Below are 288,358 nucleotides of genomic sequence, written 5' to 3' on the forward strand. Positions count from 1 at the left end.
CTTTGTGTAATGTTGTGAACAAGGGCCTCCACATGTTCACTTTGCATAAAACCTCGAAATTTATGTACCCATTCATGATGAAGATAAATTTTAGGGAAGGGTTGAATTTTTTTCTTTTTCCATTAAGATTTTCTGTACCAATTGGGAAGTCTTTGACAATTCTAGGAGACCTCATAACTGAAAATGTTACCTTTCTCAGCTACGAATAGTGGGCATTGCCTCTGCATTTACATTGGAAAGGGTTGGGAGTGCAAACCTCCTGTCTCGAGGTCCAGGAGAGCTACCAGAATCCAGATGCAGTGGACACCACTCAAAATGAGATGTGAACATGGCAGAGCAATCAGCATGGCAGTTTCTCAGAAAATTGGGAATCAGTCTACCTCAAGACTCAATGATACCACTCTTGGGCATATACCCAAGGGATGATCAATCATACCACAAGGACACTTGCTCAACTATGTTCGTAGCAGCATTATCCGTAATAGCCAGAACCTGGAAACAACCTAGATGCCCCTCAACCAAAGAATGGGTAAAGAAAATGTGATATATATATATATATATATATATATATATATATATATATATATATAAAATGGAGTACTACTCAGCAGTAAAAAACAATGACATCATGAAATTTGCAGGCAAATGGATGGAACTAGAAAATATCATCCTGAGTGAGGTAACCTGGACCCAGAAAGACAAACATGAGCCTTCATCCAGTGACTGATGGAAGCAAATGCAGAGATCCATGACCAAGCACCAGGCTGAGCTCTGGGAGTCCAGTCAAGGAGAAGGAAGATGGATTATATGAGCAAGGGGTGGGGTCGTCAAGATCATGATGGAGAAATCTTCAGAGACAACTGAACCACGCTCAGAGGAACTCACGAACTTTAGACCAACAGCTGTTGAGCCTGCATGGGACCAGACTAGACCCCCTGCGTATGGGAGACAGTTGTGTAGCTGGGTCTCTTTGAGAGGCCCCTGGCAATATGATCAACATCTATCCCTGGTGCATTAGCTGGCTATATGGATCCCTTTGCCTATGGTGGGAGACCTTGCTCACCCTTGATGAAGCGGGGATGTAGTGGGTAGCCATTTCAGCTTTGATCTGGAAGTTCCAGCCCCCATTGAGGCTTCGGTAACTGTCATGCCTTCAAGGTGGGGCCAAGAGAGGACCCTGAAGACCTGAGATCCAGATGTGCTGGCTCTCTTGGTTCCTGGACCCTGGACGCTGGAGGTAGACCGAGCAGAGTTCTCCAGAGAACACCGCCGGACTGTGCTACACCTTTCCCAGACCCTGCAACCTATCCCTTCACTTGTAAGTTACCCCACAAAATAAACCTCCCTTTTAACTACGTGGAGTGGCCTTAATAATTTCACCAATAGAGGGAGAGGCTTGGTCCTGCTTCAGCTGAATGTACCAGGCTTTGCTGTCCCCCCATTGGAGAACTTGCCCTTTTGGAGGAGGGAATGAGGTGTGCATGGTGGGGGTGGATGGGAGAAGTGGGGGGAGGGAGGATCTCTGGTTGGTATGCAAAATGATAATTTTTTTTTTAAATAATCCAAAAAGGGCAAGTGTCAAGGAGATGTACTGCTATAGTAGCACTGAGGAGTGGTAAAGGCTCATCAGCCCCCCACAGGGAAGGCAAGGAGGTGGTTGAGCAGGAGAGAGAACTCTGAGATGTCAGAAATTTCCAGAAGCAGCTCCCAGTTTAGTCACATAGCTTTTGTGTCATCATCAGGCTACAAACCACCAAAATCCACATGGAATGCTCTGCTCTCAGGGCCTGTGAAATTCCAAGGAGATGGCTCCCTTGCGAATTTAGGAGGTCTAGGTAGAGGATGGCGATATTAAAGATAACAATTCTTTTAATTGCTCACACTTGGCTATAAGCAGATAAAAAGCCATAGTCAATCAAAAGATCTGAGTCAGAAATAATAAAACCTGCTTCCCAGGCATGTTGTTCAAGTGATGTTACAAGGTATCGATTACATGAGATGATAATGCAATTCATACACAACAGGCTTCCCTTATATGCAATTTTAATTTATTAAATTGCTACATATGAGGGATACTTATTTTCTACATAAATGCTTCAATTTCAGCTGTACTTTAAAATGCTAAATTCTTTTTTTCCCCCCTTGAGACAGAGTTTCTCTGTGTAGCTCTGGCTGTCCTGGAACTCACTATGCAGGGCAGGCAGGCCTCAAACTCAAAAATCTACCTGCCTCTGCCTCCTGAGTGCTGGGATCAAAGGTGTGCACCGCCAATGCCCTGCAAACTTGCTAATTGTTATCATAAGGAATTTGGATATGACTTTATACTTCAGTTTCAAGATAAAGTTGAGTTTCTCCAAATTTTACTGATAACTCCTTAAAAGTTCTAGAGGGCTAGAACTGTGACTCAGTAGTAGAAAGCTTCTTCCAGGCCCTAGTTTGATCCCTGGCACCACCCACCCAAACAAACAAACAAACAAATGAACAAATAAACACATTCACTGACCATAGTGACACGTGTCTATATGCTTGTAATCTTAGCACTCATGATGTGGAGGCAGGGGGATTAGGAGATCAAGGCCAGCCTGGGCTACATGACCCTATCTCAAATAAACAAACGTTAAAAATGATAGATATGTTGTTAAAAGACAGAAAAAAAATGAGCTAAGAGTTTAGATTTCTGTGTACATGAGGCAGTTGTACATACGAGTGTGCACATGTATGTGCAAGTTTGCTCACACAGGTGCATTTGGAAGCCAGGGGCTGGCGTTCAGAGGTCTTTCCTCTGTCCATTTTGCATCTTTTTTTTTTTTTGGTTTGTTTGTTTATTTATTTATTTATTTATTTATTTATTTATTTATTTATTTATTTATTTATGTATGTATACAGTGTTCTGTCTGCATGTATGCCTGCATGCCAGAAGAGGGTGCCAGATCTCATTACAGATGGTTGTGAGCCACCATGTGGTTGATGGGAATTGAACTCAGGACCTCTGTAAGAACAGCCTGTGCTCTTAACCTCTGAGCCATTTCTCCAGCCCCCTCCATCATATTTTTTTTTTTTTTCGAGACAGGGTTTCTCTGTGTAGTTTTGTGCCTTTCCTGGAACTCACTTGGTAGTCCAGGCTGGCCTCGAACTCACAGAGATCCACTTGGCTCTGCCTCCCGAGTGCTGGGATTAAAGGCGTGCGCCGCCGCCGCCCGGCTTCCATCATATTTTTTTGAGACAGCGGTTCCCACTGAACCTGAAGCTAGCTGTTCTGGCTACGCTGGCTGGCCAGTGAGCACCAGGAATCTTCGGCTTCCTGTCCTTCAGCGCTGAGCTGAGGTACAGTATAACCATTTATAGATCTCACCATTTATGATCTCATCAGTTAATTTTTTTGTGATAGGAGCCATTTAAATATACTTATTTATCCCTAGTACAATGTAATCTAACTCATTTATCCCCAGTATGATGTAATCTAACCACAGCGTTTATGTTGAACACTAGATCTCTAGACTTGTTCTCCTTCATATCTGATTGTTTTTGTGTTTTGATTACGTTTACCTAGTTCTTTTGCCCCTCCAACCCCCAGACAATGGGAACCTGTTTCCCCTCTCTATCTCTTCTGTTTCTTTGACCACTCCCTTCTTTTTAAGGAGCTACATATGGGTGATGTTGTGCAGCAGACTTTCTCAGTAGTTTGGACTTTCTCCTCTGTGAGACTCATTACAGTTAGCGGAAGTCCTCCAGATTCACCTATGCAGTGTTAAGTGGCAGGGTCTCTTTAGAATAATATTGCACTCTAGGTATTATTCTAATTTTACATCTGTTGCTGTGACAAAATATTAAGCATCTTAGAGAACAAAGGGTTCACTTTAGTTCACAATTCTAGGTTACCATCCCATGATAGCAGGGAAGCCAGGGTGGCAAAATTCAAAACAGCTGGTCCCATCTCATCCATATTTGTGAACAGAGAGAAGTGAATGCCTGCATGCTCACTCGCATGCTTGCCTGCATGCTCACTTGCATGCTTGCTTGCTTCTTTGTGTTCAACTTGATTTCTCTTCACGCTTACACAGCTTAGGACCTACTACTACCTAGGGAACGGTGTCATACAAACTGGGCTCGGTCTTTTTACATCAATTAACTTAAGACAGTTCCCCACAGAAATGCCTATAGGCCAAGTCTGTGGGTTCTCCCTTTTCCCCATAGTCTGTTGGCCACCTGGCTACAAGGAAAAGGAGCAGAGGTGGTGGGCAGACCTTGGCTGGCTGTATGACAGAAATAACCTTCCAGGAGTCAGCTTCAGTGAGACAGCTCAACTTTATTCCAGAGTGAGGGGATCTCTAGGAGGGGACAGCATCTAGGACATCACCTAATAGGTGCTCGTAGTATGCTTTATTTGCATGTGGACCCACAGATGGGAGCACAATACCTAATTATCATATGCGCAGCAGAGGGAGAGCATTTGCAGGGAACTGTGGCAAAGGTCACACTTAAGTCGGGCATACGAGCTCAGGAACAGCTTCCAACTAAGATCAGGCAGAGAGGAGAAAGCCCTTGCTAGGGAAGGGAGACTTCCACAGACTTCCACCAAGCTCAGTGTACACAATCCCCCATGAGATCGTCTTCTCAGGTGATTCTAAGTTATTTCAAGTTGATGTATTACAAAGTGAACTGCAACATGTATATATATGTCTTGATAATTTTTTTTTTTTACTGATGAACAACTGTGGCTTCCATATCCTGGCTATTGAGACTAGATGAACATGGAGTGCAGAAATATTTATGAGGTGGTGATGTCATCTCCATGGTTGAATCTGAATCTACTTTTCATTTCTTTAGAAGTCTCTATACTGTTTTCCATGACTATGGCAGCCTACCTTCCCATCAACCACACAGAAGGAGCAATGTTTATTATCTGTTGTCCTTTTGATAATAGTCTTCCTAAGGAGTATGGAGTGGCATTCACAGTGGTTTGATGTATATTTCCCCAATACCAGCAGTATTGAGTACCTTTCATACACCCATGACCACTCGTGTGTCTTCATTTGAGAATCATCTCTCCTAGATCTTTTGCCCATTTTTCACTTTGTTTATTGTTTACATTGCTGAGTTGTAAGGAATTTTTATAATCTTAGATATTAACTATTAGATATTAATAATTATATATTAACTCCATATCAGAAATATGTTTTTAGAATATTTTTTCAGTCCATAGGAAACCCACTTTGAATTCATTTTTGTGTGTAGTAATCTAGTATATTCCTATATTGCTCTAATATAAAAAAAATAGCCAGATATACATTATTATATAAGCATAGGCTAATTGTTGTTCTATAAGCATGGAATAATTTGATAGACTTCTGTAAGGTGCTCTCATTATTTAGCATACTATTATAGTTCTAGGAGCAGGGGTACAACCTCTCAAAATCCTATTAAATAACCACATGATTCCACAGCATGGGAACATTCCAGTTAATTTAACCAGTCTTTTATTGTTGTTTGTTTGGTTTTTGAGACAGGGTCTCTTTACATAGCCCTAGCTGTCTTGGAACTCCTAATGTAGACCAGGCTGGCCTTGAACTCATACAGATCAATCTGCCTCTGCTTCCTGAGCGCTGAGATTAAAGCACACCCTCCATGTCCTTAATCTTTTCTTAATAGATTTTATTTATGTATTCCCATAGACAGACAACACTTTCATGAATACCTGTGATGACCAGTCTTCGTCGTCAACCTGATTGGATTTAGAATTACCTGGGAGACACATCTCCAAGTATTTCCGTGAAGCTGTTTCCAGAGAGGTTTGGCACAGGAGAGAAGGCCCACCCTAAATGTGTGGAGAATCATCTTATGGGCTAGAGGCCGGGAATGAATGAAGGGAAAAAGAGAGAAAGCCAGAGGAGCACTGTCTTTACGTCTCTTCACTTCCTGAGTGGACACAGCATCACCAGTCATCTCATGTCCCCAGCCCCTGTGCCTTCTCTGCCGCGATGAACTTTACTCTTTGAGCTGCAAACCCAGACCTTTCTTCTGGAAGTTGCTTTTTGTCACATACGTGCTCTCCATGATGAGGAAAGTAACCTCATCATGGAGAGTAACCTCATCATGAAAGTTACATCATGAAAGTAACCTCAGGCTTCTCTCTCTGGGTGACTCTTACCCTGTGACTTAGCTTTTATGGGGCTTGTTTCACTGGGGTTCTTTACAGAAGCTACCTGTGTCTGTGGTACGTTTGTGCCTCATGGATTCCCCACAGTCCATTCTTGGTCTTCCGGCTTTGCTTATTGTCTCGTAGGGTGAATTTTAAACGTTTGCTTCACCAAATGTTTCTTTGTTTGCTTTGGCTTTTCGAGTTTCCTGTCTTGCTTGAAAAGCCTCCCCAGCACACACACATCACTGATACAAATGCCAGAGGCATTTTCCAGGAACATAGCATTTTCTCAGGTTTCTTTTTCACCTGCCATCCATTTTCTCTTCCGCCGTCTCCTCCTCTTCTGGTTCTGTGGATCGAATCCAGGGTTTTAGTGCTGTTACTCAGTTATACCCCCATTTCCTATTGCTATACTTTTATCATTGTAAATGTAGTTATCACAATGCTCTTTTTATATCGATGAAAGGAAAGCTGTCTTCTTGTCCCCATCTTTGGTAGTCAGTTGTAGTGGCACATACCTTTATTCCCAGCACTTGGGAGGCAGAAGCAGGTGGATCTCTGTGAGTTCAAGGCCAGCCTGGTTTATATAGTGAGTTTCCGGACAACTAGAGCTACATAGTGAGGCCATATTTGCCCCACCCCTCTAAAATGTTCTAATACAGCATTGACCTACAACCCATTTGCCAACAGCCTCTCTTATACCACCATTTTCTTAGAGATTCCTTGACATTTATTCTTTATAGGAAACATATCTCTCAAGACAGGGCCCACTGCTTATCTGATCTGGCATTTTCTTTAATTACTGCTGTGTCATCTTTAACGTGACTTTCAATTTTTAACAGGGTTGAAAAAGCCACCAAGAGCACTGCTGAAGATGGGTAGGTTGGTCTAGTGGTTGCCACAAGTGTCAGGCCAAGAGAGCTGCTAGGCAGCAGAGAATCCATTTGTCAAGAAAACTACAAGGTGTGACATGCCCAACCCCAATCCTTTCATCTCTCAGCAACCCTGTGCTTAGATGCCAGAGCTGCTTGCAGACTCTCCCTTCTGGGAATAAATCCCACATCCATCCTCAGCAATGTTTGTGGTGCTGCCCTTCATAGACCTCACTTTGGAAACATGTGGCTACTTCTCCTCTCTGCTGCTGAAGCCTAGCCTGAGAAAACATCACCTGTTAGTTTATTCAAGGTGGCCTAAGTGACTTCTTTTCACTGTCATCTGGGAAAAGCTGATGTCTGATTGTGTCTGCATCTCTCCAGGAGTCTCTCACCCTATTCAAATCAAGTTCAGAGTCTTCACAGTGCCTGCCAAATTCCGTGTGATCTGGTTCATGTCACCTCTCTGATCTTTTACTCTCCTACCCACTATTCCATCATTCAATAAACATTTATAGAGAGCCTACTGTGTGCCACGGCCCCATTAAGACACTTGGACTACTTTGGTAGATAAAAAAATCAATCATCATTATCCTCCTCAAACTTGTGTTCTGCACAGGAAAGCCAGGGAATATACAATAGACAAATAGTTAACAGTGTTGGAAGTTGGGGACCACTGCCCCTTGCTGCCTGGAATTCAGAGACTTCTCTTGTACTAGACTTTCAGTGCTGAAACCGGGAACATCTTAGGCAAGCAGGGATAAGTCAGTCATCCTAAAAAAAAGATGTATGTGTCACTGAGAAAGAAAAAGGAGAGAAGAGAAAGGGGCTGTGCAGACTATATGCAAATGTGTGTGTGTGCGCGCGTGCGTGTGCATGTGTGTGTGTGTGAGAGAGAGAGACAGAGAGAGACAGAGAGAGACAGAGAGAGACAGAGAGAGCTAGAGATACAGACAGAGCGTTTTAGACTGTCGAGAGGAGGCTCTTGTCCTGTTCTTTTTTTTTTGTTTGTTTGTTTTTTGTTTTTTGTTTTTTTGAGACAGGGTTTCTCTGTGTAGCTTTGCGCCTTTCCTGGAACTCGCTTTGGAGACCAGGCTGGCCTCGAACTCACAGAAATTCGCCTGCCTCTGCCTCCTGAGTACTGGGATTAAAGGTGTGCACCACCACGCCCGGCTTCTTGTCCTGTTCATTAGGTTGTGTGTAAGCTTGTTTAGTGTGTATCTGCCTTAGGTTATTACAACCTTCACTTTATCTTTTGTCTCTGACCGAACTGCTCTTGCTCTTAGAATCCACATGTCTGATATCTGCTCTATCTTCAGGTCTCTAGAAATGTCCCTGCTGTAGCTGGCTGTGGCTTGAGTATGACTTGCAGTGGCTGTGTGTTGGAATTTAATTGAATACTTGTGAGGTATTAAGTCACTGGACACTTTTGTGTGGTGTTTAACAGTGGCAGTCTGGGAGGTGATTAGAATCAGATGAGGTCATTAGTTAGGGTGTCCTGATGGCTGTTCTTCACTTGTCAACTTGCCAACATCTGGAATTAACTAAAAGCCATGTGGCTGGGTACACCTGTGGGGGAGTTTTTTCCTAAAACAAATCACTTGTGGTGGGAAAAGCCACTTTTAATCTGGATCTTTTGGGGTAGGAAGATCCACCTTTAACCTGGGCCACACCTTCTGCTGCCATCCTTTGTAAAGAACATGGAAGGAGGAAGTTTGTTTTCTTTTCCTGCTTACTCTCACTCTCGCTAGCAAGTCCATTCCTTTACTAGCACTACAGCATACTTTTTCAGGATTCTGGTGTGTACTCAAGACCAGCTGAGATATCCAGCCTGAAACAACTAGGGTTTCTCTTCATAGATAGCCATTGTTGCACTAGCTGGACCACAGCCTATAAGGTAGTCTAATAAATCTCCTTTCTATCTATAGGTAGATTCACTCTATCAGTTCTGGTCCTCTACAGCAGTGGTTTTCAACCTATGTGTTGTGACTGTTTTAGGGTGTCGAATGATCCTTTCACTGGAGTCTCATAGCAGATATCCTGCATATCAGATATGTACACTATGGTTCATAACAGTAGCAAAACTGAAGTTATGGAGGAATAACGAAATAATTTTATGGTTGGGGTCACCACATTATGAGGAACTGTATTAAAGGATTGAAGTATTAGAAAGGTTGAGAACCACCGCTCTAGAGAACCCTAACTAATACAGGTGTGCCACCATGACTGCATCCTGGTGGCTTCATAAGAGGGAAGAAATCAAAAGGTGAGCCCTCTCAAGATGCCTGATTCTGTCACATCACTTGTCATTTACTCTACTTTTCTACTTTGAGTTCAGAGCTCTCCCACTGTCTTTATTTATGTAGCTAAAAATTCATCAATTTGTTAAGAGAAACAACTGTTGGTTTTATTGATTCTTCTGTTGTTTTCCTAGTTTCTATTTCTGATCAAGTCTTCTGTTGTCTTTGGTTTAGTTTGTCCTCTTCCTAGGTCCTTGAGTTGTTTAGTTGTTGATTTTTTTTCTTAATGCTGGTATTTCTCCTTATATATTTCCTTCTTAATAATTACTACTTTTGGCACAGCCTATAATTTGAGTGTGTGAATCTTTGTTCTTATCTGCTTTCAGATTAGTTTTCCAATTCTCTTATGACTCACTTCTTCTTTGACTCATGCCTAAGCCATTAGGCCCACATAGGTGTCTAGTAGAGGAAGGGGTCAGGGAAATATGCTGTATGCACACAGTGAGATTCTTTTCAGTCACAAGGAAAATGAGCTCTTGTCATTTACAGGAAGATGGATGCGACTGGGGACGATCATATTAAGCAAATTAAGCCAGTCTCAGAGAGATAAAAGCCATTAAGTTCCATCTCATTTATGGATCCTAGATCTTAAATGGTAACATAAAATCACGTATTTGTACATTAATGAAAGTGGAAAAGAAAGTGTCTAGGACAAGAGTGCTAACTGGAGGCAGGAGAGTGGGAAAGGGAGGGTGGGGGAACACGGTTGGAGTGGGATGTACTCGTTACACAATACCTTTAAGAAAATACAAATAAATAAATTGAAAATGATGCAAACTTACCTTAAAAAGCAAGTTGCTTAATTGTCACACATCTGTAGATTCCCTTGTTTGTCTTCAGTGTTAATTTCTAGACTTGTTCCATTGCAGTCAGAGAGGAAATTCCATATGATTTTAACCTTAAATTTGTTTGAACTTGTTTTGTGGACTCAGGTGGGACCTAGCCTAGAGGACACTTCACATGTGCTTGGGTTGAGGGCACATGCTTTGCAGCTGTTTGATGGCATGTTCCTATGTGCCTGGTGGAAGTGCTTGGGCTTGGTGTTCAAGGGGGACATGGAGGCAGCTTGTCCTTTGGGGTGAGAGATTATTAAAAGAGTTATTAATTCAGTAGACAGATGGTAGCATACCGGCTCTGAGCAGAGTTCAGGCTCGTGAGGCAGTGGGGGCTTCCTTCTTAGAGGTCTCTGGGGGAAGGTTTTATGCCAGGTGGTTGATGAATAGTTCAGGCTGTCCCTGACTCCTGGAGACAATGGAGATGGCGGGGCTCTGGTTTATTTATTTGTTCATCTAGTTATGATGTCTGTTTTACTATTCTCATAAAAAGAGTGCTGACCTGTTTCCCTTTTCTTTTTGGTATTGTTATTAAAAAAAATTGATAGAGTCTATCTTGGTTCAGACTTACAGCTTTTGTGGACAAAGCTTCTATTTTTTCTTTCCACTTTAAATGTCTACATTTCTTCTTCTATTTGTTCTGTCTATGAAATTACAGTTTTCCACTCCATTAGTTTAACTGTGTTTGGGATACTCCTGTCCTGTGTCATCTGAGTCTATGGAATCGGGTGTGTTGTTTCTTCTTTTGTTCTGTTAGCAGTCTCTGTGTTTGGTTGCTCATTTATTTTGAAAGGATCACCAGCATTTAGGGTAATAAAACTCTATTGGCCTCATTATTTTTAAATTTATTTAATTCTGCTCCTCATGATTTCTTTCCTTTGAGCTTAATTTATGCTTTCTTTATAGCTTGTGGTAGAAAGTGTGATGCTTAATGGTAGGGTGCTCTTTGCTAATGTGAGCAGTTAAAGCTATAAATTTTTTCTTTTCTTTCTTTCTTTTTTTTTAAGTATGGGATGCTTCACAAATTTGCATATCATCCTTGTGTAGGGGATATTCACACTCATTCCACTTCTGGCCTCTGTGCTCCTAAAGTGAACACAGCTACTAATTCTTACATTATATCTTTAAGTAAAAGGTTGTCACATCCCTTAAATTTTGGAGTGTACCATTTGCTGTCACAGCGACATATTTTTAAGATTCTTTTTCTTGTGTGTGTGTGTTTGTTTTCCTTTGCCTATGAGTAATATAGAAATGTATTGCTTTAGTAAGAAACAGTTGAAGAATTTTCTAGATACATTGTTATTGGCTTCTAATTTAAGGTTTTTTGATCCCCTGAGAAAATAATTTGTGCTTTTTGAAGATTTTAAAATGTCCTGAGATTGTTTTAGGTCTCAGGAGATGATCTTTCTTGGAGACTGGTATGTGTGGAAAGGGAAAATATATGTACTCTGTGTCTGTTTCATGAATGAGTTGGTAGATGGTAATTAGACCTCACTGGTTGATCGTGATGGTAACAATTTCTATGTCCTTATTCATTTTCGTTTTCTCACCTTATTATCTTATGTTAAGATTTCCCACGGTCATTATGATCCTGTCTGTCTTTTCCTTTCGATGTTGTCAATTTCTCATTGGAAACGTCTGCTCACTTAAGCAGCATTCCGACTTTCTGTGGAATGTCTTCCCTCTGGGAATATTCAGTTTAGTTTTCTGTGTCTTCCCCACCTTGCATCTATCTCTTATGCTCTCTATTTTTTTTTTTTTTCTGGTTTGCAGTTTTTCTTTCCTAGTGGAAGCTTTCCCCCAAGTGTGTGGCCCTGCACAAAGAAAAGGCACTAGCAATAGTGGAGAGGGTGCCTGAGCTGGCCTACCCTGGTAATCAGATTGGTGACTACCCTAACTGTCATCATAGAGCTTCATCCAGTAACTGATGGAAGCAGATGCAGAAATCCACAACCAAGCACCAGGCTGAGCTCCAGGAGTCCAGTCGAAGAGAGGGAAGAGGGATTCTATGAACAAGGTGCATCAAGATCATGATGGGAAATCTACAGAGACGGCCAAGCCAAACTAGTGGGAACTCATGAACTTCAGACCAACAGCTGTGGAGCCTGCATGGGGGCTGGGCTAGGCCCTCTGTATAAGCGAGATAGTGTGTAGCTTGGTCTGTTTAAGGGACCCCTGGCAGTGGGATCAGGATCTATCCCTGGAGCATGAGCTGGCTTTTTGGAGCCCATTACCTATGGTGGGATACCTTGCACAGCCTTGATGCAGGGGAAGGGGCTTGGTCCCGCCTCAACTGAATGTACCAGGCTTTGTTGACTCCCCATGGGAGCCCTTACCTTTTTGGAGGAGGGGATGGGGGATGGGTTGGGGGGAGGGGAAGGCTGGAGGAAGTGGGAGGAACAATGAGAGGGGGATCTGTGGTTGGTATGTAAAATGCATAAAAAATTTCTTAAGGAAAAAAAATAGAAAAGGCCCGGGAAGGTGGACTGAGGTGTGTGCATGGGTGGGCTTTTCCTCTAGCCCCTGAGAGGCTCCCGCTGAACAGCTGTGTCAGCACTCAGAGCAGAATTCTGTTCTCTTGGTTCATGGTTGAAATTCTTTTCCTCTTCATGAGAACCTGGTGTTTACTAAGGGTTAGGGCCCCTTAAGCAGGGAGAACTTCCCCTAAGCCTCGTTGTCCAGCACTCATAGTTGCCATTGAACCTTAGAGGCCTGATTTCAATCGTTCCCTGCATCTGTTTTCTCTCAATGGCCACCACAGCTAGGCTGGTTTAGTTAACCCCTGTTTCTGTTCAAGGAAGTATTGGTTATAATGGGTTCTTACGATTGTAGATCAAATCTTTATACCCTCACCCTTTTACCTGCATTTAATGCTGAGTCACTATATCAAACTCCCCAGTCCTTCCAGAGTATTTATTATCTTGGAAGTCAGCTTGTATTTTTCTTGCATTAACTGCTTTTAGGCATGTGTTTCTCAACATGCGGATCATGACCCCTTTGGGATCGATGACTCTTTTACAGGGGTTACCTAAGACCATCAAAAAACACAGATATTTACATTCTGATTCATAATGGTAGAAAATTACAGTTATGAAGTAACCACAAAAATAATTTAAATGGTTGGGTATCACTCCAACATGAGGAATTGTATTAAAGGGTCGCAGCATTAAGAAAGTTGAGAACCACTGTTCTAGGCTAACACTGATAACTCCAGCTGCCCAGTTCAGGCAACCCCACACTCAACAAGGCTACATGTCTTACCTTTCAGGCCTGGAGTGTTTTCTCTGAGTTGTTTGTGCCCTTTGTGTGCATGTGTCATGTTGTTTAATTGCCTTTTGGCTTTGCCTGACTTTTGCAAACATTTGCAGTTTGGATATAATGAATCTATCAATCTTTCCCTTTCTGATTTATGTTTTCATCTTGCTTAAGAGCACCTTCTCTATCCCAAAGTCATAAAAATTATTAGATGAGAGTACAGGACTCAATTCTGACTTTGCTTGCAGCTATTTGATTTATACAGAACATATTTTGTTATGACTTGAAGGAGAGAAATAATTACAGGTTTTTTTTTTTCTTTTTCTATCCAGAGAGCCAGTTTTCTTAGAAATATTTAATGAATCACCGGTCCCTTCCCTGAGGATGCTGCCTCTATTGTCTTCATCTAACCCTTCAACATGTGGTCACTCTTTGACTCCCCACAGCCCAGGATAGTGCCTGTAGGACACAAGATCCCCATGTGGACTAGGCAGTTCCCAATGCTGTCTTCTAGGGGCACTCTTCAAGTCTCTAACCATCTCTGCAAAGTCTTCCCTGGCCACACCTCCCCATGAATCCGCTCCCTCCAACCTGTGTAGTGACAGACAAGGAAGGAACTTATAAGTCTATTATTCTGTCTTGCATGAATTTGTTAACTTGTATACTTCTTCATAAAAGATATTGTTGTAGAAATATAGCTGGTATAGGGGGGAGCAAACATGGGAATATTTAATGTGTACATCTGGATATACTTGAAGCTATGCATACATTTCTGAAACCATGACCACAATACAGGTAGTAATCATATCAATACCTCCCAAACTTCCCCACCCCCTCCTTTTGTGGTAAGAATATTTAACATGAGACCCACTCTTAATCTGATTTTAGGTGTGTAATACATTACTGTTGACCAGAGGCATGGTGTTGTAAAGCACATCTTTATAGTTATTCAACTAGTACAACCGAAGCTTGGTGTATATTAACGTGGATACTGCCCATCCATTTCATGCCATGTTTCCACCTTTGGCCACATTTCTTTATCATGGCCATAGAGTACTTTCTTGTGAAGATTGATGACCCTTCCTTGTGACATGTGTTTTTTTATCCAGTGATGAATGTTTAGGCTGATCTTATTTTTGAAATTTTGGCTGTTGTGAAAAATTCTACAGCAAATGTAGACATGCAGACGGCTCTTGAGATTCCTCCGCAGTACTTCCAGATAGGCACACAGGAGTTGGCCTGCTGCCTCTAATGGCATTTCTTCTTTCATTTTTGAAGAGACTCTACTGTCTTCTAAGTGATTGTACCATTCGATGCTCCTCTCAGCAGGCCAAGTTCCAAGCTGACCCACCTCCCTTGCTAATTCTTGTGCTTTTGTTTTTTCCTTTTTGCCTAATTTGACAACAATTGGCCTGCTCTGAGCTGTGAGTCACATGGCTTGTGTCCCCTTCCTCTTTATCCCTAGAATCTAGCATAGTATTCATATGCCAATAATTGTTCTAGAAATGCTTCTTCACTTTGCCCTAAGTGTGATTCCAAAGTGCTTTAGGGGCAATAGCACACGAAACAAAGAAAATTAAATGATGCTTTGAATTCTAATCTTCGCCACTCAGTTACAGAGAATGTCACAACATCGAGTTACACATTTGCTTTCATTTAACAATCTGTAAACTTCAAATATTAAAAGGCAGACGTGCTTAGCTGGAACACATATTACCAAGGCTAAAACAATAGGTGTACGAGCATAATGTGAATAATATGTAGTATTGGCTATCTTTAAAACTTATTTATGTTCACATACATGATAATAACTATATCTGATAATGTGTTAAGTTTGACTTTTTTATATTAATTAGAATGGATTAACCTGCTTACAAATATAATTTAGTTAATCAGTCTCTCCCCTCTCCCCACCCCCAAGCTTTCTCTCTAGGAAGAAAAGTCTTCTCTCAACTAAGTTAGTGAAATATTTTCTGGTTTCAGGAAATCTTTCAAATCGCCTTAAAGAAATTTCTTAAAATATTTAACATTTTACTCACCCCAAAGATCTCAGTGGTATACTAAAATGGAGAAACAAAAGAGTAATGGGAACCTAACCCGGATTACCTGTTTATTTGTACATTTCCGTGTCTGTCTCTCTCACTCACTCCAATGTTTCCAACAACTACAACAGCACCTAGCAACAAGGATATACAGCATGCACAAGGACTCTGACAATGCTGCATGATAACTGGAGGAGACACAGATTCAGACTCTGTGTGGATATATGCTCCAAAAGAAATCTCTGGAATTTACAGATGCTATAATCAGATGAAGTTGAAATTCCATTGTCCTACTGAGGCTATTTATCAAGTGACCTTTTTAAAATGGAAAATGAGATAATAGTTGGAAAGCTCAAAATACTTTAGCATGTTACTCATCACTGAGTTATCAGCTAGGCATCCAATAAAACAAACACACAGAGAACAGAAGAACTGTACTTCCCAGTCCCTGCTTTAGTCACAAATATGCCATCATAAGATCTAGTCAAGGTGTTAGAAGTAAGAATTAAATACATTCATTTTTTCATATGCTATTCCTTAGTCATCGATTGCAAGAAAATACCCTTATTGTAACAGACACTGGAAATAGTAAACATAGGGATGTTGACCAGCAATTCAGTGGATGAGTCCCTGGCAGGTACTTTCTGTATCTGTTACAGAACTCAAAGCTCAAGTCTCCAGCCAATGAGTGGGCATGAAGAGGCATCAGGACCTGGCCCTTTCTGCTCAGCATTACGCTCTAGACTATGGTCAAACTCTGGTCACTGGATCTTACTACAGATAGCACCTTGCCTGCTGTCATTTTACAAAAGAGATAATGCTAGAAATTGCTTGTTCCCTTTTCATTTGATTTTCTTGCCCTTTCACTTTCTTTCTCTCTTTTTGAGGCATGGTCTTATGTAATCCAGGCTGGCCTTGAACTTGCTCTACAGTCAAGGATGACCTTGAGATTCTGATCCTCCTGCATCTACCTCCCATGTGCTGAGATTATAAGTGTGTACCACCACACTTGGTTTTATACAGTGCTGGGGGTTTAACCCAGGGCTAGGTATGCTTTCTGTCAACTACATCTCCTGTCCTCTGGCTGGTTTTATTTCTCCATGAAAACATAAATTGCATAAATGCTTCATGAATTTTACATGTGGTATTTGGTAATAATTGATGTCATGGCATATGTTATACCTATTTATTCAATTGCACTTTATTTTGGTGAAATTACTGTACTACAAGGGTTTAATGTGGATAAATATGTATTTTTAAAGTGTAGCTTTAATTATAAAAGTTCATAGCTCAATTATAAAAGTCCATAGAGTAGAGAGTATATCTGAGTTGATGCAGTGTCATGGAACAGTCAAGTTGGGTTATAGTCCAGGCTCACTTCTTATACTAAATGAGACCTTTGAATGACCCTGCTTCATCTGCGTTATGAAGTAGGAGAACATGCAAATCTTTTTTGCCTGAGAAGAGACAATATCATGATGTGCTATGCTGTTATAAGAATCAGTACTCTTTTGAGGACAGTTATTCTCTTCCTGTGAATGGAAATGCATCATTAAACTATTCAAAACATTTTCACTGTTACTCAAATGAATGCTTGCTTTATGGTTCAGATGAGCTCTGTGTTCCTTGCTATGGATCTGCTAGTTCCATTGAAGTCACTGTTCATAGAGTAGGCTGAAGTCTGGCTCTGTGGCCATTTCACATCACAGTCCACATATTTCTTCTCTATCTCCAAGCTGGTATTCACCAGGACTTTTTTCCTCATGCCACATCTCTTCCCTGTATTTGAACATCTAGGATTACAGATAAATAGAGTGAACTAACATTCACTGTCATCTTTAGCATATAGGACCATCCAGAAATTAGCATCCTAGGGCAAGACGTTTTGAAAGAAGGTCAGCCTGATGACCTGTACCGAGTAGCAGTTTGGAGATCTCACACCTGCTGCAGACACTGAAACTGTCAGATCTTTGTTGTATCAGCTACTCATCGCTAATGTGTGATAGCCATGTCTGTAGTTTTCTGTTCAGAAAATTATTTTCAAAACCTAGGTTTGCTATTTTTCATGTTGCACAGATGTCTTCTATGACTCAAGCTTTCAAGGCATAATTGAGCTCTCAAGTTCCATTACAGAGTATTTTTCTTTTTTACAGAGTCAAAAAAGTCATCCCTTGAAGACACAGACAATATAATTTGAGACAAATGCAGATGGTAGAAGCACTGACTCCACTGGGCCGAGGATGAGATAAGGTCCAGGATGCTGATGTGGAAATAGCTGGCTGGGCTGCTTACTCATGAAGTGCCTGGCTAGAGTACTGAGTCAGGAAGCACCTGCTGAAAGGCAGTGGCTGGGTGAGGTAGCATTGTTCCCTGTGCACACCAGCCTTGTCTTTCCCATCTATTAGTATAATGGGAAAATACTTGTAGTGTTCGATGATGTCTTCCACAGAATCAAACATCTGAAACACAGAAAGCAGAGTGAACACTTTTGAGCACATCTGGTGCCTGTAGTGCAGCTCAGCTATTGTATGTTACTCAGGGAAGGTGAATGATTTCATAATTTTGACATTGTAGAGAGATGTGTTGGAAAGTGATATGGGTGGTGGTGTTTTGGAATAGGGTCTCACCCTCTAGTTCAGCCTGACCTGGAGCTCACTCTGTAGCCCAGATAGGCCTTGAACTTTCAGTGATCATCTTCCCTCTGAGGCTAGCATTACAGATGTCACCCACCTTGTCTGGCTCGCTCGCTCTTTTCTTCCTTCCTTCCTTCCTTCCTTCCTTCCTTCCTTCCTTCCTTCCTTCCTTCCTGTCTTGTTTTTGAGGATGTAGCAAACAAGCAATTGAAGGATGAGTGAGAAGCACAAGGACATGACAATGGGGAATCAAAGAGCTTGTGGACCACAGTGAGCCTAGTGGTAGCTCTTAAGTTTCCTGTCCTCAGCATTTGCCCAGTCAGACCACCCACCTTAAGGTCCTTCCTTCTCCATCACAGCCTTCTCACCCCCATGACTTGGATGGATTATTTCTGAGGTCACCAAAAATGAAGGCCAAGAGTTCAATGCCTGGGTGTCCTGTCAGCAGCTAGCTGTGTGACCTGAGGCCAACTTCTTACACTCAGTTCCTCTGTCTACAAAGAGTGGTGGTGACATTAGGACTTGCTTCCAGAGTTCTTTGTGAGCATTAATGGAGCTTATGCATGGACGACATTTGGAAGAAAGCCTTCCCTTTGTTTCAGCACACAGCGAGGGTCAGTAAATGAGAGACTATGGGATGCATCCTAGACTGTCTTTGTAAACTTTAGGAAGAAAGAGAGTTTTTGAATTTCACTTCTAATTTCAAACCAAGGATGGGATTTTCTTCCTTTTTCTTTACATTCAGCAAAGTAGCCAATGTGGAGAACCTTTTTGTGCAGAGCTTGTCCAGTGAACAGGCTCACAGACAGCTAAGGGCAAATAATCTGATACCAATAGCTTCACTAGTCTACTCCATGGGTAGTTTCTATGAGACTACGCTATTAGGAAGCAAGGCAGGTGCCACAAACCACAATCTTGTCCCTTCTTAGTGCCTCCAGTGCTGTACCCACAGCTGCATGCTGCCTGAAAAGGCTGGGAGAAAAGACTGTAATTAAGCTCCTATTTTTATCTTAGATTCCCCCCACCCAGGACCACAGTGAATGTCAAATGTCCTAATATTAGATACTAAAGTCTGTTTAATTCTTTTGTGTCTGTCCTATATGCAAGCTGTTTCCTTTTTTCCTTATCAAAAAAGGAGAGAGAGAGAGAGAGAGAGAGAGAGAGAGAGAGAGAGAGAGAGAGAAACAGACAGAGAGACACACAGAGAGAAAGAGAAAGGTAAGCAAGGAGCTACAGGGGAGGATAAGGAAGAAGGCAGGGAGGTGAGGGAGAAACATATGGGTTACTGTTAACCTGTCTTTTAGTCTTAAAAGCTTAAATTGTCAGGTAAACATCTACCATCATTTTTAGAAACTCACTGCTGCCCAGGTACCTGCATAGAGAAGCATGGATGAGTCTTGTAACCTGGGTAGCCATGACATGGTTGCTGGTCCAGTCAGTGAATAACCAGGCATCTTGAGCTAAATATCGCACCTTCAGTACAGCCATGTTTGTGACCTGGAATCTATGCTCATTACCCTATATGTTGAAAGTGCTAATAGCATTTTATTTGGTAAAATACACTCTTGAGGGGAAGAACTCACCCCAGGTTATCACGTGTCAGTGAGATTCTATTCAGAGAGAAGTAGGTGTTTCCCATGAGGCAGACACTTGACCAAGGATGCCAAGGGTGACTGAAGTGTCTCCCTTGGGGTGCCTGAATTTCAGACTTTTTTTCTCCAGAATTGAGAGAAGATGAATTTCTCTTGTTCTTAGCCTTTCAGTTTGTGGAAACTTGTGGTAGTACATTTGGAATACTAATGCAGTGAGTACTTGTAGCTAGAGTTTTCCTGCCTGGCCCACAGTCAGGACAAATCTGTCTCACCTGCCAGTCCCACAGCCGCTCAGACCCAATCAAGTAAACACAGAGACTTATATTGCTTACAAACTGTATGGTCGTGGCAGGCTTCTTGCTAACTGTTCTTACATCTTAAATTAATCCATTTCTATTAATCTATACCTTGCCACGTGGCTCGTGGCTTACCAGCATCTTCACATGCTGTTTGTCATCGTGGTGGCTGGCAGTGTCTCTGACTCAGCCTTCCACTTCCCAGCTTTATTCTCCTCCTTGTCCCGCCTATACTTTCTGCCTGGCCACTGGCCAATCAGTGATTTATTTATTGACTAATCAGCAACAAACTTGACATACAGAACATCCCACAGCAAGTACTCCTAAATCTGAAACCAAATAGGGATTTCTGTCTTCCTGACCAATTGAATGACCTCCCAGTTTTTTTGTTTTGGCGATACATGGTTTTGCTTGCTCTTTGTGCTGGTGAGGAGGGCAGACAGGTAGAGCCTTCCCTGGGTCTGGCCCAAGTGCTTCTTGTAGCCCTTGTGATACGGTGTTTGCCTTTGCCTGAGGTACACAGTCTCAAGGAAAGGGCTTTCCGGTGTCAGTTCAGATGAGATTGGATACTTCATAAGCACCTGCCTCTGTGTACCCGCCATGGTATTTATATCATGCCATCTCACACTCAGATAGCTCCCGTGAGTTAGGAGCTACTGTCTTCCTGTGCCATCACAAAGCCCACAAGATAGATAAAAACAAGATGAAGTGAATATTGTCCCCAGAAGCCCTCTTTCTCATCATGTGTTTCCTGCTGAAGTGGCCGACGATGCTCTTTGTCTGAGCACAGATGGAAGAGCAGGGATGTCATGCATTTTAGCAGAGCTTTCTGAATCTGATTCTTCCAATTCTCTTAATGATGAGAAGTTCCTCAGCAAGGCAAAGGGGCCAGGCTGCGGAAGGCACATGGGACCATCTCACTCTGACTGCGGGGCTCAGCACTTTCCAAAAACAGCGGGAAGAATCTCTGTAGGTTGCGGCTTCTCTCAAGATGCTTGGCACACAGTAAGCTCTAAGTAGGTGTTGCCCATTCTCCACCTGCAGTGCTTGGGGGCTGTTGTCAGGCAGCGGAGAGTGAATGAAAAACCAAGATGTTTTCTAAGGAGAGTAAATCCCAGGACTGCCGTTTACTTACTGTCTCTGTGCTTCACTATCACCATCTAGAAATGAGAGCAGCACCTGCCTCACAGGGCTGATCTGGTACTGGGTTAGGATTCAGGACAGTGCATCAAAGTGGGGAAGTCCTGGCAGCAGGAGTCGGAGGCAGCTGGTCATACTATATCCACAGTCAGGAGGCGGAGGACCAGGAATCCCGAGACTCAGCTCCCTCTCCTTTTCATGTGGTACAGGGGATGGTGCTTTTACAGTGGGTCTTCAGACCTCAATGAATGAAATAAAATTCTTGACGGGTGTGTTTCTTAGGAGATTCTAGGTATGTCAAGTTGACAGTATTACCCATCTTACTGCCCGCTCCCAAGTGCTGGCTACCTCTCCCTAGGCCGCGTGTGATTCTCAGAAAAGTACACTGTGTCAGAGACTGGATGTAACCAGGACTCTTCATGCTGCCAGATGACAGGCTTGTCACACATGTGCCCACAGGAAGTACTCTCTAAGCCCTGGTGGCATTATTTCAACATCTACTGATGAACTATTGGCTTTTACAGAAGTTCAGGATTCGCACTGCGTAAGTTTGCAAGGGCTGTCATAACAGTGGAAGAAACACTGTTAGTTATAACAGACTGGAAGAAACAGCAAAAATTTATTTCCTCACAATTCAGCAGACCAGAGGTCCCAGGTGTCTACATGTTGATTCTTCCTGAGCCTCGTTCCTTGGGTGGCAGATGGCTGACTTCTCCCCTTGTCCTTACTCACATGTTCTTCCCTCTGTGTGTTAGCTTTTCTTTTCTGTTTCTTATAATCATACTAGGATTTACTTTGAAATATAGTTCATGACCACATCATTTATAACATATGTACATTGTTATTTTAGCCCAAGGGCAAACTTATAAAACAGAAGATATAAAAGGAGATATAAAATGAGGCTACAGTGTAGAAAAAGGTCCATGTTCTTACATTCAGCAAACTTATACTAAAATAATTTCTTTTATTTTCCAGGGTAAAGTCCATATGCTTCAAGAATTAAATGCATTAATATGGCTCCTTCTTCTGTAGGTACTTACAGCGTTCTCAACACTCAACTGTCTACTCTAAGCAGACTTTGTCACAATGACCTGGAGTCAGATCACTATCAGAATAGATGATGGGTGCTACATCTCAAAAAGCATTTCCTGACATCTATTGAATGATCTTCAAAGCTATTTCAGTTGAAAAAAAAAAGGGGGGAGGGGACAGGGGCTGGAGAGATGATCAGTGGTTAGGAGCACTCACTGATTTTGCAGAGGACCCAAGTTCTGTTCCCAACACTCTCATGGTGGCTCACAAACACCTGTACTCCAGATCCTGGGTATCTGATGCCCCCCTCTGGCCCTCTTGGGCACCTGTACTTATGTGCATATACATACAGATACCCACACATACATATAAGTAAAAATAAAATGAATATTATAAAAGAGTTTAGTTTATCTTTGGCATTTAAGAAATAAGGCCACTGGGACTCCTATTGAACCTCATTCTTATAAGCCCACATGCCCTTCCCATATTCTCCACTGTGTGACTTGGGAAGATGCAGCTATCAATTAAGAACAAGCTGCATAGCTGGGCGGTGGTGGTGCACGCCTTTAATCCCAGCACTCGGGAGGCAGAGCCAGGCGGATCTCTGTGAGTTCGAGGCCAGCCTGGGCTACCAATTGAGTTCCAGGAAAGGCGCAAAGCTACACAGAGAAACCCTGTCTCGAAAAACAAAAAAACAAAAAAACAAAAAAACAAACAAACAAACAAAGAACAAGCTGCATGTCCTTTTGGTATACATTATGGTGCTGGCTTGGATGTTCTTAAACATTTTTAACTTTCAAATGTCCACCTTGTTTTTGGACCTGGCATATTTGAGATGGATGCTTATAACTGATTCCCTCTGGGGAAGTCTATGGAGTCAAAACTCTTATTTTCCTTCAACAGCATTAGAAAAAGTTGATTCCTTTACCATTCCCCAAATCCAACTTAAATGGGATCATTTAAAGATACTAAGGGGCTGGAGAGTTGGCTCAGTGGGTAAATGCAGTTGCTACTCTTGCAGAGGCCCTGGCTTCTGTTCCCAGCACCCACATCTGATAGCTCACAACTCCAGTTCCAAGTGATCCATTGCCCTCTCTATGGGCAGCTGCATACATGTGGTACACATAATGTACTCAGGCACACATAAATACACATAAAATAAATAAAATTTAAAGGATACTTAGTAAAGAATAGTTACACTCAAGTACAATTGTGAAAGCGACCCTACAACTATCATTACAGTGCACATGGCATAGAATAAACCAAGTGGATATAGTTTGATTATATTGCTACAACAGCTCAAAGTTTTCCTGGGCAAAGCCCCTAGTGAATTTGTTTCAGAACAAATGACCACCGTGACTATAGCTCAGTAAATGAGCACCGTGACTATAGCTAAATGCAGATGTTAGTATCTCATGTTAGACCAGACATGAGTATTTCATGTTAGGCCTGTGTTTCAAGCAGCTGAAATGCCCTTGTTTATGTATTTTAAGGATTAAGGAGAGTGGAAACCAGGTGGCTCACAGGCTTTGGGAAGGACATTTGGTGACAGTGGCTTATTATTTTCCTCTAGTGTGGTTCTGATTGAGGTCATGACAGACAGCAATTCCAATCTGGGATCATTTGAAAAATTTGTTTTTCTCTGGTTCAGTATGACTGCCATGTAGTCATTGACAAGTTATGACTCAGCCTTTTTTTTTTTTTTTTTTTGGAGATAGGGTCTCTTGTAGCCCATGTTGGCCTAGAAGTCACTATAAAACTGGGGATGAACTTGATCCTCTTGCCTCTTCTTCCCAAGTGCTGAGATTACAGATGTGTACCCCATACCTGTAGATTGAACTGAGGGCTTCATGCATGCCAGGCAAGTACTCTATCCGTGAGCCAAATCCCAGTCTTTCTTTCTGGAAATAAACCATTTTCATCTTGGTCATACATCCAGATCCTTGGCTTCTGTTAAGCTGCTCTCTATCCTTACTAGCATTTCCAGACAGAGTTGGACTGTTACATTACTTCTGCACAGGGCCTTCAGCTTCTCCATCGATTTTGTGCTTGGTTTCCAAATAGCAAGCTTTCTACTGTGTACCTTTTTCCTTGCTGCTAGGCTTATTGTATAGGAGGTTTTGCTTCCTGGCAGATCCCTTCCCTTGTCTCAATATAGGAGTTTCCATGGGCCATTCTGGTGAATTTGGCCTAAGAGCTGAGGCCAACATCTGAGCCTCAATATGAATGTTTGAGAAAAGTCCTTGCAACCTCAAGCTTGGACTGCAGCAGTACCAGAGTCCCAGGAGACACAGATACCTCTCCCCCTTTCCAGGATAGATGAAGCATGAATGGAACACAGAGCAAGAACACTGATGAAAGATGCTGACCATCACTGTATCTCTGACCCTCTGACTTCCTAGTGCTTCTCACTTGTATGTATGTGCTCAAGTATGCATGTTTGTGTATGCTTAGGGGTCTATACATGTGTGTATATCAGGAGGGCAGAGAACAAGTTTAGGTATCATTTTTCAGGTGCTGGCCACCTTATGTTTTGAGACAAGTTCTCTCACTGGCCTGACATTTGCCAAGCAGGCTAAGTCTGACTGCCATTGAGACTCTGGGATCTTCCTGCTGCCACCTTCCTAGCCCTGTGATTTCTCTTCTTAAAATATTTGTTTATTTATTTTAAAGAAGCCAGTCCTGTTGGATTAGAGCTTACCTCTGTCACTTAACCTTAAGTACCTCTGTAAAGGCTTTATTTCCAACTGTAGTCCTATTGTGAACTCCTTAAACTCCAGACATCATTCTGAAATTTGGGAGAGGGAGACTCCCTCTCCACACCATGACCCCACCAGCGGATGAAGTCAAAGTTTGGAGCCTTGACTTCCAGAACACAAGGAATGGCCATCCCGGAATTACAGGGATACAGATCCTAAGGGTTTGCATTTGGGATTAAAGCCCAGAGTAGTGGGGGATGGGCCCAAGCTCACATCCTTAGTGGAGGGTGCTGTATAACTAACTCCCTTCTTTCCCATTTTCTCTCTTATTTTTCATCAAAGAAAGCCTGGGTGTACAGCCTTTGCTCACCCCCCTGCTTATTGCTCCCATCTTTGACCATTTACTTAATTTTCTAGGACTCAGTTTTTATAACTCTGAGATAGGAATGATCACATCAAAGAGCTGTTGTTGAAATAGGACGATGCCCACAGAACAGACCTGGAATATGTATTCAGTTGAAACATCTCCTTTTGATCAATTTATATAGTTATTTATTGATTTTTGGGTGATTTTTTTTGTAGTATTATAGATTGAACTTAGGGCCTCACATGTGCTAAGCAAGCACTCTACCCCTGAGCTCCATCCTCAACTCTATTTGTACCTTTTATTTGAAGACAGGGTCACACTAAGTTGCCTAGGCTAGTCTTAGCAATCTTCCTGCCTCAGTCTCTTAAGTGGGATGATTGGTCTGTGCTATTAGGCACAGCAACTGACAGATTTGTCAGTAGAGGGCCTCCCATCAGCACACCTCTACTGAGAAGGGGATCTCAGCTTAGCACCAAATGCTACTCTTGAATGCACACTCATTTTGAGGACCCAATCCTGTGGATAAATGAATGACACTGGACTTCAGAAATACCTGGCAGTGAGGGGGAGAATGGAGTATCAGCATGGTCTAAGGGAAGTTCTCCACAAGGCAGAATGCAGTTGCTTCTTTCTGAATGGGTTTCTCTAATAGCTTTAGGAGGATGGAGGACATTCAGTGGCATTGTAGGCTGCTGGCCTGGTATACTGCACACAACACAACACAACACAACGTGTGCCAGGGCTAGACAGGTATCATTGCAGTGTCCTTTCAGTCCTGTCCTGTGTTCGCTGGAGTACATAGACATGCATCTAGCATCTCCCAAACTCTCTTATTTCTTTTTTACTTATAGCCAAGGTAAGGGAAGTGGTTGGATTGCACCTACCTCATTTCCTCTGAGTCCTGTCCCCAGAGCATACTGCTGATTGCTCTCCAGGAAACGAATTTTCACATTGTAGACTTTGTTTCCATGAAACACCATCAAAACATAGGGTTCTGCCTTGGATTTTGTGGAACAATCTCGGACCAAAAAGGTACCATCCTGAAGCAAAAGGAGTTATGGTTATCTTCTCAGGTGTTCTGGAACCCTGGCCTTAAGGCAATGTCAACAATGATGCTTTTGTGAGATTCCTAAATGGATTTAGTTTTTGGTGGTCCAGCTTCACATTTCATTTAACTCAGTGAGCTTTTCCTGAGTTCCTGTTTGTGTTTGGATATGAAGTGTGCCCTCAAGAGGCTCATGTGTTAACTGGTGGTGTTACAGGGAGGCAGTTGGTTTATGAAAGTGCTAACATCATGAGGTTAACCCATTGGTGAGTTCAGAGCTGAATGGGCTATTTGGAGGTGGCGCCTAGTCATAGGAAGTAGGCCATTTTGTGTGTGTGTGTGTGTGGGGGCTGAAAAATATATCTTGATCTTCTTCTCTCTCTGCTTCCTGGCTACTGTGAGGTGGGCAGCCCTTCATCCATAGTGCTTCTGCTTTGCCACAGACCTAAAAGCAATGGGATCAGCCTACCAGGGGTTGAAACCTGGAGCCCAAAGAAACTCTTCCTTCTTAAAGTTTTCTCGGGTCTCTTGGACAGCAATGGCTGACACAGTGTCTGCATGGATAAGATTTTTTTTACTGCCTTCTGAGAGTGTACCAGATGCATGATGGTGCTTCCATCTTTCAAATCTTCCTCTACTCTCTGATACTTCTTACAGTCTTAATGGGACTTTCATAGTAGATTCACCAACCAGTCCTTTGTTTGATTTCCTGTCCCTAGCTCCTGGCTCCAGCCAGACTACCACTTTCTGAATGGACACCTGCTCTGGCTTTCTTATCTGTTGCATACTGGCCCCTTTCTGCACAGGGAGGTCCTCCTTCTCTCTCTCTGGTGTGTTCCTCTGCACCTGTCACTGTTCACATGTTTCCTGTTCATCCTGGAGGTCGAATCTTATTCTAGAGAGAGGAATGGAATCCATCACGGACCATGCAAAGATCTTAGCTCAAGAAATTAGATACCTGTGTAGGAGAGATTTCAATGCAGGATCAGAGTTCCCAAAAGAGGGACGGGGCTTTGCAGAGACTGATGTGAAAATGAGTAGAGAGAGGGAGCAGGAAATAAAGCCTGTAGTGAGGTCAAGGCAAGGGCAGGGCAAGGGAGAGGAGATAGGAAAGGTGCAAGAATCTTCAGTGTCTGAGGCCTCCGGGTGGGCAGCAAAGGTATGCAAAAGATCAACAGGACCAAAGAGACCAAGGGCTGAGAATAGGGCATGGCACAGAAGTAATCAGCCACACTGGAGGGAGTCACTCAAGATGAAGGTGTGAAGTTGCAAGGGGGGCTTCCCATGAATCCACTGAAGGGCTTGGCTTCAGGATTATGCTGTGTTATCCACATGCTGGAGGTTACTGAAAGCTTGCAACTATAAATGTGTGTAGATGATGATAAATGTCATAAAAATAGCATAGGTGTAGACAGTATGTATGATGATTTATAATTCTAATCATTATAGAGTTATCTATACAGATTGCATGTGATACTGATAACTAATCTATAATATAATCTATAATAAGATATCAATATATAAAATACCATGTCATGGTATATGATTCTTTAACAAACAGTAAATTCAAGAATAGCATTATTATTTTGTGCATATATTATAATGATATGGGCATTCGAAGTCTACTTGAGAGCTGCCCTGAGGTGACCAGCATCTTGCATGCTTTATTTCATCTGGTCTTTACATAAATCTTGAGGAAAGACTTTTACCCCCATTTACAGATACAGAGATTTGGCTTCTGAGCCTAACCAAATCTCCCAGGCTTAGGTGTGTCCACCATTGAGACTGGATATGAGGTTGTCATCTACAAAGTTCTTGCTTGAGAAATGAGCAGTCAAAATTTCAAAGGAAAAAAATGGCTGGAAAGATGGCTCAGCCATTAAGAGGTCTTGCTGCTCTATCACAAGAACCTAGTTCATTTCCCAGCACCCATAACAGGCAGCTTACAAAATCATGCCTATCTCTGAGGGATCCAACATGCTCTTCTAGCCTCTGTGAGTACCCACACATACACACACTTGAATAAAAATAATACAAATAAATCCTTTTAAAAAGTTACAAAAAATGTCTCATAACATTTTTAGTAAATTAATAATTGTATGTTGGCCTGCATTCATAGCTGTTCTTGGTCACATGTGGCCAGTGATTAGACAGTTAGCAAATGATAAACCTGAAAGTCCAACTTGAAGTCTAACTCTTTAAGCATGCCTACTCCTGCTTCATCAAGGGTGATGAGGAATCAGCTGCAGCTTTCTCTGCCTAAAGCATTCACTCAGAAGCAAAGCCTTACATCTCCAGCACAGAACACTGCCAGAGAGCAGGAAGGGGGATGGAGGCCAAGAATCGGGGCCAAACTGGGGTTTATCTTCTTAAACTCTGCAATGCACTTGTCAAAATAAATCTGGGAAATCTCTCATTTAGATTACATTATCTCTCATAAATGGGAAATGCATCCTGACAAGGCTGATGCAAACAGAAAAGGAAAACACAGTTGTTCAGCTTTCACAGTGTTATTCTGTGTCTTAAGAGGAGGCAGCATAGGCACACAGGGAGGGAGGGAACATTTGAGGAGCACCAAGCCCTGCCACAGGGATGCCAGGTGGCCTGCGTGTTGCTCGCCCAGCACAGTTCACATGTGGGCTTCTGCATCTGGGTCCTCTAAGATGATTTTCTGGTGAACGCCCAACTATGTGAATGTATAGTGCACTGGGTAATGATTACCCAAAAAGGGAAGCCTTGCCTGAGGTCTACCATCACCGTGCCCCATCCTATGATATCAGAGGCCAGCATGTCTGAGGCCATGACAGAGGAAGGGGATAGAGATCCTAGGGCCAGCCAATCACCCTCAGTCTCCATCCTCCTGCAGAGAACTGCCATGGTAGCTGGAAGCAGCTGAGACATGGTGAAATGGGTACTAATCTCTTTGCTGTAACTAAGACCTTGGCTTCAGCTTCCCCACCTATGGAATGGGACAGTTCCACTTATTACGGGTAGGGTCATGGTGGTTTGCTGGCAGTCTTCTTTGTCTCTACTGCTAGTGTTAACAAACTAACATGAAATTAGTGACTTAAAAGTAAAGTCATTCTTGTATCATTTTGGAGCTCAGAAGTCCAATGTGGTTCTCACAGAGCTAGAGTTAGTGTGGGGGGATGGAGTCTGTGTCTGTGACTCTGATAGTCCCTAGATGTCACCAGAAGTCCTTGCTCATGGTGCCCCCACCATTCTGAGCTCTACTTCCATAATCACATATTTTCCATGACATCCCTGCTTCCTTCTTGTTGGGAATCACAAGGGGCTACCTGACTCAGGATAACCTTCCCATCTTAACCCCAAACTTAATCTGCTAAGTCCCCTTTCTGTATAAAGTGATTCATTCACAGGTTCTAGGATTTAGGCCATGGACATCATTGTGAGTGGGGTGGAGAATGGCCATGTTTCCGTTTATCATAGCAACTGATGAATAATTTAATTTTTTACATCAATTCTGAGTTTTCTTAAATGTGTTGGAGACCTATAATGTATTCACTACTTAACTGACTCATTCATATTGTGTTTTTACATTCAGCAGTGGTCAGGCTGAGGATCTGGTGTCCTTAAGCTACAGAAGCTTTCTGTTATTTCTAAGTACCCCAGCATAGTTCTGTACCTAATAAAGTAGTCTCTCATAGTCACTTGCTTTGTGATGAAGGCTGTGGCAGTCATTCAAGTCCTTCTGTCCTTTTGGTCACATGGTAGGCTGAAATGCCTATTCCCTTTGAAATTTGCTTTGGTCCTGGGGAGATGTATGGGGAGCCAGAGTGGGAAGGTGGAAGCTGGTATACTGTGGGCACAGGGCCTCACACAGACCTAACAAGTCTATCTTGAATTTGATGTGCAGTGAAGAAATAGTATCATGTGATAAATGATGGAGATCTTGGGGGTATCTGTTGCTGCAGCATGACCTGTCATATGCTGGATCAAGGTATTCATGATCCCTATTCATGATCCCTGCTCCTCTCCTGAAGAAGTGAGCTATAAAGACCCAATTGTTCCATGGGTACACATTTAGTAAGGGGATGAACTTGGAAGAGAGCAGAAGGAGGTATTGTTCATTATGACCACTGCACCCCAGATGCCCTACGTGGTTTTCCAGTGGCTCCCTTAGTATTAATATCTTTAAAAGCTGATTTTCATTTTATGAATAAGGAATCAACAGCTAACCTTGTTTAGGAACTTGGGAAAGTCACATCTCTGATAAATGACACAACCAAGTCTTAGGTCTGAGGCCATTTTAAATATCTCTGTATTTTAAGAAAACGACTCCACAGTTTCATCTGTATAATTTAGTGTTCTTCTATCAAAGCTTTCCCTGAAGTAACTAGAAATTATACTCCATTATTCTTTCTCACCCCTTTCCTCTTCCATAGAACCTCTTCATCCCAAGTCCCTTCCCTACTTCATGTAGAAATACACACGACGGCCACAGGAACAATGTAGAGGCATTACCTTGTTCTCTCTCCTCAGCACCTCTTCCACTGCCTGGCGACTGTATTCTCCAATGTACCATTCATTCTGCTGGACATCCTGTGGTACAAGTCCAGTGAGGAATATTTTAGGATCAAAGAGAGGTATTCATTATGGACTAATTAATTCAAATTTTACTTTTGTTCCACCAGTGTCCAATCACAGACTAATTGATAGGTTTTCAGCATAGAGCACTTTGATCTGGAACCTGGAAATGCCTACTGATGCTGGGAGAAGATGGACATGGCACAAGCGAGTGCAGCTGGGGATTCTTGGGTTGATAGGAATCAAAAGAGTGGTCCTTGGGAGTGGCCAGAAACTGCCCATCGGTTAGGCAAAGTCCATCATTTGAGTGTCAGGAAGCATAAGCCCACCCCCCCACCCCCACCCCCCCGGTCAATGTTACTCAGTGAAGTCTGACAAGGCAGAAGGATGCAGGTGTTTTCATTTATGCTCTGGCATTGCATGTGTGCCCGTGTGTCGTTCAGTCTCTTCATTGAGTTCTCGAGGTCACAGTGGTGAGTCATCTTTCTCCAAGACCCTCTCTTATTCAGTATCTCAAACCTCCCCTGCACTGTTTCTCTGGACCATGCATGATGGACAGTGCTCATTCTAGTTGGAGATAGGTAGCAGAGACCGGGGAGTCAAAAATCTGCCACATGGTTGGCAAGAATCAGGGACATGACATCAAGTCTGTGGCCTCCCAGTGCAGTCTCTGGTCTTCCCAGCACCAACATAGCCATCCACGATGGGCACAGGTGAATGCCATCTGGCCAGCATGTGCGGCTCCTACCTGACTGCACCTGCACTTCCTTTCACGCCCTCAGGTTGTGGGCCTGGCCAGTTAGACCTGTTTACTATTCCAACTCACACACACCAGCTACCCTGGGCTTATAGTCTTAAAGTCCTTCTTATAGTCTCTGCCATTCAACTCAGTCACTCTCCTCCATTAAGAATGTAATACAGAATGAAAGGGAAACAGGATACAGGCAACCACAGGGGTGAGTCTCAAAAGCATTGTGCTCAGGGAAACAAAGCCGGGAACCAAAAAGCCACTCTCTGTTTAGAGGATTTCTAGGAAGGACACAGACATTAGAGAGTTGCTGTCTGGAGCCGGAGGAGGACGAGTTTCATAGAAGCAGGAAGGGAATTGGGGTAGAGTGGAAAAGGACAGTGGCCAGCCTGGTATTTTCATTTGTCAAAAGCCACGGGACTGTATATAATATTTGAAATTTCTGATATTTATTGCATGTAAATAATATCTTAAGTAATTCTTTGGTTTTGTACACATAGACAAAAATTGAAACAAAAATTCTGATCTTGTGTGAAGCCCTTTTGTAATAAGTTCCTCAACTTGAGGGGATAATCAGTGCTGGGAGGGTCACGGCTCTGCCCTAGGCAAAGCCCAGGCAGGCTCCCGGTAAGAAAGTGTCTGAGACCTCACCTCCCTGCTAGTGTGGGAGCCTTCCTTTCACTTTGGCCTCTGTAGTGGTGGCTCTGGGACTCCTGGTTAGTCTCCAGGCTTGGGCAGGCTCAGCCGTGGTGAGTTCCATTTACTCTGACTTATTCCTTTAAGCTGGAAGATGCCTTAGAGCAGTGGTTCTCAACCTTCCTAATGTTGCAACCCTTTAATACAGCTCCTTATGCTGGGGTGACTCCCAACCATAAAATTATTTTGTTGCTACTTCATAGCTGTAATTTTGCGGCTGTTATGAATTGTTATGTGATATACAGGATATCTGATATCTGATTCCCCAAAGGGGTCATGACCCACAGCTTGAGGACCACTGCCTTAGATGTGGCAGCTTGGGGCATCTTAGACTATTTCAAGATGTGGTTATGAGGGGTGTAGGATGTAGACTGGTGCTTGAGCAAAGCCCTTGGTGGCTTCTGAGTGACAATGAGGAGGAGCCAAGCTCATCTTAAGTTCTTTCAGGTTCTCTGAGTGACTGCAGAGCACTGTGCTTAGTGTTAGTGTAGGATTAATAGTGCTGACATTTCTAGTCATCCCTCAACAGAAGACATGGGACCCTTGCTCTGGGAACCTTTAGCAGGCTGCAGGATCCTGCTTTGCCTTTTAAAAAGCACAGCACAATATACACAGTGTAACGAGTCACCATTTCAGCTACTTTTGAGTATTCAACTCATCTCGTTAAGTGCATTTATATTGCTTTAAAATCATCACCATTATCCATTTCCAAGAATTTCCCATCTTCTCAAACTGAAACGTTGTGCCCACTAAACAACAGCTCTCCATTACTGCCTTCTCCTTCCCAGTCCTGGGGAGCCATATTGGTACCAGATGTTTCTATAGACCTGGCTGCTCTAGGAACCATGAATAGTAGGAGGTAAATGTTTGTCCTTTATGTCTGTCTTCCTTCACCTAGTGCCATGCTTTTGAAGTTTACCTGTGTAGAACATGCCACATATATTTTTTTTCTATTTGAGATTTTTTTTTTTTTTTTGTGTGTGTGTGTGTGTGTGTGTGGGCACGCATGCCTGTGTTTGTGTGTGAAGTTTATCTCTGTCTGTGAATGGACACCTGTGTTCTTCCTGCCTTTTGACTATCATAAATAATGTTATAAACATGTGTTCAAATCCTGTTGGGCTCTGCTTTCCGTTCTCTTGGGGATATGCCCAGTAGTAGAATGTGGTCACTGACTTCTAGTTTATTCTTTGTCTGTGCTCTGGAATACTGCTTGAAAAAAAAATTATTAACATAGCAATGGAAAGTGAAAGCAGCCAATTTACCAAATATTACACAGACATCAATATTGAGAGGATTGAGATCTGTCACAAGTCATAAGATTTGTTGAACTGTTGAAAATAGGAACATCCTGATCTAGTCCAAGCTTTTCTCATGCCTTTGGAACTCAGGCTCTGGGAAGAGTTTGGTCTTACATGGACATTGACTTAGAGTTCAAGAATCCTAAGGCTTATAAAAGTGGCAGAGTGAAAAACATTCAGGTCCATGTGAAGGGAAAATGAAAGAATATTCCAGAGCCCATTGGAAGATTGGGAAGCCCTTAGAGAATTAGGTAACGATTAATTATAAGGCCAAGCAGAGAAATGTGAGATACTATAGGAATTACAAGGAATTGATCAGAGATCCTACATGCTTCACATACAAACCATGAGCAACTCTGGAGCAGGACACCCATAGGCTGGGGATATGGAATGAGGGCAACACCATCTTCTTTGGTGCTGTCTGTAGTAAGTAATGTCACAGGTGATGGAGGGTGGAACAGATAAGACACAAAGAAAGCTCACTCTCCTTAGAGGAAAACATGAGTGTAAGATTGGCTGAGAAGTGATTGTGTGAAAGGAGCTGATTTTCAGGAGAGACCATGAAGCAAATGAAGACAAAGCCACTTCTTAGCCGTTTCTAGCTCTCTTCTGTGTCAGGGATCTGGACTCCTCACGCTGTCTGACAGATATAATCAACGCTCAGGAAACGGCTGCCCGGGCTCAACTGAAGTTGAAATGTGACCTGGAAATCTTTCAATGGGAGACAAATCCTAGTATCCAAATTCCAGTTAATTATCCATGAGACTTCACAAATGCACGTCTAAATCTCTGTCAGCCCCACCCTCCCACCCTCTGGAGTTAATGAACAGAACATTCTGAGAATCTGCAAAACACAGGAGTTAAAAATCTGGTCAAAGAGTAAGGCCATATGAGACAACAGAGCGTTTTAGAAACATTAAAACCCACTGATTTGTCATTGTATCGGGAACTAATTAATGGCAACCGCAATGATCTGCTCTGAGCTTTCCCAGAAAGCTCTCACTGGATGCCAAGGACAGCGAGAAGGGCTTGCAGAGAAGTTCCCACCTCACCTTTTCATCAGGCTTGGTGGGGACAGGTTTCTCCGTGTTTGTGTTTTCATAGGGCAGCACACGATCATGAGGGCTGTGGCTGGCTGCAGCTTGGCATCTCTGAGGACAGTGTTGCATGATGCCTGTATGGTCTAGGAAGAGATTGCATTGAAATGAAATCACATTGCTGTCTAGGTTTTTCTCCCTCCAACAGGAAGATGGGCCCATGACTTCTGCCAGTCTTTGGCCATCTTTGTGGTCTAGACAACACCCTCTCACCATGGACTGCAATACCCTGTGAATTATTCCCTTGCTTCTACATTCACCCTGCCCACTCTCTCTCCACTGGGAACCTGAAGTAATTTTCCAAAACTGTAATTGTGGGGAGATGCCTCAGTGGGTAAGAAGTGTTTGCCTCACAAGTGTGTTCAAATCCTCAGAACCAATGAAAAAGCCAGATGCTAGTGAGCAGCTGGACTCCAAGCATTCCTACAGGGAAATGGTAGAGATGGGAGAATCTCAAGAAGCTTGCAGGCCAGCTAACCTGTCAGACTACACTAGAAAACAAAACAAAACAAAACAAAAAAATCCTCAAAGACCCTGTCTCAAATAAGGTGAAAGGTGAGGACCAAAACCCAAGGTTCTCCTTTGACCTCTGTGTCGGCCTACACACACACACACACACACACACACACACACACACACACACACACACACACAAATGCAGAGAGAAGCAGAGAGAGAGAGAGAGAGAGAAATGTAACTGTGATGTAGCTACTCATCCTGGCTAAAAATCCTTCCATGATTGCCAATCCACAAATAAAGTCTCTCATCTATTTTTGTTTGTTTGTTTAAATAATTTATTTAGCTGGGTGTGGTGCTGCACGGCTTTAATCCCAGCATTTGGGAAGCAGAGGCAAGAGGATATATGTGAGTTCCAGGACAGCCAAGGCTACAGAGGAACCCTGTCTGGAAAAACTACCATAATAATAATAATTTATCTTTACTTTAGGCGCATTGTCTGTGTGAGGATGTTAGATTCCTTGGAACTCGAGTTACAGACAGTTGTGAGCTGCCTTGTGGGTGCTGGGAATTGAACCTGGGTCCTCTGAAGAGCAGCCAATGCTGTTAACCATTGAGCCACCTCTCCATCCCCCTCTCTTCTGTTTTTAAGGCTCCAAATTCCATATCTTCTTATGTCTTCATCCTTGCCTCATCCTTCCCACATTACCCACTTCATCCAGGCCATAATGAACTCTGCTCAGTTTCTTAAACCTACCATGATCACTGGTAGGTTGGAAAATGCCATTAAGAAACTCCAAGTATAAGCTAAGAAAACTAAAGTATCATTTCTTTTTAACCTGGAAGAGCAGCTGATAGAGAAACCATGGTAATTCAGACTTGGATACTTGGCAGATATTTTATTTAGAATAAAGAAAGCAAGCTTGTCATTTCATGGAACACAAGGGGATAGTATTTGCTGCCAGTCATACATTTAAACCACGAAGGTGAAAGTTGGAATCTGGGAAATTTGTATCTAATACAATAGTATCCTGATAGACTTTTCTCATGAGATTGGTGGTGCTACTTGCAAATATAAATATATTATACAATGACACATTGTTGTGATTGGAATAGTAACTGGATCCCCAAAGCATGTGTGTTGAAGATTTGATCCATAGCAAGGGATGCTCTTGAGAGGTGGTAGGTATTTTAGGAGATGAACCCTAGTTCGAGGAAATTCAATCAGTGGGGATGTGCTCTTGAAGGGGTCCCACACTGGAAAGGAGTAGCCTTGTTCCATTACACACTCCCTACCACGATGCTCTGCTGCATCATAGGGCCAAAGCACAGGGCCAGGCAGCCATAGATAGAGACTGAAAGCATCAACACAAATGTCCTGTCACACCGTGGCAAATCTGACTGACACAAACATGTTGTTATGTTGTCTATGACTAGGGTGTGCATCGCAGGATTGATCCCCACATGGTAGTACTGTCAGGAGGTGATTGGTCCATGAGGGCTCTGACCTCTTCATGGGTTAGTCTACTAATGAGTTCGTAGATCATTAAGAGGTGAGTCCTAGTTGGAGCAATTGGGTCACAGGGAGCATGCCTTTGAGGGATTTATCTTATCCCCGGACTCTGTTTCTCACTCTTTCTGCTTCCTGGTACCCATGAGCAGCTTTGCTCTATCACATACTGTGTGATGTTTGACCTTTGACCTGGCCTCAGCCCCCAAAGTGATGGAGTCCATCAATCATGAACTAGAAGTTTCAAGTCAAAAGAAATCTTAGCTCCTTTAGGTTGTTTTTACCTCAAGAAATTTGTTAGAGAGGGAAAAAAGGTGGCCCATACATATGTTAACACTGGAAGTCTAGATCATGTCTGAGAACCATTATTTCTAACTGACCAATGTGTTGATGCTACAATTTGCCATGCCCGGGTAAGAAGTGAATTGAGAGGCAAAATAAGGCAGTCCATTTTACAGAATATAGAAAGTTATTGTTTCACCTGGCACCTGAGCATTAAGATACCACCATTTGTCAAATTTTGATACAGTGTTTTCTCTACATACTTCAACAAAAATGAAGCATTTCTAACACATGTTATTCTTGTAAACAATAATCAAGGATGGGGTTTTTGACATTTAGGTTGGAAAGATGACGTGTGGTATCAGCAGGTAAGCCAAGCACAGCTAAGGCATTTGTGAATATGTTAGTAATTTAAGCTAGGAATATCTAAAAATAAATCATAAAACTGTAAGAGTATACAAACAAAGTGTAAGTAAAATACTAGGCAAAAATTAACATAAACCAGGTATGATGGCACACACCTTTAATCCCAGCACTCAGGAAGCAGAGCTAGGCAGATTTCTCTTTGAGTTTGAGGCCAGCCTGGTGTACCTAAAAAGCTCCAGGCACCCTGATCTAAATAGTGAGGTTCCATTGAGGGGAGGGGTAGGGGAAGAACACATAAACTGGAAGTGAGGTGATTCTTGTCAGGTCAGCATTGGAAGTATATAGCATCCCTTAGTCTTAGACTTATGACCAAGCTGTCATCCTGGTTAGCAGCTGAGCAAGAACCTCAGGAGTGTGAGCTGCTTTAGACCCAAAACTTTGTTTAGATGAAGTTTCGGCAAATATTTACTGAGAATAAACAGTATTCTGATATTTTGAAAGTTCTATTTTAATTATGCCAGTGATTATGGTTTTTATTGAGCCTAAGGATGTGTATGTGTGTGTGTGTGTGTGTGTGTGTGTGTGTGTGTTTGTTTGTTTTTTTTTTTAAAGGGAATTGGACCCAGGGCCTCGTGCATGCTAAGCAAGTGATTGACCACTGGGTTATGTTCCTAGAACACTTTAGAACACTTTAGTTTTCTTTTCTGTTTTTCTGAAACGGGGCTTATTAAGTTGCATAGGCTGGCTGTGAGCTCACCCTGTATTCCAGGAAAGACTTGCATTTTGCAGTTCTCCTACTGAGAAGCTGGGACTACCAAGGTCTAAGCAGAAGACCAATTACGTAGAATCTAAATGCATTTATCATACTAAGTTAATTTCACCCATCAATTTATGACTTTTTTTAAAAGATTTATTTATTCTTCCTGCATGTATCCTGCAGGCCAGAAGAGGGCACCAGATCTCATTATAGATGGTTGTGAGCTACTATGTGGTTGCTGGGAATTGAACTCAGGACGTTTGGAAGAACAGCCAGTGCTCTTAACCTCTGAGCCATCTCTCCAGCCCCCAATTTATGATCTTAAGAACAAGAAGAAGCTAAAGATTTCCTTCCTAACTAGAAAGAATCATCCTGAGTGAGGTAACACAGATCCAGAAAGACAAACACAGTATGTACTCACTCTTAATGGATATTAGATGCAAAGCAAAGGATAACTAGGCTATAATCCACAACCCCAGAGAGGCTAGGTAACAATGAGGACCCTAAGAGGGATACACATGGAGGGCCTCAGGAAGAGAAAATAGTTAAGATCTCCTGGGTAAACTGAGAGGGGGGTAGAAGGGGAGGAGCGGGGGATGGGAACAGGAGGAACTGAGTGGAGGGAGGGAGGGAGAGTACAGTGAAAGATATCTTGATAGAGGGAACCATGGGGGGGGGGTTAGGGAGAAACCTGGTGCTAGGAAAATCCCCAGGAATCCACAAAGATGACACCAGGTAAGACTCCTAGCAATGGTGGAGAGAATGCCTGAACTTACCTTCCCCTATAATCAGATTAGTGACTACCTTAATTGTCACCATAGAACCTACATCCAGTATCTGATGGAAGCAGATGCATTGATCCACAACCAAGCACTGGGCTGAGCTCCCAGACTTCAGTTGAAGAGAGGGAGGAGGGAATCAGAGGAGCGAATGAGGTCAAGATCATGATGGGGCAAACCACAGAGACAGCTGACCCGAGCTGGTGGGAGCTCATGGACTCTGGCCTGTCAGCTGGGAAACATGCATGGGACCAAACTAGGCCCTCTGAATGTGGATGACAGTTATGTGGCTAGATCTGTTTGGGGAGCCTCTGGCAGTTGGACCAGGACTTACCCCGGGTGCATGAAATGGCTTTTTGGAACACATTCCCTAGGGTGGGACATCTTGCTCAGCCTGGACACAGGGGGGAGGGGCTTGGTCCTCTCTCAACTTAGTATGCCAGACTTCGTTGACTCCCCACGCCTTACCCTCTCTGAGGAGCAGATAGGGGTTGGGATGGGTAGAGGTGGCGGGGGGGGGGGGGGGGGGGGGGAAGAAGGGGAGGGAGGTAGAACTGGGATTGGTATGTAAAATGAAAAAAACTTTTTAAAAAATAAATAAATTAAAAAAGACTTCCCTCCTAAAATTTCAGTTGATAAATAATAAAACTTAACCTTGAAATGGTATAGAATCTATACTACTAAACTATTTTTGAGAACTATACCTCCCAGACACAGAGGAAACATTGGGTGTAAAGGAGAGATGGACCTAACACAAGCAGGAAGGAACCCAAAAAGTTAGTGAAAAGTTGAGCAGCCAAGAGTCCCCAAAATAACACAAAAGTAGATCCAAATTTTGGCAGTCACAGCAAACATCAAACATGGAAATGAGCATGGAACCAGAACACTTAAAAGTCAGACACAAGTTGGCTTAAAAACCTAGTGGTGTGCTGATCACATAACCAGAGTCTGAGGGTGCCAGTAAAAGATGAGGACCATGCGCCTTGCAGTCCTAAGAGCAAACCTACACACCTCTATTTGTGAGAAGAACATTGGCTTAAAAACTTTCTTGTAAGTTATCATGGAGCAGAATGCAGGGGACGTTTGATTTAAATGGCAGTGACTATCTTTCCTTCCTGGCTCGAAGCAGTAAGAACAAACCTGAGAGGGGAAATCAGCATTATCAGCGTTTCTTATTACTCACTTTGTGCCCGATAGAATTCAGAGATTATGAAATTTTTATGATATTATGGCAACTGATTCATTATCGTTCAACCCCATATGCCTTACTTAAATATTTAAAAAGTCCTATTTTTAAAAAGAGCATTTGGAAATAATTATGCATTTGTAGTCTGCTCACAGAACTAGTTAAATGAAACAACAGCAAATTTGCCACATAATTTTCTTCTGAACGCCGCTGGCTTGGATCTGTGTCGGATGATGAATGGATAAACGAACAGTTCTGAGCATCCTGTCTGTATCCCACCACATCATAGGTACTACTCCCTCAGAATGAAAGCAGCTAAGCTTCCGAAACTTCCTACATAAGACATTGCATTTGGGGTTGATCTCTCTTACGTATGGAGCCTGGGAAAGGGAGGGAGATGGCAATGAAGAGATTGGTGAAAGGCCAGTAGAAGAGTTTTGGGGGTGAGTAGTTGACACCCCAAGAGGCAAAACAGCCTGATAAAAATGGCTTGGGGGTGAAACTGCACAGCAGCCAACACTTTCTAATGTTTTTGATTTCTTATGGAGCTACATGTCTCGGCACAAACTCTGACCCTTGCTATCAGCTCATGGATGCTAACTCGTGAACACAATTAATATTACCAGAGAGATAGCCTCACACCCCTCTGTTGTCACCTACAGTCCAACATTTCAAATCAGGCATTATGTCAGTACTTATCAGAAGATTTTAACTTATATTTATACATAATTAAAATTTAACTTTATAGGAAAAAAGGCCATGTGTATGTTTTCCAAAAGAAAACAGAACAAGACTAAATACAGACACACAAAATCATCCACACTTCCAAATCTAAAGAACAATATTTTACTAACTTGACATATAATGTTTCTGAACCCTCTTCTAGTTTATACACACACATTTGCTGTATTTACTGGGATTCTTTTTTTTTTTTTTTTTTTTTAATCCTACCTAGCTACTAGCCATTCAGCTTTTTTTTTTTTTTTTTTTTTTTTTTTTAAGATTTATTTATTATGTATACAGTGTTCTGCCTGCACGTATGTCTGCAGGCCAGAAGAGGGCACCAGATCTCACTACAGATGGTTGTGAGCCACCATGTGGTGGCTGGGAATTGAACTCAATACTTCTGAAAGAGCAGTCAGTGCTCTTAACCTCTGAGCCATCTTACCAGCCCCCTACTGGGATTCTTTATAGTTTAGCTTGAATTAATTTATCGATACATTGGGCCTATTGTGTTATCGGTAAGTGAACTACCCAGAAACAAACCAAACATATCCAAGATTCTTTTTCCATTTGTAAGATAATAATGACATCAGCTTCTATAGAGATGTGGGCCTCACTATCCTCTATGAATGCTCACCCCTAAGGCATCTGTATGAGTTCCAGTGTGGGGCTGAGCTCCACTAAAGTGACAATCTATGAGTGCAGATGACTCATCGTCTTCTGCATATGACACTTCGCTAAATAATTGGTAGTACAGTTGTGCTACACAGCTGGCTTGCGTGGTCAAAGAGAGCAGTGATTAACTCACAGCCTCCTTCCATCCCTAGGACTCAAATGTCAGCAACGGGAGTGCTGGAGGTCAGATTTAGGCAGTAAAGATGAGACAGCTTGGAGTATCCATCTGGAGAGTGCCTGGGATGAACAGGGCAAGAAATGGCTTGACTTGTGGCTTTTGAAAGTGTGCTTCAAGATTAGAGAGAATCATAACTCAGAGCAGATTGGCAAGCCTCTATCTTAAAGATCAAAGCATGTTTGGATACAAAGCAAAGCAAGAGTAGTCTGGAACCACAGTGTTTAGGGAATGGTGTCCTCAACCCATCACAGAAGAAGCTAGACTTCTTAAGAAAGCCCAGAGGGGACAGAGAGATATCTTGCCTCCGTTATTTTCTCTTTCCATCAACAGGCACCCACAAAATGCATGATCAGTACCAAAAATGTGGCCACTATTTAAAGATGCAGAGTAGAGACAGCATCTCTCCACTGACCAATGCTTCCCCATCAGCTTACTAAGCAAATATTCATTCTGCTGAGCAGAAGTTCATTTCTGATTTGTCAGACTTAGCAAAGTGTCATATGCAGAAGACAATGAGTCATCTGCACTCATAGATTGTCACTTTAGTGGAACTCAGCCCCACACTGGAACTCATACAGATGCCTTAAGGCTGAGCATTCATAGAGGATAGTGAGGCCCACATCTCAAAGAAGCTGATGTCATTATTCTTATCTTACAAATGGAAAAAGAATCTTGGATATGTTTGGTTTGTTTCTGGGTAGTTGGGAGGTAGAGACAGGAGGATCAGGAGTTCAAAGTCAGCATAGGCTACAGAGTGAATTCAAGACCACCCTGAGCTATTTGAGACCCTGCTTTGAGAAGGAGGTGGGGGCAGAATCTCTGTTTGGAGAAAGTCCCATTTTCATTGTATGCATTGAAAAAAATAAACTTATCATCTGAGTCTTAGTTGTTTCAGTGTAGGACAAAAATGAAATGAGGCATGATGGGAAGCAGTCAGATATCTTTGAGTCTCACTGATGTCATTTGGGAGAAGAGGAAATGGGGAGACAAAGAAAAGAAGGAAGGATATTAAAATAGGAGAGTGTCGAGTAGAAGGCTGAGTGTGCCTGTGTGTATATTGTACTGATATTAATATATGAGTTTTTATTTACATTCTATCGGTGGAAGAGTGAAGCTCAAAAGGTTAACTGGACTTCAGTGGCCCTGCTGAAGAGAGAAAGGCAGAGCTGGGACCAGGGCAACGGCACTCTCTCCTCTTCCATTGTACCCTACGGAGCCGGCTGTTCTCAGCCCCAGATAATCTTTTCTAGCTAAACCGAGAGACATGAACACAGTACTTCCCCGGCACACAGAGCAATCAAGAGGGAAAATGCACCTGGCAGACGTAGCTGAGACAAGTGGCATGGACAAGGCTGAGCCCCTGGTAGGCACAGGTCTGTTTTTCTATTCTGCTTCATGCAGAGATATGTTAGCTTTCCACGTTTTATGCCACGATCAGTAAGAGGGATCATTTAAGTTATTAGGGTCATTTTTTAATTTTACAGATTTTTATTTCTTAAGATAAATCTACATTACACCCAATGTGTTGGGGGAAATTGTCTACAACTGTTGGAGATGATGGAGAGCACAGTGTACTCATGAACTGCTGGTGACTGATAGATGACTCCACCCCCCTTCTGGCGAAGACCAGGAATAGTATGTTCTTACCAGTTTAATAACTAACTGCTACATCTACTTTGTAAAAATATATCTGAGGCAGCTAAAGAGACACACAGTTGAGACCCAGATAGTTCTGTTTCCAAAAGAGTAGAACTATTGCACTTCTGAAAAATGCCAATATTATGGTTTGTAACACTAATGCTTATAAGGGGATTGTTTCATTAAGGACTCAAATAAAAACTAAGTTGTTATGTAACTTTAACAGAAATGGGACACTATTAATCAGTGAAAATGAGACAATCACAGCTGTACACTTCAGGTCAGTGGCTCCAGTTCACAAACATCGAGTCACTGTGTAGGACTCTCGTAGAGTTCTGGCTTACCTGTTTAGATCCACGAGTCTTATTTACGGCCCCCTTACCTCTGACGTGTACAGTGTGCTTTGCTGGCATGTAGGAAGAGCTGAAGAAAAGGTCAGAATTGGTATGTTAGCATTCCTGTGACAGACAAAATCCCACTTATGGGCAAAGTTAATGGCAACGTCTTCAGGTGACATTTATGAAGTATGAATATTTTACTGAACTTGCTTGAAGAATTATCAGTTTTCTAAAACAGTGGTGGTTGGCTTTTCCTCTCTGCTCTCAAGTCTGGCAAGCATGAGACATGGCACTAAGGGACTGGTGTATATACTATTTCCTCTTGTCATCTGAGGACATGTCAGCACTCTTTGCTTTGTTAAACTGAGTCTGGTCTTGCCTTGTAGCTGCACACATGAACACTAACATCAATGTGTCTGGGGGCTCATATTCTTTTTTTTAATTTATTTTTTATTAATTAATTTTTTTCATTTATTTTACATCCTGACCACAGTTTCACCTCCCTCTTCTCCTCTCATTCCCTCCCCCTGCCTCCCCTTTGTCCCCCCATCCACTTCTCTGTTTCTGTTCAGAAAGGTGCAGGCCTAACATGGGTATCAACAAAGTATGACATGTCAAGTTGAGGTAGGACTAAGTACCTCCGTTTGTGGGGCTCATATGCTATAGAACTTCTACCAGTTGGAGTCAGCTATAGATAGGAAGAGAAGCATAGAAATTCACACCTTTTGAAAATGTGAGCTGGATGATAAATGAATGCAGAGGATCCCCAAGAATGCCACACAAAAGGGAATTGTGAAAACAGAACACAAGGCATCCAAACAGCAATATGCATTTCTAATCACAAAAGTGGTGTGATCAGGCCTGCTCACCCACATCTGCACTTTGCACCTTACTCTAATGTTCTACTTCACTTCGTGGTACAGTCAACGTCAATGTAAGCTCCAGGTGCTAATAGAAGTCTGTCTAATTACACGAGCCATGCTACATCCCAAGGATTGTGCTATTGACAGAAGCCTCTGGTCTAATTAAGAGCAAGTTGACCTTTTCCTAGCACCAGTGAAACCAACTGAAGGCATATCTGCTTTCTGTTGTCCCCACAGAAGCCCAAGGACCTTACAGCTGGCTTTATAATTGAAAATACTTGCAGGTTATCTGAGAACCAACATCTAAGCTCTTGACTGTTAAAACTGACATCCCCTTACAAGGAGCCAATGTATCATTTCTGTTAAATGACTGAGAAAAAAAAAAGAGCCACAAATTTTCTCTGATTTTAAAGAATTTGTAGGGAATGCTAAAAGAGGTGGAGTGCCCTTCTAGAATATTTTAGGTACCAAGAACATAGTTCATAAGGATAGACAAAAATTCTAAAACTGACATAAAAGTGATGACTCACCTAACACATGTGTCGAGCACATTCAAATGAGCCTGTGTATGGGGGAATAGGAAATGAAGAAGAGACATGGTCTCTGCTTTAGTGGGGAGCAGTTTATGCAGAGAAGACATGACGATGGAGAATCCTAATGGACCCAACAGATGTCCCAGGAAAAGTATACCATGTCAACTGCTGTGGTGTGAGAGGTCACACATGTGGAATTGCTCAGATTGTAAAGGATGGGGAAGCATGTTCAAGGAAGATGGGATAGCACTTTTACTAGGCTCTTGCTATGTTCCTGGCTCTGCTTTAAGCTTAGACCCCAACACTGTCCAGTCCAAATCCATTGTTCACCAGTGGTGATGTGTCAGTCTGAGTCCAGTGGGAAGATGGGAAGGCTCAAAGATGAGAAACCATAGGTTATTCTGCAAGGGCCCAGGAAGTAATCCCATAGGGATGGGGTGGGATGGGACGGATGCTCTTGGTGTCAATAGAAGGCTATTGCAGTAGTCCAAGCAAGAGTTGATGGGGGCTGTTCTTTGCAAAGAGCTAGGAGGAGAAATGGGTATATTCAAGACATGTTTTGGAGATAGAATTTTGAGTTAGAAAAGGGTGCTCCTCCGCAGGAGTGGGAAAGTTTGGGAATGGCATTGGAAATAAGAGCAGATTACAACGCAATCATTTTGTGATGCTGAGAACCTCTCTAAGGGAAAGGGCCTACTGAATAATTGAACACAGGTCTGGAGGCAAGCAAGGGGGCATGATCAGGAGAAGGGAACTTGGGAATCATTGACATGGGGAGGGCATTTGACCCTGAGATAAATGAGATTCAGGCCTTCATTGACAGGAAGGGGCCTGTAAGATGAACTCATCATTTAAGGCTGTTCTGGGAGGGAAGTCCAAGAAAGAGACTTAGGAGAGGTAGGTAATTAAGAGAACAATTAAAATTAGACATTGTGTAATAAATCAAGCAAACAAGCTGAAACCACATCAAATAACTACCACAGATAGAGGCTAGATGGAATAGCTTATTATCTTTTTCTCAAATGTGATTTTCCCTCCTACTTGAAAATTGCAATAAGAAAGAATATTGAGTCAGATGGGGACTTAAGCAACAAATAGCCTCTTCAGAGCTACAAAGCAATGGTCCTAATCCCTGAAGGTCAAAGAATGAGAAGTTATTGAAGGTATAAAACAGTACACCTTGAAAAATGAGGCAGGAGAAGGGAAGTAGGGCTTGTGATGATTCGAGGTTCACAGCGTAGCAATCATACAGAGAACTGCCATTTACTAGGCTCTTGCTATGTTCCTGTCTTTGTTTTAAGCTTAGACACCAACACAGTCCAGTCCAAATTCATTGTTCACCAGTGGTAATGTGTCAGTCCGAGTCCAGTCGCTCCCACCTCACGGCCCTTCTCTTCTACCACTGATGTAGACACTCCCAGTAAATATTATAAATCAAGGCACCATCTCAACTATGGGCATGCACGAGGAGAGCCATGACTATTGGGCAGTGTGGCTAGAGTCAAGTTGTTATGGCGGCAGGGGCTTGGGCTTTGGAGTTGCCCTTAGCTTCAGTGGCCAAGGAACTCTCTCTCTCTGGACTTCATTTTTACCATCCGAAGACTGAGTGAAATAATGTTCTGGATTCAGTGTGGCTCTAACCTTGGGTGTGATGTGTGGAAATAAGTTTTCCACATAGGAAGAGAAGTAACGATGGGGAAAGTAGACAGAAGAATAGATGTGCACATGTACTTCTGAGAGGGATAGTGTGGTTGCTGGAGGGCATCTGATGAGGAGGATGTGATGTCTAAGGGAGAAGGCTAGGAACTGAGGTCACAGCCATTAGCCAGGGTTGCATAGCAGCAACTCAGAGTCCTAACTATGCAAGCTCTACATTTTGAGAAAGCCACTACTAATTTTTATCAAGTGACCTTGATCGAGGAATTACCTTCGATTCTTCAACTCCTCAGTGAAGTTGATGTCACAATCAACTGATCATGCGATCACAGTAGCTTTCTCAACATCTGCTCACCTACACTGTGCTGTCCAAGTGTGTCTGTGGGCTTTGATGCAGTGGTGAACTGAGAACAGCTAGAGATGACCCACTTTTCCTGAAAAATTGATCAGTGTCCACCCCATTCAGTTAATATTCAAGTTTTTACACCTCTCAGTTGCCTGTAACATCCAATCATTTATAAATAGCAGAAAGACATTATTAGATTCTGTGGCAGATGGAAATGTCCTTGTTTTCCTTGAGACATATCACTGGGCTTCAGAGTAGATGGTCTAACATTTCCTGTTTCTCGGAAGTCTTGTGAGTAGTCACTAGCTAAGATCTAAGAGGGTACATGTCTGCTAACATGAGTACCAACAAGTGTTTCTCCCTTCTTACCTGGTGATGTCAGGTGGACTCCCCTGAGTGTTTTGGTTTTGTGATGGGCGAGAAGGTCCTGGCTTTGTCTGGTGATAAGATCCTGGAAAGTATGACATACATGGGTCAGATTGCACAGTGCATACACTTGGGGACTTTCCGGAGTACACTGGGATGGCTGTGATTTAAGTACTCTCATTATCATTACAGGGGGCTTTTGAAACTATAAACTCATACAGTCCACAGCTCCCCCCTGTCCCAGGAGTGCCACTTTTTCGAGGCTGTAAAAATTGCATAGATTGTTTACAATCTAGAGCGCACATGACTGGATTTTTCCAGTCAGACAGAATATTTCATCAGAAGGCATTTTAGGGGTAATTATAGATGACTTTGGTTTTATCATGCACTCATACACCCATTCATTTGTTTGTTGGTTTGTTCACACAATTCAATGTGTCTTTGTGTAGTGCTTATAGAATATGTTCTCTGCTAGAACATGGACTTACAGTGAAGTATGTACATACTTCACATACAGAGAGGTAAGTGGTTCTTTTTTTTTTTTTTTTGTTTTTTTCCGAGACAGGGTTTCTCTGTGTAGCTTTGCGCCTTTCCTGGAACTCACTTTGGAGACCAGGCTGGCCTCGAACTCACAGAGATCCACCTGCCTCTGCCTCCCAAGTGCTGGGGTATGTGGTTCTTAAATAAAAGATGGCAAGCAAGCAGAGCAAGAAGGAAGTTTTGGACAGAATGAGTGACATAAAGAAAATAAAGTATGCTTTAGGATACAGGGTTGACCTTGTGTAGCTAATGAGGGCCTTCTGAGAGCTGACTGGTGAATGGCATCCTGATCAGGAGAGTGTTAAACCAAAGGACTGCTGTGGGCCAGCAGGGTTTAGGGATGTCTACTGCCTGCACAAGCCACTTGTGTTCTTATTCCCATCTTGTGATAGAGCAGGTGAGCTTCCAAGGTTCTGGCCAGCAGTTACCAGCTGGGAACAAACAGGGATCCATTTTCTCAATGCTTTCTCCTTGATCATTGTCTTAGATAAACTTAACTGTTAACTTTACACATCCTTCAGTTGCCTAGAACAGATATCCATGTTATTGGGGGATTATCTTGATTATTAATTGATGCAGGTGGGCTCAGCCCACTGTGGGCAGCACTAACACCAGGGAGGTGTGCCTGGGCTACCTAAAAATGTTAGCTAAGCATAAGCTTGGAGGGTGGGGTGGTCAGCAAGCAGCATTCTTCCATGGTTCTTGCCTCTAGGTTCCTACCTTGATTTCCTGCCCTGATTTGCCTCAATGAGTGACCATGACCTTAAAGTGTGAGCTAAATGCCCCCCTGCCAAGTTGGTTTTGGCCAGAATGTTTAAGCACAGCAACAGAAGTCAATAGAAAAAAAGAATCAAGTTCAGTCATACCTCCACACTGGAGTTACTTAGCATGCCATTACTGTTCCTGCTTTTCATCATTGATGGATTTTTAACCAGCCATCGATACTTATGAAGGACATTGAATATACTCTGATGTGAGACTCATAAAGCACTATTCCAGTTGTGATGGTGAACCATAAAGCCATGGAAGCATGCACACATTGGCTGTCTTCTCTTAATTTGGGTTGTTACTCTGTGCTCTGCTCAAGGTTGACCGCAGACTGGACACCTCCGATTGAATGGACTGTGATTACTTGCAATGACATTTGAGTCAGTGATAGGTCCATTAATCACACACCCATAAAAAATCACTTGTTGTAATCAATAGCCACTTGGAGCACCTGCCCCTCGGGAGCATAACAATGCCCCACTGTTACATTACTACATCAAAGCCTGTTGTAAGGTTACCTGGATGTCTTAGTACATTAAGAGTCACTGTAGATTTCATTTGGTTTCACAGTTATTTCAGTTGCTAACAAGTCCCCAGTTCTCTCTCAGGGCCCTTGGAATTCACAGACCTGGGTAGGCCCCTCTTCCAAGTGTTTTAATGTCTTCACTGCATAGGGCAGAGCCAACTTGAGACTCACAGAGGAAATACAACTCAGACGCACATAGTTTTATTTCAGCTTGACACAAGCTAGAGGGAACCTCAGTTGAGAAAGCCCCCCCCCCAACAAGATTGACCTTTGGGGGCATTTTCTTTATTAATGATTGATGTGGGAGGTCCCAGCTCACTGTGGGAAGTGCCATTACCTGGACTGGTGGTCCTGGGTGTTATAAGAAAGCAGGCTGAGCAAGCCATAAGGAGAAAACCAATAAGCAGCACTCCCCCATGGCCTCTGCATCAGCTCCTGCCTCCAGGTTCCTGCCTTGGTTGAGTTCCTGTCCTGACTTCCCTTAGGAATAGAATGTGACCTGAGGGTTTTAAGCTGAAATAAATCCTTTCCTCCCCAAGTTGTTTATGGTCACAGTGTTTTATCACAGCTGTAGAAAACCTAACTAAGACACATGGTAAGTTGGAAACAGGTCTCAAAATTCCAATCCACTGCTTCTTCATTGACCCATGTTGTGTCTTGATAACTCTCTGGGCCATGACACTAGCCTTTTGAATAATAGTTTATCATTTTAAACTAAAGGGGAACAGTATTTTAAAGATAGGCATGAAGATACATTACTGCTCAGTGTCTTGCTGTTTAACAAGACTTGGGTTGCACGTATCTACATCAGTAACACCAACAGTGTGCACGTGTGTGTGTATGAGGGCATGTGTACACACATGGGTGACACTGGTCTCAAAGAGACATCAAGATCTTCTCCTGAACAATGGGACAGCAATGTATATCCCAAGCAGCAGAGGTGTGACTTCTTTTGGTTAATGCATGTAGATAAAGAAAGACACTGTCCTAGTCCTGATTTTAATTATTCTCCTTAGACAGGAGGATGTTGGAATAGCCTATGAAGTCTTACATTCTTCTGATGACTTCATCATGCATGCCCCTATAGATCCCAGGCTTTGAACTCTCACTTTCCACACAGTGGTAACCCTATAGACCTAGACACAAGACCTAGTGTGATAGCACTGGGGTGAGAAAACCAATGTAAGCATTACCTTCTTCTGCTCCAAGGACCTGCATCGAATTAAAAAAGATAATGATGAATAACTTCAGGTAACAGAAAATTTAACCTAAATTTTAACAGAAAATTAACTGTGTGCAGTGGGAATTTTGTTAGTAGAGTTTGGGGGAAATTTTTTGTTAGTACAGACTTTTAAGGCGATCTGCAAATAGTTTTCTAAAAGACAACATAAAAACCATGGTTTTATCTTCTGTATATGATGTAACAAATGTATAGTTGGCTGATGATGTTAAAAGTTGATTTGATTACTGGAGAACTGCACACTCATACATAGTTATCTAAGTCTTTAAAATATTCTTATTCTAACAGCTCTCGTGGTGAGACTCATTTTCTCAGAAACCAAATCTGGCCAAGTTACATATACAAGAACATGCATGACATTGTTCATTACAGTACCAGGGCTTTGGAAACAGTCTACAGGTCCAGGTAAGTAAGAAGGGCTCATTGAAGGGCCAGGGAGGGAGCCACTTGGTGGCTAAGAGTGCTTGCTGTCCAGGTGTGAGGACCTGAGTTCCAATCCCTATCACTCATGTAACAGTGGGGCATGGCCACATGTGCCTGCAACTGCAGCGAGACAGAAGGAGGGCACCAAGACAGGTGATCCTGGCAGCCCCTGGCAAGCCAGTGCAGCCAGACTGCAGCGTTTCTGAGAGATCTTAAGGGACTAAGACAGAGAGCAACAGAGGAAGACACTTGACATCTTTCCCTGGCCTTCACATGCACACACATGGGCTTGCACACCCACATATATACCTGTAGGCACACACACATACACCAGACACACATATGTATACACACACACACACACACACACACACACACACATACACACAGGAATTGTTCATTTTGGTGTTATACTTGGTTACTGAAATATTATGCAGATGTAGCAGATATCTATGTGAAAAATAGAAAAGAATACACTATACACAGGTTGCGTGGGGGCTTGTTTTAAATGTACATATGTGTGCACATGCATGCACACAAAACAGGTTTAAAGAAAGACTATGAAATAAGAAAGGTCATGCTCGAGTATGAGGCTGTAATTACTTTACGTTTTTGAAAGTTTCATTTTAAAAAATGAACAGAGCATACGTTATTGTTCTTAGATGCACCTATTTCTCTTTCCAAACATTTCCTTTCTCTTTCTTTGATTAAAAATGGTAGACTTCCTGAATATGATGAGTCCCAGTATGTATTTCATTTCCCAGCTTAAACAGTCAATCCTCCTGCCTCAGCCTCCTATGTGATGGGATTGCAGGTATGTACCTCCATGCCTGACTCTATCTTCAAACTCTGTAGAAGCAGAGCGCTTTACAGTGAGATTAGCATTTCACTACAAATAATTTTCCCGAGTCCATTCTAGACCTTGCCTCTGCTGGGAAGTCCTGGGGAATCAGTGAGACAAGAAATTTGTTAACTTGGGGGATGGAAATGTCATGATATAGCTTGGGAACCTCATGTAATAAAAATGTTCTGATTATAAATAAAATGGTACTTTCTTTTGTGGGCATAAGGAAAGCTTATTATACCTTTCATCAAAAATCCAAAGGACTGTGAAATCTAGGAATCATTGTTTCAGATAAGTTACAAGGTAGCACCTGTGACCAGGTTCCCAGAGTTACCCTGAGACTAAGTGACCTTGAGCCCAGCTCTCTTGATTCATGTTGGCTTTGGAGACAAGAAACCCTTAGCAGCAGTTTGCTTAGAGAGGCATCCTATGTCTTGTTTGAAGCTAACTGAAGGGCCTTTTTGTTTTAAAGACCTCAGCATCCCCGGGGTTCTGGAATGAGGGTATGTGTATTATGGATAGCAAATCAAAGCGAATCCATAGGCCAGGTATAAAGGGTAATGAATCCATTCTAAACGAGTGGTTTGAAAGTCTCCCCACTGAGCATTCCCCAGCAGTTCAAAGTGCTCAATCTGATGCGGCAGGAGTTCTCAGGCTTGTCAAAGGCAGGGGGAAGGAGGCCTGCACACACCATGAGAAGCCTGCTTCTGGGAGGGCGTTGCTTTATCTTGTTGGAGCCCAGCTGACTGTTTTGCTTGAGGGCTCCAAATCAAATACAATTAGAAAAGCACAGTGAAATCTCTCTAGCTGTTCTACTCAAGTTTATTTTTTTCTGTTAGCAAACACAGTCAAGTGAGCTAGAAATGTTTTCTATCCCTCTCCCCTCCTTTCCTTTTTGACCTTTAAAAACTTATTTTCAGTGTCTGTTTTTTTCAGGCCGAGCCACAGCTGTAAGGAGCAAATCAGAATGGTGGGATCCAAGGGCATGTCCCCATCTTCTGCCAGCTGGGGAAGCTCTACCAGCCAGCTCCTCCCCAGGCGTTCTTATGGCAGTGGTTCTCAACGTGTGAGTCATGATCCCTTAGGGGTCCCATACCAGATATTTACATTACAATTTATAACAGTAGCATAATGAAGTAGCAACAAAATAATTTTTTGGTTGAGGGTCACCAAAACAGTAGGAACTGTATTAAAGGGTCGCAGCATTAGGAAGGTTGAGAACCACTGGCTTAGGGCTTTGTGAAGATTACATGGGACCCAGCCTGGGCCAACTTGGAGAACTAGAAGTTCCACATGAGCTTGAGTCAGGGCAGGTAGCCTGCAATTTCCACCAGAATAGATCCTTCTCTACACCACACAACCAAGCAAGGGCTTAGTGTGCCCACAAGCATGGCCTTTGCCCTTCCTAATGGGCTTTCATACTGGAGAAATGGCCTTCAGTTGCAGCTCAGACAAAAATAGGAAAAGACCATGGCAAATAGTAAGAATGTAAGAAGTGTTTTAACTAAACCTGGCTGTTGAGATGATACCAAGTTCTAGTGGAAGGCAAAAAATAAAAATAAAATAAATAAAATAAAATAAAATTATAAAGAAAGTAGGCAGCCCCCTGTTTTCCCTGCTGCCTAAAGTGATCAGAATCTTGCTTCATACAGAGATAATGCATAAAATTTGTTAGACAAAATAGCTACTTACCTTACCGAAGTCTTTTGAGCTGATCTGCCTGCAAGAAGGAAAAAAAAAAAGAAAGAAAAAAAGAAATAGGGTGTTAAATAAAAGGCAATTTATCATGAGCAAGATAAAATCATTCTGAACCTTATAAACCTTTGATTACATTTTCATGGCGAAATTAACAGCCCATGGTCCAGTGTGAATTCATCACTGTCCTATAAAACTAAACCAAGCTATTTTTCTTGTAATTTTCTAAGGGAAAGGAGAAGAGCTAAGCCTCTGTGCAAGCTGGTGAGTGGAGGCACATGGACGTATTTGTTTCTCATGTTAGGGGTGTTGGTTTTAGCGACACTCGTAAGTCACGGAACACAACGAAACCCACTAACAAGAGTTTTATTAAGACAAGGAGAAAGGGATAGATGTGTTCAGGCCTGCTGAAAGGACACGTGAAAACGAGGAGGGAGGGGACATGGAATCTGCCTTTTAAGGATCATCCCTTGCATGCGCATACAGGCCCACATGGCTACCCCACGCATGCGCATACACATGGTCACACTGTATAGTGATTTACGTGACCGTGCAGTGCATGGGTTATGTAGGACGAATGACCCAGAAATGACTAGGCGGAAATGACTAAGTGTCCCGCTTCGGGGCATGGGTGATCATGGGGGCGTGGCTGGAATTCCTATCAAGGGGGCCTTGAGTCACCCCCTCTTCTTCCTGACACCTGAGCTTCCACACCGGGTTTCATTCGCTCCCTCTGCTTAGCAAGCTCTCAGGTTTTCACTTTGAGAAAGGGGGTTTTAAATGCAAAGCTGTCAGGGGCACCACGATCCGAGGAAGGCCAGAGAGAGAATGCAGGTGATGAAGAGAGACCGTGACAGAAGAGAAGCTGTGAAACTGAGTGGAAAGGAGGGAATTCAATATGGGCGTCTGACTGTGTGGTTATTGGATGAGTTGCAGAGTAGGCATCAAGCGTTTAATATGTGGACAAGCCTGTAGCACTCATTTGTGTATGGGTGTGAGTATGTATGCACGCGCGTGTGTGTGCGCGTGCATGCGTGCGTGCGTGTGTGTGTGTGCGTGCGTGTGTATGTGTGTGCGTGCGCGTGTGTGCGTGCGTGCGTGCGTGTGTGTGTGTGTGTGCACACGTGCACATGTAGAGGCCAGAGCCTGACACTGGAGTCTTCCTCCATTACTCTCTTACCTTAGCTTTTGACACAGGGTCTCGTGGAATATTATTTTAACTGGACAAAGATGTGTCATATTTGTTTATGCTGCAGAATATTACTTCAATTGTCTAAAGGTGCGTTACATTTGCTTATGCTGCATTTGTTTTAGCAATTGTGAGGATGTGTGTTTAATTATGTAAAGATGTGTTGCATTTGTTTTCCCCTGCCTAAGGCACACGATTGATCTAATAAAGAGCTGAATGCCGGGGCTGGGGATTTAGCTCAGTGGTAGGGCGCTTGCCTAGCAAGTGCAAGGCCCTGGGTTCGATCCTCAGCTCCGGGGGGAAGAAAAAAGGGCTGAATGGCCAATAGCTAGGTAGAGAAAGGGTAGGTGGGGCTGGCAAGGAAATAAATAGGAGGAGAACTCTAGGCTCAAGAGAAGGAGAAGAAAAGGAGGAAGAAAGAGAGGGACCTGCCTGGGCAACAAGTTAAGCAGCCACTGCCAGCCAGACATGAGAAGCAGTGGAAGGAAGATATACAGAATGAAAAAAAAAGGGCAAAAAGCCTCGAGGCAAAAGGTAGATGAAGAGAAACAGGTTAATTTAAGTTAAAGAGCTAGCCAGAAATGAGCCCGAGCTAGGCGGAGCATTCATAACTAATAAGTCTCTGTGTCATGATTTGGGAGCTGGTTGGTGCTCCCCCCTCCCAAAAGAATAAACACCTGGTTCAGGGGCTCTCATTGGTTCTGCTAGATGGGTAGGCCTGTGAGCTATAGGGAATCTGCTCGTCTCTGGTCTCTCTCCCCAGTGCTGGGGTTGTAGGCCTATCTGCTGACAGAGCAGGCCTCGTATGCAGGTGCTGGGGATCTGAACTCAGATCCTCATGCTGTGTTTCAAGCACTTTATCTCCTGAGCAGGAGAAAAGTTTAGCTTGCTGGGGTTTGAACCTGCATGGTCAGCATTTTACAAAAGCATTTCAAATATTTAAGTGGATTTAACTGAGTCTGTAAGCAAATCTTGCTCTCTAAGATTCCTTACACTCTCTTGCTTGATTTCATTTATGTTTGTAGAACAATGGTGGTTGTCCTGTTAGATAAAGCCCTCAACATTGTATAAATCACTGATATATCTCACAAATTGAATGGGGCTCCAAACCTCTAACTTTTATTTGTTCTCGCAGAATGACAAAAGCATTCATCCTGGGGGGTTATTCGAAGAACCATCCAGTGGGTAAGAATGGCATATTGTGGGCAGACTGGTGAGCAAGCCAGAGAGGAAGTGGGGGTGAGGGTGTATTGCCCACCTACCTGAGTGTGTGAGTGAAAAGAAGAGAGAGTGCTGGGAGGTTAGGATGGCACTGCCAATCTCAGTGAGAAAGCTGTGAATCTAGACCTTTGGAGGTGGATAGATCAGGCAGCCTGAGTGTCTTAAGTCTATGGCACTCCCTGGCTTTGGAGTATGGTATGCTTAGGTTACATCCAAAAGAATTAAAGCCAAACACTTGCATAACACAGTTCATAGCTACATTACCCATAATAGTCAACAAGGGAAAGCAGGGACCAGTGAGGCCACTTAGTGGGTACGTGGACTGATTGCCTAGAGTGTCTTCTGTTTGCTCCCTAGTACCACATACACCAGGCATGTAGTTCAGGCCTAAAATCCCAATACTGAGGTGGCAAACGCAGGAAACATAGCTGTCAGGGCCAGCCTGGGCTACACAAGACTGAGTCTAAAAGCAGCTTCCTCAGTCTTAATGTCATACCCGGTCCCGGTGGGATGGGCACATGAAAAATAAGAGATATGAGTGGGGATAATGAAGTAGAACTGATACCATACTCTTAATTATTTTGTGGTTAAACTGAGGTTAATCTCAGTGTTTTCAATGCTTGGGATTCTGGCATGTCAAAGATGCGGTCGGGCTGACTTAATTTAAGATGTGATGTGTGCAAAGTACATCATATACTTGCATGCAAATGGATTTATGTGACCCCGTATAATGATTTGTTTTTTAATGCAGAAGCTGAGGCTGGAGAGAATGTACAGTGGTTAAGAGTGTTTGCTGCTCTTCCCGAAGGCTCAAATTTGGTTCCCAGCACCCACAAGCATTGGGTGACTCACAGCTGCCTGTAACTCCAGTTCCAGGAGTTCTCATCTGATGATTCTGCAGGAATCTGAATGCAAGTGATGCACACACACACACACACACACACACACACACACACACACACAATCAATGAGAAAAATGCATCTTAAAATTGTAGAGGTGATTTTTAGAATTGTAGTTTTAAGTTACAGTACTCATGGCATTAGCTCTGTGAAGAGTATGAACGGGGTGGGAGTTGCTGAACTTTTCCATATTTCCATATTGACTTTATTAGATCTACAAAAAGGGTGAAAGGAAGTTTGGTTTGCTCGGATTTGAACCTGCACAGTCAGCATGAACAGTATTCAAAAATCAAATACGTTCAATTTACAAAGGCTTTTCAAATATTTAAGAAGATTTCACTGAGTGTATAAGCAAATCTTGCTCTCTAAGATTCCGTACGCTCTCTGGCTTGACTTCAGTTATATTTGTTGGACAGGTGGAGTGGCTGTCCTGTTAGATAAAGTCCTCAATGTATAAATCACTGATGTACCTCAAAAGGTGAATGGGGCTCCAGGATGGGTCAGCTTTGGGATCTTTAATGTTAATAAATTGAATTTTCAAGCAGAACCCCAGCACTTTCTAAGTCCTTTCTGGATAGAGCAGGTGGGCACTCTGGTATCGGGATACATACTTGCCCATGCTCTAGCTGCCCAAGCTTGTCAATTAAAAGTGGCCACAAACTGCATAGGAAAAGCTCTAACATTTGTCCCCCATATAACAGGTGCATAGTATAATTTTAAAGACACTGCTATTTTCTACAAATGTGGACTTTCTTGAATATTGTTTAGTTTTTGGCTTAATTTTGAATGGACCTATCCATTAGAATCCTTGCTGTGTCATCTATGGACTCTGCCACCCTTGATAAACTAAATTTCCTCCCTAAACCCCAAATTTAGATGGTAAGGAAGAAGGTTGTTGAAAGTTCTACTGAAAAAAAAAAACATACATGAATTTGTTTAGAATAAGACAGTGCTTCACATCTGTGGACACTCTGATGGTCACACTTGATTTCAATCTATCCTGAGATCGATGTAGGGTGCCTAGTGTGGTCTAACATGATTCAGAGAGATGCCGAGTTTTTTCCGCCCAGTTTCTCCTAATGGCAATGTCTTATAAAACTATAATAATAATACATACGATAACAATATTTATTAATAATATGTATATATAATAAAATATATAATAACAACAATTTATACTTTCATATCCTTAGTTTCCATTCATAAATGTGAATTGGTATATCTCTGAAACTCATATTTTCTTTTTTTTTAAAGGTTCATGCTTTTTTTTTTTTGATATTTATAAAGATTTCTTTCACTTCCGAAATTATCACAACATACTTTTTGGTGAACTGGATTCCTTGAACAGATGTGATCCCAGTGTGGTTGGTAGAAAAGAGAAAGCTCCAGCTAGTCACCCAGGTGTTTCATGACCTAAATATGAGCTGCTTCATTTAAATGATGTTTTGGCTCCACCCCAAGCCCCAGCCCATTGAATTCACTTCAGTTTGACTGACACATCACGGTACAACAAGCACTGCATTTCTGTGCTCTCCATATTACGGGGTGCAATAATACTGCTTTCCACATGGTGTGCCTTGCCTGAGTAAATACACATAGAAGCCTCCACAAGGGGCTGGAAACATGCAGTGCTTTCTTGGCACGTTCAAAGGCCTTGGTTCAATCCCCAGAGCACACATAAAAAGACCACACGGGGCCTGGGTGCAGGCAGAACACAGAAAACGTTGATTAATACTCAATATGATGCTGTTTGGTGTGTGGACAGTTGAATGAAAATATCAGTGGATCCACAGCCATAAAGTTATTCCCCTTTGAGTTTTCCTTAAGGTTATGTCAAGGGGGAGGGTCTGCCTATGTGGATTAGAAAGTCCCAAATGCCTATTCAACATGCGCTGTCTTCCTTTGTAACAGAAAGACATTTTTCTGGGTTCAAAGTTTTGGTTGAAACAGCTTGCATTGCAGTTGTTTATGGAAAGGATGTAAGTCTGTCTTTTGAGAAAAATTATTTTAATTGGAAAAAAAATAAGTTGAGCAAAAAAAAAAATGTGCATGGATATTGTCAGTTTCGTAACATTAATTGTTGAAAATATCCAGTCAGTGTTTCTCACAATGCCAAGTTCTCCTCTAGTGTTTGGTTGTTGACAAGATCCTAAATAACATCGTCCTTCACTGAAGGGCTCCCACCCAGCATTGTTTTGTGAAGTCAAGACTTAGCTGTCAAAGAGAGTGTGGTAGAGCTGGGAGAGACAAATGGGGGCCTGACAGACAATAGCTGGAACCACACCTACCGTCCACACTGAGCAAAGGCAGTGGTCGAGGCCACACTACATTGCCTGCAATTGGTACCCTAGGAGCCAGAACTCACAGCCTCCACCTTTGGGCACCTCTTCCCAAGTGCCTTACAGAGAAGCTGCTAGAAAGAGAGGCAGGGCATCTTGTGTAGTCCTTCCTGATGCTCAGAGCTTCAGGACTCAGTTTACACAGCAGTGGCCTCACTGTTTATGTGTGACCTGAATCACCAGTAATGCTGTCTGGCTACTCAAGAGGGCCTGGAAGGAAGTGAATTTGAGAGCGCTGCTCTTTTCCTGTAGTAAAACCCTCTTGTTCATGCCTGTGTCCCCAGTTTCCTCTGGGACTTTGCCTGCGTGCACATCATCAAGGTGCCCACCTGGTTTGCTTTCTGAACTATGGTGATTTATGGATGTAACATTTACTGAGACTATGTGCCATCTGCTGGCCTGGGCACCTGTTCTCAATCTTGGAAAAAAATCATCCTTTTCAGCTCTGCTGGCAGGAGTCAATGACATCACACGTAATTGTTCTTTGGAGCTGTTTGTGATGGAAAGATCTTGCCCAGGTCTTATCACGTCTAAACATAATGAAGTGAATATAAATTATGTTCTCAGGGACCCCAGAAATCCATGGGACCCAAGAAAGTGACAATATCACAACTGGAAACATAAAATTTTCCACTTAGAAAATTCTTTTTAAAAAAGATGACTAATTTTTTTTTATGTATGAGTATTTTGCATGAATTTATGTACATCACATGAATGTAGGAAGCCCCCAGAGGCCAGAAGATGGCATTAGGTTCTCTGGAACTGGAGTTTACAGATGACTGTGAGCCACCATGTAGTGCTGGGAAATGAACTTGGATCCCCTACGAGAACAGTATAAGTTTTTAGGTATGAGCTCTTAACTGCTAATCCATCTCTTTAGCTTCAGGAAACTCTTAATGAAATAATCCAATATGTTAAAAATGTATCAAACCTCCATGACCAAGAGACTTAGTACAGAGACTGATATGACCCACTGCAGAGGGACTCTCCAGAAATCAAGGGCATTATCCCAGACATTGGAAACCAGAGCATGATGGAGGGAGAAAGGAAAAATAACAGTAAAGATATCTAAAAAAATAATAAGGACTAATACTATTAACTAGCTACCTAAAAATATTTATAATGCATGTAAATCAGCATATAAAAATTCACATGTAGTTTAAATAAAATTTTCTCATCTGGGATGACAATGCCCCCTCCAAGAGCCAAAAACCATCTAATAAAACCCCCAACACCAGGCATGAGAAACTGTCTTTTGAGTTGTTGGTCAGGGTTGTTCAAGAGGCTTCTAAAATATTACAGGCTGCTGCTATTGCCCTCTGTTGACCCTCAAAGGTGGAAAGGAAGTTCCTGTTGCTGAAGACACCATGAACTTCAGATACAGAGCCCAGAGGCTCTTGAGCTGGCACTGACCTGAATACTTCCTCCCTGAGGACTAGCTTTCATGGTGTGAGAAGGCACCATGCAAGCTTCCAAAAGAGAGAAGCAACCAACAGTCCTACCCAGCTATAATGCTTATGGACCACATCAATGACCACCATGGCATAATAACCCTAAGGGTGCAGTAATGGCACACATATCTTGGTGGTAACCAACAGTTCTATAGTTGGACTTAAGACCCAGTAAGCAAGAAGGAAACCATATCTACACTAGAAACTCAGCCAACCACCCAAGACTAGTGAGCTAATGGATCTGGGAGGAAAGCCAACTACTGTCATTTTTCTAAATCAGCATAATCCCTAATGCCTTCCAAACATTTGTCCTTCTGCCCATAGATACTTGTAATCCTCATCCTTTACTGAGGAAATGTCTCATTGCAACAGACAGAGACCACTACAGAAAACCACAACCAATGTAGAGTTGAGAAGCCCAGTCCCAGTGACTACATCTACAGAAAAATCCCTCACCTAAGGCTCAGGGAACATTGAGGAAGAGGGGACAGAAAGACTGTGAGAGCCAGAGGATCAGAGAGTTTGTGAGATTGTGTCTCCTAGGAATGTCAGAAGTTACACCCATAAAGTTCCACTGACATGACTTCTTAAACATAATCTGAGTAAGGACAACAACAATAGATAGAACAAAGTGGATGGGGTGGGGGCAGAGGAGGAGAGTACATGGCTTCAACCCTACCCAAAGAGCTGTAGGAAACTAAGAAATTCTGGGAGTGGGAGAAATAGTCTTCCCCAGGGAAGACCACAGCAACTAGTTACCCAAAACCAAATGGTCAGCCCAGAAAAAATGTACATACAAGTAACATTTACAAACTGAGCAGGGTATATTTCATATGCATATGTGAATGTAACAACAGTTAATAAAATAGCCATGCATTTGAAACAGAGGAAGGGTACATGAGAGGGTTTGGAGGGAAAAGAGAAATGATGAGTGATATAATAATATCTTAAAAAAAAAAGTTGAAAAAAGTCTTTTTTGGTCATGATCTTTCATCCCAGCAACAGAAAAGTAACTAATACAATGGGTATCTTTGGAAGCTGCTGCAACTTCTCAACTACTTACTTAGTCAACATCTGCTGCTGTCCATATCAGGCACTGTGCCAAGAAACGTGAACACTGAAACTGGTTAAACTTTCCCTTTTGAGTGGATGTGGCTGGCTAGAGTCTTGGTATACTATAGGAAGAGCGAATGCCAAGGGCAGACAGATTAAAAATAAAATCTATTCCATGTTATGGTTCATTGCCATAATTTTAATCTGTGCTGTTGAGCGCTTCATGGGAATCAGTTCTCACATTAGCCTATGGGGTGTATGGGAGGCAGCACAGTACCCTTCTTTTACCTGTCCTTGGCTTCAGGAAAGGTCTACACAGTATGTTGCTGGACATCCTAGGGCATGATCCATTGCCCTTTGTGATGGGCTCTGCTGCCCACTGTGGAATGCCATGCAGCCTCCCTGCCTCTCCTCCAAGTGGTCCCAACTCCAAGTTTCTCTAGATATCATGGACTGTCCCCATCCAGAGCAAGAATAAACTCACCTACAGTTGAGAACAGCTGCCCTAAACCTGTAACCTCCAGTGCCTGCCTGCCAACACCCCACTTCCTCCAGCCAGACTCTAACTCCCAAGCTTATACAAATAGTGCTGGGTCATAAGAAGCAGAATTTCTACCCAGAATTTTGGAGTTACTGAGGAGATCTGTGTTCTTTTCCAGGTGCTAGGCTAAGGGACATGGGGACAGATGGAGAGGACTGTCCAGATGAGAGAGGGTGCTTTGCTAAGGAGTTTGTGTGGGTCTATAGAGGAAAAAGAGGATGAGTAGACAGTCCAGGTTAAGGGGGAGACTCAGAATTGTAGTCATCTAATATCTCTATCAGAACCAGAAACAAGAAGGTTTTTCACAGATGCTCAAAATGGCTTGAATTTCAGTATTCCCAAGGCACCATTCTACCTAGTCATGCCCCTGTATCAGCAACCTGCTGACTCAAGCCTTCCACGAGAAAGCCTCATTTATCCTGAGCCAGGGGAAGGAGAGGCACACTCCATCTTCCCTTCCAAAATAAGGGACTTTTGGAAATCCTCTATCTTGAAAGAACATTCCCGACACATTTGTGATTAGTGTCAGCATACACTCCCCTTGCTGATGGAGGGCTGGAAAATCCGTTTGTCAGCTAGGCAGTGGTGTTTTGGGCAAAGGGGTGTTTAAGCTTGGGTATGCCCTCCAGGCTAGATGTCTGGAAGCTGGCAAGGGGAATGTCCTGGGTTGCTTCTGGTGTTTTCTAGACCCAAAACTGATTCCCTGATTTTCTCCTGGCATTTCCTATTTTCTGTGATGACTAGTTCAGGTCTTAAGAAAACAGTTCTGTCAATGACTTTTCTTTTTGTACAGAGTTGTGTTTGACATGAAGAGTCATATACAGGTTCCTAAGTCCATTTTCCCTCTAGGCATACTCCCTCCTGTCCCCACCACCCAGTAGTGTGGAAATCATAGAGGGGATCTGTTTGGTTTCTCTCCTCTCCCTCCCACTAGCCGCCCCTTCTACTGGTCATTTCACCATGATAGTGGTAAGTGTCTCACCTGAGCCCCCTCTGGACTTCTGGAATGATATTTCTTGGAGGAAAGTGTGCACTGATCTCTGGTGGTGCCGGAGGTAAGGGTTGATACTTCTTGGGGAGGGTGATGGCAGGCCTGTGGGAAGAGTCACATGTGTAAGGACTGAGGAGGTCTTTAGTCATGCCTTTCTCAGACAGTGAATTCATTCTGGCCCCCTCCCTCCCCTCCTCTGCTGTGGGTTTGAAGCTCAAGTGTGGAGGACGCTGTCTGCAGCCTGGATCATTCTAGGTGTCTTCAAGTCTTAGCATCCTCACTCTTCCAGAGGACTGTGCTCTGATACTCAGCATTCTGTAGCGTGTGCAAAAATTTCCTACAAGTGTCATATGCTTTCCAATATGCCACCCATTTGGACTACAGGAGGCCTGGGAAAAAGAGAATAATGACCTCCTGCTTATTCCACACTGGATGACCTGAGTTTCAAACACTCCCCCGCAAGGATCATGAAAATGTTTGCAAGTCAATAAAAGCCAGTTTCACCCCTTTTCTCACAAAGTGGATCATGTGGTTTGGTGGATGCTGGAGGTACAAAAGGAAATCAAATAGACATAGTCCTGGGCTCAGGAAGCCCCCACTCCATGCAAGGGAGGAGTCAGGAGTGAAGTGATTGACGTGCTTGGCTGAGGGACACATTGGTCTCAGTAGAGCAAAGGCATTCTCCAACCCACTCAGAGCCCCGGTGGCCCAGTCCGCAGCTCTCACCTCTGTGTGTGTATAAATATAGCAATAATCAGCAGTACTATATGTGATATATAAACATATGGACTTACATGAACGTATGTTTATACATTATAAGTCCTTAAATTATAAGTCAATTTATTTATGAAAATTCAAATTTCTGGTTGATTATTGACCTACTGATTTCTATGTTGGGTCTGTCTTGACCTCATGACTCTGGGCAGCTAGATGTACCTACAACACGCTCTGTCTGATTTTGTTTTTTGATTTTTTTTTTTTTTTGTTAAAGAAAGGAACATACCATGTTGATAATTAGGCAGCGAGATTCTGGGAAGAAGGAATAGCAAGTATAGAGATATGTTGCTAGAAATGGATTTGGGGGATGGATAACTTCATGGTAATTAGAAGGTTGTGGGCTATTGTTAGGCTCTATAACATTGCCTGCTACATGCATACTTGACCAGCTTGGTCTTGGGCTGGTAAGATGGCTCAGCAGGTAAAGGTGCTTGATGTCAAGGCTCAAGACCCATGTTTGATCCCCAGGACCCACAGAGTGGAAATAGAGAATCAGCTCCCATACATTGCCCTCTGGCCTCCCCATGTCACACTAGCCACCACAAATAAGTAAATGTAAACAGCAGACGTGACTTGTTTCAAACATCAACACTAAGAAAGATAAGTGCCAGAGAGAGGGGTGCTGACAGCAGCGGGACTGTCTGATGATGCCAGTGAGTGGAGGCTGGGTGGCCAAATGTGTGTGTGTTTCTCTTTTGCAGGAGCTGGCACAAACCCTTCAAGTTTGTGACAAGAAAATACATTTTAAAAATTTATTTTATGCGTCTGAGTGCCTTGACTGTGTGTTGTCTGTGCACCGTGTGCCCGTGCACAGGGCCCGTGGAGGCATCAGATCCCTTGGGATTGAAGTCACAGGTGGTTGTGAGCCACCATGTGGGTGCTGGGAATCGAACCTGGTTCCCCTGCAAGAACAGTCAGTGCTCTTGACCTCTGAACCATCACTCTGGTCTCACAAATAGGATTTTAAATGTCTTACCGTGGAGGTGGCACAGGAATCTGCAAAAGGAAAGAGAACCAGGAGTTAAATTCACTGTTCTTGGGCAGAGCCAGTGGTTAGGAATGTTTTGATTTACAAATGGAAATGGAAAATGATGACTGAAACCCTAGGGCATACTTCAAAGAGTAACAAGTACATTTTAACATTTTTCACTCACCTTGTTCACCTCTGTGTATTTGAATCCTAAAATATAAGATGGAAAAAACAGTGAACCCCGTGGGAAATATCATCAAATACTCTTACATATCCTTCTATGGAAACCACTCCTATATTTAACAAGATTGATGACATTGATCATGATGCTTATTGGGATCTCAACAGTTACCCGGCCTGATGCTGAACAGTTAAGTTTGGGGGATCTTATTGTATTCTCACCCTGGCTAATGGAAATGAAGAGTCTGAGATGTGGGGAAATTTAACACCCCACAAGCAGATGTCACTGTGAGTGGTGTGACTCTCAAGGACCTCTGAACCTCACCCTCTCACCATCCATCTTGTTGCTCCTGGAAACCACCTTGTGCTTCCTGCTACCATGAGTTTTGTTATTTCAAGTTCCTCTCAGTGACAGCATGTAGAGTTTCATCTGGATGTGTCTTGTTTCACCCAGCATGATGTCCTCCAGGCCCATCCACGTGGTCACAGATGGTAGGCTTTCCTTCTTGTGGGGCCGAATAAAACTCCAATTAATCTATGTATACCGCCTCTTTACCCAGGCTGCTCTGTACAGACAGATTTCTCCCATGCTTTGCTTTGTGGATAATGCTTGGGACTCGGAGTGGAGACACCTCTTCAGGATCCTAATTTCAATGGCCTTGATGGATACTACAAGTGGGATTCCTGAGTCGCAGGCTGGTTCTAATTTTAGGTTCTAGAGGAAATACTAAACTGGTTTCCCAGATGGCTGTGCCAACTTGGGTTCTCACCAACGGTGGGCACTGCCCCCACACCTTGTAATGCCACTCTAGATGGGGCGCTCATGCTTGTAGCATCATTCCTCACTCACACCAGGAAGCTGGTGAGGGTCTTTTGTGGTAAACATGGCTAATCTTTCTGACACCCTGTCTGTGTATCCTGAGTTGCTATTAAAATGTTGGTCTTTCTCTAGCATTGCTTAGTACTCTCTCTCCTTTCTTAAAATTTTAGTAGTAATTCTAGCAACAATAGCAACAAACTACAGTTATCCAGTTTGTGGCCTGGGGCTGCCTGTGGCTCGGGATAGCTTGTTGGGTTGCAGTGTTAGGCGATGTAAATGTAAGTAAGCATCCACAAGCCATGAGCTGCAGGTTGAACACGGGTTTCCTATGCAGCTCTAGACAATGAAATTTTCTTTGCCCTATGTGGCATAGAAAAACCAAAGGCCTGGACAGCCCTACACTCTGTCAGCCACAACAGACGTGTATGCTAACAAACCATCCATGCCGAGGGCCTCCCCATGCTACTGGTTTAGACATCAACATTTCACAAGGGAAGTGGTCTGGGTGACCTTCAGGGTAAGCAAACAGGACCACACGGGTGAAGTAACTCATCACATAGCTGTCAGCTTTGGTGGCAATTAGACTAAAATCCAGCAAGGTTCTTTGTCTTCCATTAGGGAGCCTTGTTTAACAAAGCGCTAACAGGTCAGGTATTTGCAATAATGGAAAAAAAAGACTCGGAGAAGATTTGGAGTGGAATCTTTTTTTTTTTTTCAGACTGACTTTTAAAATTTGTTTTTAGCAGTGCACAGACCAAACTCAGGACTTTGAGTCATGCTAAGTCAGCATTCTGCCCACCCAACCACACCCCCAGCCTGACCTTGACTCTTGTTATCCACTATGGGGTCAGTAAGTAGTAATGGAACAAACTCCTGGACTGGGGAATGGGTGATTTCTTTTCTTTTCTTTTTTTTTTTTTTTTTTTTTTTTTTTGGTTTTTCTCTGTGTAGCTTTGCGCCTTTCCTGGGACTCACTTGGTAGCCCAGGCTGGCCTTGAACTCACAGAGATCCGCCTGGCTCTGCCTCCCGAGTGCTGGGATTAAAGGCGTGTGCCACCACCGCCCGGCGGAATGGGTGATTTCTTATACTTACCCAGCATTTATATGTGGGATACATGAATTAGAGCATGTCAAGGCGTGTTTCCTGTTTTTAAAAATTATTATTTGTTAAGTCTTTGAGGCATAGCTTCTAATGAACACTTCGTTTCTACTGTGCAATGGGACATTAGAGAGGGGATGTTTTGTTACTTTCCTGACAAAGCCCAGATGTTCTCCAATGCTGGGAAGAGTTTCCTGTCCGTCAGACCAGAGGACCCACCGGGTCTACCTTGAAGACTTTTGCCCTCCTAGCAAGAGGAGGAGGCTTTTCACTGGGAGGTGACTGGCATGTCTGCCCTCTGGTGGCCAGTACTGTAATCAGCACCATCTGCCGAGAGAGACTGGCCCAGCCCTTTTCAATGTTTAGTGCTCCCATCACTAGCCAGGGGCTTACATCTGGAGAGGCGACACGGGGAGGAAGTGGAGCACAGCTGTGGAAGCTAACGGACCTGGACTTGACTATTTTAGGGCCAAATCCTGAAGAATCTAAGGATACAGTGTTATGTGACGTTGAAGCTGTGCTTCTTGGAGAAGAGGATGTTTCATAGGTCTGTTTGAAATGTGCAGGAGCGGCTTGTACTACACTGTAAGACCTGGTTGTTAAATGGGCAAGGATTTTGTAAGCTGGTTGTTAAATATAGACATCGTTAAAAATACATTATAGAATTGTACAGTTAAGTCATATCAAAACAAAGATGAGGAACACCAACACCTCGCTTCCTGTGAGTGTGCTATTGTAAGTCCCACTGAGGTTATTTCCCATGCTATGAAATGACAGCTCTTCCAATTCTATGCTCATGAGCACTCTTGTACTTGAAGACAGGCATGCTGGGAGTATTTCCTTCCACTAAGTAAAATGTTGCAGAATCAGAGAACTTACTGTGTTGCCATTTGTCCGGACTTAAGAAAGTTTTAGAGAAAGTGTTAACCGAGCATACCCTACTTACAGTTGTATAATGTTCGTAGGCATTACGTTCTGAAGAGTGGGCCTAAGGAAACACGTGTCTAGAAAACTAGTTTTCAGCTTAGCTAAGAAATGTTTCATGTCGTTATACCCTGGAAGATGTGATTTAGCTGTGGATGCAAGAGCTTGGCAAAAGCCAATCAGAGCGGGATGTGGTCGCTCATGCCTGTCATCCCAACACTCAGGAGTGGGAGGCAGGAGGACCTTAAGTTTGAGGCCAGCCTGGGTTGCAGAATGAGCTCAGGGGAAGCTGGGCTACACAGCAAGACCCTTAAAACAATGAAACAAAAACACCTGGCTCTATGAAGTTGGGATAAGGGATATTTTATCTCTCACTGTTACTTTATAAGTGTGTATTATATCTGTCCATCAGTAATACATATAGTGACCTCAGTTGCATATTTTCTCCTCTTGAATTCTCCTCTTCGGATACTTGACTGTTTGACATCTCCCAAGGCTTGTGATTGAGTTTTGCTGTTACTATCAACACAAACTGCTTGGCCTCTCCGGGCTTCTTCTTGCCTTATCTGTGATTTTTTAAAAGACGAGAAAACACGACTCATAGGAGCCAAGACTTTGTTCCTTGATAGAAGACACAAAGCAGAGTGGCCACAAATGGGACCTGTGAAGTCACTCAAGTGTCAGCCTGTCACTTACTGAGCAGCCTCGGTGACTTAAAAGTTAAAATGCAGACTGTGAAATCTAGTTCCTTGGGGTTTGAGGAGTAAATAAAGTAATATTTAGTTTTCACCTAAGCCAGTGGTTCTCAACCTGTGGGTCTCGATCCTTTGGGGGTGGAGCAATCCTTTCACAGGGGCCACATATCATATAGCCTGCATATCAGATATTCATGTTACAATTCATAACAGTAGCATAATTACAGTTATGAAGTAGCAATGAAATAATTTTATGGTTGGGGGGTCACCACAACATGAGGAACTAACTGTGTTAAAGGATTGCAGCATTAGGAAGGTTGAGAACCCCTGACCAAAGCTTCCATCCAATTTGTGCTGAGCCCAAGTGGTACTAGTTACCCCTGGAGTATACAAATGCAAACACTCCCAGAAACAGAGCATCTGTGTCGTGTTCTATAATTACAGAAATGGACTTGGAAAAAAAAAAAAACAAGATAAAACTTGGCCTCAACCACAAAATTTATTGTATCTAAGGCTTTTATGACCATTAGCATTTTGTGTCTTGATGATTAATTACAGAGGAGCCTAGAGAAGCGACTTAAACAATCCCAGTGGCTAGTAATATCCACTTGGCAGGGGCCTGTTGGAGAAGCATCTTCAAGTCCATCATAACCTTCAGAAATTAATTGCAGCAATAAATTACTGAAGCCAGCCTTGGGGAAGCAGTGGGAAAGGATCATGTTAGGCAAAGCCAAGGTTGTTGCAGGAACCTATTGGCTCTCACATCCCCTTGGATAAAATCAGAAGGTACCACATGTAGGAACAAGCATTTCAACAGCTTTCAGGTTGGGACCAGTGGGGAAAGTGAGATGGAACAATTCCTCCAGCCCAAGCCTGGAGGGGGGTGTTTCCTGCTGCCTTGGGTGTGTCTGGATGAAGAAGAATGGGCAGGCAGGGTGAAGTGATGGACAAAGGCTAGGCAGGGGTGGTGTGGAGTCACAAAACGCTAGAGAACACGGATTTCTGTTTCCACAGTTGAGATGTGAGGCTCCAGTGAAGGGACAAGATGCAGCTGAATTTGGAAGCACAGACAGAAATTATCAGAACTTCTTGAGTTGCCCCTTTTCTGGTCCCCACCTAAGGAGACTGTGAGGTACTGGATCATCCCTGGGTGGTCGTGTGACACTAGTCAGTGTGAGGGTGTTTATCTATACAGTGTTAACACAGGTCAAGTCATAGAAGGAATCTCATAAATATTTTCCACATGACCACTATGTGTCCAGCATGGTGCCACATGTTTGCTGTGGGGGAATGATAAGTTGTGAACCGTGTTCTCTGTGACTGAGGCCTCTGGCTCACTTTTTAATCAATTCACCCATAACAGATTTACTTGCATGCTAAAACCCAAACTAGGTAGATAGGTGACGGTTTTAGCCTGCAGAAGGAGTCAGGGGAATGTATAAGGGGCAGGGATCCAGGATGATTAGTGCAGATCAGCACTAATAAGGGGAGGATCCACATCATCACAGTGCTGTGGGTTTACCATTGGTTGTTTCCTCTGAAACCTTCCTCAAATGCCTTGTCACATAGTATTGTTGATGTGAGAAATTCAGCTTAGGTCCCTGAGTTAGTTTTAGGTCTTCTAGCTGAGAGTAGTACAGTTAGGATTTGAATCCAGGACCAACTGTCCCAAAATCCAGTGTATAACCAGCCACACTGTGGCTTCTAAGCATCAAAAATGCTGTTTTCTGTCCCCAAGTTCACTGTCCCACATCTCAGTTTTATGTCCCTTGCTCCTGAGACTCTCCTGGGAGACACATGACTTCTCCCAGTGGGAATTAGTATGATTTTCTTAGTTACCTCAGTTCCTAGTACAGAATTCAACACACTATGGACTCCTGTGGCCTTGTATGGCTCCCTGGCATGGAGAACCTTGGCACACAGTGAGTTTGGAAGTAGAGTCCTCCTGGCACAGCTGGTATCATCAGTGTGGATGTTTCCCCTCATTCAGAAATCAATCCTCTGGCTGGAGAGAGAGCTGTGGGACTTGGGCCTCACTCAGCAGCTTGTGAGCTGAGTACACATCAGGTGCTTAATGCTAGTGGCTAAGAGGTTATGAGATCAGCCTACTTCCAGGTAGCCCTTGTCCAGCTTTGATCCCCCATCACTATTCCCCAGGAATTCTAAGGCAATGGCTTATGGCCAGACCCCCATGGATACTGACTTTTTTTTTTTTTTGATGCTTAAGCTTTTTGTATAAAATAGCATAACATTTTTGTATGCCTATGCCCAGGTTCTGTTATAATTAATTTCTAGATTATTTATAACTCCTAAAGCAAGTGCTCTATCAGTAGTGGCTTACTGTATTGTTGAGTGAACAATAACAATGAAAAGTTTGTACACGTTCGGTACAGACTTAATGGTTCAAACATACTCTCAGTCTATGGTTAAACCCACTTGCTGTGGGATGTTCTGTATGTTAAATGTGTTGCTCTGATTGGTTAATAAATAAAACACTGATTGGCCAGGAGCCAGGCAGGAAGTATAGGCAGGACAAGGAGAGAGGAGAATTCTGGGAAGTGGAAGGCTGAGAGAGAGAGATGCTGCCAGCCACCGCCATGAGACGATGTTAAGATACCGGTAAGCCACAAGCCATGTGGCAACTTATAGACTAATAGAAATGGGTTAATTTAAGATAGAAGAACTAGATAACAAGAAGCCTGCCATGGCCATACAGTTTGTAAGCAATATAAGTCTCTTTGTGTTTACTTGGTTGGGTCTGAATGGCTGCAGGACTGGCGGGTGAGCGAGATTTGTTCTGACCATGGGTCAGGCAGGAAAACTCTAGTTACAAGAAGCCTGCCACAGCCATACAGTTTGTAAATAATATAAGCGTGTGTGTGTGTGTGTGTGTGTGTGTGTGTGTGTGTGTATGTGTGTGTTTATTTTATAAATGGGCTGTTGGACTGCTGGGGCTTGGTGGGACCCAGAGAGAAAACTCCAGCTACAGCTACATCCACTAGCGTGGAACCCACAGAGGACCGATGCACAAGTGAACTTTAGTATACTTGTTGTGTATGCCTTTCCTCCACATTGTGATAAAGGATATGGATTAGAAAAATTAGTGGGAGGAGAGAGTGCATGGCGGCCATTCTCCACCCTCCCCCAACTCCCAAGAGGCTTGAGGGAGAGGAGAGAAGAGAGGAGAGATAGAGATAGATGGGGGAGGGGAGAATGATGGAATGGATTTATGTTCAAAAGGCTTCTTTTATGGGTTGAAGAACTTTTGCCCTAAACAGTGCCTGTGTTCATTGTGGCAGCATCCTCAACAGCCAAATTATGGAATCAGATTAAGTGACATTGTGGTATATATACACATATTGTATATTATTATACAATTTACTCAGCCATAAAGGAAACCAGGATACTGTCACTTGCATAAATGGATAGAAATGGAAGATACCATGTTAAGCAAAGCAAGTCAGTCAGTATCTAGATTTAAATGTGTGTGTGCATGCATGCATGTGAGTGCATGTATGAGTGTTTGTGTATGCATATGTGTGTGCAGATGTGTATGTGAGTGTGCATGTGTGCATGAGCCTGTATGTGTGTGATGGAACTATGAAGGAGACCATGAGGGAGGAAGAAGAGATCTTAAGGGGGAGAAAGAGCAATCACTAGCACGGGATATGAACACAGAAGGGGCCATTACAGGGAGGAAGGGGGCCAGAATTGGGAGGAAAGGGGCTTGGCGGAGAGGGAATAATGAGGAACAACTATAAGACACATGTGCATGAAAGTACCACAATTAAAACCATTTCTTTGTATGCTAGCTTAAGAATTTTTTTTTTTTTTTGGATTTTTTTAAGACAGGGTTTCTCTGTGTAGCTTTGGAGCCTTTCCTGGAACGCACTCTGTAGCCCAGCCTGGCCTCGAACTCACAGAGATCCGACTGCCTTTGCCTCCTGAGTGCTGGGATTAAAGGCATGCACCACCACTGCCCAGCAAAAAATGAATTTTTAAAAGTCTCATTAATGAGTGATGTTCTGTTTACAGCATTAGTTTTTGAATCCAGCATGGTACCGATACCTGTGTTGATTTTGGACTGTGGGTTGTAACTGAAATAAATTTAAATCTAAACAAACACGAGTCAGTCTTCATTTCTCTATTACCTATCTGTGAGCTAAGGTTTATTATTTTTAAGTGTGCAGTTTATGGGATATCCAGTTCCCTTGTGTTGTGCATTACCACCGGCAGCCACGAGGGGGCAGTACCACCCACCTGTTCTCCTCTTGGACTGAACAGTTTGGAGGAGTGGGCTGTCAGAACAGGGGGAGCTGCAGATGACTGAATGCCAACACTGGTCAATGTCCTTAGACCCAAGGAACATCTGCAGCTGGTGAACGCTACTCGGATCTAAGCTCTGATTACTTGCTGGCTGACCCTGAGCTGCACCTCAGCACGGGCCACCAGGGCCTTGAGCCAGATTAACTTCAAGGTGACCTCTGATTGCTTCAGCATCTGAGTCCCTTTAAAAGCAAATTCACATGATCCCTCCGGAGGGCACTGTGTGGAATCTGGTTTGCTACTTTCAACCAGCCATGCTTGAATTTCTGGATTTACCCGTTCAGCTGCCTGAGCATAATTCTTTTTCTTGGGTGGTTTATTGTATTTCTTTATAAAGTGATTCCTGAAGAGAGTATGCATGTCACTTCAAAGAAAATTGGTTTAGAGTTTGAGCTTAGTTTGCATCCCAGGCGAGGAGATGCGCATTTGAGCTGCGTGTGTTCTCGGCTTTGCCTCTCCCAGGAAGCTAAGCCGTGTCTATTGGAAAGTTACAGCTGTCCTTGGAAATGCAGTGTCCTCCGGATCTGTGGTTATTGCTGGGGGTTCATCACACACAGCCTGTACTGTAACAACTTTACCTCCAAATAAAACTTTTGCCCATTTCCAGGAGGAAAAAAAAAAAAAAAAAGAAAAACTTGCACCTTGAGGGAAGATAAGGTCTCGAAATTTGATGCTTTCCAGACAATGATTGGAGGAAAAATGACAGCAGACATACATTAACATAAAAATGTAACTGCTCAACTTGATGAAAAATATCTGCATAAAATCCCTCTGTTCCTGAATCAATGGGTGTGGTTTCTTTTTCCTGTGACATTTTGTGAGAATAAATAAATTATCTGAGAATATGTGTTTGCATCAAAAAATACAGAATTTTGTAATGCACACAAATCACCCTAGCATTTTCCCTCTGGGTGCTTGATCCTAAAAACAGGGGTGTCTGTATTCACTTCCTCCCCTCTGTCTGTAGTACCTGAGTGTCCAGGGTGATGCTGGAGGTCCATCAGTGCTAGAAGTGTGGGGAAGGATTATGGTCAGGCAGTAACTGCCATGGAAAAAGCTTCCCATAATCCTCCCCTGCCCTCAGTGAGCCTTGCTGTCCTTGAGTTACTGTCTCCAGTGATGGCCTGAGATGATGCTGGGGGCTCATTTTACAAAGCAGTTAGATCTTTATAGCCATGTATCTTAGTCGCTTTTCTATTGCTGTGATAAAACACCATGACCAAGGCAACTCATTGAAGGAAGGGCTTATTTGGGCTTTTGTTCCAGAGGGATGAGTTCCTCGTGGTGAAAGGCATATTGTGGCTGGAGCAGCTAGTTGAGAGCTGACATCTTGAATCACAAGCACAAAGCAGAGAGAGAGAGAGAGAGAGAGAGAGAGAGAGAGAGAGAGAGAGAGAGAGAGAGAGAGAAACTAGAAATGCTCTGAGTCTTTAAACTGTCAAAGCTTGCCTTTCTCCAGCAAGGCCACATCTCCTAAACCTACTCACAGAACAGTGCCACCAACTGGGGACCTAGTACTCAAATGTCCAAGACATCTCATTCAAACCACCAGACCATGACATCAGCCAGTATCCTCTATAAAACAGACAGTACCAGCACATCCCTGAGAAGTACACCCATGCTCTTTCCCTGAGGAATTGGTCTGCTATTTTGTTATGGGAAATTAATATTCCATAAGAGAACTAACAAGAAGCTCAGAGGCAAACTTAGATTATGTCTATTTTCCCTAGGGTTTTTGTCTTCCTTTCTCTATTCTACTGTTCAAGGTTTTCTTTTCTCTTCCAGATCTTATGAATTGATGAAATGTTGGAGAAGTGACGTGTTCAGAGAGATGGACAGCAGCCACCGAGGCTGCTCTGCTGTTTCTTGTCCCAGGTCTCATGTCTCATTACAGGAGGAGAGTGTGCCATTGTCACCGAAGATTGGTGCGCATTGAATGATCAGTCCCTGACCTGTGAGCCCTTGGGCTTCTGTTCCCTGTCTCTGTCAGGAAAAGGGAAAAGGCTTTTGCACAATACACCTTAGTGTTTTTAAGAACGGAAGCAAATCACTTGATAGAATGGAGCTGTCATTGAGTGGGCAGAGAAGCTGTTCTTAAAGGACCTAAGAAGCATTGAGGAGATGGCTTCTCCATATCACATTGGGTTCAGGAGATTGATGGAGTCAGGCAGGAACCTGTGAGGCTAAGCTGGCTGCAGAGGAACTTTGGGGATTATAACACCTTCTGAGGTATTAGAACCCTTCCTGCCCATGTGAGCTTGCTTGGGCCTCCCAAGCTGCCACAGCTGAAGTGAGTGGGCATGAGGCCTGTTTGCTGCAGCTCTTGAAGAGGTATACTCTCCTCAGGAAGGTTAGACATCTTGCTGAAGGCCTCATGGCAGGCAGAGGCTGAGCCCAGGCTGTTGCCCTTCCTCTGGCCACCCTGTTTCCTGCTGTGAGCATCCTTCTCTTCCTTCACTCTGCCCTCAGCATTGTGGTCCCAAGTAGGCTGTGCTGAAAAGCCAGACAGGGGTTCAGAGGGGGAGCTGAGCATTTACCTCCCAGGTTCCCAGCATGGTTTATATCCTTTCTATATTAAATGTCCACCAAAGACTGATGGGTAGAGTCTTTGGTCAGTCTGTGATACTACTGGGGCGTTCTGGGGACCCTAGGAAGGAGAAAGGAGTTGGGGGAGGAAGTTAGGTCATTGGGGGCCTGCCTTTGTAGCAGGTATTGGTACTCAGCCCCTCCTTTTCTCCTTGCTTCCCAGCCACCCTCAGATCATGAGATTTTTCTCTAACATACACATGATGCTCTGCCTCACCACAGCCCCAAAGCAGCAGTTACCAGGTCTGTGGTCTGAGATTTCTGAAACGGTAAGCAAAAGCAACTTCTGCTCCTTTGAAGTTGGATTTCTTAGAGATTTTTGTTGTAGCATTGGGAAGCTAGCACACTTCTGTAAATAGTTCCTTTGTAAGTAAACTTTCTTAAATTACCTTACTGTGTGTTCATCGCCATCTTCCATTGGGACCTGTAGTGCTGCACTTCCTTATTAAAGGTGATGTGTATAAGACACTTTGGGATTCAGCATTAAGCACATGCATGGTGAAGTTGGTGGGCTTCAGTTATTGGGGACTGTAAATCACATGACTGCCATCTTTTACCCTGGACATCGTAAGAGGCAATGGGGCCAGGGGAAAATGCTAAGACAGGAAAATAATGAGACCCTATAAAGATCTGATCCAACTGACTTTCTCCAGCTGCCCTTAGTTTGTGCTTCCAGCATCAATGGGATTGATTACTTCCTCTCAGACTTGTACCTGTGCTTCTGTCTTCAAATTGAGTTGTTTTGCCTCAAGCTCTACAGCCCATTTTCATATTCATTAATCAACATTTTAAAATTAGATTCCTATCTTGTGATTTTTTTTCAGGGCATGTGCTTATAGAAATGACTTATTTGAATGCAATCCATAAGTTTTGAAACAATGCCTTTCTCAGATGATGTAGAACAGAATATGAGTTTTCACAATCAATTTCTTTGCCAATAAGGTAAGGCTATAAAAGAGCCAGGAGGCATGCATGACAGCAGAACTGGACAGTCATTTCTCAGAGCATCATTCAGTGGAGCTCCTGGTGTATAGGAGCCCGTGACCACAAGCAGGGCACAGGACCATGGGAGCAGGGGAGATTCTCGATGGGATTTTAAACTCTTGGGACTTTACCTTTAAAGTGTTGGCTTCTGACATCCTTGGAGATGGGCTTGTCCCTGTAAAAGACCTGTAAAAGACAATGAGGCACCATCAGCTCACACTGATCATGCCACAACCTTGTGTCCAGCCACTCTGTATGGCTAGAGTCCCCAGCATAATTACATATGTCCCTGGGCCTACTGTTCTTAGAGACTGCTGTATGCACATGGTTGGCATTGGCTGAATATATGCAAATATGTGGATTGCCATCAGAGAAGGTTGTGGTGGCCTGGGTGCTACTTGGCATAAAATCTCAGGTTTGAAATCACACTTTCTGCCATGAAAGCTTGGGGAGGACATCTAGGGTCTTAATAGTGTTAGCTTTACATCTTTCTGATAGAGAAAAGAGAGCCAGTGTATGCCACTGGGTTATAATGGAGACCAGTGTACATGGCCAGGGGTATGGAAGCCATTGGGCAGGCACAGTGGATGTGACCTTTAGTGATAGTAGCTCAGGTGAGATCACCTTAAACTCTGTCACATGCCAGTTGTGAGGGCATGGTGAGTCACTCAGCTCTGTAGTTTTCTTTCTGTGAAATGGAGGCAAAAAAGAAGATACTGCTTCGTTTGTGGATGGTGGGTGTGTGTGCAGTAATGTGAGACACAGCGTCGATGCACCCAGAATGTGAGGCATCACTATGACACAGAACAGCAACAGTGTCATCACTGGGGGCGTCGTGAACTGTTACAGTGGGATTAGAAGACATGAGGGATGGAGATGATGAAGAGGCCACTGAAGTGCCAAGGCCTTGGAAAGCCTTTCTGCCCTGCTAGTCCTGAGCCTTAGTGTTTATCTTATCTAATACTGATTGTGCTAGGCAAGGTTCCTGGTGGTGGTGGTGGTGGGGTCCTGAATCTCTCCCATGAACTCTGAGCCCCAGGCCTTGGGAAGGCCATGGCTGATATTCTGCAGTTTAGCCTGGTTGGGATAGAGCACTGGTTGGGTTTTTCTGGGACCCTGCATTCATTCATAGAGCCATCAGCTTCCAGTGGCTTGCTTGGATGCCAGGTGCTGGAAGGCTTTTGATTGTTCTCTCTGAAGCCTCAGCGTTCAGTCTCCCTGTAAGTCAGCCACTCACCACTCTTGCCCACACCCCATTGCCAGCTTGGTTAGGGCAGCAGGCAGGGCTCTTTCCACTGTACACGGATCCCATATGCTTAGGGTTTCAGGATGGGGCTTCCTCAGTGTTCCTGCTCATTTCTCCTAGGCAGTCACATTCTGCTTTGTATTCACAGAGAAGCCTTTGTATGTGAGGTTTCGGTTATCTCTGAAGATCTCTCTCTCTCTCTCTCTCTCTCTCTCTCTCTCTCTCTCTCTCTCTCTCTCTCTGTGTGTGTGTGTGTGTGTGTGTGTGTGTGTGTGTGTGTGTGTGTGTGCATGTGCATGGTACAGTGTGTTGGTATCTGTGTGTTTTGATGTGGTATGTTGTATTAATGTGTGTGTATTATGATGTTTTGGTGTGTGTGCAGTGTATATATTGTGTGTGTTGTTTGTGTATGTATGATTTGTGTGCATGTGTGTGGTACAGTGTGTTAATATGTGTGTGTGTGTGTGTATTATATGTGTATGTGGTATGGTGTGTGTGGTGCATTTTACTTTCAACAATGCTTAAAAATATCCACTCTCCCACCATAACAACTAAAAAATGTCTCTAGTCTATACCAAAGGTCCTGGGGGGCAAAGATCTTCCTGTTGAGAACCACCAATTATAATACAGGATGCTGTATGGGTGAAGGACTTCTTTTCACATTCTCCCAGACATCAAGACCAGCAGCTTGGGTCATTGCCTCCTCCCTCAGATTATGTGTCCTGACTCCCTTCTATGCTTCCGTCGCTGAGCTCAGTGCTTGGTACACAGTAAGTACTCACTGAGCAGAGCACTAGTTTAGGGCAAGATAGCTGCAATCGTCCGGAGGAACTGAGATAAGAAAGGGCCTCTGTAAGGGTTATTGAAGATCCAGCCCACAGATAGTTTAATCTCAAAACTCATAAGAAACAGCCTTTGGAAATGAGGTTGTTAATGAGAAAGATAATCTACTTGCCATGAAAACTTTCTTGCTGCATCATTGATGACTAGAGTACAATTCTGAAGGGAGGCTAAGGCCTTGCTTAATGAATAAGGAGATTTCTCTCCTGGCAGCCATCTGTCCCTGTCTGACCTCTCCCTCATCTCGGTTGGTTTACTGTGATGGGGCCATGGTTTTGCTTCTGAAGGGACCTATCAGAGAGGAGAAAATGAGGCAGTGAAGAGGTGTGGACTGTAAGACGGGAAGCCCAGATCCTGCTGTGGTTGGGTTTTGAGATGGGATCTTATGTAACCCAGGCTAGCCCCAAACTTGTCCTACGGTCCAGGATGACCTCGATGGTTCTCCTGTTCCTACCTCCCAACTGTTGGCATTACAGAGGTGTGACACAGTGTCTAACTTGCCACAGCTTTTAAAAAGCCAAATGAGGTTGTTTTTCCTTAGGAAACATATTCCCCAAAAGAAGGCCTATGTGTACACGCATGTGACAGAGGAAGGAGCTCTCAGATCCTCTACGTGCCTTCTGTTCTTTGTAATTGGACCAGGGCTTTTCTAGGGTTAAAGTCATGCACCACTAAGCCTGGCCCGGAAAGGGTTTTTTTTTTTTTTTTTTATCACTGAGTGGATCTCATAAAAGAGCAACTCTGGCTCCCCTTTTCTCTCCTTCCCTCCCACCTCCTTCATTCCTTCCCATCTTTCCCTTGTCTTCTCCCCTTCTACCATGTCAGGATGCAGAAAGAAAACCTTTGCTGATATTGGCACCTGCAGTTCGGATATCAGACTCCAGAAGTAAGGGAAATAAATTTGGTTAATTATAAAGTACCCCATTTCCCATAGATATTCTGTCGTATCAGCACAAGACAGGCTGATGTGTGGTCAATATCAAGAGAAACTGTGAGTCTTGTGAGCATAGTGGACATGCCACCCAGGAGAGCTGATGGGACTTGCAGAAGTATGCTCCAATTCACTAGTGAATGGTGTCATGGAAGGGGACTCTAACAGTGACATCCCCCTTCATAAAAACCCTGATCACACCAGCGAAATCCAGTTTTGTTGAGTTGAACATGGTTTTGTAGTGCTTCTGGAAGGGCACACATTGGCATGATTTTACATGTGCCTTAAGCCTTTAAAATGTTCTCATCAAGGGGTGAGTACATTAATCAAAATTCTACCACGGGGAACTGAATAGCTGTACAGCGTATGCTGATGAGCCTTTACTCACCACAGCGCAATTTATTCTGTGACTGGACTTAGTGTGAAAAGAGAGGAGCCCTGGTATGTTAATGTGACAAGGATTCCTTGTATGATTCTGTCTCTATAGGCAATACTGACCTGTCATGAATCAGAATATTATCACCAGTGACGTACAGACCTGGGCTGAGTCTTCTTTATATTATGGTCAGCTATATTAAGAGTATTCATTATTATACATTTTATTAAAAATAAAAACCTGTGTATATATCTAGTGCATTTTCATTTACTTTCCATAAAATTATCTGCAGTGCCTCTAGATACCTTTTAGGCCAGCATATAGAATATTCCTATCTGGTTTGTACAGGGATTACAGAGGTTTGGAAGGTCATGAGACTTCTCACTGCCCAGTTTAACAGTTGACAATGCTGGGCTGAGAATCTTGGCAAAATGATGTGTTATTATCAAAATGACTTGTGTTCTTAATGCAGGATCTGAAGAGTGCAATGGTAATTAGGAAAGATGTAAATTCCTTAGCCTGATGCCTGACTCCCATTAAGTCTTCAGCAAATGTAAATATTCTTTCCTTCTAGACTCCTCCAAAGGCCTATGATCCCATAGGTCACACTATTCAGGTTTCCCAAGCCTGCCCTGCCCTGTTCCATCATCTGTCATGATGCCTTGGGGAAGGAGACCTGGGGCAGATCTCTGTGAGCTAGGTAGTGCCCTCCTCATGCCAGGCCCTCAGGGTCCCCCTTTACTCACTTCTTCCTGTCGCCTCATCCCTATATTCCAGATTTGCTTCCCAATGGGAACAGAAGCCTTGGGGGGTAGCAGAAGGGGAGCCTCCATCATATCCTTGAAGAAGCGTGTGTCTGTGGAAAAAGAAAGCCGGTAAGCTTGTGCCTTATAAGTTGGCTAGATTTGGCACATAGCCACTTAAGAAGCGTTCATACATGCTCGCACTCATGGAGTCAACACAGTTAAGGTACTACGCAAGCAATTCTTTTTTTGGGGGGGGAGGGGTATCACAGGGTACTCTTCAGAGTAAGAGTGGACAATGACTCAAGGGACTGTTGCAGAAGAAAACACTCTCTAGTGTGTAGAGTGGCCGGAGGGATCACTGTGAAACAAAAACGAAAACAAAAACAGAACACAACAACAACAAACCCCCCAAACAAACCACTCTCAAAGAGGCAAGCAGTTCCGCCTGCACCTGCCAGAGGAGGAAATTAAGGTAGACAGGTTGGCTTTGGTTCACAGCAATCCTATCAAGGATGGCCTTGGCTAGCCTTCATTTTTTATCCACCTGAGAAATGCTACCAGTTCTTGAGGAGTTATGCTGTGCTACCTACTTTATTTTTCTTGTCTGTTTGTTTATTATTTATTTATTTATTTATTCATTTATTAGTTTTATTTCAGACAGTGTCTCACACCAGAGCTCAGGCTGGCCTGAAACTCTCTCTACATATAGCTCAGGTTGGTTTTCAACTTGTGGCCATTCTCTTGCCTCAGCCTCCTGGGTGCAAGTACAGGCATGAGCTACTATATCTGCCCCTGGAGCCCACCACCCAACCCATCCACCTCTTTCCTCTGGTGGGCTCTTATAGCATTTCCCTGTTATTTATTTATCTCTTGATAAATTCTAGGATGGTGACCAGCACAGTGCAGATATTCAGTCAATGCTTTCCAGTACTGAATACAAGGTGATCGTTATCATTATTATTTTTGTTGTGGTTACTTGAGTCAAGGTCTCACCATGCAGATTGAGCAGGCCTTGAACTTGGAATCCTCCTGCCTCAGCCTTTGAAATGCAGGGGTGAAGGGTGTGTGTCACCTTACCTGTTCACCGCTTATAAGACAATTCTCGTTAAAGAAATTTCTGCAGATTCATGTCTGTGAGCTAGGCCCTCAGAAATCAGGTGAGCTTCCTCCTTCCCTTTACAGTGGCATAGAGGACCGTTGACACTGCCCTATGTGGGAAAAGGCAGGGGTGGGCACAAAGCCAGCCTCCCTCCCTTCTTATAAGTGGGATGTTACTACTGGGTCCATTCATAGGCTGGCAACCTGCGGAGCGAATCAGTCTTCTCTTTCTTTGCTTTCCCACACCATGTAGACTAACCTCACAAGTCTCACATGCCTGGTGTCCTGCCTGGCTACTTCTCCCATGCTCCTACCATGAGGACAAGCCTAAGGCTCAAACAGACTCTGTCCTGACAATGACAGTGACCGAGAACAGAATTTGACTCCATATGCCACTCATTTAACTTCAGAGGAACTTTCTGAGGGTCAGTTCTACTGGGAAGCCTGTATTCATACAAAAAACTGAGTTCTGGAGCATGAGCCTGTAAATTACTATGCAATGTTGCACATGGACACACATCTTCAGACTCCCCCGGGATACCTGCGTATTCTGATTCCTGTATAGGTCTGGCTGGTAAAATTTTCATCGATGGCCATGCCTTTAGCAGCTGGAGCTCAGGATCTTCATAGTCATCATCACTGTGGCATTTTCCTCCATCCAGGACTGCAGCCAAGTTCCTTCTCTAAGTGGGTGAAACATTGGAGTGAGTCCAAGGGAGGGACCATGTGGATAAAGGTGGTATGTCTCAGCTCTGGCTTAGGGAGTGATGCTGACTTGTTTGCAGCAGATGTTAAGATTCTAGGATCTAGGATCTTACATAGCAATGTAATTCTTGTGATAGAATTCTAAAGGTGCCTCCCAAATATCCTCATCTCTTTGATCATTCAATCACAGACCCATCTTGTCCTGCTGTGAGGGGATCAGGCAGGTGTAAGTTGTTAATGAACTGACTTTAAAACACAGAGGATTCTGGGTCACCTGGGTGGGCCCAATGTTTTCAGTAGTCCCAGAAAGTGAAAAGGGAGACTATTTGTCAATGTAGTGAAAAATCAAGAATCCCTGAAAATGAGTATAGCTTAGAGCTAATAAAAAGTTCAGTAAGGTTTCAGGATACACGGTTGGTCCGGTTCTGTCTGTGTGTATGCAATGGTAATAGCAATTAGCTTTTCTGTAAACTACTGATAGCAGTTTGAAAATAGAAAAGGAAAGAACAACAGCAAAACATTAAGAAAAATTAAACCCTTGAGGACACTGGGCCACAGAAGTGAAACTTGTGCTCAAAAATCTGAAGGCATGCTGTAAAAAGACCTTAATGAATGCACAGAGGCCCACTGTTCATGGACTGAGGACTTAATATTGTTAAAATTGAATTCTTTAAAAACTGATGGACAGATTCAGTAGGATTCATATGAAAATCCAAGCTGTGTTTCTCAGTAAATTGACAGAAATTTTTATAAAAATTGACAAGCAGATGCTCAAATTCCTATGACCCCCTCCCCCTTTAGTCACATTCATGTACTAAGGGAAGGACACACGAGATGCCTCCAGTCATCTGCATAGGGGGACAGTTCTTATCAACCCTTTGGCACCTTGATTTTGAACTTCTGGTTTTCGGGGCTGAGGTAAAATAATGAATGGCAATATGATCTGGATTCAAGCCACCTAGGTCATGGCATTTTGTTAGGGTAGCCCAAGCAGGCTTACATGTGTCCTCATTACAGGTCTGGGGCTGAAGCCTGGAGATGGCAGGAAGGGGAAGCAGTTCACAGCAGATAAATTCTCACTGAGTCGTCAGAGCCATTCCTGAGTATATGCCTGTAGGGTAGATCTGCAGCCAGCAGCTGCTCTGTGTAAGCAGGGACCTGGCAATCATCATGCAGAGTCACCTTCCCTCCCTGGATCTTAGCTTTACCTAGAACTGATTGATGTTAGCCTTCCTTTGCCCCCAAGGGAGAAATCTAGGTGGAAGGGTGGAATTGCAACTGTAAATGGTAACTGTCTGAAAGGTCTAAGGACTGCCATGCGATGCTGGGAACTCAAGAGGACTCAGAGACATCTGTTTTCATGCACATTCCTCTTGCGGTGCCTCAAAATGAGGAGATCCTATCTTCATTTTACAAATATAGACTGACGTTGGTGACTTCTCAAAGCCACACAGGTTGTAGGTGGGCTGAATCCTTCCAACACCTCCACCTGACCCAGCACCTGAGTTAAAAATTATTTCATATCTCAAGATGAAGGGCCGAGAGTACAGGGCATCCATAGGTGGACCACTGGGTAGTCAGCACAATGGTGAATAGATAGTGTTAGATTGGGCATGGATCCTTACTCTGCAGAGATAATTCTGCTTCACAGATGGGGCAGCCCTAGAACTCTTTTTTGGACTCTTAATATTTTATAGTCAAGGGTTTAAAAAAAAAAACCCAACAGTGTAAAGTTGAAGTTGGTGCTTTATAGCCCTGACTGTATTTGTGGCTTTCTATAGTAGATTTGTAATATATGATTGGTAAATAATGCCGTAGATTTTAATAAGGCTGAGGATCTAATTATTCCTAAGGGTGTGATTTAAAATATTTATGTTGTAATTTGTCTAGTTATTAGGGTTCAGTTTAATTTACTTTTGGGTTAGATGGCCAGACACACACTCCTATGGGTGAGTAGAGTAATTAATTACAGCTATACATGTTTATCAAATGGGCATGCAGAAGTAAGACTATGCATGCACAAAAGCCATCAGCCAGGGTTCCCACTGCTGCTCTGATTGGCAGTGTCAGAGAAAGTTGGAGATAGGGGGAGGAACAGGCCATGCCAGCAGATTCTCTTTCCTCTCTGGAAAAGTAGAGAGGAGTCTTGGCTGAGCCCGGTTTCTAGGTAGGCAACAGTGCAGGAGATACTTGCTAGGACCATCTGGGGAAGAATCTCTGGGCTCCCATCTGGCTCAGAGCAAGGGTGCAGAGCATGGTTTAGTTAGCTGTGTTCTTCACAGAAAAGCTGGAAGACAGGGTGAGTCAACAGTTTCACCTTTCAGTGTGTTGGTCCACACTCCCAGCAAGTGCTCCATAAAGAAAGTCCAATCAGGCTGTGTGTGAGCTGAGGACTCAGGCCAGGTATCAAGATCAGGTTTAACAGATCTTGTGATGCCCAAGCTGGAGCAGGGTGGAAGACCAGCACCTGCTCACCCACAGGAAAGGGGGCTAAATCACCAGGTAAAGAGCTCCATGGTGCCATTGGAACTGTCCCTCAGAGAATAGGCATCACCACCATGAAGTTGGCCTTCTTGTCAGGTCTTCAGAGAAAAAGTGGGCTGAGATGGGACATTTTGGTTGGGAGAGTATTGGTGACAGAATGGGTGTGTGGCCACTGTGTCCTAGACCTAAGTTATAGAGGCCACATTGTGACCACAGGGAGGCTGCTTCATTTCTCTGATGCACAGATGGAGGTGATTAAACTGGCTTATTTGGTGGGAGGCTGAGGGAACACATAAAGATTCTTGGCGTCTGTCCCATGACAAGGGCCCAGGGCATTAGATAACTTCTCTCTGGTTTATGCCTCCAGTGAAGCATAGCCAAGTGCTCTGAACTTAGAGAAACTATGAATGAACGAGAGAGGTTTCTGACCCACACAGTGCAGGAAAGTGTGGGCATGCACTCGAGTCACACCTAGAAATGAGTTTTGCGGGGGGGAGGTCCCTGGGGGGCAATGGGGTAGGACACTGCTAAAGGGCACCTTCTGTGTCCTGTGAGCTACTTCGAGCATTTTCCAGGGAAAGCCTGGGACCTGACAGAAGCACTCATCACATGAGCTGAAGTCACCCTGTCCTTTCATCCTTTGGCTAGTGTGCATGGGGACAAGAGGTGGCAGGAAGCAGAATGATGGCAGCTGTCACCTAGGGATGAGAGGACATGTACGGGCTTCTAACTCACCGGCTACAGGAGTGACTACAAACAGCATGCTTTTTCTATTGACTGAGGGGGCTTGGTTCTAAATAGAACCGGTCACACCTGTCTCTCACTTATCCATTACACGTCTCTCTCAGGAGTCCCTAACTTCAGGTCTGATACTCTTTACGCAGGAGCCACTTCTGTAAAAGCAAATCTGTGTGTGTGTGTGTGTGTGTGTGTGTGTGTGTGTGTGTGTGTATTCATAAGGTTCATAGCTTTAACTAAAAATTTAAAGGCACACATATACATCAAATAATGACAAGTTAATTTTTCAGATATCATCTATAGCTGTATAACATCTGTAAATTGTATGGATACATAATTTAACATAATTATTTATAACATTTGATATTTGGGTTAATGTTAAACAGTTTAATCTTTTCCTTTAGTTGTTAAAATTCTGGCCAGTGCTTCCAGTAGCTTCACAAAATGCTCAAGTGTTCAACAATTTTTACATTATCAAATGTTTAGTGTGATTTTTTTCAACATGCTGCTATAGAAACTATGCTACAAAATATCAGTGAGTTTGGTGAGATATTAGTCTGAAATGTATGCTATTTCTTTCTTTTAAACTCTCAAACATGGAATTCTAGCAAAAACAAAACAAAACAAAAACAAAAACAAAACAACAACCCACTAGGATATTTTTATATTATTCAATGAATATTGTCATGAGATTACCTTCCAAAAAGTTTCAATTTAAAATTTCACCATGTATATTCTAAAGCACCTGTCTCGGGACACACTCACCAGCACTATGTGTTAGCATTTTCACCTTTATCTGCTATAGCAAGGACCATGAGATTTGGAACATGGGCTGAAATGCGATTTTTCCTTACCAGGAGAGTCTCATGCCGCTTGGAACAGTTGTTTCTTTCATTCATCCGGCGACAGAAAAAAGAAGCCTAAACACCAACACTTACTTTGTAAAGATCAGAGACTGACAGTTAAGGAACAGAGCAGACTCACATGATCCGGAAGAGGTTCGAGAACCGCCCGACACCGGCCTGCCAGAAAACACAGATCATGCGTCACCGCAAACCCAGCGCCAGCTCACAGCATCGAAAGAATGGGGACTGGTTTCCTTGAGGAAATCTTGTGTTCATTTCGATTCAGTTTTGTGACCCCAGTGTCCTTCTCACACCTCACATTCCAGCTACTGATCAGGTAGAACAGAGCGTGGGAAATGGGGAACAGAAATCAAACCCCAACTCAGAGTGGCTATGGATGCGAGAAACTCTCTCTTCCCACGGCAGGTCAGCATTTTCTCTGAAAGAGACTTAAATACCCAGTGTGGTGGTACACCCCTGAAATGTTAACACTCGGGAGGTGGAGGCAGGAGGATCACAAACTCAAGGCTCATCTAGGTTACAAGAAATGAGACTGTGATATGGGAAAGAAAGTGCTGGGGATATTGAACCAACAAGGCCCTGGGTCGGTCTGTGTCATTGAGGTAACAACAGAAAATGAGGCTGAGGAGATGGCTCAGTGGGTAAAGTGTGTGCCTTGGAGGCCTGAAGACCTGACTTGGAGCCCCAGATCAGCATCACAAAGAGCCTTGCACGGTGATGAGTGCTTGTACTTCCAATGCCAGGTGCTGGAGACACGCCCTTCTCTGAGGCTTGCTGGCCAGTCAGCCTGGGTTGCTTGGTGAGTTTCAGGCTAGTGAGAGACCCTGTCTCCACAAAACAAGGCAAAATGGCAGATACATTCTGAGGTGTCCTCTGGATCCCACACACATGAGCACACATGCAAACACAAGCCGCGCCCCCCGCGCCGTCCCCCCCCCCCCAATCCTCCACTGCACACATGAGCACGCAGGCACACACAAGCACGGCCCTCACAAAACAGAAAAGACAAATCAACAAACAACTGAAAAACAGGGAGAAATGATAGGAGAGGACTCCACAGCACCTGCCCTGCAGTCCGCTGAGGAGGAGGCTCCCCCAGCACCCTAGCCAGCAAAGCACATTTACAGAGCTGTGTGTGCACCTGCCTCCTCCAGTGCCTGCCACCACTTGGTGGGCAGAGCTCACGTCTCTTCACGAATCTGTCCCCAGCTCCAGGCACACGTCCCAACATCCAGAAATCGAGCCACTGAGTTTTTGTTAGACCAATATAGTTCAGTTGAGGCTTCTCTCAGCTCCCCCATTTGGACTCATTTATGAAAACGCCTTAAATCATGCAGCCCACTCAGTATTCTGTTCTAAAATTTACTTCCAGATTATGCAAAACCACCCAAGACCTGCTCACATGAGTGAAGGATCTTTGTTCCTCGTAGACTGAAAGTTCTCTAGTTATGTGGTCGTTTTGTAGTTATTCGTCTGTGTTGAGGAATGTGTGAAGCAGAAAACAATTTTAAGATCACATCTGTTTTATCAGCACACATATGAGATGTTTCTGTTAGGTTTCAGGACCAGAAACTGCCAGCTTCTTAACAATGTGTTCACTTTGATTTTGTGGCAAGCATTGTTTCTAAGAGTGCATGCTGTTCCCTGTTCCCTTTTCTTTGGGCTGCTAGGAACTTTAGGACTTATTGTGTGTAGTCATTGTATCACTGTCCCCACAGAGTACTATATGGGGTCTCACGTCCACTAATGCCCTGTGTTCCTACATCTCCCAAATGTGCTTCATGTCCCCTCGGCCTGTGTCTGATTCATCTGTAACCCCCCCACACGCTTAGCATCTCACACTCAGTATCCATTGCCATCTGATGTCATGCTTCCTGGAGCTTCCATCTTGGCCATCCAGGCCACATTTATCTCATTAAATCATTCAGTACTCATTTTCTGTTTCTTCCATGACACACATAAAGAGCTGCAGCATCCAATGACTTCTTTGTTGTGAGTCTACCTGTCTTACTTCGGGAAGATTGCCTTGTATCCTTGTCCCAGATTTTCTATCTGTGCTCCCTTTGGGGGAGAGTTTGAATACATAATTTTAAGCAGAGTCTTAAAGGTGTATATCCATTCATGTCCCATCACCCTGGACCGACAATTCAGATTCGTGAGTCCCACCCCTTGCTCTCTTTCTCATACCATCCAGTTCTTTCTGCATAAATATAGTAGCTACTTTCTGTTGCTGTGTTAAATACTGACCCAAACCTACTTCTGGGAGGAAAAGATTTTGTCATTTTACAACTTATATTCTTTCATGAAGGGAACTTGTAGCAGAGACTGTGGAGGAAAGCTGGCTTATTGGCTTGCTGCCAGGCTCATGTTGAGCTGCCTTTCTTAGACCTCCAGGGACCACCTGCCTAGGGGGTGGCATCGCGCCCCAGTGGGTTGGCCTCTCACATGTCAATCATTAATCAAGAAAATGCCCAACAGACTTGCCTACAGGCCAAGCTGATGGAGGCCTTTTCTTATTGTGGTTCCCTCCTCTCTGATGACTCTAGTTTATGTCAAGTTGACAGGAAACTAACCAGAACACTGAAATTCTCTCCCATCTCAAAGCCCGGCTTAGCTCCGCAGAGCTCTGCCTCGGGTTGGCCCTGCACCCTCCACTTCCCTGCTTGTCTCTTTATAGTCTAATTTTAGCAAGAACCCGACCAAGTCTGTTTAGCCAGAACCCTCCTCCATGCTGCATCACTAACCACGTCTAATTGGGATCCTCGCCTTTTACCACACTCTCCAGGTAAAAATCTCTTTCCCCTGGCTTGCCTTCAGTAGGAATCCTGTTAGGCAGATTTTATCCCCAGTGTTTCTACTTAGTAATTGTCCACCTGTGGTCCCGCCCCAAGCTTGGACTGTGGATTCCCGTTTTTCTTTGGTGGATTCAGACTGGGGCCATTCTCTCTCAGCTGCACACCCCTTTTGCTGTAGTCCCTCTCCTGACCTGTCCTTCTTTAAAGATATCTCAAAGAATTTTTTTCCCTACTTTCTTCCCTCTGGACTCCACACATCAGACTGTTTTCGAGTCCCTGTAGCACTCCATGCTCTTCTGCCTCAATGACACAGTGCATCTTGTCTCTCTGTCTGGAATATTTTCCCGCAGCTTTGCCTGTGCCTGGATCCTTTCTGGTCCTCAGATCCCACTTAGACTATCATCTCCCTTGGTAACATCTCTGGCCACCCACCTCAGCTGTTAAGTCAAAGAGCACAGTTCCACTCTGGTTCCTCCCCTACTACCCCCCGACCCCCAGCCCCAGAACCTTGTCTGGCAGTGGGGGTGACTCTGCAGAATCACCATGCCCCATTTCTCTGTCTAGTGGGTGCTCAGCTGAGGCACACCTCCCAGCTCTCTAGGCACTGGTCAGGCATGGTATGTGTTGTGAGGTAGATGTCACTGAGGCTGGCTATGGCCTGCTGCGCCCTGCATACAACAGTTTTGCTTCAGCTAGTGGCAGAGACAGGGACAGAGGGTCCCAGGGTCCTGAGGCATCTTGGAAGATGTTGGGTAAAGGTGCATTCACATCAGATTGAAACGTGAGCACAGAAGCTGCCCTGTTTTTATCTCACCGCTGACTTTTGTAGTCCATTCATTATAGTCCCACCTAATTAATACAGTGTTTTATGTTTCTCTATACATTTTACAGTCACAGATTATGGTGCCTGCCCCTTGATAACACCTATAGCTCAGCATATTTCAGAGACTGGTGGAATATGATAAGTGCATACCACAAGAAGAGTCATGTCATATATGGCACATGGCTTTGTGGAAATACCCCGAGTGGGGCCAGTGACAGATTCCTAGAATCTCAAGTAGACAGACCATGACCTCCTCTTCCCTTGCTAGGTGAGCTTGGACTTGACCCTTTCTCTAGCCAGGCCCCAGATTTCCACTACAATGGTTCATTCTTCCTGGAACTCAAGCATTGACTGATGCTGTGGTGTATGTAGACCCTGAGTGCCAGTGGTTCTAGTGTGTGTGTATGTGGGGGGGGGGGTGATGCAATCTATCTGAGGTGGCACCTGCTCCCTGCCATGATGGTTCTTCTCACCACAGGTCTAGAGCAACAGAGACAACTGACCATGCGCTGAAATCTCTGAAGCTGCGGCCCCCAACCAAACCTTCCTCCTCCTCTGCTAATTGTCTCAGGTCTTTAGTCACAGCGGCGAAACGCTAACACAGCTGGCTTTCCAGAAGGGGGGAAAATAACAGAGAAAGGAAGGTGCTTAGTAATCTTCCATGTCAGCTCCCAAACGGTGAGGAGTGGCCTGAGGAGCTGGGGACTCCCTCATCACCCACAGGCCCCGATTAGCTCTCGGGAACACCTGACTTCTGTGTGCCCCTCAAGGAAAACGTCCTTTTACAAAGAATGGACCTTTTAAGTTCTTTTTAAGAAGGATGCGAAGATGAATTTGTGTGATGTAAAGCCCAGGGCTCTGCTGACAGCAGACAGCAAATACTCCACCCCTACAGCCGTCAGTATCCACAGTTGTCCTCTTTCTTCCAGAAGCAAAGCCAAGGAGGATGAAGTCATACCGCCAACATCTTTCGAGGTAAGGTCCTCTGTTCATGGCACCTGGTTTACCTCAGGTGTTTAGACAACGAGATGTGAAAGGAAAGAAAGGAGGGGAGATTGAGCAAAGGTGGGGCCCTCCGTAAATCTGAGGAATTTGGTCTACTTTTCATATAAGTTTCCATGGCGCCATTCATTCAGTTTGAATTTTGAGAACCAGTGATGGAGAAGTTGCTGCCTTTGTGTAACGTCAGGCATCCTTGAAGTCAGACATAGAGACTCAGATACCGGAAGCATGGGTCTCCGGAGGTGCAAGGCTGGTCCATCTTCCAAGCTATCCCGGTGGGTTGCCATAGAGATAGCTCCTTGTGAGGCTATCACGAGCAGGTCCCAGGACCAGGATATGCTTATGCGATGTGATAAGACATAAAATGGGGGGCTGGAGAGATGGCTCAGCAGTTAAGAGCACTGGCTGTTCTTCCAGAGGTCATGAGTTCAATTCCCAGCAACCACATGGTGGCTCACAACCATCTGTAATGAGATCTGGTGCCCTCTTCTGGCCTGCAGGGATATGTGCAGACAGAACACTGTATACATAATAAATAAATAAATCTTTAAAAAAAAAAAAAAAAAAAAAAAAGACATAAAATGGGAGGCCTTCGGAGCTTTAGAGCTGTTTCCTCAGGAAGCAGAGCCGGTGAGCAGGTCTCAGACAGGTTCCTTGGACAAAACCGCCTTCTGTTTTCATTTCTGTGATGGGAGACTCGTGGGAATGGAGAAGAGAGTGAGGCACAATGCTTTGAGTTGACTCCAGAGCCACAGGCTACCAGTTAGACGTAACCAAATATGGATTGAAAACGGAAGGCTCAGACACTGCTTTCTGCCCGTCTCTGGATGTGCCACAAAAGGCATCTGGGCATCTGCCTGGATCCATGCACCCCTCGAGGCCTGCTGGGTTCCTTGCCAAGCGGTGCTGTCTGTGGCCACAAGTCCAAGTTCGGGTCAGTGTAATCTAGGCAGAAAATCAACTCACGGCTGCCAGGATCCTTTCTTAAGTTGTGACTCACTTTCCTCCTGTGGTGTGGTGCACTGGCGTCATTACCCTGGGCCATAGGGTTGAGGCCAACACAGTCAAGGAAACAATAAGATGAGGATAATGTTTGGATATTTGAGGATCTCTCAGAGGCAGAGACACCCACAGGTCTTAGGCAGGTTATTTCTGGATTTTCCTTATGTAAGAAAAAAAGGATATAACAAGTATTTCTCATGGTTGAGCCTCTGAGAAGATTTTTACACACCTTGCAGCCTTTAATGTTTTTGCTCCTTGGAGATGTGAACTTTGGAGCTAGCGGGCCACATAGCAAAGTCACTAACCAAAGCTGGGAGAAAGGCAAATACATTTCTTGGAGGCTAATGGGATGTTTGTTCTAGGTTCAAATCCCGGCCTGTCACTTTTTGACCACATGGGCTCAGGCAGATGCCTTCAGGTGACCTTGGTAAACTGACGCTACTCTATGGAAGGGTTCAGCAGTGTGTATCCTAAATAGCTGCTGAGACATTTTAGTCTGTGTTATCAAGGTAGACAATCACCTCTCGGCTTCCAGAGAGTGTGCGATTTCTTAGCTTAGTGCCCTCGAACAATGTGCAATGTGCTTGTCTTTTCAAGCTCAGTCACCTGAGTCTACAGCTTAGTTTTCAGATCCAGCATGGGAGCTTGCTCCCTTCGGTTCTTAAAGTTACATGTGGCTTTTTTTAGCGTTCAATTCCACTGACATCCAGATGCTGACCTTTCACAAGAATTCTTCAGGTCCCCCTCAGCTTGGGAAGCTCGGGGATTCAGTGGCCACTAACATCTGGTGATCCCTTTGGTAATGGATGAAAGACTGAGGCCAAAGTTGCTTGCTGTACAACTCCAAATATATTGTGGTGGATATGAGCTCCACTCACTCACTGCTTTCTTGCCAGCCTATCTAATTTCTCTTGGGCCCAGTTAATCTTATTTATATATGAGTACAATGAAATCAGTCCTACAGCTAAGCCAGATGAGGTTATAAGATGCCTGGCACATGCTAGGGAAAGAGAAAGAAAGAGACTTGTAGCTTTCTGGCTCTCCCAGTTTTATTTGCTGATGCCCAGCTCCTTGCCTTAATACCATGAGCTGGCAATTCGGATTCTCAAACAGCAAGCGGAAATGCTCACGAGGGGCCAGAGCACAGGGCCTAATGTTCTCACCCAGTGGCTCCTGGAAAGTCACTCTCTTCTCTAAGTTTTCATCTCTTTGTCTGTGACGCACATACTCAGTCGCCTCTGTCAGATCTCAATGTTTTGTCTCTGGTATTGTGGTTGTCACATTAGGAGCCAGTGATAAACTGGCTGGCTGGATGGGCAGATGAGGGAATGGGTAGTGAAGAAGAGGCAGGCCCTGTGTCCACCCCTCAGAGCTCCACAGAAACCCCAGACCAACACAGTGGCTGTCTAGAGCACCAACAGAAACCTCTAGATAGGGACGGTCTGGATACGTGGAGTCTCCTTTTCTTTGCCTCAGCAAGCGATTCTCTAAAGCACATTCTAGAACTACCTGCATTGGAACTATCTTCTTAAAAATAATGCTTCCTTGCCTTCAGCAAAGGCCAGCCAAAGTGTAAACTCTGGGGTGGGCTATAGATTTTGTGTGCTTCTGCTGTGATGTGAAATTACACTGCATTTTGAAGGCAACTATTAGTCCTTGGGTTTTCCAGTCTTTGGGTGATCCAAAACTGTGGACTGTGCTTTCAAGGATATGGGGAGCGCCTCGCTCCAGCTCAGCTGTCACCTTCCTGGTGTGTTCCTGTCCACTCCTGTGTTGAAGTCTTGGGGAGAACCAGACAGACAGCACCTCCTGTTCATTTAGCTCAGTTACTGCAATGCCTAGACTTGGCCTGCAGGGGTCGCTGGAGGTCTACATATTTTGTACCGGCTGATTTGCCTCCTAGTCTTAAAAATTTTCATTACTTTTTCTTTTAAAAGTGTGTGTGTGGGGGAAGTCAACCTTTAATACCTGTTACCTTAGAAAACTAGAAGGAAAAAACCCAAATGTTTCTGGAAAAATAAAATTTCTTGTCTCTTTAATAGAATCAACAATTTCTTATTCCTCCCCCAGCCCCCCAGCCTACGGGGACTTAGGACAGAGGGACACACTTTCTAAATAAGGCAGTCACTTGTCCGAGATTCCATTCCTTAGGCACCGGAAGGAGGTAACTCACAAGTTCATCTTGTTGGATAATATAGCACCATGGATGCCTCTCGAGGAGGCGGCTACACTGACCCGTCCTTTACAACCCAGAATGCGTCTGTCTTTTCCCAGCCTGAGGGAATTTGTTAAACATTCAGTTTTTGATAGATTGTTTTTACTCTATGAAAGTGTATGTTTCTGTGGAAGAAATTAGAAGCTGCGGATATGCAAAAGAGAAGCGATGTTGATTCACTGACACAACTAATATAAATGTTTGATTGCAGGCATCCCCTCACTGAGATACACAGATCCAAAAGAGGGATACATACAGACACCCACACTGACAAACACAGACAGACACACTCACATAGACTTAGAGAGGTACACACACACACACACACACACACACACACACACACACTCACAAACAGAGATGGGGGAGAGGGGAGAGGGAGGGAGAGAGATCCACATATGTATTCAGAGATACACAGAGAGATACACTCAGAGACACAACACAGCAGCATGTTAATATGTTTTCTCATATTGTGCACATGTGTCACACACACACACACTCACACTGAAGCATGTGCATCAATACACCTGTTCATATTGTGCACAATGTTTTCTTGCCCGCTCTTTCACAACCAAGCTGTCAACAATTTCATGGTCATGAACAGGCATCCCATTCCTCAGTTAAAATGGTTGCAAGGCATCCTCTTTCATGGATGACCCGCCATGTTTTCAATGAATCCGTTGGTGAAAAAAATGCAAACGCCACGAAGAACTTAGGGATGTGTGACTACCCTGAGATGACCATTCTCTGATGCCAGCCTGCATGCGTGTCCTTAGTGACATCCGGTCTGCTGGAGTTTTATAGGCCTTTGAGTGGTCTGTGATATGCACGTTGTGATTTTGTACACAGTTTTGGAACGATGCACCCGTGTCTGGGCAGGCCTGGACATTTTTTTTTTTTATCTGAGTTGTCTTTTTAAAAATCTTTCTTTTCCCTGTATTTCTAGACTGTTGTCAATGGAATGTCAATATCCACCTTTCAGTTTTTCTCTGCTTCTAACCCAAGATGGAGAAGGTAACAGCTGGCTACATTGACATGTTGTTTCACTCCCATGGTTTCCAAGTTGCCATCTAATGTATCCAGTACACAGCTTCATCGCCCTGGACAAAGCCTCTTTGAGTGTTCTAGTGTCCTCCAGGACTCCAGTGGGTGGTGGGAGAGGATGAGAGGCCGGGGAGTAGAGAGTATATTTGAGATCCAAAGACTCTAGCGCAGTTTGGAGGCATCCACCTTGAAGAACTCAGGCCTGGAGGGAAACTTGCTGGGGACAGATTGAGGGGAGGAGGGTGGTGCTGAGCAGCGTCCACTGTTCAGCCTCCTCACACGCCACTTTGGGATGGCACTTTGGCTTTCATGCTCTTCTGTTGCAGGCCGTGTTGAGTTGAGTGCAGGGTGCACATTACAAGCTGCCCTACAAGGCACCGCTCCACACTGGGCACGGAACTCGCCAAGATTCATGCATTCCTTTGTACCTTTCTTCTAGCCTGGTGCTCATGTTCTCTCTCGCTTGGATCCTCACCACCAGTCCCACTTTCTAGGGGTTCTCAGGGACCTTCCATTTTTCTGCTGCATTTACATTTTTTTTGGGAACCTGCAATAGAGAGTTTGGTGGGCTGGGCCCTAGTGAATAGTTTAGTTCCTTACCTGTTTCACAGAGGAAGGGACTCAGGCTCACGATGCAGCACTCTGCCCAAGGCTGCACAGCTAATGAGTGGAGCACCAGGAGCCCCACACATCTGCAGATTTGTGGGCCTGACAGACTAGTCAGCTGTGCTCTGGGGCAGCTGGAGGGAAAGGCTGCAAGAAGCTAAGGTATGATACTGGGTGGTGGAAAGGCAGCAATCTGAGATGACTGCATTTTCTAAAATCTAGGCTAACATGCGTAACTTGCCTGTAATCCAAAGCTACATCGAAATGATGCTTTGGATGTCTGAAGTTAGACCACAAGAAGGCTGTAGCGTTTGTCCTGGTTCCTTGAGTTGCTATTCTGTGGGCTTTCCTTCCTGGGATGCACTCTCTTTCAAAACCCTGTCATGAGTGGGTGACAAGTCCAGCCCATGTCGAGGGCGCTTGCCTTCTAGATGTTCGGGTGCAAGCGTCAGCCACCTGCATGAAGGACCCCTACTGTCAGAGTCTTCTCCACTGAGGCCCAGACATCGGGGCTGTGCAGAGAGAGACAGTCATTGCTCCTTCGCATATACAGCAAAGAAAGAGAATCAGGAAAGAATGGAAAGGAAAGCCCAGTAGGCCAGGTTGTCTCATCACCTAGAGGACACAGAACCCATGACTCACCTTTGGTACTGCTGAGGCGTGGCCATGACCTAGGGCAGAAAAGAAAACAAATGAGTGTCAGCTACTGAATTCAGCACTGTCTCCAAAGCAGCAGGTACTCACTCCCAAGATGCATCTCACCACTCATTCTGTGAAAAATTTGCCTGCATGTTCACATCTGTGCAGGTGTACAGGTGTGAGTGTTCATGTGTATATTGCTGCACATGTGTGTGGATGTGTGCACATGTGTGAGCATGTATGTGGAGGTCAAAGGGCATCTCAGTTTGTTCCTCAGTTGTGATGTATCTTGGCATTTTGAGACAGGGTTTGTCACTGGGCTAGAGCTCACCATGGATGCTGCTCTGGCCAGTTAGTCCCAGGGATCATCTTATTTCCGTCTCCTCAGTGCTGGATTATAAACATGTACTACTACTTCTGGCTTTAAAAATCTATTTACTTATTATTTGGTCCTTTTTATGTGGGAGGGAACTCAGGTCCTTATACTTGCTAGGGAAGTACTTTACCCTCTGAGGAATCACTCACCCAGCCCCAGCCTGTGTTCTACAAACAGAAAGTAATCCCCTTGTGTTTGTGTCACTGTAGGCTTGAAGTAATGTCTTGTTAGAGGCAATATAGAAGATAGACGACATAGACAAGAAAAAAAATCAATACCATGCATGTGTGTGCAATGAGGATGCATGCACACATTTAAAATCAAAGCAAGGTATTATTGTGTGTAAACAATGCATGCATGTGCATGCATGTGTTTGTGTGCATGAGTGCATGCCTGCGTGCGTGCATGTGTGCGTGCGTGTGTGTGTGTGTGTGTGTGTGTGTGTGTGTGTGTGTGTGAATGTGTATGTGTGTGTGTGTGAATGTGTATGTGTATGGTTGTTCCCATGTCATGGCACATGTGTGGAGGTCAGGGGGTCAGCTCTTTGGACTTGGTTCTCTGCATCTACCCTGTTGAGGCTTCTCATTTCTGTCTTCACACTCCAGGGTAGCCAGTCCTGTAAGCTGCTAGGCAATGCTTCCATCTCACCTATGAGGACTGTGATTACAAATGTCTGTCTCACACTGGGCCTTTTGGGTGGGTTACAGGTATGGAACTCAAGACATCACAGCTGCATCAGTGCTCTTACCCACTGAGATGCCTTGCAGGCCCATAGGCACACATTAAGTATATAGGTGCTTAAGTGTCTTTCTATGAGAGTATGTAGGATGCCACTGTGACACTTTATTATGCAGTGTTATTGAAAAACGTATTTGTTGGCTGTGTGGCACTTTTGGAGTTCCTGCTAATTTTGACTACTGTATACAAGATTGCAAAGCTCATCCATTCTGGCATTTCGGTCTCATCTCTGAATGTCTTCATGGACGGACAATACTCCAGTTAAAGGAAAATGCTGAGTAGTGCAGGCATCCTCAGGCCCTTGTAGCACATTTCTCAGGTGCTTTCTGGATGGTCTGTATTGATGCGTACTAACGGACATTCTTATCCACTGACTGTGAAGTGACCATCCACGGTGTCTCCCCACCAGGATCCACGTTCCAGTCTTACTGCACCCACTTGACACTCGACCCTTATCGCACCTGTTTCATTCCTGAGACGGCTAAGGAGTCTGAATTATTACGTGCATTTCCTCTTGGGCAAATCACGTGGGCATGTCCTTGCTCATGTTCTGATGACAAGTTCTTGGCACAGTCACAAACGTCACCCTTGGACAGTGTCCTCTTGGGAGCAACTTTTCCCTAGATTTGGGCTGTGGTCTGAAAAGCCCCAGGGCAATGGAAAGCTCCACAGGCCGCTGCTTCCGCGCACTGACTTGTTTGTGCATTTAATAACCCCTGGCTCTCTATGCACACCTTTCCTCCGAGGCTCTCTAAGTGCGTCACAGCTGCAATTAATTGAGCATCGCAACACACATTGCGTGTAAATATTTATGAGCCCTATCTGGTGGCTGGGACGCTGGGCACACAATAGTTAAGCAATGAAGCGTCAGTAACCAGGAGACCGGAGCTCAGGAGTCCAGATTCCTGCCTATCCTGATGTCCTCCCCTCATCTTCCAAATGACCTTGGGGAACTATTGTCTTCCCAGACAAGAAACAGGGCGCAGGGCTGCACAAACAGCCCAATCCAGACAGCCACTGAGAGGCAAGGAAATTGCCTCAAGCTTGGCTTCCCCTCCAGCCTGCTCTCCCTACCCATACCTATGGGATGGGGTGAGTCTCACTTGGGAGCCATGGTGCATCTGCAGCCTAGAGCCCTGTGGTTAGCTGTGGGTACCCTTTCAAGTTGCCTGAGCTTCAGCAGGGACTAACAGTCCATTACCTAGTGAGAAGCAAATCCTTTGTGGGGGCCTGTGAGTACTCTCTCCTGTCACCCTGGACACATGGTCTTTCCTCTGAATTTCTGGCCGTTCATTAAGCCTCACAAGGCCTCCAGACGTGCGACTTATGACATGTGCAATAGAATTGTGTGCAGTGAGCTCATTATGAATGGAGTAAGTATCCCAGGGACTCTAGGTTGGGATTCCAAAGTGGGCCGGGTGTAGGTGTGAACCTGGGACTTCTGAGCCTCAGGAGGAGTCTTCTGCAAGTCCTAGGGAGGACTCTGACTTTTGTATTCATTGTCTTCTGACTTCTCCCCTGTATCTTAGAAGGTAACTCTGGCGATCACATAGTCTGATTTGCTGGTTCGACAAAGCTGAGGCCTGAGCTGGGCTCGTGTTTTCCCTCTCCTCAGATCCTGGGCTGAGGCCCTTTGGCACACAATAAGCCGATCAAAAGATGATGGAAAACAAAGCCAAACCAAACCTTGAGTGCCTGTCTGGGTACTGACCCGCCTCCGCTCTGTTTGGCAGAGTTTGTCCTATTTACATTTACCTTCTCAATTTCTGTTCCTGCAGATGCAATGTTTTTATTTTACATTTATGGATTGATCAATTAACAAAAAATTTTTTTGAGACAAAGTCTGTCTATAGTCCAGGCTGGCCTTGCTTTGAACTCTCTATAATCCCTTCGTTTCAGCACCCGGGGTGCTGGGATTACAGATATGTAACATCCCGGCTCCTTCTTTTATTTTTGACTTACAGAAAGCCATAGCTGTCACTGTATAGATGCTCTGAAGAGACAAATACTAGCCAGCATTGCTGTTAGGATGACGCAGAGTGGAAGGGCGGCTGCCAGGGACAGGAGAAGGATGGGGCACTCAAGGGTACAGTGTTTTGGTTTTTACAAGAAAACGGGTCTTACAGATGATCTAGTGGCTGCAGCGTGCCCATAGTTAACGGCGCTGTGTGCACAGCTGAATGTGTGGGCGCTGATTTCATGTTATGTGTTTTTATGTTATACACAAGTAATAGTAATACACAAGGGCAGAGAAGCCATTTGGAGGCAATAGATACAGGTTTCTGGCATAGGCTTTAGCCAATTGGATCTCCATCTTCCACTCTGCAGATGTAACTAAAACTTAACCCGCCTAGAGTGGCACAACAAGCGATTGCCAGAGTCAGGTTTCCACTCCGAGTTCCTTGTTATTCACAAGCCTAGAGCAGCAACACAGCTTGCAGAGGGCCGTGCATCTGGAAGTTTCCTCCCTATTGCCAAGGCTGTCTGAAAGTGGCTTATCTGCTTCACTCTGGGTGGGGCCTCGAAATGATGGTTGGGTATTCATATGTCATGTCCCTGGGGATTCTGCACCCTGGGGGCTGTCTGTGCGTCAGTGCAAGCGTGTGAATTAGCAGAGGAAGCCTCAGCAAAACAGGGAAGGGGAGGGGTGTTATTCCAGCTGAGCCTGCTGCTATCCAGAGAGCTGATCCAGAGAGCTGGAGACATGGCTTGGGGGTGGGGAGGCTGGCACTGTTGCCTCAGATGGAAGAAGAGGGAGGCTGGATACCGTGGGTTCGTCTGGATGGAGTGTGGACATCATCCTGACACTAGCAGCTGCCGAGCTCTCTGCAAGGGCTCCTGTGTTAATGCTCTTTGCAGCCCTGACAGCCCATGGTGACGAATGAAAGATGCTGCTCGCTGACTTCATGGGGATTTGATGTGCTCTGCCTGGGCTCCAGCGAGGCCGGCCTGTTAGCAAGCTGCCCTTTGCCAGGGAATCACAAGGTGCATTCTGGCTTCCTTTTGTCAACAGCATCAATAACATAGCCATGTGCAAATGGGCCACAGCTGGATAGAGCACAAGACTGGCAGCATCCTCTGCCCTTATACTCGAGGCTCCCTTCCACAATTGGGCCTGAAGGAAGCAGGGTTTCCTTCCTTGGCTTTTCCTGTGTGTGTGTGCGCGGCAGATGTCCTCACTGTGGCAGGCAACTCCACGAACTATAGAATGATCAAGGTTGGCCTTCCCGTGTCTATGGTTTTCTGATATGTAATCTTATTATAAATAGATTTGAAATTTGGAATTATTTTTAATTTTTAATTCTTTTAAATAATTTAATGCATTTAATGAGCTTTAATTTTTAAAGGATACCAAAACAAACTCTCCCCTCCCCCACCTCTCCTGCTGCCTGGCACACTGGATGTGTTCCTGTGTCCTTCCTATCCATGGGAACACAGTGTAGATGGTGTGTTATTTGGGTCCCATAGAGATGGAACTCAGCCCTGTCTCCAGGGTTGACCTCCTGGAATGGAGACTAATAACTCACTGTCCCTTGAAATTTGGCAGGAAACCCTCGGGAAGTGATCCATGTGATGTTACATCATCAGCCTTCTTCATCTCCCAAGCTTCCAGGAGTGACTGATTTGAATTGTGCATCTTATGTAAGCACTATTCATGAAATAGCAAGGTAACTCCAGGATCAAATTCTATAGCCTTTGAAAGACAATTGATGTATTTAGGAGTTACTAAATTTGTTTTAAACACAGAGAGACGTGAAGGAGAACACAAATTTCTATGTTTGTGACTTTCCCCTCTTGACTTGAATATATGCACTGGGAACTGAGCATGTTACAAAACCGATCTCACACAAACTTTGTCCTGGGGAACAGTATCTTTGTCCCCAAATTGAGGATCTTATAGAATGCTTGTGTCAAATAGGGTGTCAAAGATATTAGCAATTCCTCTTATTTCGCAGGTGGTGGATGACTATGGTTAGTTTCCCCGGGGGGTCAAAGGTGCTATGCTTCACATCCAGTCTGGTGACTCCCTATTCAGAGGAGGAAGTTCCCACTAGAGGACTGTGGGGCTAAGGTTTGGACACACAGAGTGCTGAGTGAGTAGAGAACCGGCAGGGTTCAGTTATCAGGCTGGTGTGACTAGAGAACCGTGGGGCTAAGGTTTGGACACACAGAGTGCTCAGCGGATAGAGAACCGACAGGGTTCAGTTATCAGGCTGGTGTGACTAGAGAACTGTGGGGCTAAGGTTTGGACACACAGAATGCTCAGTGGGTAGAGAACCGGCAGGGTTCAGTTATCAGGCTGGTGTGACTAGAGGTACAGCAGAGAGTTTGGTATGGCAAGGATGTGCAGAGCTGTGTCTCAGGGAGGTATCACAGGAACACACAGGATTGGTGTTATCACAGGGACCAACTGGAGTTTCCAGCAGTGTGGGGAAAAGAGCATAATGGATGGATGTGAGTGTCTTCCTTATTTCCCAAGTGACCACAAAATCTCCTCTGTTGCCCGGACAAATATCTTACACTTATTTGATTGAATTCAACCATACAACTGGAATAGAGCTCATCTTGAATTATCAGACTAACTACAGTGGCCCCTAAAAGGAGATGGATGCTTCATATGGTGCCTGGAGCTTGGCTTGTATCACAAACATGTTGGTGAATGAGCAGGAGGGAGTAGATGGGTGGGAGAATGTATGTGACATGCACATGCTCAGGGAGGCATGGATCCTTAGCATCCCATGAGGATGTAGTCCTAGAGATGCTTTGCAGGCCATGTCCTATCCCAACAAGGCCAATAGACTATCCAAACATAGGAAGACTCTTCTTTACAAAAATCCTCTGAATCCTCTTGGAAGGGAGGAGGTCTACATTTTCACTGGAGTAGAGACTGGGGAGGGCCTTCCATCCCATGGTACTTGGAAGCTGATGAAATTCATTCAAGGTGAAATCATCTCAGCTTCCTATTTAGTAAGTGAACAAATGGGTCTGTTGTGTCTTAAAGACTTCCCTGGTGAGTTTCCAGACTGTTTTTCTTTTATACATAACAACTGTAAGTATCTGTGGCTATTAGATACAGTCACACACTCGACACTACTCAAGTCCAGTGGATGCTTGCGTACTCTGAGAGCGTGTTGGATGTTCAGCGAAAGTTTTGCTTGTGAGATGTCTTGGAAGCTTACCCTATCTTCTGTACAATGGAGTGGAGGCAGTAAGTGACCCCTGGGATCTCTCAGTGCTATGAGGTCCTGGAGCAGCTAGCTATGTAGCACAAGAGAAAACCAGAGCCTGGGAGAGCAGACAGACAATAGTGCTAGCCAGCTCCTGTTTTTACATGGTCTCAGGGGCCCAGCAGAGGGCGTCCTAGTGTATAGAATAGAAGAAGCTCCTGACTCATAAAGGTGAGGACTGCCCCTTCAGGGCATTGAGAAGTAAGTCACAGCCATCTGTACGTGTCACCTGGAGAGCTATTGCTACAGGTTTGGGATAGGAAAGGGGGATTCCTTTGTGGAAAATGAAGACAGGGATTAGAGTGCTGGGTCTGCTACTTGCTGGAGTCTGGATTTGGCTAGACCTTTGGTTGATCAACAGATCCTATGTCCCTGGGCCCCCACAGGGTCTGCTTATCTTCTGTCATGCACATGGCTTACTGCTTTACAAGAGTGATATGTTTGTGTTTTTGCTCCCCAACCTTCCCACCCCATCACAGATTGAGCATTCCAATGGCTAGAGCTGTTTGTTCTTCTTTTTACAATCCCCAGGGCTCAATGCAGAGACCTTAAAGACCATGTAAAGGGTTAGAAATGATTATAGTAGGAAAGACTCTCACATCACGGTCCTTCATCACACTCCATCCTGTATTTGGGATAATCCTCCTTCCATCCATTGGATGCCATTCAGCCAGAATGGAAGAGCAGGGATGAGACCAGAAGCCTATCACTCCAGTTCTAAGGTTTGAGCTTTCAGAAGCGAAACTTCTGACTGATGTTCTTAAGTCTGAGTGAGCATCTGAAAATCATGGGAGGGCTAATTTTAACACAGGTGACTGCCTCTCAAGTCTTGTACCTCTCACAGGTTCTTGGGGTCTGGGAACCTGCCTTTCTGAGTTCGTAGGGATGCTAAGATTGCCTGTGCCAGGCCCAGCCTCCAGATATCATTGCAGGAGATAGCACCCTTATCCTGGATGTGGTGTGATAACTAGGAGTGCAATGCCCATGTTCTTCCTTGATGGGGAATTCTCAGCAGGAAGAGATTTAGTGATGCTTAGGAACAGAAAAACAAACACACATGCCACTTGGTGTCTGCAGGGCATTGGTTTCAGCCCCTTACCTTCATGAGTCCCAAAATCTAATAGGGTACTCAAATCTCCTTTAACAAATACTTTCATATTTGTGTCAAACCTGTGTATTACTCCTGTGGACTTTAAATCTGTCTTGATTACTTATAATAACTAATACAATATAGATATGAAGCAAACAGCTGCTGTGGATATCACTCTGTATAAATAAAATGCTGATTGGCCAGTAGCTAGGCAGGAAGTATAGACGGGACAAGCAGAGAAGAGAATTCTGGGAAACAGAAAGGCTGAGTCAGGAGACGCTGCCAGACACCACCATGACAAGCAACATGTAAAGATATCGGTAAGCCACAAGCCATGTGGCAACTTATAGATTAATAGAAATGGGTTAATTTAAGATAGAAGAACTAGATAGCTAGAAGCCTGCCACGGCCATACAGTTCATAAGCAATAGAAGTCTCTGTGTGTTTACATGGTTGGGTCTGAGCGGCTTTGGGACTGGCGGGTGAGAGAGATTTGTCCTGACCGTGGGCCAGGCAGACCAGGAAAACTTCAGCTACAAACAGCTGATAGCATGACTTAGGGAATAAGAACAAGAAAACTCTGCACATGCTCAGTGCAGAATGTTTCTGACCTATGGCTGGTTGAACCCATAGATGGGAGCCACAGATAGAGGAGACCAACTGTGTGGTGATCATTAGAGTCTAGGGTAACAGTGGATTTGAAGTTCAATTCTGATTCAAATCTAGCTATCCTGACTTACTATTTCTGTGATGATGACCACAGTGGACCACCTCCTTAGACTTTTTTTTAAATAATAAATCTTTAGTCCTATAATAAACTTATTATAGGACTATTTATTATAGGACTAAAGATAACTGTTTCAGATCAAACTTGTGAATGTTGTATTTACACACTCCTCTTGGGGTATGTGGTGCATGCTAGTGCCCAATACTGACTGAGTGTGGCACTCACCAGTGTTTCTGCTTCTATGTTCACAGGAAATTGCACACAAGAGAAATGGTTGCTGGCAATGTAGCCGGGCAAATACCTTGAAAGGCTGCAGGACTCTGTTATCTTAGTATTGTAGGCAGATTATGAACGTGGGAATGGTTTGCGTAGCCTGGGTTATACCATTCATGTGTGCCCTAGCATTAAGCTTGGCAATGCACCTTATCAAGAACTTGGTGGATGCTTGAGATGGAGAGTTAATACCCATGCTTAACGATGTGAAAGCAGCAAGAGGTGAGCACCGTTGCTGTTTTCTATCTCATTAATAAAGATGGCTCTGCAGTTTATCATGTTACAACTAGCTGGATAGCTCCAGGTTTTTTTTTTTTTTTTTTTTTTTTTTAAGTCTTCTCACTCTTGAATGGGAGACTGAGGATATGATTGGCAGAGTTCAGAGCTTCTTAATAAGCTCTTAAGGTGCAACCTAGCATATATTAAGTACTCAATAATTATTTATTGAGAATCTACTATGGTCCAGGAATGGCACAGAGACCATTGATTCACTCTCCAAATATCACACTGTCTTGAGTGCAGGAGATTCAGCTATAAAGAAGAACCAACTTTTCTCGAATAACATTTCTAAAGTCCACAGCTGGAGAGAGCTGCTGGAAGCCATACTATCAGTTAGCAGGTTGGCTGAGATTTCAGCTCAGGCCCGGAGGACTTGATATGTACGGTGACGCTGCCCATCGGCAGCTTCCCCCTCCTCCATTGCTCAATGCCAGTGATTGTCGTTTTATGGGAAATGAACACATTGGTTTAACAGATACTAAAGTAAGAGAGTGGACCGAAATATGTCATTTTCAGACATTTTAATTTGATTTATATATCTCAAAAACTAATTTATATTCATATAATGCTTTCATTATAAAATATGCAGTGGTACAGAGATTTGTGTGAATATGGGAATTTAAAAAAATTGGTTTATAAATGGCCTGGAACAGGTTGCAGAAGCATCATCAGTTGCTCTTTTTTAATATATCTTGAGCATGCTATGACACATCCTGAAATAATTTGCTTCTGAAAAAAAAAGAAAAAAAAAAACAACAACACCACTTTCCTCTCTGTCTTTCCCCAAAAAATGTAACTGTAAATATTACTTTGATGTATGTAATTGCTTCAACCTTCTCTCTTGGAAGGAAGGCTTCTAACCCTTCCATTTCTCATCTCTTGCTTTTGTCAAGAAATAAGAAAAACAGACTTAAAATGCATTATTCAAATGTGCGTAATGTAAACATTAAAGAAGTCTGAGTGCAGCTACAAATTTCCCTTTTCTTACAATGTTTGTGAAAAATAACTTGTCTATTCTGTCTCGAGGGCATTTGTTGGCTGTGCAGAGGGAATTCACTTGCTCCAGCGTGCCTTAGGATCTCAGAGCTACGACAGAGTGGCACATGGTAGGGCCTGGAGAATACATGGAGAAGATTAACGTGATCTAGGTGAGGGTGTCAGCACCTGATAGATAAGGAGGCCTTGGGTACTGCTGGGAAAAGAGACCACCTCCGGAGCACTTGGGTGAATCACATGTCCCAAGCACCAGGTTTCAGTTTAGCGTCTAAAACCCATTATCCCAGTGTGTGGACTGTAGAAGAGGCCCTGGCCAACATAGCTGTGGAGACCAGGGCCCCATCAGCCAAGGTGTGGTCATACACTAGCTGTCTGGCCAACCCACCTCAAGTCCTTTCTTCACTTCTGTGAAATAATCCAATGAGAATAACATTGTTTTTGTGTGTATGAGTCTGTGTGTATGTGTATGTGACTCTCTGTGTGTGAGTCTCTCTCTGTGTATGTGTGTGTCTGCATGAGTCTGTGCATATTTGAGTCTCTCTGTATGTGAATGTGTGAGTCTGTGTGTGAATTTCTCTCTCTCTGTGTGAGTCTATGTGTGTGTGAGTTTCTCTTTGTGTGATGCTATGCATGAATGTGTGTGTCTGTATGTTATTACGTGTGTGTGTGTGTGTGTGTGTGTGTGTGTGTCTATTTCTGTGTATGTGTGATAGTCAGTTTATCTGTCATGGAATTAAAACTTTCACTCCTCTAGTAATAAATAAGTAAACATTCTGACCTATTTTTCAGCAGAGAGAAGTTCTGGAATCTCAAATCACCAAATCCTTCTTTTGTTGTCCTTTTGTTGCCCCTGGGATGAGAGAAAATAGATTATATCTGGGAAACAGGAAGAGCTGGAGGAAAAAATTAATGAAGTGCATTCATTCATAGAAACAGCCCCCCCCCCACTCCCCCCAGTCGGATTTGAGTAATTAATGCCTCATACATCTCTCTAACATTCTCTTTGCATTTCCACTGGGGCTAAAAACACATTTAAAGAAATTTTATTACTTAAAACTGTTTTAGAGGGCAGGATTTGGGATGGAGGAAGTGCCCAGGTCAAGGTGGAGATGAGGCTGTCTCTCCCACATCGATGTCACAATCACAGTTGTCTTCTTCAAGCCCCATGAGTTTCTCTGCTCACCTAGAAAGAGAAGAGCATGGACCTTGGCTGTGAGATTGACAGAAGGCTGTTAAGCGACTGTGGGGACAGTGACTTCAGCCAGGCACATGTCTAGCTGCTCTACTGTGTCAGCTGAATTTGAGAAAAGTCCAGAAAACATCAGCCCACATAGCAAGGCAGACTATTTAGCAAGCACAGCTCCGATCCAAGTAATGTTTAGGCACTCTGTTACGGTATTTTCCACAAAGAGATTAAATGATTTTAAATTGAGTTAATTTGTTAAAATTCATTAAATACATTTACTATCATAAGCCTTCATTGTTATGCATCTTTAGCTCATCTAATTAGTTCGGTTCAGCATACTCTCTTTTCTTTGCAGACATTCCCTAGGCTTTATCAAATGCTTCCGGGGATTTTTTTTTTCCCTTGCACAATTGCTCGATGACAACTAGTTAGCTAATCTAACTTCACAACCCTCCTCTTCTGTCTGCCCGGGCTAACTTGTCTCTTGGCCCTTGAACACCTTCTACTCCCTGCCACAAAGCCCTTTCTGAGATGTGCCTTGTCTTCTCTCTTCAGCCTCTGCTTCCACACCAATTCCAATCTGCTTCTGTCAAGCACCCCATCCTCACCCTGACCTTGCAGGCTTCCTCCTTTGTGACTCCTGGCTGAGTTTTTATTTCACATTTCTATTTACTTATTTGTTTACTCTCTCTCTCTCTCTGTGTGTGAGTGTGTGTGTGTGTGTGTGTGTGTGTGTGTGAGAGAGAGAGAGAGAGAGAGAGAGAGAGAGAGAGAGAAGGAGGGAGGGAGGGAGGGAGGGAGGAAGGGAGAGGGAGAGGGAGAGGGAGAGGGAGAGGGAGAGGGAGATAGATGGTGTTTGCCAATACATGCACATGCATAGGCCAGACGTGGACATCAGTGTCTTTATTTACTGTGTTCATGTGCTTATCACACACATAGCATGTGGGTTGAGGTCGGAGGACAACTTCAGGGAATTAATTTTTCTCCTTCTACCACGTGGCTTCTGGGGAGGTCAGTTTTGGCATCAAACACCTACACCTGCTAAGCTACCTGGCCAGTTCTACCAATCTCTTTTGTGGGGGCGGGGCAGGATCTCTCACTACATGTGAAGCCCATCATTTCAGCTATACTGGTTGGCCAATGAGCTTCAGCTATCCATCTTTTTCTGCTCCTCCCAGTGATGAGGTCATGAGTGTGTGAAGCCATTCCCTGCTCTGACATGGCTTCTGGGATTCCAAATTCAGGTCCTCAATCTTTATAGCAAACAGTTCATGCACTGAGCCATTTCCCCAGCCCCTTACTTTTGTGTTGATGTATAGTTTGACAGAACCACCGAGGCTCCATCTCCACCACTGCAGAGACTTGAAGATCTCTCTTCCTGGGCCTGGGTTTATGCCTGACCTACAGTGGGCCTATGTGGGCATGTGGGAGTGCACACTGGACTTTGGGCCTCTAGGACAGACCTCAGGATCACCTGAGGTTCCCTCCCCACCTGGCATTTCGTGTGTAGACCACAGGATACAACATGATAAGTACATTGTGAAGGGAAGGGATTGTCACTGTGGAACTTGATCCTCTAGTTCATGATTTCAACTACCAGTTCCGATTCTTTTCCATTTATCTAAAAATGACTGTATGATTGCATTATCCCTTGTATCTTTTTATTTCATTATTATTTTTCCTCTTGAGTAAAACTGATTCATAAATGTAATCCACACATTGATGTTTCTTCTAAGTTCCGGACATGAATGGACAACTGTTTTCTAGATCTTTCTGTTGGTATCCTCTGACACATCCAGGCCTTCATTCTTGGGAGACTTCACTGTGCATAACTTAACTTCACTGTGCGTAAATGATCATCCTGGGCACTGAGCATGCGTGTTCCCTCTCCTCACTGTCCTCTCACAGGCTGAGAGTGGAGAGTGGGTTCTAGGCGAGCAAGCTGGCTGGTGGCAGAGCAGGTGCTACAGGTCCAGTGGTTAGCCCACCCCATCTCTTGCCCAGGTGTCAGGTTGCTGCTGAGGAGGCCAGGGTGAGCAGGCCAGTGGAGGAGGCCGAAAGCTGAGAGTGTACAGGCAAGGGGCTGAGGGAAGGAGAGTGGAGGATGGGGAGGAGGAGCTTTTTGGAAGGGAGTGTTACTCAAGGCAGAGAGTAACAAGCTTGAAAAACAAATGGCTGCTAGCTGCCTGCTTGGCACGCAGTTGAAGTCTGTTTTTAAAATGCTCTCAGAGAGCAGGGGTCATTAACAGGCTTCCTTCCTGGCATGCCCCTCTCTGCCTTCAATCACTCCCTAGAGCTCAGGTTTTAGACATGCACACCAAACAACACCAACCGAAACAAAACAGCTGTAAAAAGAATGTCTCAGATAGCCCAGAAAAATGTTATCACAGGATTTCCAACGTGTTTGTTTTGCATTCAGTGGAAATCTGACCTTGGACAGGCATGGGCACTGAAATTGTGGATGCTGGTGCTGTTTACAATAGTCGTAAGAGCAGATGTGTATCCCGTTAAAGACACAGTCATTTGGGCCCAGCTGAACTCCACAGGAGTCACCCAGTGCACCCCACCTAAGTAGTAAAATAAATCACCACTGCATTCTTAAGCTGCTGGTCACTGTCTCTTTAAGCATTCCCCAGGGAAGGAACCCAGACTAAGTTGTTACACACAGGACTCTGCATGCTCCAGAAAAGCTGGAGGTGCCACAGGTTTAAAAAAAAAAACCAAAAAACAGACACAGAGTCAGGGGATTAATCAATGAATTTCATGGCAATCACCTCCTACTCTGTGGAGACATACATAACTCCCTCCCTCCCCAGCTCAGCTTCCCTTCTGGCTATCCCCTCCTCAGTCCAGATTCAACACTTTCTGCATAGGCTACCTCTGATTTCCTCTTTCCCCTAGAGCCTTCCTCCTGCATCATTGTACATTAGGGTCCATCTCATACTCAGTTACCACCTGTGGTAATTTCAATAAGAATGGCCCTCACAGACACACACATTCGAATGCTTAGTCACCAGGGAGTGGAACTCTTTGAAAGGATTAGAAGGATTTAGAAGGCGTGGCCTTGTTGGAGTAGGTGTGGCCTTGTTGGAGGAAGTCTATCACTGGGGTGGGTGGGTTTTCAGTTTTCAATAGCCTATACCAGACCCAGTCTCTCTCTGCCTACTTGTTCTTTCTCTCACTACCAGGATCATTCCTTCACTTGACATTAGAGCCTACTTCTGCAGGATTCTGGCATATACTGAAGACTGGGTTAGACATTCAGCTTCATGGACTGAACAACTACTGGATTCTTTTGTTGATAGACGACAGCCATTGTTGGACCAGCTGGGCCACAACCTGTAAATCATTCTAATAAATTCCCCCTCTCTCTCTCTCTAGATATCCATTCTATCAGTTCTGTTCTTCCAGAGAACTCTGACAAATGCACCACCTTTCTTTACGCTGCTTTCTTTCCTTACAGTCCCGCCCTATGCAGGTACCCACTGCTGTCAGATGACCCCGGCAGGAGCCAGTTCTGTATAGTGGACTCAGGAGGTGCCAACCGTGGCATGGCAAACACCGCAATGCCCATGTTCTTGGGGTCTGGGTGTGTGAGTGGAGAAAGGGGTATCTGACGGTGTAATTAAACTAACTGTAGACTAAAGGTGAAATTTCCCCCATCAGCTCAAGTGTCTGGATGCTTGGAACCCAACTGGCAGTAGTGAGAGGGCATCTGAGCCCCAGCTGGAAGAAGGGGTTCATAGCAGACAGGTCGAGGTTACTCAGGCTCTTCCCAGTCATTACCTCCTCTCTGCTTCCTAATGCACTAGCTCCCCGACTCCCCTGCTACCATGCCATCTCTGTCAGGTGGGCTTTTCCTTTAAACTCCAAGAAGTTGGTTTGCCACTTTGAGGTGAAAGTTACCCTTTGCATTAACATAATAGACTCTCAGCCAGGTATGAAGTGTGGGTATCAGTTACGCAGATATGAGGCCACACCCCATCTCTTACACAGTTCATTTAGCTATATGGTTGTTTCTATTTGTATTTCTTGTTTTTTTTTAACTTTGTCATTATTTTTTAAAGAAAAGGATATATAACCTTTTAACTTTAGACCAAGAAATATCGAAGAAAGAGAAGACCTTTTGCCAGTGTCGGCTTTTCCTAGCGTGTCATAGAATTATTTTTATCTTCCAGCCTTTCCTCTTCTTGGGGCTGTGCCCTGGAAGGTCTTCCCATGGGAATCTGGCTTTCCTCAAATGCAGGGGCTATTTCCTTGTTAGCCAGCTAATTGCCCAATATTTTTGCAGGTAAACTGAATTCTGTATTCCATTGCATCTTTTACAGCAGCAATTGTGGCCTTGTCAGCTGATGTTATACCCATGCTAAAGCTTATGCCCTTGTCCTCAACTTTGGGCTTTTCCCCCAGTGTCTGCTGAATGGCTTCAGCTGTTCCAGCAAAACTCTGTACAGCTTCAGCAGACCAGGACACACCTTTCCATGTCATGATGTATCCAGTAATTCTTTGTCACCACTCTTGGGGAGTATAAGACACTTATCCCTCATGATAATTTAAAATATGCTGGCACTATTATGTTGGTTGTTAACTGTGTGCATGAAATGACAGCTTTGGTATGCACTGTGCTTGGTAGAAATCAAAGTCTTTCTTTCCATGTTTACAAATACCCGCTGTTGAGCCCAAGCTTCTGATACAAAAATCTTCATCAATGGCCCGTGTATTCAAGCATGGAGGAAGACATTTTCCCATGAGCAGCAATGCCTCTTGGGATCTCAGCTGGAGTCCCACCTAGCCAGTATAATATCGTATTCACTCATGCAAGGCTCCCAGAACTTCAGCCTTCACCTGGCCACCTGTCACTCTAACTTCGTCCTACAATCCCACCACCAGGCTTTCTTAGTCTACTCATGAAGTTTCCTTCTTTCCCACACAATCCATGATGTGGAGGGAAGGCCACATGGAGCAACCAGGAAAGGACTGGCCAGTGTCAGCCTCATTCAGAAAGCATTCCCAAGCAGAAAAGCTGTGGCTTTCTTCCACCCAGAGAGTAGAATAGCAAAATGGCGGAGCCAAACAAACCAGTTAGCCATCACCCCACACCACTGCTAAGATGCTGTCATTTGCAGGGCAGGGACTGTGAAATGAAAAAGGACATGCAGTGTGGCTCCTTTTAACCACTCGTTGCACTTCCCACCACGCACACCTGGGACTGAACACGGACTAGTCAGGACTGCCTTCATGGCATGCTTGGGAAACACACACACAGTGGCTCACCCTAACAAAATGAGGACTCACCAAGATGGAGTCCTCTTACAGCCCGTTGTCATATGTAGGCAATCTTCACTGTCATTACAGTGTACTGAGCAGCACTGTACGATTTCTTACTCTGGTCTTTCACCACCTAACAAAATACCCCACTTCCCAGGGGCCTTTCTATTCCCTGGGGAAGTCCATGAGATTTTCTTTCTTGGAATTCCCTAAGGGGTTTCCCCTTCTTTAGGCAATGTGTCAAGTCTCTTGTTGAAATTGGCTATGGACTGCATACACCCAGACAAAAATTCTCTGAACTCGAGTGTTTAAAGCTATCTTTTCAGGAAAGCTTCTAGAATCTTTTCAAAGGCAATTGTAATCCAGCTTTTCAATATGATACGCACGAAAGCCAGCTCATTGGGCCAATGACCTTTTATTTTATTTATTTTTCCTTTTAAAATGAGGTCTTTCTATGTAGCCTTGGCTGTCCTGAAATTTGCTATGTAGATCAGGCTGGCCTGGGACTCAGAGAGATCCATCCACGTTTGCTGGAATTAAAAGTGTATGGCCCTATTGGACATCATAAACTCAAACTTCCTAGCTCAGAGCATAACTCTGCTGTAAGGAAGCATGTGGTTTCTAAAAAGACACAGTGACCCTCTGGGTCCCTGTGAAAGATTCCTAAAAGCTCCTTCCTTTTCATCACCCAATCATCAAGCAATGTCTCCTCTCTTCCTTCCATGAACCCTGCCACCAGACCACTGGGGAGGCAGAGCGGAGCTTCTTCTTGGCTTCTGGCCTCTTTTGATCATTGACTGCGTGATAACGCTTTATCTTTCTGCAGAACTCAGCACCAGCTTCTGCTCTTGTCAGACAGGGAGTCCTTCCTGGATATCATTGTTGTCAAGATTTTTCCACTGCTGTTTGTGAGCTTTAGTGAGCTCACATCACATTTTGTTTCCTTCTTAGAAATTGCATCCTGTACTAGTCGTTGATGGCTACCAGAGGGCATGATGGTGATCAGAGAGTACAGAGATGCAGTCAGCTGCTCAGGTTTTCTCCTTTGAGGCTATGGTCAGTGTGTGAGCTGGAGCTGGATTCTCATTGGAAAGCTCATCTGGGAAGATTTTGCTTCTCCTCACATCTGATGCTTGATAAAATGTAGTTTCTTGCTACTTGATAGACTAAGGGCCTCATTTCCTTACCAGATGTTGGTTGGAGGTTGCCTGATGGGTGGCACACCACAACTCCACAAAGTAGGAATTTCTGTGCATGAGACTATTTTATATCCTACCTTATACATCCCTTTATCTGACTCCATGTTTGTAGCCTTGAAAATATCTTTTGTAATTAGTGGGTACATGTATGTAAGGTGCTTCCCTCAGTTCGGTGAGCTGTTTTAGTAGGTTAATTGAACCCAGAGAAGGTATCATGGGATCCCCAATTTATAGTTGGTCACAACCTGAAGCGTGGTACTATCATGTGAAGGGAGGCAGTCTTCTGAGACTGAGTCCTCAATCTACTAGGCCAGATGCTTCCTCCAGATGGCCAGGTCAGAATCAAACCTGGGGCACAGCTGCAGGCACAGCTTCGGGCAAAGCTGGAGTTGCTGGAGAACTGAACTGACGACATGTTGTGCGTAGAAACAGCACCTCACACTTGGGGGAGTCACATGCATTGTGCTGAACACAGTGCGTGAAGAAGCGAGAGAGCACTCATCAGCCTTGCTCACACCTGACGGCAGGGATTGAGCAGAGAGAGTAAGTTTCATGATGTGGAGACACATAGGGGAGTTTTAGTCCATCTGTTCCACATGGTGCTTACACTGCAGAGACACAGGAGTGGAAATGACCCTCGAGCAACACTGGGGTCTTACAAGCCCACAAGCCCAATCAGCCAGGCTCTTTCTGCAGCCCGTTTCAACCCTCTGTACCTGGGAGATCAAGTCTGACAAGGTTTACAGCAGGGCCCAGCAAATATCCGAACAGCCTGCCTGTCTAATAGCCTCCAGCTATTGCATGTGAGATGCCAGTGTGATTACTGTGGTAGGCTGTGTCTATGCTGCCAGGTCCCTTGAAACAGCCACCGCAGTGGTTGCTAGAAACTCCTCCAAGTGCCAGATGCTTCTTGGTTCTTTCCACGGGGTCCCTTGGCAGTAACAGAGGTATGCGTGAATTTCCTTCAAGTGCAAACTCCTGCACACAGCTCCATCTAAGCATAGGAAGAGATTAGCGCTCTCTTGAGCAGCCAGGCTAATGTCAGGCTAATCTCAGGGATGTCATTCTCCAGGCCCCATATGTCTCACCTGCCAACGTGCTTGAGCCACCATCCAGCTTAAAAAGGTGGAGAGCCAGACAGCCTACTTGCCACCATTTTTTTTATTTGTTTGAATTTGAGTACACTTATTTTTAAAAAATATTTATTTTATTTTAAATTATGTGTCTATGTGTAGGTAGGTGAATGTGAGTGCAGGTGCATACAGAGGTAAGAGGTGTTGGATCAACTGGAGTTGGAGTTACAAATGTCAGCTGCCTGCGTGCTTATTAGGAACTGAACTTGAATGCTCTGCAATGTCAGCACACACTTTAAGTGTGGACCTACCTCCCTAACCCCCTCAAATATACTTATACATTGCGTTCTCTCAAGCTCATGAAGCCCTACTATTCACTTCCTACTATCTCATATTTTTTCTGCTAGTGGACTGGACCCTGAAAATGTATTTGGCAGCCTTTACAGAGAAGCATGAGAGGAAAATCTACCTGATAATCAACTGACCACAGTGAGAGGCTGTGGTTTTTACCCCTCTCCTATTTATCCCTTCCCAGTCCTGTGATGGGATGGTTAATTTTATGTGTCAACTTAACTTGCGCATGGTGTCTAGATGCCACTGTGAAGGTGTTTCTTCATTGTGATTAACATTTCCAAGATCTCAGTGGACTCTGAGTCCAGCGGATGATTCACATAACGTGCCCCATCCTCTAAAAGCTGATGGCCCTAAGAGTAAAGACCATTTTCCTGAGCACTATGTTTGGATCTGGAAAGGCTCAAGTGCAAAAGGCTTCTCCACCATCCTATCATCCTGTAGGGAGGTGAGGGAAGCCTTAGGAGGTGAGAACTAGTGGGAGGAAGTTAGGTCATTGGGACTGTGTCTTTCAAGGAGGATATTATGACTCCCATCTCCTTCTTGTTTCTCCCTGCTTTCCAGTCTCCAAGAGATGAACAGACCATCTTTTGCTGAGCATTCCTGCCATGATCTACTGTCCTGTCCCAGGTTCAAGCAGTGGGGCCAGGAGACTAGTAACTGCTTATTCTGACACCATCAGCCCTGATAAGCCATTCCTGATGGAAAGTTGATCTCAGCTACTTTGTTACAATGACAGAAGAATGATTGACATGCTAAAGAGGGAATTCTTCATCAAAACTGTCATAGGAAAAGCTGTCAGTCACCAACCTGATGCCTTGAGGAATTTGGATTCAAGATGACAATATCAATTGTTAACCTAAATCTCCAAATTTAGGTTAGCAGACGGGTAATCTTAGACTTGCCAGCTTTCACAAACCTGTGAGCCAATTTCTAACAGTCTTTGTCTCTGTATTTTTGTTTCACTTGCATACATGCTATCACTACCACCACCACCACCATCACCACCACCACCACCACCACCACCAACTCCATCCTCACCACCACCATCGTCATCACCACTATCACCATCATCACCACCACCACTACCATTACCACCACCACCACCATCATCACCACTACCTCCAGCCACACCATCACCTTTCTCTAATTATGTAACCCTAACTATACATACATCTATATCTATCTACATCTTGAAAATTCATCCATTTGGAACTGCATTCAGAGAGAGAGAGAATGGATGGGAACCATATCAGTAGGCAATAAGCACCTCTCCTCTTACAAAAACTTCCCTTTGTGAGCTGATTGCATCCTCACAAGCCCTCAGAGTAGACACTCATCTTGTCCCCATTTTGCAGAAGTAGAGACCAAGACTCAGGGCTCTAATTACTGAAGCCTTGTAGTTAGACACATCTTCCCTTAAAATGTGTGGCTGCCCTGCGTAGAGCCCAAACCCCAGACATCTGAGGGATGGGGGGAACGGACAGGCCATGTGAGAGTTGAGTAAGGATCTCTGCTTGTTTCTACTGAGGAGAGCATGACAGGTGAACTGGTCCCATCATCAGGTTGACATACCACCACTGCGGGCTGCTGTATTCCCTTCTGGCATTGAAGCAGCCAATGAAGATAGAGTGAGTGCTTGTGTCTACATGACACATTCAATCTCTGGATACAGTTGTAGCAATGAGATCATGTCCCTATATCTTGAAGGAAGGTACATTTGCTAGGGGGTGGAGACCACCAAGGTCTGATATCAAATCCTTTCAGAGACTTCAATGCAATAAGATACTGAATCCTATTGTGCCCTGGCACACCAGGAAATCACAATTAACCAGTGATGGGAGCAGTTCATGCTCTACCTAGGAGTAGAGTTAGAGCAGAAAGTGAGTAAATAACTTCACTATAAGCTAAATTTTTATTCTGAAACAGCTTTAAGTTTGGGGTATTACTCAGTGGTCTAGCACCTCCCATCTGTGCTGAATATATCCACAGTTTGGACTATGATTCCAGGGACAGCCAACTACAAGAGAGTGAGAGATTAATTGCATGACACAGGCCAGAACCCTAACTATTCTACTGACCTGCATCATCTCAATTTATTAGTTCAAGAGTTCTGAGCCTTGTTTCCTTACCTATAAAGCCAAGGGATGGTGGGCCAGATGTGGGGGCACATGCCTTTAATCTAAGCACTCAGGAGGCAGAGGCAGGTGGATTTCTGTGAGTTCAAGGCCAACCTAGTCTATATATCTCAATACATAGAGAGACTCTGTCTCAAAAACAAACAAACAAAAATAAACAAGAAAACCACACACACACACACACACACACACACACACACACCCAGGGAATTCGGCTAATTGTGTCATTCATGATGGATTGCTATCAATCATGTCCTGGCCACATTCCTGGCTCTGCTTTAAACAGAGGAGAGTAAGAATCTGGATTCATACTCAGCTGAATTGAGTAGAAAAGTCCCAACACCCTATGCTAAGAGGGGTGTGTACGTGTAATTTGCTGAGAACTCAGCAGCATTAGTTAGTCAAGTGCCCCCAGCTTATGAAAGCTTCCTTGATCTTTCATTCAGACTAAAAGGCTCCTTTCATTGATCTTGACACCAATCCTTTCTACTCAAAGATCCTCCACAAATTTCTCAATCATTTCACCTCTTTAGATTTGTTTTACAGCCCCCATGCTAGGGAAGTGGAGCCTCTCGGTGAGTTGACCTCAAACGCGGTGAGTTGAAGCATTCTCATTCTCTGATATCTTCTCTGGCTATGAATCCATTTCCTCTACTCTCCTTGCCTACCTCTACTTCTTCACGTCTTCTTAGTCATTTTCCCTTTCTAATAACCTTTCCTCTAGGTGAATGTCCAATGCTGAGCCTGTTGGCTGGATTGGTACTTGCTTTTTCCGTGATGACTGTTATGATTCCCGAGAGCCTACTCCATCCCAGATCTCAACCCTCTCCTTTTTGTCTCCGAGTCAAGGGAGTACCAGCATCCTTTAAATCTGATGTTTTCCTCAGCTGAGCTGAAGTGGGAAGCAAACCCCAGTGCCCTCTTCCAGCCAAATATTTTCCGACTAGTGACTGAGTATTAGATTATTTCTTGTCTGAGCCCATTCATGCTGCTCTAACAATTAGCCCAGAGCCTTCAACAATAAACACTTATTGTGTCAACAATGAAATATATCAGATGCCATCTTTTCACTGAGAGAAGAGGATTAGTCTTCTTGAGCTCTTTGCACACTCATTACTGAGGAAGTAAAATGAGATGGGTTGGAAACAAGGAAGCTTGTGTTAAGTGTTGACCTATAGTCAGGAGGTAGCTCTCTCTCTTGACTTGCTTCCCTCCCCACAAATATGCTTCCTCTGGCTTCCCTGACTCAGAGAGATCCCTGTGTTCTCTGTAGAAATGAGTCATGCCTCAGTTCTTAGTGTTTTTCACCTGCAGAAGTCATCCTTTGTAAATGTATCTTGCACCCCAAACTCTGGGACTCCAAATATTAGGGCCTTTTGTTATCCCATCATACAGAATAGCAGTAGAGGAAATGCTCGTACAGGAGAAAAGCAACAGATAGGAATAGGCACTTCTCTTAATTCTCATTTACTAAGGAAAGAGCAGTTCTAGAATGTTCTAGGCTAGACCAGCTCTGCTTCTGGGATGCAAAGAGAGAGCAGAAGGAGGGGGATAAACTTAACTCTTCCCTTCCTAGAGTCAGGCCCTGAAAGATTGATTCTCAGAGCCTGGGGCTGGGGAAAGGAGTGTGTGTCATCTTCTCATGTCTGAACTTACAAATGAGAAGGGAAATAACTAAACAGGGCAGAGAGAAAGCTGCCCTGTATCCTCCATGGTCCCTTCATTTGGCCTTGATTTCCTTGAACTTCTAACCAAGCCTCCTTGTGTCTTTTAAGTGAATGTCCCTCACTGAAACTCCCGGGAAGTGAAAGAAATACGAGAACGAAAAACTAATTTAGAAAACAAGGAAGGAATGCTGGCTCCGCCATGGCAGGTTTCAGGACCACCCAGAAACCCTTTCCCGAAACCCTCCCTTTCCCCTTTTTGTTTAAGGTTTGATTCAGCAAAAAGAGAAATGAACCAAGACAAAGAGAAGCCTATGGCTCGTGCTTAGGAACGCTTCCTCCTCTCTCTTCTCTCTTGACTATCAGGGGATAAAGTGGCAAATGGCCACCAGTGTGTGTAAGGGCACACACAGTCACAGCTGCAGGCTACCCTTTTCACAGGCCTGCAGATATGTTCAGTGTTACTTTGTAGATGGCCATGCCCCCAAGATCCCATATGTAAAATAGAAAGCATGGAAAAACCAGTACATACCATAAAAACAACCTTTAAAACATCCCCTAAAAGCCTCTTTGATTTGTGCCTGGTGAGTCTACCCTAGTAACAACCACACCCTCCCAAATAAAAGGACACAACTGACTTGTGGTGTATATGAGTGCTAGTGGATGCCAAGAGAACAGGAAGAATTTCCAGAGAAAACCACCTAGGGAATAGGCTTTCCCTCTGTTCCACAACACAACACTTCTGACTTCATAAGGTCCAAGGAAAAGAAGGAAATCAAGGTGGAGGAGGGAAATGAGAAGCTCCAACAGAAGCTGCTTGCCTCAGTTTACCTTCTTCCCTTGGAGGTCACTGGCATTCACAGTGGGACCCTCATCCCTTCATACCACTCATCTCACTTGATCCCATACATCCAACATCAGATAGTTAGGGGTCTTGCTTTAAAGCTTGGTATTTCCATCACCTGAACATCTGAACATGGAACACAGGCCTTCCACAGTCTGAACCTTAACACTCTGACCTTCTTTCTCTCTCTGTAGCCTGAACTTCACACATTCATGGCATCCATTGTGAATAACTGGCCTATCCAAGGTACATCTAGCTTTCTCAGTGTCTTTCTAGAAGCAGAAAAAGCAGTAGGAGTCTCAGTCTGAATCTTCCCACAATTTCTACAAGGTCCATGGATTAACATTTAACACATGCCTTCTTGTTCCAGACATCTTGTTTGAACCTCTCAGTAACTGAGTGTTGAGGGAGCTTAAGTGGCCTGTCCTTATCTTTCAGTGAAAAGATTAGATTTAATGCATGTCCACGTTCTCAGCTCTGAGAGTGGGGACTGGCCCACAGGAAGAGTTTAAGGTGACTAGGCTGAGCCTTAATACAATTCTGTCCAACATACCAGTCCAAAGGAGGAAGTGTTGGTTTAAAGTTGGTTCCTAACCTCAGGAAATCCCGTGGAAGGGGATGGCAGACTATGGGAGCCAGAAGGGCCAAAGACACCATGGGAAAACACAAAGTCAACTGTTCTGGGCTCATGGGGGCTCACAGAGACTGAACCACTAACCAGAGAACTTGAATGAGACTGACCTGAGCCCTCTGCTCATATGTTGAAGTGGTTTGGTCTTCTTGTGGGACTCCTGGCAGAGGGAGCAGGGGCTGTCTCTGTTGCCTGCTCTTGGGACCCTTTTCTCCTGCTGGGTTGCCTCACCTAGCCTTAATAGGAGAGGAGATGCCTAGTCTTGCTGCAACTTAATATCCTATGGCTGGCAAATATACATGGAAGGCCTGGGCTTTTCTGAAGGCAAGGGAGACAGAGTGGATGAAAGGGGAGGAGGGTATGTTAGGGGGAGGAACTGGGAAAGAGGAGGGAGAGAGGGAAAACTGTGATAAGGCTGAACCTTGAAAGGTAGTTTACAATTCTCCTTACAGCATTACTTGCTAAGCCACATTCCTTCTTTACAGATGGAGAAAAAGAAGCATAGAAAGGCAACATATATTGTGCATGGCTGCATAGCTGTACCACTGCACATGGCCACACAGCTGTACCACTGCACATGGCTGCATAGCTGTACCACTGCACATGGCCACACAGCTGTACCACTGCACATGGCCACACAGCTGTACCACTGCACATGGCCACACAGCTGTACCACTGCACATGGCCACACAGCTGTACCACTGCACATGGCCGCACAGCTGTACCACTGCACATGGCCGCACAGCTGTACCACTGCACATGGCCGCACAGCTGTACCACTGCACATGGCCGCACAGCTGTACCACTGCACATGGCCGCACAGATGTACCACTGCATATGGCCGCACAGCTGTACCACTGCACATGGCCGCACAGATGTACCACTGCACATGGCCGCACAGCTGTACCACTGCACATGGCGGCACAGATGTACCACTGCACATGGCTGCACAGCTGTACTACTGCAGGATTCAAATTCAGACCCATCTGTCTCAAAGACTGTTTTTTTTCTCTCTCAACTTTATTATACCTGGCTTCATGGAAATGGAGAGTGGCTAGGACCCCAGAGTCCCCTCAGAATTTGTATGTCTTTCTTTGAATCAGTTCCTTTCCCACACTGGTTCTGATGAGCTTTGCAAGCAGATCCATCTCACCATGTGTCTGGCGACACTAGATTTCAAACCATTATCAAAAGGTAATCAAACCTGGAAAGGCAGAGCTGAAGCTAATCATTATAATGTGTCTCCCCCCACCCCCATTTGTGCCTCTCTGGGGCTTTTTAATAGCATCATTTGGCACTGGAAGTATTCAGCCTTTGCTATGTTTTGAGAACACTGTTGGCATTAAATGAGATAATGCATGCAAAATGCTTAGAATAGCATTTGGAATAGATTAAGTCTTCAATAAATAGTTAGGCTTGCAATCTTTATCAAAGTTCATTCAAAATCCTTTTCCCTCTTTAGTTTGTATTGTGAGGGAGGAACTGTTAGTGCTTAGAATGTTCTGCAGTGAGCAGAACAAAGAGGGACATCTCCCCTGAAATGAAGCAGAGGGGACTGTTGTCCCCAGAATAGAGAAGGCTGTCTATAACGGTGAGTAGAATGACCAGAGATGTGAGGACACATTGGAAGATGATGAGGCACTCTCAGGGAGCCACAGGTCAGGTGCAAAAACAACAGTAACCAGAAGCCAGGTGGGGCTGGAAGGAAGGTAGGAATATTCCGTGACATGAGGATGGTGGGCCTGAGAGGGTGAGGATGGGAAAAGGCCCCATGTCTTAGCCATGGTTGTGGAGGAAGAGCATCCAGGGCCAGCAGACAAAACCCCCAAGGAAGCTGTATGGGTAGTAGTGGATCGGGCAGGGAGGCCCACATGGCTGACCTGGAGTAAGTTCAGTGAAACACTGGAAAGACAGGGTGAGAGTTTCTAGAACAATCAGAGCAGGTAATAGGCTCTGTAGAGAGAGAGACTGCAGAGTGAGGCTCCAAATAAATGAGCAGTCCATGCAGCGTCTAGACCAGGGCACAGAATATCAACCATGTGTCCTAGGATCCAGTGACTGCTTTCTGAAGAGTAGATGGTCATTGGAGGATGCTACTGTGTGAGTATGCACCCCAACGTTCATGTGTTGGAATATTAACCCCTTGACTTATATGATAATGGTATTTGAAGATGCTACTTTTGGTTTATAATAAGTATTAGCCCAGGCAATGGCTGTAAGACTACATAATGGCAATGGTGGCTTTATAAGGAGAGAGATACCCAGCACATTTACTCTGTCTTGATATGTAATGGTCTCAATGATGTTCTGAGGCAGCAAGAAAGTTCTCACTGGATACAGTACCATGCTATTGGACTTAACAGCCTTCAGACCTGTGAGCTCAGGAATCTTTCCTTTGCAAATTTTGTGGCCTTAGGTGTTTGTTACAGTAACAGAAAGCCCATGAGACAGGTGATAAATGAAGTCTTGAGATAACTGCAACAACACAAGTAGGAGATGACACTAGCCAGGACAAGAGCAGAGCAGGGGAGTGTACTCCTAGTAACCACAGCCATAGCTGAGACTCGGCAGCACTCTCCTGTATTACCCCTCCTAAGTCCGCCCACAGAATTCATCTCTTTCTAACAACCATTCTCAGTTATTCGAGGAATTACGCTCAGGCTAGATAGACGGCATTTACATCTCATCTCTCAGGGGTGGAAACTTGCTCCCATGTGTTCTTTCTCAGCTTTGCATTTAGTGATATCAAGTTGATAGCCTGGCATGGGTCAGGGTAGGATATTTACAGAAATCAGCACATGCTCCAAATCAGGGTTTGGTTCTGTTAACACTGCACACCAAGAACATGGTAGAGAAACCGTTAATGAAGCTGTCTTAATTTTCCAATGTGTCATATCTATAGCTGGAGTCACTATCACAAACGTTGAAAAGACAGTCTTACAGTGTTCAAAACTGTTATGGAATTCAGTAAAGATTTGCTTATTCTGCAGTGAATGAGGGAACTTCTGAGATATGTCCATTGTCTCATTATTGTTTTACTTATTAACATAAAGGAAAACTCCCTTTCCTTTGTATTGGAAAGGAAATATTGATGTCTGAGCTATCTATACTCATTTGTCAGTTGTAACCATAGATTTGCTAAGGATATGAGTTCAGCGTGGATCGATGAAGTCACTCTGGGGGAATCAATTAGCTATATGGCATTGACAGTAAAGAGCACTGCATATTTCATTATTATTTGTAGGTTGCATTCTGTAAATCTTTTATAATAGTAAAATGTATGGGAACACAGTTTACCACTCCCGCTTGAATTGTTTGTTAGACATTTACCAATACCACTGGTTATCTCACTTTGCACAGCACCACGGTGGGGGTAGCTCAGGCCAGCACCAATTATTCCTGGGATGGGGCACATTTTGGATTAGAGTCTGAACTTCATTGCTCTGGGGCCACATATTTCACAACTCTAAGGTTGGAATAGTGTTCATGATTTCATGCTTGGGGTTGGTGCAATGTGCAAGCTAAATCCATTCTCTCTCAAGTTTAGGGACCCAAGAGGAACACAGCCACACAGAGCACCCTCCTTAGTCATTCCCTGATGTGCCAAAGTCTTTAGTATTTTGTTCTGCAAGTTCAACGTACCAGGATCTATTGTTTATATCTAGAGGAGCTCTAAATACAAGTCAGACCCAAGTTCAAGTTTCTGTTTCTATTTCTGCTCTGTTAGAATCTTAGTTAACAGGATTGATGTGAACAAAAGGAAAGAAAAGAACTGAAATCTTTCTCTGAACCACAGCATACAACACAGTTGTAAGATATTGACTTGTCATTAGTGGGACTAGCTACTTACATGAACTTCTTGCCCACATCCAACTTTCTGTGCTCAGCACTTTATAGGTATCCAAGCTCTGTCATTAATTAAATTGTGACAAAATAATAACTAACCTTCCTCAGAGGATTAAAAAGAAGGTGTAAACAAATTTTATAAAACTTATTAGTGATCCATAACCCAAGACAACCGTTGGAAGTAACAGCATGCCCTACTCTTCCAACTCAGTAGTATTTTGTGTTCTCTAGGCCGTATAGCCTAGAAATAGAAAGAAGAAAAAATAGGCTTTATTTGTTTCCTGGAAGGTGCACTTTGTGGCTCAAAGCCTTCACTCCTCTTGCGGAATAAGTGCAGTGGGGTGAGAGGAGCGCCTCATGTTTGTGTTTCCCATCCTGGGCTGTAGAGAGAGGTATGAATGATATGCTTCCCATGTCAGAACTGCAGGCATTTTTTGTTAAAAGGAAAGAGAAAAGGAATACCAGTGGAAGCATCAAGAGCTGGAGACAGTCTTTTAAAAAGGGAAGCACAAATCAACTCTACCACCAGTATATCCATCTCACCCTTAGGTCCACCTGAAAGAAATACAAATGTCTACATAAAGACCCTTGTACCCGTGTGCTTAGCTATATGAGTTACAAGAGCCAAATGGTAAATGACTTAAACGTCTATCAATTGGTGTTAGAACACATCGGGGTATACTCATGAAACAGGATGCTGTTTTGCAATAAAACAAAAGAACTCTTACACATGCTGCCACATCAGCAGCCTCAAAACATTAGACTGAGTGAAAGAAAGCAGCCAGGCACAAAGGCCATGTAAACACTGCTATGAACTGTCAAGGGAAGGTTAAAGTAGATAAGCAGTTGCCTAGGAAGGTATGTGGCAGTGGGGGTGGGTGGGGATGGGTGGGGGTGGGTGGAGGTGTTGGTGGTGCTAGAGCTGACATGAAATGAACATGAAGCATCTTATGGGGATGAGGGGAATGTTCTAAAGGCTGATTTGTGGTGGTGGCAGTTACATAGTCTGGTAAATTTGCTGAGAGGCCACCAAATTGTATATTTTGAACCTGGTGGATTTTAGGGCATGTGAAATATCCTGACTCAGTTTATATTTAAAAGGAAGCTCAGCCTTTAGCTTTGAGCAGTCTCTGAGTGTCTCAGGTTCTTCCCCAACAGAAAGTCCCTGTTATCTGTGTTCTGCACATCACCTGTCACTCCACTGAAACCTGACAACACCCAGTCCTTCCAGAGCTGTGCCTCAAGGAGGTGAACCCTGCAGACCATGAGCTGTAATTCATGCTAACACTGTGCAGCTCTCTCTGAAGCCATCCGACTCTTTTCACGCCAAATTAGAGTTAAGCATAGTTATCACCCGTTAGGAAAATAAACTCGTTCTGGTTTGGGGAGCTTTGTGTTTTCAAATCAGTCAGGCTCCTTGAAGTGCTGCCAGTAAATCAGCAGTGGACGTCCGTGGGAGACAGATGGAATCTGTGGGCCTGGGTTCGGCAATAATGAGATGGTCAATACCTTGTTGGAAATAAAATTAAACATTATGAGCTACGGTCCCTCTCAGAGCACCTTGGCTGCTCTCTGTGTGACAATGACCTTACTAATTGCTTATTAGTGTGAGTTTTATTTCTGTAAGAAGCAGTGGCAAGTGTGGTGGAAGGGCTTAGGAGTTGGGCAGGCCTGGGAAGAAGAAAGGAAGGGAAGGGAAAGGGGACCTTCAGAGACGTGCGGAGTTTACGACAGGTCTCCATCATGCTCACAACACCAAGCGGCAGCTATAAAAACTATCTGCATGGCGTTCTGTGTAGTCCATGGAATCTTAGTCATCCCCCCCCCCACATAGAGCTGCCTGTCTTATTTGCATGTTTAAATGAGGAAACTGAGGCAAATGAAGCAGGATACCCTGCCCCAGCCACACAGTGAAACTCGACAGCTGTAGGTCTAGGTGGCACCAAGCCTAGAGATCTCCCTACAGTGTTGGAACAAAAAGAGGAGGTATCTACCATGGCCCAGCTAGGGCTTGCTAAGAATGTGAGCCCCGTGTTACCTGGACATTTCTTCTTGCTCCTGGTCTTCATGCCACTGATCTTTTGAGCAAAGGACAGAGAAGATGACCAAGCTTCTGTCACATCTTCTCACCCCTGCACATTTCATTCGGACACACAGGATTCTCATAATGAGAAACAGGAGGAGCCGACTTGTGGCATTGACCCCCCAGACCCCTCAGTCAGGCAGCAGCCATAGCTCCCTCCATTCTTGAACCACATCACTTTCCCAAGCCTTCCCTTCACTCAGGACAACCACTTTATTTTTTTTCTGCTGGAGTACCTATGTCAACATAGGGTCAAAGGTACACCTATCATGAAGTCACCTCACACAGGCACTGACTGAAATCTCAAAGGATCCTTGGTGATTTTGTCAGCAATGTGCATGGACTCTCTCTAACTTCCCTTTCTTGACCCTTACCTTTTTCCAGCAAGACACCAGTCACTCTACCCCTGGTCTGCAGCATCTCATATGAATAAAACTTCTGCCTCAGCTATGAGCTTTCCCACACTGCCTCATTGAGCTAATTCTATTTGGTGGTGCTCATGCCTGCCCCTGTCCCATGGCCCTTGCCTGATCTCTCAGGGTGCTCTGTACTCACTTCTTTTAAAATGCTTGCTGTTATCATACTGTGTCTGCTGGATTACTTGCTTCTGTATCCCTAAACAAAACAAGTGTAAATATAAGCCCCTAGAAGCATGCTCCATGGAGAGGGTGGACTATGAGCAAACCATTCCAAGGACCTTCTTAGGCGTTCAATTTCTAGCTCCAAGCACAGTTGCTGGGAGACAGTTGGTACTGGTAGATGTTATGAGAATAGATGGCTGGGTCTGCAACTCAGTCTGAGAAATCTGGCAGTAGAGCCTTTCCACCCGAGGGTCCGATGGTGTTCCCTTTGAGTCAAGAGCGCAATCTTCTTGGTGAACTTTCTTTGTACTCGGTGGTAAATTTCTACATGGCAGCCCGTTGTCCTGTGATTAGACGCTCATGTACCACAGGTGGGAGAGGAATAATGCTAAGAGCAATCAAATTCAAATTTTCGTGGTGGATCAGCACTGTGCCACAAAGCCTGAGCCTTTCTGTGATTGTGATGTTGAAAAATAGATGGGGGCAAAAGATTCTCAAATCACCCTTTCATTGGAGCAAAACAGAACTTGGGATGTGTAGTCAGGTGACTATGGCAGGAACAATATCTGCTTAGGGGCCAGGGCTGGGAGTAGTCGGGGGGCGGGGGGGGGGTGTTCCCATGGGAAATTGGAGTCCTTCAGATGTGAGGATGGAGGAAGTTCTTGGATGTCTTTTTGAGCTCCCTATCCTTCCACTGGGTGAATGTCATACAGTCAGACTATAAGAAACATTATCCCTATTATACAGGTAGGGAAGTTGAGCTCTGCCATCAAACAGCTTGGAAAGGATTGATTTGGGGAGACAAATTTGGGTTATCTTATTTCAACCTCGTTGTCTCCAGAAAAATACATCAATTTCTTCTTCTTCTTTTTCTAATGACACAGGGAAATGACATCTTTATTTGAGCTTTTTATTCATGAGGAGACATAGCTGGATACCTGGCACTGTGGGGCTCTCCCTCCCTCTTCTGAGCTACGTGCTGTGCCTTCCCATCTCCTCAGAATCACGGCTTTCCTGCAGGCAGTTCCCTTAGACAGACCAGACCTTAGTTGATTTTTATTTTTTGCTTTGCTTAAGTTGCCCTTTAGATCACAACTCAAGGTTATATACTAACTCAGATGAAATCAATGCCACCTCTCATGAGTCTTCCCTGAACTTACTGGAGTTTCAAATATTTGTTTGTAAAATTATTTGGTTTTCTCTGAATGAACGCAAAGTATGTAAAAGGCAATGCCATTTTTTCCTTTTGTTTTCCAAAACATGGCAACCACTAGAATGATTCTCCTAACATTGAGATCAGAGAAGGAAGTGTAGGCTTGGGTGGCCCAGGGACTTCAGAGAGATGGATATGGTCTCAAATATTAGCTCCCATAAGATGGGTGGAGTTGGCTTCTGTCTGCACATCCTTCCCTGGGGACAGCCCTGCCTGTTTCCTTCGTAGTATTTTGCTCAGTCATGAGTGGATCTTATGGGAGCTGACCTGGCCAGAAGGAGGAAGGGGGAGGCTCACCTCTGGACATACTGGCAAAGTGAGGGTCAAGGGAATAGTGCTCACCTACAGTGCAGCCTGATTCCTACAAATCCTAGGAGCTGAAAGTGAGCACAGAACTTCTGGGGAAGGTGGGGAGACACTGCACCTACCAGACACTGCACCTACCAGGCTGGGGAAAAATCTTAGCATAAGACTTAGCGTTCAGCAATCCTCTGGGGAGTTTGCCTACTTCCTACCCAGTGAAGGGACTAGTATTGCATCAGCCCACCTAGGTAGGTTTCAAAGCAGTAGTGTCTAGCCTACAGAGTATGGACAAAGCATCAGGATGTAGACTGGCTGGTGATCACTGTGCTGCTCCAGGGGAAAGACTTTCACAGACAGTGCCACTGTCTCTCCCAAGACTTAAGCATTAGCTCCCACCGGGATTTTCTACAATATACTCAGGTTTTTAAAAGCTTCAGAGTAGAAATCAACCCTCCTGTTTAGTCCCCAGTAGAGATTATGATGCTGTCAGCCAACCACAATTCCTCCTCCATGGCGGGAGAAAGAGTGCATTGCTGACTCCCTGAGAACTTGGGGAGGAAGATGTAGGAAGACATCGGAAGACAGTAACTTAGGAACAGGGCAGAGAATAGCCCTCCCTGTTTCTGCGCCAGGAAACTTGGTTCTTTTATATGGAAACTCCTCAGACTGTGGACACTGATTAAACTTTGTCTTTGGGTTGGGCTTGCCTTTTATCTTGCTCCTGTGCCTGATGATGTTGTTCCAACAACTCTGCCTTTGCATTGCACTTGCTGGTTGATGATAAGCTGCTAGCACATTCCTTGATCCTCACTGGGACTTAGATCATTCTATGAGATAAGTGAGAGAGTGTGTTCCTGCTCATCACATGGAGAAGCAAGTGGAGGCTGCTGGTCTCCTGGGACTGGCCCAGCTGCACAGCTATCGAGTGACAGAGCTGAGATCCAACTGCATTTGTTTAGCCAGAAGCCCAGGGTTGTTTCTAGCCTTTCTTTTCAGGGTATACCAAACCCTGAGCTCTATTTTATGGACTTGGGAATTATGGAGTCACTATCTCTGCAAATGGGCTATGAACTCTGGGAAGGGAGAAGCCAATGCATTGAATACAGTGGAAGAGGGAAGGATTAAGGTCTCTGGCTTGAGGCTCTACTGTTCTCATTCTCCACTTATACAATTTGAGCATCTGTCATTTTCATTCATATTAATTCATTCATTGATTAATTTTCTCAGCCATTATCTTACACATGAAAGCACCCATTCATACTTCCATGTATTTATTAATCTATTCTTTCATTCATAAATTCCCACTCTTCCTTAGTAATTACACCAATAAGCCACTTTTTTTATGGGGTTTCAGCCACAGGCCAAACACTATGCCAGGCACTATTGCCCTACTTGAGTCACAGTGGACAGCCCATTATAATAGGTAAGCAATACTGAGGATGATATTTCTCCCATAAGTCCAGGCCAATTATCTTCAAGCACGTTGCTCAATGAATGAATAAATGGATGAGCAAATGAATAAGGACAGCAATCATAGTATTTAGAGAAAGCGTGAAGGAGAAGCAGAATAAGAGACTTTCCAACCCACATAGCCTTCTGCTTACACAATAGCAACAGTGCCAGATGCCATGGACACTTCAGGAAATCAGTGCCTCCCGATCCACTCGTACAGCTTAATGCAAGCCTCTCTCTTTCCCTTCCATTCCCTCCCTGCTCCTCCTGATGTCAGGCAGTCTCTGGGTCAACACGATGAGGTCAGCCTCTGAAGAACTCTACAGGATATAAGCAGAGTCTGAGTGACCCCTGCCCAGACTGTATTGATTGAAAAGCATTTCCAGCTGCCTAAGGTCCAAATCCTCTCTCATGAAGGCCAAGCACTCCAGATGCCTTCTGTAGGAAGTCATTTAATTGTGTTCTCTGCCGGGTTGGGTAGCTCTAGCTACGAAGGAGGCTGGAAACTAGAGACAAGTGGCAAAGGAGATATTGCTTCTGCCCCAGATGCTCAGAGGAAGAGAAAGGAAATTCAATGACTGGGGAGGAGAGATCACAATTATAGATTTTTTTTGCAGCTGATTATGTGATCTAAAAATGTGATATACACTTTGTAGATAGATAAATGAACAGGTAGGTAGGTAGGTAAGGACTTAGGTGAATTGAAATAGATACATTTGATAGAGGGTGCTGTCATATTACTGCTCTATTGCCATGAAGAGACACCATGACCAAGGCAATTCTTATAAAATAAAACATTTATTTGGGGGTGTGCTTACAGTTTTAGAGGCTTAGACCATTATTATCATGGTGGGCAGCATGGAGGCATGCAGATAGGTACTAGAGCAGGATATATATATATATATATATATATATATATATATATATATATATATATATATAGAGAGAGAGAGAGAGAGAGAGAGAGAGAGAGGAGAGAGGGAGAGAATCTGGGCCTATTGGTGAACTTTTGAAACCTCAAAGCTAACCCCCAGTGACACATCTCCTCCAACAAGGTGAAAGTTACTCCTATAATCCTACTCAAATATTCCACTAACTAGGGATTAGACATTCAAATAAATGAGCCTTTGGGGGCCATTATTATTCAAACTATCACAGATGTCAAGTATAAAAACAAAAAAATGTTTTAATACTCCATGATAATTTTACTGATGTTTGGTTGCATGTGTTTTACTAATGACTGATTAAGTCTCATCACCAAACAGAGAAGACAGAAAAGGAGAGAAACAGACCAGGCAAAGGGAGAAGTAACCACAATCTTGTTTCCCTTCATTGTCAAAGCCCCTCTGTGAGGTAGGACTGATGCTGTTCAGTGTGTTCTAAGCCTTTTAGAGCAAAAGCATTTTAGAAGTTGCCCATCAGATGCCATGGAACTAGTGGACAGTGGACAAGGACCCAAATGGTCATCTTCTGAGGTTTGACTTTATGTTTGAACTCCTAGCCTCTTATTCTGAATATAAGGATCTGTTTATCTGTCTGTCTGTCAACCTACCTATCTACCTATGAATGCCCTGATTCATGGGCTGAGTTACAGTGTTAAACAGTGGTTGAAGTCATGGACAGATTTGCAGAGTGGTCACTTGCTGTCTCTAACTGGATGTCTTATGAGCACATGAAAACTAAAATATCCCAAATGAGACTCATATTTTGAACCTCCAACTTCCCAGGATCTTCCAATTTCATAAGGGATACCTTCTTTTATCCATTTTGCAGCATTAAAAACCCAGGAGTCCAATTCTTTGTAAGTTGAGAGATATTTTCCTTCCTGTCTTAGTCTGCTTTGTGTGTATATAACAGTATTTGAGGCAATTGATGAAGAAAAAGAGATTCATTTGGCCCATGACTGCAATGTCTAGAGAAATATAAACAATATTATACCATGTCTGATGAGGGTCTCCTGGCTGTCATAGCATGGTGGATGTACCATCACATGAGGCATGGATGGGGAAGAGAGCTGGAGAGAGAGAGAGAGAGAGAGAGAGAGAGAGAGAGAGAGAGAGAGAGAGAGAGAGAGAGAGAAGAATGGAAGGAGAGGGTCCACTGTGAACTACTATGCTCCTGTGAGACTTGATCCACTCAGAGAGACTAACATTAATCTCTCCAAAGAAGGTGATCCATGCTTTAACCACCTTTCACTAGGTCTTCCTTTTAAAAACCCATTGCCTCCAAATATCTGTACATTGGAAATCAAGCTTCCATCATAGGAATCTCTGGAGGACAAGCTAAATCCAAACGACAGGCCCTCCTAACTGTCTTCTGACCTGTCACCTCCACCCGACCTCCGCTCACCATCATCATCTTAGCCTCTCACCCAGTCCATGCATGGAGGAATTCCCGTGAACTGTTATGACAACCAATGAAGTCAAAATTAGAACTGTCATTATACAAAGAAGGACAGTGAGACCCAGAGTGGTCTAAAGTCATCTATGCAAGTTCATTCCGATAGAGCAGGGTCCAGACTAATGGACTCATCCCAAGCCCTGCCATTAAGCATCATGTGCCACTTTACTTCTTGGCCATTGCTGGTTTCTCAGTGGTGTCAAAGCTCAGAGAAGAACAGGTCACCAGAACTGTCAGTAAAAGGCTCCTGGAAGAGAGGGGACATTGAGGAAAGACAACTGAATTTTTACCCCCCAATAGTGGTCCCCAGGAAGCTTCAAATATAAAAAGAAACACTTGGTGGTCACTTTGGGAGATGTCCCACATGTTAGCCCTGGGTCAGTGGGCAGGCCAGGAGACCCCACTGTTTCCTGGCCAGCCTGCTGTGTTCACTCAGCTCATTGTCATTAGGGGAATGAAGCTGACGTTAATTAGCTCTATTTACTGCATTTGCCTGTCAGCTCCCCAGCATCTCAAGCTTCATGCTCTCTACCTCTCCACACTTGATCTCATGAGAAAATAACCCTGCAGCCCAGAGTCCACACTTGGCTGGGGCGGCTTTCTGAAAGTTGTGCTGCTAATTACTCTAATCCTTCTGCTTGCCTACTGCTTCGCAGAGGCACTTCTGCGTGTCCAGGTCCCCTAGTCAAATTCTGTTTCTGTGGAATACCTGTCACTGTTCTGCCTTCTATAGCATTTGTGCTTACGTCCTGTGCCGACCACTTGGAGAACAACTGGACTTTTCCCTTCAGCTTCAGATTAGTGAAAGTCATTAGAGATGAAGAATGATCTGAGCATGTCCACTTCAGAAGGAACTGACTGGATGTTCACAGCTGATATTGAGGTCTAGAGAGAAGAAAGACTTCCCTCACCCTCTCACCCCCTCACCCCCTCACATAGCTCCTTTGCTGGAGAGCAGGAGGAAATTCGTGCTAGTCAGTTTTAACTATCGATTTGACACAGCCTAGAATCATCTGGGAGGACAGTCCAGGAATTGTCAGATCAGGTTGCTGGTGAGGGATTGTCTTGCTGTTAATAGAGGTGAGAAGACCCACCCTGAATGTGGGTATCACCAGGTCCTGGACTGCTCTGAACTGTAAGGTTGTATCTTTTCTTTTGACTGTGGATATGGGCATCTGGAGATGCTATTAGAGAGAGGCAGAAGGCACATCAGACATTGGCCTTACAAGGTCTCTGAGTGAGAAGGAGAGGTGTGCAAACTCCTGACTTCTACACTGAGATAGATGCTACCATCTTGGAGTGTGGTGTACGACTCATGAGAACCCAGAGGTGGGAGGGGAAGATTTTGCTCCAGGAAGCTCTCTGTTGTTATAGGTTGAATTGTGTCCTCTGAAAGGATACACTGAACTCCTTGAACCTGTGAATGCAAACTCATTTGGAAATAGGATCTTTGCCAATGTAACAGAAACACCAGTGGCATTCACACTGGCCTTTAATCCAATATGACTGGTGTCTTTATAAGAAGCAACTCTGAGCCAGACACACAAGGAGAGATTACCGAGTGCAAATGTCGTATGAGAATGGCCCCCATAGGTGCAGATGTTTGAATACTTGGTCTCTAATCGGTAGAACTGTTTGGGAAGGACCTTGGAGGAGGTGTGTCACTGGAGGCAGGATTTGAGGTTTCCCAAGCCCATGCCATTCCCAGTTCTGTCTTTCTTGTTGTTGTATCCCAAGATGTGAGCTCTCAGCTACTGTTCCAGTTTCCTGCCTGCCTGTCTGCCTGCCTTCTGTCATGCTCCCTGCCACGATGATGGTGGACTCTAACCCTCTGAAACTGTAAGCTCCAAGTAATCTTTCTTCTATGAGTTGCCTTGGTTATGGTGTCTCATTACAGCAATAGAAAAGTAATTAAGACAATGACCGAGAGACAGAGACGGGAGTTATATAGTTGTAGATAACTCTGGGGTGGACTTTTGATTCCTCAAACTATAAGAGATTAAATTTCTGTTGTTTTAAACCACTCAGTCTGTGGTTATTTGCTACTATGGTAATCCTAGGAAAATGACACAAGCTGAAAATTCCTAAATGTCAACCTTTTACTGTGGGGCCCTTGTGGCCCTGGGCACCAGGGTAGGGGACATAGCCATGACAGAAGGGACAATGGTTTGCTAATCATGGAGGTAGTTCCCTCACTGTGTACCTGGAGTATGTCTGGCCCCGATTTGTGCGGGCAGGCAACTGCAGCCTTTTGTGGAAACACTAGAGCAAAATTGGATTTTGTGACAAGGACATCATCAGAAAGAGGCATTGCATGGTACACTTAGCCTCTTTGTCCTCCACATCAAGGCTTCAGCCCAGGCGGCCATTAGCAACTCAACTGTTTTTCAGAATGGCACATCAACAAACAAACATAACTCCCGAGTGCTAACACTTGCAGCCTCTTATGGCTCAGATGGCTTCTGACTTTGGAAAGAGCAGAAGTGGCTCAGTCCAGGCAGGTGTTGCCATATAGATCAAGATCTCTCAGGGCCCACCAGGGGCAGATCACAGGGGCTACTCAAGAGGCAATGGAGATAGCACACGAGTACTTCTGAATCATCCCCTGGGCTCTCTCTTTCTCATTTGTAAGCAAATGCTCTTTCTAATAACAATCTATCACAGCACACACTATTAGAAGAGACTGTTGTTGCTGGTTGAAGATCCATGAGCTTGCCCACATTTTCTAGCCTCTCTAAAGTTGGGCAGGGCTATGAAAATAGTTCCACACAGTGGATGCGAATGGAAGGAACTGTGTCCTACCCTACTGGCTTTCTTTCTCAGGCTTAGATACCCGTTCCAGTTTGTGGAGCTCAAGACACAGGACTTAATCCCTGCATGACCATGTGGAAAGAATCTACCCCCGAGAGGACTGCTGGACTCACAACACGCTTTGTGCAAATGAAATAATAAACCTGTATATGATAAGTAACTGATGTTTACTGACCATAACAAATTATATACATAGTTTGGATGTTTTGGGGGTGGGGTAGCACACAAGTATACATATTTCCTGTCTCTCTAAAAGACTTCCAGCTCTTGGGACATGCCAATCACTTCTCTTTTCCTGGCTGCTCTCTTATGCAATCCTTTAAATATACGGAGCACTTATTGAATTAGCAAGAGAGCTAAGGCTGGCGTGATCTTGGGATTATCTAGCTTACTTTCCTCATTTACCTTAAGCTCTTGCTTTAAGCCAGTGGCAGGGCCTAGCTAAGGTACTGCTCTCTTGAATTGAACCCTGATTGTGCCAGGCTCCCTACAAGGCAGTTTGTCATTGAGGCTGTGTTTGCACTCACCAGCCTGCCTGTGAGAACGCTGACCACATGGGGATATTTCCTTACCATATTCACAGCTGCTGTGCCCTAACGTAGATCTGTAAACACCTGCAGAGAGCTTTTACTAGTAAATGTGGTTCACAGGGAGGGAGACTAGGTCATAATTTGTATAAATACAGATGCTTTGGGGGAATGAAAGTGAGGGCATTATTAAAAAATTCCTGTGGGGGAAACAGTGTGAACTTGAACTCTTTTTTTTTTTTTTGGAAAATTGGGACAGAGGTAGTGCAGGTTAGAGCAGATAAGATGAAATGGTGGTGTGGGGCTTGCGCAGTATGAAGGAGCCTATGGTGTTTGTGGTCTGGCATTATTAATGACTGTCTTTGCTTCCTGAGTTTCCAGTTGCCGGTCTTTGAAACAGAACAATAATGTTCCTCACGCCGATAACATGAAAGCGTCTGTGAAAGGGGCACGTTAGTCGTAAACAGCGGGGACGTCTGCATTTATTGTTACTGCAGTTACTGCTGACCTTGGCACTGTGATGGCTGCTGTTCCTTTGTATAACAGAGCGGAGGTTCTTTGTGTGTGCCTCGTGTTAAAATTACCTGGGCAGATTTGTCAAATAAATGCTGTATTTATTCATTTGTTTGGGATGCCATATGGAGAACCTTTAACAGCAGGAACGGATCGTCTCTTAATTTTGGAGGCCAGGTTCAAGGTGAGTTTAGAGCTGGCTGACTTACCGCTGAGTCTTCACATGGCCTTCCCCAGTAAAGTCCTGCCCAAGACTCCTCTCTTAATATAGACACCTGGGTTAAGGACTACCCAGAACACTAATTTTCAGTTACCAGTCTCTGGGAAGGTCCCGTCTCTACCTGTCTCTGAACACAGACGGGTTCTTGGTGCTGTAAGTCTGGGCTTCACCATTGTGAGTTTAGGTGACACAAAGTAGCCTGTAGCAGGTACCCTTCCTCTATCTCTGGAAGTGTGGGTACCTTTATGCCCTTTAAATTGGTGTTTGTTTGTGTTGAGACAGAGTGTCATGTAGCTTAGATTGGCCTCACACTAACTATGTAGTGAGGATGACCTTGAACTTCTGATCCTTCTGCCTCCACCTTTTAAGTGCTGGGAATAGAGGTTTAGGTGGGGCTGGGGATCAAATCTAGGGTTTCCTGTATGTTAGGTAAGCACTCTTATAATTGAGCTGTAACCCTCGCCCTACACTGTAGCCTGGACAGTCCTGAACTACTGTGTTGAATAGATAGTGCATCTCTCAACCCTCATCAGAGAGGCTTCTGATGGCCATTGAGGCAGACACCCATAGCTGGTCAACCTACGGACTGCAGAGTATTCAGCTCTAAATGGGACAACTGTATCTCACCCCATCCTCCCACAGTGCAGGGATCATCAGGGAAGAGGGGCAGAAGATTTTAAGGGGCAGAGACAGCTACACAGAGGTACTGACAGGCTGTGACGGCATGCGCTAAACCCGAACAAGATCAAATCAGACAAAACCCTGGCATGAATGGGGAGGTGACCAGGGAGTTCCATCCCTAGCTGAGCAGACATTGGCAATTGATAGCTACTGACCGAGTCAGTTTTCTTCAGGAATGCAGCCCCTCAGAGGCTACCCATAGTCCAGTAGATGTCCCTACACTCATGCTCATACAGACAGCACTAAGTGGACTTTAAACAAAACACAACAACAAAAACACATGAAATCAGTAGGGTATAGTGGTTTGAGGGATAGAGGATGAGTTAAAGGAAGGAAATTGGGGATAGACATGATCAAAACGTGTTATGCGAATTATGAAATAATCAGTAATAAAACATTCTTGACCTGGTGAATGGAGTCATTTATGGCCAGCGCAAATGAGACGCTAACGTCAGATTTCTGTTCTTTTCATGCCTTGCCTAGTGAGCTGCCTGAAGCTGCTGTGGTCCTATGATGCTCTCACTGAGCCAGCTCCTCCCAGATGGTGATGGAAAATGGTTTACATGGCATGCTTTCCCACTGACACAGCAAATAATTAGTCTTTGGTGACTTTGGCTCACTGCATGAGCACTCTCCGCTGGAGGTGGCCCACTGGCCTTAGGGTTTGAGTCAGACCTGTTAAGTGGGTGGGAGAGAGCTTTCTGACTGACTCCCCAGCAGGGAGTGCATTCTAGGGGAATCTTCTTGGAGACTCAGTTTCCTCATCAATAAAATAAGAAAACAAGAAAGAGGATGCCTAAGGATAGTCTGCTATACTCAAAGGTGAGTGCCTTGTCATCAGAAAGGCTTCCTCTGGCAGCAGATGGGAGTGGCTGCAGAGATCAACAGCAAGAGTCCAAATTGGAGGGCCCTTGGATCCCTCCCCTCAGAGCCCAGGGAACCCCAAAGAGGAGGAGGAAAGACTGTAGGAGTCAGAGGGGATGGAGGCCACCAGGAGAACATGGGCCACTGAATCAACTAAGCAGAACTCATACGGGTTCACAGAGACTGAGCGGCAAGCACAGGGCCTACATAGGCCTGCATCAGGGCCTACATGGGCCTGCATCAGGCCCTCTGTGTATATGTGATGGCTGTTAGCTTGGTGTTTTTGTGGGGCTCCTAACAGTGGGGGTGGGTTTGTTTCTGACTTTTTGGCCTACTCTTGGGACTCTTTTTCTCCTCCTATTGGGTTGCCTTGTCCAGCCTTGATATGAAGGCTTTTGCCTTGTTTTATTGTATCTTCTTTTGTCATGTTTGGTTGTTGTTTTTTGGAGGCCTGTTCTTTTCTGAAGGGAAATAGAGGGATAGTGGATCTGGGGGGGGGGGAGGGAAAATGGGAGGAAGCTGAAAGGAGTGGAGGGAGGGGAAACTGTACTTGGGGTGTATTGTATGAGAGAAGAATGTATTTTTAATAAAAGAAACAGATAAAAAAACCAAGACCCTGATTATTACATAGCTCACAAAGTCATATGATGGATAATAAAGAACATGAATGAACAATGTCTCAAATGTCACTAACGAAAATAGTCACAGGCCCTGGTGGCTAACCACATACAAACGTTTTAGAGATTATAATTCAGTGTCCCTTCCCAACCTTCCTTGAAGTTTTCATGGCCATGTGTCCTATGGAGACAGTTTGACCTTGGTGAACATTTCCTTCATCACAGAAAGAAAGATTCATTATATGAGAAATGAGCACCGTGGCGTGCACAGGAAGCACTGGAGTCCCTGTGGAAATCCTTCTCCTCTGCCTCACACAAAGTAGCCCCATTGGACTTAGCTCCAGGTAGCTCAGAGATGAAGTCTGAGCTCTGTTTCAAGGAGCACCTTACAACTGTCTGACTTATTGACGAACTAGTGTTTTTTAGTTACCAGGGACACCAGTGCAGTGTAACTTCTTTTTTTTTTTTCTGTTGAAATATAGATTTTGTTTCATATAATATATTCTGATTATGGTTTCCTCCCTCCCTTCAGCTCCTCTCAGCAACTCCCCATTTCCTCACCCACCCAAATCCGTACCCTTTCTTTCTCTCACGAGAATACAAGTAGACATCTCAAATAATAATAATAACAAGGTGATGATGATGGTGGTGGTGAAATACAATGAGACCATATTAAGAAAAGCAAACTAGACTCAGACAAAATAAACAAACAGGGGGAAAAAAGCTCAAGAAAAAGCAACACATAAGACACTGAGATACATCTACACTGAAAACCCATAAAAAATAAAATCAGAAACTATAATACGGAAGCAAAAGATTTGTGCGGGGGGGGGGGGGGGGAGGCGGGGAGGGAGGCAGGGAGGTGTCCAGACAGGGAACTGTGAGCTGGGTAACTTTTAAAGCCACGAGCATCCTTTTGACTCCTGGAAATCCAAGGAGATGACGCAGATATTGCTGCACTGGATGACGCAGATATTGCTGCACTGGGCAGGGGGCTCAGCTGAGATATTTGAAGAGGATTTAAAGGCTTTTTCTCTTGCTCACTCGATTTCATACACATGCTCATGCTTACATGTGCACCTACAAGCATCTCGAATGATAATTCTTCCTCTGTTGCCAGTTGCTGTTCAACCTTAAGGCCAAGAGGCACAGGTTGCCTCCACTTTCACTCCCTTCCCAAAGCGTGGATCCACCCACCAGTTGTCAGTTCATGTCACCAGACCAGGACTACACAGAGCTGCTTCTTTCATCCTTGCTCTCTCTCCTTCACACCCCTGCCTTCTCTCAAACACTGAAGGCTTCTTCCTCTCTGCCCAAGAGTTGCCCTTGCTGCAAGAACTATAAACAGCAACTAGAAGTCTATGGGGAGGCAGATGAAGAGCAGCTGCTGGGAGCCACCATGGGTCCCCACCTGGGGGGCTTATACTCAAGTTTCAGCAGGAAAGGAAGCCGCAGTGAGGAGGCAGTGGCAGCTGCTTTTGGAAGTTTCCCACCCTCACCTCTGAGTGTGGCAGGGCTCTTTTTCATAGGAAAAAAATCATCAAGGTTTAGATGCATTGGTACAATTTTTGCCTTGGGTGTCTTGAAGCTACAGATATTTCCAAGCTTCATAATGGTTTGACTTACAACTTTTTGGCTTGATGATGGTATGAAAGAGATATCTCTCCAACAGAGGCCATACTTCAATTCTTGAATTAGGATTTTTTTTTTCTGGGCTGGTGGTATGTGCTACAATCCCATTTTCTGTTGAGTGGTGGCAGTGAAGAGCATCTCTTTGACATGCTCACGAGAGAACACAACCAGGGTTCTAGCAGTTAGACCCAGCCTACTGCCCTGGGGTCGCATGTACCCCAGGACAGCTATGCATCCAGCCCAGTACAAAAATCATAAACTTACTTCAAACATGATGAGAGGTTTTTTTTTTTTTTTTGATTTTGTAACCCAGTTGCATAGCATGAAATGTGTATGTGACAATATGGCCTTCTAATGTCAACAGGCTGGGCATATCTCTGGGTGTGCTGTACTGGGATACTGTGATATTGGGTAGGTTAGTGATTTAATGCATTTTAACTTAGGATAATTTCACTTACCAGAGTCCTATCTGTCTGTGTTCACATAGGAATTGGAAAAGCATTTTATAAGATGGGATAGTGCTTTTGAGGGTGATTCAGACCCCGAAGAAGGTGGGAATTTCTACCCCTAGTGGCATCTTGACACATGCAGCAGGTGCTGGTGGTCTGGGCTGGGTCACAGTAGCAGTATGAAGGCTATGATGCTTGGGTGAAGACTTTGTGGAAATAGAGGTAGGTACAGGGCTCCTGTGGTTGATTATGGTAAGCTGACAATCCTAAGGAATCAGGGCATAAAGCTAGAGTTTTTCTGGGGTGGAGCATACTGCAGATTCCCCTTCCCTTAGCAGGTCCCCACTGTCCTTGGGAAATAGACCAAAAAAGGCATACAGAGGACACAGTAATGTACAATGTGCCCTATTTCTACCCTGGGATGGTTGCTTGTGGGATGTAGCTTTTGATTGACATATCCTTTCATCTGAGTGAATGAGTAAAGAGAGTGAATGAATGAAGGCATGCAGCTCGTCCTCTCAATTTCAGTATTTGGCATTCTCAAAAATACAACTGCGGTCACTCACATACAAAGCACAGAATTTGTGAGCTAAGTTTGGAAAGAAAGCTCAAGGAACAGATTAAATAAGAAGCACGACATCTCAACAGCAATCATTTTCAGCTTCTGCTGACACGTGCATTCTGATGCTAGGTCAGTCTCTTCTGCCACTAGCCTGACAGGTGGCTCGGAATTTTTCTGCCACCTGCAGAGCTGGTCAGGGCATTGCGTTTGTCCTCAGAGAGATTCCGATTGTGTGGTGGAGGAAGCTAGAAAAAGGAGGGTGAATCAGCAGGTGCAGAGAGGAGGGTCTAGAACTCCAGAGGTAAGAGGTGCAGTTTTCTTTTCTTTTTTTTCTAGACCATCTTTTAACTTGTATCTTAAGGGCAGATAACCTGAGGAGGAGAAGTCATTACAAATAGGACCCTAAGAGCAGAAACAAGGAGCAAAAAAAATCGAGGAGCTGGAGAGAAAACTAGATAGGCATTAGGGGAAAAAATCAGGCTTCCCTGCAAGGCTCCTGCGAGTCCTGAGTGTACCACCCATGAAGCCTGTGCACGCTTGTAAAAGCCCTCTAAGATCTCAGGTGTTGGTGTTCTCCATCTCTATGACAGCGAATAAACGAAATAAGACAGAACCATAAAAACAAGACAGGGCCCTATCCACCTCATGGGACTACACTGTAATTTAGTAAGTAAGGAGATCAGAAAACCTCTCAATATTTTTAGCTTGCAGGCATCTTAAATCTAAAGTGGGAAGGATCATGTTGGCCCCTGAGAAAGGTACAGCAAATGGCAGACAAGAAAGGGTGTTCAAAGTGTTCCATGCTACAGAGCTATGTGTCGCCATTGTTAGCAGGTGTCTGGTACATTGGATGGAGGACAGATAACTATTTAGCATGAAACAATGTGTACACACACACACACACACACACACACACACACACACACACACACAGGTACGCACACACAATGTTTATATTTTCATAATCTAGCTTTAGAATGTACGTTTTTCTTGGATTGCAGTTGTTATGTGATCCTTGCTTTTGGCTTTCTCGGGTGACTGTTTCAACTCATGTCCCAAGGAGAATACACCTTTCTGAAAGGTGCAAGTGCCTCTTCATATGTTCTTACTCCTGGGATGACTACAGGCAGAGGAGATCATGCGACTGCACAGTCACAGTCACAAAAGCCTACCTTCAGGTTCCCCTTATTCTTCGATCAATTACTCTAGCAGTATATCAATCAACATACGTCATCATGTCTCAGGGCCTGTGCTGTATACATGGGATATAATAGAGACCAAGACAAGCCTGGCCCTTGTCCTAATGGTGCCTACAGTTAAGAACAAGGAACTAGCCAATCACGACTGTTCAGTGGTGGTAAGTTTCCTTCTTCTGCTGCTGCTAATATCTCATAAATGCCTGATTCCCCCACAATTAGTTCAGAAGGGACATGTCTGAATACACTAGGAGGAGAGCTCATTATTTTGCACATATAAGAACAGGCAGGGGAAAGGGAGGGGGCCGCATCAGCTTCTACATCAACTCAGTTCCTCTTTCTTATATGTCCCAAACAAATATTCAACTTCAGTTCATAACATTCTAAAGTAACAACGCAAGTATAAGATCTGTGACCCCAGGGAATTTCCAAATGTTTGAGAAAGAAATCTTAGCATGAAGTTTCTGGGCATCATCCCACAAGAAGTATCTTATACCTGGACTCGATTTTGCTCTTACATGGTTTATAACCGTGGTCCACTAAATTCTGTTACATGGAAATCCCATTTCTCTGTTGTGAGCCTTGGTGGACCAATCCACCAAGGGTTATGTTATTAGGCTATGTGCAGCAGGAGAGAAACTTGGTTAGAGCAGTGCCACATATCCCACATAGTATGGAACATGATTGGGGGAAGAGGCCCAAGAAGACGTGTAGCTGAGTGAAGAGGGGTGGTCACTATGATGCCAGGAGAAATAGCAACACTGGGTAGCACAGAACATGGTCACAATGAATGTCTGTGTTTACTACATGACTGCAGTTGTTGCTGGGGTACAGCATGAAGTTTCTATCCTGTGTTCCTGGTGAATCTCTAGGTGGAACCTGGCATTGTGGTAGTCATTGCTATGGTGACGGAAGTAGGAACCAAAGAACCACTCTGAGTCTCAGAAGGTAATTATTTATTTACTCATGTGCTATTATAATAACCTACATGTGTGTTTTCTCTGTGTGTGACTGCCTTCTCCAACAGCCCACATGTTAACTCATCTGGCCCCCATGACTAACCAGCCTGGTGTCTTTTCTTTTTCTCTTTTACAGAGGAAAACTCAAACAGCATGAGGCATGGAAACAAGGCCCAGTTTCAATACAGCCTATCTTTACCCTACAGCCTGGATGTAAAGAAGACTCAGGGAAGAGACCAGAGTGAGGATCAAGGTGGTGTGCTTATCTTTGCAGCAAAATTAAGGGGCCACTCTTCATTTCTTTTTCTGTTGTTACAATAAAATACCCTGGCAAAAGCATCTTATAGAAGCAAAGTTTTATTTTTAGCTGACAGTTCAGATTTTACAGTCCCTGATAGCAGGGAATTTAAGGCTGCAAGCATCTGAAACGGCTGGTCACAACTTACCCACAACCAGGAAGCAGAGAGCAATGAATGTATGTTGCAACGTGGCTCCCTTTCCCTACTGATATAGTGCAGGATCCTGGCCAGGGAATGAGCCCGCCCATACTGGTTGGATTTTCTTCCCATCTCAATGAACCCAAGCAAGAAAACTTCCTCACATGCCCATTTCTCAGGTGAACCTAGATTCTGTTGGGTTGGCAGTCACAAGCTCCCAAAACTATAAGTAGTCAAGATGACTATGGTTTCAGTGAAGTATTTTAAAGTGTTAAAATTAATGCAAAAACAATTTAGCATCTCATTTCCTTTTTCTTACTGGCTCCAATATGGCTAGCCAGTATTGCCTATTAGAGGAGAGTCTTTCTCCAGCTCTTTTTTCTCTTCCCCTTCTCCTTCTGCTCACATTTCTTCCTTTTTAGATAATAGGAATGGAATACAGGACCACATACATGCTAAATATGAACTCTCTGATGGAGCTACATGCCAAGCTCCATCATGTCACTTCTTAATTCTTATTCCAATGGAACTGGCCACGAGAAGATACTTATGCTGAGCAGTCCTGTAGCTCTTAGGGACAGCCACAGCCTCCTATAAAACATACTAAGTAGTCTGTGCCAATCACAGCCACATATTCCAAGGGTCAGAGGATTCTCACAGATAACCAATTCACTATCATCCTTCCCCAATATATCTTCTCACACCCTTTGCTCTTCTTGTAAGGCCTGAATGGAATCTTTAAGAACATCTAAGGGCTGACTAGAAGCCATACAAGAGTGTGGGCTATGTGGTAGAAGTGCTTTCTCCAAAATCTCTCTCTGCTCGCCTCCTGCCTGGGTTTCTGCTCCAGGCTAAGGTGGGTGTACATCTCATCTTGAGTGTCTGTTGCTGCCCTCTGTCACAGCGTGTATTGCCACTAGCAGCTAGTGAGGTGGACTGAAGACAAGAGAGTGGGTGATTGACAGAGTCAGGCATCTCATGTCAGTGTCCTATGTCTAGCCTGTAATAGAGTTCATTTAATCTCTGAAAGAGAGTGAATGTGCTTCCAGGGGGACTTTTAACCCCATTGTTCTAAGATTGTCTATGTCTCTTGAAATATAAATTCCTCTCCTTTCTCAGGGCAAGAACTGTATAAATTTTCATAGGTAAGTAGAAATGATGCAAGGGCTGAAAGCAGATAGGCTTGAGTTTACAAACTTAACTGCCTAATCTCCTACTTTGGAGATAATACTACATGTAACCGTCAGTCAGTCCTCAGGATGAGCCTGTGACTCAATGTATATGCTGGATACGTAGTGAGCATTTAAAAAATGTCATGTGCATGTCACCTACTCACATATATATTATAGCTGTTTATATAGAGACCTGCTTTGGTATTTTCAATTTTGAATTCCATCCCAGCCAATTTGAACAATTCTTTTAAACAAAATACAACCCAAACAGACTTAAGCATTTGAACCTTGCTAAGTTGAGGTTTATTTTTAAATCCAGAGAGCTTTGGTATTTGAAAGGACAATCCGTGGCACTTACTTGTCAGCTCAGGAAATAGGTCCAAGACTTGAAGTGCAAAGTGGAGCAACCTGACGAAGCTTTTCTAGGACACCATATCAGCTTGGAGCAGATATGTCCAAGCCAATCCATTTGGCCAGGAAGAAACTTTTACTGCTGTGAAACTGGCCTAAGAAAGCTGGAAGCGGAGAAGACGGAAGTGGGCCACTGAGCTGTGCCCTTCTCTTCCCAGAGCATGACTTCCCAGCTATGGTGCAGTTGAGAGCATGCTGAGCTATCTCTTGTGGGCCACATAGAGTGATGGCTGTCACCTGCACTCCTCCTTTTATTGTCTATGAACTTTGAACTTGCTCGTGGATAAATGAAGCTAAGCAGCATGAGTGCAAACACTGACACCCAGCTGTTCTACAATTCCACCCTCTCGGGTTGACTTTAAGCAGACAGCAATGGGGTTGACCTAGTGTTATTTTCAAGTCTTTTGTTTTGTAACATTAAACAACCTTGTGAACTCTTGCCAAGACCACGCTGAGGACTTATGACCTGAAGGCTGCCCATCTCTGGGTAGGTTGGTCCCATTCTCTTCTTGCTGCTCTCTTGAACATGGTACATGCCGCCATGCAGTATTCTTTAGGTAGCATCACTGAGTGGGTGCATTTCAGAGACTGAGATCCTCAGAGGCAAAGGCTGCATTCTTTCATCAGCATATGGATCCAGGCTGGGTGTGATACACAGAGAGACATAGCTTATCCTAAGCTGGTCCTTAAGGTACCTCCAATATGTGTTGTCCATCTGAAGAGTTGGTCTTCTTTTCATTCCTCTGTCTTTCTGGTGAAAATTGGGTACTTCACAACTGCAATCTCAGACTGTCCAGCCTGTTGGGAGATCTTAAGTGTCTCCCATTCCTTTCTCTCATCAGCTTACTTTTCATGAGCCTTCCAAGCTGGTGGATTATGAATCTGAGGTCTCTTAGGGCTGAGAAATAGCTAGACATCTGTCCTCTTTGGATTTTGAATTGTTGGCAGTAGTTGTTTATTTTCTTTTGTTTTTGATCATTAGACACAGTGAAGAAAAAAGAACATTTAAGACTTGACCTTTTGAAATTGGAGTGGCTATTATTTATGGACATGTGGTTAGGATCTCTGATGGAGCTGACATGCCAACATGCATGGGGAAAAACCTCACAAGGTCCCCCAATGAAGAGCTATAGGCAAATGATAGCTATTCTGAGAAGATGAATCAGTTTTCTTAGGGATGAGACCCCAGATAGATTATCTGATCCTAAGTGGTCACCCTAAACACATGTACATATGAGCAACACTAAATAGACTCATTAGGTTGTATTTATAAGTGTGTGTGTGTGTGTGTGTGTGTGTGTGTGTGTGTGTGTGTGTGTGTATGCAGCAATAACAATTAAAGGAGAAAAGGTCATAAAGTTGAGAGGGAGTTGGGGGGCATGGGAAGAGTTGGAGTTAGGAGAGTGTGAGATGGAAATGATGTAAATACGGTACTTGTGTATAAAGTTCTCAATAAAATTAAATGTAAAAAAGAAGCTTTAAAAATTAAAGCAATTGTAAATAAAAAAATAATGAAATAAAAAGTACAAAGAAAAAATTTCTCTGTTGGGACTTATGGAAAAAGCCGTAGAAGAGATGTATGCTGTGTATTAGCAGTTCAGGAAGAGAAACAGTCTATATTGAGTGTCTTCTCATGTCCTAGCTGAGGACATGGGACATTCCCCACCTCTCCTGGAAATTCCAAGATGGAGTTTCTTGGAGAAACTAAAAACCCACTTCATGTGCCCCTGCAGCTGACCTATGGAGACAGAGTTGTAGGTAACAGAGGTGTGACAATGATGAACACATACTTGTCAGCAGCCCGAGGACCAGAGGTGCTCCTCTTCTGATTCTCAAAAGACAGAAGCAGATTTGCTCTCAGCCAAAATCCAGGTTTCCAAATTCTACGTCCCACTTATCCCACCACACCTGGGTGTTCTGGGCTCATCCTTCCCGTGCTGACCTCTGGATAGCAGCAGGTGCTGGAGGACTCACCTTCTGCCTAGGCTGGAGCCTGGCAAGGAATGGTATCTCACTGCTCATTCCAAGTGTGCTCTGGTTTAATGGGAAAGGCACATGGACATTTCACTGATGTTCTTGCCTAAATATCTTAGTGTACAAAGAATCCATTGATGAGATACCAGCTCTTTCTGGCCCTCTGGAACTGCATAAGCTTTTTCATGAGTTACCTGAGGTGCCACCAGTGGATCCCAGTCTTGTGAGACATATATTTTTATTCTATTGATGAAGAAAATGACCAAGTTATCTGAGTCTCAAATGCCACCACTTGCTAGAGATACTTTAGTTTAAGAAAACCTTTTCAACTAAGGGGCACAGGGTGCTAGTTACAAGTTCCTCTGATCTAGCAGATGATAGGGGAAAATTGGAGCCTTAGGGCCAGTTGGCACTAAAGCTTACTCTCTTTTCTCATCATCTGCTTCCATAGTGGCTATAACCATTTATTTTCCTGGTCTAGTCTTCTATGTTCTGCTGCTTAAAACATTTGGTAACAAAGATGGTTGCTAAAGTCGGTGAGAGTCATTATGTATAGTTTTTAGATGAGGGAGACAAGATGAAAGATCTTATCCAGAGCCAATGAAAGCTCAGTTTTCTGACTCTGGGTTGGTGGCTTCCCTATTCTCCACCTTTTTTCCCAAATTCAGAACTGACAAACTCTTCTCCTGATATCTCAGGGATCTCCTGGCTCTTCTTTACTTTCAGAACTTCAACAACATAAATCCAAGAGATGTGCTTTTCTGAAAATGAAGGGACTTATTGTGTTGTGTTTAGGTGCCTCACTAAAGCACTTAATTTCATCTTCCTTCTTTATGTATGGGACATCTCTGCATCCTTTATGTGGGAAGATTAAATCTACAGGGATAATTACTCCTATAGGATCAGCAGGAGTATGACACACAGTACTGCTTAACCCTCTCATTCAAAAACCTAGGTGCATCCCACTGAGTGAAGCATACATGTACTGCTTTTCATTATACAAAAATGAGGACACTGGTCACAAATTTGAACCTCGAGTCATCTTTTCTTCTATTTAACTTTAAATTTTATTGCAATAGTTTTTAAAAGTTGAATTCTAATAGTCTTTCCTCCATTTATTGTCTCATATTAAAATAGATACCACGACTTAAACTTTGATAGAAAAGTGTTCTTTTTTCCATAAAATATACTCTTCAATTAATAAATAGTTATTTAGTTAACAACTAGTTGAAGTGAGCTCAAATGTCAGTGCAAGTAAGACCACTATGCCAATGCAAGTGAACCAAGGAGAGGGCCCAGAAGTCAAAGCATAGCGACATCTGGTTTTGCAAACAGAGTGTGGGTGGCTCTTCACTTCCATGGCCTGGAACAATATGGGGAACTTGAAACAAACCTCAGATCATAAATCTGATGGAGTATTCTAGGGGTGTGGAAAGGGAGTGTATTAAATACATTCTATTAGCAACCTCACCTTCATGAAAAATAGGAGTGTCTGGTAGATTGACAGCTGACTGCACACTCTTGTAAGGCTAGAGTTGGAAGCTCTACTCTCATTCAAGAGTGACTATATACAATCCCTCCTTCTGCACTCTCAAACACAAGTGCTAAAGAGAAATTTCTCCACCAGAAACTTACAAACACACAGATTTCCTGCCTGGAGTATCTAAAAATTGTCAACTTAAGTTGTACAAGGAAGTCTTGTTGTAGTTTCTTTAGCATTTGAGCAAAGCAAATATAATCATCTTCTGGGATGCCACTCCATTGTGTCCCATCCCATCCCCCCAGCAGGACTGCAGGTGAGTTTGATGAAGCATCTCTAAGAAACAGCTGAGGCTGAGATATTATAAGAGGCAAAATTAACCTGTAAGCCCCACTTATCTAAGGACAAGATAACTTCCTGGAATCCTGGGAGCTGTAGTACTTGGAAAATAACAAGCCACAAATTCTCACTCCTTTAAACCAGTTTGTCTGACCCATCTGCACCAAATGTGCTTAATCCCATGTGGGAAGAGGGCCATGGACAGGAACTATGTCAGGATGTATGCATGCCCCTGATTAGACCTGATGGGAAACACAGTGAATTTTGAGTTTTGCCTTTTTAAGCCACTGCAAAACATTACTCATGGCCACTCTCTGGAAACCCAGGGGTGGACCTGGCCAGAGTCCTTCTACCTAGCCAGTAATTAATTAAAACTTGCTTCAAATTTTGACCAAAATTGTGGAACTAGTTTTTCTCTTGCAAATCTCAGGATTAACAACAACTAAAGTTAATTGTAAAAGGTTACCACATATCTAACTAGAGTTTTGGAAGGAGATGGGTGAGAAACGAGATGAAAAGAAAAAATAAATTAAAGTATTTAGAATAGGAAGTCAAGATGTTCTATGCATAAAAATCTAAGTAAATAACAAACACATTTATGTTCAATGTGGTGATAAAACAGAAAACCAAATACACAGGGAAGACCCCAACAGCACTGAGATGGAAAAGGAACATCTTATTTAAAAACAATGTGCTGTGGAATATTAGTTTAAGATGTGTTACATTTGTTTATTCTGTGGAATATTTGTTTAATGATGCAAAGATGTGTTGCATTCTTTTATGTTGCATTTGTTTAACTTTGTAAAGCTGTGTTACTTTGCCTGTTTAAAACATCTGATAGGTCTAATAAGAGCTGAATGGTCAATAGCTAGACAGGATAAAGGATAGGTGGGGCTCACATGCAGAGAGAATAAAGAGAAGGAGAAAAGAAGAGGAGTAAGGAGCCAGAAAAGGAGGAGGCCAGGAGCCAGCACCTAGCCACACAGCCAGGTATGGAGTAAAAAGTAAAGAGAGGTATATAGAATATATACCAGACTTGGGCAGAAACCCCCTGCTGGACCAGAGACCATCCAGGACATCAGATGTCTACCTGCCAACATGGGCAGAGACCCTGTACTCAACTACAGGCCACAGGATCCAGAAGACCAGAGAGAAGACAGAAACTAAGGAAGAAAACACCCACCCAACAAAGAAAAATTTAGAAATTGGCATCTATACCTGTAACTGCTTTAAATCCAGATACCTAAATGTAAGTTTAAGAACACAAACAACAACAGCCAGGGCAATATGTCACCACCAGAGCCCAGCCATACCACTGCATCAAGCCATGAATATTCCAACACAGTGGAAGCACAAGAAAATGGTGTTAAAAGCAACATTATGATGATGATAGAGGTCTTTAAGGAGGAGATGAAAGACTTCTTTAAAGAAATTGAGGAAAAGACAACCAAAAATTGGGAGAAATCAAAAAATTCCTTAAAGAATGCCAAGAAAGTCAAGGAAAAACAAACAAATAGGTGAAGGAAACTATTCAAGACATAAAAATAGAAATAGAAGCAATAAAGAAAACACAAATTGAGAGAATTCAGGAAGTGGGAAAGCTGGGCAAGCCAACAGGAATATGTGTCACCAACAGAATTCAGGAGATGGAAGAGAGAATCTCAGGTGTTGAAGATACAATAGAAGAAATAGATTCATTTGGTCAAAGAAAATGTTAGAGCTAAAAAACCCTGAACACGTCCAGGAAATCTGGGACATCATGAAAAGACTAACCTAAGAATAATATGAACAGAAGAAGAAGAAGAAACTCAGCTCAAAACCCCAGAAAATATGTTTAACAAGATTATAGAAGAAAATTTCTCTAACCTAAGGAAAGATGTAGTAGTTTGTATTTGGCTTCCTTAAGCTTATAGGGAGTGTGGCTTATTAGGAGATGTCACTTTGTTGGAGTACATATGGCCTGGTTGGAGGAAGTGTGTCACTCCTTCATGATTAAAGTCTTGGAGGGACATACAAGGAACACACCTAAATACAATAAAAGCAGTATACAGCAAGCTGATAGCCAACATCAAATTAAATGGAGAGAAACTCAAAGCAATTCCACTAAAATCAGGAACAAGACAAGGCTGTCCACTCTCTCCATATCTATCCAGTATAGTACTTGAAATTCTAACCAGAGCAATAAGACAACTAAAGGAGATCAAGGGGATACAAATTGAAAGGAAGAAGTCAAAGTATCATTATTCATAGATGATATAATAGGATATATAAGCAATCCCCAAAATTCTATGAGGGAACTCCTACCTGATAAACAATATTAGTGATGTGGTTGGATACAAGATTAACTAAAAAAAAAAAAAATCAGTAGCTCTCCTATATATAGAGGATAAAAGGGCTAAAAAAGTAATCAGGGTAACAATACCCTTCACAATAGCTATAAATAATATAAAATATCTTGGTGTAATTCTAACCAAGCAAGTGAAAGACCTGTATGACAAGAACTTCACATCTTTGAAGAAAGAAACTGGAGAAGATGGAAAAATCTCCCATGCTCATGAATCAGTAGGATTAACATAGTAAAAATGGCCATCTTACTGAAAGCAATTTATAGATTCAACCCAACCTCCACTAAAATTTTTTACACAACACTATTCTTTACAGACCTTGAAAGAACAATACTCAATTTCATATGGAAGAACAAAAAAACCAGAATAGCTAAAACAATCCTGTACAATAAAAGAACTGGAGGTATCACCATCCCTGATTTCAAGCTCTACTACAGGGCTATAGTAATAAAAACCACATGATATTGACATAAAAACAGACGAAGTAGATCAATGGAATCAAATAAAAAACACAGACATAAATCCACACACCTATGAATACCTGATTTTTAAAAAAGAAGCCAAGCCGGGCGGTGGTGGTGCATGCCTTTAATCCCAGCACTCGGGAGGCAGAGCCAGGCGGATCTCTGTGAGTTCGAGGTCAGCCTGGACTACCAAGTGAGTCCCAGGAAAGGCGCAAAGCTACACAGAGAAACCCTGTCTCGAAAAACCAAACAAATGGTGCTGGTATAACTGGATGTCAGCATATAGAAGAATTCAAATAGATCCATATTTATCACTCTGCACAAAACTCAAGTCCAAGTGGATCAAAGACCTCAACATAAGTCTAGATACACTGAACCTGATAGAATAGAAAGTGGAGAATAGCCTTGACCTCATTGGCACAGGAGACAACTTCCTAAATAGACCAGCAATCGCCTAGACACTGAGATTGAGAATTAATAAATCAATTTCATGAAATTGAAAATCTTCTGTAAGGCAAAGGACACCCTCAATAGGACAAAATGGCAGCCTACAGAATGGGAAAAGATCTTCACTATCCCTACATCTGACAAAGGGCTGATTTCCAAAATATCAAAAGAACTCAAGAAACCAGACAACAACAACAACAAAAAAGAAAACCACCCAAATAATTCAATTAAAAAACGGGGTACAGATCTAAAAGAAATTTCAACAGAAGAATCTCAAATGGCTGAGAAATACTTATTGAAATGTTCAGCATTCTTAGCCATCAGAGAAATGCAAATCAAAATGACTCTTGAGATTCCACCTTACACCTGTCAGGCGGCTAAAATAAAAAAAACACAGTGACAGCTCATGCTGGAGAGGATGTGGGACAAGGAGAACACTCCTCCATTGGTGGCGGGAGTCCAAACTTTGGAAACAGTTTTCAAAATAGCTACTTTGGAAATCAATACGGTGTTTTCTCTGAAAATTGGGAATAGATCTACTTCAAGACCCAGCCTGAATACCACACTTGATCATATACCCAAAGGATGATCAGTTATACCCCAAGGACACTTGCTCAATTATGTTCATAGCAGCTTTATTCATAATAGCCAGAACCTAGAAACAACCTGGTGCTAGAGAAACTCCTAGGAACCTACAAGGATGACCCCAGCTAAGACTCCTAGCAAAAGAGGATACATAGCATAAACTGGCCATCTCCTCTGACCAGGCAAGACTATACCAGTGGAAAGATTGGAACATCAATCCAGCCACATAACCTTCAACCTACTCTGTTTAGCTTATGGGATGTGCTGGGGTAAGGGTGACACAGAGATTGTGAAAGTGGCCAACCAATGACTGGTCCAGCCTGAGAGCTATGCCAGGAGAGTGAGCCCACTGCCTGGAGTGCCAGCATCCACAGGCTAGATGGCCCATGGACCTAGAATAGAACCAAACACTACTGGAGAAAAAAAATGTCAATGTAATGATACCTCATGATATTCTGCTATACTCATAGATTGGTGCATAGCCCAATTGTCATCAGAGAGGCTTCAGCCAGCAACTCGTAGAAACAGGTGCAGAGACCCACAGTCACACATTAGGTGGAACTTTGGAATCTTGCTGAAGAGAGGGAGGAAGAATTGTAGGAGCCAGAGGGGTCAAGGACGTCACAAGAAAACCCACAGAATCAACTAACCTGGGCTCATAGGAGCTCACAAGGACTGAACAGACAACCAGGGAGCCTGTATTGGATTGACCTAGGCACTCTGCATTTATCTGACCATTGTGTAGCTTCATCTTCTTGTGGGACTCCTCACAGTGGGAGCAGGGGCTGTCTCTCATTCTTTCCTACTCCTCATACTCTTAATACACAAAGCCAGCGAGTACACAAGGCAAGGTGCTTAGTCTTATTGCAACTTGATATGGCATGTTTTGTTGATACCCAGGGGAGGCCTGCTCTTTTCTGAATAGAAAAGGAGGAAGAGCAGATGGATGGTGGGGAGGGGGCATGCAGGCAGGGAGGTGGAAGGGAGGGACTGGTAGGAGAGGAAGGAGGGAAACTACAGTCAGGCTATAAAATAAATAAATAAATAAGTCTTATTTTGATATAAAAAGCATTATTTATTTATTTATTTATTTATTTACAATAGACATCAATAAAGAGAATTGCAGATTGTGATTTTTAGTGTTGAAAGGAAATGATGTTTGCAGTTAGTTTGAGGTATGAAAAAAAGAATTACCAAAGATTATGCTGCTGTTGACGTACATACTTAAGATTCTTGACTGTTTAGAAGAGCCATATAAGAACTTAAGTAGTTAGTGTGTGAGACAGAGTTAAATACACGGCAGTGGTAACATATAAAGTGTGTGATTAGAATGAAAGTGTTGAAATGTCCATGTATTATTTTGTTCTAGTTCGTTTTTCTGTTGCCGTGATAAAACACTGACCAAAACTAACTCAGGAAGGAAGGGTTTATCTTACAACTCCCAGGCCACAGTTCATTCTCCAGGGAAGTCAGGGCAAGAACTCAAGTAAGAATGGAGGCAGACACCATGGAGGAGGCCTCTGGATGGCTTGCTTGTTCCAGCTTCTTCTCAGCTAACCAGGGAGGGACGGTTGCGTGGGGGTAGGAGGATGCTAGGGTAGGGGATAAGGGTGAGGTGGGGTGGTGAGGTAGGAGGGTGGGGGTGGTGGCCCTGCTCTCAGTGAGGTTGGGCCCTCCCAAAAGAATCAACAAACAAGACAATTTCCCCACAGACATGGCCACAGGCCAGTATGATCTGGGCATTCTCTCTGTTGAGGTTCCCTCTTCCAGATGACTCATGATTGTGATGTTGTCAATAAAAACTACACAGAATATATTTACTCTGGAGTATGGAAATATATTTTAAAATAGATATCAAAGGTTTAAGTATGTATTAAAATATCTGAGGAAATCTTTCTGCCTCTGTCTGTCTGTCTGTCTGTGTCTCTCTCTCTCTTTCTCTCTCTCTCTCTCTCTCTCTCTCTCTCTCTCTCTCTCTCTCTCACACACACACACACACACACACACACACACACTTTTCTATTTTTCCTGTACTTGTTTATTAATTTTTCTTTCTGTTTCCGTGTGTGTGTCTATGTGTGTGTATGTGTGTGTGTGTGTGTGTGTGTGTGTGTGTGTGTATGCTCACATACACTATGCCCTCATCAAACTCCAAGAACGAAAACAAGTTTCCACAAGGAGGAAATAGAACGGGAGGCACGACAACATCCCACACAAGGGCAATGTTCTAAAACCAAGAGCAGGCACACGTATTTGAACTGTTCCAGTATTTTTTAGAGTGTGTGCATATTTGACAGTGTGAACAAGATTCCTGGAGAGAAGTTGCCTGTGAGGCTGATTGGCTGAAAAAGAATTCTGAGACTCTGCAGAGTTTGGAATGTTGCTCTTCTCATACGCTAATTACAGCTTCAGTGGGGTTAATTTCCCCCTGTAAGGGGCCATTCCTTGCCCTCCTCTGTATCAGACCTAACATTCTGATAAACAGATAAAAACATTTGGAATGATTAACATCATAAAACCCTATTTTCTACCAATGAACGGGGGCTAAACAGTGCTGTGAGATGGCATCCTAGGCCTGCAGCTGAGGTGCCCGTACTTGCTGTAGCTGCCCCCCAACGTTTCCACCAATGTATTTTAAAATTGCCTTGATTTGTAACTTCCTTTGTTCTGTTACTATAAAAACTCCATGAAACTGCTTCCATGTTGGAACGTTGTATTTGAGGAGAACTAAATCTATGTTCCTAGGCCACAGTCACTCACATTTAGCCTCAGAACAAACTATCTCATTCCTCTTGAGGTGGGAGCTGTTTTTTTTTTTCCTCAACAATAAATAGTCTTTTATAGCTAATTAATACTTAAAAATTTTGAAAAAAATAAAAGGAAGAAAAAGAAACCTTGTAAAAGACGACAGAGAATCACTTCATGTTTCTTCTTCATGCATTTTTGCATCTTGGAGGGCAAAACCCTTTGAAATTGCACAGAAGTAGAGCTGGAAATAGAATTTCATCACTCAAAGAATTTTTGTTCAAGCAAACAATAACATCGACAATGGTAACACAAACGCCTGTAATTGCAGTGGGTCACAAAGGAAGTGTTGCAGGCTATCAAAAGCCAGCCCTTCAATGGGGCCTTTTAAAAACCATTGTCCCAGTTTTGCTTTATTCTCCTCATTTTGCCCTATAGTGCCCCCCTTCTCCCTGCATCCATCAATAGAGAGACACAGGAAAGTAAATTCCACCATCCACCAGAAATAGTCAAGCAATTATCTCCCCAACTGCTCAGAATCAGGTTTTAAACAACCGAAGTCAAATTGTCAGATGATTTGATGTTCCTCTTTCCATTCAACCCTGATAGAACTATCCCAGCTGTTCTCATTACTGATGAACATTCATTCTCTTTGTTATTTGCTCGTTAACATGCTCTACTCAGATAGCATCTCCTTTAAGGATGACCCTTCTCGTGCAGGCAATCACTTCAAGTTTTGTTCTTGTTGCAGGGGAGCCATTTCCTCCTGTGTAACACAACCATTAGCCACCATCAAGCACAGTACCTTGGCCTGCCATCACGTCAATGAAATAGTAGACTATAGGGTAACAGCTAAGTCTATAGGAACAGAGTGGGCAGAGATCCCACAGGACCTCAACCAACACCTCATCCATCACTCAGTCTTGACTTTTGGCTAGATATAGTCTTATGTGGTGATAGAACATAGACCAAGTATTGAAACTCCAGAGCTGCAGCCTTTGAATCATTGCTCATGCTTGGGTGAGATTTTTGGGTAATGCAGCTGTCTTTGAGCTCTATAAGCAGCCTCAATAAGACCATTGGTTCACCAAGATGGAATTGAATGGAATCATTTCTTTGACCTGTTTGTGCCTTATTGCTGGGTGATAGTTAGATATTTGTGGGTTAAAGGTCATTGGGATGATTTCCTCCCCTACAATCAGTTTATAAGCCAAGGAACTGAAATGCCATGACTAGTAAGAAGACAGGCTATTTCTGGCCCTAGGGGACATTGAAGGGTTAATGCGGCGCTCGTGGCTGGCTGCTTGTGGCTGGCCACCGGTGGCCGAAGAATCATGAGCCATGGTTACCTTTTTAGAGCTTTGTTTGGAGGAAGGGGAGAGAGAGAGAGAGAGAGAGAGAGAGACAGAGACAGAGACAGAGACAGAGAGACAGAGAGACAGAGACAGAGACAGACAGAGACAGAGACAGACAGAGACAGAGAGAGATAGAGACAGAGAGAGACAGAGACAATGACAGAGAGAGAGAGAGAGAGAGAGAGAGAGAGAGAGAGAGAGAGAGAGAGGCAGAGAGGCAGAGAGGCAAAGAGACCATGCAGAGGTGAAGTACAGAGAGAATACAGAGAGAGAGAACACAGAGAGCACATGGGAGGACATGTCCGCCTTTTAGGCTGGGACACCATCACAGGCTGATGACGTAATAAGGATAGACTCTTTACAGACATGCCATTCTGAACTACCTGGAAGGTCATAAGATCATTATATATTTGGAGGCTTTCTGATAAAGAGCAAAGGCATACTATTGTCACCTCATTTGAGAGTTAACCCAAATAGGCCTGTTAATCACCTAGACAGGACAATGTCCCTCAGGAAAATTCTAGAGATTCAGGAATACTATAAAAGCCTACTTAAAATGCAGGTGGGCTCAGTGGTTTCTCTGGTCACTCTCTACTCTCACTCTTTGAGGGTATGCTCTGCTCCACAGTGATCCTATAATTGTCGCTTTGACCACTGTCCATTCTCATCTCCTCAGGGTGAGCTCTGCTCGGCAACACTCCCTTTGGCCGTTGCTCGTGCTCACTCCTTGAGAGTGCTTCCCTTTACTCTGAAGTGAACTTGTCTCTCTTCCATCCTACTCTCCGTCTTGTCTGAGTTCCTTTAGTGGTGATCACAAGGACCAGGGAGCTGAGGTAAGTGCAGTGCGACATCCTGGTGACACTATCTGGGACATATAGGTATTTCTTTATATCTTCCCTGGAAAACTCTTGTAACAGCCAGTCAACAGAATAACCGTGTGATCCTCTGTTCTCTTGGCACTCTGTACATATCTAGTGGACTTCTTTGTATACAGCTTTGCCCATTAGTATTAGTTCATTTACTGCCATCTCATCTAAAATAAATGCTCCTCTTGATGGGCTCACAACACGCCCCCATGGTTGGGCGTGTTTGCGCATGCCAGGCGAACCTGGACACTTCCGCCTAGCCAGTTCCAGGTCAAAATAGCCATTTCCTCCAGGTCAAGGCGTCTTGTGTGACCAGGATCCCGTGACTTTGCATGGTTGAGTAAGAGCACGCAACGCAGCCATGTGATCTGCGCAGGCATGGAGTAGTTACGTCTACCTATGTACGCGTATGCCACCGAGCCTTTATAAGCTGGCGCCATATTCCCTTCTTCTTCTTCTTCTTCTTCTTCTTCTTCTTCTTCTTCTTCTTCTTCTTCTTCTTCTTCTTCTTTTCTTCTTTTCCACACACGTGTCTCTCCCACAGGCCTGAGCACTCATTTGTCCCTTTCATCTTAATAAAACTCTTGAGAGTGGATTCTGTTGTGTTTCGTGACATTTCCTCTCAGGGTAAGAGCGCTGCTAAATAACTAACACCTCTATCAAATAATATGAATTCAAAATTGATTGTTAATATCTAACAGCATAGACCTTGCATAAGTGGTAATTGTAATGTCTACAACAAATACACCAGGCATTGAGTTCTGTCTAACATATTACACTGAAGTTGTAGCTCAGAGTTGACGGGAGCCATAAGCCTAAGCGACCCTTGACACGCATGCTGCCATATTTGGGCTTCTCTCCTCTTTTCTTAGATCTAGGCCTTGCTTAAGTCTCCATAGCACCAGAACCTCTTCTCACAGATACCAGAACCTCTTCTCAGATATCAGGTGAATGAGTTGCAGTTAAGCAATTAGGCAGTTAGGCATGCATAGATAGATAACCCCCAGAGCAACATTCCCTGCTGGCCGAACAGCCCATAATTAAGTCCCTTCCTGCTTGCAACCCCCATAGTTAAGTCCCTTCCTGCTTGCAATCCCCTTTGCCTACCTATATATGCCTTAAGAGAAAAATAAAATTTTGGAGATTGATCAGACATCCTGTCTTGCTCTCATTTTTTGTGTCTCTTTCTTTGCTCTCCTTCGTCGGCCCTCCCTTTAGGTCCCTGTTGAGGACCCCGCTGGCCGGGGCACAAAGTGATTTATTTTTATCTCTTCTGGTTATCAACTGGTTGGATTCCTCTTAGGTTCTTTGATGCTGGTCTATTGAAATGTCTATCTCAAGGTTACACCGGGATGAATGCCAAAGATGGCTGATACCTAGTACCCCAGCTTCACAATCTCTCCAGGGTTTCTCTGGGTGTCTTGGGATCTCATGGCATGGTAGTTGGAGTACAAAATTGGATGGTTGATGACTCCCTAAGTAAAAAGTAGAACTATATGGATATTTAAATGAGATCCCTAAGCCTGGTGCTGGGTTTCTTTTGCCACAGTCTGTTGATTAAACTATCACATGATCATGCCAGTTATAGGAAAAAAGCAAGTGGGTAGAAATATTGTTGTGATATTTGGAAAGCACCATTGGTTTCAACCATGGAATGCACCCTCTGTGCTGGTCATAGTGCTAAACACATTGAATGTGTTAAGCCATTTAACATTTTTGATAATGCTTTGAGATAGTTACCATTGCTATCATTTTTACCTAATAGTAAAAAAAGCACAAAGGAGCCAAAATAAGTGTCTAAAATGTCACAGCTAGTAAGTAGCACAGATAACACTATCATCAGATTGTTCTGGAGTTTGAACTCTTAATCACACAAGTATTTAGTTGCTCCACTGTGACAATTAAGCACATGTTTGACGTTAATATCTGCTTTTATGGATTAGCTCAGCAGAATTCCTTTTATGCTTTTAAAGTTTCAGGGAAAAAAAGTTCCTCCTCTAAAAACAGATAGAGAAGGATGAAAAACAAGAATGCTGAACTAAGTAGGAGGCACTCCATCTCAGTGGCTTGCTATTTAGCCTGTGACCATGTCTCCTTTGCTCTTTGTGACGGTCTCTCTTAAGCAGGAAAATCTCGGCAGCCAGACTTCGGACCTCAGACCCCCTGGACATGTCCCTTTTACTTTCCAATCGGTGCATTTTCTGGGATATCCTGTTAACATTGGTTTCTCATCTTATCCATGCAAAACTTAACTCTTTCACCACATGTTACTTGAACATGACCAATTGTTTCTCTGAACTCAGCTTTCCTACATCTTATCTGCAGGGGAGAGCTGGGTATAGACAAGGTATAGACATTCAAGTAACTGCCTGCTAGCTTTCATAGAGATCTTGACATAAATCCAAGTTTTCAACACATTTATATGTTAAATACTATGTGTCCATTGGGAACCATATGCAATCTAGTTTCCTAAACACCAGCATACCTTGTAAGATTCTCAAAGGCAGTTGTTTCCCCATTTATTTCTAGTAATAACATATAGTATCTTACTATTTTGGCTTAGTTCAATTAATTTTGTCAGATTTGATCATGAGTTTTCTTACTTTCTATTAAAGGAAGCATTTTAAATATGATGCCCTAATTTCTTTTTCTATTGCTGTGATAAAATGCCCGACAAGATCAGCTTAAGAGAGAAAAGGTTGGTTTCAGCTCACAGTTCAAGGGTACAGTCCATCATGATGGGAAGCCAAAGCAGCAGAAACTTGAACAGCTGTTCATATCACATCCACAACCGGGAAGCAAGCACGATGAATACCTCTGCTCAGCTGCTTTTCCTTTTTTAAACAAAATCCAGGATCCAAGTCCAAGGAATGGTGTTGCCCACTTTTAAGTGGGCCTCCTCACCTCATTTAACCTAATCAACATAATCAATCATAGGCGTGCCCAGAGGATAAATACTCCTTCACAGCTGTGTCTGGAGTCTTGTCTCCCAGGTGACTCCAGATCTTGTCAAGTTGATAATTAACATTAACTGTCACATGTGGGCTGTTCAAACCACAGAAGATCGGTTTTAAACGTGACTCCGGCTACATCGGAAAATACTTGTAATAGAAAGGAGGCTGGGGAGATGGCTCAGAAGTTAAGAGCACGTGCTAATCTTCCAGAGCAGTGGTTCTCAGCATGTGGGTCTCCACCCCCTTGGTCTCTCCAAAAATATTGGCATTGCAATTCACAACAGTAGAAAAATTACAGTTATAAAGTAGCAACAAAAATAATTTTATGGTTGGGGGTTATCACAACATGAGGAACTGTATTAACGAGTCTCAGCATTAGGAAGGTTGAGAACCACTGTGTCAGAGGATCTAAGATTGGTTCCCAACACCCACATCAGGAAGCTCACAAAGAAGAAACTCTCAAAGAAAATACCCAGTAACACTCCCAACTTGTGACGGCCTTAGTTAGTGGTGTTTTTGTTTGTTTGTTTGTTTATGTATACATTTTTGTATTATAAAATATGTGTGGTGATAACTGTGATTGTTAATTTTGATCTTGACTTGTCTCACTGAGAAATTCCTGGATGATTATTAAAGGACAGCTTGAAGGCAGGACCCACCCTGGACATAAAGAGCACCATCCCGTGGACTGGATCCTGGTTATAATTAAAAGAGGAAAAGGAGGAAGCCTGCGGATAGTCATTCTCTCTCTCTGATTCATGTGAGGTGCACAGCCCCTGGCATACTCTCCTGATGCCCCAATAGTCTGCTTTGCCTCAGGATTAAAGCAATGATCCACGCCATCCTGAACCGACTCTTCTGAAACCAGTAAAATCAAATCCTTCATTCCTTAAGTCGTTCCTTCCCACGTATGTCAAACCAATGAAAAGTTAGCGTGGTGTTCTTGTGGGACTTCCAGCAGTGGGTGTGGGGCTGTCTCTGACTCTTACCTGCAGTTGGAATCCTTTTCCTCCTACTGAGTTGCTTCGTCCATCCTTGACTTGAGTGTTTACGCCTAGTCTTACTGTAACTTGTTATACTGTGTTCGTGGATATCCCTGGGAGGCCTGCTCTTTTTCCTTTTCTTTCTTTCTTTCTTTCTTTCTTTCTTTCTTTCTTTCTTTCTTTCTTTCTTTTTTTTTTTAAAGAGAAACAGAGGAGGAGTGGGGGAGGGACTGGGAGAAGTGGAGGGAGGGGCAACTGCAGTCAGGATGTAATATATAAGAGAAAAATGTGCCGAATAAAAATAAAACAAAAGAAAAGTCTGGCCTGAGAGTTGGCTCCTAATTACTTCTAGAGAACCAGGAGGGCAGCCATACTGCCTTCTCAGCTGGATATAGGACTCTGGTCGCTGGCCAGCACAATAAACTAAAATATTAAAACGTACCACGGCTTTCTTTTATTCCCCGTGACACTTTAAAAAGGTATAACCCAGAAAAGTCAAAACTTCTGGGCAATCCCTTGGAGTTTGTTCAGCTGGAAGTTCCCCCGTGGAAGTTCCCCCGTGGAAGTAAGCAAGACAGGTCTGTCAGTTCTCTCCCACATGGTGAGTTTGCTGTTAGAGAAGAGGAAGGCTGCCTTGAAAGCATCATTTTCCCATCATGGACCATCTTCATTTTCTCGGGACTGATCATGCCCGCTGCTCCTGCAGTGGCATCTCTGGCCCTGTCTGCAACCTTCGGAAAACTTGCTCTGTGGATCTCAGCTGTGGTCCTTGCACAGCTTGTGGTTTTTTAATTACCAATGAACCACACCACTGAGTCCTAGAGAGGCAGCGTCCCCGGCATCAGGATGGGTCTAGTTGGCCTGAGAGTTGGTTCCTAATTACTTCTGGGGAACTAGGAGGGCAGCCATCCTGACTGCTCAGCTGGGTATTGGACTCTGATCTCAGGGTGCCAAAATCACTCCTTCTCATTTCCCCTAGATTCAGTAGGGTTTACACTTATTAATTCCTGCAAATCAAAATGAAGCGACTCTCTGAGGTCGAACACAGTGGTTGTTCACACATGTTATGAAGAAAAATAATGATCTGGAGTTTACATGGAGTTTCATTTTATCATTCCCACAGAAGAGGGAACTATCTATTGAACATTTCCTGGGTGCCAGACACTGTGATGAGCTTCTGTAGAGGAGTTTATAACATCTCCATTTGGGGTTGAGTGAATTTTATCACACAAGGTTTTTAAAAGAATGTATTCCTCTAACAAGCAAAACTGTCATTCAGTTTGGTGATATGTCTCTGATGAGAAATACATGAAGAATTTGTTCTTAATCATTGCAGGGAATCATTGAAAACAGTTTAATATGGTACATGGTTATGGAGTCTTAGCTACTTTTCAATTGCCGTGATAAAACACCATGCCTGAGGAAACTTATAAAAGAAAGAGTTTAGCTGGGCGGTGGTGGCGCACGCCTTTAATCCCAGCACTTGGGAGGCAGAAGCAGGCGGATCTCTGTGAGTTCAAGGCTAGCCTGGGCTACCAAGTGAGTTCCAGGAAAGGCACAAAGCTACACAGAGAAACTCTGTCTTGAAAAACCAAAAAAAAAAAAAAAAAAAAAAAAGAGTTTAATTTGAGGCTCACAATTCCAGAGGGGTAGAATCTTTGACTACCATAGTGGGGAGCACGGCAGCAGGTAGGCAGGCATGGTGCTGGAGCTACTGAGAGCTGACATCTCACCCACAAGCATGAGACAGAGATTGCTAACTGAAAATGGTATGTGCTTTTGAAACCTTAAAGCCCACCCCCTGGTGACACACATCCTCCAACAAGGCCAAGCAGTTCCACCACCTTCCAGCCAACTATTCACATACAGAAGCCCTTGGGGACCATTCTCACTGAAACTACCACATATGGAGTTCAGAGTCAGATATATGTGGCTTTAGCAGAGGACTCTGAATTTGGAAACATTATCACCTTGATGGGAATCTTGTGTGGTACATGGGAAGGGTGTTTGAATGATGAACATCCAGAGTGAATGACCTGGATCCTGGAGTGAATGATGAACAGAATTCCTGGCTTGCAAGGATGGCCAATAATCCTTGTATTCTTTTTGGCAGAAGGTAGTGAGCTCTTTACCCCGAGAATATTTGAATTGAATTTTGATTGTGTCTCACAGAGATATTGCTGAGTGCTGATAGCCTTGTGTGACACTCCCATTCCATGCCTCAGACTCCTCTCTCTTTAGAATTTCTATTTTATTGTCTTGTGAGTTTGCCATGCAAACTTTCCAAAACAAGCAAATGTTCAAGATACAGTCTATCATGCAAAGAAAGAAACACTAAGTTATCAAATGACTTGTGCCTGTGTTCCCATGGAACTGCAGACTGCAGAGTGAGATTGTGCTACATATGGTAGACACAGAAAACTGACAGGTGGACAGCCTCCACCAGCCCATTCTGATATTCCCAGAGTCGAACTTAATCCTGATAATAGACCTGCCTCATAAGGCTCTGTAGCTAGCCCCTTACCTATGCAACACCAAAGGCTTTATAAAACAACACACTGAAAATATAGACCCACCATCTTTTACCAAGGTCCTTGGGGCTTGGGATTCAGAATATTATGAGTGAAAAACCATATGGCCCATGTGCAGTGTTCTCTAAATGTGCTCATTGATGATGTCTGGAGAAACTCCTGGTTATTCTGTAGTGAGATATATAGATAGAGTCACAAAGTGGGGTTTGCAGGACAGACTTTGCTGAGAAATTAGCTACAAAATGTCTGTCAGTATGTTTAAGCCCTCTGACTTTGAAAATGTAAAGAAGGGATCAGCAGACTGATTTGAGTAGCAGTGTTAACACCAGTATGATTTGGAAGAAAGTTTAATCCTATGGCACAATGCTCATACTAAAAACAGAATTTTTGAACAGGTTACTGGAAACACAGGGTTTTAAAAGTGTACTAACATTTAAAAATATTCTCCACAGACTTATAAAATTGACTTTAGAAAGCAGCAGCAGAGTAGTGGTTGAGTCTGGGTGCAAGGATATTGGCGATTTTCCATTTCTTATTTTATTTTGGATATTTTTCTTAAATTTCCATCAACACTAGGAAGAATTTTAGTAACAACCAAACCCCATTTATTTTTGTAACTTTTAGCATGTTTCACTGGGGGCACAGGGGATGCTTGTACTTCCAGCATGCCCCTATCTGGGATGCACGATCATGTCCTCTGCTTGAGGCTCCAGAGGGTCCCAGCCAGGGCATAGCATATTGGAAAGGGCCTGGAAGGAAGACACGGTGAGCCACAGCATCAAGGTTCTGAGGCCTGTCCACAAGGATGAAGGGACACTAGAAACCAAACCTCAGGTCTCCTTTCCCCAGCTCTGATGTGTTACAGGGCAGCAAGCAGGCCTATGTACTCACCCCTAAAAACACTACTGTGCTGCAAGGAGCGAGGGAGGCCTCATGTAGTTGAATGGATTTCCAGGGAAGCCATCTGGGCGGCGCGCATAAAGTCAACACAAAACACTTTGCTAACTTCAGAAGCCCCTTAGAATCATGACATCTGGACTTTCTGAGTTCCTGTAGAGTTTTTTTTTCCCCCATCATTCTCTCCACAATGCCAACATGATTTGTTTAACACTTGGAGAATGCTCTTAGAAGATGAGCACTAACCTTCTTGACCTTCGTAAGTGATGTGTCTAGTGCCTGGCATAAATCATGGTGAACGAATGCTTTGAATCGACTCATGGAACTGTATAGAAAGATGTGGCAGATACCTGTGTGCACCTATGTGAAATGTGTGAGTGTATGTAGCTGTGAAATATGCAGGAAGGTGAACATATTTACCCGTGCCTATGTGAATAGTGTCTACTTCTCTATCATCCATTCATTTGTATTCATTCATTCATTCATTCACTATAAAAGTGTCTACTGAGAAGTCCCATAATGAATTAACTGTGTTCCTCCAAATCCACAGGTTAAAACCTAATCATCAAGGTGATAGTGGTAAAGGATGGGATTTTAGGGAAGTCATCAGGTCACAGTGGCGGAGCTCCTGAGTAGCATTTATGCCTCCACAAGAGAGACCCCAGAACACTCTTCCTGTCCTATTTCCCACGCAAGAACACAGCAATGAGATGCCAGCTATGAGAGAGGAAGCAGATCCTCACTGGAGAGCAAACTCGCCTGCACCTTGTACTGGGACTTTCCAGGGTGTAGAACTGTGAACAGCATGTTTCTGCTTGTGAGTTACCCAGCTGAGGCATTTCCTTGTAGCAACCCAGAGCAGAGCGTAAGGAATTAGGTCCCAGCCTCAAAGGTCATTTAGAATTCAGTTATAGACTTGTAAAGAATTTCAGGTTGAGGCATCATGAGTCCAAACACACACTGGTGATCTGATTTCTTTGGCCTACAGAAGGACATGGGGATTGTTTAGAATCTACCATCTGGAGTTAACTAGGTTAATGATTAAGCATGGGGTTCCCCGTCCCTGGGGAGGTGGGGGGAGCCACAGGCAAGCACAGCACAGATCTCTGTGTGGGACACAGGGTTCTGCAGTTTCAAACTGCATTCCCTCAGATGTGTGGCTGCATGCTCTGGCTACACCTTGGTGACCGCTACAGTTACTTCTCCAGGACGCCAGAAGGAAATGGGGCTTGGAACTGCAGCCTAGCACAGCCTTTCTGTAGTCTGTAAAAGCCCAGATTCTCATTCAGGGTACTTGGCTTGGTGCCTGGATTCCATATTTCTTCTAGGCTCCAGGGTGACGATAATACTGACACAGTCTGTGGTTAGCGTGACAGAATCCTACACATCAGGAAACACTGGTTAGGAAACCCTAAACAGTTGGTCAGGAAACCCCGGGTGGGGAGAACAGCACAGAGCACACAGAGACAGTTTAGCAGCTTTCATTTATGTAATGCTACTGTATGCATTTCTCCTCTCCTCTCCTCTCTCTCTCTCTCTCTCTCTCTCTCTCTCTCTCTCTCTCTCTCTCTCTCTCTCTCTCTCTTTGTGTGTGTGTGTGTGTGTGTGTGTGTGTGTGTGTGGTGTTCTTTTAGTGTTCTCTTTTTGTCTCACGACTGACCTGCAGCAATTCTACATGAACTAGCTGATCGGCGAGTACTGAAGAAGGCAGAGCAAAGACAAATTTGCGTTGATGAGGACCCATATCCTTTGGATTCTGAGAACCTGGCCAAGAAGGTTCCTACTGCTGAGGTGTAGGACAGGCAAATGGGTGAAGGCGTGGCTCCAGATTAACTAATCCCCAGAGCAGAAAACCAGTGCATATGAAGTCGTGGCAGTATCCTCCCATGTAGCTAGCCATAGTCAGCTTTATATCCAGGGTACTTTAAAGTAGAAATCATTAAGATACACTTTAGAAAGTATTTTTAAAAAGCCATTGCCAAGATGATAAACCTCCAACCAAAACCAAACTACCAAAATCTTACTTGAGAGAGATGAACTCTCCTCTCTGTTATGGAATATTTAAATATGTAAAGATGTGTTACATTTGTTCATGCTGTGGAATATTATTTTAACTGTGTAAAGGTTTGTTACATTTGCTTATGCTGCATTTGTTTGACAATGTAAGGATCTGTGTTTAATTATGTAAAAATGTGTTGCTGTTTCAGCTTTCCTACCTAAAGCACCTGATAGGTCTAATAAAAAGCTGAACGGCCAATTGCTTGGCAGGAGAGGGATAGGAGGTACTGGTGAGCAGAGAGAATAAGTAGGAGAAGAAATCTAGGAGAGAGAGGGAGGAGAAAGAGAGAGAGAGAGAGAGAGAGAGAGAGAGAGAGAGAGAGAGAGAGAGAGAGAGAGAGGTGGGGCCAGAAGCCAAGCAACCATCAGCCAGCCATGGAGACAGCAGGAAGGTAAGATATACAGAAAGAAAGAAAGGTAAAAAATCATGACGCAAAACTTAGATGAAGTGAAACAGATTAAAATAATAGCTAAGGTAAAGCCAGACATTCGTAACTGAGTCTCTGTGTTATGATTTGGGATCTGGTTGGTGGCCCAAATGAAAGCCTGGTACCTCTCTCAATAGAGAAGGCATTATCACAGGGTGGAATCAGAGATCAAGGGGAGAGACTCTCAATTACCAGTTAGATGGGCACTTACAACAAATTTCCCAGGAATGGCCAAAGAAATTCCACATTGCTCCCCAAAAGGAACATGGGTCTGAGAATAAAGCCTGCTGTAACATGGGTTGGCAAGAGATTCTGAAATACATTCTCATTTAGGTTCCTTCTGAGTGTGCCCTTATCTGGAGAAAGGATTCTTGTAGATGTCACTGAAGATTTTTTTTTTTTTTTTTTTTTTTTTTTTTTTTTTTTTTTTTTTTTTTTTTTGGTTTTTTCGAGACAGGGTTTCTCTGTGCAGCTTTGCGCCTTTCCTGGGACTCACTTGGTAGCCCAGGCTGGCCTCCAACTCACAGAGATCTGCCTGCCTCTGCCTCCCGAGTGCTGGGATTAAAGGCGTGCGCCACCACCGCCCGGCACTGAAGATTTTGATATGAAATAATTTTGGATTAATCCAGATAAATCCTAAATTAAGTAGCAAATGTGAGGGAGATTTGAGACAAGCAGGAGAGGAGGAGAATGCCATTAGAAAAGGATGAGATCAAGCTACACAACTGTCTCGCTTGTGCAGAGGGCCTAGTCCAGTCCTGTGGAGGCTCCACAGCTGCTGGTCTAAAGTTCATGGGTTCCCACTAGTTTGGATTGGATGTCTCTGGAGGTTCCCCTTCATGATCTTGGTGCCCCTTGATCATAGAATCCCTCTTCTCTCTCTTTGACTGGACTCCTGGAGCTTGGCCACACATTCCTTCCTCTGATAAGGTATGGCCTCCATGGGGAGTCAGCAGAGCCTGGTTCATTCAGTAGAAGCAAGTCCAAGCCCCTCTCCCTGCATCAAGGCTGTGCAAGGTGTCCCACCATATGTAGTGGGCTCCAAAAGGCCAGCTCATGCACCAGGAATGGATCCTGATCCTACTACCAGGGGGACCCTTAAGCAGATCAAGGGTGGAGGTGGGAGGAGGGAAGAGTGGGGGACCTGCAGTTGGTATGTAATAAATTAAAATAAAAAAGAGTAAAAAATGAGATCAGAGCAATGCAACTCCAAGACAAGGAATAATGGGAGTCCACAGAAGCTAGGGGACACAGAGAGGACCCTTTATTAGGGCTTGCAGGTCCAGCTCCACTCTGCCAATATCTCTCTTTGAACTTGTACCCTTCAGAACTATGGAAGAATAGATTTCTGTTGTCTGGTCGGGACAGTTTGTTCTGACAGCCCTTGGGCACCTGCTGTGTGGTTTATCCCTTCAAAACAAACCTCTAAAGTACATGCAATATACAAAACTGCACTTGGCTCTATTTATCCCAGCTCATAGTTTAGGGTCGGAGAACTCATCCCCTTTAGTGAGGCCACAGATGGTTCAGCTGGCAGCAGCCCTCCCTTCCTTCCTCGGCCTTCCTATTCTCACTGTGGTGGGCTGGACTTCCACTGTTAAACTCTCGACACCAAAGTTCAGAGAAACTCAGGATGCTATGAGGGGGCAGCTGCTGCAGTCACAGAGAAGAAGGGTAGTGGAGATGTTCTGAACTGAACTGTGGTCCAGGGAAAAGCCCATCAGGGGACTGTGCTTCAGGGAATCCCCTGCTCGTTCCTCTGCAGTGAGAACAAGGGGCCAGGATGGAGAGACAGCTCCCTCATCCTGTGGGCTAGAGGTTAGGCTACCCATTGCTGACCCCCACGGAAGTCTGAGGGTGCTCACGTTACCAGAGCTTTTCTCCTGGTTTACAGCTACCCCCACAACTCCCTGCGCTCTAACTCAGCACCTATTTGCCAAACAAAACCGTTTTCCATTTCTGTGTGCCACCCAAGAGCTTCTCTAGGCACTTAGCCACTGAGAACCAAACTGTTCTTTCCCTTCTAAGTCATATCCTGCCTTTTCCAGAAGGCTCTGGAATTTCTTAGCCATCTACCGAGTTAAGCAACACCCCCAAGATCACACAGCTGTGAAGTGATAGGGCAAGGACGTGAAAGACACAGCCGACGTTAGTTAGCACATTCTCTCTGTGCCATCAACCCACTTCTCAGTTCGCACCAGAGCCCTGTGCAACCAAGTCACAAAGCGGATAAGGTCAATAAATATCGGAGTGAACGGAGTTCAGAGTTAGTTCCTACATTCATCACTTCCCACAGCACTGTGACAACATATTTGGCGGAAACAGTTAAAGAGAGGAAAAATCCACTCTGCTCATGGCTTCAATATGCCGGGGTCATCGAAGTGGATAAGGCATGGCGCGTCAGACTCCACACCACGGCGGTTAGGAAACAGGAAATATAGGAAGAGGCCAGTGCAGTCACTCCCTCAGGGACCCACTTCCTCTGAGTAGCCCCCACCTCCTAATTTTTACCACCTCCTAGTACTGCCAATCATATTTGCAGATCCATCAAGGGATTGATCCATTCATTAGGCTGGAGCCCTGAGGATCTAGCTGTCTCTAGAGACTGCATCACAGGCATGGCCAAAGGCACGCTTCACTAACGCCTTTGCTTTTCTTAGTCCAACTCAATTGACAGCCCAAATTAAATATCATAGCACATCAATTTTTTTCCCATCGGAGGTATTATTTTTGCATTATAAAATTCCTTAAGAATTCCTTCTGCTTATTTCCTATATTCACAGACATGAGCCATGATTTTTTTTTCTATACACAGTTGGTTATCCTAAACCAATCACATCACTTATTCCTGCTTTGTGTACAGAGAAAGTCAGGTTTTATCCATGGGAATCACTGGGCTTTTATTTGTACCCATCACACAGTGACTGCAGGTGACTCTTGTTATTTCTGCATGAGTGGCCAGTGTCTCAATCCTGGACTTCTCCTTCCTGTTCTAGCTGCACACCCATGCTAGGCCAGAACAAGTGGCCTGTGCACAGAAATGCTGCTACTGGACACCCAAGCACACAGCAACCCTGTCTCTCAGGAAATCCCCTTCCCAGTGGGGTTTGGCAGCACTATTGAGGCATCATCCATCTGGTGCTTCCTGTTTCCTCTAGAACAGCAGTTCTTAACCTGTGGTTCCAGACCCTTTCGGGGTGGTATATCAGATATCCTGCATATCAGATATTCATAACAGTAGCAAAATTACAGTTATGCACTAACAATGAAATAATTTTATGGTCAGGGGTCACCACAACATGAGGAACTGTGTTAAAGGGTCGCAGCATTATGAAGGTTGAGATCCACTGATGGAGAAATAGAAGTTGGAGTAAGTGCTGTCTGGTACTTACTGGTTGTTCATTGTCCTTGGCATCTGGCAAATGAGAGGAATCTTCAACTCAGCCTGTGGAGACAAAAACAAACTCGTTACTGGACCTTATGCATCATGTTTTCTTCTCTTGAACATGCTACCACTGCTTCTTAGGAGGATTTGATGCAGGTGCTGGCCTAGAGGAAGCAAATCAATGTAGGTCAAAAATTGGTTTATTTCTGGCACAAGGTGGGGGAGGGGGCTCCCCCTCCCCCGACCTGCTGTCCTCCTTCTGTCAGCATTCATCCCATCTGCCCTGGGGAGCTGAGCAAACATGCACTGAGTCTGGTTTTCCCTTGCGTGCAATTGTGTGCTTCCCCTGGGCACCTAAGAAGCGTTAGTGCAAGCTCTATTGGCTCTGCTCCGAGCGGTCCACGGGCTTGCCAAAGCAGGCTGGAGAAAGGATGCTTTTCATTTCCCTGTGACTTTTCCATAAAATATTTACTGGAAGTTTCATTTATATACCACTTTGCATCAGCCACCACATTTTATTTGAGCCCAGTATTCACCCTCAGCGGAGCGGTCATTAGCTCCATTTACCATATAAATTAGCAGCAGAGACTCTGGGCACATACAGTGCTTTACATCAATGACCAGGTTTAATTTGTTCAAAGATTCTGAGAGTTATAACGGATAGTTCACTGTATTTTCTGGAGGTCCATCAGGAAACAGAATCCTCATAGTAGATAATTTGAGAATAGTGTAATGTGATCCTTTGGAAGTTGTGAGCAGGTGGGACACAAAAGATGGTGGGGTGCCTGGGGGTGGTAGAAAGGGGGTGCTGTCATTGTACCCGAAAGGGTGAAGGGAGGGAGTGGTGATTGGGATTCAGAGACTGAGTGGAGGAGTGGCTGATGGTTTCAACTGAGGCAGCTTCAGGAGGGAGCAGCAGAGGGTGGGATGGAAATAGCCTTCTCATGGTCCTCCTACTCCGGACCATCTGCTGCTGTCATCCATTGTCTAACGTCAAGAAGAATCCAGGAGTGAGGAACTATTGGTAAGATTCATGCCTCTCAGACCCCTGGGGCTCCAGATAAGTGGGACAGGGCAGAAGGGGGATTTCATAGCTTGAAAATTAAGCCCGCAGAGGTTGAATTCCCTTGCCCATGTATACCTATCTACAATAAGGGCCCACTTCAGAAATTCTGGTTCCAAATGTGTTATCACATTGCACATAACCAAGTCTCATACACCTTAAATCGACTCTGCTGTCCCTCTACCTATCTATTTAACCCTCCACGTATCCATCCACCATGGACTGAAGGCTTTGTGTAAATACTGTACCCAGTGAGACCCAACCCCTGCCTGCAAGAGGCTTATAAAGCTAATGCAGTTTCTTCACCCTTGTATGTAGACGATGGTGGTTAAAAGTGCATTGTAAAGATAGACACATCCAAGACAGAGCACAACAGGTACCAACTGTACCATAAGGAAGGAGACGGCTCTTCACATAGTAGCTGAAGCTAGAGCTAGAGCCAAAACTTGCCAAAGAAGTCTGGTTCTTCCAGGCTCAGAGATCAGAAGGTATTCTCCAGGCCAAGGTACACAGGCCTTAGATTTCATAGAGTGCCATATGGGCTTTGCATAGACAGGTAGGCCACCACAGAGTTCATATTGGCACTGCATGGAGAAGAACTTGAGGAGATCACTCATTATGAATGGCAAGAACAGTTCATCTCCAAAGGTGGGATTCATGTTTGATCTATGTGATCTTGGAGCCACAGCTGCAGAAAAGTTATAGAGGAACTTGAACTGGGCTTGGGTCCTCTGACACCTGTGTGTTGCTTCATGCCACACCTGACCTCTTATGCCTCAGGTCTGTCACTGACAGCAAGGAAAGAGCTGTTATTAGGCTCCTGTTCACTTGTGGCTCTTTGAACAGGGCAGTGTGTCTCGTTCATGGTCCCCTCTAGAAGTCACCTCCTCCAAGGTGGTGAAGAGGATTCAAACCATCAGTGAGACAAACAATTAGTAAGTCCCAGGCCAAGGAAAGAGTAAGAGCTGTGACCATCTAGATGTGCAGCCTTGGTAGAGAACTTAGCCTCTTGTCACTTAGAAGTGGTGGCATCAGTATTTACACTACGAAGTTAAGTGTAAAACCAATGCACATGAAGTTGTCTTACAAACTATAAAATACAGTGAAGTATGGATGTACCACTATTGATGTAGTAAGGTTAGCAAGCTACATCAACATCATGATATATTTTATATGTTACCATGTAATATTTTGTTATGTTTTGGCATGTGGGCTTATTAATATCAATTTAAGACATTAATATCCAGTGAATGTAAGTTATATGATTATGGTTAAATAGGAAAAATGGTCTACCCTGAAGCATAAAAGGACTTTCTTATACAGTCACTTTGTTCCTTTGTATATATTTGGTAGTACTAAAGTGGAATCATGTTCTCTGCAGAGGACTCCATGTATGCCTGGCTCTTAGCCAGGTCTTAGGTACACAGCCCTTGACACAGGCCACTTCTTCCCAAGGCTTCCTCACATCGGTAAGGCGGGGAGTTGACCAATCCTGACTCTGCCATCTGCAGTGTAGCTCTGCCCAGAGCATGAGAGCTTGTTTGGTCTCATTTTCTTCATCTGGAGTAAGAAATTGGGCCAAATAATTCTCTTTTAGCTCAAAGATTTCACAAAAACAGTTCCCTTAAAAACTATAATCCATCCAAATTTGATGACAATAATGGCTTTTAAATATTAGAGGTATGTTATTATATTTCTTGCATTTTATTATTGTCTTCTCCAATGGAGCTTCTTGTAGAACAAAATTGCAGAGGTCTCTGCAGAACAGCTACCACAGAGGACAGCAGGGAGGCTGAAGGGAATCTTGGCTGATTCTATGTAAACCTTTATAATTTGTTTGATCTGTCTCATTTGTATTTTAAAATATTAGGGAAAGTTCACATCATTCTACTAGTGATTTTTTTGAGAGATGTGAGCTGTATATTGTACAGTGTTTTAAAGTATTTATTTTTAAGTGAGCCAAACTCTTTTGGCACTGTAAAAATTAAAATCTAGGCTCTGAGCGAGTCAGTGGAGCCTGAGTCAGCCAAGCAGCAGGACCTCGGCAAGGCAGACTCACGACAAGGCCACAGCTCTCTGCTCCACCCAGACTGTCCTGAGCTTTTCTGAGAACACAATGCTCTTATCTGATTTCCTTTCTGTAAAGGATGTGGTAAGGGGTTCAGTTAGAATTGCATGTCTGCCAGTTTTATGAAGATAATACAGAGTAGAAAAGACATGTATTTTTGCAAAGATAACTGAACAGACTGATACTATTCACATCTTATGTCATAGTGACTCACTGAATTCGTGTAATCATCTTTATTCGATACAAAGACAAACTGACATTCACATGTGTTAGTACCTGGTTTTGCAGGGTACATGGCTGTGCTTTGGGGCAGCTATTGGCTTGTTTCGTGCCTTTATTTTTCTGTGACATGGTGACAGGACACTAGTGATTACTTAGGGTGTTTATGAAGTTGACAGGTAATGGCCGTGACAGAAGTGAGTGCCCAAGTGTTCTCTATTGCAGCTAACACTGGGTCTATCATTAAAATATCAGAGTTGCTACTGCAGTTGGCTTTTCTCTGAGCACAGATCCAAGACAAAAAAAGACAGGAGAACTCACAAAAAATAAATGAACCAGAACAGTGTGGAAAGGGGGGCAAAGCTAAAAACTAACAGATGTGCAAAGCACCAAGCACTTGAACCTGAAGATGAATGAAATGCATTTTATTGCTTCCAGGTTTGAGTCTCCAGAAATATGGAGTGTAAATCCCATGCTCATAGACACTGGTTCTATAACCACAGGTTCTCTGTCAGCCCTTTGGATCTACCTGGGCTGTAAAATGTAACGTGCCCTGAAAAGTCCACTTGGGTTGTTCTGAGCAGCAGTCTTATGTATGACGGTAGTCTAAATACCCCCAGATATTTTAGATGAGCTCTGGATGCTCAGATGGTATGGCTGCAGACTACCCCAGATACTCTAATGGACAGGTTGACCACGCTTCAGTGGATGGCCCACACACCCAAGAGTATATGAACAGCGCACATTGGACTAAATGAGGACACCAAGTTAAGTGGGTGGTGAAGGGGAGTGGACTTAGGAGCAATTTGGAGAGAGGGAATATGATCAAAATACATTGTATGAAACTTTCAAAGAACTAATAAAAATGAAAGAAAAGAACAGAAAATAAAGCCACACAAATTCAAAATGTTTTAAGTTTACAATTTTGCTTGGGATATATTCATAGCCACACATGGCTCCAGGGGCTGGTAGATTGGACATATCTGAAAGTCTAAAGCCTGTACATTGGAGCTTTACTGATCATCCTTTACTTTGGATTAGAAATCTATGGTTTTATTTTCAGTAGTAGATCCCATTAGCTTTCTTCCCTCCAATACATGTTTCTGACACCTAAATTGAGGAATTAGAACAGAGTGTCCACTCTTTCTATCTTTACTCATACAGCACTTGAAATTTTAGCATAATAATAAGATAGGAAAAGAAACAAAGAAAAGATACAGATGGGAAAGGAAGAAGTGGAATTATGATTATTTGTAGATTACATCATCCTGTTCTTATGACACCCTGATGACTCCACCAGAAAACCCAGAACTGATAAACAGGTTACAAGTCAACAAAAAAATTTAGTAGCTTTCCCATATACTAGTTCAAACACATTTGAGAAAGAAACCAGGAAAACAGTTCCATCTAGAATAGATTAAAAATTACTTAGAAATAAACCTAACCACAGAAGTGAAAGGTCTTCTGGTGAAGATTTTAAATACTGAAGAAGGAAATTGAAGACACTAGAAGCTCCCATGCTCATAGGTCAGAAGAATTAATATTGTGAAAATGGCCATATTAACAAATATGACCGACAGCTTCCATGTACTCTCTATCAATTCCAATTACAGCTGGATAAACGGAAAGACAATTCTGAAATTCATACAGAAGCACAGAAGACTCCAAATAGCCCATGCAATTCGGAGCAAAAGCAACAGTGTGGAACAAAATAATATATTGTCCTACTTCACCTTTTTGTAAAGCCTGGCCCCAAACAAACTCGGGGAGGAAAAGGTTTATTTGGTTACAGGTTATAGTTTATCACTGAGAGAAGTCAAGGCAAGGACTCCAAGGCAGGAACCTGGAGGTAGGAACTGAATGAAGCAGAGGCCCTGGAGGAGGCTTGAACTACATGGCTTGCTCAGCTTGCTTTTTTATACCACCCAGAACCACCTGTCCGGAGGCCTGGGTCCTCTCACATCAAATGTCAATCGAGAAAATGCCCCACAGACATGCCAATTTGATGGAGACAGTTCCTCAGCTGGGGTTCCCTCTTTCCAGGTGACTCTAGTTTGTGTCAAGCAGACAAAAGCCAATCAGCACATTATATATACATACATATGTATATAATACATTATACATGCATGTATAGAAATAGAAGCAAGGTTAAATGAGGAAAAGGAAGGGATTTACGGGAAAGGGGGTCACTTACTTGCCCTCAAGGCAGGATAAAGGTCATGGCAAAGAGATGCTCAGTTCTGGGAGCAAAGAGAAGTCTGTCTCTATGACCAGTTAGGCCAGCTAATCTTACAGTTTGAGATATGATGGTCCCTGTGATTATATCTCATTACATAGTTAGTTTGCGGGTTGGAACCGTTTTAGAAACACAAGGAATTTGATGGGTATCAGCCATTAGTGGGTTCTATTCTAGAAACATGTGTAAGATTTCCAGGACATGCTATAGAGCTGTGTATTAACATCAGGATGTCTGTTTCTGAACTTGAAGCCTGCCTGGTGTCCCAGAGAATGGGTTAGGAAGCAAAGACTTGCTGTATAAGTGGGTGGGATTTTGATGTGGGTCTTAATCCAGAAATAATTAATACCCTTATGGTACCATAAGCAGTTTAAACAATTGAAAATATGTAGTCCAACAAAATTGCATTTCCTTGTCATCCTTGAGAATTCTTGCTGTCCTTTGGGAATGTGCCAGTGCTGCCAAGCAGCTAGAGAGATGCATTTTATCATAGACAGCTCTCCTATACTTTCCCTGGTAAAAATTAATATTTCATGAAGGGAAAACATGCTTTGCAGTACATAATTTTTTTTTGCTTTCAAATATTTCTCATTTATTCCCAGAAGATAAAGTTTATAAAAATACGAACCTCTGCTTCTTTGAAAGTTTAAGAAACATCATTCTAATGACAATGTACCTGATCAGATATAGGAAATAGCCAAAAGCAAACCTCAAGTTGCTGAGACAATGTGAGCATCAGCTGGGAAGCTGCACATCCCAAACTGGGTCAAGGCTGTAACATAAGGTCTGTGTAAAATACCTATAAGAGACATCTGACACCTCTCCACAGCCATACCCAGCACAGGAAGATGGGGTTGAGGGAGAAGCAGTACATGTTTATTTGAAACAAGAGAGGAGAGAGTGACTGAATTGGAGTGGGGGAGATGGAGAGATAGAGAGAAAGGAAGCAGGGAGAGGGAGAGACTCATACATGCAACTTCAAGTAAACATATTGAAACTAGGATTTCTCAGATGCAGACACTTATTAATTTGCCCACAATTCAGAATTCTGTGTAATTTTCTTCTATTTTCATATCAAAAAATTAGGAATTCACAATTTAGAGATGCTCATATTCAGAGGAGAATGATTGCTGATTGGGTTTCTAATTCTAACCCTGGCCAGGGCAATCAGCTAAATTTAATTAAATATAACATCTCATTTGATTGAATTTCTAATGAGTGGAGGTATTAAAAGTCAAATGGATTATTATTATGAATTGTTTTGAGAAATCTAAGAGAATTCTTTTTTCCTAGTTTTTCTGCTATTAAGCATGAGAATATTTTTAAAAATGATTTTGCAGCTGTCTTGATAACAAGTCACTGCCCTCAAGCATCTTAGGGAAGCATGAGAGGGCATCTATTTGTTCTTTTCGAAAGATTTTGAGGAGGCCTCTAACACATGGATGCAATCTGCAATTGGTTTGGAATTTATCACTCTTAGGACATCTTGATTTCAAGAGCCATTTCCATTTTCTTTTCTGTGGTCTGCTTCAGTAGGAACAATCCCTACAGCAGTGACCTCATCTTCCTCTTTACTGTGTAGCAAACTCACTCCTTTGTTTTCTCCTCTTTTCATTCACTTAATTTGTATTATGATTCTCTTTTCTGTCATTCCTTCTTTTCAGTTTTTCTTTCCCTCCTATTCTCATCAAACTTCTGTTTGTTTATATTATTTAAGTTTTTTACTGTTCAGGAGAACTAAGCGGTAGCAAGTACACAAATACATCTATCTATCTACCATCTCTCTCTATTATCTATCTGTGTATGTATGCATGCATGCATGTATGTATGTATGTATGTATGTATGTATGTATGTATGTATGTATCTATTATCTATCTGTCTATTATCTATGCATGCATGTATCTATCAATCTCTATCATCTATCTATTATCTATCTATTATCTACATATCTATCATCTATCATCTATCTTCTATCTACCTATCAATTATCTATCATCTATCAATCAATTTCTCTTTCTTTATCATCTATCTATGTACTATTTATCATCTATCAGTAGCTCTCTATCATCTATCTGCCTGTCTTATCATCTATTTGTTATCTATCATCTGTGTATCTGTCTCCCATCTATCTCTATTATCTATCAGTCAACTATCAATCATATGCCTACCATTTTCATTCTGTTGGTAGATTTTTGCATAGTATACTTGCTACAGTCTACCTACATCTTAATGAAATTGTTCCTTATTTTTGTTTGAAGATTTATCTTATCTTACCCCATTTTCATTAGGGCCTCATAAATGGTGTCAGAATCCTACCAACCGGAGGTGAAACTGCTAGGTCTACATTAATTGGGAATGTCTTCAACCATGACTTATTTTTCTATTAACTAATTAATTAATCGGCTCATTTGGTGATACTAAAGGCAATTTTTTTTTGGAAAAGAAGAGAAACTAAGATGCAAGGAATACTGTTTGTATGCCATAATTTTCAGGCAGGGCTTGGAAAGGAGACGCCTCCCTCAGTGATAGCTAACCATCGAAGGTGAACGTCCTGCCATTTTGTCAAAGTCATTTATTAAGCACCTGCTGTCTGCTAGTTGTTCTTCTGCATCATTGTTTCACAAGAAAAATCTGTAAGACGTTTGCAAGAAGCTTAAAATCCAAAAAAGAAGCACAAGAGTTAAGGTAATTTAATCAGTAATGGACTAGGAGTATGCAACTTACAATAATAATAATAGACGACAATAACAGTGCCATTTGCTGCATACCAGAAATGCATATAAGACATTCTATTTAAGTAAGATTCCATTGTACGGCAGCAATCCAAATGACCCAGATTTTGCAATACCGAGCAATTCTGTCATTTTCCTTTTCAGTGAGAGCCCTCTGGAACCATATCTGCCTTGTATACAAACTGCACAGTGTGAGCGCAGATGAGCTCAGCCCTTCATCTGTGACTTGAAGCACATTTGAAACCCAGCTTTGGAATTCAACTTCCTGAAGCATGATTAACTATTTTTTTAATCCCTTCTTTTATTCAGGTTCACCCACCTAACAAGATGTAGGGAAATCTCCGAGCCCAGGGATGCTGAATTGTGCAACTCAAGTCTCAGTTTCCCTAATATGAAAAATGGGACACAAATGCTTGCCTTTCTTGGCTAATGGAGTTATTATGAAAAACAAGAAGCCCAGAAGTTAGAGTAGTCCCCATCCTGCCTTTCTCTGGCATTTGTGCATGTCTGTATGCAAATGCCAGAGGAAGAGGTTGAGTATCTTGCTCTGTCACACTCCATTTTGTTCCCTGGAGACAGGGTCTTCAATCAACCTGGAGCTATGCTATCAGCCTGAAAATCCCAGTGATCCTTCTATCTCTAACTCCACAGTGTGAGGGGTCAGGCCAAGCTCAGTCAATGTTTTTCTTTTACACGGGTGCTGGGATCCAAACTCGGGTCCTTATGCCTTCACAGCAAGTATTCTTAGCTACTGAGCCACCCCTCCAGCCCCGTGAGTAGACTTTAGATTGTTGTGTTAGGATAGTGGACAATAAATATTGACTCACATCTTTGTATCAATGAGATAAGGATTCTGATGTTCCTTGAAGCTAGCAAGGAAAACATTCTAAAGGAAATCATATGCTGTACACCCAGTTTAAAAATTTTCAAAAGGGTCAGTACTTCTGAGGAATTTTAAGACACCACCACATCTTTGACAGATGAATGATAAAAATAAATATGAATGTGATGAGATTAGCTTTTTATAGAAATTACCTTAAAATAGTGCCCTGTAGAGGCTTGGGCTCCATTGAAGTCTATAGAATTTCTTTAGGTAAAAATTCTGAACAAGAGAAACAAAGGATTATCTAGGGCAGTGGCTCTCAACCTTCCTGATGCTTTGACCCTTAATACAGTTCCTTATCTTGTGGTGACCCCAACCATAAAATTATTTTCATTGCTACTTCATAACTGAAATTTTGTTATTATTATGAATTTTAAGGTAAATATCTGTGTTTCCTGATTGTTTTAGGTGAGCCCTGTGAAAGGATCATTCCACCCCCAACGGGGTCATGACTCATAGACTGAGAAACACTGATCTAGATATAAAATAAATCAAGTAATAGCAATACCCATTAATAATAATTTAATTAAGGCCTTTGTGTTAATAATTACTAGGCATCAGAAATAAATTTTTTAAATATTACATTTTGTTTTTCACCACAAAACCAAAAGGTAGGCACAACAAATCCATTGTATAAAGGACAAATTTAGGTCTTGAGAGCTTAAATAAGAAGCCTAAAATCTTACTCCTGAGAAGTAAGAGTCTGGATTGAAATCCAGGCATCATTTTCCCCAAAGGTAGGTGGGTAGTGGAGTGGGAATTGGAGACAGAAATAGAGAATGAGCTGGAGGAGGGGCAATGGAGAGATGTTCTATGGGGAGTGCTCAGAGACGGAGTTCATCAGGAGATCCAGGTCCTGTTTGTAAGTGAGGAGGACCTTTAACACCTGTGGTCTCTAAGCATCTGCTAATTGTTGTGGGACAGATGGCTCCCAGTGCCTGTTAGGGCATCATTCCATCAATAGCTCAGCAAACCCCCTCTTGCAATGGCAGTTTTGATGCTGTGCCCGCCTGTGACTTCTGAGCAGGAACATGGTTTCCTATAAGGACAGCTTCTGGGAATAAACACTCTACCAATCCGAAACTACAAGTCAGCATATGTGACCATCCCAGGTGGCTGTACAAGCCACAGTGCCAGAGTAGAGTGCTGGCCTGAGCTCCATCAGTGCCCCCGAGTGTCCTAGTCTTGGGGGAAGTGAGTCTCTGGCAATCAGACCTGATGAAAAGATGCCAGTCACTAGGGTGTCTACGGTGATTCACCCTCTCAGAGTTGGCGATGAGCTAGGAGCTAGCCTTAACTTCATCTGAAAATAAGTTCATCAGAGAACATAGACAAATCACAAGCAAATGGTATTGAAATTTCACCTTTATGCTGAGCTCAGCTCATTGGACATCCAAACACAGTGAATTACCATTTCTTGTGTTCAGGCATTTGGAAAGCAAAATTTTGGTTATTAACAATAACATTTAAAATGTATACTTTGCAAATACCAGTGGCCTACATCTAATGGTTCTTTTTTTTTTTTTTCCTTTCTTGAAACAGGGTTTCTCTGTGTAACAGTTTTGGCTGTCCTAGAACTCACTCTGTAGTCCAGGCTGGCCTCCAATTCACAGAGACCTACCTGCTTCAGCCTCCAGAGTGCTGAGATTTAAGGTGTGCACTACCACTGCTAGGCCTAAGAGTTCATTATAATAAAAAATTATTTATGTATGTTTGTATATGTGAATATACCTGGCCCTGTTGAGAGTTCTCTGATTTCACCATGTGATTACCAGGGATCGAATTCAGGTCTTTAGGTTTGATGGTAAGCACCTTTACCTGCTGAACATCCTCTTGGATCCTATATCTGGGAATTCCAAAAGCCATTGTTTAGTTTCACGGAAAGTAATGATAAGGGCCCATCACCTCAAAAGATGGGGAGGGAAAGGTTTTTTTCTTAGAGAGAGATATATATATATATATGTAGCACCATGGATATGGTAACTAATGTGCTGTGTGTTTCACAGTCACCATCAGAGGGAATGTCAACTGCTCTTGCCACAAAAGCAAGGACTAGGGGTGGTTTTAATTATTCAACATTGTTTTATATTAAGTGTTCTCTCTCTTTCTTTCTGTGTGTATGCAGACTTCAGAGGCTGATTTTATATGTCGTCCCCAGTTGCTCTTCACTTTATGTTTTGGGATCAGGTCTCTCACTGACTCAGGAGCTCATAGATTCAGGAAGGTCAGTGGCCAACAAGCCCTAGGGATCCTACTATCTCTGCCTCTCCAACATTGGGATTTCATACATGCTCTGCCACATCTGGCTTGTCTCCAGCTGTTACTTGGGTGCTGGAGATCTGTTTCTCACACTTGTGCGGCAAACACAAACTAAGCCACCTCCTTAGCCCATCCACATTGTATTCACAAATCACAGTGTTGCTTTTCTACTGTATAAGTATACAAAAACTATATTTTGTTATCAGTTTTTAATTAAAAGTTAAATAAATGCTTAAGTTATGGATGACTATGTCCCTGGATGCAGCCAGTAGGGCCTCAGTACTCGGGACAAGACAGGAGCTTGGAACTTGGGTAGACCTGGATATCATCTCTGACTCATGTATGAAGTGGACAGTACATGGAACTTGGTGTTTTCTTGAATGAAGTAAGATAAATACACCCAATAAAACATGAGGACTAGGGAGTGGTCATTGTCTGAGGTACAACATACCCTCACATGGCTGTCTAAATTGCTAATATTTGGAAGACAGGACAGGGCAGGGCTGGGGATTTGGCTGTTTGGAAGAGTACTTGCTTAGCGTGCAGGAGCCCCTGGGTTTGATCCCTAGCAACACAGAAAACTGGGTGTGTGGCTCTTGCCTATAATCTCAGCACTAGGAAGGTAAATCAGAAGTTCAAGGTCATTCTTGGCGGTCTTGTAAGGTGCAAGCCACATTGTACTACACCATCTCTCTGATAATTTAATCCCTTGGATACGTACTGTCTCTCTTGCTGGGATGGTGGGCCTGGAGAGTGAACACTGGCAGAATTCTGCCCTTGACAGAACTTGGCAATTGATATGGTGAAGGATGTGACTGATTTATGTATGTAGCAATTTTCTGAACAGAATATTTCCAGTTCACACTCTGTTATCCTGTCTTTGAACTTGGGCATGATACAGTGTGGCTGCCATTAACGCACTTGCTGGGAGTTATTCTCTTCTTTGTCAGACACCATGGCTAAGTTTGCTCTTAACTTCATAGGAACCCACCAAGTGTCAAAATGCCAAACCACCAGTAGCATATAAGTGAAGATCAGAGAGGCTAATCCACTTACCCAAAGGCATATAAACACATGCTAGAGTCATGCCCAGTTTGGGGGTGGGAATCTCAGAGTCCTTTCTATTTCCAGTTTACCTTGCTGTTCACCCAAATAAATTTCTTGAGATTTCAGTTCTAGCATCTTTTGCTGTTGTAATATTCAACCTTCATACTTCATTAACTTGTTAAGATCACGAAATAAGAACACAGGTACTCAAAGGTTCCATACCAGGCTATGGAACTTTGGTATATTATTATTCTCTAATGAGATTTTTTAATGAAATATTTGTACATTGATACACATTAATAAATTCCATGGTAGTTGTGGAATGTTTATGAATGGAGTTGGATCTGATTTGGTATCAGGAAAGGGAGTAGAAGAGAAAAAAGGAAATGTTTACTGTATTAATAATTATGAGTATGCACAAAGTGTCAAGTATGTACAATATTTCACTTAATACAAATAATGTCAAGACTAAATAATTGTTAATCTGGGTCTTTGTTGATGTTGCCCCATTGAAAAGATGAAGAATTGGACTGGAGAGATGGGTCAATAGCTGAAAGTGATTGCCATGGAAGTACGTGGGCCTTTGTTCAAATCCCCAGAACTCAGAAGCAGTGACTAACTGTAATCCTAGTACTTATAGGGGGAGATGAGATCAAAGATGAGAGAATCTCCTAAAACTTCTGGGACAGCTAACAACGTATGGCAGCAACAAACAACCAAGACACTGCCTCAAACAAAGTTGGAAGATGACGACTGAAGTACTCAAGTTTGTCTTCTAACCTCCACATACATGCCATGACCTGCTCACACACATACACATACATGCATATGTGCATGCTTGAGCACACACACACACACACACACACACACACACACACACACACACACGAGAGAGAGAGAGAGAGAGAGAGAGAGAGAGAGAGAGAGAGAGAGAGAGAGAGAGAGGATCTAAGAACTCAAGATTTGAGGATCAGAAATGCACATAGTGTAAAGCTGGCAGAGTGGCAGAGTTGAGACCCTGAGCCACTCACTCAGCATCAAATTCTACAGGTGTTGCATAGGCAATACTAGACTCAATTAAAGCAAACCATAAATGGGTTTCCCCAATTTTTAGGCCACAGCTGACCAGATGGAACTGAAAGTGATAGCCCTTGGCTTTACAATGGCCTTGTTCATGAAGTCCTCTGAGAGGGCATCTTTGGGGAGGGAGGAACAGAAGTATCGTCATGAAGACATCTGGGCTCAGAGAAGACTCCGGGAATGGATTCAAGGACACAGTCCACAAAGCTACAGACAGACCGCTCACTTTCCACTAAAGCCACTTGGATGAAAATCAGTTTAGGTTTGAATTCTCTCCGCTGAATTCCTTGCTGTGTGAACAGCCTTGACCATGTTCCTTGGACCACACAAGCTTCCATCTGTGAACCAGGAAACAAGATCCCTAAGGCTCAAGACTGGGTGGGGGAGTTAAGTGAGTTAGTGCAGGAAGCATGGCTGGCTGGAGCCTGAGTTAAATCAATGCACCTTCCCTTCATGCCTCTCTGGGGTGCATTTTATGTGAGGCCTCTGGGAGGGTTTCTAAAGGTTTCTGTGTGGTGGCTCCAATTAACCAGAGTCACTATTGTCTTCCTGGTGTTCAAATGACCATTCCCTGTAGTTTATCTGAGCCCTGAAGTCAAAGGACACCATTTCAGAGGGAGTGGGCCTGTGCTACAATTTAGATTGAGGCTTAGCTAAGTGACACTCATAAAGACCATAAAATAAGTATCAATAAATTCTAGTCATATTTATGTTCTTAAACCAGCGTCTCCACCTTTATGACAATTCCTATTTTTTCTCCCTCATTGTAGTTTGTTGTCAACTACCTTCTGAATAAAACCTGGAGGAGATGCCTCCAGGCGCCGTTGGAGAATAAGCATTTTATCCCTGCTTTATCTAACTCACGCTCCTCTGTCTTGGGAAAAGAGGGTGCCTGCCTTACCCTAAAGCCTACACCTTCTGCAACAAAGTCAAAAGAAACCCGTATTAACTTAGAAAACACAAAAGTATATTTCCTCAGGGCTGAAGGAGTTAGCTTCTCCTTTGAGTGGCTCCCTCGGCTGAGGCTGTCTTTCTAGAGGCTGCTCTAACAGAGGCTATAAAAACTGCAACAGACCATCTCTTGACTTTAGCAGCATAGGCTGAGGAGGTGGCTTCCAAGCTTCAGGAAGAATAGTTTAGAAACTCTTAGTCTTACATTTTTGTGGGCAGACATCTGAAATCCTTTCCTAGTAGAATGAAGGAGTCTTTAAAGCTGGGCTGAAGGAGCTGGTTCCATTTTGCTCATTTGATGGGATATGGAAGGTCCCGGCTCTCATGTCAGGAAAATCTTTTCTTTAAATGGATGAAGCTCTTTCCAATGACCACTGTGACAGTGAGGACCATGAGACAAATGTTAAGACAGGGCTGTCCTGTTTAGTTTACCTGGTTAGCCTGCGTTCAGTCAAGAGCTCAGCGTTGAGATGGCTGGATCCTGGAAGAGGACTCCATGGTCGCATCCTGGAGAACTCAGGGACCAGGTAACAAGCAAGATAGGGGTTGAAAATGTTCTGTCTGCTCAGCAGAGTCCTACAGCAGAGACCTCCTTACATGTACCTGTTAGTTTTGGTTTTCTGAGAAATGCAGCCGCAGAGCTGGGCAGTCTGGCCCTGTAGCAGGTCAGACTTCCTCTTTGTGAGTTGTAGTGCTAGCCTTGAAGGTGTGGAGGCTGAGGTTCTACTACTCATAGCTGATATTAAGTCATGAAAATTCTTGTGCAGCCCTTCACAAGAATCAGAACCCGTGACAGAAGTCTGCTGAGCAACTGGAAGCATAAAAGCGAGCTTTGCCTAGTGGACATGAACTGTCTTGTGACTGAGTGTTGCCATGACTCCCTAAGCCCCTCTTAGACACATGGACCTCTCAGGGATTCTTCAGAAACTACCGAGACTCAGAAGAGAAATGGTTGGCTCCTATTCTTGTTGTTTTTGCTATTGGCTATGGGATCTTGGGCCCCTTGCCATTCATTTCACAGATAATTCGCATAACTATCATAATAATTCTCATGATTTCAGAATTATTATAAAGATGAGCAAAATAATGTAAAGCCATGTAGCATATTTGGAGCACATATTAAATACCCAATAGATTTTAATTACCTTCTTCCTTAACCTTAGTCCATTTAAGCTGACCTTGTTGAGAGCCCATTATGGTGGTCCTTGATGATTTCCTGTTATTTAAATTGATTTTATTGATGTTGAATTTTATGATAAATTTCTAAATTATTTAAAATAAATTCTAGGAAGGTTATTTTTACTTTCTTTTTGGAAGGTGTTAACTCTGGTTTTGACTTAATGAAGGAAACACTAAAATAAGCACCCATGGAGTGTTAATTATGAGCCAAACATTGCTCTAAGCAGCCTTAGGTATCAGCCTACTTAATTTGCCAATAACATGAGGTGAACATCTTTATTTCATTTTGCAGTTGTGAAAACTGAAGCTTAGAGAAATACAAGCGATTCATTCACTTTATCAATGAGCCTTTATTACACCTGGGGCTTAAAACAAGGTATGTTCATGGGTTCACTGTCATGTAGGTTAGGTCAGTCAGTTGGTTAGTTTGGTCTTGATAGGTTTAAGTTTGCTAAAGTTTGCCCACCAGAGTCTCACAAAGAGTAGTGGCTTAAATGGAAAAAATGAATTGTCTCTCAGTTCTGGAAGCTAGAAGTTCAAGATGAGGGTGTCAGCATCCTTGGTTTCTTCCTGGGCATGTTGAGAGGGAGATGTGTATCTGGCATCTTCTAAACCTGTAGATGACTGTCTTTCTTTTCACACAGCGTCCTCTCTGCATCTGTTCCAATTTCCCTTTTTTAAAGGAATCAGCCAATCTGGGTCAGGACTTATACTATGACCTCTTTTTAAATGTATGTCTGCAAAAATCTTATCTCCATACAGGTCACATTTTGATATACTAGGGGTTAGGACTACTGCATATGAAATTTGAAAGGAAGTTCTTCAACCATAAGACGGCCTGCATGTCTGATCTGTACTGGTGGTTGCAGAGTACCTGGATGACCAAAGATGGCCACATCCGTGCATTTGCTAAAGGGAAAGGAATCAGCCCAGTACTCCAGTTCTCCACACTGCCCCTGGTCACTCTGCAGGCTGTCCAAGGCTCATTTCCCTCGGGTTTGAGGCTCTTTGTGTACAAGAGAGAGGAAGCCACACACATGTCTTTCTTAAATCTGTGTTCTCATTCTGTTTGTTCAAATCTCATTGGCAAGGCAAGACTCCTGGTCTGTTTCATCCAGAATGAGTATAGAGACACTTTCTCAAGAGGCAGATGTAGAAAAGTAAGTTATAACGGAAAAGCTCATGCTCATATTTAGTTTTCAGGAGGTTGAGAAGCCAAGTCCCACATAAAAGCCCCATGTTTTCTAGGGAAGAATTAAAGATCATTTGAGAGAGTGAGAAGGTGGTTATATGTGATGTTTATTGCTTTTTATTTAAATGGAAAAATAATTCATTATCTATTCAATATTTATTATCAGAGCTTTATTCACAGCACTTTGGGGGTTGAATAGGAAGCAGGATAACAAGTTCAAGATCATTTTTACAATGTGAGTTTCAGCCACACTGGGCTACATGAAACCCTGTCTCAAAAACTAGGGAACAATGATTACCAACCAAGCACATTATTAGATGCCGAAACACAATTGGGTTAAAGATATACCCGCTCTTTATCTCTCATAGCTAACTTTTCAGAGGGGGCAAAGATGAACAAACTTTACAGACGTAGAACTACTGATTTCAATCAATACAGTGAGTTGGGCCTGCTTTGACATTCATTTGTTCATTGGTGATTGGCTCCTTCTTCTTACTTGGGCTAAGTAGAGACCCAGAGGTAAAAAAGAAAACTTATTGCTTCTTCATGGGGGATAGCAGGCCAAAGAGGTATTGAATGAGAAGGTGCTGAACATGATGGCTTTTCTGAGACAGGATGGCAGAGGTTCTCACATCTATCTGTAACAGGCAAAGTATCCCACACTCTGGGGTCCAGAAAATACCTCTATTGGGGAGGTGATGGCAAAAGCTGAGGTCTCCATGATGTTTGAGAATTTGCTAGACCAAATGAGGGGGAAGAAGGGAAAAGAGGGATGGAAGGAAGGAGAGGAGGGAGTGAGAGAGAGAGAGGAAGAAAGGAAGGTAGGGAAGGAGGGGTGGTGTGAGGAAAAACCTTTCAAGCCAAAGGGTCCTGTATCTGAATGCCAGGAGGATAACCAAGCTCGCCCGAGGAAGCTCCAAGGCAACAAGTTTCTGGAATACAGAAGGAACAGGGGTGGTGTGGTATGGAAACAGCTAGACCAGGCAACACTCACTTAGCCGAGGGCCACAGCTCACATTTTCTCTTTACTGCTGTAATCCTGACACTCCTCCTGAGTTCCTTCAGTTTGATGTCAACTGGTTAATTTTGTGCGAATTGTCATATGAGTTCTTGCCTCTTGACCCCCATGCTCCCTCCCCACCAGCATGGTCTATTAGGTCCACAAGCTGTAAGTTATCAAAGAGGGTTTCAGGAAAATTCACTAGAGGCTAGGTTTGGACATGCAGGTTCTGAATATTCAGCTGTATTGCTGAGGGGATGCTTGGCTTTGAAAGGCCTGGGATAAACCCTCCTATCAAGGCTCTTTTCTGAAAAGAAAGGAGGAGGAGTGGATTTGGGGGAGAAGGCAGGTGGTAGGGGAGTGGGAAGAGTGGAGGGAGGGGAGACTGTGGTTGGGATGTAATGTATGAGAGAATTAAAACCAAACAAACAAACAACCCTAGATGACAGCGTGCTGTTGGAAGCATGATTGTGATGCCTGAAGTGGTGGCTGCAGATTCTAGAACTGTGCCTGGCTTACACTGAACACCTGTCCCTTCGGTTTTCCCTGGGTCTCTTTCATGAAAAGATGGGGACTACCATTCAACTAACGGATGGACAAGTAATAGGCTACATCTGTGGACAGAGGATGTGTGGTACAGTAGAGCTACATGTGGGATGGAGGAGGATGACTCTGTGCTGGAACTAGGGCGTTGGTTGCATTTTTCACTTCTTTCTAGATAATTTGCTCAAAGCCCAACACCCTTTAAAAAATAGGACCGTAATTCCACAGATTTGAAGAGAAAAGGCACCTTTTTAGCTGGTTGGAAGGCTGAAGTGCAAGGCTGAGTAGCTTTGGAGTCACACTCACTGGCTTTGTTCAAATTCTACACAGTCCCACCCACTGAATGGACTCAGGCAAGTTACTAAGCTTAATTTTTCCCCTCCTTTTCATCCCTTAAGACTGAGTGTGTTGTTATGAACTGAGCACCATGAGGCACGGGACTATAAACTCACCTTCAAATGTGGTTAGACGTGTGTGTCAACCACCTAGAATCCATCCAAGAAGGACAGCTTTCTGGCCCCATCCCCAGCTTTTACTATGAGTCCCGTGTCCATTAAAATTGAAATATCATTGTATATTTAAAAATTATTTTTAACCTTTTAAATTTTTACAGTCTTACAAGAAGGGGGGAATGAGTCTAGAGCTGTGATGTAGACTGTAGGATGTCTCTCTGACCCCTGCCTCTCTAGAAACTGATTTCCCATGTGCTGTAAGAACTCTGGGCAGAGGCAAGCTTGATTATACATTCCGTTCCTCCCTCTATAATGCAACGCTGTGCTAGGGAGAGAGAAATGGCAGAACCCTGTCCAACCTTTCACTTTCTCCCCGATGGCACCTACTCTTAGCTTTGTTTTGCAATTCTCTTTTCTTTTTTGTGCGCGGGGTGGGGGTGGGTGTGGGGAGCAGGATAAGTCAGGTTTAAGCGCTAAAAGAAATGGAGACTTCTGAGTAAACACCCTGACACCTCTTAGTATTCAGTTTCCTGCTTGCAGCTGGTGCTGCCTGCCAAGTCCAGGCTCCTGTCAGACAGCTGGTCTCAGGCTGCTGTCAAGGGCTGGACTTGCACCATGCAACTTACACACACCCCTACCCCACAAACACAAGACAGTCCTCTCCACCATCGAGGGAGGGAGGGTGGTGCTTATTGGATGGGCTTGTTTTGGGGGAGTGCTGTCTCCTGCAGCGGATCAAAATCCACGTATTTTGAAACAAATTCTGCGAGAAGTCCCGTGTGGAACCTGGGTTAATTAGTCCTAGCTTTCCTGATTTAGTACAGTTTAACATCTGCTCATTACGGCTGCCTCAGGCAGTTGGACACTGGGCGCAAGTCAGAGAGGGGCTCAACTCTCTCTAATTGTGTTCGCCTCTTATCTTCTATCCTGTGCTCCCAGGATGCACATTGTGAACTCTCAGCCCACCACAATTAGCTACACTCTCTTTCATATCACAGTAGTATCTTCCAAATGGAGCATTTGGGTTTGAGCTTAAGCTTAAGTGTTGTCCTCTGCTGGATTGCAGACATGCTCAACTTTAGCTGGCTCTGAGACACCACTGGATACTTTTTATGACTCTTAAGTAGTTACTAGGAGAAAAGCTCAAATTTAAATGTGTCTCGTCTCTTGGGGGTATTGTATGTCACCACACATCTTCAGGTATTCCCAGTTGCTGGCTCAGCTGCTCCGGCCAGGCATTCCATAGAAAGGAAGAATCCATACACAGAACATAAGAGCTCTCAGTTCAGGACCTTGCAGGCCCCATGCGGGCCAGTTCAGAGCACAAAATGATTTCTGACATGTTTTCTAGAGTGGCTGTATTGTACCTGTATTTAAGTCCTTTGGAGCTACCAGGGATAGAGATGATAAGCAAGCATGACAGAGAACTTCTCTAAAACCTTGGCTTCACACCATGTTCACAAGTTCACTGTTGAACTTACAGCAAGCTTCTCCAGAAGGGTCTTGTGAATTAGTGTCAGGACTTCAGTTGAGTCAATATATGTTCTAGGCACTTCACATAGCTTCATGATACAATCAACATGTCTAGATGAGCACTGTTATCTCTGCTACAAATTTGAAGAAGCAGACTCAAAGGTTGAAAGTTCTCACAACATGACTGATGGATTCATTTAACTCCAGTGTCTGGAGTGAGGACTGAAAGATAAAGGAAATTCTGTCCTGTTCCACAATGTGGGGACAGGAGATGGCTGAACCTTGTGAAATGCCAGTGGCACACAAATACAAAACATACATCACACTGCAATGAAAGAATGAAATGGGATAAAAGAAGAGGTTGGTCAGGACATGTGCAGTGGGGGATTTAGCTAAGACACTCGAGTCTGAATCCATGCAGAGGTGGCATGTGAACTCAGTGAGATCTGGGTACAAAAAAAGGACCCAACTAGGGATTACTCCAGAAGGAAGAGATTGCTAAGCAAAGGGAACACCAGGAGATGTTCCCAATCCCTGGGTGTATGCATGGTTGCTTATAAAGTCCCGGTTGGTGACTGTCTTTCCTTACCCATCTCAGATGCCATTACAATAAACCACCCAGCAGTTGTCGAGCTGAACCAATTAGAGTTGGAACCTGTTGTTTTCCATTCATGAGCACACAGAGAACTAGTGAGGTTGAGTGAATGACTTCACAGTGACCTGGAGAAGAGCTGAGACAGAGGCCAGATCCAGGCATCTCAACCCAAACCTCTTCCTGGCATAGCAATGTCTCTTAAGGCTACATGGTAAAGGCACCAGAGCTAGCCATCTTCCTCAAGCAGAGCCTTGTTTAGACAAATCTGGCTAGGGATGTGACATCATCCCCAAGAAAAAAAAAAGTCTGCTGTGGGTTGTTTGCCAAACATTTTTCCCCGAGGTTAAAAACACTGTAGTATTTTTAAACTATGCAGGCAAAATCACTCCCTCTGCACACAGGGACTTGGCTCTTGCCAAGATTGCTAAATTGGCAGGGCAAAGGGCCCCATACCATCTGTCCTCACACTGGCTGAATTCAGGTCTTGAAGGAAGAGTTGGATTAAGGAAAATAGCACAGAACGTTGCTGAGAAATCCCATGATAGGCTCTCAGGGTTAGCACTTGTGGTGAACAGGCTGTGGGTGGGATGGAGACAGACTCAGAAGAGAGGAGGAGAGGAAAGAGGCTGAACTGAATACTCAGGAGGGACCTGGACCTCTGGTGCTATGGAGCGACAGGACTCCTCACTGACACACCCTCTTTTTTTATTTTTGCTTTTTCCTCTTCCTGTACAAAGAAGGAAACCTCAGGTACTTTCCTGTCTTTAAGGCTATCAGGAGCATTGATAGCTGGTATGAGAAGAGCAGTCCCCTGTACCATGCTTTGCTTCATTTGCATTTTAGGCTACAACACACCCCCACCTGCAGTATAATTTTTGAGACTCAAATACACCCATTAAAGAATCTCCCTTTGGCATAAATTGGAAAGTCTATTTAATTCTTTCTTTTTCTGGTGGGACACTGAGCAGGGACAGGCTCTCATTTCCAACCATCGGAACACTTGTCCTGGCCCGCGTTTATCCACCCTTGAATGGAGGAAGCGAAGACCCTGCAAAGCGAAGCATCAGAGCTGAGTTCTAGTCGGCAGTTGTGCTGAGACCTGATGCTAAAGCTCCAGTTCTTTACTTAGATCCCGTGGAAGGCGAACACTCTGCAGTTCTGGGAAGAAACAGGAGAAAAGTGGGCTCCTTAGCTAACGGTCTTGTGTATACATTGTTGCAGCCATTCTAGAATCAGTGTGGGTATTTCAAATAAAAAACCCAATGCCCAGGGCTGAAGAGATGGCTTAGCAGTTGAGAATACTTGCTGCTTTTGCAGAGGACATGGGTTCAGTCCCCAGCATCCACCCATTGATTTACAACTGTCTGTAAGTCCAGTTCCAGAGGATCTGATGCTTTTGGCTTCTGTGGGCACCTGGACATAGGTGGTGCTCATGCATACATGCAGACACTTGCAAATAAAATGAATAAATCTTAATACAGGGGCCAGCGCCAGGCATGGGTAACACTTTTAGAGTTGTCATTGGTCGGTAAGATTCCATAACCATTCCCCACCCAGCTATTGTCATTGTTTCTTGGTTACCCTCTTGAACTTGATGGTAAGACTTGATGATGAAGACCACATGTTTGAGTCAGGACATGGAGAAATCAGGCTGGTACTGACCTAGAAGCTTCATCCCTACTGGCTAGCTTTTATAATATGGAAAGATTATAGTAATACTATTGGAGAAAAAGTATTCAGCAGTCTTACCCATTTGTGAATCCTGTGAGCTGCAGTAATGACTGGCCTGGAAGGATATGGCTACTGGTACAATAGTGGAGGAGACGTTATAGAAGTGACTTCCCACTTTCTCATTTGAAGCTGCTCTACTCATGCCTGGCACTGTTAACTGGGCCCCAAACCTGTGACTAAATAAGTCATAAGTCCTAAGGGAGAACCTAATACTGTTAGTTTGCTAAATGGGCATAGTATTAAACTGACCCCCTGCCTCAAGTCCCTATCTCTGTACTTACAGATCAATGCACCTCTCAACCCTGTTCAGAGAAACTTCTTTTTACAGTAAATGGTGATTAATATAGAGGTCCACATCTGGTCACCATTTAGGTAATAAGAGACTGTGATGTGCTTATGTCTAAATGGAGCATCTATATTGTAGCCCTTCCCTCCAAGGTTCAGGGGTCATCATGGAAGAGGAGGGGAGAAGCTTCTAAGAGTCAGGCATAGTGAACATCTATAGAGAACATTATTTGATGGACCTGACAGGACCACTGCACAGATGAACTCAGAACTGCTGTGACTGCATGCACAAGACCAGATCAGTCAAAATCCTAGCATGAATGGCAGTGGTAGTGTCAGGTAGTTTATGAAGCTATTGGCAATTTATGGATGCCAGGAAAGGGAGCGTCAGCTGTCTTCCTGGATGCAGCCCTGAAAGAAAATTCATGCTCCAGTAGATGGTTTCACACCAATGCACACACAGGCAGCAATAAATGGACTTAGAGGGTTTAAAGGAAAGGGAAAGGACATGAGGTTTGGAAGGAAAAGTGGTGTGGGGAATAGAGAGGAATTGAAAGGGAAGAAATGGAGGTAGATTTTATCAAAGCACATTGGATACATATGTGAAATTCCCAATAAAAGGTTAGATACAGTATAATAATGCATTAAGACATTCCAGTGAAAAATTAAAATAAAACTACCATATGACTTATCCATGCCATTCCTGGATACATACCCAAAGGACTTTACATTCTATGATGTATTTGTACATCTATGTTTATTGCTTCACTACACACAATAGCCAGGAAATGTAATTAGTCTAGATGTCCATCAACAGATGAGTGGATGATGAAAAACGTGATATATATACACAGTGGGATTTTATTCAGCTATAACGAGAAATTAAATTCTGAAATTTGTAGGCAACTGGATGGATCTGCAAAGTATTATATTAGGCAAGGTAATACAGACTCAGAAAGACAAACATCAAATGTTTTATCTCATATGTGGATCATTTCTCTATCTCTCTCTGTGTTTGTGTATACAAGAACATGTTGTATATACAAGTGCATATATGTGTATGGAGGACAGAGGTCGATGTTGGCTATCTTTCTGGATTGTTCTTTACTTTATTCTTTTGAGACAGTCTCTTAGTGAATCTGGAGCTCTTCTATTCCACTAAAGAGTCTGCCAATGAGCTGATGAGGTCCAGGAAGCCATTGGTCTCTCTATCCTCCTGTACTCAGTGCTGGGGTCACAGATGTGTGCTGACATGCATGACTTTTTCTTGTGTTCTGAACTCAGGTCCTTATGATAGAAGGCACTTTTATGACCAAGCTATCTCCCCAGCCCTAGGGGGGAAGTATGTATGTGTATGTGTCTGTGTCTGTGTCTGTGTCTGTGTGTTAGTGTGAATATACGTCATGAAACTAGGAAGTGTATCATGAAAAGGGAAATGTTGTCTTGAGGGTGGAGGAAGGGCAATTGAGCTCATGTGGCATGAAGCTGGAAAAGAGCCTACTGGGATACAAGGGTAAGAGAGAGGAGGGGAATGGGACAAAAAAAGTAGTGGAAGATGATTTATGATTCACCAAACACAATGTTTGAAAATGTAATTAAATCCATTACTTTAATGCTCGTTAAAAAATAAAAATTAAATTAAAAAATTCTACAGATAGTTCATCAAATAGCATACAAAGGGAAACTTGGGTCTTAAGGTAAAGGTATTTTTAAAAATTAAAGTGTGGAAAGAATTCTGGGCACTTTAAGGAAAGAACTGGAAATGTTCTTGAATGAAGTGCTCCATGAACATGGGGTATTGTTTCTCCCCAAATCTGCCCTGTAGATCATCCCTAGGCACATATCTTGTGCTCAGGGAAATTTAACACAGAATGACACAATCTCAGCCAGGCTGAGTCTCTCTCTGCTGTTCACAATCTGTTCTGCTCACTTTCCCAGCCAGCCATGTAAATTAGCAGATGGAAAGGAGAAAAAGAAAGAGTTAAATAGACTTTCCAGTTTATGCCAAATAGTTTGAATATTAAGCTATCATATGGTTGATGCTAGGTCTCAGATGACGGCACAACTCTTGTCCTGAGAGATTGCTCAATATGGTACATTTTTTCTAATCATGATTGCAGGTGGGGAGGGTTCCCATTATAGGACTGTTGGAAATAGGTAACAGAGTTTCACCTGGAAAGTATCAGCAATTCTGGGGAATGGTGAGGGGAAGCTGTTGGGCTTGCAAGACTGCTGGTTTATTTGGCTGTGCTCAAGTCTAGCACATTCTCACAATGGGAGCAATAAGGATGAGAATGTGTAAAAACAGCTTGATAATGATTCTGATGGTGTTGATGGGAGAAAAGACAGAGCAACAAAAGTTGAGTATAATTAAAGGCTGGATTGCTGGTGGCACTTTGGCTTTGGAGCCTGTTAGGCTTTGAATTGTGTCCTCCAAAGAGATGTGCTCAAGTCCTAAGGCTGAGTACATTAAATATGATCTTACAAAATAAGAGTCTTTGTAGATACCATAAAGAGAAGATGATGGGAATAAAATGGTTCTTAGGCAATTTGACTTATAAAGTGAGGGGAGACACAGATATCCAAGTCAAATAAAGCTGGAAAGATGGAGGCAGGGAGATTGGGAATAAGCTGTCACAAATATCTACTGAGTGATGGATGAGGCCAGGACATACCCCTTCTGGATACTCTGGGAGTCTGCTGGCCTTGGCAGCACCTTTACTTTAGACCCCTGCCTCTAGAATACATTTCTCTGGGTGAAGACTACCTAGTCTATGGTACCTGTTGTAGCTAGAGTTTTCCTGCCTGGCCCATGGTCAGGTCAAATCTCTCTCACCCGCCAGTCCCACAGCCACTCAGACCCAACCAAGTAAACACAGAGACTTATATTGGTTACAAACTGTATGGCCGTGGCAGGCTTCTTGCTAACTGTTCTTACAGCTTAAATTAATCCATTTCTATTAATCTATACCTTGCCACATGGTTCGTGGCTTACCGGCATCTTCACATGTGGCTTGTCATGGTGGCGGCTGGCAGTGTCTCTCCCACCCAGCTTCCTGTTCTCTCAATTCTGAGAGGTACAAATAGATCATAGCCACGTGTTGTGGAGTGGGAAGATTGAGGTGGAACCATCTTGAAGCTATGGTGCTCAGAGTACCCGTGGCTAGCACCTATCATTTGCTTAAATAGCGATCAGAATAATATAGTGAAATATTCTAGAGTTTCAACAAAAAGCCTACCTTCTTTTCTTGACATATGCAGCATCTTCCTCAGTTTTGCTCTCGGTGGAGGAGAGGTGGGGCCTTTCTAGGCCCCTGTCCTAGACTTGTATGCCTGAACCCTATGACTCAACTCATAACAGATTTGGATAAGCAGTATAACAGCAATAAAAAGAACAACCAGGTGCATTTGTATTTTTGCTCACTCATATAGACCCCCAAATTCTATTTACTGTTTATCTCATCATTTGCCATGAAGCATAGATATTCAGTTCTCTACTTAAACTCTTAGACAGCACCTATGGGCAGAGGTTGGGAATCAGAGCCCTTCCACTGCTGGGACATCTGGAGAGCCTCAAGTTCCATGCAGAGTTGTTGGCCTGGTGGTAGTAGGTCACTGCCACATATCAGAGTAGATATTTTCTGTTTTCTTTTTAAAAGGAGCTTGGATATATGGGTCCTTGAACCATAAACTCAGATAAGACCTATGGTGGACTTGAACTCAGTTGTACCAGAGTCAGACCTTCATCTAGTCTATATCACCTTACAGACTGAACTTAGTGCCCTGCCCTGGGCCTATTTCTCTACAAGTCAATCTTAGCCTTTCAGGACCTTTGGGTCTTCCGGTGACCAAGGCAGGGGTTAAGAAGCAGGATAAAGCGTTCTCCTCCCCATCACACCCTCAGGAGTTTCTTTCTTTCCTCTCAGCCTAGTCAGATCAGCTTCTCAGTTATGGTATTCTCCAGTCCATTTTATCTAAAATAGAGGTGAAGTTGGTAGATGAGCTGTTTTTTCCTTCACTGTTATCAAATACCCAATAAGAAGCAATTTAAGGAGTGAATGACTTATCCCTGCTCTCAGTTGAGAGGGTACAATTTATCAAGGGAGGAAAACATGGTAGCATGAGATACTTGAAGCTGTGGCAGATTAGGAAGCAGGAAGAAGGGAATGCCAGCACTCAGCAGACTTTCTTCTTTCTCCTTTGTTTTATTCAACCTCTGTCTCCAGCTGATAAGATGGTACCACCCCTGTTTGGGATGGGTCTTCTTTCCTTAGTTAAACCTCTCCAGAGATGCTTCTGTAGACATTCTCAGAGATCTGTATGTCTCATACATGGTTCTAAATTCAGTCAAGTCAACAATGAAGATCAACCATCAAAAATCAGAAAGGTAAAAGAAGAAGAAGATGGACTAAGAGAGCTGGTCACTGGAGTCTGTAGGAAACACAAGCCCTCTTGTCTTTGTGTTGTTTGGCCTTGTCCTTCTGTATAGACAGACACTGCTCTGACTTCAGTCCTAGTCTACCTGGGCTTCATGCTGCACCCTCTCCACTCCCACTTCACAGTATAATGTTCACAGCGGGTCATGGAGCAACTACCACTGAGCACCCAGCTAAGACTGAGGCCTGACACAGTGCAGGACCCACTTAGAGCCCATGTGTAAGCAACATGAAAGAGTTAATTTTGGGAGACTCAAATTCTATAGGTTTGGAATGAAGAGATTTGAGCTGTTGTCCTTTCATCCTCTAGAAGGACACTTCAGGACACAGTGTCTTATCAAGGCCTAGGGAGATGACATCATAAGATTGCGAAGTGGAACAATTACTCAGGTAAGATGCAAAACAGACAGCTCAGTGTCATCTTTTTATAGTGACCCATTTTTTCTCTCAGTGTCGCCTTCCTAGGACCTCATTGCTAATCAAGTATTCAGCTATAATGTTTTAGACTCTATTTTCTGATAAATCCAGGCTTGATTATCTTAGCCTCCCTGTGAGCTGTATTGACAGTTTCAGACTAACTGGGTCACTTGTTAAAAATACACAGTACTGGATACCCCAGAACAGTGATGAGAATCAACATTTCAAGTTCAGGGCTTTGTATGTAAGGCAAAGCCTTCTAGTGATTCATATGTACTTTATAACCTAAGCATCAGTGTCCCAGCATAGGGTAGACTGAGGAAGAAGGGTGGAGTATGTGAAAACTAATTGATACTTTATTTGCCTCTAACAACAGAAAAAAATCTCTAGTTTGGTGTAGAAAACCCATTTTCCATCCCTCAAACCATGGGACATTTTCTGCCCTCACTGAATGAATGTTTCCAGACCCATGTGAGCCAAAATAATGATTGAAGAAAGCCACTTCAAGGGAAGTTCATTTAATATCTGGAACTGCCATGGGTGGCCTCAGAGTTTCCATGTGGAACTTTCTAGACACCAGCCCCATGTCTGCTCCCACCCTAAGGCGACCAATGAAGAACTGCTGAGGAATCCAGGATCACTGGTGCTCAAGCAGACAGGGGCTCTTTGACAACCATGATGATGTTTTAAGACCCTGCATGTCTGACCTACTTAGGAGGGCCCTCAGGACTTTTCAGGTGTCTATGAGATGCTATTCCATCATTTCTGTTGGTGAGCAAAAGAAGTTGTTGATGGTACTTACAGGTAAAGCACAATGAAAACACAATTATGGTATGGAGTGGGAGAAGAGTGAGAAGTAGAAACTCAGTTTCATCGTCTTTCCTGAAATCATTCACTCCTAAGTTCAAGAGCCCCACAAGAATGGCTTCTTATACCTGAGCACATGCTTTAAGTGGTCAGGGGGGGACACTGAGCAAGGAGTGGAAACTTTGACTTTGACTTTGTTCTCTCTCTAGATACTTTTCTTTTGCAAAACTAGCTGGATGAGGTCAATAGAGAATGGACTAGTGACTTAGACAGAAAATGGCTTCACAACCCATCCTAGCTCTTCACTGTCTTGGGAACATTGAGCAAACCACAGACTCCTTCTCAATTTGTTTTTCGCAATTGGAAATAGTGTTTCTTGTTTCAGTTTCTGTGAGTTGTGGTAATAAAAGTGAAGCTAATTATAAAAGAATCATAACATGTGGTATGATTTAAATATATTACAAATAAATATCTTTGTGATCATCAGATTAGATCCTGGAGAGAGGAATTGAGTATGTGTTATGGTTTAGATCTAAAATGTCTCCCAGAAGCTCATGTTTGCAACACCCGTTTGCTAGCTGATGGCACTGATTGGGGAGGGTGTGGAGCCTTCTGGATGTGTGTCCTAGGTAGCAGAAATAGGTCTTTGTGGCAGTCAGAAGAGGGTGTCAGATTCCTTGGAACTGGAATTATGTATGATTGTGAGCTAGCATGTTAGTGTTAAGTCAGGTACTCTGCAGAAGAAGCAAGTGCTCCTAATTGCAGAGCCATCTCTTCAGCCCTGACCAGCATGGCAAGATAGCCCTCAAACTTCAGGAGTGATACTCATATCTTGGTGTTAGTTAACCAACCATTGCCTATTTGGACTTAGGGCCCACTCAACAGGAGGGAAATGATGCCTAGTATTAGAAACCTAGACAAAACCCAAGGGCTTGTGAGGTCTTGGATCTTAGAAAAGAACCTACCACTAACACTTTACTAGATCAGTATAATTCTGAACTACATTCTTAAATCTTAAGAGTAGCTATTACTCCTCATCAAAGAATCTTTTTTTTTTTTTTACGATAAATAGAGACCCTTACATAAAATCACAATTGTAAACAATGCAGATATCATCAGATCATGGGAAGCCCAACCTCAAAGGATACATATTCTATACAACTCCTGCACATAAGGGTTAGGGGATATCACAGGAGAGGAGGCAAAAGATTGTAAGACCTATAGAAGTTTGCTATGAGACTGTGTCTTCTAGAAATGGCTGCCTAAACAAGACCCAAAGAATGATACTATTCCACGGATAAATGTAGCATCTGGAAGGGAGAATATCTCATAGGGTCCCATCCCTAGACAAAGAATTACAGGCAACTAATGAGTGCTGAGAGACTCCTGAGAATTAGCCTCTCTCAGGGATGAGCTCCCTAGTTGGTTATCTAATACAGAGAGGTCAGTCCTGAAACCATACACACACAAACAATAAAAATAAACTCAGCAGGTTGTATTCATGGATTTGTGTATTTCTCTCTCTCTATGGAACAATGATAATCAAAGAAAAGGAGGTCAACAATTTGAGGGAGAGGGAGGGAACATTGGATAGGTTGTGGGAGGGCACATGGGAAGGGTTAGAGTGGGAAAGGGATATTTTTATTAAAATACATACTAAATAAAAAAGGTAGTGGGTCCTTGTGGTCACGCCTTGAAGGTGATCTTGGCTTCTAGTTCTGGTCCTAGCTCACTACTTCCTGAGATACTAGGATGTGTGGAAGTCTAATACACTTCCCCACCATCATAAACTCTGACATGCCCTCCCACCGTGATGGACTGATATTCCCTGATGCCTTAAACCAACATATACTCTTCTATTCTATATTTGGCCACAGTAATGTAAGAGTAGCTAATACAGTATGTATCTGTAGGAGGGCTCATTATTGTGTTGAATTATATGATATAAGAAGGATTAGGGTTACAAGCTGAAAGAGACAGATTTAAGTTCTCAATTATGATCCTTATCAATGCCACAATGACATGCTAACTCTGGAGACCAGTCGTGAATTCTCTATGTGACTACACGTTGCAGGCCTATGGTGGTGATTTTAGAGTCATTGATGGTGATGGGTTGGGAATAGGTAACAATATAACTTCCAAACTAGCAATTCCAGGACTTTATGCACGTATCACACCAAAGGTGTTCAGAAACCTGGGCAAGTTTCTAGGGGTACCCTGTGGCAAGGTCCATACTTGAGTTGATCCTTAGTTCCTGTGCCCAGGATAATTTCCTCAGTCAATGTTGGATGGTAAGTGAATATGTAAGCAAGGAATCAGATGGATAATGGAAATAAAATGTGCCACGCATAAGAGACAAATTTGGTCAATCTTCAGAAAGTCTGTGAAGCTAATTTTGTTCCTGGCATTCTTAGCTTTCCTTCTTTCATATTCAGATCCACCTGTGCCTTCTGTCCCTTGACAGAGCTCCCAAATCCTCGTACACCTCAGACATTTACTCTCTTTAACCAAAACCTTCAGGGGAAGATTGAGGAGTGCCATTACACATAAGTGGTGGAGGGACAGATGCTTGTGGACCCTTACTATTGTCGTTAGTTTTATATGTCAACTTGGTTTATTATGAGGTTCCCAAATATTTGGTCAAATGTTATTCTTGTGTGTCTGCGAAGGTATTCCTTAGTGAGATTTATATACTTATTGTCTTGCCTGGTTGGGTGGCTGTGGGCTCATCCAATCACTTCAACACAAGAATAGAACAGAAAGACTGAGTAGGAGGAAATGCTTTTGCTTTGCTTGCTTGGTATTTTTCAGCCGTCAGACTGAAATGAGATAGATTGACTTATTAGCTCTTCTCTGGTCTGAGTTGCTGACTTCCTTTACTATGAGCTCCCTTGGTTCACAAGACCCTGGGTTCAGACAGGAGCTCTGCCTTGGGCTCTTCCTAGTTGGCTGACTGCACAGTTCACAGGCCCTTTGACTTCCAGCCTTTTAATGAACTAATTCCTTAAATTCTCTCTTTTTTTGATTCTCTTCATCTGGAGGACCTTAGTGCCCTCATGGTAGGAACAATTTCATTTTAGTAGAGATTAGGGAAGAAACAAGTTTGGCAGAAGGAAGGAAGGCTCATTATAGGATTTAATGTGAAATGAGATAGAAGGAAAGTGTCTACTTCAGGATTGAAGTGAGTGATAATTGAAATGGTTATTACATGGTCTATATAATGCACCTGCCATCATAATATGCAGCAAACACTATGGGGTTGATAGCTTCTGTAGGAAGCCAACATCACTGCAGCTAAAAAATAGCTGGAGTGATGAACCCTAACTGAAATCTAGGTCACACTCCAATGCCAGGTAAGCATCCAGCTTGAATTTACACAGACCCTGGGATTGCTATTGTTTTGTATTCAGGGCTTCGGTGGGATCCCATTACACATTCACAGTGCTTCATGCTTCCCAAAGCTTGGCACTCATGACCTCATTCAATCTCAGAACCTGACTTGTGATACAGGTATTATTCTTAATTTTACATATAAGCAAGCTCCAGCTGCAGAGAAGTGATTTGTTAATATGCAGAATGAACAAGGGGCTCCTGCTGGAGCGGATACCACCGGACTCCAAGCCATGTGATTGGCCCTTTATTCCATGGAGGAGTCTCTAAACAGAGTTTACAGCTTCAGATTATTTGGTGAGCTGGTAAAGGCAAAGAGGGAATTGCTTACAATTCCTGTGTCTTTCATGGTCTATGTAAACTGTTTCAAACTGTCATACTCAAGCGCCATGGTAAAATCCACAGAATGATGTGTGTATCATTACAGCAAGCTTTGTATTTGGGGATAAATTTGCTCAACTCTTTTATTGCTTAGAACAGTTAAGCAGATAGGGATGATTCTTCCTCTCTGGGATGCTGATCACCTTCTGCACCTGTGAAATCTTTGTATTCTCTCTCCAACATTTGCCTACTCAAAAATTTTCTGAACTCCCAATTGTTCCATTTCCACCATAAACATGTTCATGAGGCAATTGCCATCCAACACCTCTGCCTGAGTGGATGGGGTTTTCATTTAATTTGTCTATTAGTCTTCTTTTACTTCCTTTTTTTTAAATCACAGAAATGCTTAAAATTTTCCTATAGACACTATTTCAAGCTTGATTTCATTCATTACTTGGGCACATAAATCAAGATACTTAAAGTCACTACCAACTCCTTGCCTCCCTCCTAAGCCAGTGGGGCTGAATGGCTTCCAGTAACTCACTGGTCTCTTTGTGCCAGGATGTGAATGAGAATCACACAGCTGAATACCATAAGCCACTGCCAACCTCTGAACTCCTTGTAGTTATTGTGACCAATGCTGGATGCTGGGAGGATAAATGCAGCCTGGTCTCCGCTCTCAATGGAATTGCTATGAGGGGAGAGAGAAACTAAATGGACAGTTTGTTTCCCAAATGAAAGCACAGAGTTGCACACAAGGTGGGGGGGTGGCGATGAAGCTGACTTACATGAGGATGTAAGTCAAGTAACTCCTTGTGCTTACTCATAGTTAGCATTTGCTGTCTTTGGTGTGGCCAGCAGAAGAAGGGCTTCATTTGATCTATCCTTCAGATACCTCTGTGACGCAGCTGGGCATCATTCCATTATACAGATGGGAGAACCATGAAACAGAAAAATGAAGTGAGGCTACCCAGTAGGTTCATAAGCCTAAAGTTGATCCAGTGCTTACACATTTAGCCGCTTACACCATCTCCAGGGTGCTTGGCCAATAAGAGGACAGAGGGAAACACAACCCATGCAGACGGAGGACTGTTTTTAGAGGCCAAGGAATGAGATGCTAGGGCAGTGAACCTCCTTGTTGTGTTAGTTTGACAGAGTTTTCCAGATCAAGTTGAATATTTCTTAAAACAATCCATCCATGTCCTGACCCAGACCAGTAATTAGAACCTACCTCTCAACTATGGGACTTTATATTCTGAATGAGCTCTCTTGGTGACCCACACACACATTGCAGTCTGAGAGCCAGTGCCCTCATTCACAGTAGACTGACGAAGAAGGAAGGGCAGGGTATGCTCTTACATTTGACATTCTACTTGAATGGTATTGTGTCTTAAATATGAAACATCTTCCATAGGCTCATATGTTTGAAAACTTGGTCCCTAGTCTGTGGTGCTGTTCAGGAATGTGATGGACCTTTTAGGAGGTGGACTTTGTTGGAGGAAGTATGTCACTTGTGGTGGGACTTTGAGGCTTCATAGCCTCACCTCCCTTCTTGTTTGATTTCTAATCACCTGCAGATGCAATGCGACAAATTGCTCCCATGGTCCGGCTACCACGCCTTCCTTGCCATGATGGACTCTAGCCTTCTGGAACTATAAGTAAACATAAACATTTTCTACCTTAAACTATGATGTCAGGGCATTTTGTCACAACAGCGGAAGAACAACTGACCCATCTGGAATGACTGAGAAATCATTCTCTTTGACAAGCACCTCCCACACCATCTCTCAACCTATGATATATTTTCTGCCATCCCTGAGTATCTCTCTTAACCTGTCAGAGGAACAGAGAGCCTGTGAATGATTGAGAGAAATGACAGTATACATGTTTACTGGGCCATGCAGTGGCAAAGAGTATGGTCAGGTTAGGAGGTTGATGGGCCAGCTATGGAGGAGCAGACAGGAGGAGATAGTTCTACATTGGAATTTATTTTGGCTGGTGGTCCTAGGAGGGTCCACCCATGTGGAATGGGTAGAGTGGGGCTCTGGACTAGACAATAGTGCTGGGAGATAGTATTCTGGCTTTAAAGGTTCAGCTGTGTTTACAGCAATGGCTACACCTCAGAGAAGGGATTCTGGAAGAGATTGACAAGTGGCCAGGTCAGCTGGACCCCAGTACTTCACGCCACCATTTCTCGGACAGGTGTTTGGAATTATGCCCACAGCTGGGCTTCACACTTCGACTGTGGGAGTCAGTAGCCTTAACTGAATTACTATTTATAAACCATCCAAAAGAGTTGCTGGGACTCAGAAGCACTTGTTAACTAAGTAAACAAATGAGCCCCATCTGGATGGCAGCTGAGCAGTGTTTTCTCACATGACATGGTAGGCTGTGGGCAGAAGAACAGAGAATCGAGCACAGAAGGCCAGTGCCCAGGAAGTCAGTGAGAAAGGACTATCTGACAGGATAGAGGTGTTTTGCAGAGCCCATGCAGCCCATGGAGAAGTTCTTCAAGGAGATGGGCACCGATAGTAATTCAACAGGGCAGAGTTGAGCCTGAGGGCAATGCAGTGAAAGATGGATCCGACTCAGGGTGAGAGTTGTCAAATGCATTGCAGGATCAGTAGTGAGAATAGCCAAATAGGCCCTGTCTTTCAGACATAGTGGATTCAACTTTAAACCTGGAGCCAGGGGAGTTAACCACACCTTCTCGCCGTGTGCAGAAATGAACTAATTTTTGGTCCAGTCAGTGACTCAGTGTCCTAGTAACTTTTCTTATTGCTGTGACAGAATGCTTGGCCATTCTTCAAGAAGAAGTGTTTGCTTTGGCTCATGGTCCGAGGGTGCAGCTCATCAAGAAAGAGAAGTGACGGTTGCAGGGGTGTGAGGTGGATGATCCCATCGCATCCACATTTGGGAAGCACAGGGAGTTGAATGCTGGTGTAATGATGGCCTTCTCCTTTGGACTCAAGCACTAAACCCAGCCCGTGGAATGGTGTTGCCATGGTTAGGTTGAGTCTTCTCCTTTCAGTTTTAACCAGTATAGAAAATCTCACACAGACATGCCCAAATGTTTGCCTCCCGGGTGATTCTCGGTCCTGATGTGTTGACAATCAGTATTGACCACTGCAGTCAGTAATTGTTTATTGAGCATCTAATCCATGGTCAATGGTGGCACTCATCGGGGATGGGGATGAACTGTATGGCTGTTTTGTAGGAGAGACACTCATCCAGGTGCTGTCTCAATGTCTGAGCAGGATTGGCCTGTTCTGTGTCTTCATGCTTCCCAACCAGAGCGATTGGTTTGCTGTGACTCTAATCTCTAGTGTGACATCCAGATGGGCAGAGAGGAGTCTGGAAGCTCCTCCACAGCAGGGCCCTGTGGGTCTATGCTGCTCATACCCTAAGCATGTGGCACAGAAACACAGAGAAGTCATCACACTTTAGTAAGCGCTCTGAGTGTGTGCAACAGGAAGGGGGCTGGGGGAACTTATTGAAAATAGGCGGCAGCCAGGGAAGAATGTTAAGAGATCAACAGTTGGAAGGAGACTTTAAAAAGAATAGGAGAGGGCCAGAGAACAGAGGCAGGAGAAAATTCCAGGCCATGAGGAGAAGGGAGATGAGACGGCTAAAAAGGGAAGGGGAAGGATGAAAGGAAGGAAAGAAGGAGCGATCCCCCTGCCCCAGTGAACAGAGCTAGCTTCACTCCATTATTTTTCTCATGTCAAATTCTGGTTTTCTTTAGGCTCTGTAAAATGCCACTTCAGGAAGTCGTGTTTTCTATTTTGTAAAATGACTCATGTGAAAAAGCTCTTTTGTTGTCATTGGCATTAAAAATAATTTAGAATAAAATAACTTGGAACCACTTTTATTTTCATTCTTTTTTTCAATATGAAATGATGGAATTCCAAGTTTAATTTTTCTTATGCTGTTTCAGAAATGAATGTTGTCTTGCTGACGGATGCCAGCTGCCAACCCGGAGCCCCTGGGAGGGGTGCTGCCTCTTGCCCCTCCCTTCCTCCCCAATGAACCATATGCTGAAGGGGGCCCACGTCTGTCCCTCCAGACTGCAAAGGGTGGAGCTGCAGGGACACACAGCATACTAGTTCCAGGACATGACACCTGTGCCTGGGGCAACTAACTAGTCCTCACAGAGTTTGTAAGTCACCAGGGTGGAGCCTTCCATGTCCCTGCCTGTCCAAACAGTCTGCTTTTTGCATGTAGAGTTGGAAGAAAGTCACCTACCCCATGAAGCACATATCTCTGAACTTAGAGAAATAAATGATAGTAAAGACAATGTCTAGCAAGCTGTTCAATATTCAGTGAGTTTCCAGGTTACAGAAGTCAAAGTAGGCGCACTCCCTTCCTGCTTAATCTCTTCTTGTTTTAAACGTCATAAGAAATAGGTCCTTTTGGTTTTGAGAACCGCTGAGCCCATGGAGGATGAAGGGAATCAGTAAACACTTCTAGAGGAATTGGGGTCAGACACTTTCAATGGGTGTTCTGTAGTAGTGTTTCCAGGGGCAAGAAGAAAGCAGCAGGGGCCTAAGTACAGATTCTGTTTGCTACAAGGCTTTGCTCTTGAGTCCACAGGGGTAGATGGGAAGCTTGTGAGGGAAGAGCTGGGCTCCAGTGTATATGAGACTCAAAAGAACAATGTTTACCTTGGGTATATCAAGGACTGGGAGCCTTAGTGGAGACATGGTGTCACTGTGGTACCCAAGTGCAGAGAGCCAGGGTGTTTCCGTCCAAGTGTGGGGAGTGATGTAAGGCAGCTGACTGCATGGGGCCAATGAGGCAGGGGCAGACTCTGGAACAGGCATCAGGGAAGGGACAGAAGACAGTATGAAGAGTTTGTTTGGACCCTGGGGTAATGTTTACATATAAGCATATGTAAATCATTCCCAAGGATCTATCAGTAATGGGTAGAAGGAGTGGAGCTGTAGAATCGTGGATGATGAATTCCTTCTGTAGTAAGCAGAGAAAGCGAACACATTATGCTATTAGAATCCCTTTGTCCCTCTCTAGATGGAGTGACGGTGGGAGATACTGGTGACTCTTAGGTACTATGTTATTTTTCTGTTCACTGCAATAAGAAATTGCCAAAGATTCAGTAACAAACAACTCTTAAGCAAATCTTACTGTTCAGAAACTCAGAAGTCTGAAATGGTTCCTGCTAGGCTAAATCCAGAGGGAGGCTGGGTTGTACTCCCTTGTTCATGGGAGCAACTGATTTATTTCCCTCTCAAACTTCTAGAGGCTGCTCTCTGCCAAGGCTCATGGTTTCTTCCTCCATCTTCAGATCTAGCAGCAGAAAATTGATTTACTTATTGGTAGAAAAGACATTGCTATGTTGCCCAAGCTGGCCTAGAGCTCACTGTATCATTCAGGCTGGACTTGAACTTGCTGCAGCCTCCCTGAGTTAGCCTCTTGAGTGCTGGAATTACAGGTGTGCCCTTCCACCTGACCAGAATCTTTCTCATGTCACTCCACGATCTTTTTACCTTCCCTCTTTGACATTTAAGGACTCTTGTGATTGCACCTGAGCCTCTCAGATAATCCAGAATAAATTTACTCCTCTATAGCCAGCTTTTTAGGAACTTTAATTCCACTTGTGCCCTATCTTATATAGGAGTAACAGAGACTTCCTGTCTTAGGGTCAAATCTTCTTTTGTCCTTTTCTTATAATAAGGATATTCATAGGCTCGAGGAGCTGGTATATAAGCATTTTAGGAGACTTTTACCCTTCCTTTCATTTTCCCACTGCACAAAATAAAACATACTGTTTGAACTGAGGGAGGGACACAGGAGAGTAGGCATGGGGTCTGAAGTCCGAGTCATCACTCATGAACTGTGTGATCCTGGCAAGCCCTCTTATTTGACAGTACCATAACTCTCCACTCATACATCTGCTGTTCTGAAGACAGAAATCATGGAAAGAAGAGGAAGGATGAATGGCAGGGGTGCTGGCTAATGTCTCATTCTGTTCTTTAGCTAGGGTAATGCACACTCATGTTACAGAGAGTCAAATGTTACTATCTGAAAAGGAAGACAATAGGAAGCAGATATAGTGGGTCTATATATCTGTCCTAGGACCCAAAAGTCAAGAACTTTAACCAAGCATGAAGCACGTGTGATATTATCTATAAACAATAATATTGAATTAGCTATTTTTATTGTTTTCCAAGGCAATTCTTATGAAAGTTTCTGGAGGCAAAAATTACATTTCTATTTCCAAGTGTGAAAAGATGGTACCCTGGAAGGTTGAGTAGCCATAGATCCCTCTGACCTCAGCATTGAGTGTTGTCCCCAGTACAGGCTCCTCCTGCCATACCACTTCTTGTCCAACAGAACCACTCAGTGTTCTCGGGAAGTCCAGGGACTTGAATATGCCCTGCCATCACTTAGCACATGAGGTTGGTGTAATGGCTCTCCCCTACCTCATAGGCGAGGACATAGTCTCAGGAAGCTTAGGTCATTTTTTATTTTTACAACTTATTTCCAATTTGTGTTTATCTGTTTGTGAAACTCCTATTTCTGGGTCTTTGGATTTGGTGTTCCGGGAAGATGGATAGCAAACATGGCTGTAATTTTCCACCTCTCTGTAACCATACCCTCATAATGGGATTTCACACATTTTCCTTTTAAATGACTTCTTCCCCACCCTTTGAATCTGGACTGCCTTGTGTCCTGCTTTGGCCAGAACATGTTGCCAAAGTGATGCTATTACCAGTTTCAAGTCCAGGCTTCAAGAGACTTTCCAGACCTGCCAGGTAGCTCAGCGAGGAAACAACACCAGGCTACAGGGGAATGAGAGACTCAGGGCCAGGGAGTTCTATCACCCCAGATGCCAACAGTAGACAAGTGAGGCCAATCCAGGCCAGCTACCAGTAGCCCAGCCACATCGGAGATCTAGACATCCAATCAGTGAAGTCTGGACCAAACCATAACAACTACCGTCCAGACCTCAAATCCCTAAGGCCAGTAAATGGTTATCATCTTAAGTCACTGGCTGGGGGCCATTAGGGAGGATTGTCAATAGCCCATGTGATGAGTCATTATCCAGACTGAAAGATTTCTGAAACAAGGCTGTATTAATAAGATCTCACTGGCTGGGCATATAGCTAAGTGGAAGAGTGCTCACTCAGCATGAGCAAAACTCAAACTGAAGTCCCCAGCACCACAAGAAATAAAATAACCACAGTGGCACTAACAACACCAATAATAATAATAAATAGTCCAAGGTAATCTGCAGAAAAGAGCTACCATTTGGCACTTTCCTTGGGAATCCTGATTCCAGTCTTGGGCTTAGGGTACTGACTCACCTCTGAGAAGAAGAGTAAAGTATGGTCAGTTTTGTGTGTTGTGGGTATAAATCTGCTATGTAGCTGGGATGGATAAGAATCACAGTAAGCAGATGGAGCTGGGAGACCATCAGGTTTCCAAGAGGAAGGAGAAAATAAGACATGTCATAACTAAAATGGAGGGGTGATAAAACCAGTGATCTAAAGAAACTTTAGGGCTGGAGAGGTGGCTCAGAGGTTAAGAGCACTGGCTGTTCTTCCAGAGGTCCCGAGTTCAGTTCCCAGCAACCACATGGTGGCTCACAACCATCTATAATGAGATCTGGTGCCCTCTTCTGGCACGTAGACCTAACACTGTATGTGTAATAAATAAATAAATCTTAAAAAAAAAAGAAAGAAAGAAAGAAAAAGAAATACATGCCCCACATTGAGCACCATGCCTGGGTGGTAAGCACTTTACTAAGATACATCCCTAACCCTAAGCAACATCTTAAAAAAAAAAAAAAGAAACTTTAGCATATTTGGGGCTCATATTTTCCAGCATATATTCCACCACCATCCTCTCTACTCATGAAAGCCAGGGCCTCTCTGCATGGACTGTGACAGACTAATTTTAAAGTATTAACTGACTCAATCCTCAAAGGATCTCCTGGGCCGGCACTAGCCTTCTTAATATCTGAGGAGAGTGTGGTTTTGGAGGCGAGGGTCCTGGAGGAGAAAAACACATTGCTTATGATGGAACTCGGCTTGTTCAACAACCAAGACAGGACTTGCCTTCTCCCCCGAACTTCCTTGTGCCTCACAGATACTTAAGGGACTTACTACTACCAGAACTACCATAGATGTCTTAATTATAATGTCCCTTTACATTTGATCCTTAAGATCAGGTTCTGTCTTATCAACTTCTTACATGTTCTTGGGTCCCCTTCATGTATTACCTGCTCTGTGAAAGCCCAGTAAAAACAAGAGAACATTCTAGAATTGAAAGATAAGGGAGGCTATCTGATACATTAAATTTCATGCTCACTGCTATTTGAATGTGCTCCTTTAGGTCCGAGGTCATGACCTTGTGTGCAAAATCAGTAATATTTATAGCCCAAGGGTCTAAATTAGTCTCACACTTAGAATTGGTGGCTCTTACCTTTCAGAAGAGAGGAAAACCTGAAGATCAATATGGATGCAGAATCCTGGACTACAAACTTTTCTCTCTGCCAAGATGGAGTTAGTAGCCAAACCAAAGTCTGAGACTTTGGACTAAAGCATCTTTGCTCTTTCTTGCATATTTTCCCTGATGTCATGGATCCCAGGAGCATAGAACACTCACAGCTCTTCCCTCTGTGCTGTGTGGGGTGTGGTGTCCAGTAGGAGCCCAAGAACAACCCATCTCTCTTAGCAAAAACACATGCTCTCTCACTTGAGTCTTTAATCTCATGGAAGACCTTTCAGCCTAATGCTACTGAGTCATGGAACATTCTCTTCCAAGGAATAACTGCCAAGTAATTTTGAAATATTAAAAAATACCATATACAAGTCCATAAAACAAAGTGTCTCAGAGAATTCTGGCACCAGGAGTCTTAGAAAAACATACTGCTCATACTTTATTCACTAAGTGTTTTTGTTTTCAAAGATGAGTTTTGTCCTACCTAAAAAAAAGGCATTTTATTCTCCCTTGCTTTTTGCAAAATTCCTGGTAGAGAAACCATCTCTTTCCTAAGACACTGAGTGGTGGGTGAGGCTGCAAGGCAAAACAGCCCATTTCTTGTCTTCTTCTGGCTCTCTCACTGAGAATTGGGGGCACTTGACTTTACCAAACTTTCTGGGATCTAGAGCATCCTCTTTACAAAGGGAAGAAATTGAAATGGATGATTTCTAAGGTCCCTTTAATGCCAACATTCTTCTGAAGTATTTACAAGGAACATTCCTGAACTAGTCCTGTGATCTCTAAGGTGAAAAGAAGGTTTGAAGTGGGAAGCGATTTTAGCAATGCTCTTGAGGACTGTGGGGGGAGATTCATTTGCATATTTAACAGGATGTGAATATAGAACTACAGGCCAAGGCTTCAGGAGACAATGGATATCACATTTCAAAGGAGGTGCTAGATAGACCATACCAAGAAGTTCAAAGTAGATGATCAAAAGCTGGTTAGATGTCTCTCTTACCCACATGCAAGCTATCAAAAGGGCCAGTAGAAAGGAGAGAGGAATTTTGAATATGTATTTTTTGGGAAATACAGTGTTGAACTGTGAGACCTTTTCACTCACAAAGGGACAGGGAAGGAGGTTTCTGCTTCTCCTCCAAAGTCTAGTGATGGTGAGAGTCTATATAAGGGCCACCCAGGGAAATTTATGATGTTCTCTCCAGTGGGGAACAGGCTAGGGACTGGGTGGTGGGGTGTGGTCACCTGGTCTGGAATCTGCTTCCTCTTTGATTAATCGAAGAGTAAAGGACAAGGTGTGACCAGCTGTACATGGGATGAAACAGAATTGAGTTGGGGTGGGTGGAGAGGAGACTGTTTCTTATACTTCTGGAGTCTCTCTGGACAAGGATGTGTGAGTGAGTGTCAGTCCTAAGGGAGAACTGTTGTGGAAGAATCTTAGCTCCTGTCTAAGATGGTACCAGGCGGGATTCAGGAAGGAGAGAGAGAGAGAGGAAAGACTTGAGACAAGAGGAGGAAAAGGAGATGGAAGATTGATGACATCACCTACATCAGAGCAGTAGAGAAATACCTCAACAATGGGGCAAGGTTGAGTGGATCTCTGAAGAGTGACTTCCTTTAGGTACTTCATGGGTCTTCTTACAACTGTCTCCAAGGAAATCCTTCTTCCGTAAAATGTCTCTGGTTAAGTCTCCAGAATCAATTTGTATGTCATCTGTCTATCAAAGGCAGAATCACAGCCCCTTCATAAAGAATCTTTCTTCCATGGGGTTATCAAAGAAAGACCTAAACAAAACATCTAGACTCACCAAACCATGGTTGTGAGAGGCTGTGTACTGTTAGTTTCCTATTAGTGTATCAGGTAACACTACTTCCTTGTGGCTAATGCTAACAGCCACCTGGATTACTTTTCAAGACCCAAAGGCTGCTTTGGATGAAAACACTGACTCCTCATTTGGGCCAAGGACATCTGCGGTGCCTGGGACAGATGAGAAAGCTTAGCACCTCTGCCTTCGTATCATGTTGGTCTCCTCTGCTGCCTTAACATTTAAGTCATATTTTTTCTGATCTCTGAATGTAGACATGATAACCATTTGAGACATGCTTTGTCCAGAACAGTTTAACTGAACCTAGACTTGCCCAGTCTCTCTCTTTCTCTTTTTTCCCAATGCATCTGGAGACACCTAGTCATCAACTCAGAAACACCAGATCATGAGAGGAATGTGATGAGCCCATGTAAAATCTCTATGTACTGCCAGAAAGCACAAGAATGTTCTTCCCTTTGTCAGCCTTCAGCTCTCCCTAATTACTCATCCCTGTATCTGCAACTCTTCAACCTGTTTGTGGTGACTCTCCTTTCTTTTCTGTTCACTTTTCTGTTCAAGCCCTTGTTTCAATACAACATCATTTCCTAGACATTGGCTTTTCCATGGGATGAGCTACCTTGTCTGGTTAGTAATACGACTGAGGAGCCAAGTCACCAGCTCACAAAAAGACTGCTGTGTTAGTCTCACTTTTCCCTGACAAAAGCAATTTAAGGAGGAAAGGGTTTGTTATTGGCTCACATTTCAAAGGTACAGTCCATCACAGTGAGAAAGCCATGGTGGCAAGAGCTTGAGGAAGCTGGTCACATCATAACCTCAGTCAAGAAGCAGAGAGATGAATGCTACTGTTCTCGGCTGGCTTTTTCCTTCTTATTGAGGACCCTAGCCAAAGGAATAGTGCCACTCAAGGTTAGGGTGGATCCTCCCACCTCAATTAGCTCAACCAAGCCACTCTCTAGCAAATATGCGCAGAGGGCTGTCTGAACATAAGTATAAAAACTAACTAATCTAGATGATTCTAGATCCTGTCAAGTTGATAATATTAAAGCATGGTCAAATGAAAGCGTTCCCATTGGTCTCCTTTCTTTCATTCTGCTCATGTTGCTAATCCAGAGAGTCTTAGACACTCTGGGGGTTGGTGAGTGAGAAAGCTCTTGAGAGAAGGAAGAGCTCAACCTGTGGAGTCCTTTCCTGACTCTGTGCTGCACACACTGTACCCCATTGGGGTGGGAAGCCTAAGACTTGAAATCAGTATCAGAATTTTTCTTTAAAAATTGGTAAATACACTTAAATTAAAGCAAAACGTTTGCACTAGTGACGAACTAAGTGGAATGTTTTGTTACTGAGGAGAGTTGAACCAGAGAGAAAACTAGTTCCCAGGATAGCTTAAACAGTGTGTGTGTGTGTGTGTGTGTGTGTGTGTGTGTGTGTGTGTGTATAGTTGGTTTATATCTAGTGATTATATCTAGAATGTTCTGCTCTGGAAAGTTCTTCAAAAAGAAATTTGTTGACCACTGCTTGTATTTTCTAAACATATTTTCTTACAAATTCTTTATTTTTCTACACACGGCCAATTAATGGGCTCCTGAAAATACAAGACTTTGGAATGTAATAGGCGCATGTTGTTTGACTGCTTAAACATATTTAAATGAGTACAAAGAAGGTTATTATTTTGGCTTTTGATCCAAAGGTCAAAATAACACTGACTGTGTAAAAACCTTCTGGTCCTTACATCATGTAATCTAGTATTTTAGTTAACATTTATATATGTACTTATATATGTGAATTTATTTTTCATACTTATACTGGAGTTAATAGTAAGATATTTCAGATTTCAAAGGAAAATGAACTGTCACTGCAAAAATCCTGGTTTCAATTTTCAGTCTTTTGACAAATGGTCAAATCAGATGCTTCAATTCCTGATTTAGGAATTGTCATCAAGGTACCTAGAGAACACTGAAAACTGTTGGTAACAGCTGAGGTGTTAGTTTTTATACCTATGTCCAGACATTCTTATTTCAAGTCATTTGTGTTTCTTAAATATTTTCCCTGTCCCAATTCAGTTTTAGTATCAGAATAAAAATAAATAAAAATAAAAATTACCCACGTCATTTTAAAAAGAAAACAAAATAATGTGACCGAGATAGCTTCCAACAGAGATAAGATTCTTGTTAGGACCTTTTACATGTCAGCAGAGGTCCAGAATCATGCGATTTAAGAAGCATTAGCCTTAATTTTTTTTTTTTTTTATTGACAATAAAAGACAGTGAGTCCCTTTCTAGATCTCCTGACTTGGAAGCCATTTTTGTTTAGGAATCACTGTTAGAGGGCTGTGACATTTACTAAGTAGCTTCTAGTATCTGTATTTAGATACAGACCTGTGGCTTCCACTCCTGCCCCACCATATGGAAGGAAGAGTGTCCTGTGTTCAATCTAGTCAGCATCATTTTTCATAGATTCAGTGCACTTTTCGTTCATTGCAACACTCTGAAAATCCTGCTTCCAACAGAGGAATCCCCCTCCCTGTCTCCCTTTCTTCTTCCTCCCCTCCATCCCTTTCTTCCTTCTCCTGCCTCTTCCTCTTTTCAAATTTCTATTGGCAACTTAGAATACCTGGAGTATCATTACAAACATCTGATTCTTCATATAGCTTTAGTAACCATACTATTATCAAAACCAACCAAGTCAAATTTCTTGCTTGGTGCTGAATGGAGATGTCCTATGTCCTCAATCCAAATATTCAACTCTTAACTTACTCACATCTGCCAGGCTCAGAAAGACAAATAGGGAATATTTTCTTTTTCTTTTTTTCTCTTTGGAGTTTAGGATTCTGGGACAGTCAAGCAAACAGGTTAATTAGGGTTTTACCAATGTGTCAGGTGAGGTAGGAGGTGAGCAATTTCATATTCCTGAATGAGAGATGAAAACAAGGAGACTTGCTTTGGGGAGGATGAAGTAGATGTATTTTGTTACCCCTTCCACCAAGGAGTCACCAAAACTCTTGGATGTTATATTTAAAAATTAAAACTCTGCAATATAGAGGAAGACAGCGATAGAAAAAAAGAAAGAAGCCACAAGTTCCTTGAGTTTTCTTTCAAGTTCTTGTGTCTATAGTTAGAAGCTGAAGAAGTTTACAACAAAGGCATGCCATCCGGCACAGGTGAAAAACCTCAGCAAAGCTAGCCTTCTACCCAAGGAAATGAGCATGCTGGGTGACAGAACTTCTAGAAACCACTTTATCTGATCACCACAGACAAATTCTGCCTCCCCAACAGTGGCAGTGCCTGAGGGGAGCCTGATCTTCTATTACTGGACACCAAATCTGTAAATATATTAACAGGACACCAAATCCCACTAGGAAAACTGAGTAAGAAATCGAGGCTTTCCCTCTCCTCAGCTAGGAAAGAGCTCGCTGTTCGTTGTGGTGTCTGTGGAGGGTGTCTGGGATGCCTGGACTTCTCCCCTCACTTACCAGCAGCTAGATGCCCCTCTCTACCCACCAGGGTCATGAGAAGAAAGCTTTTGGAGAGAAAGACAAGATACTCCATTAAGGAGGTATCATGGAACCTTGGCTTCTGCATCCTAAACCCCATGGAAATAAAGGGCAACATCTTTCCTTCCATGCCTGAAGTGTGTCAGAGAGAGGAACTAAAACACATATTTAAACAAGACCTAGGGTTTCATAACATAATCCCCACACTGCAGAGATTTCAGTCAAACATCATTCACCATACCACACAGTTCTAGTTGAGAAAAAGAACGTAGAGAGGACGACTTTAGATGGAGTGGAGGTGAAAGAGGTATTAGAGCTAACATGTGACTCATGACAAATTTAAAGATTTACTTCAACAAAGCTTCAATAAAATGTTCAGATTGGGGAGGAGACTAAAGAAGTCTTAACAAGTAAAATTGAAATGTCAGCAAAGGAAAAGAAGACTTAATAAGAAACAAAGAAAGTAAAACTAATCAGAAACAAAACTGCCCAAGCACCCCAGGCCAATGAAGGAGCAAAGGGAAAATCCGTGAGTTTAGTAGCAAAAATTATTTTGTTTGAAGATCACATAATGAGTAGACCAAACAAACAAACAAAAACAAATGAAAAATATATGAACAGGATTTAAAATACCAAAAATACTGGAGTAAAACCTAGGGGAAGCACTTTAAATGATGGCCATAGGGAATGACTTTCAGAACAGGACTCTAGTAAACTAGTCAAGAATAACATCAAATTGGAAACCTCCTGAATAACAAAGGAAAAAAAAAACACTAGAATGGACACACATCTTCCAGGAAGGGAGATGGTCCTGGCCAGATGTTCATTTACCAGGCCATTAACACCCAGGTTATATAAACACTCAAAAGATTAAAAGCAAAAAACAACAATCCCAAGAATAAATAGATAAATGAAGCAAAAGACTCTTTCAAAAGAATAAATTCATATGACCAAAAAATCACAAAAAGCTGTCTAACATCTGTGGCCACTGGGGAAATACATACAGAAGCCACACTGATACTCTACTACACTCTACTCAGAGTAGCTACCGTTAAGAAAATTGACTATAGAAAGCACTGGTAAGGATTTGAGAGAAACAAGAAAACTTTACATTGCTGGTGGGAATATAATTGAAATCAGTGTAGAGTTTTCTCAAAAACTAGGAATGGAAGTATCCAGCAGTGACAAGAGGAATTACATGGAGCAGAGATGCATATACAGCCATGTTATGTAGCGCTACAAACAATAACTGAGCCAAGGAATCAACCCGGGTGGTTGTCATCAGATAAATGAGAAAGGAAATAGCACACCCACATAAGCGCACACGAGCACACACACACACACACACACACACACACACACTCACACACACACACACACACTCAAACACACATATACGCACACACATATACGCATGTACATATACATAAACATACACATTCATATACACATATATAAATACATATAAATATATATACACATCTACAGAAACACACATAGATACATATACACACATGCACACAAACATACATACACCCATAAGCATACACACATGCACACAAACACACAAATACACATTAATGCATATATACAGACATACACAAATGCACACGTACACATCTAAACACACATATATATGTGCAAATACATGCACATATACACAAACACACATAAACATACACACATACATACAAAGACACAATCACAAACCACATGCAGAAACACACACACACATATGTATATACTCACAAACACACACATATATGCAAACACACACATAAACACACACACACACATACACACACACACACACACTCAAACACACATATACGCACACACATATACGCATGTACATATACATAAACATACACATTCATATACACATATATAAATACATATAAATATATATACACATCTACAGAAACACACATAGATACATATACACACATGCACACAAACATACATACACCCATAAGCACACACACATGCACACAAACACACAAATACACATTAATGCATATATACAGACATACACAAATGCACACGTACACATCTAAACACACATATATATGTGCAAATACATGCACATATACACAAACACACATAAACATACACACAAACATACAAAGACACAATCACAAACCACATGCAGAAACACACACACACACACACATATGTATATACTCACAAAACACACACATATATGCAAACACACACATAAACACACACACACATACACACACACATACACACACACACACACACACACACACACACACACAGAAGTCATGTCATTTGTAGGAACATGGATGAAACTTGGACTCATCATGTAAAATAAAGTAAGCCAAATCCCAAAAGTCCTATATCATGTTTCCTCTCAATTGTGAAACTAAAATAAGAGAGAAAAACAAGGACATGAATGTGTAAGGGGATTAGGAAGGAGACCCAGGGAGAAGCAGGGACAAGTGTAGGGAGTAGAGTTTAATACCATCAAAGCACCTTATATTAGAGTATGAAATTGCCACAACAAACCCATTATTTTGTATTATTAATATAGTTAATAAGAATAATGAGATTTAACAATTTAAAGAGCACTAAAATTTAAGAATTACTCTAGAAAAACTAAGCAAGTGAAAGGAAGAAAAACTTTTACAAGTGACCACTGGCTGTAATGAGAGAGGAAGCATTGCTACAGGCCCCATGGCATCAGACGGACAACAGGAGCCTATTGCGCGCAATGCTGATGTGGATGTCCTAATTGAGGCAATGCAACCTAGTGTTCAAAAGGACAAAGCACAGTGTTTGCCCATCATGAAATAATCTGACCATAGCTGTAAACACGAAGGAAATCAGATGTGTTGATATGTTATTTTAAAATGTAAATCTCTAGGTGCAGATGGTTTCACTTGCAAACTCCACCAAGCTGTAAAGAAGAATTAACACTAAATCTACACAATCTGTTCCAGAAAACAGAAAAGGAAGGAAAGCTCTGCAGTCCACGTTATGATGAGTGGACTACCCTGGTGCCCAAAGTGGCACAAACAATACTAAATCAAAAACAACATGGGAATATCCTTTGTGAATACACATACAGTTTTTTTAACCTTTTTTTTGTGTGGTATGTGAGAGTGTGGGCATGCTTGAAGCACAACACCTGTGTGGCAGTAAAGAAAAACCTCCAGTGTTGGTCCTTACCTTGTACATTGTTGAAGACACGGTCTCTTGTATTTCGCTCTGTTACCTGTGAATCCCACTGTAGGAGCACTGTGTTTAGAGATACCAACATCCATGTTTGTCCGTATGAACTCAGGTCATCAGACCTGCACAGCCAGTTAGTTAACTGAGATCACTTTGCAGCACCTATGCAGAAATTTACCTCAAAATATTCTCAAATCCACTCCAGCAATATATAAAAATAATTATATACCATGATCTACTAGGATGTATTGCAAGGATGCAATGTGGTTCAACAGAAACTAAGTCTGTGTAGCAAACCACATTGGCATGCTAAAAAAAGAAAGATCATGTGATGAAATCAATTTACATAGACTGCACATTTGACAAAGTTCAACACATATTTATGATAAAAATTTCTTGAAAAGTAGAAGTAGAAAGGACCTTCTTCAACAAACAAACAAAACATTACAGCTACTATCATACTTCATCATGAAAGCTTTCATGTCCTCTCCTCGGGATCAAGAACAAGAAAGGCAGGGAGAAATCAAGCTATTTTTCAACTAGAAGCATCACCCCTACTGACTAGCATGCATGGTGCTAGCTGGTACTTTACACGCTACTGGAGGAGAAAGGTAATGATCAGTTTCGTCTAACTACAAACTCTTCAACATATAACAGCAAATATACTGGTGAGATTGTGATACAAATGTTTCGGGAGTAACTAACCACCATTTGATTGGATGAGATGAGATGGCCCACTCTACGAGATGGAACCCATACATGACACTGCTAAAATGTCCAAGAACCTGAGACAAGATAGGCCATAGGCCTAGGGGAAACCTATTACTATTATTCTGCTAAGGGAGTGTAGCAATAGAATGACTCCTGATGGCATATCACTGTAACTATATGTGAGTAGAACATTGATCAACCCTTCAGAGAAGCATCTTCTTGCAGTAGATGGTAATTAACACAGACACCCACAACTGGAAAATGTATAGAGAATGAGAAACTTTGAACACTCAGCACTAAATGGGGTGTCTTTATCAACCCCATTTTAAATGCTCAGGGATCTGTGTGGAAGAGAAGGCAAAAAAATTCTAAGAGCCATTGGTTATGGATAACTCCAGTGTCTTCCAGACACAAAAGAACTGATGTACACATGAGCTGACACAGACCTGCACAAGTTCAAACCAGACAAAATCCCATCACTAAGGAGGGGGAGTGGACATAAAGGACATAAAGCTTACCCAATAAGATATTTGAGATTTATACCTGCTGGAAAGAGAAAATCAGTTTTCTTTAATTGAGTATATCTTTACCTATATAAATAGCACTCCAGGACAGGCCCCATGCCCAAGAGTAGTTAGCCAGCACAAAATGGACTCGAATGTGTGTGTGTGTGTGTGTGTGTGTGTGTTATTTGTTTTATTTTGGTGTTTTTGTCTTACTGATTTTCCTTTTTAAAGTTTGTCTGTTTTGATTTTCTTTTTTTCCTGGTATGTGTGTGTGTGTGTGTGTGTGTGTATGTGTAAGAGAGACAGAGACAGAGAGACAGAGAGAGACAGAAGCAGAGGCAGAGACAGAGTGAGAGCAAGAATAAAGTTGTTTGGATGGGGAAGTAGGAATGATCTGAGAGGACTCATGGGAGAGCAAAGAATATGATCAAAATTTATGGTGTGAAAATCATTTATGAAACAAAAAATGAAAAATAACAAAGCAAGGGTGCCTCAGCCCACCCCTGTTATTAAACTTAGTGTTGGAAGTTCCAGCCAATTTAATGAGGCAGGAAATGAAAATAAAGTCACACAGAGAAAAGGAGAAATAAAACTATCTGTACATATGCATGCATAATATAACTTTTAATAAAGCAATTTAAGCAAATTACAGAACATCGTCTAATGAACAAGTTTACCAAGGTCCAATCATAGAAGATATGCATAAAAAGCACATTATATGCATTAGCATTGAACATGTTGATATGAAAGCAAAAATAAAATGTAACTTAAAAGCATTACAAAACAAAAAACACGTTTATCTGTAAATCCAAGAAAATATGTGTAGGATTTATATACTAGAAGTTGAAAATTCTGATGATATAAGCATCAAAGAAGAAGTAAATAAATGGAGAGACAAATTGTTCATAGATGAGAAGAGTCAGCATATTCAAGAACTCAGCGCCTTCTAATCTCATGTACAGGTTTTACAGTATTATTACCATTTAAATAAATGGGGATACATACTGTTCATGGATGGAATGACTCAACATACTCATAAACTTAGTGCTTTCTAATCTCACATATAGGTTTAATAGTATTATTATCAAGATCCTACCGAAATTTGAAGGTATAGACAAGAGTATCCTAAACTGTGTATGGAAAGGCAAACAAACTATAATAATGTGATTTTAGAGAGAAAGAAAAAAGAATAATGTAGGGATCAAATTTCTCAGAATTTTTAAAAATAATTCATTTGTTTGTATTTTATGTACATTAGTGTTTTGCCTGCATGTATGTCTGTCTGTGTGAGGGTGTCAGATCCCCTAGTACAGGGAGTTATAGACAGTTGTGAGCTGCCATGTAGGTGCTGGGAATTGAACTCAGGTCTTCTGGAAGACAGTCAGTGCTCTTAACTGCTGAGCCATCTTTCCAGCCCCAGGGATCAGATTTCTTAACCATAAGACAGCAAGACAGTAATTGAGTCTGTGTTGGCAGAAGGATAGATACATAGAATCATGAAATAAAATAAACCCACAGAGACTTCCTCCTATGTTTTGACCACAGTACAGAAACAAAGCACTGGAAAAAAAAGCACCTTTCAGCCAATGGGGTGATGAGGCAAAAGCATCCTACATGGGAAAGTTAAACTTTGACCAAATCCTCCCATTTTATGCAAAAAACCATAAAACTAAAACTTTTAGAAAAAGAAGTTGGACAAATCTGATAGATAAAAGGTTATGATAAGATAACAAAAATGTGACACCCAAATCACCATTCATAAATGAAATGGAACATTTGGACTTGATAAAAATTAAGATTTTTTAAAAAATTATGAATGGTACAGTTAAGGGAACAGGAAGCAAGCTACACACTGGAAGGAAACATTTGCAAAGTACGTATCTGAAGAACTAGTATCTAGATACAAAGAGCTCTCCAAACTCAAAAGAAAAAACATCTGGTTAGAAATGGATAATGCCATGAAGAGACATTTCAGAGAGAATGTACAGATGGCACAGTGGCATGTGGAAAGATACTCAAAGGCATTTGAGAGAGCAATGCATATTGTAATGAGCCATCACTACACACCTATTAGACCAGCTACTCCTGTCTTGTGACACTTTATCTCTACCACATCATGAAAATGTGATCAAGTACAGAAAAATCACAAGAAAGAAGAAAATGAAGAACTGAACAACACACACATAACAAACATTAGTGACAACACCAAATGATAACAAGGATACAGGGAAGCTGGATCAAGCATGCATTGCTCTGGGGTATGTAAATAGAATAGATACTCTGCAAGATGACTCTAATGGCATGAAACATACAAAGACCTATGTAATTTGACTCACAATAGCCTCAAAGAGGAAATGATATACTCAACCTCTGATGAGTCAAAAGTATAAATAAACTGTATTCATGTTGTCAAATGTTACTCAGCAATGAAAAGAATGAATTATTGATACATATAGAGCACAGATGAGTCTTTCATAATTGTATTTAGTAAAAAAGTAAATTTTAAAGTTTTCTTTCTACGGTTCCATAAATGTGACATTCTGAAATAGAAAACTGTGGAGAATATCAGACAAGTTTTTCCCATGAGTAGGGGGAAGGGGAGCTGGAAAGGAGTTAGTGTGGCCAGGAAAGGACAACAAGATAGATCCTGTAGTGATGGCAGGGTTCTTTGTCTTGATTCTCTGTCCACATCATGGTGATGACACTGTGTTGTAACTTTGTAAGGTGATTCCATTGGGGAATACTGTGAAAGACTCACTGGAGTGCTCTGTCTTACTTATTACAACTATATGGAACTTCACAGTTATCTGAATAAAAAATTAAATTGGAAAAGTGAAAAGAGTATCATTCTTTCCTCAGGATATAGGTTAACTTATGACTTGCATGAAACGTAGAGCTAATATAGTAAGTGCAGGCAAAAATCTGTTTTTTCCTGAATGCAATGAATGGATAGAATAGACTAGGTGAAATTCATTATTTTATTCATTTGTTGATAAGGACAATTAGCTGAGTCATTTATATATTAAGGACCTACTCATTTATAAATAAAATAATTCATTTGTTCATTTATTCTTTACCTTAAATAGAAATTATTAATAATATTACAATAAGCACTGGGACCAGTGGAATCAAGAAGCTGTATGACATGGCATCTGATTTAGAAAGATCAAAGGTATTTATTTATATATTACATCAACCAGCTACACTGTACAATGAGCCAGCACCCAAGCAATGAAGCAGACAGCCAATCTACCAAGCAAGCATCCAGCCAGCCAGTCAACCAATCAACCAGTCAACCAACCAACCAACCAACCAACCAACTAACCAATCAACCAATTAACCAGCCAGGCAGCGAGTCAGACAGTCTGCCTACCTTCCAGTTAGCCAGTCAGCTAGCCAGCTAGCCAACCAACCAACCAGCCAATCTTCCAACCAACCAACAAGCCAGCCAGTCTACAAACCAATTAGTCAACCATCCAACTAGTCCACCAATCAACCAGCTAGTCAACCAACCAACCAACCAACCAACCAACCAACCCACCCACCAACCAACCAACCAACCAACCAACCAACCAACCAGTCAGTCATTTAGCTAGTTAATCTATCAAACAATCAAATAGCCAGCCAGTTAACCAAACAACTCCTTAATCAACCAGCAAACCAACCCACTGACCAACCAGCTAGAACAACCAACCAGTCAACTAACCACCTAATCAAACAACCAGTTAGCCAACCAATCAACCCATCAACAAACCAACCCACCAACTAACCAACCAACCAATAAACAAACAACTAACCAGTCAGCCAACCAATCAATTTACCAATCAGTCAACCAACGAACCAACTAGTCAATCAACCAACTAGTCAACCAACCAACTCACACACCAACCAATCAAATCAACCAAGTGGTCAACCAGCTAATGTTGATAGATGCCTATTACAGCTGCAAAGTCTACTGTAATTTTTGCCATAAACATGAATATACATGCCATTGATGACTATCTATTGGCCACATAAGGGAAATATCTTTGTAGAGCCAGGTGACAGAAGACAAGGTGGGTATAGAACAGGAAAAGAGGACAATTTGCTAAGTCTGTGTAAAAGGATCTGTCAAAGCATGTATTTAACAAGATTACATTTTGAGTACTCAAAGCATAAAATTCAAGCTTATGATCGAGAACCCTCAGGCTCCAAAATGGCTCCATCTTTCTTTTCTGCCTTCTATTAGCTCAGGTTCATGGTACTTTTCATTATTCCTGCATGTGTTCTTGTTGCTTCATCTGAATTCTTCCTCAACTTGTAAAGCCAGTGGTCCATCACTCTGTCTTTTGATGATTTCCATTTACTATGCAGAAGAATACACTTTATTCCCACAGAGCAAACATACACTTATTTAGGTTCTGATCACATGCCAGCAGAGTGCTTCTAGGACATTCAGGGAGCCAATTCATACAGTTTGATGTCTCTCTTTTCCAGTTAATGGTTGTGACAACTCTGGGAAACTTATGAGCTCCTCAGATCTCTCTTCTTTTGACCTATAGACGCAAATTGACTCTTGTCTTAGCATTGATATGAGTTAAGAAAAATAACACCCAATATATTACAGAAATCTATTTGGAATGTAGGTAGAGTGAAGAAATGATAGTTGTTTTTTGTTTGTTTTTGTTTTGAGACAGGGTTTTGCTGTGTAGCCCTGGCTGTTCTGGAACTCTATGTCTCTTCTGATTAGGTCATGATAATTGGCTCCCTGAATGTCCTAGACCAAGCTGGCCTCAAATTCAGAGACTGATGTGCTTCTCTCTCCCAAGTGCTGGAATTAAAGGCATGGGGTACTATGCATGGCTGAAATTCTAGCTCTTATGCGTTATGACAAGTCTTTTTTGGGGAGGATTTCCTTCTGCTTCATTCAGTATTTGATGTAGAGACTATTTCTATTGTGACCTCAAACAGCAATAATGTTACTAATAACATACTACTTTCTGGTATACAGTAGATGATAAATGTATGTTGAAGTAGTTTATTTGGAAATTACTAGATCCTGGATCCCGATGTCTCTTCTGGTTAGGTCATGATAATAAATGCTCACTGAATTCTGTTGCTTTCTGCAATAGACTGAGGATCTCCTTAGGGTCAGGGGGAGAGGGAGGAGGTAGGCTAGTGTGCTTTGGTTATTATGTCTAGATGAACTCTATGAGTTTTTTTCAGGAGTTAGTAGGCCTCTGTTTGAGCAAGGAATACTGCCTTGTTGATGGTATAAGCTGCTTTGTGAGATAACTTAGAACAGAAAACACAGGTCTGGAGTGTGTTCTTAGGATCTTTATTTGTCAAGGTGGAAACTGTACAGAGGTTTGCATAGTATATAATTTTCATTGTAGATAACACCACGAATACAGATAGAAGTACAAATTGTTCTACAGATCATGTAGATCTTTCTCTCCCACTCTGATCCACTGTCTCTCTTTGCTGCTACTTAGACATGCTTTTTATCTTTGCATTCACTAGTATGTGTCCTTGGAATATTCTGCCATTAGCCCCTCTTTCATGACTTTATTCAAGTCTTATCTTCTTGTCTATACCAATCTTATTTCATAGCCTTCCTTTCTGAGTTCTAATCTTTTTTCCTTGCTTTCTATTTTGCTTAGCTCACCTTTAGAATAACATATACATTTCTTGACTTGATGCTCACATGTGTAGCTTGCTTCCTGTCTCCATTATTAGACAGAAGCCCCACTGCAGAGGCTGTATCTGTTTTTTTCCTTGCCATATGCTGTGTGTGGAGCAGTGCATCTCAAGACATTCTCAATATTGTGTGAAGATATATAAATCAGATGTGGCTTTGGGAATAAAATTTTAGGTTGAAGCAATAGCTTTGCTTGGAAATCCTCCAAGCCAAGAATAGGTGCAGTCCAGGGAACTAAGATTACAAGGAAGAGGCTTACAGGTGGGGTTGTACGAGTATATCTTGTGTGCTCTGGTTTCCTAGGACTATAGTGATGAAGCCCAACAAAACTAGGACAGTAAGGCTGAAGTACCACAAAACAAATTGTCAGAACAACGTAAATTTATCAGATCACAATTCTGGGGGCCAGAAGTCCAAATGGAGAGAAGAACAGAGTAGGTTTCTGTGAACATCTTGAGGTAGAACCTGTTTCAGCTTCTAGTTTTTGCAGGTTTATTGACATCCTTGTCTTTCTTTGGATTCCACTACACCCATCCAGGGCTCTCCTTTCATTCTCTTACTGTTTTCCTATTTGTGTGTTGCGTTTAAATTTCCTCTCAGTATAAGAATACCAGTGGGATTAGCTGGATGTAGTAGCACACGTGTTTAACCCCAGCACTCAGGAAGCAGAGGCAGATGTATTTCTGAGTATGAAGTCAGCCTGGTCTACAGAGTGAGTTGTAGGACCACCAAGGCTGCACAAAGAAACCCTATCTCAAAAAAAAAAAAAAGGATACCAATGGGATTAGATGTTCATGCTATTTCCTTATGACTTAATATTAACTATGTCTAGAGTGACTTTATTTACAAGTAAGGTCACATTTGAAGTGCTGGAGGTTAGGGCTCCAACTTGGGAATTTCTGGGGGACACACTTGAACCCTAATATGATACAACTAAGAATTTAACTATAAAATCATTACCACTACAGGTTCAATACAACCCCTTCCAACCTTCTAACAATATAGGGGTAGAAGCTGAAGCCCAGAGCTGTCCAATAGTAAGGTGGATTGAGAATATGTGCACAGAATTTTAGCTTTACCCTTATAAACCATGTTACTTAGAATCCCTCATTATGAGCCTTGACTTTCATGGGAGTATGACAATGCATGTCTGGTGTTACCAAACAGGGGCAGAGGTTGAAATAGCACATCGCCATTGTCAACTCGATTAGATTTAGAATCACCTAAAAGACACATGTCTGAGTATGTCTGTGATGGCCTGTCCATAGAGATTTTACTGAAGAAGGAAAATTCACACTAAATATAGGTGACACCATTTCTTGGGATGGAGTCCTAGATTAAGTAAAACAGAAAAAAAGGGGGAGAATTCAACTTGATCACCACTATTCATTATTTTTTTCCTTGACTTTGGCCCCACAAGACCAGCCTATCCATGCTTTGCCCTCACAGTGAGGGCTGCTCCTATTGTCACACATTCCCCACCATGATAGTCTGGACCCTTAGACAGTGAACCAAAATAACCCTTTCCTTCCTTAAGATTGTTTTATAAGACATTCTGTAACAGCAACAACCAAAAATAACTGATACAGAAGTTAGATGGGACATTCAACCTTTCTGGTAAAGGATTAGGTGTAAAATATGGTAGGTCACATTATAGCTATTGGACCAACAAGCAATAGATATCTTTGGAGCCAAAGATAAAAATCTATAAATATTTATTCATGCATAGAACTGTTCTGGAAATCCTTCTCTGCAGAGTTCATGGCAGAAACCACAGGCTTTCATAGCAGGAACAGGGAAAGAGTGTGGTGGTATTGTGTTCCCTAAAATATTGTGTACCCTAATAAACTTATCTGGGGTCAGAGAACAGAACAGCCATTAGATATAGAGGCCAGAAAATGTTGGCACACATGCCTTTAACCCTAGCATTTCAGAGGCAGAAATCCATCCAGATCTCTGTGAGTTCAAGGCCGCATTGGAAACAGCCAGGCATGGTGACTCACACCTTTAATCCCATGAAGTGAGCCTTTAATTCCAGGAAGTAATGGCAGGAAGCAGAAAAGTATTTAAGGTGTGAGGATGAGGAACTATAGCCTGGTTAAGCTTTTAGGCTTTGAGCAGCACAGTTCAGCTAAGATCCATTTGGAAGAGGACTCAGAGGTATCCAGTCTGAGGAAACAGGATCACCTGAGGAATTGGCGAAGTGAGGTGGTTGTGGCTTGTTCTGCTTCTCTGATATTTCAGAATTCACCCCAATACCTGGCTCCAGGTTTTCTTCTACTAATAAGACCTTTTAAGATTCTTGCTACAAAAGAGTTGCAGAGTTGATTTTTAGACCACAGTACAAGGGCATTAGACTTAGGATGGCCAACCACGTATGTGGATAATTCCTAAAGAGAAAATGCCTTTACTCAGTTTGCACTGTCAAAATTCTTGGCAATATAATTAGTTTTTTTCAGTTTAGGTGTGTGGAACCCTGGTGGGGTAAGCAAATGCTTTTCGGGAGGTTGACTGCTAAAGGTCAGTTTGAACACTGGAAAATTCTGTGGTCAGACTCAAAGCCACTTAAAGATCATTTCGTAGATAACCAGCAAGGTGGGACTTGCACCCAGACTCTTCACTTACTCACTATATTAATAGAAAGGGGTGGGGGAAGTTCAACTGAATTAACTTCCTGATTTGTAGCTTTTATCTTTTTTTTTTTTTTTTTTTTTTTTTTTTTTTTTTTTTTTTTTTTTTGAGGGGGGATAAGCTATTTGTGAACAGCTGGTGGGAGCATAGCCAGGTTAGTTCCAGAGTGATCGGGCAGGACTTACTCAAATGAAATATGCATGGAGCCCATGAGCCTGAAATGCTACCCAGGGTAGAGACCTAGGAAAGCCTCCCCATCATGTGATTTGGGACAGGTGTAAGCATGCTGACTGGAAACAGAGGAGTAGAGACAGCCAAGTTGTTTATCACTAGAGAAATGAAAAGATGAAAAGGCCAGGGTGTGAATAAGGGCATAGAAGGCAGCAGAGATGAGCTGGAGAGGTGGCTTTCAATGTGTGATAGCAGAATCACTGTCACCAACATTACCGCTGATAACGTAATCAAATTCACGGTCCCCACCCCAATTCTAGTGAATTGGAAGAGCTGGGGCTGGGGCCCAGGGGACTGCTTTTAAAATAAGCTCTCTAAGGAGATTCTGGTAGATGGTCAAGCTTGAAGGCTACTAGACTAGACATTTATATGGGCAGATGTTTCAATACAGCTAAGGAGATTATGCTTCCTTGTGGATCTCTGGCAATGTCTGTAACAAGTGTCTTTGTCAGACTTTAGGCAGGGATGCTGGCACCTAGTGATCCAATCCAGGGGTCCTACTGATAATGCACAGGGCAGAAATGCACAGTCTAGAACTGACGAAGTCTAAATGTCCATGGAGCTGACATGGAGGAGCCCCAATACAATGCTTTCACCAAACTTGCTTGTCTTTCCTAAACTTAGCTGTGTTTAGAAGATGCACAAATGTTACAACTCTTCATGAGCTGTTCTGCTATTCAGTTAGGAAGAGTAAATATCAATCTATGGTATTTTATACTAAAGTATGTTGGCCCCAGTGCTGAGAAATAACTCAGACCAGTTCTTAAATGATGCTCAGGCTTAATCTGTCAATGTACAGATAGTGATGGGTTTTCACCTCCAGGGTGATTACTGGTCCACACTTTCCTCTTTTCTGACTCAGTACTGCACACATGTATATGTGATACCTTTCTCTCCTTGTTGCATTCTAGAAATATGCATATTTTTTCATATTATTGAGCAATTAATTATTCTAGAGAACATGTTTTCTTCCATAAACTTTAACCCATGTGCATGTTATACATTGTAATTTCTGTTGATTTCCAAAGATTACTTTATTGCTGTTCATATTGTATGTTCATACTCAGATATTTGGATCAATACTAAATGATCACAACTGCTCCCCTATTCTGAATGTGCCTTTTTGTGTCCCACTTGACAATAGTTTCTTACCTTGTAATGGCTTTTTGGGTCACATGCGGCTGTGCTTGCCTGGTGTCGTGATTTGCTTGTGATATTGCTTAAGCCTTTGAACTATAAGTACTATGATATTTCTTTTTTGGAAAAGTGATAGTTTATTATTACCTGTCCACATTGCCTGTTTCCTCATGACATTTGCTTGATCATTCTACATTTAATGCTTAGTGTATAGTTCTTACGAACAAGAAAGAGTTAAGTCAGTAAGAAATGAAAAATGAGTGTTGGAAAACTTCCCATAGACCAGTAAGCATATGCAATCTGAAGCTGATATAATTAACTGGCATTTGTTATTTTCAAAAGGAAGAGACTGGAAATACAGGCAAATGTTGATATGACTCAAACCCCTATGCTTGTTCAAACAAACCAACAGGAAGTTGGGTAGCACAGCCTAAGTGGTAGAGTAGAAACCACCTGGCTGGGATAGTGGTTCTTCCTCTCAATTTCAGGAACTCACCTGTGGTGGGAGGGATCTGCCTTGTCCCCACCTGTGGCTTCCTGGCATTACTGAACCTCCTACAGACTTCTGCCCTCAGGCACCCTGCAATTGTTCCTATTTCACTAAGGGTCTTCACTACCACTTAGGTTCCTTACCCAGAAATCATTAGAGGACTTTTCTGTTTTCTCCACCTTCCAGATCAATCTAGAAACAATTCTCTATGCCGAAGTGTTTCAAAATATGACCCCTCCCCATGCCTGGCTTCTCAGTCACTTTAGACTCTATTAATTCTTGCTAGTTGAGTATAATGGCCTTGAAATGGCTGATTATTTAACTTTTATAGCTATATATAATTCATTAATTATTATCTAAATTGTACGTATTTATGAAGTATGATGATCATTCATTACATGAATGCAATATATGATGATTAAGTGAAGGTCTTCCTGTCTCAAATGTATAAAAGTAGTTTTGATTAACTTGCAGTATTGCACATACTTATGAAATTTAGTGTGACATTTCAGTGCATGTCAGTGATGGCACTGACCAAATCAGAATGATTGATGTGCCCCCTCCTTATCATTGCTATGCATGGATTCTTCCTACTCTTCCTAGTTTTTCATGAACCATCCAATAGGTCATTGTGAATGATGTCCACCCTGCTGTGCTGGAGAACACCAGAGCCCATCCCATCTCTCTGACAGTGTTTGGTATCAGCCATGCAGTGCATTCTTAGCCATGCATTTGAACACATGTTTGGCTGGTTCCGAGTTTCCTTTTTCCTGATTTCAAAGGTGCTTTTAAGCTGAAAATGATGTATATTCTACTCTCTAGAGTTAGGAATAGAACCACCATAGAAATAGTTATATGCTAGTATCTAAATGACTTAAGATTTGAAAAAAAAAATTAACCAACCAACTAACCTACCAATCTCAAATGCTTCATGAACTAGAAATATAGGTCATTAAGACTTCTCATATGCCTCATAATTCTTATATGTGTCACTTGTCATTTATAAAATTTTGTGACATATCTTCTGTTTCTATCCCATGTAGTGTCTAAATATGAAACAGCACTTCTGTCAATGTATACTCATATACACAGAGCACTAAGGTTAGTTAGGAAGACTGAAGTCAAAAATCATTTACATCACATCACAAAAACTTGAAAAGGACCAGCAGCCAGTGTTTTCCTTAGACACTCTAGCTACACACTCACAAGGTCTTCCTCCTGGGATGGTTCCCTGTTCCTTATTCTCAAGCCTCCAGCCAGCTACCTGTGCATTAACTCCTCTTACCTAGTGGTTTTTAGCTACTATCTCTGTGCCTTGGCTTCAGTAAGTCTTCAGGACTCATCTTTCAGCCTCAAATAGCTGGTGGGACAATAGGGAAAGAGACCTTAGACATCGCTGGTGGGAATGTAAATTATTCCAACCAATATGGAAATTTTCCTCCAAAAACCTAAAAATAAAACTTTCCTATGACGCAGCTAGATCATTCATGAGACTATACCAAAGTCAACACAACAGAGAGATACTTGTGCATCTTTGTTTTCTGAGACAGCTGAGTTGTGGAATCAAGGTAGATGTCTATCAACAGATAACTGGATAAAGAAAATGTGATGTATATACACAAGGGAATTGTCTTCAGACATACAGAAGAGTGAAATCACATCATTTGTTGGAAAATGTACGCAATTCATGATCATTTTATATTATGTAAAATAAGCCATCCTTATAAAGACAAATATCATAAATTCTCTTCCATTTGTAGATTCTAGGCAGTGCATAGATACATAAAATCATATATATTTGTATATATATATATATATATATATATATATATATATATATATATATGGCATGACACAGTTTGGAGGAAGGTGGGGGTGGAGAAGTAGTGAAGACAGGAGAGAGCATTGGGAAGTGAACATGGTCAAAAGGCATGCTATACTTGAAAGAACTGTCAATATGAAGTCCATATGTGCAATGGAGATATACTAATAAAAATTTTAGAAGTGCTTATATCAGTGACTTTGCAAATGAAGTCAGCATCTTCCTAGGAAGAACTCTCCTGTATCCATTAGGAACAAATTATCATTCTCCCTTAAAGGGCAGTAGGGTTCCCTACACAAGTTAATTTTTTTTTGATAATGTAAGTTTGATATTAACTGTACCATTGTTTGTTGAGAAAATCTGATGAGCTCACAGTGAGAAATAAAAGAAGAAATCTGCTTACATTGAATATAGAACCTACATATTTAATAAGTGACGCTCACTGTTAATGAGTAATTATAGAAGTCATTTAAGAAAGGAATCCAAACCTATGAAGTCACATCACATGTAAGTCTAACCTGGAGTAGGATCTGAGAGAATACGTACAAGGAAGGGAGTTAGATGGAGTGGCTCTAGATGAACAAGGGTCCCTATGGAGAGAAACAGAAACATCACCCCTGGTGTGTTAGATTTGCAAGTTTCCATGGTAGAAATGTTCCCAGTATGGCTGAGTTCAAGCTCTTAGTGCTCACTGTCTATGTATGGAGTCAAGAAGACAAGTGCAGCCAGCACCATTATGATGCAATTCTATCCTGGAGAAATGACTCAAGAGATACAGATAGTGCTGCAACTTAGTGAAAACAATCATGAATAATGCGCTGTAAATATTTATTCCCTTTGTTTTTTTAAATATAACGTGTCTACGAGTTTATGTATTTATTTTCAATAACAGAACCATTTAATAACCAATTGTAAAATTCCTACACAATGTAATGGTCAGTCTTCATGAGCCCATCAAGCTGTATCCAGCGTAGCAATGAAAGCAGAATGGATATGATCAAGCATGCGTGATACACAGAGCATGCACAAAGGCCTGTGGTGAGGAGAGGCTTGGTTTGTGGATAGAGGAGCAATGGTCTGACTCTGCTTAGAAAAGCCCCACTGTGGTGAGGAGGATTTTCCCCATGGTCTCTGAGTAGCTTTTATTTGAAATGCTATTATGTAGAAATTGGGTTTGAGTGGGTTGGGTGCCCCGACAGTTCTTCCGTCTCTGAAGTTCCACTATCAGTCAAAGGAAGACTTGTTTTAGGAGGCAGATGAAGTGGTGAGAAGTGATGAATTAACAACCTAGAACCTAGAAATGGTGTCTTGCACATTTATAAATACATCTGTAAATAGTTCAGGCATCTGAGGACCAAAACACTCTTGTCTTCAAATTAAGAGCTTCAGGAAGCAGAGGGAGGCAGGTGTTTTTCCTCTCCTACCCTGTTCATGGGTTCCTATTTTTTGCAACAACACTTCCTCCAAGTGTCAGACAATTATATCTGCTAATATATATATTTTGCCAGTATCATTCTGGGAAGGAAAATGGTAATTATTTATGCCACTCCCTTTTGGTGGGAGAGGATGGAGCTGTAAACCCTGCAGCATTGGGAAAAGCCTCCTCCAAGCGATTTCAGAGATCATCATCCAAGATTAGGAAGAACAGCATATACTTTTCAGCTAGGAGAGAAATAACCTACCAGCCACCTCTACTTCAGTTGTGACTGTGGTTGTGGCTGTGGCAGCGATAAACTCCTCTGTCCTCCTAGATTTTAGACATAACTTTCTGATCACACAATTGCCTGCCTCTCAGGTGTATCAGCTAACATCTGCTCTTATCTTCCCCATGGCAACAGTCCTGCTCCCAAACAGCCCTGCATTCATCCTTGGCCAACAAGCCCTTCAGATGTCACCACCCTGGACATCCCTGATAGCAGCCTACATTCTCTTCTTTGCTCTCCATTCAGATCCTGTCCCCATCATCCTGATTTGAGTTGGTCTTAAGAAAAACATCCTTGGAGACAGTCAAATTCCTGTTTCATGCTGTGCTTCATAAAGTAGCAAAGCTCTCTGAACCTCTGTTCTCTGATACGTATTATGAGGATTAGAATATTTTTTTTTCCAGGTTAAGGAAGTGAATGCTTTAAAGTGCCTGGTGCAAGCAATTAATGACAGCATCATGCTTTCTATGATTGCTGCTTATATTGGCTGCATGGCTCAACATGAATCTATATACTTGTCAAAGCTCAGTAATTTGCTCACTCTCTCTGCCATCCACAATATCTACTTTCTCTTGCTGGCCATCATTGAGAGTTGATTCACTCTGTGCATGCTGTGCTATTGAAAGATGTTTCTACCATTTATAGCTGCTGAAATAAAGGCTATCTATCTGGAGAGGCTCTGCAGAGATGTCCCTCTCCACAGACAATGGATCTTCCTCCATGCCCACCTTGCATGTGTGTCTTTCTCCCAAGCTGTTGAGTCTGGAAGTATATTGCCAACGTTTACTTCTTTAAGTGAATTTTCAAAGTTATCAGATGGCTCACTGCCTCTTTAGACAATATACCTTGTTCTCTATTATTCTTGCATGTTTACAAACAAAGAAGGCATATTTCCTATGTGCTTGCACTCAGGTAGTTGTAGTTATTTTTTCATTTCTTCCCCCAAACAGCCACATGAAAAATGTGCTCTTCACTTGGTTCTGAAATTAAGTTAAGCAAAAGCCAGAGACTAGGGAACTGGCCTCCAGTTCCAGGATTTGCAAAACCTGTACTTGGTTTGCCTGACATGAAAACCAAAGAACTTGGTGGCATCTGCTACATTAAATCTATGAGCAAACTTACAACTTCCCCATTCTGATGGGAGGAGCATCATTACTTCTTAGAATAAGATGGCAACATCAGTATTATTGTATGTTCAAGACAGAAATTTTTGATGTCACCCAACCCAAGCTTTTCTTCCTCTTTGAGAATCCAGTCCCTTTGAATGGGTCCAGCCTATTGACATGTTAATAATTTTCCTACATTTTGAGGTTAGAACAAGAAGTTTAATGGACTTACCATTAAAGGCACAGCACTTCAGTAAGGAATCAGCTAAATGGCCTCAGCTGCGTTCACCAGGTGTCTTCTATGTTATGGTCCAAATCCTAGCTGATATGAGAAACAACCAGAAGATTTTCTTGTCAGAATGTCTGGCATCTGGATCAGTGCTTTTTGTTCAGGGGATCATCCCTTGGTGGCTCTCTTGTGTGGTTCCAGGACTTTTAAGGACCTTGCCTATTTCATGAGTTTAGAGGCCAAGAAGAAGCCACATCAGTTGGAAGCCCTGGCCTGCCATTCATGGGAACATGAAGATGTCAGCAGAAGTATATGCTCCTGTGGCTCAAGGACAAAGCAGGAGAGCAGAACCCAGATGGGGCCATCAGCCCCACCCACAGCTGTGTTGACATCAAACAGGAAACATAAGGCTAGCTTCCCTCTTCAGATCTTTCTAGAATAAAGGTAGCAACTATACCATTTATTTTCTTTCTTTCTAGGCTCTCTGTGTACAGTCTAGGTGCTGATCTTTTGTTGTACACATCACAAACAATCTTCTCCCAGGATACGGCTTGCCTTCTCCCTGTTCTCATGGAACCTTTTGATGAAAAGAAGTTCACATCCTATTCTGTATTGATTGGTGAGGGTTGCCTGGAGCGTCAGTTTACAAAAGGATCTGAGAATGACTGGCTCAGTAGGAATGAGCACCATGGTCTATTGGAGACTTCTGACAATGATGAGAGCCCCCAGGTCCATCAATTCACAGTGCTGGAATAAGGCATCTAATTGGACAATGATTTCAGGCCATATTTTCTACCCATGCTCTCAATGGATAGAAGCCTGGGGATGGGCTAATGACATGATAGATAAAGAGCAGAAATAATACAGACTATTAGGAGATGAAGGACACATGTTATCTCTTAAGGAGAAGGTAGAAGTTTACCTTTCTAGTAAAGATGAATTACTCTCCAGACTGATGAATGAATGACTGTGTCAATAGAAAAAAAATTAAAAGAAATTTCAGTTATACAAAGTCAGTCTAGCCTAGAGTTCCACCCGCAGCCTGTCACCTCCAGACAACAGCCTGGTGTTAGGAACTTAAAGGTTTGAAGCAACGTTCATGTTATATACCCTCATTAAAAACTTCAACAAAAAAGTAAAAGGCACAAAGTAATTTTTAGAGGTGATGACGATCTGTTACCTTGATAGTATAGTAATGGGATGTCTACAAAGTCATCAACTTGTATATATCAAACAAACAAATTACCTATCAATTATAGGTCAAAAACTCTATTTGACATACAAGAATACTTCATGAAGTGTCAACAGGCAGTGGATGAACATACTGGTAAATCCTTGAGAGCGACAGCAGCTTCATAGGCCTTCTCGTTTCAAGTATGGTGGCTGTGGTGAGGTAGGAGTTTAAAGAGCTAGTGACTGGGTATTTAAAAGATCACGGCAAGGGGGATATGATGGTTGGTTTTATCAGCCTGACTTTATTTAGAATCACTTAGGAGACGCACGGTGCATATCTGCCAGGGTGTTGACAGGGAGGATTAACTGGAATAAAAAAACCCTTAGTGCGGATTTCACTTTCCAACAAGCAGCCCAAACAGAGAAGTCTGAGAAAAAGCAGCCCGCGCGCGCGTGTGTATCTTACTATTTGTTTCTTTCTGAGAGAGTGTAGCTACTACCACTGCTGCTCTGCCCAGCTGGCATCAGACTTCAGCTTTTTTTTTTTTTTTTTTAATATGGATTCAACAGGTTCAGCACCCCTTGCTGTTTTCCTTTTCTCACAGCTCGGATATTTGGAATTGAGCCAGGAAGGAGGAATCTAGCACTTCAGAACCTCACAGTAGGCTTACTCTTAGGCTGTCTGTGAGTCAATACAGTTCTGCTTCATCAAGTTTTTGTTCCAGGTCCCCAGATCATGTTTCTGTCTTCAGTAGAAACAGGCATTATCCAACTAGGCAACCTTGACCAATTGTCAGGACTCTTTGAGGACTCCACTGCTTGCCTGAAACAGAATCATTCCTAATTCATACAGCAGATAGATATGAAGCTTTACTAAGAAGGATGGTGAAACACACACACTATGCTATACTCCCAACATCTTCTCTAAGTGTTCAACAAATAAAGTGGTTGCCATGGTGACGATGGTGATTATGATGTATGCTGACCTCTGGTTCCCTAGGAGTCATACCTTAGTGACTTCACTATCCCAACTTGCTCCAGAGAGGTGAGTGTGTGTGTGGTTTGTGAGGAAGCAAGGCACTGGTAAATGCAAGAGTGCAGGGCCAAGCAGGAAGAAAAGCTGAAGAAAGAAGCAAAAGCCAATTAAATAAATTCTAATTTTAAGCTTTCAATGGCTCTTTGTGGCTTCAGGAGAAAGGCAATTATATGATTATAATGTGAAGACAGTATGCAAATGAACTCATCTTGCCCAAACTCTCTCTCATACTGACATAAATTTGGGAGGAGGATCGGTTGGGTGGGATGTGCAGGAAGCTGGGGGCAGGGAATGGGAGGTGTAAATGACCATATTTCATTGTATACATGCTTAAGAATCTCAAAAATAGAGACAAATTAGTAGGAGCAATCATTTTCATGTCAGAAGAGCATTTTTTGGGTATGGTAAATTGAAAATATCTGAATATGACCTTCTCCCTGCCTGTGCCTGTTCTCTCTCTCCATTTCACACACCGGGTGTGTGTGTGTGTGTGTGTGTGTGTGTGTGTGTGTGTGTGTGTGTGTGTAGGTAATTATTGGTCTTGCCAACTAGACAAGAAGCTCCTATAGGCTGTGGACTAACTGGCTGCTTCCCTTTTGTTTTCTGGTAGCAGATGGGCAGGGAGAATCTGTTTGGGAAACAAATAAGAGTTGACTATAATGAAGCCTCTCAGACGCGGGATCTGTAAACAGTTCTCAAAGGGCAAACATGAAAATGTAGTGATTTAGAACCAGAGTAAGCAGAAACAAAGCAAGCCTGTGAGTAGAAAGGAGATATCGGTGATGTGTCATCAATAGTATTGGTTGGTGGATAAGAAAGCCTCCAATCACAGCATTAGAGAGAAGACTGCAATGAAGAGAAACCCCCTACTCAGGACAATGGAGACCACCAGAGAGACAGATGCCACCGGCAAAGCGATCGAGCTACTGTGTTTAATGCAGTGCCTGAGCAGAGGCTCAAATGAAAGGAGAGAATCTGCACTATTAAAATGCGTTTTCCCTTTATGTCTTATCTGCTTCTTTCACAGGCTATTTTTGGTAAGTCGACATTAGCCTTCTAACAAAATGCCAATTAAACCAACTTTCAATAGGCTGTGTTTAGAAGACTCGATCCGAAGATGAAAGTGTATTAGCTCTGCAGTCAGTGTAGACACGTGATTCTAATCCTGGTTGGATAATGACTGAAATTCTCAGTTGTTGCCACTGGGGGATAGCAACATAAACCAGAAAAGCCGCTCTCCAAGTAAGGCATGGAGCTCTCCTGGGCTCACTTCATTGTCTTGGAGTTTTCTCCTTTTTCTTTTCGCCACCAGTTCTTCCCTCAACGGTAACTTGCTTTCCACATCTTGCCAAATGACAGGCAGCATTCGTGTTTGTAGTCTAAACTGGCAATACACCCTAGTCGCTGCTGGTATTTTGAGTGTTTTGTGTGACAACAGCTTTCGCCTGTTTCTGGGAATCTGAATCCAGCTTCTGGGCACCTTTTACCTTTGTATTGCAGTTGCTCAGTATGGAGTGTCGGTTTACACACATGGTTTGTTTTTTAGAAAACGACCTCAAAGGGGATCAAACAAAGGTTTAAAACCTGGGTCTGCACGTACCTTTCCAATTCTGACTGTCTTCCCACTTTCACGCCTTGCTGCCCTCTGTTGCCTGTATTCCTTCTCCTCCTCCTTTGACTGGTCCTCCTCCAATTTACTAACTCCTCATCAGGCATCACCCTTCTTGTCCCATCTGCCTCTCTGAGCTGTTCTTCTGTCTTACTATCAGTCCCGCTTCATGTGTCTTGACACTACCTGGGAACATATTTTTACATTGTTGACTAGATACTGCTACTCAACCAGGGACAGACGGATGTAGACAGATTGAGTACTTGTCCAGCCCATTACTGCAAAATAAAAAGAGTTTAAAAGCCGGGCGGTGGTGGCGCACGCCTTTAATCCCAGCACTCGGGAGGCAGAGACAGGCGGATCTCTGTGAGTTCGAGGCCAGCCTGGGCTACCAAGTGAGTCCCAGGAAAGGCGCAAAGCTACACAGAGAAACCCTGTCTCGAAAAACCAAAAAAAAAAAAAAAAAAAAAAAGAGTTTAAAATAATAATACAAAGATAGTCAGGTAGTTACTGCTATACTTAGTTATTGATTAATGCAGATGATATATGATGGTGAACTATGGCTAGTAAGAGAGACAGAGAGATAGAGGTCGATAGATTCAGAAAAAGACACTAGAGACAGAGCTAAAAGAATTATGTAGTAATTTAAGGCCAATGTAGACATCCTATTTTAACCCTTTTCTATTTTTGAGAAGACTTTTTCATTTAATTTCTCAGGTCATTTTCAGAGCATCCATTTTAAATCACAGTTAAGGTTTCCCTCTCTAGTCTCTGACTGAAAAGGTAGAAATCCAAAATTTTGTTGTCGTTGTTCAATTGAATACGTATTTAACTTTGAAAGTTGCCCACAATTGACTTTGGGGCTAGTATAAGAAAATAAAATATTTGTGTCAACTATCTTTGGTAAGATGTTTTAAGTGTGGATAGGTGGTAGGAGCTTCATAAACTGTGCCAAACAAGGACATTGATGATTTACGTTGGTGAGTATCACCTTAAGTCTCAGTAGATCTAAAAGGGATTGCTGTTTCCTGGCCCTTGTATCTTTCATGCTAAAAATCGTGCCAATGAATAGAAGGTGTTGCCATAACAAAGCTGCCTGCCATTCTCTTTATGGTTTCTCTGCTGTATGGTGGGTGTGTTTCATATATCTAACATCTTTGGGGACCAGAGTTGGCTTCCTTGTAGTGAAGCAGTTCTAACTCATAGGGCTGATTACAGTCACTTGTCCAGAAGGAAGTTCTGTTTTCTTAGAGAGCAAATTGGAGATTTTCACAGAGCACTAAAATGGAGAAATCAGGCTCTCTTTCTTGGTAGTTGCATTGATAATTAGATATGAAATTCAGAGATGGGCAATGAAGCCTCAGGGTTGGAAAGGGCTATCTGAGCTCTGTGTGACTTACATCCTGCAGATTTAGGACCTAAGAATATTGAAGAATAAGGAATGAGGATTGAATCTACCAAGTTTCCTTGAGTGCTTGGGGAATATATATATATATATATATATATATATATATATATATATATATATATATAAAATCTTTGTCTTTACCTAAAGTGTCTGAATTTGACTTTGTACCTATTATTATTATCTATACTTATTATCCAATATCACTAAGACCAGACTGAGTTATGCAAGACCTACATTATTTGAGATCTCTTACTGTATCTCAATTGACTTGCTGTCTATCCTTTCTCTCCTAGCCTGTAAACAGGAGTTCCATTCCAGCCACTACACAGACATTAGTACATCTACTGTAGTAAGTTACTAGGAATTTTTCATAAACCTTGATTTAAGCAACTTCCATGTGAATATTAGCCATGAGCTGATATATAATAATGAAGATTAGAATGTTAATCAGACAAAGATCCATGTAACCATGATTAAATGGCCCATCTTCTCCACCCTTTCATGGTCTTGGGTGCTGTAGCTATGAAATAAAGATCCACCTGTTTGAGTTCTTACAGAGATACAACAAGCTAATTCAAGAAAAGCATGCCTAGGTGTACCTAACACTTATCAGGTACTCCCAGGCTTCTGTTAGCATCAAAATAAATTTTTTTTTTTTTTGCAAAGCTCTCCACCTACTGGGGTCTACCATGGAGATGCCCTGATAGTTTGCTGTTTTCTTGACTTCCTGCAAGTGGTGTAGTTAAAACTACTTTAAAAAATTTAAATATCACCCCTTCCATGCTATTCAAGAATAAAATAGCATTTGACAAAGGACGTGCATGCATTGTGTATCATATTTGATATATTCTCCTCTAATTTTTGATTGCCACAGGAGCAGAGGTTTAGTTTGTGGGTTTGGCAACCAACACTATGGCTGACCCAGTTTCTTTAGCTTCTCTAAAATCCAGTCCCAAGAGGCTGCTTCTTCCACATATGCATACCTGGGCATCTCTCATCCTCTCCCTTTTACAAGTAGCATTTGGAAGATTCTGCAAGTCCGGCCCCTGCCTTGCCCGTGTATCAGACATTACACAGGGAACTATATGGGAGTCCTGAGCAGAGGAACATAGGGTGACAAGCAGTGGTTCCCACGACTTCATAGACTCTGTTTAGGTCACTTCCTGTGCCTCACACTCTGACTTGCTTCACTCCTGACATAATATCTCCTTTTTGCCCTCATTCCCAGCAAGAATGCTTTGTTTCAGGGGTTTGGGTTCTTCTGTTGCCTCTTCCTGCAAGTACGTCATGCGGAGGTTTCTGAGTGATGCTGTGATTCCTTTCCTGGGGTATCTGGTGAAATGCCACTTTCTCAGTCCATTTCCTGGAGGCATTCAGTAAATAGCAACACCCTCCTTGCCCCTTTCTATCTCATTATGCTGCTTTTTTTTTTTTTTTTTTTTTTTTATTCTCACCAGACAGGTCTCCTTATGTTGAAACTGGCTCATTATAAAGGGCTCATGAGAACAAGCTGCTTGTCGTACTGGATCTTGGCTGTTCAGAAAAGCACAGGAACTGCCACTCACTACTACCTCACTGAGGATGGCTGCAGCCCTACCTGTCTCCAAAGTGCCATTCAGGCTTAGAGCTGCTTATTGTTGGTTTAAGTCAGGCTCAGCTTCTGGCAGCTCCCTCAAACTTACCATTGCTTTGCATTCATAAATTACCACTCCAGCCTAAAGTTCCCCTATATTGCTGGAAAAGTGACAGTGGATTCATCTGGGTGCAGGTTAGGCTACAGTTATATTCAAGCGTCAATAAAGGACTGATTCTAAGATCTTCTCCCCATACCACGTTGTGTGAGTACGCCATCCCTTATGTCAAACGGCATAATAGTTAATACAACTTACATACTTTTTGAATATACTTTAAATTATATATGATACCTATTGTAAAGTTGATGCTATGAAAAAGCCACGATACTGTCTTGTTTAAGGAATAACTGGAAAAGAATCTATATTTTATTTTTCATCCAAGATTTGTTGGATTTAACATGATGGAAGCTATGGATACACTCAGCAAACCGTGCTGGGTCACACATACAGACCCCGGCAACAGGCAACTCAGTATGAGTTTCTGCTCAGCCTCTCTTGGCTAGGTGACCTTGAACCAGTTGCTTAGTCCACTTCTGTGGAAGAGGACAGCACAGGTGCTGACAAGCGCATTTGTTCCATGGAAATGAGTTCCTTCCATCAGAGCACCATTCCTGGCATATGTAAGACTTGGTCAACGGTTGTGCTTCTGTTTGTCACCTAAATCATATCCCTGGCCAGATCAAGAGCTCTGTTCTCCTCGTGGCCCACAACATCTGCCAGAGCCTCCCACTCAGCAGGTGCTCAATTACTCTGTTGACTTTTGGTAGAATTATTTCCCACAAGAAATGTCACAGGAGATGCTTTGGAAAAGTACACAAAGGCAGTTCTATTTGTAATGCTATCTGAGGACTAAGAGGACAGAGGAGGGACTCAAAGGGAAGTTTCTGGAACATTCATTTGGGAAACATTTTCTCAATATCTAGTATGTGCTAACGACCACGCTCTGAGCTCCAGGGATGTGTCAGAACAGGCACAACTCCATTTTTGTATGGGATGTGGGGAGAAGGACATGCAAACCAGTGCCTGGCCAGAACAAGGCAAGGAGGGCTGAGAGGCAGGTGGTGCCTGTGGCTGTGTCTCTGTCAGCTATGGACGGGAATGTCCTAGACAATTATAGCTTCAGGATTAGTCAGTGGTCCCTATTTCTGTGTCTGCGTGCTGTAGCAGCTCTTCTGAAAATGAGAATGGTGTTAAAATTGAAAATGGAATTAGGTCTCTTGGGAACGAGAGCAGAAGTGGTTTGGGGAGAAAATATCCAAACTGTGTAAAAGAAGAAGCAGAGATTCCATCACGATTGTTGATTTCTTCAGCTTCCAATACGGTCTGAAAGACAGTTCAGAAGACTTAACATTTGTTTCCTTAGAGTTCCAGCTGACTAATTGATAAGAGAGCTTCAATCCCCAACGACCCCTTCTCACAGGATAGAAAGATGGTAGAACCCTGCGGAGCGGCCGGGGGCCTGGCAGAGGAGTGAAGGTTCTTGCTTCCTGGTCCTCAGTCAGGACATCTCGGTTTGCCTGTCTGTCCCCACCTGTTAGTCAGTTTCCCATCTCTTCTGGCAACTTGTTTCAAAAAGAACAGCAAAAATTAAGATAATTTTCTAATTAAAATAGGCATAAATTACCACCCTCACTAACTATTTTAGGAAATGAAAGGTAAAAGTTAGGCATTCTGAAAATTTACTTGTTTCACAAGTAAATTCTGGTTCTCAGTTGATCTTCTTAAACCCAGGGCTTAAATAGACACACAAGACCATTATGTAAAAAAATGGGTTCTACCTCTACATGCTAGCAATGAGCCACCAGAAGACCAAGAAGGCAATTATATTCAGCATAACAGTAACAGTAATAAACATATTAAGAATACATTTTTTAAGAGTGCAAGGTTGGTAACTGAAATGTTGTTGAGAGAAAGTAGGGATGAAGGTGGGGGACAGACCTGAGAAATGCAGAAAAGGAAAATACCAGGACAGAGTGGGGTAACTGGGAGGGGAAGAAGTATGGGGGGAAACCAAAGGAGAGTGGGGAGGAGTGAGGAGTATCCACCAAAATAAAATATGTTCAAAAATACCACATAGAAACCCATTGCTTTATAAGTTAATTATAATAAGAAATCACAGAGGAATCTACATAAGGGGAAAGTGCTCCTCTGTCCACACAACAGGAAACTGGACACTGTTAGGGCAAGAACACTTTTGAGATCGATCTATAGATTCAATATAGCCAACCACCAAGTCACAGGATTTCTTTTGAATAGAGGCACTAGTGGATCATGACATATACAGTGATAAGCTCTGTAAACGACTAAAAGGGACTGGATTCCAAACCTAATCCCAGCCCTCCGGTGCTCAGGACTGTGTGTGGCACTGGGGTGGCCACACAAGCGGAGAACCGTGAGCAGAATCAAGGGCATGAGTGACAAGTGGTATTTGCCAAAGAAGTTCAAGATGTGTTTTCCTCCCAAGGACAGCAGCAAGAGCAGGAACAAGTCACACGATGAGAGCATGGACTTACAACTCATGTATCCAAATACACCCGAACTTCTGTTAGTGGCTTTTCTTGTTGTGACAAAGCACATTTCAAAAGAAACCTAAAGAAGTAGGGGTTTATTTATTCTTCTATTTTTCACTGAAAATAGATTTTCCCATATAATCCATTCTGATTATGGTTTCCCTTACCCACCTCCCCCTAGTTCCTCCTCATCTCCCTTCCCATCTAAATCCACACCCTTCCTCCCTCCCTCCCTCCCTCCTTCCCTCCCTTCCTCCTTCCTTCCCTCCCTCCCTCCCTCCCTCCCCCCTTCCCTCCCTTTCTCTCTCTCTCTCTCTCTCTCTCTCTCTCTCTCTCTCTCTCTCTCTGTCTCTCTTTCAATAGAAAACAGACAGGCATCTAAAAATAATTTTAAAAAAGATAAAATAAAAACTAGCCAACTGGGACACAACAACAACAAAAACAAACAAACAAACAGAAGGAAAGAGCCAAAGGAAAAGCATAAGAAAGACTTGTAGATGCAGAGACACACGTGTTCACACATGGAAATCCCATACAAACACAAAATCAGAAACCATAATGTATACACAAAAGACCTGTAAAATTAAAAAAAAGCCAAAGAAGCTCCAAATATGCCACCGAGTTTGTTTTGCGTTGGTCAACTGTGGCTGGGCATGGGGCCAGAGAGGCCCCAGGAGAGGGATTATTTTGGCTAATGCTTGAGGGTATAGTCTTTCATGACGTCATGGTGGGAAAGGAGGGCCAAGGGAACAAGAGGCGGGTGGTCACGCTGCATGCTGCATTTGCAGCCATGAAGAGAAGAGAGAGACTGAGGGAGAGCAATGGCACAGGCTGGGGCAGGGGGCATGAGCAAGAGCATGTCTACACATGGGCTGGTGCCCACACATGTGCCAGTGCCCATGCATGTGCCAGTGCCCACACATGTGCCAATGCCCACACATGTGCCAGTGCCCACACGTGCCAGTGCTCACACACGTGCTGGTTCCTACACATGTGCTGCTGCCTACACATGTGCCAGTTCCTACACATGTGCCGGTTCCTATGCATGTGCTGGTGCTCAGCTTACTCTCCCCTTTTTTTATTCAGTTCAGGACTCCATCCACGGAATGGAACCACCCGTACTTGGGGTAGATCGTCCTACTTTAATGAACCAAATCTAGAAAAGCCCAAGTAGTGTAGTGTGTGACTCCGTTCATAAGGAACAGACAAATGCAGAGAGACAGGAAGATTCATAGCTACCAGGAAGGAGAAGGAGGACAAATGGGAAGTGGATGTGGGAGTCCTTAATGGGTGATGGGTGATGCAGATGTTCTCTAATAGTGGTAATGGTTGCACAGCTCTGAGCACATTAAGATCCACTGGCTGGGGCGCTTTGGCAAGGTGAGTTTTATGAATATGTTGATTCTATTTCAATGAAGCCAATAGTCAATCACAACAACAGCCAAAACAACATTGTTGACAATAGAAATCATTCAGGACCACAGTACTTGGGATTCCTATCCATGTTGACCTTGCCTGAAACCCAGAAATTATTACCCCACTTCTCTAGTATTTCTGTGCATGCTAGGAAATAGCATTTGAGTAGGAATTTGAATAGTCATTACTGTAATCACACAGTCCCATTCTACAGTTTCATGTTACAGTCTATTTTCTCGTTACAGTCCATTTTCTTGTGAGCTGGGGTGGGATGTTTTATTCCACTAAGCACTTAGTGTTCATCTCACCAATTGACTCCTAGATTTATAATTGGCTCCACTTTTTCCCAGAAACCAAATCAAAATCCAGGAAGTAAACAAAAATTCCCAAACTCATAAAAGAACTCATAAAAGAACTAAGACTAGTCCAACTTCACAGACCACTTTCAATTCTTATTCTGTGCTGAGCCCATTGAAAACTAAAACCCACCTCCCTGTAATTGCTGATTCCTCCTCTTTCATAACCCTGCTTCCTGTGAGTTTCCCACTTCTCTTATTTGAAGATGTTTTCATGACCCCTCTAGCCTTTTCTTCTACACACTAACCTTCTCAGTCCCCTTTACTTCTTCCTTAGGTTTTTAAGTTATTGTCTTGAACCCATCCTACATCTGCTCTAAAGCGAAGGGTCTGGAGGCAAAAATATATGAAGGCATTTCTCCAACCATGCTGCTTCAGGCTCCTTAAAAATGCATGCTTACCTCCTTCAACCAGGCTTTAAAGTCAGGCAATTTTTGGCAAATGGTGGCTGTGAAAAAACTGGAGTTCAGATAGGATAAGGTTTTGCCCAAGATAACCTAGTCATAAAACAGCAGACGCAGGAATGAAATTGGGGTTTTCTTGCATTTACTACTGACTTGAATTCATTTGCCTATTAAGAATCCCTAGACCTTCAACATCAGAGAAAACAAGAATTGACTCCAGTCTCCGAAAGAGTCCTACTGAAGAACTAGCATTCTCTAAGCAACTAGGGGTTGTAGATCTTAGGGTGGATGCTAGTTTGCAAACAAGTGTATTTGTTGTAATTAGAAGTCCCTAAAATTTTGAAGGGCTCTTTGTTTGCTGGGAGAGCTATTTTCTCTTGAAAGGAAAAAACAAATCGTTTACTCAGCATGGTTTGATGTCACTGTTTTTCTTACCACAGTGAGGTAGTGTCCCAGAGAGAACATTCCTTAGCTTCTCATTCCTTTCTCCCAGGATTCCCTCTTCACAGGGTGCCTTTTAACTGCAGCAATGCCAAAAAAAAAAAAAAAAAAAAAAAAAAAAGCAGTTATTTTGATCAAAGCATAAAATGCATCTTTTATTCTGAGAAATATTTTCCCCTAAAATGTCTGGAGTCCTGGGCAGCATTCCTTGGTGGAGAGGCCCAGTCTTTGGCTACAGGCACTGGTTACACCCAGAGGTGGCTAGAAGCTCTCTTTATAGGTCAGGGCTCTGGCCAGTGAAGGCATAAAGCTTGCTTTTAGTGAGGCAGTTGTTAAGGGAGTCTGCACAAGATCAAACTATGGCAAGTAGTCAACAGAAGGCAGCTTTTCCCAAGACTTCCCAGGAAGTGGTTCTTGCTCCCCAGCAGAGGCGACAGAGGTCACAGGAAGAGCTTTCAAGGGTGACATGGCTGCATTTTAGTTCACAGTTACTTTCAACATGAAGAGTGAGGAATGGAGGGTGGAGCAAGGGTCTGAGCAGTGCCATCTGCTGCAGGTAGAGGTCCAGAAAGGAGAGAAGAGGAAGTCCTCCGGTGGAGTTCTTTGAGGGGCCAGAGAGGGCAGGTAGTGAGCACCCAAAACATCCTTTTTCCATACAGACTGAGCATCCCTAATGGCTGCCAGTGTAGCAAAGGGCTTCCACCTGTGCAGTATTCAGGGTTTTCCAGATCTCCATATCAGGGATTCTCAGCCAGTAATTAAAAAAAAAAAATCAGGAATGAAATTTGAGATTTGGAACACTTTTGTTCAAATATTATGGATAAGGCATACTCAGTCTATAGAATTAGCCCTGGTGGTAAATGATTCTAAACAATCTCTGAGTGTGTGTGTGTGTGTGTGTGTGTGTGTGTGTGTGTGTATGTGTGTGTGTGTGTGTGTGTGTTTGTTTGATATGAAAAGTTCAAATATTAAGCTTTAAACTCAGATCTATGCCACTCCACATGTTTGGCATTATGTCTCATAGTTTCACCACTTCATGAAAGAGAAACTCTTTCCTAATTAGGAATTTTGGCATGTATGAACATTAAAAAAAGTAGTGTATGTTTTGTGATAAGCTGTATTTTTTATTTCTCCAAACCACTCCTTACCCCTTTTCTAAAACTCCTATCGGAACCCACTAATGGGAGGTGAAATCTCATGATTGGCACCTTCACTATTCATTCAAGCATTTACTTAGCAAATGAAGCAAGTTCATAGGGCCTGGAGGTGCAGCAGTGAAAATGTAAATGAAGTCCTTGGCCCCACAGATGTGCGCCATTGAGAAGAGGTCAGAGCCCGAGTAAGACTTCTACAGCACACTGGGACTTAGCACTGGGGAATTGGGAGAAGCTGAGGGCAGAGACAACTGTGTAGTCACTTGGGTCATGTGGTTAGGGATCCCTTTGTTGAGGCAGTGACATTTCAGCAGATCTGAACGACATACGAGGGCATATTCCAGGCAGAAGCTCCTGTCAGGTTCTCTTCAGTAGGGGTTTTGTGGAGGGAGATTATAGCAGAAGTGCCACTGTTTGCTTAAGAACTGAGCAGTATTTGGGGGAATCGTTGCTCAGTAGATGATGCCTGGGATCTAGATGTAGCACCATGGTTACAAGATAACTGCCTGCTATAGAGAGGTACTGCCCAGCAGTGACTCACTGAATTAGTTTAATCTGAATGAAAACCCCTTTCAAGTTGTACAGTTCCATAGACTCATGAGATGATTCTGTGTTTGCTTTTCTATAAGGAACCATTATATAAAACTTTATGGCTTTGGGGCCTTTAGGATTTTTTCCTCAAGGACTCCTGCTTGTCTAGGAGGCATAGAAGCACCCATGGCAGCAAGATGAACAAGCTAGTCTGGCATGGTTCAATAAAACTTTATTTATACACAGGCTGTAGGTGCCTGGTCCTGGTTTATGGATCCTTCTCGGCAGGGGTTCCTTTGGGTCTGTCTGAAGTCTGGATGGATGTCTGTTTTCTCATGAAAAACAACTGCTAGGCTTTCTTACTTGTTTTTGGCTCCCCCTCTTTGCTTTCATATCTTCACCACCACTGTCACCTGTCTGCCTGCTCCATGCTCAGACTTCCAAACCTAGGTACTCACTTGAGCTCTCTACTGGCCAATCCATAAGCAGCTATACTGAGCTCTGTTCTAAACTACAAGCCACGAGGTTCTAAGTTAGGAGAAAATGAGTTAAGGGGCAAAGAGAAGATATCAGCGAGCCCTAAGGAAAATTGTTTATGCTGCAGAACGTGAACCACTCGAAGGTTCTGAAGGCTCTTGGGTTTCTGGTTCTGTTTCCTAGGGTGTTAGCTGTATTCTGGAGAGCTCAGGATTCTGGTTAAGAATAAAAAGATGAAATTGCAGGGCATAATCTCAGTTGTCAATCAACTGAATCCCGTTGGTTTTGAGAGAAATGTTATGACTCTGCTTTTTCTACAGAATTTAAGGAGAGCAGAAATGTACAATAGAGTTACTCCTTTTGAAGTGCTGCCTGTCCAGTGTATGGACTACTCCTCACAGTTTCACCTGAGTGAATGGGAATGATTGAAAATTGGTCACTTGAAGATGACCGCAGGGATAGCAAAACCTTCATCCAGCTGTTTGGGCCACCCAGGGGAATAATCAAACTATCACATTGCACAAGTGAGACAGGAACCCTTCACAAGCTACTTGGCTAAACATGGTGGTCTCGGGAGGGCTGCTGATGAAGCATCAGGTCTGACTTTGGGTAAGGAGTCCTAGTCTCCTCACCTTCAGTGTGATGACAGTAAGAGCTGACACCTAGTGTTTATGAAGACTTAAAGAACGACAAACTGCCTGGCAGTGTGCCTGGTACAGTGTAGGTATTCAGTGGTATTATCTTTTGTGGAAAAAAAAAGATAAGTCATGTTAAATTACAAGAAAATTTTATTTAAACTACAGAAAACTGAGGAAACATTTGAAAACTTGCACGACATAATTAAAATAAATGAGGTTTTCTAATTTGAGTTCTCTAGAAATTCCTGATACCTACTGTCCTCTGACACTACCACACTCCTTCCAATAAAGAGTCTTCTCCAGGTTCTGCACATTAAAGCTGGTCCACACTGACTTCACAGGATGGAATCTTATCAGGATATTGTACATCTCCCTTATTCTATTTTCACATAATCAGAACTTACTATATAATAAGGTTATGGAACTTTATGATGAAACAAAGTATATGTTGAGGATGTTTTGTAAATTCAAGGGTCAGCTTATTCAATACCACATTCCCAAGACAAAAATAGAATCAGGGCATCAGGGGTGTCTCCCAGCCTCTTACAGTTCACCCACAACTTTCTATTACCATCAGATAATGATCCATTCTGCCTCACAAAGCCCATCTCCCATGCTTATCAGCAGACTCTAGAAATGGTTTCAATAGCACACTTTCCTCCAACACAGCAGGGAGGCATAAAACCCCTGACTACTTTTCTTCCTGCCACACCTCGGCAGCTGATTGTGACATCACAGGCTCATTGCCTTCTTACCCTAACAACTAACTGCAGTATGAGCTCTGGGCCTCAGAGATGGTACCTTTATCTTAATTTATCATTTCTTTCTAAAATTAAGGATGGGTCTGTTTGGGCTTATGGTTTGAGGGTACAGTCCATTATGGTAGAGAAGGCATGGTGATAGAAGTGTGAGTTGGTTGATTCCTACTGTATCCATAGTCAGTACACAGAGATGCATACTGGTGTAAAATACTGATTGGCCAGTAGCCAGGCAAGAAGTATAGGCAGAGTGAGCAGACAAGGAGAATTCTGGGAAGAGGAAGAGGAGATTCAGGAGTTGTCAGACAGACACAGAGGAAGTAAGATAAGACGGCAGAACTGAGAAAAGGTATAGAAATGTTGAGATAAACGGGTGCATTGTTGAGTCTACTTTTAAACAACCACTAATCTCAAATATTGTACATTTTTATGGATTTTTATATATTGATACAAACTTAATGCTATTTTCTTATACTGTATATATGTTTCTAATCTTGCTTAAGGTATTGTACCTATGCAGCTCATTTAAAAAGGTTATGTAAAGTTTTAGTCTTTAAAAGTTATTTAGGATATTAAAAAATATAGGTTAGTAGTTAGTCATCTATAGTAATCAAACTTATAATCATGTTAGGTATGTTTTCAAGGTCATACAGAGATATATTTTAGATAGATGAGTGATCATCAAACACTTCAAAGACCTATAGAATATGGCATTTAAAATATTTTAATAACATAAGGTTTTTCTTGAAGTTGAAACATATCTGCCATTTAAGGAATTGCTCAACATCCTTAGTCATCAGGGAAATGCAAATCAAAACAACTCTGAGATACCAACTTACACTTGGCAGAATGGCTAAGATAAAAAACACTGAAGACAGCTTATGTTGGAGAGGATGTGGAGCAAGGAGAACACTCCTACACTGTTGGTGGGAATGCAAAGTTATACAGCCACTCTGGAAATCAGTATGCTGGTTTCTCAGAAAGTTGGGAATAATTCTTCCTCAAGACCCAGTTATACCACTCTTGGACATATACCCAAGGAATGCTCAATCTTACCACAAGGACACATGCTCAACTATGTTCATATCAGCATTATTCATAATAGCAAGAACCTGGAAACAACCTAGATGCCCCTCAACTGAAGAATGGATAAAGAAAATGTGGCACATATACACAATGGAGTACTACTCAGCAGTAAAAAACAATGATATCATGAAATTTGCAGGCAAATGGATGGATCTAGAAAATGTCATCTTGAGTGAGGTAACCCAGACTCAGAAGGACAAACATAGTGTGTAATCACTCATAAGTGGATACTAAATGGGAGGGAAGGGATGGCCAGACTGCAACCCACAACTCCAGAGAGGCTAGCTAATAGGGAAAGACCCTAGGAGGGACACATGGATGACCCTGTGAAGGAGAAGTGGATGAGATCTACATAAGTGGACTGGGTGTCGGGGGGTGGCAGAGGGCGAGGAGTGGGGGATGAGAACATAGGGAAATGGGAGGGTCGAGCTGGAACAGGGACAGAGTGGGAGGGCAGGGAGGAAGATACCATGATAGATGAGGACATCATGGGAATAGGAAGAGGCAGGGTGCTGGGGAGACTCTCAGGAATCCACAAGGCTGACCCCACCTTGGTCTGCTGGCAGTGGTCCAGAGGATGCCTGGACCAGTCTGGTAACCAGCCTAGCAAATAACCTAGCTGTCATCATAGAGCCTTTGTCCAGTGACAGATGGAGGCAGATACAGAGATCCACGGCCAGGCACCAGGCTGAGTTCCGGGAATCCAATTGATGAGAGAGAGGAGAGATGCTGCAGGTGAAGGACGTTGAGATCATGATGGGAGGATGTGCAGAGATCATGAACCACACTAGTGGAAACCCATGAACTGTGGACTGGTAGCTGTGGAGCCCCCATGGGACTGGACTAGGCCCTCTGGATATGGTAGACAGTTTTTTGGCTTGAACTGTTTGGGGGGTACCCAGGCAGGGGGATCGGACTCTGTCCCTGGTGCATGGGCAGGCTTCTGGGAATCCAGTGCCTGTGGTTTGACACCTTGCACAGCCTTGGTGCAGTGGGAAGGGGCTTGGACCTGCCTAGGCTCAGTGAGCTGGGCTCTGCTGACTCCCCATGGGAGACCTCGATTTGGGGGATGTGGGGATGCGAGGATGCAGGGTGGCTTGGGAAAGAGGGCTAGGGGTGGGAGCAGGGAGGAGGGGGGTCTGTGGATAGCATGAGGAGTGAGTAGAAAATTTCTTAATAAGGAAAAATAAAATAAAATATAAAAAAATCAAAAACAAGCAAACAAAAAAGGAAACATGTCTGCTCCTGGCAGCATCAATCTACTTCAGAAAAGAATGATGGGCATCAAGGAACCTCCATATGAAGTTTGCTTTCTGTGTGGCAAAAGTTATCCACTGGGCAATGCTGTGGAATGTTCTGTATGGCAAATGTGTTGCTGATTGGTCAATAAATAAAACACTGATTGGCCATTGGCTAGGCAGAAAGTATAGGCGGGACAAGGAGGAGAATAAAGCTGGGAAGTGGAAGGCTGAGTCAGAGAGACACTGCCAGCCGTCATGATGACAAACAGCATGTGAAGATGCCAGTAAGCCATGAGCCACGTGGCAAGGTATAGATTTATAGAAATGGATTAATTTAAGCTATAAGAACAGTTAGCAAGAAGCCTGCCATGGCCATACAGTTTGAAAGCAATATAAGTCTCTGTGTTTACTTGGTTGGGTCTGAGGCTGTGGGGCTGGCAGGTGACAGAGATTTGTCCTGACTGTGGGCCAGGCAGGAAAACTCTAGCTACAGGGCAAGAAACAACCTTTGCCTCGACTACTGACAGTATGTGGCAGGGTCCTGTGCTGTTGTTTCCTTTGGGAGAGGGGGCTAAGTAGGCACAGAGTCAAACCACACAGACTCTGAGAGAATGTTGAAACAACAAGCTCAGTTTATTCAGGAAGAGGCAAGCCTTATATACCCTTTACCTACCTTGGGGGAAGATCTGATTAATATGCATCTATTAGTGTGACCTGTTAGGCTGCCTCTCATTGGTCCAGGTCATCTCCAGATCATGCTTCAGCTGCTGTTGCTAAGGCCCTTAGGCAGACCCAGGTTGACTCTCAGAAAGTATCTTTTTTCCTGGTTTGGGCCAGCTGGCCCTCAAGTATGTTAGGGATGAGTCATCCCACAACAATTTGCTGTCCAAATTGGACAAGCAGGGCACAAAAGAAAGCCACTATCAAACTTTGTCAAGACAAAGTAGAACAGTCCTTCAAAATTCCTGCTTCACAGAAAAGTTTGTCAGATATTCTAGTTCTATAGGTCAAAGATGGATGCCCCAATGTTACAAAGGAACCTTGGGTGACTGTCCATGCAGCCAGCTGTTTCTGTCATTTCTATAGTTTTGAAAGTTGTTTGCTTTGTACTTCCTGTTTACTCAAGTAATATTATATCCTTTTGAGGTCTTTGATGGAGTGAAGACTAGATAGTCATAGTTATAGTTTTCCTTAATTATGGTAGAAGGTAAATTAGACTCACCAAGCTAGGATAAATAATGGAGTATTTTCTCCATATATGCCAAATATAAATGGACTGGACATTGGTTGTAAATGTAATTCTTATCTGATAATTATTCTTACTGTTTATAGTTTTATTATGTTAGAGTTAAAACATTTGCTTTTTATTTAGACAAAAAGGGGGAAATGTTGTAGAATAATCTTTTTATACACTGTAAAGATTTGTCACATGGATTATTTTAATAAAAAGCTGAATGGACAATAGCTAGGTTGTAGCTGAAAGTTTTCTTGTTGCCGCCTGGCCGGCAGTCAGGACAAATCTCTCTTACTCGCCAGTCCTGCAGCTGCTCAGATCCAAGTAAGCACACAGAGGCTTATATTATTTTTAAACTATAGCCATGGCAGGCTTCTTGCTAGCTAGCTCTTATATATTAAATTTACACATAATTCTTATCTATGTTTAGCCACATGGCTTGGTACCTTTTCTCAGTTCTGCCTTTTTATCTTGCTTCCTCTGTGTCTGGCTGATGACTCCTGACTCTCCTCTTCCCAGAATTCTCCTTGTCTGCTCACTCTGCCTATACTTCTTGCCTGGCTACTGGCCAATCAACACTTTATATCAACCAATCAGGGCAATACTCATTCACAGCATACAAAACAGCATTCCACAACACTTCCTCTTTTCTGTCTTATCAAAAAGGAAGGTTTTTAACTTTAACATAGTAAAAATACATATAACAAAACAGTTATCAAGCCAGACTTACAGTTACAATATCTAGTTTACTAGTATTTAGCAAAACTAAAGAAAATATTCTATCTCTCCTATATTTGTGAGTCTAAAATTTCATATCTAATTTATCTTTTATCATAACCAAGGAAAATTATAACTATCAAGTCTTCAACTACATCACAGACCTCAGAAGAATATAATATTACCTAAGTAAACAGGAAATGCATTGTAAGCAACTACCAAAACTCTGGAAATGACAGAGACAGCTGCCTGTCTGGACAGTCAACCAATGTTCCTCTGCAATGTTGGGGCATCCATTTTTAGCCTATAGTCCTATAGGCCTAGAGTCTGTCAGTTGCTTCTCTCTGTGTCCTGTAGAATGCCTGGCAGTCTCCTCTGTGAAGCAGGAACCTGAAGAACCATCTAGTCTTGCAAAGTTCAGTGGTCACCTTCCTATGGCTCCTGCATGTCCAGTTTATACAACATACTGCCAATCAGTTGATGCAAGGGCATTTTTTGCCCAATGGCTAACTTTTGCCACATAGAAAGCAAACTCCATAATGAGTTTTTTTCAATGCCCATTATCTTCTCTGAAGTAGATTGGTGCTGCCAGGAGGAGACATGTCTCAATGTCCAGAAAGTCAAAGTTCTTAAAAAATTTTAAATGCATATTCTGTAGGTCTTTGAAGTGTTTGAAGATTACCTACACAATTGAAATATATCTATGTATACCTAGAAAACTTAACTGACTATAAGTTTGATTATCATAGATGACTAGTGATTAATCTGTATTTCTCAACTATACACTACAATTTCAAATGAGTTGCACAAACAAAATACTTTAAACAAAAGTAGAAATATGCATACAGTATAACAAAATTAACTTTAAATTTGTATCAATAAACTAAAATCCATAGCAAAGTAAAACATTTTAATCAAGTTGTTGCCCTTTAAAAGTAGACTCAATAATCTATCCTTTTATTGTATCATATTTATATCCTATATTTCCATATAATATCCCCCTTTCTTCTTTTAGAAAGAGGTTGGCTATGACCAATAACAATTTGTAGCCAACAACTTAAATAAAGACAAACATCTATAATCCATTTTTTGGGGGAATGTGATTGTAGTGTTCTAGGCTATGTCCTGCTGACAAAGTGCACTGGTAGTCTTATGGGGATCCTGAGAAAATTAGAGATAATGGTTAAGTCCTGGGAAGACTGTCTATAACCTTTGTTGATAGGTACCATCTATTAAGGTTCAGGAAGTCTGGCTTGGTCAAATCTGACCCATCTTAACCTGGAACAAATCCATAGCCTCTTGCTTCCTGCAGAAACAAAAACAGAGTCTCCTTTCCAAAGCAACATAACCTTAGATCCAAATTTTGAAGTAAAGGTACCTTTAAAATATATGTATTGGTTTAACTGAACAGTCTTTACAAGCAAACGTCTCTGTGTAGTTAAAAATCCCACAGACAATATAACCCAGACTCTCTATGTGATTTCCATCTTTTTGTAGCTTATTTTTTATATTACTTTTACTCTCTCTTTAAAGACTTTATTTTTTAAGACTTTCTATTTCTTTATATAACTGTCTATATTCCTTTTCCTCTCTCTTCCAAGCCTGCATATATTTTTATATATACTGTAAACACTTTAAAGTCTTATTCCATCTGAATCTGCCTTATTATGAATCTATTGCTTTAAACTGCAGCATTACTAGGACTGAAATGGTAGCTTTGGCTGTTGGCTCCACCTACCTCAGTTTTCCAACATGGCAGAACTACTTTTATTGCCAGCTCTTGGGGAATCATGCTCATTGCTGACTCTGTGAAGCAGTGAGTCCACTATGTTTCCATTCAGCAGCATGTAGCCCAAAACCTTTTCTTTCTTCCTTTTTTTTTTCTGTCTGTACTAGCAAAGGCTAAATCCACCATGCACCACACTGTGCAGCTTAGCGATGCCTCTGTGTACTGCAGTGGGAATTCACAGCCATGCTACTTAGCTCATGGTGGCTGGCAGCCAGCTCTATCTGACAGGCAGCTGTCAGGAGATGAGTTTACACTGGTGCTGGCATGAGACTGTGAGACAAGGAAGCCCAGTGTGGCTCCATCTCTGTGCATTCAGAGTCTTTAAACTTTCTTAGGTCTATATGGCTCAATGCCTGATCGTGATCGCCAAATGTAGTTGGAAGTTTTCCTGTGTCCCAGCTGGCCGGTGGTCAGGACAAATCTCTCCTACTCACGTCTCCCAAGTAAACACACAGAGGCTAATGCTTGGCCATTAGCTCAGGCTTATTACTGACTAGCTCTTACCTTTAAATTAGCCCATAATTCTTATCTATGTTTAGCCACATGGCTTGGTATCTTTTCTCAGTTCTGCCTTGTTATCCTGCTTCCTATGTGTCTGGCTGATGACTCCTGACTCTCCTCTTCCTCTTCCCAGAATTCTCCTTGTCTGCTCACTCTGCCTATAATTCCTACATGGCTACTGGCCAATCAGCATTTTATTTATCAACCAGTCAGAGCAACACACATTCACAGCATACAGAATGACATTCCACAGCACTAGGTAGGATTATCTGGGCAGAAAGGAGGCTGGGAAGAAGAAGGGCAGAGCTGTGAGGAGATGCCAGGGACATAGAGCAAGCAGCATGGGCTTTACAAAGTAAATATAAAAGAATATAGATGAAAAGATATATGTTAATTTAAGTTATAAGAATTAATTAGAAACAAACCTAAGCTATTGGCCAAGCTTTCATAATAAATAAGTCTTTGAGTGGTTATTTGGGAGTTGGCTGGCTGGACAGAAAAATCTGCCTACAAGCAGGTTCATGACACTGACCAGAATGCAGGCTAAAAAATGTTGACTGGATATTTGCCTTCCAAATGTATTTTCATTGTCCTGGGGGTCTTTCTAGACATATTTTGCAATTTCCTCTAACTATATTTAATACTTCTTTTTTTATGTATTTCTAATAAATTCTATTATCTAATTTCTCGATTCACAGAATATTAAAAGAGAAATGAGAACACAGTATTCTTTAGACTAGGAAGCTTAGACATGAATTCACACTTATTCCTTTTCAAAGGAGGCAGGAAAAGGGACTGGTAAGGAAGAGAGGCCCTGTCACACTGATTTTGTTCTCTAAGCAGGTACTACTGTTCAATGTGCCTGAGGCATGTTGACACATGATGAGACTCCCCATGCCTTAGTTACTTTTCTAATGCTACGAAAAGATACTATGACTAAAGCAACTTATAAAAATGTGTTTAATTTATGTTTCATTTCAGAAGGTTAGATTCCATAATGTCAGAGCAAAGACATGGTGGCAGGGACAGCTGAGAGCTTTTGTTTTGATGTGCAGGAAGGAGATAAGAGAGAACACAGTAAGAATGGTGCACATCTTTTAAACCCTGCAAGGCCACGCCCAGTCACCCACCTCTTTTAACAAGGTCATACTTCCTATTCCTTCCCAAACAGTTCCACTAACTGGGGACCAATGTATGAGCCCATGGGGCCATTCTCATTCAAACCATCACACCCCCTATGAGGAAAACCAGCCTTGGATGGGAAAGCTGCTGGCCAATGACCCTTACCTCTGTGTGATGCTCCAAACTATGAGTAAGAAAATAGGTAGGATAGGGGAAATGGGATGCTTCCAGGGAATTATTTTTGACAACATGTTTAATAAAAACCTGGGTTTCCAAATTTTTATGAGGGTTCTCTGGGGAATTTGCTGTTGGAAGTAAGCTTTGGGTATGGTTGTTAAATTCCTGACTTAAAAGAAAAGTCTCTTTAGATGACAGTATCTGAGTCTAACTCCTGTTTCCTGTCTCTAACTACAAGTCATCCTTGCTGTACACCACAGGTTGATCCCAAGGACAGTCAGAAGCTGAAGTGAGTGGACAGAGAGGAGGAGTTGGCCCTTATCAGACTCATGTTCTTGTCTCCTTAAGCAGAAAGGAAAACTAAAAAAAAACTCCTAGTGTAGGGAGAAAAACTCCCTATATAGAAAAGTAGTTTAATCAGACCACACTTTTATTATTACACTTCAGTTCCCGGCACCAGTGGTATTCCTTAAAATGGAAAAATTGTGAATTCTCAGCTATCAAGTTTCTGCCTTTTTGACATTGCTTTCACCTGGGGTTTAATAAGAGTAAGAAGAAAATTTTCAATACATGATTGAACAAAACTCAACTCATTCTGTTGACAAACTGAAGGTACGATTTGTTTGGCATGTTTAAAAACAATCCAATTTTTTTTGTGTTGTTAGATCAAGTCAACCTGAGAGAAGCAGGCTATGGTAAGAGTTTAGGTTCCTGAGTGTTTATTAGTTTTAAACCCTACCATAAGACTAGTGGGTGGAACGCGGATGCAAACACTGAAGTGTGATCGAGCAGAAGAGGAGGCAGATGTTTAAACACACTGGTTTCTTACTATAAATACAGATGCAGTTACAGAAAGGATGGAAAGGCTTGAAGGAGAGATGTGTAAATACCACCTAGAAGATTTGGATCTGAGAAACATGTTGGAATATATCAGGCATATAAATTATGGAAAGGGGACTGGGTCCAAGCAGAAGCGATAGGAAATGAAAAACCAATAAGTATAGATGTTTTAACTGCTCTGATGTGGTTATTAAATAGTGAATATATGACTGAAGAATCATACTGCCTCATAGATATACACAAGGATTCCTTGTTAATTATAAGTCAAATTTATGTAAAATAATAGTCATGAATTAGTATGCTATGAAGAAAACCAGAAGCTGGGAAATGCTGCAGTTGAAGTGAAATGGGGGATGGGAAATAGTGGGTAAAGTGCTTGCTGCCTAAACTTGGGGATATGAGTTGGGGTCTCTAAAAGACACATAAAAGATGGACACAGCAGTACATGTGTCTGTTATCCCTCAGTACCAACACTAGAGATGAGAGGTGGAGAGAGAAAATTGGCTGGAAGCCAGCTGGACAGCCAGCTTGGCACAGCCCTCAGTGAAGAACAGGGAGACCTTGTGTCAAGGTGAGGGCTGACACACAAGGTTGTTGTCTGACCTAGCATGCACAGCATGGTACACCTATTCCCATACACAGAGAAATAAGAGAAAGAGAGAGGGAGAGAGAGAGACAGAGACAGAGACAGGGGTCGAGGTCTTTGAAAACAGTGAGACAAGAAGTGGGATGAGGAGGAATGTGTTAATGAGTGCTAAATTGAGATTAAGCCAGGCATTGCAAAACACTCAGATACCTAAGCCTGATACTAAGCTTGACTTATACCAGTTCATTATTTCAGGGTGATTTAACTAAGTAGCCCATTAAAAAAATTTTAAAACACTTTTAATTAATTTCCAAAGGCACAGTGAATATGATCCTTTATTCCCCATCCAAATATTAATCCCCACTCATTGTTGTTAAGTCCCAGAATAAATACAGATGCTTTAAAACCTGGATTGCTGAAGTGAACATTCTTTCTTAGAAGAAGGAAAAAAAAATAAGTAGAAAAGACTCAACACTATTAAATCCCACTCTAATTAAAATTAGAAGAGGATTTAAATTAATATACAAAAATAAGCCAACCACTCCAAGAATGAATACAAATTTTAGGAAATGGCCACACTTTCCAGAAAATACTGCTGATACTTTCCAAATATCTGATTGAAGCTGTAGCTGAAATGAGAAGTTACTCGAGTGACTTGGAGGGGGACAAAGTAAAGGACTGCTCTAGAATCAGTCCTCAAGGCTCTCACAATTATAGACTGAATGCATGGCTTGGCAATAACTCTCAAATACATCTCTGCATGTGCAGGAAACCTTTTATGAAGAACATTCCAATTACTCATCAACCTGGCAGGAATTGCTGATATCTGTGATCAAAACACGCCTGATTTCCACATTCCATTCCACAGACTGTCCTGATAGAATCCTCTGGAATTGTTTTCAGGGAGTCCTGAGCCTTCCCTTGGGATAAGCCTTACCTCTTCCATCTATAAAGTTGAAATAAAATAACAATAAAAGCAATATCTTAGGTGGGTCTGCACATGCTTCTGGTATAACAGACTCCGTTTTCATTCTTGATTCTACAGTTACTGTCTAAGAAAGAGTTGTTTTCACTGGAAAAGTTAATCTCATTTTAAGTCTTGGCTCACCTTCCATGCCGCAGTATACCCCTATTCTTGTTACACATCTACTTTGCTGAGCTGTCAACTAATTAATTAATATTAATCTGAATACAATTTACTGTTGGTCAAAATCCTTCATCATAGGCTCCCTGTAGACTAGAATCAGCTGTCATATGCATTAGCTCTACATCCTTGAGGTGTCTTACTGTTTGTTCTAAAAAATGGGCTTCTAGTCATGAAGTTTCCTGCTCTGGTCACACCATACTGTATTCCCTCTCATTCCCTCACTGTGCTTTATTTTGTTTCTTATTCTACTAACCAAACCAAACAAATCCAATTCAACTTGACTCAGGTCAGCTCAAACTCAACTCAACCCAACCCAATCCAAGCCGAAATGATTCTCACTGAGGAGGACCACAGGAACTCCTCAGGCTGGTGGCGTCTTCTCTCTTCACCTACACTGAGGTCTTCAATGAGCTAACTGGAGGCTCTATCATTCTCTATCAGTAAACTTAAAGTATGATATGAACTTGGTGTTTGGCAGGTTCTAGTAGAAATCCATGCCTTCCCAGGCTAGCCATCTCAGCCTCAGAAATTACAGTGAATAAATTTTTTAGTTTCTTTTTGGCAACTGAGTGGCTTAGTGGTACTCAGTCAGGCATCTGGGCCAGTTAATTTTTTTGAAGGGCACAGTTATTCAGAGCAAGTGTCTGGGACTCACTGGGCCTCATCGAAAGAAGCAGAAAGCAGAAGGCATAGGATGTGAGTTTTCTCAGGACCCACTGGGATTTGCTACTCAGGAGATGTGTTACTGTGGAAGCCATTGTTGTGCCTGTGTCAAGAATCTCCCAGAGACCACCAAGGAGCCGGTTTCCGATGCAAGTACACAAGGGTCTTTTTATTTTTAGGTTCGAACCCTGGATGGAGGGAAATTCGGCAGTGGCAGCCCACTCCGGGACAGGAGAGTTTTTAAAGGGAAAAATAACCAGCTGGGAATTAGATGCCTTGGTGTTTTGAGATTTGGTGAAGGGATATGGGGTGGGGTGATTTTTGAAACTCTTGGTCTAGATTTTTGGCACAAAACCACATTTGAAATTAATTGGCTGCTTCTAGGGTATGGGTTTGGGAGTTTTGTTGTCACAGCACATTCCTGAGATTCTTCCTGGAACTGAGTACAGCGCCCCACCCCTCCCAGTCACCTGGTGGTCTAAGATGGTGGCCCTTCCCTAAGATGGAGTCTGTAAAGTCAAGTCTAGGCCTTCATATTGCCTTCACACCATGTTACTCTAAGCTCCATGCATCAAATGCACCATCTCAAGAGAAAATAAAACCCAGGGGCCTGTTGTTCAAGCCTTTTCCATTGCACTCTCACATCTGTTCACTTGGCCTGGCATCTCCTGCAGGGAAGGCACCACAATAGAAGAGGACTCTCTAAGGCTCCAGGTGCTCCTGGAGGCCTGGGGTAAGTAGAGTGCAGTGTGAATTCCTTTGCCTCACCTTGGAAGCTCACCTCATTTTGCCTTGAGCCTACCTGACCCATCCAGCCAAAGCAAAATTCACCACTTACTCGCATGCAAGTCTTTCCCTTAACACTCTTTAGTGTCTTTCATTATAAGTAGTAGCCGAATATGTCAAAGAACACAGAAGCATCCCACCAGTACACACCGGATCAAGAATTATCTTGTGATCCTAGGGAAGCTGTAGGCTCTATCAGCTTTACAAAGGGAGACAGAGGACAGGGAGATTGCTCATTTGTCATGAGCATTGGACAGTTAGGCTGGGTCTGAGCCCTAATCCTTTTCTCTACAACACACTGAAGGATCTTTGGATCATCCTTTAAATGATGTGCAGCTACACTTTCTCCAGGAATCCAATCCAATTACAAAGAGGAGATAACACCCATAAGAAGGAAAAGGAACAGCTTACGACTCAGCCAGATATTGTTTTCTCTGCCCTTCCTATTTCAGCCTTTCTTAGGTTATTTCTGCTCAGTGAAACGTCAAATCTTTATGCTCTACTATTTTATTAAGTATATTAAACAGGGGAATTGAATTCACAAAAATGCACTTTGAAAAGTACAAATGCCTTGGAAATGGAGGGAGCATTAAAATGCTCATCATGGTAATGAGTTTTCTCTTGCTCTAGTTGATTGGTCTGCTTTTTCATCTGATCTCTTTCATTGTTTGTGGCTTTGGTGGAGTCTGCTAATTGCTTCCCCCAAATCCATCTTCCCTTTGCCCCTTCTAAATGGAGCTTCATGTGTTTGCTCAGTGGCAGTGTTCCCAGTTAGAACTACATTTCCTATTTTCCCTGGTAACTGAGGCTGAACATGTAGTGCATTTTAGGACAAACATATATAAGCAGAAGTCACTGGACAAATCTTAGATAAACAGGCTAGCTAGTATATTTTTCTTTGTCTTCACTTCCATATTCACTTTTGTGGAATGTAGGTACAATGGTATATATATATATATATATATATATATATATATATATACACACACACACACACACACACACAAACACACACACACACACACACACACACATATATGTATATATCCATGCATATAATATCATGATAGCCACAGGGACTTTATATGTAAGAATCCTGAACTGTCAAACCACCACCACCAATATAGCTGACATTGAACCTCTTGTGAGGAGGATTTACACCTGTTACAGTTTGAGCTCAAAGTGCCCCAAAAGGCTCATGTGTTAAATGCTTGTAGTACTGTTTGGGGAGGCTGTGGATCCTTTCGGAGGTGGAGCCTAGCTGGTAGAGATAGATCACTAGGTGTGGGTCTTTGAAGGTCATAGGCCTGCCTCTAATTCTAGTGTTGTCTCTGCTGTCTAGGCTGCTGTTATACGAGAGGCCTCCACCTTGCATGTCAGATACTTTCTCTTGCATTTCTACCACAGTGGACTCAAATCTCCTAGGACCAAGAGCCTAATTAAATTGTCCCCACCCTTAAGATATTCTGCCATCAATAAAAAAAAGTAACTAATTCACAGTTTTGTCTTGCTAAACTTCCATTCCCAAGATTTCATATCACGCACTGTAAACTCAGCCCCCTAGCGACAACCGTCACCAAAAGGAAGAGAAGTATAATGTGCTATGTTGGGCTAGAAGTCCCAACTACCTTAGCTGTCCTTTCAACTGTAGTACTTGCTATTTTTATCCAATCCCCACAATTAAGCTGGAAAGAACTTCCTACCCCATTGTTAACCAACAGACTTTCAGTTCCCTGCGGACGGACTCCAGGTTCTTGCCATACCTCTCTTCTAGATCTGGCCTCTGCCTGTGTCCCTGTCTTCATTGCATGTTTACCGCCGCCACCTTGTGCCCACTGCAGCCACATTGTCTCTCTTTTTGTACAATGGACCATGTACTTCCTTTCTGAATTATTGTTTTGTATGCAACACTCCCTCTAGCCTCACTTGCTCTTTAAGTATCAAAATACGTGGAACACTATTCCCAGACTTCTTTAGGATGCTTTTGTGCCTTTGACAATTAGCATTTTCAATGACTCTGTGAGAGGAAGGATACTTATTACATGTCTTCTTTACTATCATCCCCCTAAACCTTAGTCTAGTGCTGGACATACAGCAAGTACTTGGCTTTCAAATGTGAACTTGAATGAGTTTTCTTTTTGGTCTTAGATTTTGCTTTGAGGAAAGCTCAATTTAAGGTTTCAAAAACAGAATTCATTTGTCAGTGACTCCAGGAAAAACATATGAGGTGGGAAAATGTGAGAGAGGTTTTAAAAGGAAGCTAATAAGTAGAGCATTATTAAGAAAAATTTAGGCACAGTGCTGCAATGATTTGAAAGAAAATGGCCCCCAAAGGGAGTGGCACTATTAGGAGGTGTGGCTTTGTACGAGGAGGTATGGCCTTGTTGGCAGAAGTGTGCCACTGTGGAGGTGGGCTTTGAGGTCTCATATACGCTCAAGCTATGCCCTGAATCTTAGTTCACTTCCTGTTGCCTGACAATCAGGATGTAGGAATCTCAGCTGTAGCACCATGTCTGCCTTCATGCCACCATGTCCCACCATGATGATAATGGACTAAACCTCTGAACGGTAAGCCACCCCATTAAATATTTTCTTTTTAAGAGTTGCCATGGTCATGGTGTTTCTTCACAGCAATAGAAACTCTAAGACAGTATCTATAGTTGATGAATTCTGGGAAAGTATGGAACAACTTTTAGAGTTATATTGTCTTCTTTTTTTTGGTTTTTGAGACAGGGTTTCTCTGTGTAGTTTTGGTGCCTGTCCTAAACCTCACTCTGTAGACCAGGCTGGCCTCGAACTAACAATGATCTGCCTGGCTCTGCCTCTCAAGTGCTGGGATTAAAGGTGTGCACCACCACCACCTGGCTGTAGAGTTATATTGTCATGAAATAAGGTGAGAGGGATGGTGAATTAGTCATTCAGCTCCCTGCAGGCATTAGGTGAGGACAGTTGGGTAGTAGTGATAATTCTCTAGCATTTCTGACCTTTCTAGCATCCAAGCAGAGTGAAGTCTTATTTTAAAGAAAACCAAACCTTTAGGCAGACAACCTAGGTTCTCATCCTAGACGCTCAAAAAGAGTCATTGTGAACAAATAGTGAGTTCTCAGTGGTGTGTATAGCTGGAAGTCTCTCCTATCATTGCCTGTCTTTCAAACAAGGCTTTCTACCCATGAAACGGGCATATAAAGTACTGAAGATGTTTCTGAGGGCTGGGTCACTATCCTTAGCATGATAATCTTTCAGCAAATAACCTTTATCTGAATTTCATTGCTCTGTATAACTTTACTTCCTTCAAAATTGGAGAGACTGGTATCGTGAATTAAGTGGACCCATGTCCAGTCACCTCAACAGAAAACTTGGTGTCCACATTGGGCACTCCTTGTTTGCAGTTGTCATTGTGGGGCAATGGTCTAGCACAGACTGACTGAGTCCTGAGGACTGGGGAGCATCCCCTGGGCAGAGGCAGGGCTTCCTAGTCCGGTAGGTCAATCTTGTTTCTACACGTCTATGAATTTGAACAAATCTGAGCAGGTCTTTAGTATCTTCTCATGTATAAAATGGGGATGACATGTCTTAACATGGCTTTTATAAGTACATACACATGCACAGATGTAAAGTTTAGCATATTAAGAAATAGAGAAGAGTATAGAATCAACATTGGTGGTCATTATGTGGTTCCATTTTAGCTCTATAACACTGGAAGCATCATTTAATCCAAGTTTCAATTCTCTGTTTAATAGGCATACTAATAGAACTTCTTCATATTTCTGCTTTAAGGATTAATGAACTATATAAATGATTTGAAAAAAGTGCTCCACACAGAGATGTTATAATCACTTTTATTGATATCATTAGTATTTATATTAATATCATTATTAATATAATTTCTGTGTATTGTATCAGCTTTGCAACATTATCCTTGTGATCTTTATGAAGTAACCATGTCTTTTGATGGTAAATTTTCCCTTGGATTTTTAAAAATCTCAACCTCTACCAGCTAATCTTCCTTATAGTACTCTGAATTGTTAATCATTTGGGATTTTCAATTTAGAACGGACCCTGGGGCTTCAAATGATCCATATAGAGAGAATGGTTGATAATTTAGTTTTCAACCTTAAAGCCTCCATCTTTTCTTCACCCTAGATCTCTCTCTCTCTCTCTCTTCAGCCCTCACCATCTTGCTGATGGCTGGGTGTAAATGAAGCACTACCATAAATTATGATAGCTAAACAGGAGCCATCGGTCCTTTGTCAGGTCAAATCACTGGATGGTAAAATTGCTGGCCTCACCCAAATCACTTCTCTAGCTCCAATAAGTGTTGGTCTAGCACATTTGCACATTGCACTTTTCAGACACTTTACCCTCAAGGTGCAGAGCTGACACATTAGCGGGAATGCCTTTTACACTGAGACTATCAGTAGTCTCCCTTCAACCATGACTTTAATTGCCGATTACAGATGGAAGGCAAGTCTTCAGGAAGCAGAATGTTCACACAGGGTGAGGACTGAAAGTTTAATGCATGGTCTATGAGAGGCACAGCAATACTTTAAAGACCAAACTTTGCTCAAAATTGTCATGGCACTTTAGAACCTGAAGGAATTTAGGAGTCTTTTAGTTGGAACTGCATTCTTTTACAGATAACGGAAATCGGGCTCAGAGAGGGTAATTCACTGCCCAGAGGAATTCATACCAATGCCTCTCTAACTTTGATGGAACAGGAACCACTTGAAGGGCCCCTTTTTACCATAAAATTTCTGAATTAGGTCTGAGGGTGCCTTCTGGGGGCTTTGTATTTCTGTAGCTCCCAAAGGACTCATCAAGTTAGTTACTGCTCCACAGGTCACTCTGTGAGTAGCAGAGGGTGTCAGTCAGTGGGGGCTGAGAACCCTAGGACTTTTAAATAGGCATTTTATCTATTGAATTGTTTCTTATTGCTGGGAATGAAATCTTCAAACACACAGTGTCTTGGAGTATAACGGTCATCTGTGGAGACTTTATGGGCATTTTATGCAGCAAGATTCTGCATGTGTAATCTGTCCTGGCACAAAATTCAAGGAGTTTACTGTTACATCAATCTGGAAATGGCAAATATGGTGGAGATTGTGATGTACCACAATGAACTACTTAAGGAAGACAGGATGGAAAGCCCCTGGTGTGGGCATGTTGCTGAGAGCCAGCTCTCACTTCCAGTCTCCTATAAACATGGGCTTGGCTCATGACAGTTTCATTACCTAGCTTTGTTCCTCTTTGCTAGAATATTCTGCACCCTATGACTGCTTCATTGACATCTCTGTAGTCACATTTTCTTCCAGTTTCCATTATGCTATTGGAAAAATGTTAGGGAAAAATTACAAATTCACACTCCTATCTATCCCCAGTGCTTTATATGTGACTGTATTTGAAGACAGAACTTTAAAGACGTAGTTAAGGTAAATGGGGTCTGAATAGACTATCCAACATGAACACACTGTTACAAGAAGAGAAGGTTAGGGCCCGGACATATGGATGGACACAGACTCCTAAGAAGTAAGGCAACCATTTATAAGTTAGGAACAGAGACCTCAGCAGGAACCAAGGCTGAAGAAACTTTGACTTTGAACTTGTGCTTTACACACTGTTAAGAAAACAAAGCCAAACAAAACAAAGCAACCCTCTCTACCCCTGTGGTGTGTCCTAACAGCAGCCATAATGAACTAATACAGCAGACTTGGCAATTATCATAACTCCTGGAGTGGTTGTAGTTGGAAGTTGAAGAACTTTTATAATAAGAATGGTAAAAGTAGAAGTTTCTGAAATAAGTTGTCTGGAGCCAAACAGTAAATACAAAGCAACAGGGTGAATGGCAGAGATTAGCACTGCCCTTACAGACAGAAGTAGTGTAAGGATCAGGGTCCCTATTATTCAAGGTTTAATTGCCCTTCCTGCAGGGTGACAGTGGGACCACTCCCACCCCTGGTATTCAACTAGCAACTCTGGTTGCAGCCTCTTGGACACATGTTTGGTGTTTGTTAGAGTAAATTAGACCGTGTCTAGGTGCCCAGCACATGGCTACCAATTCAGCAAATCCATTCTTCCCTGTCTCTGTCAGAAAAAGATCTAAGTTTACTTTGCTCTTCCTTTCTTCCCAGGCCTGACTTAGTTCTCTCACTCTCTGTGGTGATACATAGCTCTGACCTAACGATGCCACAAACAGCTGTATATTCTGCAGAGCATCAACCAGCCCACAATATTTCAGGTATTATCCTGATAGGGTCAGATGAGCAAGATGGAGCTAGTACATTGAAAACTTTCTTAAGAAATAGAGATAAGAGGGCTAGGGAGATAGTTCCACCCATAAAGTGCTCATTGTGTGGCTCAAACACAAGGACATGAGTCCAATTCCCAGCATCAATATCAAAAGCTGAGCACGGCAGCACATGCTTATAATCCTAGAGCTGAGGAGGCAGGGACTGGGGTGTTGGATCCCTGGGACTCATTGGCCAGCTAGCTTAGCTTACTTGGACTAGCACTAGGTCAAGCATGGCACTATCTGGTTGATAGTGACCCCTAAGTTGGTCCGGCTTCCACAAGCATATATATATTTAGGTACATTCCCTGCCACACATACATGCTTACATATATGCCAATATTAACACATACACAGAAAGAGAGAGAGAGAGAGAGAGAGAGAGAGAGAGAGAGAGAGAGAGAGAGAGAGAGAGTCAGTGGGCAGGAGATAATTTGTCAAACACTCAAAATTTTTGGATCTGAGGTATTACTTTTCTGTTAAGACATTGCCGAAGGTAACTAAACATGTATTTACATGTAATCTTTGCCCTTACCAAAAATTCTTCATTTTTAAATGAAGAACTTAGGAACTTAAAATTGCCATTTAATTTTAGAGTCTGTCATTCTCATGGTCTTTAAAGTATATGAATAGTAATAAGCAAGTAAAACACTTTTTTGGGGGGGGGGTTTGTGTTATGTGACAAACCCTTGAGTCTTAGCATGTCCACTTAATTTAGCTATTTGTTATTCAACACACCCTCTACCAGTCCATTATTTGATTAAAGATGGCCATCTTATAATATCAGCAGTCTTATGAACACTTGAGTTTAATTCCAATTAGAGCTGTCTTGAGGACAAAACTTAATGCACATTATTAACAGCTCTTTGCACATATTTGCTATTCAACAAAGTTAAGTTTTTGAGCATGATTTTTCCCTTCCTATAGGGAAGCAGGGTCAGCTTACAATTTGAAGCTTGGATTTCTAGGAAATGGTGATCACAAAAGAAAATGGCAGTGATAGAAGCCTCATCCAGAGCAGGAGATGATTACATGAATTAAAAGTTTCAAAATAGTTCAGAAGTCTTCAACTTTGACCCCATTGCTATTGAAGTCAGACCATGCATTACTGCTGTATGGGAATTGTGTTTTTGCTGTAGGATATTTAGCAGTATCTAAACTCCCCATGTTTTAGTTTTCTTTCTGTTGTGGTAAAATATTCTGACCAAAGACAACTTAAGTGGTTGAAGGGTTTATTTAAGTTTACAGTTTACAGTCCGTCACTGAGGGAAGTCAGGGCAGGAACTCAAGAAGGAGCATGAAGCAAAAAAAAAAAAAAACATGGAGGAACACTGCTTGCTGACTTGCTCACAGACTCAAGCTTTATAAACCTTCTTATACAGCCCGGGACCACCTGATTAGTGAATGGTGTCGCCAGCCATGGGCTGGGCCTTCCTACATCAAATTAATAATCCAGACAGTTTCCTGCAGACAGGACAACAGACCAAGCTGATTCATGCAATTTTACAATCCAGGCTTCCTTCTCAGATGACTCTACTAGGCTGGCTCAAGTTGACAAAGGTAATTAGGACACCAAGTAGAAACAACCAAATTCTGATCACCAAAATGTCTCCAGATATTGTCCAATATTTTCAGAGCTCTTAGAGGGATGCCTATGGTTTGACCATGACATGGGGGGAGATTTGCTTGCACCAGGGGAAGAGCTGAGGAACTGGTGACAAAGATTTTGGGAGAAGAAATCTGGGAACTTAGCGATGACCTGTCAGAGTCCGGTGAAAGAAGGCGTCAAAGCAGTCTGTTTGCTTCCAGGACACCAGGGGTCATAATAATGTGTGTAGAAAGAGGAAAGCTTGCTGATGGAAGGAGGAGGTGAGCTTTGGCATCTGAATTTCCAGTGGGGAGTTCTTGGAGGCTGATAGCCCCCACTGGTTTTCATGCCAAGGGATTTTTCATGTGTTGAATTATTATGCTTAATATTGACTACCTGTAGGTGGGCCAACATTTTCCTTTCTGCATCCGCATTACAAGATTTCCAGATAGGGTGACTTTTTTAAGGTCAAGATAAAGATATTTTGCTCTCATTTCTGTTTCTAAATCATTTCTGTTTTGCCCTGTGCTCTCCACAGCCTTCTTGAGTACAGAAGTGAGAGCTGGGGAACAGTTTGGAAGTGTCCCTGTGAAGAGGAAGGGATGCTTCTGTTCCCCATGGTGAGGCCGCAGAGCTGTTCTGCCTTGGCTGTGTCTCGAATCAGCTGAAATGGCATGATGGTATTAGCACGTCTGCAGTCCCAAGGAGGCTCTCATTTACATCTGGCCTTTTCTAGTGAGCAGAAATCTGACACTGATGCACAAGCTCCCTGCCAATGAATCACAGGCCCTATGTTTTCCGGGCTTCCAACCGAAGGCAGATTTTGGCAGCTAGGTGTCCTCTAGAAGGCCAGCGAGATATTACTCATATGCTGCCTTCAAGATCTACTTGCTCTCACCCATGTTAGAAGCCCCTTTGTGATTTCTTAGAAGCTGTGAATTGGACAGGGGTGTAGCCAGGTGATGGACAGGAGACCAGTGAGCAAGGCAGTGTGGGCATCCTGGCCACTCTGGTGAGGTGAGGCTGTTTGTCATGAGAATTGCACTTGCTTGTGTTGGCTCCCAAATGCTCAGCCTTGGCTTGCTAGCTTAGCACAGAACTCCAAAGCAAGGGCTTATTCTTAAACCACCCTTCTCTGGAAAAGTGTTAGACAACAAAAGGTACATAGGGAATGATGTAGGTAAAATGCATCCCAGGAAGGTTTCCCCATCACTGTTTGCCACGGCTTCCTCTCAGTGGGGAGAAAATGCAGAGGCCTTTCTTTTACACTCTCTGACACTTTTTTTTTTTTTGTTTTAAATCTTGGGATCTCTCACCCAAGAGTACAACATATTTAGATTATATTTACCCCACTCTTCCTCTAACTCTTCCTGGGCCCCTTCCATCCTCCTTTCAACTTCAATTCCTCTCCTCTTCCTCCTCCTTCATACTCTCATGTCTCTTTCTCCTTTTCTTTTTATTCCTCTCTTCTTTTCCCTGTACCCGCTTTTTACAACCAATGAATGCTTTACACACACACACACACACACACATCCCCCCCCCCCCCACACACACACGGGGACAGATACTAGAACATGAGCAACCTGCCCTGGCCACACAGCTGGAAAAAACTGATTCTTCTTCTCACAACCCCCACTTGTCAGATGCCCCTCAGTTGGGCTGGGACCTCTCAGTGCCCCGCCCCCGCGCCCCTCTCCTATTCTTTATATATGTCTCTGGATATTTGGTCCACATGTGAATGCATTTCTTGAAAGAAGCCCCTTGTGGTGGGGTTTGCTGGAGTAGTAACCCTGGTGTGTGGGTAGTGCAGGGAAGCCAGGTTGAGGGCTTCTCTAGAAGCACTCATGCCTCTTTTGAGCTGAGTACAGGTTTTGAAATTCAGCGTGGTGTCCAATAATGATGTGTGTGCACCTGTCTCTGGTGTCCACTAATGATGTGTGTGCACCTATCTCTAAGCATGTGACATTTCCCCAAAATGTTCAAAATAAAAATATGCTTAAAATATTTAACAAGCAAACAAAACAAAACAAAACAAACAAACAGTCTCTAAGAGTGAGTTTTGTAGATTTCATTCATTTAATTAGAACAAAAAAACCAGCAAAAGCATCTCTTTTGAGGCTACTTTGTGGCATGAATTTCTGGTTTCAAGGTGAGAAGACAAGGTCCCATGTCCTTCTTGGAAAGGTTGCACCTCTTCATAGGGAAGCAGCTGTGCTGGAAGTCACAAGGACACACAGAAGCATACACTCACCCCCCAGTGTTGGTGTACTAACTGCCAGTTTCTCACAGCTCTGGGGCTCAGAAGTTCACAACGATCCCATTGGCCTTCAACTGGGGTGTCTGCAGGTCTGGGTTCCCCTGCAAGCTCTCTGAGAGCTCTGCTTCTCAGCCCTGCCGGCTCCCTGAGGTTACCATGTTCCTTAAGAAGCGATCCCTTCATCCCTCTTCAGAGCAAATCGCCTCTCTTTCTGCCCACGCTGTCACATTAACTTCCTCTTCCTGGGCCACTAGCTTCTCCCATTTTCTCCTTTTCCATGCAAGTGATTGCTTCAAATCCACCAAAATAATCCGGGATCATCTGTCTCAAGGTGCCCAACTTAACCAATTCCATGGTCCTGAGCATTAGGATGGAGTGAGCTTTGCCTATTCTTATCTATGTGTGGTTCAAATGAGAGAAGTGAGTCAGCGTGGGGCATCAGTGAGGACGGGAGGCAGCAGGTCACAGGAGATCTGAAGAAGGGTGAGCAGTCAGATGGAAGCGGCTGTGGATGAAAGGATGGCAGGCGTGGAAAATGAGGGACACGAGGGGAGCTTGCCCAGGTCCAACGACTGTGAAGGGATTTTCTGAAGAACTCTCCTTTTAACTGAACAGGAAGGGACAGCTTTGAGGCAGAGGGATGATTCAGTGCAAGTTTTGGATGTGGAGGAAGAGAGGTAGAGTGCAGTGTGTCTGAGATACTGACAGACAAATTATGGCCTGGCTTGAGGAGGAAGAGAGAGAGGTGGGGAGGGGGAGAAGATGGAGGGAGAAAGGGGGAGGGTGAGAGAGAGAGAGAGAGAGAGAGAGAGAGAGAGAGAGAGAGAGAGAGAGAGAGAGAGAGAGAGAGAAGAGAGAAGAGAGATTAAGGAACAGCATCAGGATGAAGACCAGCAGGAGCAAGCCATCGAGGTCAGCAAAGCTTGGTGAAGCCTTGTCCATTTTTAGGCATCTTTATCAGCCACATATGTGGCAACACATCTGCATGGGGTTCTTGGAAACATAAGAGAAAAATGATTCTACTCCTCCAAGTGTCATTTGCATGCAAATGGTTGCCTTCAGATTGACATGTGTTGCAGGTTACTTAGAGGACTGAGGCTGCACACTGAATTATATGTCTTTGTGATTATCTTGGTTTCTGAACATTTAGGGTGTTTTGCTTATTTTTTTTTAGGAAGGAGCTGAGTTATGGACTTAGGACATCATGCAGAAAACACTAATAGATGATTGTTGCTACCCATGGATGTTGATTTTGTGCCTGTTACAGAACACCTGAGATAGTTATTTGCAATGAACAGAATTTTAGCTCATACTTCTAGAGTCAGGAAGGTCTCAGACTGAGGGCTTATACCTGACCAGGGGTTTCTTGTTATAGCATATCATGGAAGAAGGAAGGACAAAGGGACATGTGCCAATGTGTTGGCCTTTGTTACAGTGAAAACAGAGACACAAGGTAAAAGGAGGCTCAAGACTTCAAAGCTTTCAGGCCATGGTCACTTAGCCCCATTGTTTCTAAGCCCACGTTGAGATGGAACATCATTCCATGGAGCATGTGGTAGAATAAAGAGGTTAACCTCCTGGTAGACAGGAATCAGAGAGGCAAAGAGAGGAGCAGAGAGAACTGGGTGAGCATACATGCAGACCACAGCATCACTCGTGTTATTCTTCATTGCAGTAGTGCTCTGGCATCTGACCACCTCCATAGCCAGCCACACCCCACATCTGTTTTAACTCTCCAGCTTATTTCACGGCTGTTTTCAGTGTAACTGCTGTAGTCCAGATTCATTTCTTATTAGATTAATTTATTCTCTACCCCCAATAAACCATCTATTTGTCCCACTTCTGTAACTCCCCTTCTGCCAGGACCCCAGCTTCCAGCCTAGGAGTGGTAAATGCATCCTTTAGGGTCTCGGTTTCCTTGTTGCCTAGCAAACCTTTCCAGAACTGAGGCAGACATTCAATGTGCTTCTTTATTAATCCTTGCGATATTATTAGGACAGTAAGACATGAGAGAGGGTTATAACTTTGAAGTTCATGAGTTCAGCTGAATATTTAATAGCTTGGAGGATGTAATCCAACCTCGTGGATCTTTATTTTCCCCACTTTATGGAAGAACACAATAAAAACTGAAACACATTCAAGGGAGATAATGTTTTTAAATTGACTTTTAATTTGTTTTCAGAATTTCATACTGTATTTATATCATTTTTACTCCTCTCTCTTTCCCCTCTAACTCCTCTCCTATCCCTCCTCCTCAATTTCATGATGTCTTTTATTCAATTATGGTAATTAATATGCATATATGTGCACATAGATATGTATAAATACAACCTGCTTGAATCTACTCACTGTTGCTTGTTTGTGTGCATCTAGGGCTGACCACTTAGGACTGGACCCCCTTATCATGGGGCTGGTCCTTGCAGAAGCCATGAATTACCCCTAGGTCTTCATCTAGTGGCTGCACATCCTTATGAAACTTTGCCCACCCACATTGGCATGTCAACTGGTGCTGTTATTATTTAGGCCTTGCTTATGATCATGTTGTTAAGATTTCATGCATGCAGCTTTGCTGTCATGTATAAAAAACTCCATCTCTCAGGAGGCATCCTAGTCTTCTGGCTCTTATAATCCTCCTGTATGTTCTTCTGTGATAGCCTCTTATCCTTAGAGGTAGAGATTGTGCTGTAGATATATATATAGCTTGGATTTGGACACCCCACAGACAGACAGTTCTCTACATTTTGACAAGTTGCTAATTTCTGTAATGGTCCCCATATTTTGCACAAAGAAACTTCTTTGATGAAAGGGGAGAGATAAATTTATCTGTGGGCATAAGGAAAAATATTTATAATGTAATTGGGAATTCCATTGGCTTAGTAACATGGCAGTAGTAGGTTCTCCTCTGGGGTCCATGACCTCACCAGCTACAGTTAATCAGCTGAGTTTACAGTACCAGGCATGAAATCTCTCCTACTGAGCCAGACTTAAGTCCATCCAGGTGGCTGTTGGTTACCCTGAGATATAAATGTCACTGTTGAACCCTTGGCTATCACCATACTGGTCATTGTTGTGGTTTACAGCAGCATAGGACTAGTGATTTCTTTTCTCCTTGGAAGCTTGCTTTCAACTCTTAGAAATGATGACAGATGGTCCTTAGTGGACCACCTCCCCCTACCCCACCGTGTATGTGCAAGTGCAGGTTCATGAATATATATTTGCCTACACTGGCTTTGGTTATTTAGTGTCTTTTTTTGGTTCCATCAGGATTTTAGGATGGCTTTTCTCTTTCTATGCAATATGCCATTGGAATTTTGGTAAGGATTGCATTGACTGTGAAGACTACTTTGGAAAGAATGATTATCATACTAACATTGCTCTTTCTATGAAGACAAATCAGGAGTTTCCTTGGGCTGCTGAAGATATTGGCACAATAGAGGTAGTGGCTGTATAGAGGAGGTAGAACCAAAAGTATGTAAGGCATTCTGGGAAAGAAGATCCTAGAGAGAGGGAGAGATAAGGAGGGTGGCTGGAAATTCTCCAATATTAGCCCAGGCAGAAAGACTATAGGAAAACTATATCCAGATGTTCTCTTAGGAACTTCATTTTGTGGGCTGTTCACTGAAATCCCTAATTATTAATCCCAATCTCTAAAAGATTCGGTTTTGGAGTCAAAGGGAAGGGACCTGTCTTGATATTTAAGTTGTATTGGAATGAATTAATCAAGACAAGAAACACAGGGAGGCTGCACTAAACAGGAGTCATGGATAGGAAATGATATCTCCAACACATCTGTGGAGATTGATGGATGAGCAGAAGGTGGGAGGTTCTCTATGGAGATTGAGAGTCTAAGCAATTTTCAATTTAAATTCCCTGGCAGCTGACGAGAAGACAGAGCACCCCGAGATGCTCAGGCAGGTGCCAATCAGACTACAGCTCTTTGATGATGATTAAATGAAGTGGTTTAGCTCCAGACACAGTACTGAGACCAAGACACACTGGGGTTTAGTCACTGACAGTAGCTCTTTTTCTCCGGTTCTGAATGTGTGATGGCAATTTGTGACTGTATCTTTTATCTTTGTGATAATTCTGTAATTCTTTGAATACAGAGCATGTCTCTCACTGGTCATTTCATAAAGATTCACAGACACTTCCTTACTTGAAAGTATAGCACACCTGTAAGATACCAATCTTACCTAAAATGAATTTATAATCTAAAAGGGGAGGCAAAATTCACACAGATAATTTTAATTCAAGCTACAAAGCAACATTTCAAAAGTTGGGCCTTGATTTTTCTGTTTGACTCACACAAAGCTCATATATGTGTGTGTGTGTGTGTGTGTGTGTGTGTGTGTGTGTGTGTGTGTGTTCTTTTTTCAGTTTTGTGCCCACATACTAAAATTTGGAAGTTTTATATAAAATTTTTAATTTATTTAAGATTCTTTCATATTTAAGTTCACTGCTAAAGATACCTATGGCAGTCCCAATGCTAATAGGTACTCAACAATAGTTATTGGATAAATAAATAAGGAATGAATAAATAGAGTCACTAGTACATCAAAACATATTTGATTCAGGAGGACAGAGATTCTGTCTTGTTTGTCTCTACATTCATAATATATTAGAACATAACATAGGTTGTGAGTTAAATAAGACCCCTTCATGAGCAATGATAGTCTGCTGAGTACAATGTACTAGCAGAGTTCTAAGTGAAGAATGTGAAAGTACCCTTCTAGTCTTCTCATGGACATAAACCATCAGACACCAAATGTGTAACAGGCATGTACAACCTGTTGACAATGTGACTTGACAACTGTCATCTACAAAGTTCATGTTGGAGAATAATGCAATTGCTGGGCTGAGGCTGTAGCTCAGTTTGTAGAGTATTGGTCTAGAATGCATGAGACCTTGGGTTTAATTTCTAGCTCTGCATCAACCAGGTGTTGTGGCCTATGTCTAGAATTCCAAAACTTGGGTGGTATAAGCGTGGGGATCAAAAGCAGAAGATCGTACCAATTATATAGAGAATTGGAGGCTGGTATGGGATAGATGAAACTGTATCTCAAAAATTGCATCAAAAATGCCTCATAACCTTTTAAGCAAATTTGTGATTTTTGTGTTGGGCTGCATTTATAGGTATCCTTGGTTGCATATCGCTGTATGTGTCTCATAGTCTACAGGTTGGAAATGCTGCCTACATTATCTGTTAGACCAAGAATGTGGAGTAGAACCCATAATAAAAGGATGTGTTGAAGCAACTCAAAGGATGCCTTCAGGGGAATTAACATGGAGCTATGCCAATAACTACAGTAATATCTATTATTTACTGAGCTCTCTAAGAACATCAACCCTGAGTTAAACGTGCTCATAGAAAGCCTACCAAGTTTTCACAGTTTGGGGCTTGTCTGGTTATTTGTCTGATCCAGGAAGCTCTGACTGGAGTAAATCTATTCCCTGTGTTCTCATCTCTTAAGCCGAGCGTGAGCTCATGGTGGTAGAAGATGTTCAAAGGCACAAGTGGCCCATGCTTTAAAAAGCCCTTAGTGGCATCACTATTTTACCCATGCCACTGGTCATTGCCTGTCATTTGTTTAGTCCAGTTCCCCAGGGAGAAGCTGAGGATCCTCTAAGCAGCAGGGTGGAAGGTGTGCATAGTTGGGGGTGAACTTCTCAGCTTTCTATTGCGGTGACAACGTATGTGAGAAAGAGAAGAAGGACAGATTTACTTGGGCTCATGCTCTCAAGAGTTTCAGCTTGTGTTGGCTCTGTTGCATGTCAGGGCAGCAAGTAGTGGTAGAGCAGAACCATTTACCTCATATCAGTCAGGAAGCAGAAAAATCTACAAGGAAGGGCAAGGCCTAGGCCCCCTATCACCCATGTCCTCCAACTCGCTACTTCAAAATTTACTACTTCCCAATACTGCAGACTACTTAGTTAGTCACCTAGTAGTGGGTTAAATTGATGAAATTAGTACCCATGCTATCTGATCTCTCTCTTGATAGTTCCACTGTCAGGGAACCAAACTCATCAGACTTTTGAGATTCATATCCAAACCATACTGGGGTACAGAATTATAACCACTCACATAATAAACACTAAATGTGTTGAAATTGTTACAAGGAAACTAAGGTTTGCATTACAAACCCAGACAACAAAACTTTAGAGATGGTGAATTTGAATTTCAAATCCAGATGTTTCTTCCCCACATTTTTTTTTTTTTTTATGATTAGCATTCTACTTTGAAGGAACAGGGACAATCTAGGATAAAGACACAAGCATCACACTCTAAAACATTGAAACAAGTAAAGTTTTTTTTTCCCTTTGTAATGAATTATGGATACAGAGATAAAAGTGAATGAACACACTGGAAAAAATGGAGGCAAAAGGCTGTGTGTGTTGGGGGAGGGGGTGAAGAAGCAGAGACCTCCATGAGCACAGAGTGGAACTGAGTGGAAGGAAGCAGAAAATCTTTCTCCAAAGAGCTGACATGTAGGTGGATTGTGGAGACAATTTCACAGAAAGAAAGGAAGGGGTTGCTGGTAGAGAGGAATGTAGATTGACAGGCTGTAGAACAAGATCCATTGCTTGGAATTGAGCTGAACACATTGAATTCTTTAAACACAAGCCCTCAGATATTCGAGGCTTCAGAATCATTTGAAGCTCCTAGTACAAAGGCAGTGTCGGGGTCTATCATTAAAGGTTTGTATTCAGCCTGTGTGGCCTAGAGACTAAGGAGTTAGTATTTTATACAGCAGCTCAGTATCTGATGCAGGAGCAGAGAATCCCTTTGTCATCCTTTCAGAGTGGTTTTCTTGTCCCTCAAATTCATGCTCTGGAAGCTTGGTCCCATGTGCAATAGTTGTGAAAGGTGGTGGGACTTTCAAGAGGTGAGGATCGGGACTGGGGCTGTAACTCAGTGGCACAGCACTTGTGTAGCATGTCTGAGGCCTTGGGTTTGAATCATGAATAAGAAGTAGGGCAAGTGGGAGGTGACTAGGTTCCTAGGACCTGACCCTTAGGAGGGATTGATTCTTATCTGGAGAGGGTAGGTTTGAGTTTCAAGGACTGGGTTGGTTCCTATCAAAGCAGGGTATTTGACCTCTTCTACATGCACTTCAGTGTTCTTGTTTCCTTTATCACTATGTGTGATGGTTGAATCTTGGTTGATAACTTGACAAGATTTAAAATCACTCAGGTGTCACAGTTCTGGGTATGTCATTTAGAAAGATTAACCCCTGAATGTGGGTAGTACCACCCTAAGGACTAAGATTCTAGACTGCAAAACATGGAGCCATTGAGCTGAGCACCAACATTCTGTCTCTGCTTCCTGGCTGTGAGTGTAGCTTGACCAGCCTCCTTGACCTCCTATTGCTGTGCCTTTCTTGCTATGCTGGACTTCACCCCCAAACTGTGAGCCCAAATAAACCCTTCCTGTCTTAAGTTGCTCTTGTCAGATATGTTGTAGTAAGAAAGAGAAACATAACTAATACACTGACATCATACTCTTATTCAAGTTTCAAAATGATGAGCTAAAAATGAACCTGATTTTCTTTTCCAGTACCCACCTTAGGTGTTTTATATCAATACAACATGCAAAAGACACACAGAGATTGATAAGCCCTTTCCATGCATTGAAGGCAGCAGAAGGAAGATAGGAGGTGATATGGTCTAATAACCAAGCAGAAGAAGGAGGCTCTTCAAACCATGTTGAGTTCTGAGTTCACTTTCTATGCAATGATGACATTCCACAATAAGTTAAGAGAATTTTATGATCCCATGTAAATGTTGGAAGGTCAATTTTCCTCCATTGTAGCATTCAGATCAGAACTGACAAAGTGTTGAAAGAGAGCAATCACTCAGAAGTGATTGTTAGGGTATAGGTGGACCACATCAAAGATGGGACATTATGACTTGAAAATTTTAGTCTGAGTCGTAGTTGTAAGCTGACTGTCTTCATTTATGATATGTTGAGTGAATGTATTGTAAATTAAAAATGAATAGATTTGGAGGAGATAGAAAGACCTTTGTGAGGCCAGCACTGATAAACTCTAATAGAGCAGGAATTTGCTGAACTCTAATTTTTGATTAAATAAATATTGGTGGTATGTCTTCATTCTGAAATGCATCCTCTACCCAGATAGAACCTACTTTCAGGCCAGTGTTCTTTGAAAAAGTATAACTCCTTTCCTGAAAGCTCCTTAAATATACACATCTCCTTCCAAGATTAATTAGGCGATCTCCCTGGGTCAGTTCTATTAACCTGTAATTAGGATGTAAAGTTGCTCACTCTCCAGGACACTGTAATTGCATCTCACCATGTGCAGATACACACTGTACTGGAAAACAACTGGGAAAAGGAAACCTGGTGGCAGGGCACAGTGCTGTTGGCTCCTGGCCTGGTCCTAAGTGTGGCAAGCCAGTTTCCTGATCCTTCTTTACCCAGTGGGTCCTGATAAGGATGCTTATGAAAGGAAGCTGGAGGGAGACTGAAGTGTCTGGGGGGATACTGCACAAAGCAGCCCAGGCCCTTTGCATAAGCATGTGCCTGACTCCTAACTTCCTCCCCTGTGTCTGCAGCTTATTTTCAGCAGGACGAATGACTTAAGTTTCACTCACCAGTGAAAATGCTAAGGCTTTAGGAATGGTAGGACAGGAATTAGTCCCCACATTTCAAAAACGAGAGTTTGAGGATAAGATTTCAACCTGGTTCTCCTCATTTTCCAACCCAGTGCCCCTGAGCAGATAGGTGTATGGAAATCCCAGACCTCACTTTCAAAACAGCTTGGGAGGGGGTGGGAGTTTGAATGTAATTGGCCCCCACAATCTCATAGGAAGTGGCACTACGAGGAGGTGTGGCCTTGTTGGAGGAAGTGTGTCCCTGTGGGGGTGGGCTTTGAGGTTTCATATACACAGGGTACCTACCACCCAGTGTGTCAATTGATTTCCTGTCGCTTGCAAGATGTAGCAGTCTCAGGTCCAGCACCCCCTCTGCCGGCATGCCACCCTGCTCCCTGCCATGATAATTGATTGAACCTCTGAACCTGTAAGCAAGCCCCATCAATTAACTATTTCCTTTACAAGAGTTGCCATGGCCATGGTGTCTCTTCACAGCAATACAAATCCTACTAAGATAGAGGATGCGAGCATTCTCATCGTTGTCACCAAAATAACCAGAACAGCCTGAAAGAGGAAAGAGCTATTTTGACTCATAGGTTCAATGAGCTTAGTCCATGGATGTTTAGATTCATAGTATTAGGAGAGGTGTCATGGTGGTAGCAGCATGTAGCAGAAGAAGCTTTTTCCTTCATGGAGGACAGGAAGCAATGAGCCAGGAAGAAGAGCAAGACCAGATCCACCATTCTAAGGCACTTCCATAGTGATATACTTTCTGCAACACAGCTCCACTCTACCTTCCAAAGTTTGCCAGGACTTTCCAGGATAGTGCCACTAGCTGGGGACCAAGCATTCACACATGCAATGGCAGGACATTTCACAACCTAACCATAACAGAAGATGATTCTCCTTCTCCATCTATGTGTTCAATATCTCTTCCCGAGCCACAGTATGAGACCCAATGCTCTTGACACGCTCCTGTTCCTAGCTTTACTGAGATTATACCCTTACAATTAATTAATTGGTTACAGGTTTTTTGTATCTTTTTTTTTTTACTTTCCATAAAAAGAAATGTTATAATTACAAAGAACAACTATAAATGTCTATCAGCATCTTCATCAGTCACAATGCAAATGTCTTCTATTTTCATCAACCACTCCTGCCTCCACCAAGGCTCATCTTGGAAGAGGAGATGGAAAGAATGTAAGAGCTAGGAAATGGTGGGGAAGTGCTGCTGAATGATATCTTCTAAACATGACAGAGCTGCTGTACTTGTGACACCATGAGTCATCACTTATACAAGACTCACATAAGCCCTTAAAATCCCAACATGGACACAGGAAGGGCTACTGAAGCCCCAGTCCTAGATGAGCTATTGGCCCTTGATAGCAAGCAGCCTAGGGACCGATAGTTTTTTTTTAGGGGGGCACTAGTAGATTGCTTATGCTCCAGTGGACAACCCCATAGCCATGCACACACAGGTATGGTATGATTGGAATATTTTTTTAAAGAAGACAAAGTTGGGAGGGAAATGTATGTGGGGCAATCTTCGGGGAGTGGGAAGGAGAAACAAGGGGTGGATATGATCAGAATACCATTGTACACACATACAAGAATAAAACTTTAATATGTGAATATTCTCATTCCAACTGTCTTCTCTGTTTCTGCTCTCAAGCAACATGAGGGATGATGATGTTTCTTTGTGATAGAACAGATGATCCACAAAAGAAATCTGAAAGGAAGAAGAGAATTGCACTGAGTTTTAAAGTGGCCCCTCTCCAGTATGTGAACAGTTCAAATTCCAGAACCTGCAGATGTGTCTGTGAGAAAAAGAGTCTATGGCTATGCTGGAGGCTCTTGAGATGAGGTCATTTGGATTGTCCAGATGAGCCCTGACTCCAATAAGAAGTGTTTTTATTAGAGCGAGAAATGAAGAGAACAACAGAGACAAAGAGAAGGTTGGGTGAAACCAGAGGAAAAGCTTAACATAGCCCTAAAAACCTAAGGGCAACAGAGCTTGGGAGAAATGAGATTTCCCTTGAACATTTGTGGGGAGTCAGACCTGGTGACATTCATCTTGGAAGGAATGTTTTTCTGTTGTAAGCCATTCAGTATGTGATTTGTTTGGGCAGCTTCAGAAAACCAATGTCACAGGGCTCACTCAGGACAGCCATGAAGACCAGGCAGGTGGGCATGCAGGATGGAAGCTTTCAGGAGGTAATGCCCCAGGTTCATATAAACACAAGGTAAGACACTTGCAAGAACCCAGGAATCATCCTGAAGTATCTAGCCTGTCTCACTCCAGTTGGAGCTGCAAAGAGTGGGTTCCAGAACCTGCAAGACACTTAGACTAATTGATATTTCAAGAAAGGAGAAACACCAGCTTGCTACTGAGGTGACTCATACTCATGCTTATCTCTACATCTTTTATAATAGCCAAGTTATGAAATCAGCCTTGGTGCTCATAAACTGCAAATGAGTAAAGACACTGCAGTCCATACACACAATGGAGTATTATTCAGGCTTAAAGTGGAATGGAATTTTGTTATTTGCAAGAAAAACTGATGGGACTGAAGATCATCATGATAAGGGAAGTACAGCTAAAGACAAGTGACATACATTTTCCCTCATGTGTGGAACCTAAGGGAAAGAAAAGAATATGAAAATAAAAGGTGGACTCTTAGGGATGTGGATAGGAAAAGAAAGAGGGAGTAGGGGGAGGTGGAGGAAGACTAGAAAGAATCATCATGAGAGTGAATCTGAACAAAGTACATCATATGCATAATGTCATAATGAACCCTTCATTTTGTACAATAAACATTTAATTAAATAAAAATGTCAGCATGTCAAATCTTAGAAAGGCCAATAGACCACCCCTGAGAAACAAGACAAACTGTTCACAAAGGGCCTGACACCAGTGGGTACTTGGTAGTTGTCTGGTTTTATCTTTGCCCTTTGGTGCGTTGATGTCTGTTAATTCGTCATCAGAGGGGACTCCAACCCAGAAAACAGGAAAGGCTCTGCTCCCACCCACACCACACCTCACCTCAGTTCTGAATATATCATTCTTATTTCTTCCTGACAAGCTGAGGATCAGAGATGGCCAGTGACATTTCTCTGTGTTGAATCTAGAGTCAAACTCCGAACTCTGTTCTTTCCCAGCCATCCGTAGGAACCAAGTCTGTGCACAGCCCTTGACTCTCCCATGAGTTTTGGATTCCTACTTTTCTTTTGGGCAGCTAATGTTCCTGTTGAGGACCTAAGACTGAAGAGACTGTTTCTATCTTCTGTTGAAACGTGGCTCCACAGGAGGGAGCAATCCCAGAGTAAACTTGAAATATAAATGAAGAATAAGAGAAATGTCAAATGGAAAAAGAATAGTTATTAGAGGCAGTTAGACTTTTGGTAAGCAAGAGCCTGAAGTTCACACTCCGCAGAAAAATGCCTTCCCTTCTCTAAGAATTCACAGATTTGAAGCTGCTTCTGCCTCAGTTGGACCAAGAAGCCACCCTGTGGCTCCTTTCTTCCGTGGCTCCTCAATGCTTAAAACACCTCTGAAGCGAGTGAGGAAGTAACTTCCCATTTTTGCCAATGTTTGCTTTGCAGTGTTGAATGAGTCTTCTATGCAAACTGCTAAGCTAATTGAACTGCCATCATTTCAGCTGAAAAAAACACTTGGGCTTGCCAAAGTGCATTTGCTTGTGTACACAGTGTCACCAAGAGGGGGCTGGAGCCTAAATGCCAGGTGCAGGGTGGAAAGCTGTGTGTTTGGGGGTGATGGGGGCTGGGATGAGAAGGACTCACTTCATACTCCAACAGACAGTTTCTTTGACTCAGGAGGGCCAAGAGACTTGCCCAAGGTTGCAGACTGAGAGGGAAGTAGAAGCAATCCGGGTCCCACCACATGCTACCAGTTCCACATTGAGTCAAGCTGATCTTGCAAACAGGAAAATTTAATTTCCTTCTGCACACCTGAGATTTTATTCAGTTAAAGGCCTGGGCCTTAGCTCTGTCCTGTATCAGTCCTCTTCTTTGATTATATCCTGTGTTCTTTATGAGCTGTTCAGACTCCTGTGAATATGAGACCTTACCTAAGCACAGAGATACATGAATAAATAAAATATAAAAGTACCAGGCTCCAGGAAAGACTCTCAAAAGGAGCATCCAAACTCTTCATGAATCAGATTTATTTGAACAAAGAAACATCAACCTTAAAAAAAAAAGGAGAGAGAGAGCAACTTATTCTCTTGGCAGATTTATAAAACTGGATTTTTCCCTCTCAAACTATGTACCAAGTGTGTGATGAGGTCCAAGAAATGGCCCAGGGAATTGTAATATTCTCTTCTCCAGATTTAAAAGACTCCTTCTGGGTTGGGGAAATGTCCAAGGAACTTGCAACGTGGCTGGCAATGAGATGAAGCAGAAGTCTGACGAGGAGATGAGAGGTGGCACTTGTCACACTCGACCCACTCTGCTACAAAGGGAGAGATTGGATGCCAACCTGGAACTCATTAAAGAAATAACCTTTTCCCTGTAATTAAAATCCTGCTCAGATCAAAGCAGAGCTTTTTAGTGGTTGAAAGGCACCAGGTTCAGATAAGGATTCTCTGGTATTTGGAGGTCAAGTGATCTCTTCTATCAGAGGATAGACTTTTAGATATGAGCCATTGGGTGTTGTAGTCAAGAAACTCTACCAGTAATAGCCAGTGCTGGGCTTGGTACTTGGCCAACAGATGCATTTAATAAAACCTAGAAAAACAAGATTAGGCTATCCTTAAGTGATACCTTAGTATTTCATAAATTCATCTCCATTCTCAGAAAGTTATTTCCTAAGGAAAACATTGAATATGCCACTATAATATAGAAATAAAACGTGATAACACCAACCTCCACATTTACAGACAGAGAACCTCAAGAGTATGTGAAGAGTGCATTCATCTCTGCAAAGCCCATTGGTGTTCAATATGAGTTGGAATAGATCACTAATGTGTATAACAAGGGGCTGGAGAGGTTGCTTATGGGTAAGAGTGCTTGCTGCCCAGACATAGGAACTTCAGTTCAGATCTCCAGTATCCATGGAAAAAGCTAGTGTGACCATGAGGGCCTGTAACTTCTGTATTGGAGAGAGGAGAGATGCTTTATGGTTCTAATGAGACAGGGGGAATCCTTTAGAGATCTCTAACTAGATAGTCTAGCCAATAAATGGCAAGCTCCAGGTTCATTGAGGCCATGATTCAAGAGAATAAAGCAGAAAT

General features: G+C 42.9%; 1 protein-coding gene and 2 long non-coding RNA genes across 3 annotated transcripts; 1 reads left to right on the top strand and 2 right to left on the bottom strand.

Moving 5' to 3' along the window:
- Positions 1-16,673: 16,673 nt before the first annotated feature.
- On the bottom strand, positions 16,674-239,050 carry Clnk (cytokine dependent hematopoietic cell linker). Its single transcript, XM_059275808.1, has 19 exons — positions 236,932-239,050; positions 171,356-171,408; positions 107,008-107,079; positions 96,526-96,554; positions 86,515-86,552; positions 82,145-82,286; positions 80,506-80,615; positions 76,498-76,552; positions 64,937-64,962; positions 64,759-64,778; positions 62,997-63,107; positions 53,318-53,345; positions 50,312-50,330; positions 47,288-47,369; positions 43,565-43,605; positions 34,588-34,718; positions 30,731-30,808; positions 26,085-26,240; positions 16,674-17,900 (listed from the first exon to the last, which is right to left on the bottom strand). The coding sequence occupies exons 1-19, from the start codon at positions 236,932-236,934 to the stop codon at positions 17,730-17,732; spliced, it is 1,365 nt and encodes a 454-aa protein (XP_059131791.1). The 5' UTR covers positions 236,935-239,050; the 3' UTR covers positions 16,674-17,729.
- LOC131921128 (uncharacterized) lies at positions 189,779-190,376 on the top strand. The gene is made up of 2 exons (XR_009381848.1): positions 189,779-189,892; positions 189,977-190,376. It is a non-coding gene; the product is annotated as an uncharacterized LOC131921128 (long non-coding RNA).
- Positions 239,051-244,830: 5,780 nt separating the features above from the next.
- LOC131920612 (uncharacterized) lies at positions 244,831-254,153 on the bottom strand. The gene is made up of 3 exons (XR_009381719.1): positions 254,029-254,153; positions 248,910-248,995; positions 244,831-245,111 (listed from the first exon to the last, which is right to left on the bottom strand). It is a non-coding gene; the product is annotated as an uncharacterized LOC131920612 (long non-coding RNA).
- Positions 254,154-288,358: the final 34,205 nt, after the last annotated feature.

The sequence above is a fragment of the Peromyscus eremicus genome, chromosome 10, assembly GCF_949786415.1.
Source record: "Peromyscus eremicus chromosome 10, PerEre_H2_v1, whole genome shotgun sequence".
NCBI classification, from domain to species: Eukaryota; Metazoa; Chordata; class Mammalia; order Rodentia; family Cricetidae; genus Peromyscus; species Peromyscus eremicus.

What these genes read in the sequence shown, in the direction of transcription:
- Clnk (XM_059275808.1), bottom strand. An exon ending in CAGAAGCCAACACTTTAAAG is followed by an intron (nt 64,963 to 76,497) that starts GTAAAGTCCCAA and finishes CTTATATTTTAG; the next exon opens with GATTCAAATACACAGAGGTG. An exon ending in GAAGTCCAGAGGGGGCTCAG is followed by an intron (nt 53,346 to 62,996) that starts GTGAGACACTTA and finishes TCCTTCTTGCAG; the next exon opens with GCAGATCAGCTCAAAAGACT.